Source organism: Ammospiza nelsoni, chromosome 25 (assembly GCF_027579445.1).
Source record: "Ammospiza nelsoni isolate bAmmNel1 chromosome 25, bAmmNel1.pri, whole genome shotgun sequence".
Taxonomy (NCBI): Eukaryota; Metazoa; Chordata; class Aves; order Passeriformes; family Passerellidae; genus Ammospiza; species Ammospiza nelsoni.
Genome location: NC_080657.1, coordinates 6,888,851 through 7,125,432, shown reverse-complemented (window position 1 = coordinate 7,125,432; position 236,582 = coordinate 6,888,851). Strand labels below are relative to the sequence as shown.

Here is a 236,582-nt window from a genome sequence, read left to right as displayed (position 1 = left end):
AAGTGGACAGGGACTATTTTGTCTGTGCTCATGTGCAGTCCTTCCCTTTGCAGTTTACAGGGGCAAACTCTGTATTTTTATCCTGCCTGCAAGAAAGTCCCTTGGCTCAACGATCAGAAGCTCCAATTCAAGTTTTCCATTTGTAGTGGATACAGAGCTACTTTCAACATCCATCTGGAAATGCAGTGCTAACATACAATAGAGCCATCCACAGCATCACTCTTGGTTCTTAATAGAAATTGCTTGTAAACAGACATAAACAAGCACCAGCTTCAAGGCAAGAGAAAAGCTTTGGTGGCTCTGTCCTGGGAAAACCTTGTGCAATAGTAAAAAAACCCCACTGTCTGCTTCCTGCCCTGCTTACAGTGAGTCCTCATGCACATTTTCTAAGAGAAACTGCCTGGGTATAAAAAGAAATGACTCACTGAAACTGGTAACACTGAACACAACTTGGTTTTGATCCAAAGCCAAAAAAATGTTTTATTTATTTGAAATGTAAACGGTTTCTTTATCAACTGCCTTTTTCAGGGGTTGTTTAGGGCAGTTTCCTTCCAAATAGGTTGCTCAGCCCAGAGTTTTGCAAAATCCTGGGAAACAGGGAAAGCAGCAAGGAAGACACAGAAACCCTGCTGGCTGATTTATGGAGAGCGGGATGGGGCCTCCCATCCCTGGTGAAAGCCTTCTGAGAGCTGCCTTTGCTGGAGACTTGTTGCTGCAGCAGGATGAACAGTGCAGCTCACACGGCTGGTGCTGTACAGACACACCAAGCGCAGCTCTGAGGCTCCTCTCTGTTCCAGCCCAGCCTGATCTGCAGCTGGGGAGCACCATGGGGGCACAGGGACCCCAACGGGATCCTGTGGCATTGCTGGAGCCTCTCCCCTCTGGGCTCCATGGCATTCCTGCCCACTTTGGCTCTGGTGCTGGGTGAGGGCTCCTGCCTCCATCTGGGCTGGGTGGATCCAGAGCTGCTGCTCTGCTTTGCCCTGGGCTTTCCACCACGGCAAGGGTCTGCAGCCTGGCTCGGTGGGAGCAGGGGAGGCTGAGATGTGCTGGAGCTGCACTGCTGCTGCCCAAGAGCATCTTCCTGCTGTTTTGTAGCAGGATTTGGAGGAGCTGGAGGGAAATCCATGGATCTGCCTTTACCCCACCAGGCCCAAGGGACACCCCATCCTCTGGTGCTCATCCCAGCAGCCCCAGGAAGAACACAGGGCAAGGGGTATTTGGGGAGTGGATGGTAGGGAAGGAGGGATGGTAGTAAAGAGAAGGGGATGCCTGTGGGCTCACACATGTGTGCAGCATTCATGAAAAGGAAGGGGATTGATGGTGGGATAGTGGCAGAATTAACTGATTGCATGAAGAATTGATCAGTGAGGAAAAAGCATCACGGGGCAGGGAAATCCTGCAAGGCACATCCAGAGAGAGGAAAAAAAACAAAAAGAAGGAGAAAAAGGGAGATGGAGCTACTGAGCTCTGAAGACTTAATCTGGTTAATTCTTTCAGCATGTGGTGTGCACATGGGAGCACAAGTGAGAGGAAAATACTTGCTTGTGGGGAAGAAAACAAAAATCAACATTCCAACTGTTGTGTTTCTTCTGAAATGAAGAGCAAGACCTTCCCCAGCCACTAACCAGCAGCACAGACATGCTTGGGAAATTTATATCATGGGCAAATTTATATCTGAGCCTCTTCTCTGGCCTTTTTCAATTCCACCCATGAGAGAGATGAATTCAAGACGTCGTGAAAACCATCTGGAGCCTCATCGAATAGTTGTGTGGTCCCACTTTGAGCAGCAGAGACACAGCACAGCCTCCCCTGCTCCGGTCCTGCCAGGGATAACAAACCCTGCAGCCGCGGGCTCCTCGGTCTGCAGCAGAAAACCCCTCTCAGTTTTAGGAGGGTGCACAAAGTGGAGGTGTTCCAGCAACCATGACCCACAGAGCTGCTGGATTCCAGCACAGCCACGACCCCAGCCGTGGAAACCACCTAAGTTTGGAACAATATTTTGGAAGCATTTCTGAATACCCGGAATTTGAGTCAAGTGCTGTGAGGGACATGGACAACACTCTGGTGTGAAAAGCTCCTTCAACCAGCATTGCAGCAAAAAGCCACTCTATGGCCCAAAAAGACCCAGTGCTGATGACATGTGAGGGCACTAGGTTGAATGATGGTGGAGCCACAACCCTTTTTTTGAGAACAAAGCAAACAATTGAAGTCACCGGTGCCCTGGTCCAGGATGGGAGTGGGTGGGAAGGGGTTTCCTGGGGCAAACCCAGCATCTCTGGGGGCTCTGGCACTGATCCCCTTCTGCAAAGGCCTTCAGCACATTTCTTGAAGAAACAGCTGGAAGTGTTCCAGCAGCAAACGTATCTGACTCCAAAAAATATCTTGCTTACATTAGAAGTGTCTGGATGGTGAATAATGTAGAGAGGAGAAAGTGTCATGGGGCAATTAATAAGTTGAGGCTGTACATGGTGGCAAGGAGAAGAATATATATTAGGGGAAGTGACAGGCAAAGTCAATAAATGTGGAGTGGTATTTGGGAAAGGTCTGGCACTTCTGCAGCAGGCTGGGCAGAGCACAGCAGCCCTCCTGAGCATGCCAACACTCTGTTTTTCTCTAATGCCACCACTCTTTTTCTCCTGAAGCTGGAATTTGCCCATCAGCTGCAGAGTGCAGGATGAAGACAGCAGGTTCCCTCTCCATCCATTCCCACATCCTTCTTCCCTCTGGGCTGGCCTGTCAGGGGAGTGCTGTGGTTTGTCTTTACAGTTCCTCCTCCTGAGAAAGTTGTAGGATTTGAGAATTGTAGGTTGTCAGGTGAGGTTTGTTGTGGAAACCAGGGTGGTGCAGGATCCAGACAGTGTGAGGTGAGAGTTGGGGTCTGTACCCCCCCTCCTTGTACACCCACAGCCAACAGCAGGGTACCCAATAAAATGAGAGACCCCTCCAGTCCCTCCAGGGGGTTTGCAAACCCCACTGAGCATCATGTGATGGGGCTTGGCACAAGGGACAAACCAGTCCACAGAGCATGGTCAGGGCTGAAAGAGTAATTTGAGCAGGCAAAAAGATCAACCACAGGTTTTCCCTGCCAATGGAGAAATATGACTTAGGACAAAAAAATTCCATGTTTGCCTGAGCAGAATAATCTGCAAATGCAATCAGCCATTTGGGTAATTGATGTTTCTTGCTGTGCTCAAACTTCTCCGTCAAAACTGTGGGGGAGAAAAATCGCTGCTGAGGAGAAGCTCAGATCTCTGAAATGCAAAGGACACAGCCACAGGACCCAGCACAGCCCCGAGGGAACCAACAAGAGCACAGAGCAGCATTTGATGTTCCCGAGGCTGCTCCAAGCAGCCCAGCTCCCCAGACCGGGAATCCGATCACGGTAACAAAAGCAAACAAACCACGGTTTAAATAGAAGCAAAAACGTTGGAAGGGAAAAACCAATGAGAGCAAATGTTTACCCCAAAGATGGGATAGTTTAGAAATTATGGCTGGGAGCCAACTCTCCAATATTTTTAGTTTCAGAAGGTTTGCAAGCCTCAGCTGCCAATGTGGCCCTGGCCCCTCTGCCCTTGGAGCAGGGACCTGCTGCAGGTGCAGCTCCCGACACACCTGGGGAGGAGCAGGACAGGTTCAATGCCTCATCTGGGACACATCAGAGAATGGCTTGCAACTTATCAGCTAATTATGATTAGAGCAGAAACAGGTAAAGTAATTACCATGGTCATGGACACACAGTGAAGAAGCCCAGGGGGGCAATAAGGAAAGGAAAAACAGACAGACCCTAAAATGCAGTTTTAATATGGATTCATACTAAGAACAAGTTCTTGCTAGCTTTAGTTAAAAACCCAACTTTGAGAGCTGTTTAAGAAGATGAAGTTCTGGGATTGTTTGTGATAGGAAACCATGAGGGATTAAGGAATTCAAGAGGAAACCACAAGCCTTCCAGTGCCTATTAGGGTCTCTGGGGGACCCAGAAAGGGACTTTGGACAAGGGTCTGGAGGGACAGGACACAAGGAATGGCTTCCCACTGCCAGAGGGCAGGGATAGATGGGATATTGGGAAGCAATTGCTCCCTGGGAGGGTGGGGAGGCCCTGGCACAGACTGCCCAGAGCAGCTGTAGCTACTCCCTCTCTGGATGGTCTTTAGGGTCCCTTCCATCCCAAATCATTCCAGAATTCAATGATTAAAACCTGGCAGCAGCAGAGGAGAGTGAGGAATTGGAGAATCAGGCACAGCTGCAGCAGCCAGTGCTGTCCTGTCAACACATCAAGGAGAGCTCAAGTACAGAGATAAGAGCAGGCAAAAGAGATAAAATGAAGATGCTGCCTTGTGTTGTGACTGCTGTTTAAGGGAAGGACAACAATGTGACGACCAAGCCCCCCAGTGCCAGCCCTCCAGGGCAGCCAGCCCCACACACAGAAGAAACAAACCAGGTGTGAACTTATATTAATTTTATTCACATTTCCAGAGGAAAGCATCGGTGGAGTGCAAGGTCACGGCTAGTGTAGAAAAGCTCAAGTATTTGGTTTAAAACAGGCAGATATTTCTGAGGCTGAGCCGAGCCCCTGCTCTCTTCCCTACATGTGCTTCCAGTTCAAGTAACAGGAATCTCCAAAATAAGCTGGCTCATCACATCATGGGGGGGATGTCAAAAACTTTAAAGCTCTCTGTGGTATAAATCCCTAAGTAGGGCATAAAAGTAGCAGGCAGGCAATCTTGTACAGCTGAACTGGCTTACCCCTGGGCCAAGTGTTGGGCTTTTCCTTCAGCAGCAGAGTTTTGCTGTCAGCGATGCCAAATGCTCCTGTCCAACTTTAATGTGATTCATTACCCAGAGCTGAAATTTGCTGCTACTGGATTATGGGGATGATTGTTGGTGATGGCACAGAAAAAATTTAACAGGACTCCCAGCCGAGGAGAAGAAGAGAAAAAGAGAAAAAATTTGATTGCTTTGAATTTCAAAAACAACAAAAAGGGAAGAAAAACACAGCCAGGAATAAGATTTTGAGAACTGGAAATTCCTAATTGCACGGCTGGCCCATGGGGACTTGACACAGCTCCGAGTTGCTTCTAAGGAATGTACCTGTATTGCTAAGAGACTCCTGGGTTCAGCTGGGCCAACAACTGGTTCTTGCTGACATCCAGCAGACTCAAAATCTGCCCAACCCCAGGTGGCATTAACCAGCTTCACATTTGCTCCCCACAGAGCCACAACTTTTGGATTTTTGCTTCAAAGTGTGCATTTCAAATGACACAAGGCGTCAGATAACCAAAGGCCTCTGCAGAGCCCTGGTTATGGCACAGGCCTGGAGCAGGACTGGGAACAGGCAGAGCAGAGTTTGGACAGGCAGCAGGAACAACTCACCGAGACACAGGGGAAAGCAGCACTCCCTGACACAAGTGGAATGGCACCAGCAGCCGATGAATTCCTGAGTTATGGGGCTAAAAGATGAGGTGGTTTCGTTTTGTTCTATATTGTAAATATCAGGGAGTTTTAAATGTGTCCAGTGAAGACACTGGAAGTCTTTTTGTCCTGTGAAGTTGCTGGATTTAATTGGAATACAGCTTATATTTGGGGAAGGAGTGGGTAATAGATGTGTGCACATTCTTGCTTGCTCTGCAAAGACAATTATCAGATTACAAAAAAAGGCACAAGAAGCACATTCCTCCTTCTTTCATCCCTAAAAGGTTCCTCCTTCTCCCCTGCTGAAAGCACTGTGCTGGCTGTCACTGAACAACCTCCAAGTACACATTTTCCTCTTTGATCCAGCTGGCTCAGAAGCCCCAAGGATTAAAGATTTCTCTTCTGTTTGAATAATGTCACTGACTAGAATCTCATGGCTTGTTTAACTGATTCTCTTCATCCTCCATCTATATATAGTAAAAAAAAATGGAATTAGTATTATATTTTGGTTTATTGCTAGAGGCAATCTGCTGTCCCCCAGATCAGGCTCCCAAAGGAAGGAGGTGAAACAGAAAATCTGGAAGGACCTGCTTGCTTGAAACAAGAAAAAGGCAAAATTGCACTTGCCCCACCAGGCTGGGTGTCACAGAGGGGGAAACTGGGGCAAGGAAGGGCTCAGGGTTATTTAGCAAGTCAGTGGAGAGCCAGGAATAAAACAGCCCAGCTCTGGATCTTCTTTCCAGTTGTCAAGAGACAATTTTGCTTTGCCCAGAAGGTGTGTTCTGTCAAAGGACAGGACATGCCACTTACAATTCAAGTCTTAATGCTGACACTGGATGTGCAGAGCAGGATAAAGGAATGTGACTCTTTGGTGAACATCCTGGTTATCATACTAAAAATGTATTTTAATAAACTAAATTCACCCCTTGCCCAGTCCTTAACACTGCAATAAATTTCTCCCCTGCAGCTGCCTGGCTGATATTTAATGGTTCAGCTATTAAATATCCCACCAAACCTGTGTCTTCTCTGTGAAGGCTTAAACTCCTAAAATTCTTATTAAAAAAATATGGAAACAAATTGTTCTAAATATTATTCCAGGACTGAATTGCTTCAGTGGTGCGGATTCTATTTACAATTTTAAGGAACCTTCTGCTTCAGACAAGTCACAAGAACCGTCTCAGCAGCAGGAGGGTTGGACAAAGCATGTGGGTGACACAGGAAAGGGGAACAAGTGTGTTCGTTGTGTCACCACACAGTCATGGACAGCGTGTTCCCTCTGTTCCCGACAGCTCCTGGGAGCCACGCTGGTGGCAGAGATGCCAAGGGAGTTTGGGGTGCCAGTGGATGGGTTACATCACCAGGCAGTGCCCTGAGACACCCCAGAGCCTGGCAGAGGCTGAGGGCAGAACCTGGTCACACAAAAACAGACAAACCCACACACAGCATTCAGCCTCCAGCTATGGACAAAGGGCTGCAAGGGCTGCCTGAGCTGGGGTGGTTCCAGAACAGCCAAACAGCCATCAGGGAGAGTGGCCAGAGGGAGAGCCACGAGTGGTGCTGCCAGCAGCAATGGAACAGGGCTCAGAGCCCAGCAGGACTCACACTGAACAGGGCTCAGAGCCCAGCAGGACTCACTGTGAACAGGGCTCAGAGCCCAGCAGGACTCACACTGTGAACAGGGCTCAGAGCCCAGCAGGACTCACACTGTGAACAGGGCTCAGAGCCCAGCAGGACTCACACTGTGAACAGGGCTCAGAGCCCAGCAGGACTCACACTGAACAGGGCTCAGAGCCCAGCAGGACTCACACTGTGAACAGGGCTCAGAGCCCAGCAGGACTCACACTGAACAGGGCTCAGAGCCCAGCAGGACTCACACTGTGAACAGGGCTCAGAGCCCAGCAGGACTCACACTGAACAGGGCTCAGAGCCCAGCAGGACTCACACCCTGCCACGAGGAGAGGAGAACTCGGGAAGTGCCCGTGGGGAACCCTCCAGCCCAATGTCCATGGGATGCTCCTGAAACTGCCTCTGCTGCAGCAGGAACCCCCCGTGCTCCCAGCCAGGAGAGCACAGGCTGCATGTGCAGGAACACAGCCCCAGACTCTGCTCCTTTTTCCCCCACACAGCAGCTCTCTTTCCTTTGGGAAGTTCCCTCATTTTGCCGTTTAAGTCCTGACTCCTTTCCAGTCTCACATCCCTGTGTGCTCTGCCTGCTCCCAGAGGCAGAGGAGCTGCTCCCCTGCCCTCCAGCTCTCTGGCACAACACATCCAAGTCCACCTCAAGGGGCAAAGGCCAAAACACTTCACATTCATCAGTTGGGACGGTTCAAAAGAAAAGCCATTTGTTTCTAGGGAATCTGTTTGCACACACACTCTGGCCACTGCTGGCTTTCCAACTCCCATTCTTAGCATTTGGCTGACAGTGGAGAGGGCAAGAACAAACACACACCAATCCCCAAGTGCTCTTGATGGTGCCATTTTGCCAGATGCTCCTGGTGCAGAAGGAACTGCACAAAAGCACTGATGGGAGAATCACAGCTAAAACAAATCCCTCTGTCTCCAGCAGCAGATGCCCTTATGGGATCTTTGCCTACCCAAAGGCCACCTGCACTGCCCTTGCCTCCTGACAGGGAATGACAAGAATGAGGACATTTTGCTTGCTGGCAGAACCAGAGCAAGCCATCCCTGATGGAAAACTGCTGCCCATGCTCCCTTCCTGCTGGGGTGTAAGCTGCCCAGCAGCCAAGGGCATCACAACAACCAGGAGCAGTAGGAAAAACTGGAATTTAACAATCAGTCCTGAAAAGGTCAGCTCCTGAGTCACAGCAGTGAAGGATACGGGGGAATTGCTTTGAAGTGCATCTTTTTCCTCTCTCTTTTATTACACAAAACACATTAATCTCGCTGGTGATCACTCAGTTTTTCAGGCACTATCACTGGACACAAAGCCAGTTTTACTCAAAACTTTCTTCTTGCTCCTGCAGCTCCACCAGTGCTACCCTGGATTCCCCTTAGAACTGGAGGTTTCTTCTTGATCTCAAAAAGAGATTGATATATCAAAACCAATTCAATTACAAAATATAATAATATCCTCTTCTTGGAAGTGAAGCTGCCCCATATTCCAGACTGTGGCAGGATTTTTATAACCTCAAACTATTTTTCCTAAATTCTACTTAAAATGCATCAGAGTCCCAATCCACCTGTCTGGTGTGTTGTAATGCTCACAGCTGAAGATCCATTCCCTGTCAATTCCTCCTGGATCTGCCAAAGGCCTTTTCTCAGTTGTCTTCTGCAGACTTGAACATGAGGATGGCATTGTAGATCTTCAGGGCAGGGCCCAGTTTGATGCTGAGTATTTTAACGATGTCATTCTGCTTGAGGAGCAGGAAGGCCTCGCCATCAATCTGCTGGAGGTTGGAATAGAAACAGGGGAGGGATTAACCACCAAAGGACAGGCACGATTTCCACTTCTGGTCATTCTGGGATTCTTGCCTAGTTCTGGCCCCTACACCCCATGATGCCCTCTTTCCAAAGGACACAGACCTCATCTCACAGAGCTCTCCCTAGAAATGGAGAAGCCTCATGTGTCCTGCCCATGGCAGAGGTAGAATGAGATGAGCTTTTAAGGGCCTTTCTAACTCAAACCATTCCATGATTCCATATGCTATACAGACTAAGGCAGAGTGAAGATGCAATATGGCTGGAAAAACAGAGCCTCCTAATCCATCAACAAGGACACATATTTGATTAGATGCAAATTAAGCAACTGATGAACATACTACCATGTGAAAATACAGGATTACTGTAGGTAGCAGCGAGTAAAATCATGACACACCGTTTCTGGAAAAGGTTAAAAATTTACTCAAGCAAGAACATCCACAGAGACAACACAGATATAATTAATATAAACCCCAAATGCTGCAGGGAGGAAGCCAAAGATTAATGGACACAGACAAACAATAAGTGTCTCCCTAAGTTATTCCATTAAAATCCATTTACAGAGACTGACAGTGGCTCCTCCTCTCGCTTGATGCTCACCAGTGCAGCGTGCAGCACACAGCACTGGACAGTCAGCCCAGCCAGAATAACAATTCTGCTATTTTTGTAGTCTTTCCAAATAGAATATTTTTAGATGTCAATGCTTGGTGCAAGAGGAAACACTGAGTAAACTCAGAGAACACATAATTACAGCAAAGAGCCAGGAGCCAGGAGATTTGGTTTTCCCACCTCTCACCACAAAAGAGACCCTCAGCAAGTTACTTAACCTGCTACTGAGAGTAACTGGCAAGTTAATTCCTGCACTGGGAATGACAGCAGCGCTCCCAGACCACAGATGGCCACACCATGTCCTTGAATCTTATTTTCAAGCTGCCTCAAGTCTACAAGGCTGCAATGAATGTGTTAAAAATAGCCTGAAACAAACAGGACTGTGCTGCTTAAATTAAATAATAGAGTCAAGAGGAGCAGAAAACTGCTGGAAAACAGTCCTACATTTCAAAATGGCTTTGTGTCCAATATTATTTATTCCTATGCTTCATTCTCACTGCACTTCCTTACACTCACTTATTTTAAACAGTCCTGCCCTGAACTGGACCTAGAAGCAAGTCTGTGCTTTATTATTCATTCCTTTGCTCCATCTTATTGGACAGGTTTTAGAATTCTGTGCACAATTTGTTCTCTTCACTCCTAATGTAAGCAGCAACTTATCCCCCCCCAGCAAGGGAAGTCTGCAAGGGATTTATTTATCCTGAATATGAAGCACTTGGAGGTTGATCCTGGACAGTGTGGGGGAGTTCAGCTCTCCTGTCACTCACACCTGTATTCCGTCCAAAGACAAACTGCTAAAAGGGTTTTAACTTCAAACTGACAATATGCTTTGAGCATAAAATGGAAAAAAAACACAAGCTTCTCTAAATTGGGTGTAGGGAACCTCACTTTGCAGAAAATAAGGATTAGAACAGACTGTGGCCATAGCACTCTCAGAACCAGAAAGTATTCACTGTGTTCAGGACCAGAAGAAATAAAATACCTGGAGAATGGTTGGATTTGTTAGATTTGCTGGTACATCTCACCTCTGTATACACCTTCCCTAGAAATCCCTTTAACACAGCTACAGTGAAAGATGGGTTCATTTGAACAAATTTCACTATTCCCACTATATTCAGTTCCTAAGTATTCTACTGTATTGTCACATTGTGGACAGTGCTTTTTGCAAGCCTTTATTTCTTTTGCTTCCTATTTTGTGTGAGTCTGCACATTTTTTAAAACAAGAGAAAACAAACCACAGATAGATAAATCCACAAAATGCACTGCAGCCTGATTCCCCCTGTAAGGGAGCCAGCTCTGGAGCAGACAGTGATTACAGACCTGCCCTTTCCAGTCACTGCCATGCAGGAGGAATGGCTCCAGCCCTTCCCTGGAGCTCCTACAGTCACACAGGAGAGCTCTGAGGACAGAATCACAGAACCATGGGGTGGTTTTGGTTGGAAGGAACCTTAAAGCTCATCTTGTTCCACCTCCAGACATGGGCAAGGACACTTTCCACTATGCCAGGTGGCTCCAAGCCTGTCCAACCTTCTAAGATGGGGCCACAGCTTCTCTGGGCACCCTGTGCCAGGGCCTCCTCACCCTCACAGGGAGGACCTTCTTTCTAATACCCACCCTCCTTCAGGTTAGGGCCATTGCCCCTTGTTCTTGTCACTCCTCATCTAAAGACCCTCTCCAGCTCTCCTGGAGCCCTTCAGGCCCTGCAAGGGCTCTGAGCTCTCCCTGGAGACTTCTCCTCTCCAGGTGAGCACCTCCAGCTCTCCCAGCCTGGCTCCAGAGCAGAGGGGCTCCAGCCCCTGGACCATTCCTGTGGTCTCCTCTGGATTCACTCCAGGAGTTCCACGTGCTTCTGACACTGGTGCCCACAGCTGAAGGGAGCTCTGCAGGTGAGGAATGACCTGAGCAGGACAGAAGGGAAGAATTCCACCCCCACGAGCTGCCCACACCATGAGATGAGTCCAGGACAAGGCATCTGTGCAAATTCATCAGGGGCTCCTAAAGAACCTCCGAGTGATACCTGCATATAAGTGGAAACTGAAGCACCCAAGGGATCCCTGTTTGTGATGCACCTACAGAGCTGTGCCAAAAACCAGCACAGCCACACCCTGTGCCCTTGGAGGTCTCCCAGAGGCCATGGTGAACACACCAGGAACGGGACCAGAGCCCAGCACACGGCAGTACTGACAGGACACTCGTCACACAGGACATGCTTTGACCTTCCAACCTCTGCTTGTCGAACTAAAGGTTCCCCTCCTGCTCTCACCCCAGTCCAGGGGAGCAGCCAACGATTCCTGGGAAACCCTGGACCTGCCAGGCTCCCCAGGAGAAACAGGAACATGTCCTTGTCAGAGGCAGCAGATGAGATCCTCACTAACCATCCCAACAGGGCATCTCTAGAGCAGTGCCAAGCCCATGGCACAAGGGTCCAAGACAGGATGTTAAGCAGAAGCTCTATGATTGGAAATTTTAAGCAGCAAGATGCAATTAGCCATGGTGGAATTCAGCTCCATGCTCAGGCTGCCACTGCTCTGCAATGAAAGGGCTGAGCAGGTCTGAGCTCTCTGCTGTAACTGCAGGGATCTGCAGCACAGGGTCTGGGCACACCCCACTTACCTCTTCCCTGAACACAGATGCTTGCTCTTTGCAGCCAGGTAAACGCTGGATAAAACCCACCACCTGCAATTGCATGTAAGAGAAAGGAAACACAGACAATTAAAATGAGACATCATCAAGAAAAAAACCTCTAATTTGTGTATGAGAATTCCCTATGCAAGAATGTTTAAAACTTTAATACTCAAAACTCTCACATTAATGAAGGATATAGATGGAAAACATTGCTGGGTTGCTGCTGCAACTCCTCTGCATATTTTGGTTACCACCAGTAACTGCCCCTATTGCCATTTGACCATTTCTCTCCCTGTAAGAATCCAGCTTTTCCACTCTTCTAGAAGGTTCTCACAGAATCAACATTATTTTTCCAGATAAAAAGCTATATATGGCTTAGACTACTTTAAAATCACTCACAACTCCACTTTCTCTACAGTACTGTTGGAAAGTAAAACAAACATGAAAAAAGGATTTAGACAGTTTCCCAAGATGACATGCCTCTAAGAGACAAGATAAACCAACTGAATGAGCACTGCTGGTTTACCAACATGCAAAGGCAGAAGAGCTGCAAAGGAAGATGGAAGGCAGAAGAGAAGGAAAGGAGTTTTGGTTTAATTTAATCTGTGCTGGGTGCACAGGATCCACGGAACCAAGAGGATTAAACAAATAAAAGTTAATTTTACATTTCACATTAGGGAAAACCTTTCTAGGCAAAGAATCTGTTAACATTTGGAATACTCTCCCTGGACTCAAGCAAGCAGCCCTGGGGTTACATTACATAACACCAAGGAGTGTGAGGAGTAGCCCTGTGTGCAGTCGAGGATGACTTAATGTGCATTGTCTTCTCCAGCTGCAGCTTCACTGGTTCACAGGAGATTTGTATATTGAGGCGTAATCAGATCAAACATCTCCTGTTAATTGGATGCTCCCTTGCAGGAGCAGCTCTGCTTCATGAGGCGCAACCATGTGAGTTGCTGCAGATGTGACATTTCTTCCCTGTACACAAACAAGCAGTTGGGAGGGGTCACTGTCAGATTCAGGCTCCTTTCAACTCAAAATTGTCAAAGTTTCTCCTAAATCACATCCCTGTACCTCCAGATCTTCCTAGTCCTAGACTTGGAGTCAATCCCTCCCCTGCAGTTCCAGCCAGGCAGGAACGGGGCTCTCACAGTGCCCTCCAGGTTTGCTCTGCCCTGGTAGGAGCAGCTCTGGCTCCTGTGGTTTCTGTTATGTAACCTGAAAGCAGAGCATCCCTCTCCTTTGTCCTCCTCTGCCACTCCATCTTAAAGGCAAACCCTAAAATCCACATCTCTGTTGGACAATGACTCCAAATTTTCTTCTGCAGAAGTGTAAACTCCTATTAATAATCAATACCAAAACACTACTTTCCTTTTGAGTCCCCCTGTCTGCTAACAATTAAAACACAAATGAAAGTCTTTCTGCCAGGTCTGGCTCCTTTGAGAATTTACAAGACAGCTGGACCCTTGGGGCAAGAGCTGAGTGCTCCTCAGTGTCTGTGGCACTGAGAGGCTGGCAGACATCTCCAGGGAATGAATAACCTGGGCTTGCCTTGTTCCTGCATCCTTCCCTGCACAACTGCTGCTGGCTACTGTCACTGACACGCAGTGACAAACCTTTGATCTGCCCCAAGTCCTTTGGAGGGACACTGCAACCACTGGAGAGGCCTCTCGAGCAAACAGCAGCCCTGGGGGTCACCAGGAATGGAGAACAGAGAGGGAAGAAAGATGCAAGAGGAGAAAATGGGAGAGAAGGTCGCCTGGACATGAGACAGACCCCAGTGAGGCACAGGGACCTGCCTGGCTGTCACTGCTGGGGAGGAGAGCTCCCAAAGCAAGACAGGGCAGTTGAGGGAGGCTTGGGAGCACAAGAACAAAACACCACAGGAATCCAACACAACTCCACAATACTGGCAGGGAAGCCTTGAACCCTGAGAAAGGCTGAGACAGGGAGGGCTCAAAGTGAGGGTGGGACAGGTGTTGGACAGGGAACATCTCAGAGGGATCAGAGCTTTTCTATAAGAAGGTAAAAGTCTGCTGGCCCTTCGTGCTGTAACCATCCCATGGCTCAGAACTGCCTGCTGGAAACTCTTACACTCCCCAAGCACATTGGTGAAGAGAAAGGGCATTAAAAAGAGCTTTGTGCAATCCTGAGAACACCCTGGAAACTGGACACCACCCTTGTGGAAGGTGCTGATGTGTGGCAGACACACTGGGATCAGCACAGGATTGATGGTGACAAGGCAGCCCCACACCGCACTCCTCCAACAGCTCCTGCAGGACCGGCCCCTCTGAGGCCACAGAGGGGAACTGGCTTAACTGGAATTCAGAAATCCACTTACATTTGGCACAAGGACAGTCCCCCCACCCAGGGTATTGGCATTTGAAGCAGGATTAACTAATGAACAATACAACTCTAGCACATCTTGATGTTCTTCTATGAGTCAACAATCTGTGCTCTGAAAACATGACAGGAAGCTTTCAATAAATACCAAAGCTGCATTAAAGTAACTACTCTTAGTGACTGCTCAGTGTTACCACGACTTTCTTAGCTTGAGGGCCCCTAAATGCTGCTACTGCTGCTGCTCTGCCATTTCAGCTGCTCCCAACCAGCAGAGAATTAAAGGAACTTTTTTTTTCTTAATGTCGGTTTTATAAAATTATAAAAACAGTTCTTCAGCCTAAAAACAAAGGAGAATTTTACACCCTCATCACTCCTGTTTCAGATCAGCACAGGACTCCTTTGGACTCCTTCAGGACTCCTTTGTGCAGCAGAGTTCAAAGCACAACCCAACAGCAAATGCTTGCCCTGCAGGAAGATGTTGGGAGCCCAAATGCTGACAGACCAAATGTACTTTGGACACCCTAAAACACAGCAAGTCCTGCTGCTCTCAACTCCCAGATCTGTGGCTACATTGCACTGCACATGCTGATCCTGCAAGTGCTCAGAGAGAACCCAAATTGACTCCTCTGGGAATTTGTGATGAACATAATTCAAACCAGAAGCACTTTACTGAAATTCAAGATAAAACCTGTAATGATTTCAGCCAGTACATTGTGGTGCTGCAACTGAGCTTTTTAATGTGCCATTCACACTGCTACTGGCAGCCAAAAGTTCCCCAGTTGTTTCAGGCTGCAGCAGAGTTCAGTTTATTCTGGGTTTGAATCACTATATCCAGTGCCCTGCATCCATGTCTGTGGTCCCTGCTCACACTCATCTGTTATCAAACTAATATCCCAGTTAAATTTACCCAGCAGTTGCTTTAAAGGTCAACTGCAAAGGACAAATTTTATTTGGCTTGGATCCTGACACTGTACTCCCATGAAGCAGCCTCCTGTTTTATCCAAAAGAAAGAGATTTTGATTATCATGTCAGAGGATTATCTGCTTCTGACTTTATTGATTTCATAAAAGACCTTTTGGAAAATCATTGGAAGCTTTCTCAAAAGGACAGGAACAGTAAATCTTTCAGAAATTTTTTTCCTCCAGAGTATGAATTTAATTCTAAGACACTTTTATTAAAAAGAGCAAAAAAACACAACCAAAACCCAACACTACCACCAAACCACAACAACTCAACACAAAAAAGGACCAGGTTTTAAAACATCAGCACTAATTGCTCTGTCCCTTTTCCAGCTGCTGTGGTTCCCATCTCCCACATCACTGCAAATCCCACCAGACTCCTACCACTCCTCCAGCATGAAGAGCAAAGTCAAGATAGGATTTATTCGATGTTAAGAGGCACTTAGGGAAAATGCACTTTCTAAAAGTCTCTGAAGATCCTCTCTGCATCATGAGCAGCAGTACCTTTTTCCTGCTTTGCAGATTCTCTGCATCCTTGCAAGCACAACTCTATAGCACACTTCTCTGGAATTAAATGCCCTGCAATTAAGCACCAGGATCCAAATTATAACCATTTCCCAAGCACAGAGAGAAATATTATTTATGCCCAAGGCATCAAGGCAAAAACCAACTACTCAGCACACAAAACACTCTGGCTTTTTCACACACCACCTAATTACAGGAGACATCTCAAGAGCTGCAGAGACACATCTCCAGCTGCACAGCTACCTCTGCCAGAAATCAGGTCAGGCTGTGGGCATTTTGTTCCCAGGGAATCAGGCAGGGAGATGCAGCAGGAGTGGGCATGCACAGTGCAGTTTGGAATTTTCTGCACTGTAAAAGTGAATCAGCAGCAAAGTCACAGGAGAGGGGGAGGGAGATCAGAGAAAGGGAATCTGCTGTCAGAATGATGCTTCAGGCCCGAGGACTGAGAAATCAAGGGGTAAATAAACAAGAGGGAGGGAGGAAATCCTTTTGAGGGCAATAAGCTGTGGATACCAGAGGGTTAACAGGGGTACTTCCCCTCCCTGATAAAGGGTCTTGGGTCTGACTTCCAGCTGAGTCAGCTGTGGCACACGCGCAGCAAACAGAAGAGCACTGCCTAGGAGAGGGAAGGAAATAAAGATGTCTCCCAATAAGCACTCCAGAGGAAGAGTGCTCTGGCATTCCTGCACCCTGGGGGAGTGGAGCAGGAACAGGTAACTCACCTCCTCCACAGTCCATTTGGCAACTTGTTTGGCTGTCAGGCCCGAGACCTCCGGCAAGAGCCTGCAGTGCTGCTCCCAGAAGAGGTGGAGGCGATGGCTCGGGTTAGAGGCCAGGGAAGGCATGAAGATAGACTGGTGGAGGGCCTGCTGGAGATCCAAATCAGGGCCTGAAAAAGGAAACAAGGTAAGTCAGAGACAGGCTTCAAGTAGGAGCAACTACAACAAAGCAGGAAGAAGGGTCACAGCCTGGAGGGGAAAGCAAGACAGGGTGAGCAGAACCAGGCACAGCTACTGTGTGGCACACGGAGCTCTCAGGACGTTCTCCCCCTCCCGAGCAGGAGAAAGGGAAAAAAAAGGTAAGATTGCCAGGCTGGAGGCTTTATCATTAGCTTCTTCCCTGGAAAATGATGTCATGCTGCTAACAGAGAAGATGTTTGCAGCGTTTTATTGACAAGGTGGAGGAATTCTGGTAACAGCAATCCTCGGCTGGGAACTGATGGCACCGTTCCAGCCCCTGCTGTAGCCAAAGCTCTGTGCTGCCAGCATGGCCTGGGCTGACTCCCCAGGACTCCCAGGCCAGGAGTGCTCAAGGTACCTCCAGACATCAGCTCCCTCCTCATGTGTCAAGTGAAGCTCTGAAAACCAAGGCAAAAAAGGGAGGAAGGAATCACCCCTCCCTAATGAGATCACTGGAGCAGTGCAGAGTCACGGTCCTACAGGGACGTGCTGCTTATACAACAGGAAGCCAGGCAGGGATGGGAGCAGGCTGGCAAGTACTCCTCTGGTTTACAGTGGCACGGGGGGGGCTAGCCCCGACCCCCCCACACCCCTCCACCCCTGCAGGCTGCCCAGCGCCATCCCGTGGCATCCCCGAGCATTCCCACTGCATCCCAGCCCTCGGGAAGGCTCCGTGTGCCTGGAGCAGCCGCTGCTGTGCTGCTCCTGCTGCCTCTGCCCCTCTGCTGCCCCTGCTGCTCCTGCTGCCTCTGCCTCTGCTGCCCCTGCTGCTCCTGCTGCCTCTGCTGCCCCTGCTGCCTCTGCCCCTCTGCTGCTCCTGCTGCCCCTCTGCTGCTCCTGCTGCCCCTCTGCTGCTCCTGCTGCCCCTCTGCTGCTCCTGCTGCCTCTGCTGCTCCTGCTGCCTCTGCCCCTCTGCTGCTCCTGCTGCCTCTGCTGCTCCTGCTGCCCCTGCCCCTGCTGCTCCTGCTACCCCTGCTGCCCCTGCTGCCTCTGCCCCTCTGCTGCTCCTGCTGCCCCTGCTGCCCCTGCTGCCCCTGCTGCCCCTGCTACCTCTGCCTCTCTGCTGCTCCTGCTGCTCCAGCTTCTCTACCTCTGCTGCTCCTGCTGCCTCTGCCCCTCTGCTGCCCCTGCTGCTCCTGCTGCCTCTGCCTCTCTGCTGCTCCTGCTGCCCCAGCTTCTCTACCTCTGCTGCCCCTGCTGCCCCTGCTGCCTCTCTGCTGCTCCTGCTACCTCTGCCTCTCTGCTGCTCCTGCTGCCCCTCTGATGCTCCTACTGCCCCAGCTTCTCTACCTCTGCTGCCCCTGCTCAGCAGCTCTCAGTGGGCTGGGGTGTAGGATGTGGGGGGTAAGCAGTCACTACATGGAAAGCACAGAGGAAAATGGCAGAAATACAAAGAAAAAGCAGATTCTCAGGGCTTGCCAGCTGCCCCCTAGCTGAAAGGGAAGCAGCTCTGGAGGTAAAACCTGTCCTAGGGAACAGTCACTGCCCTGGCCTGAGAGCCCACTCAGCTCATCTCATCTCCACATCCCTATTGGTCATGGTACAGCATCAAATTTCTAATAATGAAACCAAGGGAGGATAAATAAAGCCTGAGTAAGAACTGCTCAGTTGAGGAGCTCCTGGTGGAAAGAGGGCACAGGACCTGCTCCATGAGAGGGCTGTTAGCTCTTCCTTCCCTGCTGTACTGCTGCAGAGGTGGGGACAGACAGCACCTGGCCTTGTCTCCACCTCCTGCTCCAGGAGGTCCCACTTGTGGCCAAGGTCTCCCCCACTGCCACATTCCTGCTGGGTGGGCATTACTTCCATCTCAAACCGATTCCTTTTCTCCACTAAGCACAAATCCTTGGACTAAGCACCCAAACCATGACCTAGACAAGTGACTTTCCCTCTGACAAAGAAGTAGTGATCTCATAGTTTAAACACAGCTGAGAGGAAAGCTCTGGGTAATTGTGAAATTGCAGGTCAGTGGATGATTGCATTTCCCTCCGTTGATTTCCATCACTCCATGGAAGGTGAATGTGAAGGAAGAGTGGGCAGCTTTCCCTGCCAGCTGCAACTGCAGCTTGGAGCTAGCAGATCCCTCAGCTCTGTCTGCAGAACTCAGCACTAGGTAAAAATGAGTATTAAAAAAAAAAAAAAAAAACAACAAAAAACCAACATCCAGGCACCTGTCCCAGTTTGTGCCTGCTTAGCTATTTTTGATTGGAGACTTATTACCATCTTAAATCCTCCTAAAAGCCTGGTCAGCTCTGTTCTCTGAAATGGCTTTTTATAGTAAATCTGAAAGTTAAGCATATGGTTTGCTAAAGTGATAGCAGAAAGCTGCTCTGATAACTTAACCTGTCACATACCAGGAAAAAAACAGCACTGTTTTTCCATTTAGCTTTTCATTTTCTTTTTAATCCTTAAGAGAACCTTTAAAAAGTCCTCCAATGATTCAGAATATGTTTCTGAATACCCATGAGGGTCTAAAAAAAGGGGTTGATGGAACTTAAACTATCTGCTAAGTTCTGAGCAAGTCTCCCTTGAGCCCTGTGCTGTCTCTGTCACAGCCTGACAAAGGTCACAGACTGTTTGGGAGCCCCTTGTCACTACAGGGGAGTTTGCAGTGGCACAAAGACCAGTGCAAACTTGTCTTCTCAGTTAATAAATACAAGGCTCCACTCTACAAAGTATTGAATTTTTCACTTCTAAGTAATTTTACCCTTTCTCCTCATTTTAAAGGAATTGCCATCATCTCCAGCATGTGCTTTCTCTTGACTGTGGAATCAAAGACAAAAAAATCTGTGAATTCTGAATGCTCCTTGTGACTGTGGGGATATTGCAGAGATAGGCACACACACAGAAAGAAGGAATAAAACTTAACCAACCTTTCCCATTGCTTTCCTGTTTCACCAGCTGAAACTTGATATAGGCATGTGAGCACCCGAGCCTGAAAGCAACAATTACAAAACATTTCAGAAGATACAGAAATGAATGTAATGTCTTCTCCATACACATATAAATGAGATTTATAGAAACTAAAAACTTTTTCCTCTTAAAATAAGCAATAGCTTCATCCCTGACATCTCTCTGAGCTAAGGGCTGTTCTAATAAATTCAGGGCCAGAACTCAGATCTGAGTTTACTGCAGGAAAGAGAGGGCCCAAAACAACAGGAGGAAGGGAGGAGACTTACCATGTCATTCTAAAACACTCTGCTGCAAAACTTCAATCAAATTGGGCTGTTTGCTATTTACATCTTTATTTCAGATACAGCAGCAGCATCAAGAAACACTACAGTTAATGCATGAAAATTCATCACAAAAGTCGTGTTTACGTTTTTGGTGTGGCTTTGATGGCTGCAGAGGAATCCTCCTCTCCCCAGCCTCGCTCCCGACTGTCTTCTGATTGCTCTGATGGAGTGTGGATGCTGCTCTGACACCACTTCTCACTGTCTGGTGCAGATTTTCTGCAAAGACAGATAAATGACAATAGCTGAGCTGACATTCTCTGTTCCCTTTTCCCACAGGAGAGCAAAGCTGGCTGCTCCTAGCAAGTGAGAGCAACAACCACCACCGTGTGGCAGAACTTTCCTCTTCCCTCCATGAGTACAAAGTGTTTTATTCCTCTTCTGCAAGGATTGAGAGAGTTTAAGGGAAATAAATCAGCCTCTGTGGACTCAGGCTCTGATCCCAGCAGCTACAGGAAACCACTGTGTTATGGTGAAAGCAAGAGATTTAGCATTTCTGAGTCCTGATACCTCTGGATAACATTTAAGAGTTTCCATTACTAAGTTTGATGCATAAACTGAGCTGCAGAGTTGGCCAAGGGAGGGCAAGCAGCAGGATAATACCAGACTTACAGGCTGAATTCAGACACTCCACTATGAGGAAATTAAATACTTAGAAGAAAAGAAATATATTACAATTCTAAAATGCCATTTATTCTGTGAGTCTTCAAAATCTCCCAAGAGCTTTATGGTAAGAGTGCTATTGAAATGCACCTAATTTTGGTGTGGAAATTAGGGAATGAAGATGCCATGAAGGCTAGGGAGGAGAAAGAGGCATTCATTCCTTTTTTCTGGACAAATAGATCTTGGAAATGTTATAAATCTAAACAAATAGATGAACTTTAAAATATAGATAAGCCTTCACATACAACAAAAATTAAAGTATTGCTGGAGTTTGCCCTAGTGAGACTGGATTTGTGAAGACTAAAAATGATCTTAAAAAATCCTTCATATTCTGGTCTGTCCCATGACAGGTTTAGCTGACTCCTGCACTCCAAGAACCAAGGCACAGTTTCCTTTCCACAAGGCTGCTCAGTTGCAAGATTTTCTTGTGAGAAAACAAAGTATCTGAGAGTGCTCAGCTTGCCTGCTGCTAAGTGATACACACAGAGTGCGCAGCCGACCCAGAGTGGATCACAGTTACAGTTTAATAGTGCAAAATAATCTTGGCTTGACAGTTTTAGGACAGGAAACAAAGGAAAAGAACATATTTTAAATTGAAACAGCAAAGAAAAAGTTATGGAGACAGAATGCAATTTCCTCTGTTGGAATGTGACCAGAGCACCAGGATTAAAGAATCAAGAAACTAATTAAGGCATATGAGGGTATAGAAGTGCACTGCTCTGTGTTAGGAGTTACTGGGGCACACGTCAATATTACAGACAGATAAACTCAATGCTCCGCTGTGTTGCTGCCAATTCCAATGGTTTTCATCCTTGTAAATGGTTTTGCTCCCCAGTACCTGGCCAAGAGTACAACGCAGCTCACCTGGATTGTGAAGAGTCGCCCTGAGAAGCCTCCCTTGCTCCCTGCAGTGGGCCAGGGGTCTCCAGCCTCCTGGCTTTCTGCAGGATGCTCCCAGGGGAAGGTCTCTCCCCACTCAGCCGGTCCTGTAAGAGGTTTTCTCTGCTCAGGTTCACATCAGAGTATGGGCAGCCAACTAAGCTGTGATGGAGAAACAAAAAAGAGAGCGGACAATGAAAGCTTTACAGTCATACAGTCTTCCCTACCTAAGGAAGAGAAATCCATCACAAACCCAGAAAAAAGGAGGCCATCTCAGGAGATGCTGTTATCCAGCTCTAGGTGTGAGAAAGCAGGGACCATATGGCAGAATTAAAACCCAAAGTCATGTTGTTAAAGAGCCACCACAAAGGATAAGAATTCATCCTCTGTAACTTGCTTATCAGAACAACATTTCATGAATCAACAGAGTTCTGCAACTTTTAGTCTGAAAAATTCAAAGCCCTTTGCTGTATTATAAACTACCAGGTCTTCTGACCTCCCACTTGAGATTGTTTTCTTGCTCCTAAAATAATTTACCTCTTCTAAGAGCAGATAAGAAATCAAAAGGCAGAGCACAAAACATAAGCAACCTCTCCTCACTTATACTTTAACATCCTTCCCATGCCCTCTCTTCTTTAACTGTCTCGTTGCATGTTGTTCTTGGGTATATTATTTCACAAATATAACTCCTTCAGTACTGCTGGAATGTAGAATCTGGAGTTAATGAATCTGTTTGCATTGCAGCTATCATGATTATAGTGGTATAAACAAAATTTATGATCAAACAGCCTGCTTAGACACAAGAGGGAGCTGCGACTGCAGTTATAGCTATCTCCAGAATAACTAGCCTGAGATCATTTCAGTGCAGTGCAGTTGCTTGGTGCTGCATCATTACAGTTATTATTGTTGTTGCTGTGGTTGTAGCTGCTATCATTGTCATTACATACGTGTAATGTGTTCCGTAGCGGGGGCCCCGCACGTGCCCGATGCCCTGGCAGCCTGGAGTGGGACACGCCTGTCCCACTGCTCCCTCTGCATCTTCAGCACCTGGGAGCAGCAAAAAAAGGGAAGATAAACAGATTTGCACACGAGGAGCAGACTGCACTTAGGAAATTATCCAACATAACAAAAGCTGTGTGCTGTATTTACCTAGAGGAACTTGCAGAGCGTGTCCAGTTTTGTCACACCAGCCCACAGGATGGATGTCAGGGCTGTCTGCATCCACCCAGAAATCGTAGTGATGGTCCCAGCCATCAAAATGTATCTGAAAGAAGCAGAAGTCTCAGGGAAAGACACAGTTCAGGGCATGACTCAGCTCTTATGTTAACTTCCCCCTTTATTTCACCTTGCTCAGCTTGGGGCTGATTCATTCAATATTTCAGATCAATTTTTCAGTCAGGCGCAATCATCTCTGTGCTCAGTCTAACTCTTTGTTTTCCTGCATCTGTGTTTCACAGAATAACCAGGTTCTGGTGACAGAATCCAAAATCCAGACCCAAGACCTGCTATTTGTGCTGATGACCTGTGTCTCCAGTCTGTCATCCCACAGCCCGTGGGATGCTCTAACACGCCAAGTCCAAAGCTATGCAAACACAAATGCTTATTTATTTTGTTTTCTGTGGATCCCAAAATACCATAAAAGCCAACAAGTTTGGTGAGTTCTGCAGTGAACAAGCTGCAATTTTCTGCTGGATGAAGAGACTGCAGTAGCTCAGATCCAGGTCAGGTTAACAGAGACTGAGGATCACTGGAGTTTAAAGGCTACTGGGTTTTTCATGCAGGAAGGTTTCAATGTATGAATTGAGTATCTTGCCACTATGGACAGGCAAAGCTTGGCTTTTGTTCACAGCAATGAGACTCAAAACCAGCCAGATAATGGGGAGTGAACTCCACTCCTGCCTGCGTAATCATCCTTTAGGAAGGAGATCTGTGGCCATGGAGTCTCCATCAGTGCAGCCTCCACTTTAGCTGGCTCATACTTAGTTTCTCAGAAACCAAAGCACAACAGATTATTTGGGTAATACATTTGCATGAAAAGACTAGGTTAAAATGCATTTATGTGACAAATTTGTACTGGAGAATGATGCTGCTTCCCACGTGTAGCAGGATTTAAATTGCTTTGGGTTTCCCTTTCCTGGTAGGAAAAGAACACACTTAGGCAGCTTCCCCAGCAGAACACTCCTGCTGCCATCAGTCACAGAGATCACAGGGAATATGCCAAGAGATGGGACATCACACTGTCGAGTGTTAGTTCAAAACAGTTACGTTAGAACAGTAACTGACACCAGGCCAATTCCATCAGATTTCAGCAAAACAAAGCAACAGGAACCAATTCCAGCTGGGCAGGCCCTGAGGCCACAGCAGCTGCCAGGCTGTTGTTGGCTGCTCCTTGTTCCCAGGTGTTGTTTTCCCTGCACTGCCCATCCCAGGGCTCTCAGCACAGGCTCTGCACTTGGGAGCAAGGTCATACCTTAACACGATGGTTGTCTCTGTCAGTGATTGTTGCCACTCTTATCAAGATGGGATTTCGTCTGTCCACAGCCTCTAACTTGGTATTAACCTGGAATCCGTGAGGAGGACGCTGCAAGAGAGGATTGTAAGCAGAATGCTAAAAAGCCTTGGAGTTCAGAGCTGGCACCTGCTCTGAATGAAATGTGCTTCAGTTTCCATCCACCCCTGGCTGCCTTTGGAGCTTTGGGTTATCTCACATGGCAGACTGTTCAGAGGCTAAAATCAGAGTTCCCAAGAGGTTAAAATCAAGAGTTCCCAAGAGAACTTATCTGAGTGTTTGTCAGCAGCCCCAAACTGCTGGAGAGGCAGCCTGAGGTGGCTCAGCACAGAGGAGCTGTCCCAGCCACAACAAGAGACCCTTCCCTCACAGACAAAAGGCCAGGAACCAGCACAAGTGGCTCCACTGACACAGCCTCCCCAGGCTGACAGCACACCTCCCACACAGCAGGGACATGGTCTTCTCTAGAAGAGGAGACTGACAAGGGAGAGATCTCAGCAGTCCATATGAATATCTCCAGGGCAAGTGTCAGAGGATGGTGCCAAACTCTCCAGCAGGGCCCAGTGACAGGAAAAGTAGCAATGGTCCTGAAATAAAACACTAAAACCTCAACATGAGGAAGAACTTTTTGTGGAGGCTAGCAGAGCACTGGAACAGGGAGGGTGTGGAGTCTCCCTCTCTGGTGACATTCCAAACCCACCTGGACGCAAAATTCCAAAGCCACCTGTGTCACCTGCTCCAGGTGACTCTGCCATGGCAGGGGGTTGGAATGGATGATCTCCAGCCTCTCTTCCACTCTGACTATTCTGAGATGTCACACCAGTCAGGACAGTGGCCAGTTCTCCACTTTTCACATCTGAACACACCATTGGCTGAAGCCTCTCTTCACTACCCTACATCCTCCCTGGCAACAGCTACAGCTCCAGGCTATCAGTTTTCCTCACTACACAGATTGCTCCTTATGACAACACCTGTGCTGCTCATGAACAACTGCTGGGAGCTGCTGTGCTGGGGCCCACAGCACCTCTGGCCCTGGAGCCTCCTCTGCAAATGTTCACTCACCCTTTTCCTCAAACCCTGAAGACTTTGGGAAAACTCCAGAATGTTCTTTGACCTGATGTGTGCACCCTATGTAACCCCTAAGCAATAGACAGCTTTTACAAATTTTTCCATTTATCTGACTACAAATTCCTCCTCTGACCTCCTCAGCAGAAGGTTATGGATGCTCATTCAAAACATGTCTCTCTTCGCTTCTGCACACAGAGGTGAGGGTTTTAGCAAGAAATGATAAATTGTCTATTTGAACATGACCAAGTTAATGAAATGATTAAAATCACTCTTCCCTCCCAGTCTTCCTTACCCTTGGTATTACCAGTGGCTGGGGGCAGGAAGGAGATGCACTCCTGAGCTAAGGGGTTTAACTCCACACCTGAAGCTCCTCTTTGGCCATTTCACCTGGACACAGACATCTATCAGACACTGGACACACCACAAAACAGACAATCTAAACTGCTTTTATTTTCAAGAGCATCGTATTGAACCAGCCAACCTTGTGTGTCCTCCCTGAAGAAGAGGCTGAGTGCTCAAGGTCCAAATCCTGCCCGAAGAGGAGCCAGGCTCTTTGCTTAAGCCTTGCTGAAGGGTTGCTGCCCTTTAGGCAATAGCTTATGAATGTTCTGAAATTGCCAGCCCAAGAGGATGGGCTGAAATAACAATGCTTACATTGGAGCTGTCTCCTGAGTTTTTGGGTGGAGAGGGCAGAAATCCAGACCCAAGACCTGCTATTTGTGCTGACGACTTGCGTCTCCAGACTACATAAGACAGCTCTTTAAAATTGTTAAAAGCTAATTCAGTGAGAAATGCCTGTTCTGGCTCTCAACCCGCATTTTTATGTACTGATTTCCTGTAATTGCTAGCTGGAATAATAATAATTATTTTTAAAAAATCAATAGCTTTGCCATTTATTTGCACTTCAGTCCAACCAAGCCAGAAAAAAATAACAAGGTTTGATCTTGAAAGAGTCCTACTAACTGCTGATATATCAAATACCTTTTCTTGTCTCATTTTTGAAACACAGTTTTAGATGCTAATTTGCACTCTGGAATTTCATGAGGGCCAGAACTGGTCTTTCTACTCTTCTCCCAAAGCCTGATTCCTGACAGAGCAGAAGAGTGGCTGCAAGAATGTCTGGAAAACAGAAAAGAAGGCAGACAAGGCAGCTGCATCCCACTTGGGAAGACACTTCACTTTGGAAGAATCCAAAGAAGGGAGTTCTGGGTACTGAACAGGCTCCCTGTCCTGAGCAAAGCCTCTTATGTTCAGGTATCTCTCACCACGCTTCAGACCCTGAAAATCTGAGGGAAGAAGCCACAATGGCAGATCTTACAGAGGACTTGGGCTGGGAGTTTTAAGTTCACATTTCCCAGTTCTATTGGGATTTCAAAAAAGCTCAGTCCATCCTTGGGGGCAACAACTGTGTCCCACTGACAGCTCCACTCCTCATCCTGCCCCTGGCTCCAAGGTGCTTCCCAGCCATGGGAAACCTCAATCCCAGGGATGTTTTGGATGTGCTGCAGATAACTCCAGTTAAAGCCCTACTGTTCTCTGAAGAGGCAAAAACTTCTTTCACCTCCCTGACACCACTCTGCAGCCTGCACCAACCTCATGTGGACACCTGCTGAAATCTGGCAATTATCAAACCTGTCTCGCTGAATTTTTGCCTCTCTTATCTGAGGCCTCCCTGATTGATTTTTCGTTCTCAGTCCCAAAGACCTTTCCACAAAAATACACAGGAGGGCAGCAAGTATTAACCTGCAACTCCCACTTCAGAAAAAGGAACCAAGACAAGTGTCACGATGGCAAAGAAGAGTTTTTAAACATATTGCAAAGTTTAGCAAGGTGAGCCAGCAGCGTGGAAGGGGGAAAATCAAATTAAAAGTGCACTCATTTTAGAGGCTTTTGGTTTGTTTCTGCTCACAGTGAGACTCCAGATAAACACACTGAACTGCAATGAAAGAAACAAAACTCACTGTCTCAAGGTTGAGAGAAGCACCTTCACACTGAGTCTGTAAGATGGTCTTAGGGGTTTGGCAGAGATGCTCTTTCATCTGTTAATACATTTATTTCTGTGGAGGGCACAGCTGGCTCCTCCCCAGAAGGACCATGATCTGTATCAGCACACGTAAATCCTTGATATGAACTTCTCTACCTTAATTCCAGCCTCACTAGCCAGGGAAGTACAGATTTCCACAACTGCAAGGTCAATTTTAGAAAGGTTTTTAAAACTTCATGTAGAGGGGACACCAGATAACTGCATTCTTTCTCATCTCTGTGCCCTCTATCAGGCACTTCCCACATACCTCTGGAAGCCACTGTGGACTGAAGGCTCTGCCCTTAAATCTGCTAATGAAGCCACTGAAGATACTTAGTCAAAAATCCTTTCGAAGTCAGCCTTCCATAGTATTAAAAAACAAAAAAAATCTTGTATTTTGGTCTGTGTTTTTGTTTTAGCAGCATTGAGATGATCTTAAACTCAAAGTTAACCACAGTTTCACCTTCCTCGCACAGATAAGGTGAACTATGCTCAAATAAAGCCTCTAACAAAAAAGGGTGGATAACAGCACCTGAGTAAGAGCAATGAAAGACCTTCACCCACCAGTTTAAAGGCTCTTGCAGGAGCTGCTTGGGAATTAGTTTCTTCCAAGTACTTCTCCCATGAGAAGGCTTTGGAATCCCTGTGTCCTGAAAAAACAGAGAATAAACATTTCTGTAAGAAAACCCCCATATTTACTGTTACAAACAGCAAAAAGGCAGCTCTGTGACAGTGTAATGATCACTTACAATGGATGGTGCCACCTTCAGCACCCAGAGCAGCTCTGCAGTTCCCCAGTGTAAAACTGGGAGCTTGAACCCTGGCAAGTTCACTTCTGCACAGCTTAATCAATTCTTACCCTCTAAAGAAAACTCCAATTGTGAGCTAGTCAAATGATTCTGTGACGTGCAATGGCATTACCAAGTTAATTTCCTGTTTTATGAACTACTCCATGTGTGAGCACCTGTAAGACTGCAGAACCTTCTCCTCTCCTGCTGCCTGCTCACCCAGGCTCAGTGAACCCAGCAGCCTGGAGAGAAAAGGCTCCACAGGTGTGCTGCTCCAACAACAGTGCCATGTCTCTCCCTGGCAATTACATTTAAGAAACTGCTCCACGTTTTTCCTATTTCAGTAATGTTTACCCCCAGGACAGGCTCTTTTTGGCAGGAGGGTGCAGTGACTAAATGCAGAGCACAGTCTGCAAACTGCTGCACTAAGTCCTTCAGCAGAGAGAGCAGAACTGGCTGCAGGTTTTGTGGGGGCACAGGAAATCCTGATATGAGCAGAGAACTGCAGAGCCCAGCCCTGCTGAACCTTCCAGGAGCAGGGACAGATGAGGGAATGTTCACAAACCCTTCTACATCAACACTGAAGACACTGAGGCCAATTCCCTCCATGCAGAGGGATCGGGCAGTGCTTCCTGCTCCACTGAACCTGGAACACAACAACTACAGGAATTCTTGCTCCAGGGCTGTCAGTCTGACAAATGTCAGGCTTAATTTTTTTATGTTTGCTATTCTTGAGCTGAATGAGCACTTCCAAGGCCTGAAAACAACACTGGTTTCCCTGTACGTTCTGTCCTCTCTTATTTGCCAACATTCTCTTCATTTACCAAATTCCAGTACGGCAGAAAAAGATGTGGATTAAGTTACTCCTTCATTTCCAAAAAATCCATCTAGGAAATCATTAGAGCATGGTGCTAACAATGCCAAGGCCATAGTTCAATCCCTGTATAGGCCATTAAATTAAGGAGTAGACTCAATGATTCTTGTGGGTTCTCCCAACCCAGAATATTCTGTGATTTCCAGAAATTCCATTTAGGAATTCATGGTACAAATCCCTTTTTCTCCCAGCTCACCCTGAAGGAAATGCAGGAAATCCTTCTCACTTTCTCGCTTCTAAAATCAAATTCAATTATAAATTACCAAACTCTGTTCCATTTTGTCCTAGCTTGCAAGACGTGTCTGGGGCTGTGTGTTCTGTGCCCACCTGTCAGAGCTGGGGCAGTTCTCTGCTGTGCTTGGGGCAGTTTTCTTCATCTCTCCCACAGCCAATCCTCCCTCCAGGAGATCTCTGCTCTCCATGGCCACTGAGTGTCCCTGCAGGGCTGATCCAATTCCAGCATCCCATGGGCAGATGCTGCGCCCAGGGCAGGAGCCAAGCATTCCTGCCTGGATGCAATCTGAGCCTGGCACAGCACAGCAGCCTTTGCCCCCTGCACTGCCAGAGGAGCAGCTTTCTGCTGCCCTGCATGGCCAGAGGGAGCCCAGGCCCATCTGCAGCAGCCCTGGAGCTGCAGAGGAAAACTCCCCCCTTGTGCAGGATCCCTGCTGCAGCAGAGCCACAGCTGGCACTGCAGGAGGGCTGAGCCCCCATGGCATGGGGCTGTGCCACCAGCCTGAGCCACAGCGTGCCAGGGCCTGCTCTCACTCTGGCAGCATTATTTTGTATTACTGCATTTTTATTTTTATATTTTCTTTTAATTTTTATTTTTTCCTAATAAAGAACTGTTACTCCTATTCCCATATCTTTGCCTGAGAGTCCTTTAACTTCAAAATTACAATAGGAGATGGGTGGTTTACATTTTTCATTTCAAGGGATACTCCTGCCTTCCTTAGCAGACATCTGTCTTTTCAAACTGAGGCAGATTTCTTCAATGAACTATGAAACAACATAAATTGCAATGGCAAAGAGTAGGAACAACAATATTGTTCAGAGAATAAAGAGCTCTGAAGCGAACCTGGAACTTGCAAATATGTAATTATGTGGAAGATATAGTTTGCAGGTTTTTTGGCTGAGGCAGAAAGTAAGTCTCACTTGCAACCTACCAGGTGGTGTTGTCAGTGGGGTTCCAGTTTCTTGGCAGTAGCCAACAGGACGGATATATGGGCTGCTCGTTTCACACCTGTACCAAAGAAGGAAAGTTGGCACCAGTCAGATGGAAAGCAAAAAGAAAGGCAGGATTTCAAATGCTGTCTGATAGGCCTTTGCTGGGGGAGCAGATGCTTTCAGTGGGTGTGATCACGGTGTAGAAGACAAGCACTGCCTCGTTAGAATGTGTAACACTGGGTTTTCAAGGCATTCAAGCTGTCCCAAAAGAAAGGGAAATACAAAGTAAATCTTGAAAGGGTTTGGTTGGAAGGGACCTTGAAGTCCATCCTGTTCTACCCCTGCCATGGCAGGGACACCTTCCACTGTCCCAGGCTGCTCCAAGCCCTGTCCAGCCTGGCCTTGGGCACTGCCAGGGATCCAGGGGCAGCCACAGCTGCTCTGGGCACCCTGTGCCAGGGCCTGCCCACCCTGCCAAGGAACAATTCCTAATTGCCAATATCCCATCCATCCCTGCCCTCTGGCACTGGGAAGCCACTCTGTGTGTCCTGTCCCTCCATCCATTGTCCAAAGACCATCTCCAGCTCTCCTGGAGCCCCTTCAGGCACCACAAGTTTTCTTACCTCCAGTGCTTCCCAGCCAGCTCAGGCAACCCCCACTGGCTCTGCACTGAGCTGCCCAGCACACAAATGGGAAGGGAATTACCTGGCAACTGGCTCTTTGTGAAAACCCCAAGGAATTATTCAGATGCCTGAAAACTGATATAAGATCCCAGCTTTAGGGCCTGCATGTAAAACAAAGCCAGTCTACCTTCAGCCATGTATCAGAAATAGAGTCTTTTACCAGTAGTCATAGCTCTCATCCCAGTTATCGAAATGTATCAGCAGCCGGTTTTCCACCATGTCTGTGATGGTGGCAACACAAACCATGGATGGGTTCTTCTTGTCCACTGCCTCCAGTTTCATTCCCAGACGAAACCCAGAAGGTGTGACAGGCTAAGGAACAGGACACCAGGAAAGAGAAATCAGCCACATTCTTGATCAAGCCATTGAAATCCCCATTATAAACTCCTTTGATCCCAAAACCCACAAAACAAAACACGCTACAGTGACTATCAAGATGTTTGCAGACAGGATTTTCCATGAGTTCTGGCAATGACTATTACTAAAAAAGAGCTAATGTGGCTCAAAAAACAGAATTTCCAGGTACATTGACCACTGCAGCCTCCCAGGCTGAGACACCCTGCAGTGATTTGCTGAGGATAATGGGCATTGCACATCCTGTTTTATTGGTGGAAAAGTTGGCGGAGTCTTCAAGGAGACAAAGTGCCTGAGTGGGAAGTAGGGCAGAGCTGGGCCCTGACCCTGCTGGAGTCAGTGACTGTCCACGTGCAGCCTCCAATCCACCGGCCTGTGGGTGGATCCCAGTAACACGGAATGGGATGGAGATATCACAGGAACTGAGAGAGCACCACTGGGGAAGGATGACAAAAGCTCAAGATCCATAGCCCCATAACGAATCGCACGGCACACATGAGCATGCTGCTTGAATCCAGAAATTATTTTGGAAATTATTAAATTCCATGAAAGTGACACAAATATCTTGACTGTAGGGGCACAGTAAAACAGACGGTTGTAATATATTTAATAAAAGGTTCAGTAAATCTTTTCCTCCAGCATTAAGGAGGAAGGAAAATACAAATTCTTTCTCTGGAATGTCAGTGACTGGGGAAAGGAAGAAAAATTGTACTAATTTTCCTTCTAAAAAATAAAACACAGCATGAAGTAGTTTGCATCTGATTGTACCATGGCTGTACCTCTGACATAAGCATATTAAAACCACATAAATATTCTGGTCAAAACTCACATAGCACCAGACTTATTGAAACCCCTTCTATTCCATATCACCACTTACACTGCTGAGGGTCTTAAAAAGGCTTTTTGGAGCTGCTTGAGCTTTGCAGTTCTTCAGATAGGAAGTCCAATTAAATTCTCCCTCCTTGAAACCTAGGAAGAGAGAAAAAAAGATTGTTTTACATGGCCCTGGTACATTCTGGTGGGTTTTTCAGAAATGGAAATTACCTGGAAAGAATATGAACTTTGCATGAAAACTACCCTGCTATGATCTCCAAGGGCTGTGCATTTCAGCTAAACCAGCTCTCTCTTATTCACCATAATGTCCAATCATTAATCTCAACCTTCAAATGTTTCTAGAAATTGAATGCAGGAAAGAACTGAATGCAGAAAATAAGTATGTTCTGAAGCACAGAGAGACATTCAATCCAGAGTTTCTGCTGTAACTAAGACTGTCAGTCTTTAGGAATATCACAGAGAAGATATTTTGCTCTTTTGTGAGTCACTGTGTTAGTTAAACCTCTTCCCTTTAGCCCCTCAGATCAAGTTCCACGATGAAATCACACTAAAAATGAAATATGCAGAGCCAGGACATCGTCGTAGAATTTATAGTTTCTCGTACACCGCTCTATTTTCTGTCATACCTTTAGGAGGGAGCAGCTTATGGCTTGTTTTTTCACACCAGCCCACAGGGTGGATGTCTGAGGAATCAGCATTAGCCCAGAAGTCGTAGCACTCTGGGTAACCATCGAAGTGCAGTCGCATCCTGTACCCCTGGACCTACAGGGAGAGAAGCTCTGATTATCACCAAGGGTCACAAAGGAGAAAAAGAATCACTTATAAAACACTCCCTCATGTTTGCACTTACAGAGAAAGTAACTTAGGATCTCATTTCTTTCTCAGAAACTCTAGTTGTACTTATTTGCTCTCCCAGTTTCCAGCTTCCTCTTTCCCCACTTCAAACAGCTGGAAACAGAACTGGTCAGTGGAACCTCCCTGAGCCCCTGCTCCATGCCATGAACACATTCCTGGGGTACAAAAGCAGCCCCAGAACTTAAATGTCTACACCAGATCAACCCAGATTTCACGTAACTGAAGCTGCATAAAAGCATTCTGACTTGTTTATATTTACTAAATCTTGGGGCCTTATGGCATTGTTCTTTTTCATACTCGTTCACTACAGGCAATTAATAGGTTTGCTATTCTTAGTTACAAGTGCAAAAATCTGCCAGTAGGATTTCAGGCAAAGATCCTTAATTACATAACACCTTTCCTTCAGTGTCACCATTAATTAACTAACTAAAGTACTATCACTCTTATGTTTCTACTTTTTATTGAAAAAATAAATAATTCCAGATGTACATGGGACTTTTGGAATCAAAGACAAGAAAAGCAACTACCTCAGCAACTGTGAGAACACAGAATCGAGAGGGGTGTTCAGGATCCACCCCTTCCAATTTCATTCCGACTTTAAATCCATTTCGGCCTTGTGGGAATGACTGATACTGTGAGGGGGGAAGAAACATTTGTTTTTAATTCCTAAAGACAAAATCTATTGCAGAGCAATCATAACATACTTAAGGCTTCAATTTTTATATTTCAGGTTTCAAAAGCTCAACTCAGAGAAGAAAATCCCACCCCAAGTGACTGTGGCTCCAACAAACAGGTGCAGGCTCAGGGATCAGTAATGGCACCATCACCTTATTTCACATTTACTCATTATTCTAATTAATCTCTCAAAACCACTGCACTGTTGCAATTAGTTACGAACGCATCTTTGAGCAGATGCAGAAATGAGCTCTTCTCAAACACAAAAGAATCCCCTTCCCAGCTCAGTGCAGAATCAAAGAGCTGGGAAAGCCATAATCACTTTGTGTCAGTCCAGACCCCCACCAAAAGGTAACTTGTCAACTTCAAATGGCGAAAGGGACAAGACAGGCTTGATCTGCAGCCCAGTTTTACAGTTATTCCAGAAAACTTTTGTGGTTTTCATTTATCTGCAGTCTTAATGCAAGTGAGACAGTTGAAATACAGCAAAAGTTTAAAAGCACCCTGAACTGGGGCTGCAAATGACCCAGTGCAGGACTGGACCTTCCTTTTAAGCTCCCTCTGGGGGGACCAACAGCCCTGGGCTCTGCAGAGCTCACTGGGAGCTGCACATTTAACTGGGTGCAGAGGCAGCTTCACCGAGGCTGGACTCGGCCTCTGGCACTGCCATGTGGCTGACACAAGCCCACCCTCCCTCCTGGCACTCCCAGCGTGCCCACACCATGGCCTGAGCAGCACGGGACAGGCTGGGAGGGCTCTGCTCAGCCCCACACGACATGGGACAGACAGCAGGCTGTCCCTCTCCAGCCTAACAGCCACTGGGCCAGAGGAGAGCAGATCCAAACAGCTGCTGCTCATCTGTGGGATTCAACCAGCATTTTGTACACCCTGCTTTGGGATGAGATGCCCAGGGCAAATGCCTGTTTCCCTGGCCTACTTGTACCAAAACAACTCAGAAATACAAGTGCAGGCTTAAGGGTGGTCTGCAGTCCCACCTCATCCCGTGACTGCCAGTAACCCTGAAATGTTGCCTGAGAAAAACAGCAAGAGAGTGAAAAAAGCTGCCAACCTCTCTGAACAGCTTTAGGGAAGCAGCTGGCATCTGTTCCTCTTCCAAGTAGGAAGACCAGTTCCATACCTTCTTCTTTCCAGGAAGCACTAATTAATCAAAACAACAAGAAAATGAACGCTTCTCTCTGATGCCTCCTGCTCTGCTTCTCCTCTCTTCTCCTCCTCCTCCCATGTTTGCTGTGGCACCCCAAAAGAGAGAGCGTTACTCAACTTCTGAGGAAAGATTTTGCTTTCCTTCTCTGCTTTTGCTTGCTTTTGGAAACTCCAGCAATAGGAAAACTGTGCTCATTCCTCAGGAAATGAAAATTTATTGTAGCACAGGTCAAATGAACTGTGGCACCTGGACCGCTGGCAAGCTGCCCATGGAAAGGTGCCAAGGAAGAGTCTGGACAAGACAGAATAACTTAAAATTGTGGGAATTAATTCCTCCTCCTGACATTTCACAGAGGAATAAGGGGTTAAATATAAACTAACAGGCAGCACAGAGAGGCACATAATTGCAGCTAAAATAAGCCTAAAATAAAATAAATTAAAAACCAAGTGATTTTTTGCTAAGTTGACAATATTTTTTTTATATACACACATATATTTATAACCTCCTCATAATACAATGCATCTACTAGAGAGGCAGCTCCCAGATGGAAACAACTTGGATTCATTCTGGTACAACCACAGTCATACACACAGAAAATTACATTCTAAATGTACATTAAAACTCTCCCCCCCAGTTACGTAGTGACTGATTTAAGGTATATAATACATTTAACTCATAGTCTACAATCAATCACGTTGTTTACAATTTATTTTTTACTTAGCACTCTAGGCTGTGACTGAAGCTCTCCAAAGTCAATGAAAAAAAGATTCTTATTATCTTCAGTGAGCTCTGGATGAAGCTGACTCTTTCCAGATCCTTACCCTGTGTCCATTATGCAGGCAAATCCAGGATATTCCTGCTAATACATCTCTGAAGCCGACAGTGGTAAGAGGGTTATGGACGCAATAAGCTGTTCTGAATGTGAAATGAGCTCTCCTGTCCTTTATTCTTCTGTTTATTATTATTCACTTTATAATAGCTACTAAAAAAAATCTATAAACATTAAAGAAAAGAGACTATGAGCTTAGCTCACCTTGTTTTATTGGTTTAGTGTTTCTGCGGCTTTTCATAATATTTGATTTATTCTTCTCCTAGACACAGATATGTTAAAAAGAAGTTTAGCAAGATTGTTTTTCCTTCCCTCCGATCATCTCACAATGCAGGTACAATAGGGATGTAACAGGTAACTAAAAGGGCTGCTAGCCAGCATTGCTGTCTCTTTAACAACCCTGAAAGAACACCAGGAGGGACTGTTACACAGATAACACTGATCTTGGTATCCCAAAGTGCTTTATAAGTTATTAAATATATGCTACTGAAGTTCATTTAAATGTTAAAGAGCAGCACAGGACCAAAACCTCCATTACAATACAGAGGATTTGCTTTCTGCAATGCAGGATTTGCTGCTCACATCAGCAGCCTTACTGGAACAGTCCTTTTTCCTTTCCCTTTCTTACATCCATCTATGCCAGGGAATGGATACAGGGGGTAAAAAACGAATTTATGAAGCCCTGAAGGAAGCAGAAGCTTCAAGGAACTCCTGTCATAGATGAACACCCCAGACAATGTGGTCTCTCTGTGTCACACTCCACGCCCAACCCTCATTCCCATCTCTTCTGTGTGTTTGCAAACTCGGGCTTGATTCCTCCCAGGCCATCATTTCTCAGAGCAAACCAAAACCAGGCAAAACGTGCCATACAAAGCTGCCTGCCAAACACTCCCCAGAAGGGACAGGGGGACAGTTTCTAATGAGAACGAGGAGAAGGGGGAAGAGAAAGACTGCAAGGACTTCTGGAAACATCTGTCCCTTAAAACATCTCACCCACATCCCAGAGAAAAGCTGAGCAAGACCATGAATTAAAGTGCTCATGACAGCTGAGGCTGCAGCTTTATTGCCCCTGTTCTGCCATACAGAACCCTGCATTATGTGAATAAACATAAAATGGCTCAGAGAGGCACTGATGAGCAGAAGTAGAGCACAGGGCTCCAGGAGGGGGTTAGGGGCTATAGGAAAGATCAGTTCAGAACTGAGGTACTGCTGGTTATGCACCACTAATACAGGTTTCTGGTAGTGCAGTGAGAGTATGCAATAAAACCCAAACAAACCCTGTGGTTTGACACTGATCTGCAATATCACACAACAGTATTTGAATTCTGGGGACGTGGTGTTATTACTGTGAACTTCTGACCTTCCCTTCAGCTGAGCTATTCATCCACCCCTGTGACTCCTCAGAACAGACATTCCCATCACTGATGTAAGTCAGGATCAGACCCAGACCATTCCCTAGGTACAGAACAAGCTCCCTCAGCCCAGTTGGCACTGCACAAGGAACTCTGAGATAACTGCCCCTGCTTTTCACAGCTCTCCTTAAAGGAAGTACATGCAGCCTCATTTACCTCATCCTCATATGCATTTTCCTCCTCATCCTCCGAATCCAAAGGCAATCTTCTCTTCCTCCGGAGACGTCTGACAGGTCTGCCAGCCTCAGCCACCTGACAGCCACTGCTGGTAGTAACATTTCCATTATTTCCTGTTTCTGCAATCATCTGGAATGTCTTTGATATCATTAAACATCCAAAATTAAAAACAATATAAAATTAAAATATTATTCCTGCACTGTTTCCAGTGTCTCTGAACCTCTTGGAATGAGGAGGCCTGGGCTGAGGACCTGAAGAAATGAAAGGTGTCTGCAGGATTTCCTGGATATAGAACTGTAACACTTTGTCTGACAGGTTCATTCAACTCACAGCAACACCATGGTCCCTTTAAATGTTTTCAAACAAAAAATGGGAAAAATCTGGGATTTCTGTACCTCTCCCTGTGCTGCTGGGAGCCTGTTTGAGTACAAATCTTTCCATTCTCAAAGCAATCCATTTGCTCACAGGTTTGGGAATCAGAGCAGGGCACAGCTTGTCTTGGCACTGCAGAAGTAAAGAAAAAGACAACTATTAAATTAAAATGTTAAAACACCTTTCTGCCGAAGTCCTTTACAAACTTTCATTAACTGACACTCAGTATCCCATAGTGAGGGAAGCAACCATCACCTGTGTGCTGCCACACCACCTCAGCAGAGAAAACCCCCTTTTATTGGTAATGTTTTAATTTTGGAGCACTGGTCTCCAATAGTACTCTCAGGCACATCTTGGTTGACTTGATGATCTTAAAGGTCTTTTCAAACGTTAATGACTCCTTGATACCATCTGTGAGGGAGCTCTCTGCTGAAACAGTGAATAATTTAATCAAAGGAAACTGGTGATTACAAAGTAAGTGATGCTGAACAGCCTGAAGGGCTGACCCCAGGCTGAAGGGCTGCCCCACCTTGCAGCAGTGTGTGCAGAACTGGTGCCCATGGGATGGACTCACTTTGAGAAGTTCATGAAAAGCTCTCGCCCACGAGAGGATTCCCTGCAGGGAAGGACTCTGAATCCTCTCCCTGAGCAGCAACAGAAACAACCTTGTGATGAACTGACCACAACCCCCATTCCCATCTCCCTGTGCCACTCAGGGCAGGAGGGAGAGCTGGGAAGGAGGAGGGTTTGACACCCATCCCTGCTCCACTACAGCCTCACACACACTCAGCTTGTCCTGCTGAGGACATCACAGCAAATCCAGATGCAGAACTAGAAAACCCATCCAGACACACACCGGGTAGCTTTGGAAAAAGCATGATACATGGCAGGCTTCAGAGACTCATCCTTGGAGCTTAAAACACAGGCCATGCAGGAACACTTTACTGGTCCAGATAAAATTATTAAAGTGTGTTAAATAGTGTCGCTATGCATCTTTTATTACTCCTGACCTGCAAATGCAACCAAATATTAAAAAAATTAAACTAAAAAACACCTTTTTGATGAGCAAAAAGCTGCAAAGATTACCCACTCCTTGATCTTCTGTACTGTGTGCATTATGGAGCTACTGAACTCCAAAATAAAAGAGGCAAGTCAAAGGTGGTTGCATTTGCAAGCTCTGCTCCAAAGCTTTTATTCCAAGCACTTCATTAGTCTGAGATCTTTTCTCAGCCATCTGCACTTCACTGAAACTTCAGCCTGAAAGCATTTGCTTCGCTCTGAAACAGGGCTCCTTTGCTGAGTGGAGAAGCCCCCTCTGTCTTCTATATGCTTCCAGGCCTCAGGATCCTGCCTCCAGCACCCTATCAAAGCTTCATCCCAAATGTTCCTCCCTCTCTTTATTTAAAGCCTGTATTTTTTAAAGCTTCAAAGATGCTGGACTTGCTTCTGAAAGGCTCACATCCTTCTCTGCAGCCCCAAGAAGACAGAGCATGATTCCATTTCAACACAAAGACAAATGTCCCATTCTGAAGAAATGACAATTCTGAGTGGACTCAGCTTCCTGCAGGACTCCATTCAGTTCATCTCCCTCAAACACTTCAGGAGCAGCAGCATCCTGGTGCAGATTCCAGAGGCTGAGGCTGGTGGGACAGCTCGGTGCCATGGCAGAAGGACAGCGGAAGGAGATCTCCAAGCTCCACATGCTGCTCCAGACAGGGTTCCTGTGCCCAGGAGCTGGGAAGGTGCCCAGGCACTGCAGGAGCAGAGGTCTCTAGGGCAGAGACGCCCCTGCACTGAATGAACAGTTCTGGTTCTGCCCAAACCGCTGCAGACAGAGGCCAGGGCTCCCTCCTGCCAAAATCTCACAGTGCACCTGTGGCCAGGTGAGCTGGGGAAGCCTAACCCCAATCCCAGAACACATAAATTTGCATCAGAAAAACAATGAGCATCTTTACTAACAGTCTGATCTGTGGGTGAGGCCTGGCTGATCATGGGGGGAACCTCCAGTTTCATCCCACAGCTCTATCCCTCATGCCTAAGTTCTGGAAATGCAGAATTTACTATCAGGACTGAATCTTCCTTTACACAACAGAGCTCAGCAGAGCAGGTTTGCTAATATGAAATCCGCACAAACCCTCCAGAAATAATCTGTCCTTCCAGAGATGCTCTTGAATGGTATTAAGGAAAAATGCATTTTGTGCATGCAAGAACTGGAATATAGCAAGAAGAGAAAGAAGGAAAAAGGATTAAACAGGAAAAAATATATATTTGGCATCTTAAGGACAAAGCAGCTCTCTGGACAGCCAGTTATTGTGTTCCAGCTGAACATTACAACCAGACCCACTAACCAAGGTACTGAGGGCTCTTCCACTTGATCATCTAATATAAAACAACACATTATCATTTGGTGTCTTTCAGTCTAATAAATAATGTGGTGCTTTGTTGATTCTCTGCCATTAGGAGGAATCAATAAAAGTGAAGCTATTTCTGCAATGGAATGTTACTGCTGGGTAAGGAGCAGAAGTGTAATGACTTGGATTGAACACAGGGCAAAAGTTATACCCCTGCAAAATAACCCAAAGGAGTCAATGGACCGATTCCATGTTTTATGGGAGTGTAGACCACTGATCTCAGAACACCCCAAGCATGAAGGTTTATCCACATCTGCTGGCAGAATTGTCTCCTCATAGCTTAAGGTCCTTCACAGCCCTTTCCCACTGCTCAAAGGGAGGAGGAGGAAGAAAAGGAAGATTATCAACACAGGTCGAATGTCAGGGGCCTGATTCTGAATGCCTGATGTGGTAACAACAACAACCACCTGATTTTTCAGAGCTCTCAAGTTTCTTCAGCTCAAATTTATTTCAGTTGAAATTCATCTTTTCCTCCCCAAGACTCAGAACTTGCAGCCTTGAAGGCAATTCTGTGTATTTGTTTTCAGCACAAAGGAACAGAACAGCTGACTACCTTCATTTGCAAATGTCAACAGCCACTCCCCCTCTTCTAACACAGAACCCCAGGTTTGTGACCATCAGACCTTGGTTCTGATTCCTGAGAGCCCTGTTTGCCCCTGAACTCCATTCTTGACCTGAAGCCTTCCAGGTGCTCAACTTTCTACCCTCAGGTTCAGCGTGAGCATAATTCAACCAAAGGCAGACCCATAGACCTGATGCTGGGCAGCACAGGACACTTCAGCATTCCTGCAGCTCCAATTCCAGCACCACCACAGCTCTTTAGGATTATTTTAGTTGAGCCAAAAGCAGGAGAGATGTTTGCAAATGGCAATAGGAAATATACCTGGGATAACCTCTGTAGGAGCTCCCCAGCTTCCCCCAGTTTATGGGAAGTGCAGGTGTGGAACATCTGTGGCCATGTCCATGTTCAGGGTCACAGAACATCCCCATCCCCACAGCTGCAGGGAGAGGCAGGAACTGGACTCACTGAGCCTTGTGTTGGGTGGTATTGGATATATTAATATTTGATGGAGCCTTGTACATCTATAAACATTTGTTTATAGCAAATGTTTGGTCACCAGTTTCAACAAGGGCAAGCCCAGCCTTTTTTAGATTTTATTCTTTGTGTTCAGGCTTTAAAAATAAAGAAGCTCAAGCACCAAGATTATTTACAAAGCTCCCTCTAGGAGAAGGAGTTTGGAAGTTACTTGGACATAAGTAATTAACTTGGAGAATTTACTTCAAATTGGGCCAGGAAAAATGTCAAAAATCACAATGTAGAAAATTATTTGGAACTTAAGCAGAGAAGGCCTGATAAAATAATTGGTCTTTCTCATCTCTGCATTTTATAAATCCAGTAGAACCCACAGAAAAATGAAATAATCGCTTTTCTTACAATGCTCCCTTATTAGTAAAATCTGCATTAAAATCAAGAGAATCCAATAAAAGGAAGCAAATGGGGGCAATTAAAAAGACAGCAGAAACGAACATGAAACATTTTGAAGAACCGTAGTCAGGCCCAAATATTCCTCATTTGTCCCAGTTTGTGATTTCTATTCATCTTTAGCATTTTAAGTCTCAGAAATATTAAGGCAAAAGAAGATACTTCAAAACTGAGATGAGTTATTCAGTTCTACGTTGCAGATTCAGATTCATGAAATGATAAATGATTGCCAGGCTGACAGAGATAATGAAGCCTAATTAATATGCTTCCACCCAGACCTCTATGCTTTATCTTTAGACAGGGAATCCACAGGAAAAGGCCAGAAATACTCAGGTTTTGATCTCATTTCTGCCCCTGAACCAGTGCAGGCTTGGGAAACCACCTCATTGTTACTGTAGAAAACCAGCTTTGGCTTTTAATATCCATCTTACCTTTGTTAGGAGATGAAAAATTATATATATAAAAAAAAAAAACCAACAAGAAGAAAAAAGAGTAAAAGTTCACTCAAAGTGAGTGTGAAGGCTAAATGGGTAGATAGGGGTTCACTCTACTTCTATAAACACCATCAGACTTGATGGGAAGAGAAATATTTCAAAAGGAATCCCATTCCAGGTGCCGCCAGGATAATTTCCAATGACATGAGGATTTCAGTGTCTCTCTCTGGTGAGGAATGCAATGGTGCAATAAACCCAAACACTGTAAATCCAGTATTAACGTGAAGTTTGCAGCACTTCTGGCAAAGCTTCCATGGACCAGGAGGCAAAATCCCATTCAAGAAGCACCTGGCATCAAGGCAACCATCTGATACTGTGCTGTTCTGGGAATAACTGATTTACAAATCACCTTTCTGCCCTGAAACAGGGCAGGAGCTGAGCAAAGCTGCTGCTCTCACTCAGTGCAAACCAGCTCTGAAGCTCCCATCTCCTGGGAGCTCTGCAGCGGTGTCTGACACCTGACAGGTGACATCTGCCAGCCTCTCCTGTGCCATCAATGAGGAACAGAGCTGCACTTCAAACACAAACACACTAACCCCATCATGACTCCTTGCAGCACAACTAAACCCAGAACTGCTCAGAACCCTTAGGAGCTCAGACACCTCGCCTGTACTTGGCTGTGACGGTGACAGATGACGCTTTACTCACCCTCAAAACCTGTTACTCACCTCAGGCAAACAATGTTTTGCAAGGCTGAACTAATACCATTACCAAATAAAACCCCAGCCTCATCTCCAGGAACCTCATCAGTGAGGGACTGAAATGAACCTTCAGAGGCTGCAATGGAACTGTACCAATGCCTCAAGAGAAAGCGCCAGGAGCCACCAGAGATTTAATGGCGTGAAGAGACTATGTCAGTGAAAGGAAAAAAAGACAAAATTCAGAATTGAGGAATTCCAAGCTCCCCCATTGCACTTCCTACTAATTTTTGTTTCCCACAAAGAGGGAAATGTTTTAACTACAAATCAAGGAAAATATTGCTCTGAAAGATTAGAGTGGGAAAAGGGTCTAGGAAGGGAGAGGGATGCTTTGGCTGGTATGGAGGAGAAGCAAAGACTTTTGCTCTAGGTTCTGCCACAGGATCACAAGATGAAGTCCTTGGGTTTTCAGGAGTTTGTCCAGCTCATTTGTACAACAGAGCCCTTCCAAGTTTCCCCTAAGCACACGATAACATATGGATTACAGTATGCTATTGCACTGGGGGACAAGTAAACAACACCATGGCAATGTGACCTCAATCAGCTCACAGGATCAGACAGCAAAATTGTGAGTTTACTCTAAACCAGCAGCTCATCCTAGAACAAAGCCCAAAGCACTGTTGGAGCCTCTGAGCTGTTCATCTTGGTTTGCTGACACAGCAGTGTGAAAAACACACTCATGTATCTATTCCAGCAGTCAGAGGAAAAGCACTGGCACAGGCTGTGGCTGCTGATTGTGCCTGTTCCACACCCAGCCCCTCCCCTGCCGATGCCAGCTGGCATTCCAGTGTTCCCACAGAGCCCCACACACCTGGCAGGGCTGTTCCTACAGAGCAGCACACACCTGGCAGTGCTGCCTGTTCCCAGAGCATCACACACCTGACAGTGCTGCCTGTTCCCATAGAGCATCACACACCTGACAGTGCTGCCTGTTCCTACAGAGCAGCACACACCTGGCAGTGCTGCCTGTTCCTACCGAGCATCACACACCTGGCAGTGCTGCCTGTTCCTACCGAGCATCACACACCTGGCAGGGCTGTTCCTACAGAGCCCCACACACCTGGCAGTGCTGCCTGTTCCTATAGAGCATCACACACCTGGCAGTGCTGCCTGTTCCCATAGAGCATCACACACCTGACAGTGCTGCCTATTCCTATAGAGCATCACACACCTGGCAGTGCTGCCTGTTCCCATAGAGCATCACACACCTGGCAGTGCTGCCTGTTCCCATAGAGCATCACACACCTGGCAGTGCTGCCTGTTCCCATAGAGCATCACACACCTGGCAGTGCTGCCCCCTCGAGTGGGACTGTTCCTCTTTGCCACCACACCCACCTTGCTGCCTCTCTGTAGGTTTGGGTGACACTGTGACAGCCGTGTGGCAGCAGCTCCTCTCTCCTGTCCTTACAGGCACTCAGTGCCGTGCTGGACAGCATTCTGACCTATTCCAAACAGACTGGGAGGGATGCAAAAGAAGGCACAAAACCTTATTCCATGCCCACAGAGTTAATGCTTTCTGTTCCTTCATGGAAAGAGAGCAGCAGAAACAGAGCGCACTTCCAGTTTTGTGGGTTTCACTGAGAGCCTTTGGTGCTGAGCTACTTTCCCCAGCTCTCCCCTCCCACCTGGGAAGGGCAGTGACTCTGGGGAGGGCACCTGGCCACTGCCCCAGCCCTGCACAAACCTCCATGGGGCCCAGCTGGGAGCCCAGGAATGACTCTGCAGGCCTGAAACCACAGAGCTGCCAATCCCAGTCCCTGGGAATCACCTGTAATCACTGCAAGACTTAAACACACTTCTGAACATCACCTGAAGCCACACAGGAATTACACACCTAAAAAACCTTAATGCTCTGCAAGAGTGACCCAAAGTAGAATCACAGAATTCTAGAATGGTTTGGGATTGGAAGGGACCTCAAAGTCCATCCAGTCTCTCAACCCCTGCCATGGGCAGGGACACCTTCCACTATCCCAGATGGCTCCAAGCCCTGTCCAACCTGACCTTGGACACTTGCAGGGATCCAGGGGCAGCCACGGCTATCCTGGGTAACTTGTACCAGGGCCTCCCCACCCTTAGAGAGAAGAATTCCTTCCTAAGATCTGATCTAAACCTGCCTCTGCCAGCATGAAGCCATTCCTGCTCTCCCTGTTGCTCCAGGCCCTTGTAAATAGTCTCTCTCCAGCTTTCTTGTAGGTTTGTTCCCTTTAGGCACAGCAAAGCTGCAATTAGGTCACCTCGAAGCTTTCTCTTCTCCAGGCTGAACAATCCCAATTCTCTCAGCCTTTCAAAAAGTTTAAAAGCTGCAGCATAAATAGGGTTGTCAAAACAAATCCTGTGTGATTCATGAACACAACCTCTACCTGTTTGCTTAGCTCTACCATGCATTTATCCCATCACTCTGCTGGATTCAATCAGAAATTTAAAAACCAAAACAAAACAAACAGGAGATGAGCCAAAAGATGATAAACCCAGCAATAAAACACCCATTCCTTGGGGGTAAAGTATTTTAGCAGTAAATTGAACCATTCTCTAGAAAATAATCTGTCAAATTTAGCAAAGCACATATGCCCTCACACCTCACCTGTGGAACTCAGTGAGTGATGCTAATTAGGAGAAAGAAGGTTTGGTCAGATCTCTGTTGGCATTGATTACTAACTGATTCCATGTGCAGGAGTGTGCAGCTGCCAGGCTTCCTTAATAAGGACTCATTTGGTCATTTTTCCCCCAGTCTCCAATCTGATTTTTCATCCCACTGTGCCTCCTTCTTCCTGCTCTTGTGCCCATGCAGCACAATTGGAGGGCTTGAGAAAAGGCTGATATAGATTATAAATTACAGAAAATATGGGACAGAGAGAACAGTGTGTGGGGGAAGAAGAACCAACATGAATGGTAACTCATGAATCACCTTGTTATTTCACAGAGAGACTGTAAATGCCCAGAGTAATCACTGCTGTGGGTCAATCTGGTTTTGATCCAGTCTATGTACATTTCCCTGATATTCAAGCTGTGCAATTCTCAGAATGGGATTTAGGCCTCCAGAACACTTTCCTGCCCAGAGGTGAGCCATGGATTGGCACATGGACACTTGACACCTTATTGTCTGACAACACTCACAGTGGGATTGTTGGGGTGTGCTGTGCCAGGACTTGAACTCAATGATCCCTGTGGGTCCCTTCCAACTCAGGGTATTCCATGATTTTATGATCTCCATTGTCATCCTGAGAGGATCTGATTCCATGTCCCAGTGTTAGGCTTGCAGCACATGTCATCTCTCAAAAACTACTAGCACTGATGGCAAAGGACAAGGGGTTACACTGAAGCTTCACCCTCAACACCAATGGAATATATTGTCATACCCAGAGGTATGTGCACTAATCACTTTTCATGAAGACAGAAGTGAGATAAGGGCTAGTCAGGCCTTCTCCTGCAGATAGACCAACACAATTAAGTACATTTAAAGTAAGACTGCAGACACAGCTTCAAATAAATTCACAATGCTACTTCTAAAAATCAGTGCGAAGACTTAAAAGTTCAGTAAATAAAGAACTGGTGATGAAATTGCTGACAAACAGCATGGTTGATGGAAGGAAAACACACCCTGGGTCCTGAGGAGTCAGTGGGGCAGCAATGGTCTGCAGAGCACATCTGGCTGTGTACCCACTGGCCCTCCTGCACCTTGCTCATTATGGCAATGAAACCCTGAAGACAGAGAAAATCACCTCTGGCCAAGACAAGCAGAGCTGGCCCTGCACAACCTGCCCAGCAGTTGTACCCAGCTGTCCCCAGCAGCTCAAACTGGGCTCTGAGTCCACCCCAGCACTCACCGGGAATTACAATTCATTTCACACACGTTCAGCTTTAATGGGATTACTTGCAATATAAGGTGCAATCAATTTTAGGGCAAAACCAGCGCACAGAGGCCAAAAACATCCTCTGTTTTAATTGCATCTGTAATTACTTTGTAAAAATGCATTCCAGCAGATTACCCTGGGGACTCCTATTAATCATTATTACTTATCTCCCACGGCCAAGCAGGAATACTCGCTCAGGAAAAGACTGTTCCCATCCTCTAAAACATATAATCTGAGTAGATTATAGATCATAAACTGAAGAAGAAAAACACTGATTAGACCACGTCAGACTGCTCTTAATTGCTGTGTAGGGAAGGAAAGTTTGAAGCACCAAGTCTGCTTTCCCTCCTTTTGACTTCTGTTTTACTATATAATAAAACACAGACCTAAAAGGTCTTTTACAATTTGGCACAAAATATCAGAGCTCTTTATCCCTTAATCCCAGTTACAGGCTATTCTTAAAAACTTATCTGGGCAGTAATTGAATAAATTAAATGTTTTCATAGTATAAATCTAATCCGATTTCTTGCAGCACCAGGAGCCCATAAAACTGTCCTAATCTCTTTCTCCTGACACCAAACATCATTTAGACTGTCCCACACCGACCCCTACCCGCAGCCGATCGATACTTTTGAATTATTGTATTTATTCCTCTATTTATTCAGCGCGGACTTCCCCTCCCAAAATCCCCATTCCATTAGTTCTGCACTTTGAATTTGCTGCCAGAAAGTTTGATGGTTTTTTGTTTTTTTCCGTCATGTAAAATCTGTTTTCAAACTTAAATCTTTCTGGTTTTCGGGAGGTCTCCAAGAACTGTTTCTACTGCACTGGATTTATATGTTTGTTAATATTCTTGAGTTGTCACGGTCCCGAGGAGTTTCACCGGAGCGGCGCCCAGGCGGGATAACCCAAATTTTCTCCTCAACTTCTTGGGTCAAAACTGGGCAACCACCACCTCAGAAACTGTACATACTTTGTGACCGCGCAAAGAACTTAAGCCCGCGTTCTGCCGGCGTCCATCGGCGGGTTTGCGGTGAGTTTTGCCCCTCTTGGGGGTTTAAACGCACTTTGTGTCCCGCGGGGCCCCGGCAGCCCCGGCCCGGCGGCGCCATTTGCGCTCCCGGCCCCCCACCCCCCCAAGATGGCGGCGCCCCCGCCCGGCCCCGACCCCCGCCCGCCCTCACTCACCGCCGGCCCGGCCCGGCCCGGCCCCGCCGCCGCCGCCACCGCTCCGGGGCCTCGCGATGGAGCCCAGGCAGCGCTGCGAGCCCCGCGGGCCCCCGAACGCATGCGCGGCCCCGGCCCGGGGGAGGCGGCGCTGGCTGGGGACGGGGACCGGGAGCGGGGCGGTGCTGGATATGGGGTACTGGGATAGGGGGTACTGGGGTACTGGGATAGGGGGCACTGGGTACGGGGTACGGGGAGGACCTGGGACAGAGCTGGCAGTGCGATGGAAATGCACTGGGGTAGGGATGGCACTGGGATGGGCTGGCACTGGGACATGGGGAAGCGTAGGATGGGAATGAACGGGGATAGGGCTGGCGCTGGGACGGGACACGCGTGGGGCACCGGGGGCACTGGCACGGGGCATGTGGGTGTGAGGGCACAGCCCCGCTCCCCGAGCCGGCCGGGGGGAGCCTGGGCACGGCCGTGGGCCCTGGGGCACGTTCCTGGCTGACACGGGATTTGGGCAGCGGAGGTGTGGGATGGGAGCTGTAAATCAGCAAATCGTGACCGCGGTGTCCCGCTGCCTCCCCCCCAGGAGTAACAGAGGTTATTGCCTCGTCCTCTTTGCATTTCTTAAACTTGTTTGTCTTCTCATGTGGGACTGTTATTTTACTTTGTATTTGAATTTTGGAGCAATAAAAGAGGTGGGGGTAGGATTTTTTAATGACGCATGGCGGGTTTTCGCCAAGAGCAGAAGCAGGCCCCAAGCTGTGACAGCTTAAATGGAATGGGATTTCGGGAAAATAATACATGAGATTTGCAATGGCTCATTTGAAATACACATCACAATATTCTTCATCCCCCAATTGAGGTACATAAAATACCCTTTAGAATCTTTAAATCTAGTCAGAAAGCAAATACATTTCTTACCTCATCTGTGCCAGCAAGTTCCAACTAAAACACAAATCCTGCAGATGCTTGCAGCCAGTATTGAAGTATTCAGTGGGTCCAGGTTTACAGGGCTGTTAGAGCCAAAAAAAATTGCAAGTAATTGAACCATCCATATTTATTTAGACTCTTAATTTAATTGTTGTAAGTTGAGAGATTCCTAGTTTGGAGCTTCTTGCCCTTTTATCTCCCTGCTCTACTGATGGTTTTGCCAGAACCTACACGGTGCCCACCACGTGCATTCCTGCCTTCCCTCCTCAGAACTCATCTCCAAGGTGCCCCATAAGACAATTACCCCAAGCCTAAATCAGATTTGGGGCTGTTTTTCAGTGCATTTTGGGTAGGTACTTCCAGCCTAAAGCTGAGTCCTCACTTTGTATATAATTATTCACACAGAAATGTTACTTGAGAATATTCTGGAATTATTGCAATAGACATTCCACTAATCTTCCTCTCTGGGTATGCAATATAATTATTACTGTTAATACTTTATATTATTACCATTGCCCTGGTTTCACACCTGCTGCCAAGCAGATCTCTGCAGTTTCAGATCAAGACTCCAGGCTAAGAAAGGCAAAGTGTCCACACCAAGGAGCCACACAAGTTGGAGGTTTTGATGCAAACTCTACAGTTTAATGGAGAATTAATGGGCGAGACTCACTCAGTGACGTTTATGAGACAGAAATGAACATTAAATTATGCAGCAGCGCCCAGATAAGGCGTGTGCCTGGCCTTGCCCATGGAATCACCGTTCTGGGGGCACTCCCAGTGCTTCGCACCAATTATCAGCACTTAAGATGTCTCAGAACGACCATTCCCTGGGAATTCCTGCTCCAACACTCCCACCCACACATGCAGTGGCTGGGGAGGATGAGCCCATGCCAAGGCCTGTCCCTGCTCCTGGCAGTAAAGCACAGGAGCTCCTGCAATGTGCGGTGTGTCCAAACCCTGCACTGAGCACCCAGGAACCGCCATCGCTCCAGGTGCTCACACATGAAGGATTTTTGGCTTTCCCTCTTCTGACTGCACAACCTCCACCTCAGACAAGTTTCCCACATACCTCCCTTAGGTATGTGGGAGGTGTGTCCTCAGGTATTTGAGGAATAGATGCTTTTCCCAAAGGGCTCACTAAAATCTAGCTTGGTCACTTGGAACAGAGTTGCCAGACAGCAGAAACTGGAGTCACTTTTTAGTCTTTACCAGACTGTATAATTTGCAGATTTTCTTAAAATTATTTTTCAATTAATCATCCCTTACTAGCAAACATCTTGCCTTGGCTGGTTTCCTTCTGTATTAAGCAGCAAAAAGGATTTAAACCATCATTTTGAGAGTGTAAGATGTTAAAGCCCTAAATATATATATATAGCTGGAAAAGCCTTTTTCCTCTGAAGATGTAGTATATGGTAGTATATGCTATAGATATAGATATATGTGTGTATAAAATATTGCAAAGATTCCAAAGGTATGTCTCTGACCACTCTGGCTGAGAACAGAGTCTTATTCTCATTGTAACCAGTTCCAGGACAGCAGGATATCAGGTCTGTTACCCTATGAATGCAATAGTCCCCGGATATTATGGGGGATTTCCTCCAGTTCCCCCATTCGGGAGATCCCATCTGGACTTCCTGGAATGGAATGTCTGGAGGAGCACACGACACACGCACCTGGAACATGACTTCATCACGGTACTCAGAAACTGGTACATGTGAATGCAGCCTCTGCCTGGACACTCAGACATTTGTCTGCATCCCCGAGTTCACCTTTGTCTGTTTCTACATCTGTATGGATTCAGCTTTACATGCAAAGGAACACAAAGAAATGTGTGGTTATCCCGGCCCCAGCAGAATGAACTGTATGTGAGCTGGCTGCTGGAAGCACTGGGTGTGCCTCTGGGAAACGCTGTCACTCTGTCAGCCGGAACCCGAGGTCACCCTGTGCTGCTCCTGGGACTGACGCAGTCTTGGCTGTGGTTGTTTTTTTTTTCTTTTTTTTCGAAATTTCTATTTTTGTTATTGTCCTAATATATCTTTGCTAAATTTTTTTTCATGAATTTGGCTACCGATTTGATCATTTGTAACAGAAGATATCACTTCCACAGAGATTTCTCATGCTGCCGTGGTAATGGGACATTTCATAAAGTCTGAGCCACTTGCTGAGCCCTGACCCCTCTCAAAGTGTGGGGAGATATTTTGTGTTGCAAGCACCTCTTATGATCTATAACCTCTTCATCTTTTTAATATGGCAGGACAAGTTTCAAATGATTAAATTATATGGAATTACTGCACCTATGAAGTGACTCTCGTAGGAGAGCCACTGCCATCAAGTTGTGATCAGTTTGGAATTGGCTAAAGGACAGTTTTAGGGGAAGCTGTAACTAACATTTTTGTTTCAGACCAGGAACTCACAAAATACATTTTGCCTTCTATTTTTCAGAATGTTGCTTGCAGGCAGAACAGGTGCTGGGGATGTCACTTCTTCATTCAAAGCTGATTGTGCAGAAGAGCTTGTGGGAAGTTCAGTCTGAGCAATTTGCAAATGGCCCAAGTCTAAATTTGGGATATTATTCAGGAACACCTACACACCTACAAAACTCCTGCTAGAAGCTGCCCTCCCATCTCCCCAGGTCTCCAGGGATGCTGGGGACATACCACAGAACAGCCACCACCTTCTGTGCTTCCAAGCCCAGAAGCACATCCTGAGCTTTTTCTTTTATGAAGGCTCTTCCCAAGCACAGGTGTTTCAGTAGGAGAAAAAACTCCTGAAAAATATGCTGGAGAAATAAGTTCTTTATCTGGACTGTATTCAAATGTTGTGCCTACACTGAATGTGAAGTGACTTTCTGAATTAGGAAAATTTTTTCTGTGAGTGACTCTCTACAAATTCAGGCTTACCTTGATCAATAGAAAATGCTGACAATCACAACACAGCACCACGTAACCAAATGTCATCAAGCAAAAATAGTCTTTATTCAAATTTCATGGAAACGGGGATCACTGTACTTTGCAAGACAGGGAAAAATAAAATAAAAAAATTTAATATAAAACAAGGATATTGTCACAATACCAGAATATGGAACTATAGTTCTTTTCCCTATAGATTACTGCAAGTACCTCTATTTTTTTTTTCCTTTTGACTGTGCTATTCACAACTTTGTAAGTCCAAAAAATATGGAACAAAAGTAGTATGAAACTTAAGACTTAGCACTTCCACTAAATGGCAGACATCAAAGGGCATCAATCGAGGGCAAAATCTGTTGAATCCATCATACCTACCTATCAGTCATCACTGCAATTCCATAAACCCACCAGGGTGCAGTGCTCATTCCCTGGCCTCATTCCCTGGGCTTATTCCCTGCAAGGCTCTCCTTGGAAAACAGGGCAATTTGGGGGCTCAAGGAAGAGGTGAAGAGAACCTTTCTATTGGATAGAAAATGAGCGGAGCAGCCTCACACCAGAGAGCGCTGCAGGGAGAGAGCACTGCAGTGAGAGAGCACTGCAGTTAATGACAGACAGACCATCAGGTTGTTAAAAATACACAGCATCAACAGGGTTTCTACTTCAATCACTTGGTTACAGCTACTAAACATGTACAAAAGACTTTTCCAACCATTCCAAGTGGCGTTGCAGCAAGGTTAGGATCTGGAGCGGGACCTTGACCGCGACCGGGAGTGTGACCGAGAGGCAGACCTAGACCTGGACTTGGACCGGGACCTTGGCTTTGAATCAGATTTAGACCTGGAACGAGAATCTGATTTGATATTTGGTTTGAACTTGGAAATGGATCTAGATCTGGAGCGGGACACTGCATCCTCCCCCTCGCTTTTCACCTCCTTCTTGTCTGACTCGGATTTGAGCTGCTCCTTTTCTTTGGAGCCTGACCTGGACCGCTCGTGGCTGTCCTTTCTTCTCTTCTTGCTGCTGCCTTTGCTGTCTCGCTTGCTGCGCCTCTTGCTTTTCTCACTCTTGCCGTGGCTCCGGCTTCTACTTCTGCTACCATCCCTGCTCCTTTTCCTACTTTTCCTTTTATCCTTGCTGTGGCTCCTGCTCCTACTCTCATCCCTGCTTTTGCTCCTGCTTCTACCCTTGCTAATGCTCTTCTCCCTGTCTTTGCTTCTACTCTTCTCCTTGCTTCTGCTCCTCATGCTCTCCTTCGCCTCTCCCCTCTCCTTACTCCCACTCCTGCTCCTGCTCTTTTCCTTGCTGTGGCTCCTGCTCTTGGCTTTCTCATCGCTGTTATGGAGAATGCCCTCAGATTTATCCTTGCTTTTGTTTCGGGATTTCTCTGCGCTCCTGCTGCGGCTCCTACTTTTATCCTCTTTACTTGGAGTCCTGCTTTTCTCTTTCTGGCCTCTGCTACGGCTCTTGCTTCGACTACGGCTCTTGCTTCTGGAACGGGACACAGACCTGGAAGTACAAAAGCAACAGACAGCTCAGCTTTAGTGTGGCAAGAGCATGCAGAGAATGGGACAGAAAAGAAAATCAAAATGTTCCTGCTGCAAATTTAACACGATGCTTCTCACTGAAGTGGGAGCCCCCAGTCCTCCCAAGACAAAGACATACCTGGATCTGGATCTGCTCTTGGAGCGGCTGCTACTGGCACTGCGGCTCCGGCTCTTGTGGGAGTGTCTGCTTCGAGAGCGAGACCTGCAACACAAGGAACCACCCTCCCGTTAGCATGTGTCCATAGGGAGCTTGTGACCCCCGTGGGCAGAACCCCACAGGGCTAAAGCACCTTTCAGCAGCCAAATGTTCAGAGCTACACAACACAGTTACAAACTCAGAGCACCCTCTCCCCCCCTTTCATCCCTGCTGCCATGTCTGGCTGCGAGTAAGGTAGTAATCTGAAAGAAAAGATGCTAGTTTATTTAAGGGATAATCACTTTCCCAATCAAATCACAGTTTGAGTATGGTAAGACACTGACATAAAGCTTTGACTTCAGATTTTGATTTCATAAGCAAGTTCTTCTAGGAACAGTAACGATTTGCTTGAGTTTTCTTGCAACAAGTTCTACCCCAGAATGGAAAGGCGAGTATACTTGGTGCTGCTGAAGCAGCTCTTGGTCAGTCAAGGAAAGCAACAAATCTCTTAGAAACAGGGAACAGGTGGAGGTTTCTAAGCTGAGAAAGAACCGTTAGTCCTGGTGCTTGCAGCAGAACACAGTGTTCAGAGCTGAAGTGTTAGAAGCACCTTCTGTTTCATTCCATGAGCATGGCTCCATCGGCCACGCAGCTGCTCCTACAAGGAACAAGGGCTGAGTTATCAGGAAGAACAGTGACAGGTGTTCAGGGAGCAGGTCCACACATCCACCAAGAGAGACACCTCAGAACACAGCCCTCATTTGTCCTGGATATTAATACATGCTCAAAAAACTAGACCCGTTAAGAACTCCAAACATTTCCAGTGTTTTGGAACCCAAAAGTCTCAAGCCGCTCTATGTTCCCTAACTGCAGCCTGAGATACGTTACACACATACCGTGAATGGCTTCGGCTTCTGGAGTAAGAGCGGCGCCGTCTCGATCCAGGTCTGTCTTCCATCAATCTAATCTTTCTGCCATTTACTTCTGTCCCATCCAGCTTTTCAAGGGCTCTTTTCATGTCAGAATAGGATTTGAACTCAATCACACCTTCATTTTTCCTTCCTTTGTGTGCATCTGCATATGTCACTTCCCCTGCCTGACGCATATAATCCTAGAGGAAGAGGACAGAATCACCATTGCCTTGAATCCAGAGCCAGGCTTCCAGCTGCCCCTGCTCACTTCTGACGTGATGCTCCCTGAGCAGCTTCTGTTCACAGGGATGTCAGCAAGTGTTTGACCCAAACAGCATCTGGAGTGCCAAATAACACACTATGACTTCACAGAGTTGGTGTGATTAGAACCAGGTTGATAGCTTTGAGACAAATTATAATTTAAGGTCTCCCACTTCAAGTCTTAGATCAAATATGCTCTGGGCTCTCAAGTTTCAAATTAGAGAAGTGATTAAAGAAGTAAAATGCTTGCTCTCCAAATCATGTTTTCAGAAATAATTAGGAAAGGTGATAAAGGTTGAATATGAAGAGGCGAGAAGCCCACAGAGCAGCAGACCTCCCTTCATCCTCTGCCTTGTCAACATAGCTCGTTCTGCTGGAAAAACCCCCACAGAACTCCAAGCTCAATTCTTTTTCCCACTTCATGCTTCCTGGCTTCTCTGTTTCAATTCCTAAACCTCTCTTTAGAGGGTTTATCAGGGGTCTGTTCTGCCCTGCTTTGAGCAAGGCAGAACAGGGCCTTTGCCAGGCCAGGGCATCTTTCAGCCCCTGTGGAAATTGGCTGCAGCGGAAACAGGGCACAGAGCTCTGCTTTGTTTTCAACCCAGCTACTCCCATTTGAAGTACACTGAAATGAAAGCTATTCCCAAAAAAGCAGTAATGCATCCACTGGAGGATTAATCATGCCATGCTCTACTTAGGATTTTAATAGAGAAGCAAAGACAAGCTATTGATAGTGTGAAGCATTAACAACAAAGACACTGGAAGCACCTCTGTACGTACCTGAACTAGTGTAAAATTCACTTACAGACCAGTTTCTACTACGTCAAAGTTTGTTTAGAACAAATTTTACACACCCTTGAAAGAGAACCATAAGAGAAAGTGTTCCAGTAAGAACAAGTGGGTTTAACCATTGCTGCTCAGTTTGATAAGGAAGCACTAAACTTTTTGCATCCATTATTGAAATCCTGCTCCCTGAATCCATGATGTGGACAATCACAAGCCAACATGTCACCTCCAGAGTACTCAGAGGCACTGTGGGCTCCACAGTGTCACTCAACACCTCCACTGTTAGAATTACCTACCACTCCTTTGGATGTCAAAAATAAGTTTTTGGCAGAGATTTTTCATGATTACTCATTCTGGAAGCATCCTTACCCTGAAACTCTCCTTAAAACAGCTTTAGATGATGTGGAAAATCCTAACAGAGAATTTGCAGGAACAATGCTGTTGTTTCAAACAGCTCTAGCACCTTAAAAGTTGATGGGTTAACTCCAAACTGACAAGGGCAAACTCCTTCATCTCTAGTGAATCCTACCCCTGGCATGATTTGAGTCTGTTTTGACAAGGCTTAAGAGAAAACACACCTGTATGTGATGTTAGCTGGTGCTAAGCATAAAATTATTCTCCCCCTGTGCAGTGCCACCAGTTCTGCAGGTCCAAGTCCCAACCTGTCATGAATGGCTTCACATATGCAAACATAGTCCTGTATTAAGGTGTGTGTTACTTCCAAAATCTACTGCCCATGGAGTTGCTCAGCTGGAGCAAAGCAGACCAGCACATCACTTTGCCTGGCTGAAGACGTTTTTCACCCTTTGTGCTATGTAACAGAGAGAGGGTAAGGAAAGGGGCCCCGTACCTTCAGATCCTGCCAACTGCAGCGGCTTGACAAATTTTCCACAATCAATCTGTATTCTGTACGGGTTGGGGGACCGTACTTATCTCTTCCGCTTCTTCTATAACCATATCCACCTTTAGGAGGTGACAAGCAGACAGCAGAGCTTCAGCCAGGGAAATGGAGCCTCGCTCTCCGCCCCGACGGAACCGCTCCGCCCTGGCTGTTCCCAAAGACACCACAGCCCCCCTCAGGGCTAAATCCACCCCCTTTATGCAACACCTTGCAAAGACCCAAAGCATTCAAACAGTTTTACTACAAGCTCATAATTAAACAAGGCACAGAACTATAATTACGCTAGAATTAACATGCAATTATATTTAATATTATTTTTAAAACAGTTTGAAAGAAGAAACTGAATAAAGCCAGTTGATTAATGTTATTTACATTACTTTAAAGCTTTCTGAATATCTGACATTAATAAAGCTTCTCAGGCACCTATTTCAGATTAATCTCATATGTTTCTAGCCCTTGGGATCCTCACCACCCAGGTCTAATGGGAAAAGCTTGAGGTCGTCACATGGCTTCTGTTTTTTTTGGACAGCCAAGGGCCACAAAGGTCAAAGAGCCACTCATGGAAAGGTACCCCAAGGTCAGCAAATGGAACGGGCAGTCATCTTAGCCTCAAAGGACTCTTTCAATTAAAACATTGAGGTCTTTGTTAAATCTGTTAAACATCACATTGCAAATAACCATTAAAATAGTTAAACAAAATGATAATAATAAAAATGGTAGAAGAAACTGTGTTTATTAACGTATCAATTAAAAGAGTTTAATACAACAAACAAATTAATAAATATTCAGATCAACAATTACATTTACAGTTACACAACACTAGTCACAACTTTGTATTGCTTTCCTTTTATAAAAGAGTAAACCAATGTTTATTTCAAAGAAGCCACGAATACAAATGCACAAGTGCTTACTGCGTCCAGAACCGTAACTGCTGTCGCGGCGTGGGCCCCGGGCGTGCTCCACGATCACTCTCTCCCCACACAGATCCTTCCCATTCAGCTCATAAACAGCATCGTCGGCATCCCGCAGGTCATCGAACTCCACAAAGCCATACCTGGGGACAGGGAGGGAAAAGGGATCACTGGGCAGGAACTGAACCTGAGATATTTGTGCTCAAAAGCATCTCGTGGGTTTCTGCAGAGCCCTGTGCGTGCTGTCCTGCAGATGAGCCTCCTGAGTGTACCTGAGGGTTCAAGGCTTTGAGCCTTGGAGAAAACCTAAAAAATGAAAATCCTTCCAAAACCAGGGAGAGAAATAGGAAGGCATGAAAAGACATCTGCTGATTCCCTGAATTGAAACCTAAAGTCATTCTTCATCAATAAAATGATAAATCATGTGAGAGTGTAACGGCTGAATTCATTTATGTTAGCAAAAGATTACTATTATGGCATACTCTTTGATGAAATCAAGGGTGTCATCTATCTTTTTAAAGGTAGAAGTTAAATCCCTCCCCACTAAAAGTAAGCACTACCCCACACAGCAAAATTAATAAATAAACACAGAATCACAGAACTGCTCAGATTGGAAAATCCCTCCAAGATCAGGGAGCCTGACCATGATGTTAGACACGGCCTTCATTATCCCTGGCAGTGCCCAAGGCCAGCCTGGAGGGGGCTCGGAGCAACCTGGGACAGCAGAAGGGTCCGTGCTCATGGCAGGGGGGGAGCAGGATGGGCTTTATGTCCCCTCCCACCAAACCACTTCTTTTTGGAAAGCAAACACTGATTTGGAACTGAGGTAGATGGAAGGATGGAAGTTTGAAGCTTTGACCTGTGTTCCTCAATCCACTGCACAAGTTACATCCCCCTGTCCTGCAGGTGTTGTATTAGGATGAAGCCCTGAATTCTTCAGAGCTGCCCAGAGTAATGCAGGCAGGTAAGCATCAGGAGTAGAACTGGTTTGGTTTTTTTCTTAGAGGCATCACAAGCAGTTTGAAGTGTGTTCATAGAAGATAAAAAGCAGGCTGAAAAGTTCAATTTTCTGGTCACTTCATACATTGACTACACATACAGTCACAGAGCTGTGACTGTCAGTGCAGCTCTGAGCAGGAAAGAATGTGAAAACTAAGAGCACACAATTAAAAACTAAAATTTGAAATGGAGAATCCTATATGACCCACACTTTCATTTCCTGTCCTTCCCTCAGGTAGTAATTGCTTTAAACCATTGAATTGCAAGCTCAAATTACAAGTAGTGAGCAGCAGCTAAGCTTTTGGAGCTCTGTGTATCACTTTGCATTGCATTGTCTCCCTCCAGCATTCCAGTTTAGCTGCTGAAATTGAATTTCAGTGGAATTTCCAGTGGAGGATCCACCAAGGAGAACCCCCAGATTTCCAGAAACAACTGCAAGAATCTCTGCAGTCAAACACCATGCAGGAGTTTGAATTGTTTCCTAGGCAATACCAGAAATAAGCCATGGAGGAAGGCTCAGGAGAGCACAGCTCAGCCCAGGGCTTCCCAAGCACAGACACAAAACCTGATTGCTCAAGTTCCATTTTTGACAAAGAATTTAACTTCAAACCTGTCAAAAGACTTCAGAATATAAAACTAGAAAAAAACTATTAAATTGACTTAAAAGCAGAAAGACAAGTCCCTTTACCACATCAGCCACATAACAACAGTTTCACATCTGGTAAGAAAGTTTAGTTGGCTTCCCTTCCCCCCCATCTCCAACATGCATGAAGCAGAAATATTGAATTTGGGCCTTACTCAGCAATAGGAAAACTGCCCCCCTTCCTACCCCCAACATTTCCAAGGATACACAGCAGGAATGGAAAACAGCAGCCTCAGCCATTTCAGCTAATCTTCAACAACTCCTGAGGCTGTGTGGGTTAAAACACCGACACATGAACACTTTTTTGCTTTAATAACGGATTTTATTCATCTTATAAACGTGTCAAATGTCCACCTGCCAGCACAAGCAGCATTAAAACTGAATGAGCCTCTTTCACTTTAATGCTCAAGGAGTAACTTGTACAAGAAATTCCTCTTCTCCACTGTAATTAATACCTGCCTCTCCTAGCTATATAATGATAAATTTATATTCCATTCAACCTTTCTAAGGAAGGCTTCAAGCTGAGTTTCTTGGAAAAAGCAAAGGCACTCATGAGGCTTTGGGTGTTGGGAAAAACCCCACCAAAAATGGCAATTTGCTTTTTCTTCAAAAATCCACACTTGAATGTCTTGGCCAAGCCCTGGTGGAGGAGGATCCAACCCTTGGAGCTGCAGTGTGGGCTCAGCTACTGGAAAGAACACAGAGGTATGGCGAGTTTGGGGTGTTTGTGGGGGGGCAGAACACACCCCCAGACAGCCTGAGGGCTCTGGGAGCAGCTCTGCCCCCCATGCCCAGCACAAGGGGGTTCTTTTTGGGGAGGTTATCTGGGGTGCAGCCTGGCTCACCCTGCAGCGCTTGCCCTGGGGTGCAGAGGGGCTGGGGGGTGACAGGGTGACACCTCCTCCCTGCAGCAGGCAGGGCAGAACACACATGAGCTGCCCTGAGAACTGAAGTGACACTCAGCTGTCCTGCCCCCAGCTGTCACAGAATCCCAGGTGTCCTGCCTTCCAAAAAGGAGAAGCCCACCCACCCGAGCCCTCCCCAGAGGGGGAGCCCAGGTACCCTGCATCCACTCTAAAAAACGGGGAACCCAACTGTCCAGCCTCCCTCCTCCCACCCAAAGGAGAGTCCAGGCATCCGCATCCCCCCGACAGAGCCCCAGCCATCCTGCAACCCCAAAAAAGGCCCAGACGTCATGTCCCCCCTTGACAAGAAGGGGAACCCAGGCATCCCGCTCCCCATCCCTAAAGGGAACCCGAGCATCCTGCATCCCCAAGGACAGAGCCAGGTGTCTCGCTATCCCCTCCCAAGGAGATCCCAGAAACGTGTCACCCTGCCCAGAGCGGGGAACCTGGCCACCCTGTCACCCTGCCCAGAGCGGGGAACCCTCCCACCCTGTCACCCTGCCCAGACCCTCCCACCCTGTCACCCTGCCCTCCCACCCTGTCACCCTGCCCAGAGCGGGGAACCCGGCCGCCCTGCCTCCCCCACACAGGGGGAACCAACGCGTCCTGTCCCCCCTCCAGCAGGGGCCCAGACCTCCTGCCCCTTCCCCATAAAAAAAAAGGAGAAACCCAAACGTTCCGTCCCCCCGAAAAAGGCACCAAGCAGACTGCCCTCTCCCAGTAAATCCCAGCCATCCTCTCCCCGCAGAAAGGGCGGACCCAGCCCCCGGTCCCTCCTCCAGGGGAAGTTCCAGCATCCTGCCATTTCCCAAAAGGGACAAGCCAACATGCCGCCCCAATAAAGCACCAGGCTCCGCGTCCCCCACCACGGGGGAGCTCAAACTTCTGCCCCTCTCATCGCACCCAAAGGAGGCGACCCGGCCGTGCTGCCCTCACCCTGCCCAGAGCGCCCGGGCGGCCTCGTTCCCCGCGGCCCCTCCGAGAACCTCAGGCGCCCGGGCCCTCCCCTCGCGGCAGCCGGGTCGAGCCCGCGCTCACCCGTTCTTGAGATCCACCTCGAGGATCTTGCCGTAGCCCTTGAAGAAGCGCTCCACGTCGCGCTCCCGGGCCTGGTAGCTGAGGCGGCCGATGTAGACCCGCGGCATCGCGGGGCCGGGGTGGGCCCGTCAGGGGCCCGGGGGCCGCGCGGCCGCCTGACGTCACGGCGGCGCGCGGGCAGCGACGCGGGGCAACGTCACGGCGGGCTACGCCCCTGGCGCGGGCTGGCTCTTAAGGGGGCCATGCCGCCGGGTGGGCCCCACCGGCCCGGGGGTGGGGTCCCGTTCCCCGTGGAGAGGATGGCTCGATCCCCCTTCCCCACGTGTCTGATGGGCAGGACAGCGTGCGATCCCCCTTCCCACGGCTCAGGGGCCTTTTGGGGTCCCCTCTCCCCATCCACTGGGTGTATTGGGGTTTGCCTGCCCGTGGGGGTCCCGTGCCCCATGGAGGGGATGCCTCGATCCCCCTTTCCCACGCGCAGGGCGCTAGTGACGGTGCCGAGGTGCTTATGGGGCCCTCTCTTTGGCGGGGTCTGAGGATTGCCCCGCTCCTAAAATGCTGATCCTGACGGGACCCCAAAGGCAGGCAGGGATGGGGGTCCCCCATCCCCGCGCTCGGGGCGCCCAGGCGTCCCCCCATGGCATTCCCCATCCGTTCAGCAGCATCCCTCTTGCTGAACTCTAAATGTCAGTTTTGGGGAATTATTTTTATCCTTTTGGTTAAGACGTCAGATGCCTAAATCACAACAAATCCCAGCAGAGGCTCTTGGAACATTCCAACATTAGTAGCCACCCCCTTGAAAAACCCCACAATCACCTCCAAAACGATTAATATTGTGTAGGTGCAACACCAGCAGCTGGATTTCCAGCCATGATCTTGTTCATTTGACAAGGAGAATTAAATTTATTTATTTATTGCTTTGTGCTCTGGTATAGGAGTGAGAGGTTGGAACATTTTGTGAAAGAACTCTCTAAAGCATGTTGGGTTTTATTGCTGAGCCCAATAAACAATGGGGGATAAAAGCTCTGCATTAATTTTTCTGGTTTATGCCATGCTTAATAGTGCTCATAATGATCTCTTGGTTCTTTTTTTGCTTTTTTCCCCACTTTATCCATCGATCAGGAAGCACCGAGGCACAGGATGGGGCTCTGCTTCCAATGCTGGCATGGGGAAGGAAAATACAAAATATTGAGGGATTTATTAGGGATGGAGGAGCAGAAGGGAGATGCTGATGCAGTCTATCCTGGGGCACACCTGCTCTCTGCTAAGGGAGGTCTCTGGGAGGGGTTTTAGGGGGGATGAAATGGCTTTGACACATCCATTTAGTGGCCAGCGTGGCAGTGGGATTTAATTTCAGAGAGTTCTGCTCTTCCAAGTGCACATGCAGTTGTACATTGCTCCCTCCAATCCTGAGCAACATTCCTGCCCTGCTCTTCTGCTCCTCTTCTCAGGAACCAGAAAATACCCCAAATGAAGGAACACCTTCCTGGGCTGTCCTCCCACTCAGAGCATGTCAGGAACTGGGCACAAGGTGGGAGAACCCCAGTGAGGTCCCTGGGCCGGGTTCTGAAGGTTCTGAGGCAAAGAAAGTTTGAGGAACCCAACCCAAAGGAGGTTATTTCCATTGCAAGACGTGTTTGAGGAACATTTCCCCTATAGCTCATCCTGTGGAGCAGCATGGAGAGCCTGCTGGGATCCAAGAACATCACCCAGGAACAGGGACAGTCACAGCAGAAGCAGCCCTGTGGACACTACACACCTGGGTCATTCCAGAGGCATTCCATAGAGGCATTTCTGCATGGGGGAGAAGGTCCCAAATGAAAAACCTGAGGTCTGGGGCATTTGGATGTCCAATGCTGTCCCCTTCCCCATCCCTCCCTGGGTACTGCTCCCAGGGGCACTGGGACACAGCACTGCCCTGGCAGGACATTCCACATGGAAATACAGCTGGATTCAGCTCTGGGCTCAAACAGATCACTGGGAAATCAGGGTTTTGGGGTTATTTCTGCATCTTCCACCTCCTGCTGCCAGGAGACAGGTGTCACACTGTGATGTCACTGTGATGGAACACAGACTGGAGAACTTCCCAGGCAGCTGGAGCCACAGGATTCCATCCTGCTGACTGTCAGGACCAAGAAGCTGGTTGGAGGCAGCCAAGCTGTGGAAAAATAAGTCTAAATGGAACTATCTTCACAGGAGACATCCTGTGCTTCTGTCCTGGAGGATCCAGCTTGGTGGGTGGCTTCAGCTTCTCCTGACCATCCCAGAGATGATATGGGACCATCTTGGGATGCTGCTGTGGGACTCCCTGCAGACAAAAACGCCCTTGAAGGTTGGCCTGATGAATCCTGGGACCACAACATGAAATTTTTCTCCTTAGAGATCTCTGCTAGCACCAAACCTTTCCCTGCCCATCCTACATTTCACCTGGGATAACTACAGCCCTGCCAGCCCCAAAAGCACATCTGAGGGGGAACTGCTGCTCTTTTCACACCCTGAGCTGAGCGAGCCATCATTTGGGATCCCAAACTGCCCCCAGCCACAGTGAGAGGCAGCCTCCCTCTTGCAGCACTACCACACAAAGCTGCAGAGGCTTTTAAAGCTTTCAGTAGGCATCCAAAATGTGAAAAACAAAGGAAAAAAAGAAATTCAATGGATCTGGAGGGTCTTTTCCCCCCTCAAGTCTGTGGACAAGCATTTGAACAGGACAGGTCTCCAGGAGCTGCAGGTCAGAGGAGGAGGATCTGTTTGGAGGACACGAAGGGCTTCATGGAGGCCTCCAGTGCTGCCCTGTAGTCCTGAAGCGGGACCTCGGTGCAGGCGGGCGCTGTCAGCTGGCCCCTGCGGATGAGCTGGCACAGGGCATCCATCATCGCAGCCACGCTCTCCTGGTCTGCAGGGGAAGGAGGGAGCTCTCACTGCGCCATGCAGGGCCACCCACCACCCCTGGGAACACCCGCCCGAGGCTGTATGGGGTCTCTAGGTGTGACATGCCCCAGCTCAGGCATGTGGGATGAGGGAACAGCCCCTGGCATGGTCCCTGCCTGAGGCCAGCACCAGTGTCTCAGCACCCTCATGATGCCTTAAGTTTGAGCTTTCTTATTTTCCAGATTCTGTCCTGCATTAGTGTGTAACTCTGAACTTCATATAAAGTGTCAGCAAGTTCTCCTCACGGTTCAGTCAGAACAATCCTTTTCCAGCTCCAGAGCCAAGGACACCACTGCAGCTTCAGGCCCAGAAAGTGCAAACAGCAGCAAACTGAGGAGAGCAAACTGGGAGGGTGGGACTGTAACTGGACAATTAACCCCAATATGGAAACAGACCAAAACTTATAGAAGTGTGAAAACTTGGGACCCATGGTCCATCTTGGGTATATCCTCAGCCAGGCTCTTGTACTGCCCAAGGCGTGTCCTTTGAAGGAAGCCTTTTAATAAATCCCTACTTTATTCCTTTAACACTGTCCAGCTTCTGTTCTACACAGCCTCTAAAGGCATCACTGGGACAAGAGAGATGGCTCTGTGAGTGGGAGTGAGGATGGTGCTGGGTGGGGTTTGTTCCCACTCCCATGCCTGGCAGGGGACAGACCCTCAGCCCCCCCAGCTCAGGTCCCTCAGCCCCCCCAGCTCAGGTTCCTCAGCCTCCCTGGCTCAGGTCCCTCAGCCCCCCCAAGCTCAGGTCCCTCAGCCCCCCAGCTCAGCTCCCTCAGCCCCCCCAGCTCAGGTTCTTCAGCCCCCTGGCTCAGGTCCCTCAGCCCCCCCAGCTCAGGTCCCTCAGCCCCCCAGCTCAGCTCCCTCAGCCCCCTGGCTCAGGTCCCTCAGCCCCCTGGCTCAGGTCCCTCAGCCCCCCAGCTCACCCTGTGCATGGTCCTTCCGCCACTGCGTCATCCAGAACCCGCGGAGCCGCATGTCCCGGAAGATGAAGGCACTCTGTGGAATGTGTGACACCTGTGTGTCTTCCTGGTAGCCAGTGACACTCCTATGTCCCCTTGTGCATCCAGTGACTCCCATGTCCCCTCACACAGGCAGTGACACGTGTGTGTCCCCACCCAGCGTGACAGTGGTGGAAAGTGGCAGTAAGGCCCCTTGTTAGAGCTGCCATTTGTGAGCCAGGGATGTGGAGAGGTGACTCTGAGGTGTGGAGTCAGGGCAGGTTTGATGCTCAGCACCTGCAGGATCATTTCCCCCCTGGAATTTTTTGGCAGCCCAAACCCTCCATATAAAAAGCCAAGAGCCCAGCAGTGGGACGCAGCTCGTCCTGTGATGGACCTCATCAGGCAAATTAAAAAGGCTGGAGGGTCTCAATCTGCACCTGGGGAGAGCCAGGTGCCCACAGTACTGAGGGGATGGGGACATGCAATGGAGAACATGAGACTAAAGAGGGAGTACTCACCACAGGCACCATCACAGGCTGCTTTGCCATCCCCCCATAGGTGACCATGGTCCCCTTGGGCCTAGAGTAGAAAAAGGGGTATTGGGTTAGGTGGCCCCAAAAGTGCAGCTCTGAGTTGCCACCTCCTCCTCTGTCATCCCCAACCCCCCTGGGGCTGTCCTTGCACCCAGGGCTCCCCAGTTACCCCTCAGATTCCACTTTCCAAGCTCTCTTCTTGCTTCTGTGCACCCTTAGCTGAATTTGCAGCTCAGCACACCAGTTACACCTGGCCAGGACCTGGGGAACCTTCACAACTGAACCCCAACTACCCCCAGCAGCGTGAGACTTCAAATGGCTGTTGTTACCCCAAACCACTTTTCCATTCATCTTTCCTCTCCAAAAGTTCAACAGACTCCAGAGCAGGACCCTCTATTGCCAGTTTCTGTCCCCAGGCTTGTGCCCAAGCCACCATCCAGCCAAACTTACTGCAGATGCCGCAGCATCTCTGTGGTGCTTTTGCCTCCAACGCAGTTCAAGGCGAGCCGGGGCCTCGGGATGCTCTGCAAGGGTTTATGACAAAGGTTCCCAAATTTTATGGCTTCTTTAGGGGATGGGACCATGGTTTTTGATGAAGCATCTGCATTAACCTCAACATTTACCTGAGGGCTGCTGAGAGTAGTAGAGCTAAAATCCATCAGAATCATGGAACAGCTGGGGTTGGAAGGGACTCATTCCAATCCCCTGCCATGTGCAGAAGACACCTTCAGCTAGACCAGGCTGCTTCAAGCCCAGTTTGATTGGAACCAAAATCTGTGATCTTTCCCTTGTGGCAGCAGCAAAATCCCTCCACTACCAGGGCTAAATGTCGCAGACATCTTTTCATTAAAATCCTTTCTTAGGACTTTTTCCTGCTGAAGCTGAGAAGTTTCAGCAACAAATGTAAACAATGGTTATCTGCTGCTGTGGAATGCAACAGGTGGATCCATGATTGGTCTCCTGTGGATGTTTGGATTTACTGACCACTCACGGCAGAGCTGCTCTCGCTCTCTGCCGGGACACAGATCTTTGTTATTCATTCTTTTCTATTCTTAGCTTAGCTAGTCTTCTGAGAACTTTCTTTCTATTTCTTTTTAGTACAGTTATAATGTAGTATATATATCATAAAATAATAAATCAAGCCTTCTGAACATGGAATCAACATTCCCACCTCTCTCTTCACCTGAAAACCCTTGTGACCACATCATAGCTAAATCCTTTTCTAGAGAGAAATTTGTCCTTCCCATCATCCTTGCATTTCCCCGCAGTGCTGAACAGCAGCAACAGCCCTTGACCATCTCTTAGTGGGATCAGCATTGAGGTACCTTAAATATATCTTTCATCTCTGGCTTTCTCAGCATCTCCTCTGTGATGACATGGTCAGCACCCATGGCCATCAGCCTCTCCACCAGTTTTGCGAGATCAGGTCTGGGGAGGTAAAAGGAGATAAAAAAAGAGGACTAGATGAGCCAGGAAGCAGAGTTCCCCCTTCCCCTTCCTTTTGCTCTGGCGTTGCATGGGGACAACAGGGAAGAGGCTGGAGAACAACTTGGAGGAGGAAATGGGAGAAAATCCTGGGTTGGATGGGCAGGATGATGAGATCCAGCTCCCAGACTCGCTCCTCCCCAGAGGACCCACCTGTCCCTCACCACGTTGATGGTCTTGATGCCAGAGGCCCTGGCGATCTGGATGACAGCCTGGCCCACCCCGCTGTTGGCGGCGTTCTGGATGATGGAGTCACCTGGATGGGAATAAACTCAGATTATGTGAATAAACCCAGATTCCACTGCAGAGGCAGCCGGGAAATCCGTGTAGAATTGCTCCCTCACGGCGGGGCCATACCGGGCGCCAGGCTCTCGAAGTCAGCCAGCAGGCGGAACGCTGTGCAGGGGTTGACGCTCAGAGTGGCAGCGCAGAGCACCGGGATGTCACTGGGCACTTTCAGCAGCATCTCCTCAGGGAACACTCCCCGTGTCCGCCACGTCCCTGGGAACAGCAGCACCACGGGCACAGGCACAGCAGGGGGGAAAGCAAAGGAAAACCATCAGCTCACATTGTAGGTTCGGCAGCACAGCATCAGGTGCTGGGAACCAGCTAGACCCTGGAGAGAGAATTATGGAATGGGTTCCCATATGGGTAGAATCAAAATGCTCCAAGAGGCAAGGAATGGATTCCTCACTGCCTGCCAAGATTTATCACCCAACAAAGCCTAATCATTTCCCAGAGGGATAATGGGACTGGGGCTCCCTGGGTATGTGTGCAGAGATAATGGAAATACTCTCCATCCTATGGATGAGCCCATATATTCCAAGCCAATTTAGTCAGCTTTACTCCCTCTATGCTTATATCTAATTTAACCCTCTATCATCTATTTACAGTGGTTTTATGCTTAAAAATACCCCATTAGGCTCTTAACTCTATCGTTTTCCTTCTCTCATTTAGCAGAAAGTCTTTTAAGAGGAAATAGGCAAAGAACAAGCTGTGACACTAAACCACAACCAGCAAATATCAGGCCATTGGCATTTTGGAGGAGCATGGGAGACATTTGTTGGGAAATAAATTCGCACACTTTCCCAGCAGAGCATTATTAAAGAGAAAACTACAGTGAGAGGCCACCATGACCTTGCCTGTGTGAAATATTTTATCCCAGGTCTTTAGGGAAGCTCTAAGCTGATGGGACAAAATGTGGTTATTTCCTGAGAAATACAGATTGCTGCAATGCTTTATAATAGCACAGACATCCCATAAAGGGTCTATGCTACAGAAGATTATTGTAAAATTCAAGTTTGGCATAACGAATGGCATTGCCACTGCTCCTATTCCAGGTGTTCTAGGGTGCATGCTAAGTCCTGTGCACAGAAGCCCCTTCCCTGGGGACCCCCATCCTTCTTGAGAACGTCCCTGTGTCTGTGGAGGATGAGCAGCATCCCTTACCAGGGCTGGGCAGCAGAAACTGAGCTTGCTTTTAAAAAATACATTAAAAATAAAATAAAAACAAATTAATTAATTTAAAAGAAAAACATGTGGTGAAAATAAACCAAGACATAAATAGGTAAGAAATAACCCAACCAATCATCCCACCTGTCTCATTATGATTGGTCTCACATTGGTTCCAGCTCCTGCTTCCCTCACCCACCATTCCCTAATGGAGTTTTGTTCCCCATTTTGAGTCCCATTCCATCAGGTGTAATTGCTGTAAGTGCGGGGGTTCATGGCTCTACCCACACCCTGCAAATATGGTGCTTTGGAGAGCTGTGCTTTTGCTCTGGAACCCCCAAAATCCCCACAGCAGCTCACACAGGAGCTGACCATGAGTTTGCTCTCTGGGCAATCCTGGGCACCCCCCATGGGCTCCAGCACCTCAAAAATCTCCTGGCAAGATGCTTTGCAAGGGGGGTGAGCAAGGACTCAGTGCTGAGGTGAACTCACCGAGTCCGGCGTCTGCAGGGATGACCCAGTCCCCAGGTTTCAGAGCCTTCACGTGGCGCCCAACCTCCAGCACCTCCCCGACACCTTCGTTCCCCCCCACGGCAGGCAGCGGCGACAGGAGGGGGTAGGTTCCTGTCGGGAAGCTGGAAGTGAGCTGGAGACCCCCTCATACCCCAAAATCCCCGTGCCAGGAGCCATCTCTGAACCCTCCGAGACAGGAGTTGGGTTTGGAGATCCTCGTGGGTCCCTTCCAATTCAGAGCATCCTGCAAGAGCCAACGTGCAAAGTATTGATCCAACACACTACCTTGGATCATGTTGATGTCGGCGGGGTTGATGGGTGCTGCCAACATCTTGACGTGGACATCGCAGTCCCCCAGCTTGGGCACTTCCAGGTCCTTCAGTCTGAACAGGGAGACACAAAGGAAAAGGGCATCAACACCAGTTTGCTGATGCCTTCTGTGCTGTGGCTGAAGCTGGAGGGTGCCTGTATCACCTACACCTAAATTAACAGCACTGTAGGCCTCATCCTATCAAAACAATCAGATTTCTGTTAGACAGAAGGACAGAAAAGGCTGCTAAAAGCCAACCGCCCAAAACAATCCTGTGTCACCAAGCCCAGAGATGCTCACTAAACTTAACAAACTCGGCAGGTTGTGTAAAAAAGCTGCGGTTTTGGCTGGGGATTTTACGGCTCATCCTGCCCCGCTCGAGCGTTATGGGAAACTGGGGTATTTCTGGAAATCTGTGAAAAGGGAGAAGTCACAAAGCACAAAGCAAGACCAGTCTTGCACAAGCAATGGGGTGGTAACAGCAAATCTCAGGAAGTAGCAGTGTTAACAAGCACCATTGCACAACTAAATGATCATTTGGAAGAGCAACAGTCCTCCAAAAAAACCAGGGGATTGGTGTCTGGATGCACCTGGACAATGTATCAGCGTGAACTGAGCTGGTTCAAGAGGGGCAGCAGGAGCTCAGTTTCCTCCCTTGAAAAAAATGGCCTAAACTCCACTAAATGACAATTTCTCCTTTCCAGGATTTTTGATGCTGAGCATCAGCAGCTGTCCCAAAAAATGCTTGTGATGCTGCTTTAGTCCCTAAATTGAGATCTCAAAGGGAAGACCCATCAGTGGGATGCAACCCAGGGTCAAGTTGGGGCACAGCGATGCTGAGGCTTGGACTCTCTGTCGTATCCCAAATTAAACAAGAATGGGCTTTTTGAGAAACACATGAGGTTAAGACCAACTGACAGAGCAGCAGCCGGAGGGTGGGGGATATGGAGGCATCATCCCCATGAGAATGTGAGACCATGGCACCACGAAAACATTGGGGCATCCTAGGATCCTCCAGTCCCCCTGCATGTTCAGGGGTCCCGCAGGGATCTACAACCCATCCCCATCCTCTAGATCTGGGATGGGCAACTCCTGACCCCCCTGCACTGCACCCCCAAAGCACCCCAAAACCTGCACCCCCACTCCTCTCGGCACCCCTGCAGCTCCAGATCTCCGCCCAGCTGTGCCCCCCCAGCCTTGGCCCTACGCCTGCACCCCCTCCCTGCAATGGCCCCCACATTCACACCCACCCCATTCCTGCACCCCCTGCAATGCACCCCGGGTCCCCCCCTTACTGCACGACGGCTGCGGCCTCCCCGTGCTGCTCATAGAGCAGCCCGAGCGGAGGGGTCCCCGCCGAGGCCGACCGTGCCCGCACCGGGGGGGTCCGGACCAGGGAGGTCAGCACTTGTGGCGTCCGGACCAGGGAGGTCAGCACTCGGACGGTCCGTGCCGGCGGGGTCAGCACTCTGAGGGTCCGCGCCCCGCGCAGCACCCGCGCTGCCGCTCGCTGCATTCGGCTGAACTCGGCTCCGCTCGGCTGAACTCGGCACTTCTCGGCGCTCCCCGGCTGAGCCCGGCGCTGCCGCCGGTGACGCTCGGGTTGGCCCCGCCCCCGGCAGGCCCCGCCCCCGCGGCTTAAGGCGGCCCGGCCGCCCGTGCGCGGAGGGGGCGAGGGCTTGGCGGGGCCTCCCCGCGGTCGCTTCCCGCCCGTTTGTCCCCAAAACGCTCCAAAGTTATTGACTGTGCCCGGTCTGCGCAGGCAGGCAGCGCTGATGGGCGTAGGAGCATCTCGGTCCGAGCGGTCACTGGATCATGGAATCATTTAGATCGGTAAACACCTCCAGGATCAGCCCTGGAGCCCTGGCAGTGGCCGAGGCCCGGCTGGACACGGGCTGGCAGCACCTGGGACAGTGGAAGGTATCCCTGCCATGGCAGGCGTGGAATGGGATGAGCTTTAAGGTCTCTTCCCACCCAAACCATTCCATGGTTCTGTGATTTTGGGGAGAAAAGTCCATTTTCTCTGCTTTATTGCCCGGTCCTGTCTGGGATAGACACACTCCCGGCCGGGAGAGCTGCAGGGACGTGTTCGTCACATGATTACTTAAAACAACAGATGCCTGACACAAATGGTGAGGAAAAAATTCCCGGCAGTAATTTAATTCAATGTTTTGTTAATTATCTTGAAGGAAAGGTCTCATTTAGTCTTCCAGTTATAACTGAATAGATCAGAGGGGGAAAAGAGAAGCAGAGCCTCCTGCCTTCCCGATAGACCTGTCACAGAGGATTGCTTTGCAAAGGATCGATGTCCAGGGGAGGAATTGCTTGGTTCAGCCCCACAGATCCCTCCTGGATCCTCACAGGCCGTCCCAAGCCTGGCCCCATTGCGGGGATCCAGCACAGACGGATACTGGTGGGTACTAAAGCAAGGCCAGGTGCTCAGGGCAGGATCTTTTCTGTCTCAGGTGACCCAGCCCTAAGACTGTCATGATCCTAAGTAGAAAATTTAGTCAAGCTGCTTGATATGTTCACATCATTTTTTAACAAAAAAGGAAAGCAACATAGTCTTTGAGGTGTGAATTCAGATTCAAGATGAAGGAAAAGTTCAGGTTTGGAAAAAACTCTCTTCCAAAGTGCTGGTGACAGGTTTTCTGCCTTTTCTAGGTTATGATTTGCTTTTGGGGATGCCTTGGAGGGCTCAGGGGTGTTCCCACCAGAGCCTCTGGACAGCACAGAGAAGAGAGACTAATAAAGAACTTTTCTCACCGACTTCTTCAGTTTATAAGGAGCATTAAGGTCACTTGTAGGTGGATGTAAAAGTCTCCCATGTGATGGCACTGCAAGGACAGCAGAGTCACAGGACAAAACAGCCTTTTCCCACCTGGTTGGTTTGGGATCCTGGGCACATCCAGGTCCTGGAAGCACCTCCACCTCCAGGCAGGAAGGGGCCTCCCCAGCTGCCTCCAGCATGGCTGGACATTTCAATCATTTAATCATTTTAATCTAACCACAGCAATAAAATGATGGGATTTTAATAACCTCAAAACCTACAGCTTTCCAAGGACGCCAGGAATGCCTCAGATATTTTGTGTTGGGGGGATGCACGAGCAATCCATGGTGTAGAATGCTGGTTGGGTCTGTGCTCTGCCCTGCATGGCAAAGGGTTAATCACTAATTACAGAAGCCAAATGAGAGGCCTCTCCATCCCCTTGCAAACGTGTGCTCCCGCAAATCAGAGCTGGCAGACGATTTATGATTATTTTGTTAATGTTTCTCCTGTAACAAGCACAATTTCCGGGTGATTAATGACTACTTCACATCCTGGAATTGCACTTTTTTATAGGAGCGTTTCATGAAAATCCACTTTGCACTTGGGGGTTTAGGAGTGGGTGGGCAGAGGAGGAAGAGGAGATGATTGCCCAGCACCTGGCAGGGGGAAGGAGTGCTGTCCTCTGCTCCTCTCTGTTTTAACCCCTGTTATTGTTAACGAGCTCTGATTTATCACAATAGCATGATTTACAGCCATCAGTTAATTGCAATTGTTCACACTTGGGCATGGCTGGAAAGCAAGAGTTCTGATGATAAGTTGGATTTGTTCCTGCAGGCATGAGGGGATGCAGGGTGGGAACAAGCACCTTTGTGACACCAGGGTGGCATTTGCTGGGATTTCATCCCTAAATCCTGTTGAGGACAGAGATTTTATCTCCTGGTTTAGGAGGAGTTGAGCCCAGCAGGTTCAGCCTGAGCCCAGGAGCCTCATGTGGACTGTGCTGCCTTGAGATCTCCCAGTGCTTAATTAAGTTAATGTGGAATTATTAATTAACTGCTTATAAGACTGACACCCCTTTTAATTAAGGGGAATAATAATTTATTGCCTTTTCCCTTTTTGGTGGAGAAATGGAAGGTGTGTGTCTGCTTTGCTTAGGAAAAAATAAGAAAGCTGAGGCTGGAGAGATTTCTGGGAAGGGTTTCTGAGGGGGGATTTTGATGTTGCATCTCCGTGCCTGTTCCAGGGCAGCTAGATGTGGTCCAAGCCCTGTTGGATCCCCTGGACATCAGGTCAGGAGGCTGGGATGCACCAAAAGGACAAGGCTTGCAAACAAGCTGCAAAACATCTTCCTTGTGCAGGCAGAGAAGGGGATGCTCAGAATCCCCCGTGGGGGAAGGCGGCAGAGGGGCTGCCCCGGCCCTCAGCACTGAGCTCCTGTGTGCCCGGACCTTTCTGCCTCTTCCAATCTCTGCAGCCACCATGTTGTTATCTTGTTGTTATCTTTCATATTTCTAAAGTCCCATACCTTCTACAGTGATATTTCTTGGGGGCAGTTGTTCACATCACAGACTCCTGCTTGTTGCTGCTTCTTAGTCAGGGCTCCTTCCAGGCTCTCCCTGACTGGCCAAGCCCAGCCCCTTTTATCCCAGTTATCTTCACTAGCCACAGCTGCAGCCCATCAAGAACAACCTGGGCTTATCAGGGCAAGGCCTATGTACAGATATTCAAATACAATACAGATATTTTACTAGGACTCCTACTATACCACCATCCTGCTCCTGTGTCCATTGCAGGCTCCTGGGGCCAGCCCCTCCCCACCTCCTGCATTTTGTAATGCTTAAGAACAGCTCAGCTGGTTATTTTCCCATTTTGAGCCTCATTCCCCCCAAACCCAGCACTGCTGGTAGAGTCCCATTGCTCTGACATCAATCGCTTTTTATTAGACATGCCCGAATCTTTGAATGGAAAACACATTGTCCTTAAAGATCTGCTTTACATAATCCTTGGTTTATCCCTGAATCCCTCATTTAACATCTCTGATGGAGCTGGCCAATCCCATAAACTATTGAATTCTTCACCTCAAAACGTGTGCCTGATGCTCTCAAGTCCACATGGGGATGAGGGCAGTGAGATGGGATGCCCACAGAGGTTTATTTTTTTAAGCACACTGATGGCTGTTTTTTTGCCTCTCTGATTTTTTATTAATCCCCCTTTAAGTTGTTTTATTGTCAGATAATTAAGAAAAAATGTCTGGGAAGAAACATGACGCTTGGTGGCGAATGGAGAATTGATGAGTTCTGATCCTCTGCCAAGGAGATGAACAAGGAGGATTCAGCTCCAACCATAAATAAGGAAGGAGAGAGAGATGCTGAGAGGATCCAGCTGTGCTGGGACATCATCCTTGCTTGCTCCTTGCTTTTCCCATCACGGCTTTTTCCTGTGCTGCCAGTATTCAGGTTGTGCAGTGGAGCTCTTCCATCCCTGGACTTTTGGGGTGATTGATGCAAAAATCATCCTGTTCAGGCATTTTTCCAGCTTGGGACAGTGCAGGAACTGGTCTCGGAGGTTGGTGTTTGGGAGGTGACTCAGAAGTGAGGTGTGATGTCCACAGGGATGAGGAAGAGCACGGCCAGGGTGGGGAGGGGAGACACTGCTTTTGGGGATATGCTTCTTTTGGGCCCCATGTTGCCACAATGGCACCCAGAGGCATCATCCCAAGTGACTTGGCGGGGAAGATCTCTTGGAACAGCTTGAAAAGTTGCCCAGGTGAAGAAAGGCACCAAATTGGTGTCTCTTATCCTTTTAAAACTGCATTTTAAGTTCTCATTTTCCTTCTGTTGTCTGTAGACCTGAAATTTCCCCGTCATTGCAGGAAATTGTTAGTGTGAACAATTATTTGGGAAAAGAACTGATGGATGTCTGGGTTCTGTCCATGCCTGAGCCAGTTGGTTTTGTTTGTTCCCATGAAATGCCCGATAAACTCTTTTTGTCACAAACTGCCGAGCGCAGCCTTTCCCCAACGGGATTTGGAAAGGCACCAAAGCAGAGCTGCCGATGCTCAGAGGAGGCCAAACAAGAGACAGGAGAGCTGGCACTTCTCCTGTACAGAAAACTGAACAAAATAAACCCAAACAAGATGTAAAACCAAATTTAAAATGATAATAAATGAACATTGGATGTGATACTGTTCCTTCCTTTCCTTGATGTTGGATTTTAAAAGGAGCTGGTTCCACAGCCAGCTCTGTGCTCAGGCTCCGGTCTGTCAGCACTGAGACATGATTATGAGATATTTGAGCAATAGCCAAACCTCAGGTCTGAAAATAAATGACATTTGTGATTTTGGATGTGATCAGAGACACAAAATGCCTCAGCTGATTTACATCCCCCCAAAGAAAACCTTCATCCTGAGGCAATACCGAAGGAGCAGCACAAAGAGCTTTGGTGTGGAACTGGCTGGGTTCTATGCCTTGGTTCTGGTTGGTTTTTAATCAAGGTCATTTTCTTGCGAGGTTTAGGGATGGGCAAATCCAAGCAGCTGGAATGGCAGCTGGGCTGGCTGAATTGCTGAGCAGGTGGACAGACGGATGGTGCATGGTGCTGGGGTGTGTTTGGGGTTAAAAGCAGTCTGCTAAAATTCCAGGAGCATTTATGACGCTCCCAGACAGTTCCAAAAGCAGGGAAGGGACTGGAATGGACACTTGTGTCCCCAGTAATGTAATTTTTAACTGGTTATGTGACAATTCCAGGGTGGGGACTACAAGGTAATGCAGAGCTGTTCCTGCTTTTCTACCCCACACTCACAGAGGTCTTTCCAGGAATAAAAAAAAGAGACAAAAATGACTTGAAGGAAAATAAATAAGCCCACAACAAGGTGACATGGAGGAAACATTTGGGCTTTTCCTGCATGGGTGGCCATGAAGCAGCTGTGGCTCCAGGTGCAGCCCCAGGAGCATCACAGTGTGCCCAGAGGTGACACTGTGGTGCCGCTGTCCTCATGTCTGTCACACTTTAGAGAGGACAGAAGTGGGTGGGTTTAGGAGGGTAACAGAGGGGGAACAAGCAGAGTCCTAGTAAGTGTTGGGATTTAAAATTCTGCAGTGGAGCCCCTGCCTTGGGCTGTTCCTCACCAGCCCAGGAGGGAGGCCCTGGGGGTTTGCATCCCTCTGAGGAAGTGCTGTGAAACCCCACTGGGGGAGTTGGTGCCACAGGGAGGTCAGTCAGGGCTGGCCAGGGCAGTGTGGCCTGCAGGGCTCACCCAGAGCTCCTGGCTAGCTCCAGAGCATCTCCCACAGGGGCTGGGACGCTGCTGTGGGCAGGGGATGCTGCTGTGGGCTGGGCTGGGTGTTCCACCTGCACATCTGGGGACATTGCATGGAGTCTTGGGAAATGCAGGGACAGCTTGAGACATCTCTTTCTGAGATGAAAAGCGAAGTTTCTCCTTGGAATTAGTAGCTGGGGTGAGAAGACAGCAGTTTGCTGGATGTAAGTGGTCCGAGGATTCAGCCACATGTGGGACATTGATGAGGTTGTGCCATTGAGCAGTCAAAAAATGTTGGAGGAGCACCTGGGTGAGGATTTAGCTCTGTGTGTTGGCACTGATCCTTGGGCTTCCCAATTCCCCATGGAGAAACCCCCATGCCCTTTGAGCCCAAACCAAGAGGAGGCTTGGTGAAGGGTTGGATCTTAAATAACACCTTCGAACACCTTGTAACATCTTCTAACATTTTCCTAGCTATTTCCCCTGGGAGCTGTTGTTCATTTGTTGCATTGAACAGGAATAGGGAGTTTTATTTGGATGAAGGCACAGAAGTTATTTCATCCTTTCAGGCTGTGATAACTCATCTAATAGCCCTATTACATCCGGCCACAGCACTGCGGCGGGCATCTGACCACTTGGGGCTGGACAGACAGGGAGGAGAACAGCAGGATGAGATAATCTATGTTGTCTGTTAAGAAAGAAAAAGGGCTTTTGGCATTAGCAAAAGGCAGGTGATTTAAGAAAATAGCAGAGAGTTGTTAGAGCTGGATGGGGGTGTGATAGGTGGAGATATAGAAAAAGAAACAGGATATGGGAGAAAGAGGGAGAGAGACTGGAATAAAGGGGAAAGGAGGAAAAAAACCCAGAAGGCAAAAATTTTTTGGGGGGTGAAATTGCTTAAAATTCAGTGTGGGGTGTTGTGTCCCAGCAGCTCTGCAAGAGCTGTTTGCTGCAGGGAAGGCACTGCTGGGAGTGATGCTGGGGAGGGAGTGATGGGCTCTGTGTCCTGTGGGTTTAATGGGGAAAAATGAGGGATTACTGTGCTGGCAGCAAAAGATGGTATTCTGAAATAAGTCAAAATTTAAAGGGTTTTGGTGTGGTCAGTATGGAGATGCTTGCCCAGTGGTTTGGGGAGGACCAGTGGGTGCTGCAGCCCCATCCCTGGGCTCTGGGATGAGGGCTCAGGGCAGCCCTACTCCCTCAACCTGCCATTCCACAGAGATATCTGAGAGCAAAAGAATCCTCCTGAAAGTACTGCTGGCTCCTAAGAATTCAAAGCCCCAAGTCCCATCTCTTTGCCCCCAACCTGGGAGAAGCCATAAGGTGTGATGTAGCCACACTGGCTGCGATTGAGGCTGCTGTCAGTGAGCACCCCGGAGCTGAAAACATTTCTCTCCTGAGTGGGAGGGATGGTTGCAGTGGAGACCATTTGCAATCACAGCAAGGCCTATATTTTTCCTGCAAATGACTGTACTTGAAAAGTGATTACTTCATTTTAACTCGATTGCTCCTGCAAGACCGTTGGGGGCTGATGGCACAGGGAGACAGGGCAGCGGACTGCAGGCTCATCCTGCCAGTGCTCAGGGTGGGAGGAGATGCTTGGGAAGGGTTAGGAGAAAGGATTCGCACCTCGGGAATGGGATGGAGCTTGTTCCTGATGGGTTGCCACTGGCTTCATCCCTGCAGCTGCATGGGGCAGTGCCATTTGCCCATCCAACCTTCCTTCCTCACTGCTTCCCTTTGTCCCTCCTTTCTTCCCTCAGTGCAGGGTTAGTCCCAGACCACGCATGATGGGTGCTGTGTCCCCTCCAAACACATCCGGTGTCCCTGTGGCCCTGTCAGTGCCAGGCAGGTTCCCCCCAGCTCGGGGAAGCAGTGGTGGGTCCTTGGCCAAACTTTCCTCCCTTTCAGCCCTGTTGGACAGGTGGGATTGAGCTGGATGTGCTGGAGGGACAATTGTCAGTAACTGTCCTCATGCAGAGCCCTGAGGACAATTCCTGCTTGTCCCCAAACCCGGTCACAACATGAATGTGCACCATCCGCGTATTCCTCCCTGCATCCCTCCCCAGCCTCAGCTCCATCACCTCGGGAGGCTCCCCGAGCCCCTTCCCCAGGGAGGAGCCCCGGGAGGTGCCGCCCGCCTGCCCCGGGGCAGTGCCAGCCCTTGCTGGGGACAAGGAGCCTTTGTGGAGCCCCCGTGTCCGTCCCGCTCATGCGGAATTGGTGCTGTGCCTGCAGTGCGCGGTGGCTCCTTGACCGCTCCGGCTGCTCGTCTCTGCCCGGTCACGCGTAGGGTGGCCCTGGGACAGCCCGTGCTCCAAAGGACAAGTCTGGACTCTTCAGATTTTCAGTCTTTGATATTGTTTATTATTTCTTATCTACAAAATTTTCTTCCAGCCCAACAGAGGTCTGACCAGCAAGGCAGCCAAGGGCACTCTGACCTCCCACTGGGCAATCCTCTATTTTTATACTAAAAACTACGTACATCATATTTACCTTTATTTCCCAATACCTTTCACCCATATTAGCAAGTGCACCTTCACCAAGAACCAATCCCAAAGTGCCAACATCACCACAGAAAACGGATGACAAGAAGAAGAAAGAAGGACAAGACATGCCCTGATCCCTCCATCTTGTCTCCATAAGCCCCCTGTACCAAAATCCTAAAATCTATATTTCCACCCTGTGAACACTGAATTCTTACACCATTTATCCCCAAGTGACTCTTTTGTCCTCAAACAGGTGGCACATCCCGTGCAGGGTCAAAATCCAACCACCAGGCACTTCTGGCAACATTCCAGGATTTCCGAGCTCCCCCAAGGGTTGTCTCAGTAACTCTGGACATCCAGAGTGATGTGCTGAGCTCCCACAGCTCCTGGTGCACTGATGATCCCGCTGGGGAAGCACGGGGGTGGCACTGATGGACCCCAGGGCTCCCCCGAGGAGGTGGCACGGATGGGCGGTGGGACTGTCAGAGCAGCACGGTGACCACAGGGAATGGGGAACAGTTCTGTTGTGATACGCTGGCTGCAACAAACCCCCTTTTTATTGTTTTTTGAAGTGATTGCTTTGGAAGTACAATTCAGGGGTTTAAAAGGTGGTGGAAAGCACAGCACAGTGCTCCAACAGGCTTGTGCAGCTTAAAAACTCCACGTTTCCTGGTTGATTCCCCCAGAATCCTGGGAATATTCTGCTTCTGCTTACCCTTGGCTGCATTTCCTCCACGAACATTTTCAGTTCAGCTGCTTGGTGAAGACCCCTCCAGATTGCTCCCCAGTCTGGGCAGAGACTATCCCCAGCTCATCCCTCGGCTGCTGCATCACCCAGGTCCTCTTCCCAGAAGGATTTGGGGGATTTTTCTCAAAAAACTCCAGGGGGACCCTCAAAGTGCCACCCTCAGCACCGTGCCAGCCTGCGCCGTGCCAGCCCTCTCCTGCCTTCGCCGCCACACATCTTAGCAGCTTAATTCCCTTATTGGGCATTATTTTAACAGGCTTTTAGTGTCACTGGGGAGAGAATTTGTCAGGATCACTCCACGCTCAGCGTGAGGCAACTTGGAGAGGAGTGTCCATCACCCCCTGCCGTCACCCCAGATGTGCTCTCCTGGTTGGGGGACACACGGTGCTGGTCTGGTTTGTCCCCAGATCCATGGGGATGGATGCATCCTGCAAGAAGTGTCACCATGGTGCTAACCTGCTGGGGGTGCCGCTGGGGGCAGCTGGGAATGGAAGATGAACGTTTTGTACCCCTATGGCACAGCCAGGGGTGACACCAGGGGACACCGACAGGAGGAGTATTTGGGGTTGGCAGCTCTGAGATGTGCTGAACCCCTGTCCCAGAGAGGAGGGGGCCAGGCGGGGGCTCTGCAGTGTGCCCAGGTCAGTGCAGTGTCCCCAAGGCTGTGTAGTGTCCCCAGGGCTGTGCAGTGCCATGTGTCAGTGCAGTGTCCCCAGAAAATGAAGCCAGCCCAACACGGAGTAGCAGCACAGCAGCATCCCTAGGGATGAGCTGAACTTGGATGGAGATGGCAGGCAGTGCTGTCCTACTTCTGGGGCTGGGAGCTCCCCAGTGGCTTTGCCAGGCTCAGCAACCCCCAGACAGCATCCCCCTGCCTCTGTCACCCTGCTGGATGCTGGCAACCGGGTGCTGTCCTTCAGGACAAGGCTGAATCATCGCAGGATGATGCCAATGCCAGGGATTCTCCCTGTGTGATTTGGGGTAAGAAGTCCCAACATTTCCAGCGTTGTTCCCTCTGCTTTCCAAGTTTCCCTGTGCCCAGGCAGTTTCACGCCGTGGAGCTGCAGCCAGGGCTAGGTGACCTAAGCATGGATCACACCAGAAAACTGATGCAAAGTTCCCCTCCTCCTCACCTCAAACCTTTGGGAAAACATTTTCCTCCAGAAATAGGGCTGGAGAGGATGTCAACAAACAAGGGGCCTTTCATCTCTGCTGGCACTGCCGGCAGGGACACCAGGGCTGCCAGTGCTCTGTGCCTGATCCTGTGCACTCGGCTGGGAAACGGACAGAGATTTTCCTCCTTTTCCGTCCTTCCAGGTTTTTCTCCTTTCTGCTCACTCTGAGTTAGATCCTGCACCTCCCCTCACTGGGGGGATGGTGGCTTTGCTGGGTGTCTCTGGGGTCTCAGGTGCCACTGCCACTCCCACACAGCCTTGTCTGGCTTTCCCTGTCACCATCCTGCGGAGCCAAGCATCCTGTCCCTGTCCCCCAAGGACATCCAGCCTGTGGTAGAGGACCAGGGGCGTTTCAGGGTCCGAGGACACCCTGCAAGGGGCAGGAGGCTCTGTCCCCAGTGTCCAGTCCATAGGGTCTTGTCTCTGCCCCACAGCCTCGGGCACAGCCCAGGGGTGATGGGGGCACTCGAGGGCTGGGGGAACCCACCCCAGAGTGGGTGTCACCATCACCTCCCTTGTCCCAGCCTGCTCCCAGCACCTGTCCCGCAACTGCAAACCCTGCAGGATCCAGTCCCAGCTTGGTGGGGACCCTACAACTGGGACCCCTGAGGAGACCCCTGCATTTGGGGAGTCGTGGGGACCCTTCTGGAGGCAGGCCCCCCAAGCTGGGGACTATCCCTGCATCCCTGCACACCCCGAAAACCAGGGACCCCGCAGCCCCAGAGCCTGGCAGCCCCCTGCCCGCAGGGAACCTCTCTTTCCCCGCTCCGCTGCAACAGGAGACACCGCAGCAGCTCCGCGCGACGGGACCTCCCTGCAGCCGGCCCCCCGTGCTTTCTCCGCACCCTTGCGGGGTCCTCCCGTGCCCCACCCCTCACGCAAGAGGCGCTCCCGGGCAGCCCCAGCCGCTCTCCCCCGGCACCGGAGACCTCCCCTCCTTTAAGCGTGCACCTTCCTCAGCCCGTAATTCCCGGGACCCCCACTCCCCGCCTCTCCCTCCCGGTACCGGATATTCCCCTCCTCCCACCCCCCGGTACAGGAGGCCCCCCCCGCCCCTTACCCACGCACCGCCCCCCCCTCCCCTTAACTCCCGGGACCGCCCCTCTCCCCGCACCCCCCAATACGAGAGAACTTCCTCCCTTAACCGAGCGTCGCCCGGGGCCCGCAGCTCCCGGGACCCCTCCCCAGCTCTCCTCTCCCCCGGTACCAGAGAACCCCCCCAGTGCCCCCGTAGCTCCCGCCGCTGCTCCCAAACTTCCCCCGCAGCGCCACCGCTCGAGTCCGCCAGGGGGCGCCGCCGCCCCGCCCGCCGTTGCCGTTCCCGGTACCGGCGCCCCCCCCCCCTCCCGCGCCCCCCCGCGGGCGGCGGTGACGTCACGGCGGGCGCGAGCCGCCGCCGCTGGTATTTGAGGCGCGGGGCGGGCACGGGGGCCCCGCTGCGCCCCCGCCGCGCCGGAACCGCGGGCGCGCAGCGGCGGCGGCGGCCACGGCCCCGCCGCCCCCCCCCCCCCTCGGTCCCGGCACCGGCCGCACCATGCGGAGCGCCCGGGCGCTGCTGCTCGCCCTCGCCCTGCGGGTCTACGCGCTGGACACCGAGACGCCCGCCGGTAGGAACGGAGCGCGGCGTGTGCGCCGGGGAGAGGGGTCCTGCTCGCTCGGTGCGGTTCCGGGGCTCCACCGACCCCGGTGCACGGAGGGTCCCGCCCGGCCCACAGCCACCTGTTCCCAGCGGAGGGTGTCCGAACCGCCTCGGGACCCCTGTCCTCCGTGAAATCGCCAGAATCCCGCCTCCGTCCCCTCCGGGCACTGGTATGGGGGCTCCTCTCGCCTGCGCCTCCCCCCCGCCGCCACCGGGGGAAGTTTTCCCTGCCGGGAGTGCGGCGGCCGGGGGGTCTCGGCGGCGCCCCCCAGCCCCAGGATGCTCCGCCGAGCGCAGCCCCACGGTTCCCGCTCGCTGCCGGTACCGGGGCCGCCGTCCAAATCCCCCCCATCCCGCCGCACCCCGGCAGGGAAAACTTCCCCCGGTGGCGGCGGGGGGAGCGCGGCGAGAGGAGCCCCCCGGCCGGTGCCCGGCGGGATCCCGGTGCTTTCACTGGCGGCTCCGGCGGGAAGCTGGGGACCCTCCGGTAGGAACAGGTGGCGGCTCCGATCACAACCTCCCGGCTCTCGTTTTGCTGGGGGGGTATTGGGGCAGTTGTACGGAGATACGGTCGATCGATTAATTTGATTAATTTACGTATTTTTAATGTTCCATTCCTCCCCCGATCTACCCGTGCTGAGCCCTGCGCCCCCCCGGGACCCCCGGGCAGGGGCTCGGGGAGAGCTGGTGCGGCGTGCGGGACACGACGACTGGCTGGCTCCCCGTCCCTTCGGGAGGCTGGAAATGGGGTTGGACGCTGCGGAGAATGGGAATTTGGGGCTACCGGGGGCTGCCAGCGCTTTTTTGGGGAAACGGAGCCACGGGAGTTGGTGCCTCACTCCAAGGGTTCCCTGGTGCTATTGCTCCCAGCTCCTGGGTGATGCTGATCACATTAAATACACATTAAAGTGTATTTTTGCCTAGTTCTTTGGTTTTTTACCTTTAAATCCAAGCTGTTCACCTGCACACAGTCCCTGTGGTGGTGCATTGATTTTGTTTTTTTGGGTAGTGGCATTTCTCCAAAGATTATAAATAGTGACACCCATCAGCAGAAAACAAGCGGCGGCTGACCCGTGCATGGGGGATGGAGGGACGGTGGGTGGGGGGATGCGAAGCCGTTCAGGCTCCCCCGGCTCCTGCAGGGTGGGGGAGATGGGGAGGGAACGGGTTTGTATTTTGCGGGGAGAGGCTGTGTGCTTCTGCTCTGAGCTTCGGGGCCGAGCAGGGGGCAAAGGGGAAACTGAGGCATGGAGCTGATGGGGGCTGGTGGAGTAAGGGGCCTCTGCCCGCCCTGGTTTCAGAGGGGGATTTGGGGTTTGCTGCTGCCCAGCCCTGGTGCGTGGTGCTGTGCTGGCTCTCGGGGCTGAGCTGCTGGAGGGGCAGTGGTGGGGAAGCACCGGGGGCTGGGGTGGCTTTGTGGGGAGGGTCCCCTCCCAAGCAAACCCTTTTCCCTCGATGGGGTCCCTTCCCTGCAGAACGGCATCGGCGAAGGGCAGGATCGAGCCTGCTCCTGGAGTAAATCAGGAGTGCGTTTTCTCCGTTTCCCTGGCAGATGCAGAGCAGGCTCAGCTCCACAGGGGAGCTGAAAGGACTGGATCCAGCTGGAGGTGAGGGGTCTGCTGCCAGCCCCCCTGCTCCACTGCAGGCTGCTTTTACCTGGATCTGCTGTTTGATCCTGCTGATGTGGCTTGGCCGGCTGTGGGGAGGTTGCCCAGCTCATCCCTGGGGCTGCACAGTGGGCAAGGGCTAGGAGAAATATATTGGAGCCATTTGCACGTGCTCTGGGCCTCTGGGGAGGACACACTGCTTGTCTCGGTGGATATTTTCAGAAGATGGGGTTTTTTAGCTGTGCCTTTGTGAAGAAGGGGCGTAGGTGGTCCCTTCTACAGGTGGGGGAAATGAGGCACAGGGAGAAAGCAGGATGCCCTGGTTACAGCCCACCACGGCCTTAGGGTGTTCTTTGCTCCTTCCTGCAGCCCTCCAACTTCTTGTAGTTCATGAAGGTTTCACAGTGACTGAGCTGTCATTGCCGGCCCGTTGTGCTTGTCACGGAGGGGACTTGGGTGAGGTTGGGAGGCACTGGCTGACCCCCCAAACTGAGGGGTGCAGGGGATCGTGTGGTGTCGGCAGGCTGGGATGGGGACCTGTGCTTGGCACCAGCCTTTGGCAGCCCCATCGCTCCTCCTTGGGCACTTTGCGGCAGGAGCCTTTCCCTGCTGGAAGCCCGGGGGCAGGAGGTTGTGCAGGCTCCGGTATTTCCCTCCCTCTTGCCTTCCCTGCCAGGAAAGGTGGATGTGGCACTTGGGGACGTGCTGCGGGCATGGCTGGACTCAGTGCTGTTTCCCAACCCAAATGATTCCATGGTAAGGTGCACCTCTGCTTCTGTGTGCTGCGCCCAAGAACTCAGCGGTGAGCTGCTCAGGGGTCCCAGCCCGCGCTCCGTGGCTGTTTTCGGCGGCGGGGACACGCGATGGGGACACGCGATGGGGACACAGCCGCGCTGCTGCGTGGCACTCCTGCCGGAATTATGCGGAAGCTGTTTGCGCTCGGCTCCGACTTCGTTTGCAGCAATTAAGCAAATAAAATATTTGGGTTTGCAGCCTCCACTTGGGAGGTTGGGACTGCCAGGGAGCGCTGGACTGGCGTTGGTGGCGGCTCCGGAGGCTCTCAGGCTGCTGGGGGAGGTGGCAGCCGGCTGCTGGGGCCGGGCGGGGACGGGGCCCCCAGCGTCCCTGTCCCTGTCCCCCGCGACAGCGCTGGCAGGAGGTGGCACGGGTGACGCTGACCCGGCGCGGCGGGGCCGGCAGGAGGTGGCACGGGTGACCCCGGCGGGGCCGGCAGGAGGTGGCACGGGTGACGCTGACCCGGCGCGGCGGGGCCGGCTCGCTCGGGTCAATGGGAGCCGCCGAGCAGACGCCGCTCCCGGGGCGGGGATTGGGGTCGGCGGCGGGGCAGCCCCCGCCCGTTAACGGTCACGGGGAGGGGATGCGCGGGGGGTGCTCGGGGAAGGGGGGTCAGGAGCAGAGATGGCCCCGGCTGCTGCTGGGGGACAGGGTCAGTGCTCAGGTGCCTGATGCTGCCCTTCCAGCGCTTTTCCCGGTGTTTGTTTCCCTCCGCTTGGCTGGCTGTGTGCTCTCCGATGCCAAGGCATTTTTGTTCTCCCCAGCCCGCCTTCACCAAGTGCATAAAATGTGCGAGAACCTTACATTTTCCTTGTCAGCTTGTTTCAGGCTTCGTGGGGTTTTTTTGTTTGGTTTTTTTTTTTTTTTTTTCCCTCTTGCCTGTTCTGTCGTGCCGGGGATGAAGCTCTTTCTCTTGTTTGCTCCTACGTGTGTTTTTAATGCCCTGAGAATGCCATGCCCTTTCCCAGAGCACCCAGACAGTGCAAACACCCTTGAGGCTTCTGTGTCGAGATGCTCCGGAAAATCCTGTTGACATGCCCGAGTGTGCCCAGGGCAGAGGTTTCTGGCTCCTGAGCCCTCGGCTCTCCAGTGTGTGCAGAGGGACACTGGAGTGTGGTGGATTTTTACCATCCATGAGGCAGAAGCAGAATTTAGGGAGGCTCAGAGTGATGCTGATGCTCCTGGATGGACCTGTCCCTCTGGCTTTGGATCTGCAGCTCCATGGTACAGCCTGGCAATGTCTGGGTTTTTTCCTTCGCCATCGAGACTTGCAGTTGCATTTGTTTCATTTTTACCGTCTGCTTGTTCTAGAGCTCCTGTTTCCTGTTTTTCCTCTGGGTGCCTGGACCTGCCCTGGCCCCGGGAACAGGGATGCTGGTGAATCACCTCCTGGCCCGAAATGCACATTTTCCCCTTTGTTATGCAAACTAAGACAAACCAGCCCTATTCCAGCCTCCTTGGGAGCTTTCCCAGAATAAAGTCTATTGGGATCAGGGCTCTGGGGGAGGAGGGACACCCCCTGGAAAACCAAGGCAGGTGTTTGTTGGTGGCTTTAACCCCGTCCTGGCTGTGACCAACTCCTTGCTGCCTGTTGATGTTGGTTTTTCCCTTGACTGCACCTGAGATGAACTTTTCCATCACTTCATCACCCAGTCCTTGCTCTGCAGAGAGGCTGGGAGCTCTGAGCACCCCAAAATGCCCCATAAGAATCTTCTCCTGGCTGCAGTCCCTCTGCAGGGGTTTGCTGCTTTGCTTTGGGCAATCATGTGAGGGTTAAGCACAGGGAGCTGGAGGCAGAGGAAGGCGAATCCCTGCTGCATCTCTGGGAGCTGGGAGGTAGCACAGGCTCTAGAAAGAGAGAGCCTTATCACCATGGCCCTACCATCTGCCTGCTTAAACCTCCATAAATAAGCTTTTTAATAATCTATTATTAACATGCACTATAATTGTCTTATTAGACATGTCTGCAAACCTTTGGTTACTGAGTGATTAAATGTCAAGATTCCCAAACCTCTTCTCTCCCATGGCAGCTTGGGATTTGCTTTGCAGCATTCTTTTGATCCTGCTCTCTCATTCCAGCCTGGAGATCCGTCCTTGTACTTGGTGAAACTGAGACTTTCCCCTCTGGACAAGAAGGATTCCCAACAGTTAATCCCCTGAAGCTAATCGCTTCCTCGTTGGCAGCCTCAAAATAAATAGGTCCTGGAGATGGAGCTTTTCCTTTCCACTGCAGGTGGCTTGGAGGAGCTGCTGCTGCTTTTCCCCCTTGTGCTGGGGTGGGTGATGGTGGGGAGGGGGTGTCTGCCTGCCTGGAGTGCTCCTGGGGATCTGCTCCTGTTTGCCGGGTGAAGGGCGGCTCTGGGGAGTGCCTGTGGAGCTGGCAGCTGTCACCGGGACTTTCCTGGGTGTTCCTGGTCTGTTGCTTTCCTGGCCCTGGGAGCGGCAGGCTCTGCACCCTGTGCCTGGATCAAAAGCCAAAGTCCAGCTCTTCCAGCTGCTGCAAGGCAAAGGCAGAGGAGCCCTTGCCTGTGGAGCAGCCCTTTGCCCCTCCCTGCTGCCAGCACCGGGGGCTCAAATGTCACTTGCCCTTTGCAGCTGTTATTTTATGTCTTTTTTTTTTTTTAAGATCAGAAGTGTTGTTCCTGCTTGCTGGATGGTTGCTGGCTGCAGCTCATTCTCAGCTGCTTGTGTGCTGTTCCAAGTCCTGCCTGGGTGTCGCAGCCCAGCTCTGCAGCTCCTGCCTGGGCACTGCTGGGGGAACACGCTTACTACGTGTTTAAGGGGCCCAGGCTTTGCACCCCAATTCCTCCCACCTGGAGAGGGAATCCAAGCGTGGATTGTGGCGAGTCAGCCTGGGGCTGTTCCTGTTTCCTGTCCCTGGCTGCCTCTGCCAGACCCCAAATCGGGGTGCTGGTTCTGTGCTGGCTGCAGGAGCAGACAGCAGAACTGCCCCTGTGCCATGGGGTGCTGAGGGCTGCAGGGGCTGTTCCTGGGGGTGCCTGGCTGCTGGGGTGCTGCTGGCTCCCACAGGAGCCTGGGCTGCAGTGGGAATGCCAGGAATGCAATGCTCCTGCAGATTGGGGCCCAGTGGGGTCTCCGTGAGTCACCTTGACTCTGTGTGGCAGATTCACAGCTGGAAGAAGCCTCTTGACTGGCTTTGGCCATAAATTTATTTCCTGACCTTCCTGCCTCCCAAAGTGCTGACGATGTTGTGGAACAGGAGGGGGGCAAGGGAGGGTGCTTGGCCCCCTTTTGGCACTGGCTGACCCCAGTGTCCTGCAGCAGGGGTGGTGGGGGACTCTGGGCAGCCCTGTTGCTGAAGGCAGGGCAGGGATGTGCCTCCCCTGTTACCTGGGGACCCCACTGCCCACCCAGGGTGTCCCTGACAGGATGCAGTGGAGCAGAGCATTGCACTGCAGCTGGGGAGTGGGAGTATGCTGCAGCTGGAACAACTTCCTGAGTATTTTTGTTGTATACATTTTTTTAATGCCTTTTTTTTTTTAATTGGGCTTGAAAAATACTGTCAAATCACCCGTGACAGGGTGGCTGTGCTGGCACAGCCCCCCCAGCTCCCTGCAGCCATCCTGGACTGCCAGAGGGTCCATCCCTGCTCATTCCAGGGCTGTCCTGGTGCTGGGGAGCCCTAAATTGACCAATAACTGCTTTGGCTCCCTGGACTCCCCATGTGGATCCAACCTTTCCTGACGTCGTTAAGTTAATCAGGATTGTGGCTGGGATGGAGAGGCAGGAGATGCTGTGAGGATGAGGGATGGGGACATCAGTGACCTGATGAGTTTTAACGAGGCCACTGTGCCCACGGCCCTGCTCAGGATACAAGCCCTGGTGAGCCCTGGGCATTGGAGCTGTGTGCTGCTTTGTGCTGGAGGCCTTCAGCCTAATTAGCCCAGCTGGCCAAGCCAAGGAGCATGAGTGGCTCTGGCCCCTCAGCTGCGGGGCACACCAGGCTCCCCAGAGCAGGATGTCACCAGTCTAGAAGAGGAGATGAATCACTCACCATGGCCCAGCTGCTCCCCCAGAGCGTGAGGCTTGACTTTGGGGTGCTGCCCGAGGGGTCTTGCTGCTGTGTCCTGACAGGAGGTGTGGGAATGGCTTTTCTCTTGAGGGGATGGAACATTGTGGCCACTTGCTTAGGGAGGTGAGAACAGGGAGAGGGATGGGCTACAGCAAACTGCATTCCTCAGCTTGGATGGATTTGGAGGTGTCTATGGAGCTTCTGTGGTTTTGGGGTGCTCTGTAGGGCTCCTCAGGGTGCAGCCCCTCTCTGTCCTGTGCTGTGTGACCCTGGAATCTTGGGTTCCTCCAACAGCTGTGATGGGAACAGCAGCAATTTTCAGGGCTGGTCCGGAAGTCCAGGCAGATCCATGCAAGGATGTGTCTTCTCCAAAGTCCTTCTCTGCTGCTGGCAGCCCCACACCCTTGGGTGCCAGGTCCTCATTCCCTGCCAGCACATCCTGCCTGTTAGCAGAGGTATGCTGACACCCTGGGTAATTATATAATAAATGCTCTTTCCTTAATTACCTGGTGCTTCAATGTGGTTCGTTGAATTAGCACAGGTGGGTGGTCCTGGGCACCCCTGGCACCTCAAAGTTCTCACTGGGACATCTGGTTCTGTGGTTATGGTGTCAATGGGGCATCTGCCTCTTCCCCCTGTGGAGGTGGGTGCTGGAGCTTTCCAGGGTATTTTTGTGGAAGGAGCAGCTTGGGAGGGACTTTGGAAGCCTCTCAATGCCAGGGCAGCCTCTGAGCTCTTCCTGTGGTGCAGGTTCAGCCACTGCCCTTCTGGGGCTCTTCCCAAGGACTCTCTTACTTCTGTTATTATTTCTTCTTATTTTTACTGTCTTTTCATCTGTCTGCTGAGTGATAATATCCCATTGATTTTCTGCAGCAAGCAACCAGCCTGCTTTCTCTGGATTATAACAATATTAAACTAAAGCACTGCATCTCCTCATTGGGTTATTTGTCTTTATATCAGCTGAACTTTTTATTTAGTCTCTCACCCAGGCTCCTGTTGGGGGACCTGCTGGCTCTGAATGACATTTCTCTGTCTGAGAGGCTGTGTCCTGCCTTCCTTCCCATGGGATGGTGGCTGGTTGGGGATGGCAGGTGGGCTCTGTCTGGGGCAGGAGGTGGAAGTGCTGGGTATTGGGGTTTCATGGTTCTCCCATGGGGTTGCAGGGTGTTGTGTGCACTTCTGACACTGCAGGGACTCTTCAGTTATTCCTGCACACTTAGTACAATCCCAGAGTTTTTGCTGGAATGAGTTGAGGGCTCTCCAGGTCAGCATAGGTGGATGCCCAAGCCAGCACTGACTGGGATGGCTGAGCCAAATTCACGGACTGCAGGGTGCCTGGCGTGGTCCAGTGTGTCCCCAGAGCTGTGACAGACCTGCTGGGCACACGGCTCCTTGTGATTGCTCCCACGAGGGCTCCTGCCTTTAACCTGTGTGCCACAGCAGAGGTTCAGCCGAGTGCTGGCGCTGCTCATGGCCGTGCCCATGTCACACGGTGTCACCTCCCAGCCCCGCGTCAGCCAGCCCACCCTGCTGCTCCTGGCTCTGAACAAGGAAGGAGGAGGAGGATGGTGGCCTGGATTTTGCATGGCACTGAGCCTTATTCCTCTTGTCCCCACCTGTATCCCTCCTAGGGCTGGCTGGGACGCTGTGGCCCTGTCCCTGCTGGGGGCCGAGGGCTCCCCGGCTCCGTTCTCTGCCCTGCAATGCCATCAGTGATCCTTGGAGCTGCCTCCAAGGCCCTCCCAGCACTGGCACAGGCTCCATCCCGGGAGCTCCTGCATCCATCACCGCAGAGATGTGGGACCTGCTGTGGGAGGGGGGCTGAGGGGTGCCCCCTTCTTATCCCCTGCAGAATGGGCTTGGTTTGGGAAACTTGCTCTTTCTCATGATTTCTGCAGCTGATGTTGGAGTCCCCCAGGGCTTTGGCATGGTACTGATGTGTCCCAGGGCAGCTGCTTTTCCTGCCTGAATTCCTGCCATGGAAGCATCTCTGTGTCCACACTGAAAGCAGTGTGTGCCCCTTGGGGCTCACGGGCCTGGTCTCTCTGGGCTCCTGGCATGAGGAGTGGATGGTCCTCAGCAGACACCTGGGGGACCTGATAGTAATAAAGGAGCGAGGGGGAGAAATGAGCATTATTTCCCCTGCCTTTTCTGGTTTATTTTAATTTGTTCCCATTTTTTTCCCTGAGGTGTCGCACAGCTCTGCAGCCCGTGAGCTGTAATTGCACCGGGTGTGATCGATAATGGCAGGATGGAGGTTTCCAAAGGTTTCCTGCCTTGTTTTTTTTCCCATGGAGTCCACCAGGCAGCACTGATGATGTTAATTAAGTGATGGTTCATTATTAAAGCACTTGTGCAGTGGGTTAGTGGCCTCCTGGCTGTTCAGCTTGAGGGTGTTTTTGTGCTGCAGGACCTCTCTTGAGCAGGGTTCGAGTGACAGAGTGATGCTGATCCTTCCTTGGGAACAGCACTCGCTGGATCCAGGTGCTGGGCACCAGCAGCCTTTGGATGGGATGTTAAATCCTCACATCCCCTCTGGACATGGAGGTGAAGCCTCCTGGGCTGTGTCCCCCAGCATCCCCAGAGCAGCCAGGGAGGTGCACTCCAGAGAGACATTGCTGGTGCTGCCTGCAGCAGGGTGATGCAGCACCCTGGCCCTAGGAGTGCTGATCTCTGTGGAGCTAAGGGCATGTGGAGCTGCAGTTGGCAGCTGGGTTTGCCCCAAGGAATGATTCTGGCAAGATTAGTTATTCCCCTCTTTGCTTTTGAACGCATTTTCACCATGCAGTGATGTATGGCACACTTGGTCCTTGCCCAAGCACAAGCCATCCCTGTGGCATTGCAAAGCCTTTAGAGTTGTATTTTCTCAGTTGTATTTGCTTCAAAATGCCTGTAATGAATCCAGATTTGCTAATTCTCCCCATCCCTGGGGTTCCTTGGAGGCTGCTGGGACTGAGTACTCACTGTGGGAACTTTGACAACTCCTTGAGGACCTGCAGGTAAAAGCCATAAAGAGTCTTTACCAGTCAAGAATTAAAAAAAAAAAGGAAAAAAAAGGAGATTTGTCTTCTGCAGTTGCTGGCAGATGGATATTGTTCTCTAGTCCTGCGTGTTCCAAACACTGAGGTTATCAGGCATAAGTGACTTATTATGCAAATCCTCCGTCTTAATATCTGGCTGCTCTCTCCCTGGAATTGCATTGGCCAAACCCCACACGTTCCTGGAGCTGCTAATGTTTACACATTAGCTTCTCTGGCTAATATACAAGGCTTCAAGTTGCAAATTGATGTTTCTTACAGCTGAGCAAATTATTTTTCTATTAAATACAATATTTAAAATGATTTGGAGAACCAAAACAAACTACTGGTGAGAATTCTAATGGAGCTGCTTTCCATATTCTTCCAATCAGCTTTTATCAGGGCTGAGAAATCAGTGATATTTCTCCTAAAAGTGTCTCTTGGCAGAAGTGGGGAGCAGAGGAGCAGGGACGGGGTTTGTCATCATCTCCGGGGTGTGATGCACAGAAATACTTTCAATGTTTGCCAGTGCCCCAGGCCCTCTGCATGTGCCAAGTGCAGCTACAGAGGGATTCAGCTCCCCTCTGCTTGGGCTGGAAGAGGTTTTCCCAGTGAAATCCTGGGATGTTTGGGCTTGGCCATGAGGCTGTTGGTGTTCCAGTGTGGCAGGATTCCCCATCAGTATGAGATGTTGGGGTGCTGGCACACAGGACCTCTCCCTGTCTGGATTTTCCCACTGAGCTGGATTCCTCAGTGCCAAAGAGCCCCTGTAACATCCCACCCCTGGGAATCTGAGCCCCCTGCAGATGGAAATGATCCTGGATCCCTTACCCTCGCCTGGGAGCCTGTGGGGTGCTGTGTACAGGATCTCACTGGCTGAGAAGTGCATCTGATTTTAGATGAGGTGCAGAATGTGCTCCCTGTGCCCCGTGTGTGCCGGCACCCGGAGGGAAGCAGCTCCTGGCGTTTCCTTCCCGGGGCAGTTCCCGTGGGAGTGTGCCAAGGAAAGCACCTTAAATAGCAGCTGGGGGCTGGGAGGTGGAAGGCTGGCTCTGCTCGGGGTGCTGGGGAGGAATGGCGCCCTGGTGGGATCTGCTGGAGCTGTGGTTCTGTATCACACCCAGCTCCCTGGGCCTGCTGCCATCCCTGGGGTGATCCCTGGCTGCCAGTCTGCTGGGACTGCACCACATCCCCTCTGTGCCTCGGTTTCCCCATTTACAGCAGCTCATTGACCATTTATCCTGTGTGAAGAGCTTCATCCTTTGGTGCAGACAAAGAGCATCTTCCTCACGTGCATTTAAGAGGAGAGGTCTTGGGCATGATAATTTGGGGGTGTGCAACTGCAAAGCCTCTGCCTCCATCCCTTCTCCTGGGGAGGCAATGAAAACTTTGGATTTGATGGTAGGAGAGCTCTGTTCATCCCCTGCCACATCTTGCTATGGTCAGATGATGGTTTCACTCTGCACGGTGTTTGCACTTGACTGCCAGGGCAGCATGTCATGTGTCCTGCGGGTACCCCATTTCCTGCTGAGAATTATTTGGGGTGGAGGACTGGAGCTGCTGGATAAGGCCAGGGATAAAAAATTTATTTTGACTCTGAAATATGACCAGCGTTATCTCCCCTGGCTGGTGCCTGTGCCATGGGGTGCTGTGGCTTGTGCTCCCAAGATGCTGCACCCCAGAGCTGACCATGGGGCTGATCCAGTCCTGGCTAAGCCAGGGTAGGAGCAAAATGAGCTTTTTCCCATCAGGACTGGGTGTCCTGGCTGCGCTGTATTTTACTTGCTGAAGTTTTGGTATGAGCCCGTTTTTCACAAAGCCTGTCCCTGTTTTGGGACATTATTGGTGTTTTGTTCCCCTCAGATGATACCCCAGAGGGTCTTGGGTGGGGGAGAGCACAATCCTGCTGTTCTGGATGGTGCCAGGCTGTGATCCCAATCCTGCCATCCCGGATGGTGCTGGGCTGTGATCCCAATCCCGGATGGTGCTGGGCTGTGATTGCAATCCTGGATGGTGCTGGGCTGTGATCCCAATCCCGGATGGTGCTGGGCTGTGATTGCAATCCTGGATGGTGCTGGGCTGTGATCCTGATCCTGGATGGTGCCGGGCTGTGATCTCAGTCCTGGATGGTGTCGGGCTGTGATCCCAATCCCGGATGGTGCCAGGCTGTGATCCTGATCCTGGATGGTGCCGGACTGTGATCCCAATCCTGCTGTTCCGGATGGTGCCAGGCTGTGATCCCAATCCCGCCATCCTGGATGGTGCCAGGCTGTGATCCCAGTCCTGGATGGTGCCAGGCTGTGATCCCAGTCCCAGATGGTGCCAGGCTGTGATCCCAATCCTGGATGGGGCTGGGCTGCCCTTTGGCACAGGAGCCTTCTCAAGGCTGCTCAGTAGAAGGGAAGAGAAGACACGGATTGTGTCCCATGGTGCAGGAGGTTAAACAGGAAGGGTATAAGTGTGTAATTAACTTGGAAGCGAGAGCAGTGCAGACTCTGTGGATGAAAGAGCGCGGGGTGGGCTGTAGGCAGGCGGCCACGTTCCTCGGTGGCCACGGAGAATTAATTAGATGCTGTCCTTTGTACTTGGCTGTTTGGTCTTTCTTTTCCTCCCTTTTCTTTGTGAATCACTAGTCCCTCCCCTCCCCAGATTTCCTCCTCTTCATCCCTGTAGAGGGGGATGCTGGGTGGCAGTGGTTCCCAAGGGATGCTGAGTGGCAGTGGTGTCCTTCTCCCTGGTGAATCCATTAAGCCACCTCCTTTTCTTTTTTTTTAAGAATTTTTAATCCATCTGGTGTTTAACCCTCACGTTGGTGCCCATGCCTCTGCTCTCTCAGTGTGCCCTGGTGCTGCAGTGGTACCCAAGGGGATGCTGAGCTTATTACCAGACTCCTTGACAAACCCCTCCAGCCACCTTTTTTTGCTTTCTTTCAAGCAATTTTGCTTCATATGGTGTTTAACCTCTACACTGTGCCTGTCCCTCTGCTCCCTCCACCTGGGCATGTGGTGGATCCCTGGAGGTGGCAGCAGTACCTGGAGGAGGCTGAGCAGCACTGGTCCCCATCTCCATAGCAAATCTCTCAAACCACCTCTTATCTCATTTTTAAAAATAATTCTGGTCCATCTGGTGTTAAGCCCCCGTGTTGGTGCTCATCCCTCTCTGCCCAGGAACGTGTGATGCTCTGGGGTGTTTAGTGGGGCACGTCTCATCCTTGGCACAGGCTGCCTCTTGTGCATGGGGCAGGCCGTGTGTTGGGGGTGATTTAGGCAGCTCTGGGGTGTTCAGGCTGTGTCTGGGACACGTCCCACCCCCGGTGGCAGACCCCAGCTCCCTGCAGTATTTTTAGCTGCTGTTGCATTGGGATCGCACCTCCTGCCTCGCTGCCTTCACCTCGCGCCCGGAGCTGCTGTCACCTGGCCTGGGGCCACCTCAGGGGGCTCCTTGCTTCCTTTTTAGGATGCATCCATACCTGGAGCAGCCTCACCCGGCTCCCACAGTCCTTGTCCTGCTGCCCTTGGGATGGAATAACCCTCCCACTGCTGCAGGTGGATATTTTGGGTTGCAGCCTCCCTGCCCTCCTTGCAAACGTTGTGATGGAACATTAATTTTTTGCAGGTTGCTCTGGGTTTCCCCTCTCTGACTTTCCACAGCTGCTGGAGCACCTCCAGTCACCCCCTGTGGAGTTGGGCTGTTGGCATTTAATTGCTCAGGGGTTAATTTTTATGCCCTTAATCTTGTGATGAGGAGGGAGAGTCTGCTGGAGGTCGAGCTTCTCCCAGCCCTGTCCTTGGCTGGGGAGAGATGGTGCCAGAAGCATCCCCTAACTCATGGAAACCAAGGTTCTGTGAAGCCCCTTTGGCTTTTTTCCCTGTGTGTACAAATCATGGACAGATTAGTCAGGGAAATGGAGTGGCCAGTGGAACTGCCTTTGTTTTGTGCCGTGGATGGGAGGGAAGGCTCGTGCCGGGAAAAGCCTTGGCAGTAAACCTGTCTGAGGAGGGAGATGGATCAGCTTGGCCAGCACATATCTGCTCTGTAATTGCATTTTAAACTTCTGGAGCCTGGGCATCATCTCATGGGTGGCTGAGGATGCAGGTGTGGGGTGATGGCAAGTGGCTGTGCTGGGGATGGCAGCAGGATTTGGGTGGGGGGGCTGCAGGCCAGGAGGAGGAGTAGGGTACATATCTCATTATGTTTTCAGTGGCTGGGAATAGTTTATTGGGGGTGAAGGAATCACTTTTCCCTGGGAAATGGGGCTCTGCCAGACTGAAACATTGTTTGACTCTGCTCTGGTTTATCAGGCCAAAAAAAATCCCCCAAGAACAAATTTCTGCCTCCCAGAATATCCTGCTCAGCAGATCTTGGAAAGAAACACTTGGGCCTTTTTTTTGTTTAAGTCACTTGGCACTTAGTCTCTGACAGTGTTTTATTTTGAAATTTATTTTATTTCCCTTCCTTCCTGGAAAATTTTGACAGATTTGTGCTTTTCCTCCTGTTAGAAAGTGCAGCCAAGTTCCAGACTCTAGAATCCAACACGTCTCGTGGCGAGAGCTGAGGAGCAGGGGCTGCGGTGCGGGGGCACATCCGCACGTGGGCTGGGCAGACGCTCCATTTCGGGAAGGGCTTTAAGAAAGCTGTGATGTCTCAGTGCCTCCAGACATATGAATAGGAGAGAATTTGCTTACAGGTTTTTAAAAAGAAGTTTCTTAAGGCTCTGAGAGGAAAAAACAGTTGGTGATGGAGCTGGAATGTGCCCTTGTGCTTTATAAAAATGAGCGCAAAGGGGCGAAAAAAGCCACAAATGCCTTCTTATATATGAAAGAGTTGGGAATTGAAATTTCTTGAGCATCTTATGGGCTTTTTTCCCAGTGTTTGGACTCGTGTTTGACTAAATGTTGCATCCAAGCATCCCTGAGCACAGGGAGGCACAACCCGTGCCAGCAGCGAGGCCATTAACTGCCAGATCCCCAGGTGGCGGGGGGAATTACTGATGTAATTTGGGATAAAATTCGAAGAAAACAGCAGAAATAATCCCTTGGCCCGGGTCTGTTTTCCTGCCGGTGCATTGGGGGATGTTTGCTGTTGTTCATTCCGCTTGCTCAGGGCTCCCCGGGGCCCCTGGTGAGCCCGGCCCCGTTAATTAGCGCTGTGCCCCGGTCCCTTAATCGTGGCTTTAATGGGACAATGGGGAAGTGTGAGCCACAGCCCCCGGTGGCCCCACGGCAAAGCCGGCCTGAGCTCCAGGGTTGGCTGGATGGGGCTGGACTGGAATGTGGGATCACGGGAGGGGCTGGATGTGGGGCAGGGGGGCTCTCTCTGTGTCACCTCCCGTGGGAACAAGTGGCCTTGTGGCATTTGCTGCACTTCTCCGCGCTCAGCTGAGCGTGCTGTGCACCAAGGAGGTGCTGCGTAAACACCCTCAGACCCCCAAGAGATAAATCTATAATAAAATGTGACTGCCGAAAGGGCTCAGCAGTGCCAAGGGGGGGCTCAGGGCTGCATTCAGGGTTGGGGGAACTGGCTCAGAACTGCCACGCTCACTTCACGCCATGGAGAGACCCCCGGGGGCCCAAGCCACAGGTGGAGTGTTGGGGTCAAAGCACAAATTTTGTGTGGCCACCACAGCCAAATGATATTTCTTGGGAGAAACCCCTTGTGCTTACCAAGCCCTGAGAAGCCAAGCTGGGAGCTGCATCCTGCTCCTGCTGTGAGGGCCTCCCTGGCACCTGCTGGCTTGTGTCGCTGGTGAAGCTGCACAGGAGCTGTGGGGGCCTGGTGGCACCCAGGGGCAGAGCCCTGCTCGCAGTGCCCTTGGGGAGCGCCTGGAGTCCCCTCCTGGTGGGGCATTCCAGGGCTTTTGGGGAGAGAGCAGCCGCTCTGGGGGCTCAGGGGCTGACGGGTCTGTCCCCACAGCTGGCTGCACCTTCGAGGAGGACAGTGAGCCCAACCAGTGTGAGTACAGCCAGGGTGAGGACGATGACTTCGACTGGGAGCTCCTGCGCAGTTACCTGATGCCTCACCTGGTGCCTGAGCTGCCTCACGGTGAGTGCCAGGGTCCCCCTGGACCCTTTGTCCCTACCCTGCCTTTGTGTCCTGTCCCCCAGGGCTGGACTGTGTGATTCCTCCTGGTTTAATTCCTGCAGTGTTATAGACTTGGCTTTGGCCTGCTTATGTGGGAAATGGGGGAAAAACCTGTTTCTGGTGTTTTCAAGTGTGGGGAAGGGCTTGTTAGGTGGAGGCATCTCCAAAGTCTTGGGAATAGTAAGGAAGAAAATTAAAATGGACTTTAAAAAAAAATCTCATTGGTTTAGAACTGTTCTGTTATTTTCTGGGTCCATGTCCTCTCTGCTGGCCAGGCTGGGGAGCAGACCTGGCCAGGCAGCTGGAGGAGCTCCCCTCTCCAGGAGGATGGTGTGGGTGCATTTGGGGACTTTGCTCGCTCCCTGCTCTGGACTCTCTCCTGCTGTGACCCCCCTGAGTTGTCTTTGAGCCCATTTGCTCAGTGAGGTTCACTGGACTTGGGATGCTCCTTCTATTTGGGACTGCTGGCTCCAGCCTGATCCTGAACAGCCAGTCCTGTGCTGGGGATGGGCAGAAAAAAAGGAGAGCTTGTTTAGAGTTCAACAGTAAAAATCACCTTTTCTGTTTATTAAAATGTTACCTACTTTATAGGAAACTCTCTAGTGTTCCATCAACCTGCCTCCAGCTGTTCATCTTGGGCTTTGTTCATGCCAGGGGTTAATTTGGCTTTTCCCCCTCCACTAACTCTGCCATTACCTTTCCCCATCACCTTCTCCTTCCATCCTGTCCCTCCTGGCATGTCCTGGGTGCTGGGCAAGGGCAGGGATCTGCTGGCACATCCCTGATTCTCCCTGGATGATTTTTCCAAGTAATTGCTTTAAACTGAGCTACCCTAATTGATGTGTGTCCAGGGGGTTTCCTGGGGAAAGCAGAGCTGGGGCTTGAGGTGGCTCATGATGGAGTGTCTGAAACTTCTAATTAGTTATCTGCTCAATATTCAGCTGTAATTTAAAATCTGCAGTGAACTGCCTGAGTTTAAAGCCTGGTGGCTTGCAGGGGGCTGGAGGGTTGGGTGGAATGGGGCTTCTCTCCCTGCTTGAGGAAAAAACTGTGGCTCGGCAGGAGATGGGGCCTTAAAGGAACACAAAGAGTTTAAGGAATAAACTCCAGGATTGATGGGGAAGTGGATGTGACATCTCGGGTTGGAGGGTGTGAGCATTGCAGTGTCACCCCAGGAAGAGGATTCCTGTCCCTGGAGCCCTCCTCAGACCAGGTAATGCTGTTTGCTCATGATCATGGGGCACCAGGGGGGTGCAGGGACCCCGTTTTTGGGTGGTTTTACCCTGTTTTGGGTGGGGAGCTGTGCATGAGGCTCTTGCAGCCCCATCACCCCTTGGTCCTTGCAGCAGCTCAGGGGATCAGAAGGATTTCACAGTGCCAGGGCCTCTCCAGGGAGCACTTTCCAAAGGAGTCTCGTGGTCTCAGATTAAAATGAGTTTTTATTGGAGATCAGCCAGTTTCAAGGAGTGTAGGATTTATTGGAGTGGGTGCTGGCTGCTGGCCACCTGCTGCTACCTTGCCATCCTACTCTCTTCTTGCTTTCTTGTTTGGTTTAGGGCTTTTCCCCCTCCCTTCTCTTGACTTGTCTCTCTTTCACCTAAATATGATGAATGGCTCTCTCCCATGTTGCAATCGTGATTTTTTTTGTCTCTTTATTGTTCCCTTTTTGAAGGAGGAGCTGCAGGAAGCTGGGTAAGGCAGGTGTGAGCTTGTAATCCCAGACTGGTTGAGGTTGGAAGGGACCTTAAAACTCATCCAGTTCCACCCCCTGCTATGGGCAGGGACACCTTCCCCTGTCCCAGGGTGCTCCAAGCTCCATCCAGCCTGGCCTTGGGCACTGCCAGGGCTCCAGGGGCAGCCACAGCTGCTCTGGGCACCCTGTGCCAGCCCCTGCCCACCCTGCCAGGGAACAATTCCCAATTGCCAAGATCCCATCCAGCCCTGCCATTCCTCTGGCACTGGCAGCCATTCCCTGGCTCCTGTCCCTCCATCCTTGTCCCCAGTCCCTCTGCAGTCCCTCTCCTCTTTTGGTACTGAAAGAGGCTCTAAGGTCCCTCACTCAAAATATTAAACCAACATATTTGTGGGTGGGTTTTTTTCCTCAAATGTGCTTTTTCCTAGATTTTCCTTCCAAATTCACTGATATTAGGAAACCCCCTGTGCATTGGAGTTTCTCAGTGCATGGAACTACTGTGTCCCTGCACAACCCGATCCCTGTGCTGGGGGGACTGAGTTGTTGTCCCAACCCTGAAGAGCTCTGATGTCTCCCCATCCAAGGAGCTGCTCCTTCAGCTCTCAGCTCCAGCACTGCTTCTCAATCAGCTCCTGCTGCAATCCATAAACCCCTTGAGCAGCGAAGCCTGATGGTTTGCTCCCTTGGGGATTGCTGCAGTTTGTCCAAGGACCCTGTGGTGGTGGGAGGTCAGCCCTTGGTGCTGGGGCTGCTTTGGGAGATGCTCAGCACAGAATGGGGAGTGAGCGGTTCCCTGGTTCCCGTGCTGGCTGTGACACAGAGCAGGATCCGGCACACGTCAGCTTTGTGTTCCAGCGGGAATTCCTGGAGGCAGATGCTGCAGAGCTCAGACCTGCTCCCCTGGCACCTCTTGTCTGACAGTGCCGCCCTCTCCCTGTCACCCTGCCTGCCTTCCCTGCCTTCTAACAGCTCTTGGAAGTTGGGTTTTTTTTAATTTATTTTTATCTCTCAGTGATTTTGTAGGAGGAAAACCTTATCGAGACAGGGAAGTGGGGGCAGCGAGTTCTTCCCTCTGCTTCTTTCAGGGCTGTTTGGGTTTTTCCTGGAGTGGCAGGCAGAACCCTTGGGATGGGCAGCGTGATGGGAAGAGCTGCCCCTTCCCATGGGCAATCAGGGCTTCAGCTGGCCCTGGCAATGCCAGGGACCCAGGGGCAGCCATGGCTGCTCTGGGCACCTGTGCCAGCCCCTCCCCACCCTCACAGGGAGCAATCCCTTCCCAATATCCTGTCCAACCCTGCCCTCTGGCAGTTTGAAGTACCTTTGCTTCTCTTATGTTTATAAAAGAAACCCAACCTACACCCTGGGCTTCAGGCTAATGTCAGATATTTACAGCAGAGGAGGATAAAATTAGCACAAAAGCGAGTGGTTGGAACCTGCTTTTTCCAATGCTGCAACACCAGGAAGAAAATCAAGAGGGGAAAATAGTGTGTGTGGGAAGCCCTGCCTGATGAGGGATGCTCAGGTGCATCACTGCTCCCAGGTGACCTTATGGGCATTCTCTGTCTTTTAAAATAACTCATCAGTGGTTTAATTTTAGTCTTGGCCTCTTTATTTTGGTCCTATAGCTTTTTGTTTGTAAAGGGAGGGCAGAGGAAGGGTCTGTGTTTGTTAACAAGAGCCCATTCATTAATGAGGTGGCTTTTGGGAGATGTCCCCTGGCATGGGGTGGGTCAATGGTCTCTCTCCACTTTGCTGTTGCCTGGACCAAATGGGGCTGATCTCATTAGAGCAGAAGTAATTTTGCTGGGGGAAATGAGAAGAGAAAAAAGAGAAGCATGGGCATAGTGCCTTCCCCTCGGTGGGTGAAACGAGCTGTGCTGGACTCCGAGGAAATAAATTGTCATCGTTTTATTTCACCCTGAGTAGCCACCCCAAGGGGCTGGCAGGGCCAGGCAGCCACACAGGTCAATGGTGTGGGGAACATTTCCCTCTCAGGGATTTCTCTCCCTTGCCCCAGCTCCTGTCCCTAAAGGGTGCACTGGGAGATGCATCTGGTTCTGTGTCACCCCAGCTGGTGCTGTGTCCTCCTGGGTGCTTTGGGGGTCCCCCCAGGTGCCGGTCCCAAACTCTGGGGCAGTAGATGGGCCTCCCCTGTGATCCCAAATGCTGCATGGGCATGGATGGGTGCCCCCTTGCAACCCCAAGTGTTGTAGGGGGATGGGTGGGTGCCCCCTGCAATTCCCCTTCACCTTCCTTTGGCTTCTCTTGGAGCTGCTCAGTGGGAGTTGAGAGGAGGAAAGCGCCTGAGCTTAGAATTAATTGGTAATAAAGCACTGACTGTCAGGAAACAATGGTAGGCTTGAATAAATGGTCCAGCTTTGTTACTTACAGCTTCTGCTGGTATTAAAATGGAGATTAATAATCCCCTTGCCTTTGGTGAGGCGGAGGATTTGGTGTGGCAGCTTCTCATCCATCCTGTATCCCATCCATCCTGTATGGGATGTCCCCATGGCTGTGATGGACATCTCTGGGAGCTGCCACGAGAGGCTGGGACTGCTGCATCCCCCTCCTGCCTCCAGACTGCCTGGCTTGGAGCGTGCAGGGCAGGGAATGATGCTGCCTTAGGGATCCCCTTTGGGATTGTCATCCTGCCTGCCCTATAAGTAGGGCTTCAAGGCTGTGCTGGTTTTGCTGCTGGTGATGGTGGGAGGTGGGATCCCAGCAGCTGCTGCTGGTGGTGGGGCAGCTCTGGGAGTGACATCCCAGGCACCCCCGAGAGCTGGGATGCTGCTGCTGCTCCTTAAGCCAAGGAGGATTTCCCTCTGCGAGTGCCTGCTGAGCACAGTTGAAGTGTGGTGACAACTGTGTGGTAAATGGTGCGAGGAGCTGGGAATGGAGGGGAACAGCTGGGGCCCGGCTGGGGGTGGGACTGATGCAGCCAAAGCTGTGAGAGTTCAGGGAGGGCAACATCGGAGCCTTTCCTGACCCCGGGGCCCTGGGCAGGCAGCAGCTCTGATCCTCCCCTACTCATCCTGCAGTCAGGTCCCACTGCAGTGTCCTGCTGGTGCCCAGAGGATGTCTGCTCCTGACTCCATCCCAGGTCCCTCCTGTCCTGCACATCCTCACTGGCTGTCATGGACCAGTGCCCTGGGGCACACGGGCATCTTTGTGGTCCCATATCCTCCACCTTGTCAATTCCCTGCTGGCAAAGCTCAGGAGAGGTGGAACAGAGAGATTAGAGTCATAGAATCTCCTTAGCTGGGAGGGACCCACAGGGATCATCCTGTCCAACCCTGGCCCTGCTCCTGCCAAGACCTCCCAATGACCCCATCTTGGGCATTCCTACAGCACTGTCCAAATGCTCCTGGAGCTCTGGCAGCCTGGGCAGTGCCCATTGCCTGGGCAGCCTGGGCAGTGCCAGCACCCTCTGGGGTAAGAACCTTGCCCTGATCTCCAGCCTGAGCTACCCTGGCCCAGCCCCAGGCGTGCCCTGGCTGCTGTCCCTGTCCCAGAGCAGAGATGGGAGCTGCCCCTCGGGAGGAGCTGCAGATCCCTGAGCTCTGCCCTGCTCCAGCTGCACACACCAAGAGCCCTCAGGCACCCCCTGTATGGCCCCTCCAGACTCTTCACCATCCTTACAGTTAACTCCACTCTCTCCCCCTTCTCCCCCACTGCTGCAGGCTCCTACCTGATGGTGAACTCCTCTCAGCACACCCCAGGCCAGAAAGCTCAGCTGCTGTTCCAGGCACTGAGTGAGAATGACACGCACTGCCTTCAGTTCAGCTACTTCATGTTCAGCCGGGACGGGCACAGCCCCGGCACGCTCAGCGCCTACGTCTGGGTCACTGGGGGCCTGCTGGGCAGCGCCGTGTGGAACGCCTCGGGCTCGCACGGCCGCCAGTGGCACCAGGCAGAGCTGGCAGTCAGCCTCTTCTGGCCCAGCGAGTACCAGGTGAGGCCCAGCAGCCCCCCGGCCCCACTGCGGCCCCCCGGCCACGGCTGACCCCTGTTTGGTGCCGCAGGTGCTCTTCGAGGCCGTGGTTTCCAGCGAGCGCAGGGGCTACCTGGGCCTGGATGACATTTTGCTCCTGAATTATCCATGCTGTGAGTGCTGTGGGATGGGAGGGGGGCTGGGCTGGGCAGCAGGGCTTGGAGCTGGTGTCCATTGGGATGGTCCTGGGGAGAGTAGAGGGCCTAATGCCAGGGGGCAGCCTGTGGCACCTGGGTGTCCTGATGTTACCTGGACTGGTAGACCTCCATCTCCTGGGCGCCTCTAAGGTCCCTTTTGCATCTCCATCCCTATCCCCACCAGCTGCAACATTGCTTTTAGTTTTTATAAAACTTTGGAAAAGCACAGATTGAATGCAAGGCTCGAGTGTCCCCATCAGGAGGGGCCACCCGGGCTGGTGGGGGTCCAAAATCCCAGACTGTCCCAACACATTGGCTCTTGGGGTCACATCCTATTTCTTCCAGGCTGGGCAGGAGACCTGCCCCCTCTATCATCCCATACCCTGCATCTGGCACCAGCACCGCAGGGTGCTGGAGAGAAAGGCTCATCCCTCCCTGGGCTGGTTCTGTGGGGACAGGAACACATACCTCACTTGGAGCCAGGCTCTGAGGGTGGGCATCGGGCCTGTCCAGAGCTCGGCTCAGCTGTGACCTCCTGGGTGGTTTTTTGGGTGGGGAGGGATTTTTGTGGCAGTGCTGCTGTGGGTCTCCTTGGACCTCAGGTCCTTCCTCACCTCTTGCTTTGTCCCTCGGCAGCGAAAGCGCCTCATTTCTCCCGCCTGGGTGATGTGGAGGTGAACGCGGGACAGAACGCCACCTTCCAGTGCGTGGCCGCTGGCAAGGCTGCCGAGGCCGAGCGCTTCCTCATGCAGGTGAGGAATGGTGGTGGTGAAACGGCCCCAGCCCGCCCCACACACGGCTTTCCTGTGGGACAAAACCCCGCTGGACACGGCGGGAGAAGGGCCATCCCCTTGCTTTTGAGCAGAAATCATGCGGGGACACCCCCGGTGGCTCTGGCGGTGCCACCGTGCCCACTGTGACGCCGTGCGTGTCCCGTGGGCAGAGGCAGAGCGGCGAGGTGGTCCCTGCCGCCTCGGTGAAGCACATCAGCCACCGGCGCTTCCTGGCCACGTTCCAGCTGGAGGCCGTGTCCAAGGCGGAGCAGGACCTGTACCGCTGCGTCACGCAGTCCGTCCGCGGCGCCGGCGTCTCCAACTTCGCCGAGCTCATTGTCAAAGGTGGGTGAGCTGCCCTTGCCCCCTGTGCTGTGGAGAGCCGCTCCTGCTCTGCTGTGTGCAGAGGAAGGTGGGATGCCTGGAACACTGGGATTGCAGTTTCTCACTGTGGAAGAGTTGCTAAACACAGACTGTGCAGCATAAAACCAGAAACTCCTTTCCTGGTGGCCTTAGATAATTTATTTTTGATTGCAGTAGGTGGTAATTAATTAATTATGGTGAAACTGTGCGGCACCATGCTGGGCTGTGTGACTTATGAAGACAATTAAGGTTTGATCAGATGAAACCCTATTGCAGCTCTTGAAGCCTTCTGAAAGTGATGGAGGGCACAGGCACAGACTGAAGTTTGAAGACTGGATGGTGTTGTCCTGTACTTGGGTGACTCCCATGTCCTCTGGGTGGGGAATCTGAATTTGTTCTGTGCTCTGCAGCATGAATCACAGAATGGTTTGGGGTGGAAGAGACCTTAAAGCTCATCCAGTGCCACCCCCTGCCATGGGCAGGGACACCTTCCACTCAACCAGGTTGCTCAGAGCCTGGCCTTGGACGCTTCTAGGGATGGGGCAGCCGCAGCTTCTCTGGGCAACCAGTGCCAGGGCCTCCTCACCCTCACAGGGAAGAATCTTTCCCTAATATCTAATCTAAACTACTCTCTGTCAGTGTGAGGCCATTTTCCCTTGTCCTGTCACTACATGCTCTTATAAAAAGTCCCTCTCCATCTCTTCTGTAGCCCCTTTCCCATACTGGAAGGCCACAGTTAGGTCACCCCAAAAGTTCCCTTCTCCAACCTGAGTGTGGTGGGTTGGTGTGGGAAGAGACACTGGAAATGTATTGACTGCAGCCTGTAAACAATAAAATAAAACCGTGGTACTTGTGGTTGTGCCAGCACTGGCCTGGCTCTGGGGATGCTCCAGCTGCCCCTTCTTTGCTCTCTTGCAGAGCCCCCCACCCCCATTGCCCCCCCCCAGCTGCTCCGGGCCGGCTCCACCTACCTTATCATCCAGCTCAACACCAACTCCATCATCGGGGACGGCCCCATCGTGCGCAAGGAGATCGAGTACCGCATGACCTCGGGGCCCTGGTCCGAGGTCCACGCTGTCAACATGCAGACCTACAAGCTCTGGCACCTGGACCCCGACACGGAGTACGAGATCAGCGTCCTGCTCACCCGGCCCGGCGAGGGGGGCACCGGCAAACCGGGGCCGCCCCTCATCAGCCGCACCAAGTGTGCAGGTGGGCCCCTTGGCGTCCCTGGGACGGCTCTCCTGGCATCCCAGCCCTCCTCCTTCCTGTGCTGAGGAGAGGAGCTAGCCCAAGGCACCTGTGTGTGTTCTGTTGGCAGAGGTGCCCCCTCATTAACTTCTGCCATTCAGTCCAATTAGAGCTGATTAAACTCCCTCCCACCGATGGCACTTGGTCCCTCTTGTCTCAAGAGCCTGACTTGGGTGTGATGGCACCACAAGGGCCCTTGTGGTGCGGGCACCTTTCTGGGCAGCTGGGGCTGCTTATGGGGCTGGTACCCTGCTTCACCCCCACAGGGAAGGATGAGCCTGGGGCAGCTGCATGGTTAGTGGCTGAGAGATGTCCCCAGCCCTCTGCAGGGCAGCAGCATTCTATGCTGGGGTGGTCCCAGTTTTGCAGTCAGGGTTGCTCTCTGCACTCATCTCTTTTGTCCCTATGGACAAAAGGGTTTTCCCTGATAAGACACATAAATCCATGAGAAGTTTGCCTCCTCGCTCACCTCTCCCTGTCTCTGTTCCCCACAGAGCCCATGCGAGCCCCCAAAGGCCTGGCTTTCTCTGAAATCCAGTCCAGACAGCTGACGTTGCAGTGGGAGCCGCTGGGCTACAACCTGACCCGCTGCCACACGTACACCATGTCCCTGTGCTACCGCTACTTCGTGGGCAGCGGCCACAACCAGACCTTCCAGGAGTGTGTGAAGATGGAGCGCAACACCAACCGCTACACCATCAAAAATCTGCTGCCCTACAAGAACATCCATGTCAAGCTCATCCTCTCCAACCCTGAGGGGCGCAAGGAGGGCAAGGAGGTGATATTCCAGACGGATGAGGATGGTGAGTCTGCTCGGGGAGATGCATCATCCCCAAAATTGGAACTCTGTAGCTGGTGAGCTGCTGGGGTTTATCCTGTGGCATGGTGTGTGCATCCCTGGCTCCTGGCCTATGGGCATGATGGGAATATCTCCTGAGCCAAGGAGGAGGTGAAAAGGATCTTGCAGCCCCAGAGGTGTGCAACAGGAGGTGAGAGAAAGGGGCACTGATGGTGTCTGGGGAAGGGAGATGCCAGGGGCCTGGGAGGCTCAGGGATTGGATGAGGGTGTCACTGTGGACACACTGCCTTCATGCTTGGAGTGGAATTTTATCCCTGCCTGGTCCAGTGGAGGGTGTGGGAGTTGGCTCATACCCAGCTTCTCTCAGCACAAGTTGTCCTCACTCACCCATTCTTAGGAACCAAAGCCTGGCAGCCATAATAACAGCAATTAAAACAATTAATGCTTTGCACTCAGGTAACATCTTTTATCTCCTTGGTTTCTGATGGATTGGGCACTGCTGCATTTCTGGGAAGGTGCTGTTCACCAGGGCAGGTGCAGCTTTTCTTGGCTTCCCTGGTGCTCTTCCCTGGTGAAGTTTGCTCTCAGGTGGGTTTGGATTTGTGTAGAGAGCTCTGCAGTGATCAGGCCCCAATTTCTGGCAGCAGCTTTGCTCCTGTTTCCCCCTGTTCTGGCTGCACCCTGTTCAGGATTCCCTGTCACCTGAGTGGGCAGACATCCTTGATGGATGCTCCAGCATTGCTCCAGGACTTCTTGGTTTTGGAATCTCTTGCTCTGATGAGCCCTTCCCTGAGGATCTGCTCAAGCTGAGGCTGCTGGAGAGGTCTCCCATGTCTGGCTTTACCTGCCCCTCACCCTGTCTGCAGCTTGCCATCAGCAGTGCCTGAGTCACTCTGGGCTCTGGAGATCCAAGGGATATGGCAGGAGCTACAGGACAGAGCTGGCTCTGTGTGTCCAGTGCCACCCATCAGTGACAGGCCACATCCAGAGCTGGCCTCTCCCACTGCTGAGTGTGGCTGGAGCATCCCTGGCTCTCACGGAAGAGACATGTGTTAAGCAAGAACGGAATTAATCTCCAAAGCACTTTTTAACATAAAAAAATCATCAATTAAAGGGAAGGAACTAGTAATTGCAAATGACTGAGCTGCCTCCAGAGCCCTGGAAGACCCCTGAGGAGAAGCCTGCCATGGAATTCCCCTGCACAGGACTTGCCATTACCTGTGCAAAGCTCACTCCTGTCTCCCAGGCTGGAAATCAAAACCTGAAGAGCTGGAGAGTAGCTGAAAGCACCTCCAGGTCCTTTTTCGTCTTCAAGGCCTAAATCCAGCACCTTCCTCTGTACACTTTCCACATCCCCAGCCCTCAGCCTGCCCCAGCAGGGGCACACTGCTCTGCCCTGCCAGAGCTTTATTTTCCAGCTATAATTGCTCCAGTTGTTCTCACTGGGCTGTGACTGCTCCAGCTGTTTGCTTATGGAATATTAATACAGGAGCTCCAGATGTCTTTTTGCTATACTATAATCACTCCAGCTGCTTTTTCCTGTGCCTCAATTAACTGGGGCTGCTGGCTTCCCCCTTGGATTGAACTTGAGGCTTTGTATACATTCAGTCTGATGGCGATGGATCTGTGGATATTCTCCTACGGATATGTGGCAAATACTCCTCATGTGTCTGGCCCAGCCTGCCTGGGAAGATGATGAGGGTTTGAGCTCCTAGAACTGCAGGATGAACAGCTGCCCCTGCAAGTAAACCAAGGTGCTGAAAGCTTATTAATGATAGGATTCAGAATCCTATCATTAAAAAATGATAGGTTTAACTGTGGTTTATTCTGGCACAAGGCCAGTTTTGGCAGCAGCATCCCCTGGGGCTGCTGTTGGTAGGCTGCAAAGATGCAGGCTCCCCATCCTGAGTGGTAAACCCTGGTTTGGGGCTGGAAAATCCAAGTAACTGGGCCAGACCATGTTGTTTACAGCATCCTTCTTGGACCCCAGGCAGAGCTGTGCTGGGCTGTGGGCAGGACACTGAGGGAGGTGTGCTGTGTCCATAGATTGTCCAGCTGGTGTTTCAGTGCCCCCCATGGATCCAGGTGACCCACAGCTGGAGACTTCATTCTGTGTGTGCATGAAATGATGAAACTCAATCCCAGGGACCTGTGGAAATGTCTCTGCAATGTGATGGTGCTGCAGGGAGCCACTTCTCCTGGAGGAAGCAGGCAGGGTGCATGTGACGCAAGCTAGGATAAATATATATAATTCCATAAATAAATATATGTGTGCAAATATGGATAGCAGAGGTGTATGTGCACACCTGGGAGCTGTTGTGTGCATCCTCTGCCTCTCTCAGCCTGGGATGGAAGCACGATACCTCTACTTGAATATGTAAATATGTGTGTGTGTGTGTATATATATATACATATATATGTATATGTGTACATATATATATGTGAATATATAGGTATTATAATATTAAGATAATATATAAATCATTATAGAGACAATAACAATGATACAACATATAATAATAGAAAATAAGATGTAATTGTCTATATATAATAATAGAAAATAACATATAATTATATATAGTGTAGGTTCTGTATATTAAAACCCAATCTCTGTAGGTACACACTTTACTGCCCTACAGGTTTCCGTAATTCTTCCCGAATTTAATAAGTGCCTGAGTACATGTGTAGGACACTGTGCCTCTGATTAAATTAACTTGTAAATCAGGTGGAAACGGTGCGTTTGCACGGTGGGAAGCTCGGGAGGTGATCCCTCTCTCCCAGTCCCGTAATTACACCCGAACAAAAGCTGTGAAAAAAGCCAATCAGAGAGAAGAGCTGCTGTCCCCTGCAAGGTTTGGGAGTGGGGGATGCTGCCGGTGCTTCCCAAGCTGTTGCCTTTCCTTGCTGACCGCCTCGGGTGGAGAAATTCATCCTGAAGGAGCGGATATTGATCCCGGCACCACTGATTGCCGTCAGTGATTACAGTTATTATTGTGGTGGTGTTAATTAGAGGGGAGGCTGGGCCACATCAGGCTCGTCTGCATGTGAGGATGCTGCTGCTTGCTGGCGGTGTCTCCACAGGATGCTAATGGCTCCAGGGGGGAATTGGGTTTGTGGAGAAAAAGGGAATTTATTTCTTTTTCTCATGCTGGAAAGCTTAGGCACCCTGTGCTGCTGCTGGTGCCTGGGCTGAGGTGCTGAAACCTGTGGGGTTTGTGCTGGTGTGGGAACCTCCCCCATCCATGCCAAAGTGTCACCAGTGGGTCCAGGTGTATCAATGCCTTGGGTGTCTCCCTGGGGAGCCACCAATCCTGTCAGGTGGCACATGCTGCAGGTGGGTGACATGGCACAGCGAGTGTGGTGGCTCGTTCACAGGGCACAACTGCCACAGCCACCCAGAGGGGTTTCCTGGAGGATTTCTTCTTACAGACTGGTTTCCAGCTGCATCCAAGCACATCTTTCCTTCCCCAGTGCCTGGCGGCATTGCCTCCGAGTCCCTCACCTTCACCCCGCTGGAGGACATGATATTCCTGAAGTGGGAGGAGCCAGTGGAGCCCAATGGCCTCATCACGCAGTACGAGGTACATCCTGGCTGTTGTGGCACCTGGGGTACATGGGGACATGGGAGGGTCCTGTTGAGGGGTGTGTTGGAGGGGTCTGGGACAACCTCTGCTGTCGGCCATGAGGATTAGAGGCAGCTGCTGCTGCTCCTGAGCCCTTTGGCTTTTCCAGTGAACCTCAGCTTTTGTTTCATCTCAAAAAGTCCCTGGCTGCCTTCAGGCTGCCCCATGACCACCTCCTCCTCTGAATTCATTATTTTCATCCCTTCTCCACCTGAATCTGGGTGATGTGCCCTGTCATTGTTTTAATCCCGTCTCCCATGGGTGATGTTGTGCCCTGTCTCTGCAGATCAGCTACCAGAGCATCGAGTCCTCAGACCCCGCGGTGAACGTGCCGGGCCCGCGGCGCACGGTGTCCAAGCTGCGCAACGAGACCTACCACGTGTTCTCCAACCTGCACCCCGGCACCACCTACCTGTTCTCGGTGCGCGCCCGCACCGGCAAGGGCTTTGGCCAGACGGCGCTCACTGAGATCACCACCAACATCTCCGGTGGGTTCCCCTCTCCTTCCTGCTGCTGGGGCTTCTCCTCCACTCAGGTGTCCTACGGTGCTGTGCAGCCCCCGGCTCGCTCCTGTGCTGTTGGTGACTGGCAGTGTTTTGGTGGCTGGATGCTGCCATAGAAAGATGCCCTTGGTGGTGGCAGCTGTGCTGTGAGCCCATGGGCAGTCCCCAGACTGGTGGGTACCTGTCTGGGGAGCCTGGCCAGCCCAGTGCTGGTGGCTGGTGCTGTCTGAGCTCTCAGTGTATGAGCGAGGGATTAATTGGGCTTTGTTAATAAGCTCTGCAGTACTCAGGGCTCTTTGCTCATGTCCATGGCGTCACATTAACTGCAGCAGATGGGCTGAACAGAGTGTGAATGAGGGCACTGGGACAAAGCAACTCAAGCTGGGTCCCAGTGGCTGGCAGTGATGGTTTGGGGACCACAAGGTTATGCCAGGTATGAGGGGTGTCCCCCACCTTGCTCTGGGGGTGCTGCTGGGCTGGCTCAGGTGTGCTTCTGCCATGGGGTGGGGGAAGCTCACACTGTGCCAGTGATTCTGAGTGGCGCTGTTCTTGGGCACATCTCAAGACTGGAGCATTTGGGTCCTGCTGAGTGAGGTTGGATCCCATTCTTGGTTTCTTCCCCTCTGCTAGACTGGTGTTGGTAACCTCCCTTGTGCACACCCAGGGGTCATCTCTCAACTCTTGTTCAAGACATGCAGAGGTTTTTTACTTTAGTTGCAATAATTCGTATGACACCACTGGGTGATGCCTTGCCCTGGGCAAAACTGCTCATGCCTCAGTTTCCCCCTAAGCCCCAGGACTCACCCCAGCTCCTGTTGCAGCTCCCACCTTCGACTATGGGGACATGCCATCGCCACTGAGCGAGTCAGAGAGCACCATCACGGTGCTGCTGCGGCCGGCACAGGGCAGAGGGGCTCCCATCAGGTAGGTTGGGGCTGCAGGAGGGTGAGACCCCAAAATGGGGTGATCCAGCAGGGTCCAAGGATGGGCAGGATTGTTCTTCCCAGAACTAACCTGTGCCTGCCCTCACAGCACCTATCAGGTCATTGTGGAGGAGGAGCGGCCCAGGAAGCTGAAGCGGGAGCTGGGGGGGCAGGAATGCTTCCCGGTGCCGCTCACCTTCGACGATGCCGTGTCCCGCGGCTCCGTGCACTATTTCGGGGCAGAGCTGCCCGCCAGCAGCCTCACTGAGGCCAAGCCCTTCACCGTGGGGGACAACCAGACCTACAGTGGCTACTGGAACCCGCCCCTGGAGCCCAAGAAGGCCTATCTCATCTACTTCCAGGCCATGAGCAACCTCAAAGGGGTGAGTAGCCCTGGCACCCTGCTCCAGCCAGGGGCTGGACCAGGTAAGGGCAGGCTGTGGTCTGGGGGTTGGTAAAAATTAGACTGCCCTCCCCCGGATCACCTCTGGGTTTGCCACTGATGTCCTGCCAGGGCAGTTGGTGCTCCAGGCCATCCTTATGGCATGTTGAGATGATGGGTGGGTGTCCTGCTCCAGCACCCCTGGTGGTGCCTGTCCCCATCCCCATGCCAATGCTGGGGGTGGAGTACTCTGATTTCCCCCACCCACTGCAGTACCAGCCAGGACACCAACAAGCACCAGTGCAGGGGAGCCCCTATTCCTGGGGCTGCTCCTGGTTTGGAGGAGGACTTTGGGCAGCCAGAGCTGTGTGTCACTGCTGGGACCCAGCGCTGGCAGGACGGCCAGTCCCAGCTCCAGAGAGCTCCTGGAGCTCCCGGGCTGCCCTTCCCTGCTGCTGCTGCCAGTTCCCTCTGTGGAGCTGCACCCCTGCACCCCCCGGGCTGATTCCTCCACGTCACCGGCTGGACCACCGAGACCCTGTGGGGACCCTTCTTGGCATCACCTGCTCCAGCAGCTCCTGTCAGACCCGCGGGAGCATCCTCATCCTGCACATCTCTGTCCTGCTGGAAAGCGGTTACTGAGTCCTTCTCTTTGCTCCGGGATCGTTCACACCTCACTGCTTCGTTGTAATTGGAGCTGAGAGGGACAGGGAGGGTTCTGGCTCTGGCTCCCTCGGCACTGCTGGATGATTGCTGGTGGCTGATGCTGTGTTACATCTTTCCTGCTGGGAGGTGCTGGATTTATCCCAGTGGCCATCAGATGTTGGAAAAACGCTGGATTGTAGCTGGGGTTTTCATGGGTTTTGTGCCAGATGAAGCAAGAAGCAGGAGAAGGAAAAGCTGGAGATCCCAGGGAGAGCAGTGCTGTAGCTGGCCCTGCCCTGGGCATGCAGCATGGGCAGGTCTTGGGCTGAAAGTGGATGGAGCACATTGGTGCCTGATTTCTTGAGAGACTGGAGGATGCTTGGAGAAGACAGTACTGCCAACGTGGTGCTTTTTATTTTGCAACAGAAGTTGGATGCATGGAAAAATGGAATATTTTAGCTGAACCCATCCCTAAATGGCAAATGCTAAAACTATTGGAGACTTAAGCTGGAACCTCATGGCAACCTAGGCAGCAGATGCAGAGCTGGAGTTTGAAACTTTGACTGATGGAAGACAAGCCCGTGAAGCTCTGGATGACAACCTGGGCGTGTTTCAGCTGTAGCTGGTGGCACATTGGTGACTTGTGGCTTGGCTGCGTCTGCTGGGTTCTCCACGCTCTTGAGCTTCACCATCCCCTCTGTGCCAGGAGCTGTGGCTCCAGCTAAACCTGGGAATGCTGGGGACAGATCATTCAGCAGCATCTCTTGGGCTGTGGGTTCCCAGGAGCTCTTTGGGTGCTGCAGCACAAATCACCCATGGACTCCCTCAATTTGGGAGCCAAGGCACCAATGGACCAGCCCTGTGCCCACCTGGCCTTGCTTGGGTGAGAGTGGGGAGCGGAGCTGCTGGGAAGCTCATCCAGCACTGACTCCCCCTTTTTACCTCCATAGGAAACTCGGCTGAACTGTGTCCGGATCGCTCGCAAAGGTGAGCCCTCCCTTTGCCCTGACCCCCCGAGGCTGCGGCTCCGGCAGTCGGGGCTCTGCTGTGGGCTGGGACCAGCACTGGCGGTGGTTGGGCTGCATGTGATGGGTTATTCCAGCTCCACCCCACACTCTTCTGTTTCTCACTCTCTTTGGCATCTGAGGTTTTTCCCTTGGCTGAATTCTCCTTTGTAATGCTGTTACCATGGTGGAGGTGGGGCTGGAATGGTGGTGCTGGATGCTGAATCCAGGGATGGATGATCTTACGTGGGATGTGCACAAAGGGAGTGTCCCACCCCACTGGAACTGAGAGAGGGACTTGTCCACGGTCACGGTGTGGCACTGCAGAGCCCTGTAGCATCTTGGTTGAATAACTTGTGTTCATGGAGAAACAAGCATCCCATGGGACAAATCTCAGTGTTTTCATGCCTGATGTTGTCAATCCCCCTGGAGTGGAATGTGGTGGGTGCTCACATCACCCTCATCCACCCACCCCTCCTGCCTGTCCCTGTCCCCTGGCAGCTGCCTGCAAAGAGAGCAAGCGTCCCCTGGAGGTGTCCCAGCACTCGGAGGAGATGGGCCTGATCCTGGGGATCTGTGCTGGAGGGCTCATCATCCTGATTATCCTGCTGGGAGCCATCATCGTTGCCATAAGGAAAGGGTAAGGAGACCTGGCCTGCAGCTAGTGCTTTATTTGTCCCTCCCTCCCTCCCTGCTCAGCTCTTCTCCACCACCCCAGCACTAACTGGAGTTACTGGTGAGGATTCAGCTGCGCTGGGCAGCCTCCAGATACTCCCTTGAGCTGAGTCTCCATGTGCCTGTGCATCTAACTGGGCACAGAGCAGCAAAGTCCTGGGGATGTCCCTACTCCCTCTCCAGCTTTGTTCCACTGTCCCTCTCCCCCATATTTTTTGTTTTTTTTGCTTCTTTTCCTGTTGGTTCTTGGCTTTGTGCTGTTCTGGTGATCCTGCATGGATGGAAATGCTTCTGGCCCGTGCCTGAGCCCTGCCCCAGTGCTGAGCCCAGCTGTCCCCATCCCACCAGCTCTTCCCTGCCAACAGCAGCCATGGGATGTTGCTGAGATGAGATGTTGCCTCTGGGCTTCCCTGCTGCCTTGGCCAGGCCAGCAGGAGCACGTCCAGCATGGATGTGGCTGTTGTGGGGGGCTGGCACAGGGGAGCTCATGGGGTGGGAGGGAGGAGGGCGAGGGCTTTTGGGGACACTCATCCCCGGGAGCGCTGGGCATGCGGCCGCTGCTGTGTAAGTGGCTGCAACGCCCTGGAAAAGTGGAAAAGTGGCTGCTTCTGTGCAGGGCTTGAGGCAGCACCGGGCTGGGGGGGCTCTCAGAGCTGGGATAAAGGACAGCAATTAAACACGGGGCTTGGGAGGATGGAGCAAAGTACGTGAACAGCCAGAGGGAGAGAAAAACAGCAGGGCAGAGCCTCGGCCCCTTAAATCTGCAAAGCTCTTTATGGCTGCGTGTACCCTGGAAGGATCCTTGTGGATTTACGTTGCTGGAAGAGGAGGGCTGTGGCATCCCTGCATACTTTGAGGTGCGGGGCTGGCTCACAGCTTCGTTGGCTCCTTCCCTGATGGAGCAGATGCCAGCAGCGCTGTTGTGTTTTGGGGAGTGATGCTGTGGGTGGGAAGCTGTGAGTGTGGCTGCTGCATTCCCGTTGCCAGTGCTGCCAGGCAGGATGAGGAGGAGCAGCTCTGCTTCAGCATCCCAGGATGAACCTGTTGAAGGATAAACTAGAGCCACAAATTAGATCTGGTGCTGAGAAGCCTGAATTTGGGGCTATTGGGAAGCTGGGATGAGCTCATAAATCTCCACAGTGCATTGCTGTTGGAGAAACACTGATGTGGTGGAATGGAAATGCAGCCTTGGAATATGTTTGTCTCTAGTAAATGGTGCACTGGGAATGTGACAACCCAAGGCCATCTCCCCCTCTGGGCCCCTAACCAACAGCCTGGGGGAAATCCCTACATTTGGGACATCTGACACAACCTTCTTAAAAATTATGGCTGAGCCCCTTGGCCAAGGGTGCTGTGGACACCCACCACAAGCGTGGTCCCACTGAGAGCCGGTGCTTGTGCTCTCCTGCCAGGATGCCAGCTCCTGCCTGGCGTAAATAACCTGTGGGTGCCACAGGGGAGCCTGATTCCTTTATGGTGCATTGAAGTTTCTGGCAGCTGACTTGCCCTGTAACCTCCCTTCCCAATAGTGGAGAAAAGCTGCTTATGCAATTTCTGCTGTTCTCTTTGCACGCTTGCCAGGAGGAACTACTATTCTTACTCCTATTACCCGTAAGTAATTGTCATTCTCCTGCTTTACCCTCCTCCCGGCCACCCCCCTCACCCTGCTGCTCCAACAACTCCTTATCTCTGCCAAGTGCATTTTAAGGGTCTCTTTGGATCAGGGAAAATAATGCTGCTGAGCTTGTTAGAGACAGAAGGCAGTGTAAAGGGGAAGGGTCAGCAACTCTGAGTTGAATTCTGGATTTTAGCAGTGCCTTGCAGTGTTCCAGCCCCATCACAATGCTGACATGGGCTCAGATCTCCTGTTCATCCTTCTGGCTTAATCACTGCTCTGGCTTTGGAGCCTGATGCTGCCTCTCAAAAACGTTCATTCAGCTTTCTTTAAATTACTTGAATTTGGGATGGGAGGTTCTGTCCCCATGAGAACTCCTGGGATTTCCCAGCATTTTCATTAGGTGCCTAAAGAGACCCTGCATGGGGGAAAAAGCCTCTGCAGTGAGTGCTGAGCACAGGTTTACTCAGGGGAGATCCAGCCCATCCCTTGGGATGGATTTGGCCCCTGACATGGCTTTAAAATCACAGAATGATTTGGCTTGGAAGGGGCTTAAAGCTCATCTCATTCCAGCCCTTGCCACTAGACCATGGAGTCATGTCTGAGGAACTGGGGCTGGGGAGGGCTGGGGCATATCTATGTGATGGCTGGAGAGAGCATTTGACTGCACAAGGAGCACACCTGGCTGTCCAAGGGCAGGGGACAGGAGGAGACATTGAGGTTGAGCAGCTGCAGTTGCTGCAGCCAGCGAGGGATGCTGCATGTGTGCCTGTGACTGGCTTGGGACAGCAGAGAACCAAAGCGTGATGACCATGCTGCTGCAAATAATCCATCCTGCTCCTGGAATAATCCGAGCTTTGAGGAGACCTTCGAGCGCCTGATGGTGAGTCCTGCTCACTTCTGCTCCTCCCCACCGCAGGAAACCTGTGAATATGACCAAGGCCACCATAAACTACCGGCACGAGAAGACACACATGATGAGTGCCATCGACAGGAGCTTCACCGACCAGAGCACGCTGCAGGAGGACGAGCGCCTGGGGCTGTCCTTCATGGACACCCACGGCTACGGGAACAGAGGTGAGCCTGGGAGCCTGGCATGCCCCGTTCTGCTTCCACAATTCTGGAACAGAGGTGAGCCTGGGAGCCTGGCATGCCCTGCTCTCCTTCCACAATTCTGGAACAGAGGTGAGCCTGGCATGCCCTGTTCTCCCTGCACAACTTTGGGAACAGAGGTGAGCCTGGGAGCCTGGCATCCCCTGTTCTCCTTTACAACTCTGGAACAGAGATGAGGTTGGTAACTGGCATCCCCCTGCTCCCATCCCACAACTGTGGCAAGCAAGGTAGGGATGGGGACCCTAGCATCCCCCTGCTTCCTTCCAGCCACAAAGGTGCCCAATAACCCCAAAATATCATAGAAACAGCCTGCCAGAGCTCAAGGAGTGTTTGGACCACGCTCTGAGGCACAGGAGGGTGAGGTTGTTGGAGTGTCTGTGCAGGGCCAGGAGTTGGACTCAGGGGTCTCTGTGGGTCCCTTTCAACTCAGGATATTCTGTGATTCTCTTGAAGGCTTGGTGTTACATCTGGTTTAGACTGTGTGTGGCTTGGCAGGTTCTTCCTTGCCCTGTGTAAATCTCCAAGAGCATGGATTTCATCTGTGTTGGAACTTTTGCCACCATCCAGGCTGTGCTGAAGGGGAAGCTCTTGTGGGGAGCTGGATCTCTGTTTTCTCATGGAGATCTGAGCTTGTGGCTGGGCTCGTTGAGGCCATTTGTGATTTCAGGATCTGGCTGCAGCACCCTGGAACTGGGTGAATCCCACCTCCTGGTTTATGCTGAGGTTGGAAGCTTTCCCCCAGCCTTCCCCCACAGCCTGGGCATTGAAGGGTTAAAGAGCCCCTGCTCTCCTATCAGAGGGAGACTGATAACTTCACACCCACCAGAGGATGTGTCTCCTTGCTGATTTAGTTGTAAAATAACTCTCTGGCTGCCCCAGTTTCAGCCATATGCTAATAACATCTGTTACAGTAGCTGCAAGATGCCGCCTGCACGCGGGACTGATGCCTTCCTGCCGTTGTCTCATGGATCATTAAAGCCCAGAGGGCAAACTTTCTTCCTCTTTACACATTGAGCTAGGTTGGGTGTGTTTTTCCTTTGGTCGCTGTCCTTGAAACTCTCAAAGGCTGGTGGGGCTGATCTGGGAAGCTCGGGCTGCCTGCCATGGCTGGGAGAGTCTCCATTGCCTGTGAACATCCTTAATTAACAAAGGGAAATTAATGACTTGGTGACTGCTTGGTGGCTGTACCCCCCACCTACTTCAGTTTCTGTGCATTTAAAAGAAAGTCACTGATCCTCATGGAAACCCCAGTGGTTCCTCAGTGTGTGGCTGTGGCAGCACCTTGCAAATGCCAGCAATTAATTAATTCCTCTTTAATCCCAGCAGCTGATGAGCCCATTGGTCAGGTCATGGGGTGTGGAGGCACTGTCCTGGGTTCTCCTGTTGGTTCCCACTGCCAGAGGGCAGGGTTAGATGGGATATTGGGAAGGAATTTTTCCCTCTGAGGGTGGGCAGGCCCTGGCACAGGGTGCCCAGAGCAGCTGTGGCTGCCCCTGGATCCCTGGCAGTGCCCAAGGCTGCGTTGGACAGGGCTTGGAGCACCCTGGGACAGTTGAAGGTGTCCCTGCCCATGGCAGGGGTGACACTGGATGGGCTTTAAGGTTCCTTCCAACTCAAACCATTCCATGGATCCCTGCCTGCCCTTCTCTGGGAGTAGCTCAGAGCATCAGGTTTTGTGCAAACCCAAATTTTGGGATCTGGTGTGGGAACTTGCCCTGACAAACACAGGTGATGTCTTAGTCTGGCTCTGCTGGTAATGACACAGCAAAGGCATAAACCAGGTAAATACTGCACAGGCTCTCCATCAAAGCAGCAAGCTCCATTTGTGGCAGCATGAGGAATCCAGTGCTGGTCTCTAGCAGTGAGGGAAATGAACAGTTAAGCTGTGCTGGAGACTTTGGCATGGTGATTTTTCAGCTTAGAATCTTGTGTGAATATTTGGGCACGGAGCTCTTGCTTGTCTGCATGGGAGCTCATTGTTCCAGCTGAGGGGAAATGAGGTTATTATCCCCTTATGGCCTTGCCCACTGATTTCTGATTGACCTGCTGAGGTCCTACAAGGCTGTGCTGGGCATTTTTGGCTTTGTGGTGTAGGAGGAGCTGTAGAGAGCACCAGGGGGTGGGAGTGGGATTGCGGGCCGGGCCCTGGTGGTCCCTTGAGAGGGCCGGCAGCAGCCGCATCTCCCAGTGTGTCTCCCGCAGCCTCTGTGGCTGTGAGGCGGCGATGGGGATGCAGCCCGGGGTTTTGCTGCCCTGCTAGCCCCCGGCTGTCCCTCCTGTGCAGGTGACCAGCGCAGCAGCGTGGTGAACGAGTCCAGCAGCCTGCTGGGGGGCTCCCCGCGGCGGCAGTGCGGCCGCAAGGGCTCCCCGTACCACACGGGGCAGCTGCACCCGGCCGTGCGCGTGGCCGACCTCCTGCAGCACATCAACCAGATGAAAACGGCCGAGGGCTATGGCTTCAAGCAGGAGTATGAGGTGGGGACAGCTTGTGGCAGCCTCTCAGGGGAGCGGGGGGTGGGATGGACGGGGGGACACGGGTGGGATCAGGGGGAGCAGGGGGTAGGATGGACGGGGGCACACGGGTGGGATCCATGTGCAAGGAGATGATGCTCTGGGCCTGGAGCTCTGGATGGGAGCTGGAGCTCACAGCTCTGGGTTGGCATTGTCAGCATGGGGGCTGTCCCTGACGCAGGATTGAATGGCTGGTGCTGGCAGCTCTGGCTTATTTCTCAGCTTGAGCAGGTCCCTGAGATGAGCCAAACCAGCCCTGTCTGCAGTGCACCATCCCAGCTCTCCTGCATGGGCCAGGGCTGCTCCTTCCTTTCCCTTTCCTTTCCCTGGGCATCACTGTGTCACCTTCTGCTCTCCAGCACACTTGACCTGTGATAAGCATGGCCATAGTCTAAGAACAAGCAAATCCTCTACAATCTGGCAGCTCCAAGACCATGAAGAAAGACACTGGGGAGAAGATGCTGTGGAGGGTGATGTTAGGGGGCGAGATTTCTTTCCCAAGAGTTGTTGGTGGCATCATGTCTATCCCAGCTGGCCAGGTCAGAGCACTTGTAACAGAGCAGGTTATTTCACAAGTCTCTGCCTCAGCACAGCCAGCGGGGTCATTTCCTGACTCGTCAGTGTCCCACAGGTCTGGAGATTGAAATTTCCCAGTGAAATTACTGTTTAATGCTCAGCTGTTTCAGGAGCAGGAGCTCTCCCCCCCCTTTCACGCATTGGACAAACCAGGGCTTGCGATAATCATTAGTGCTCCTTGAAAAGCTGCTGTATGTTCTTGGAACCAGTCATTTGAAAGCACTCAGATATTATGGGAGGGGAGAAAACATGTAATTTCCTTCCACTTTCCACCTCTTATGCCAATCTATGAATGTCACTGTTAGTACACACAAACCTGTTCTGTGCTGGGGAGAGAAAGGAACTGGGGAGGTTTAGGAATAAAAAAAACTACAACCAACCCTAGGAAAAAAAAAAAACAAGCCAGGAAGTCTGTAATTTGCTGGAAAATGGGCTGTTTTGTGGATGTAACAGGAGTGTGTAGCTGGCAGAGTGTGCTGTGGAGGTGGAGACGAGGCTGCCCGAACCAGGTGTTGGGGTGGAGGGACCACCCTGTCTGTCCTGCTCCCCAGGGAGCTTTTGGGGCTGGGGGAACCCCAGAGTCCTGCCCTGAGCTTGAGATGTCCATCCTTTCCTTACAGAGTTTCTTTGAAGGCTGGGATGCTTCAAAGAAGAAAGACAAGACCAAAGGGAGACAGGATCACGTGTCCACATGTGAGTGCCCTTAGCAAAGGCTTAGACACCCCAAACAGCTTCAGAATCTCATATTCTGCAGATTCCTGGGCCAGAGTGATTGCCCAGGGTGGCCTGGTGGGCGAGCAGGCACTGATGGTTCCTGTCCCCTTTCCCCAGATGACCGTCACCGCGTGAAGCTGCACCCGCTGCTGGGGGACCCCAACTCTGACTACATCAACGCCAACTACATCGACGTAAGTGGGGACAGGGCCTGTGTCCCTGGGGCTCTGGGCTGCAAATGAGCTTCCTGTGGCCTCTCAGGGTTTGTCCAGCAGCATTTGGAGGACTTTGGACAGCCCAGGGTGGGCAGTTCAGTACATCATGAAGGACCTGCCTGATTTATTTGTGTTCATCAGCTGTTTCTGCTTGTTGCATCTCTCTCTGCTCTGCTCTGTCCCTCCTTCTCATTCCGTCTCTTCTTTTCTATCCTTTTCCCCCTCACCAGCTTATGTGGCCGTGGATCTCCCTCTCCGTGGGTGGGGGATGCAGAGGTTGAGAGGAACAAGGGACCATCAGGGGCTCACACTGGAGTACCCCTCAATCCTGCTGGTGTGTGTGAATCTGGGTAGAGCCCAGCCCTAGTGTCCTCTGAGAGCAGTGTCCCCAAGAGCGATGTCCCCTGCCACCTCCAGTGATGCTGAGACCAGAGCAGCTGCAGGAAGGCTCCAGCATCTCCTGGAAGCAGCAGCAAATTCCACTTTTCCCTCCTGCCCAGAGGGTGTTCGTCAGTGTGGCCTGATCGCAGTGCCCAAGCAGTGTCCCTCAGCTTGTCCCTGTTCCGTGTCCTTTCTGCCCTCTCTCTCCATGGCCTGCTCCAGGGCAGGTGCTCTAACCCCTCTCTGCTCTGTGCCTCACTAATATCTCTGATCTTTTTCTCTCAAACCTGTGTCCCAATGGGATCGTTAAGATTCGGATTAACCGAGAAGTAAGTAGATTCTTCCCTCTCTCCTCCCTTCTCTGCTCCCATCTCCTGCCAGGCCTCACCCTGGGCAGTGTGGTCTAAATACCATCAGGGAGAGGCAGGCTGGGAAAATGTGTCCATAAACCTGGGAATGTCCAGGGAATGGGAAAGCAAGGTCTGTGTGGCACTGGGTCATGGAAAGCAGGGCCTGTGTACTCTGAGAAAGGGTTGAATTTGACCAACAGAAGTCCCCTGTGAAAAGACCCACAGGGGATGGAGAAGCCACTGTCACCTCCATGCGTGTGGTGTGGTTTAACTCTGCTGGACCTGTGGCCAGGGTGTGGGACATTGTGTTCACAATCCCTCTGGCAGTGGCCTGGCTGGAATGTGCTCTTTGGCATGTTCTTGTTAAGGGCTGAGCAGCTGGGATGAAGGAAGGGAGTGGGGCTGTCTCAGCACCAAGTGGCTGCTGTGCAATGGGGGGATCACTAATGGAGCTCTCCTGGCAGCAGGAGCTGGAGTGGCGCTCATGGATCCCTCAAGGTGCTGATAGAGGATTTTGCAGACCAGGGGTGTGGGTTGGGCATTACATGAACCTCTTGTGGGATGCAGGAGATGCACCATCCCAGGACAGGGTGTACTGAGTGTGGGATGGCTGCTGAACCTCCTCCTCCTTCTGTGGTAGACTTGCAGGACCTAGCCCAGTGGCTGTGAGGAATTTCTACCAGTTGGGTGGCTGGGAAGTGTCTAAGGGTCTGTGCCCCAGCTTGGGAATGATGTCTCTGCTTCCCTTGCAGGGCTACCACAGGTCCAACCACTTCATAGCCACACAAGGTGAGTCATGCCCTGCCCTCTCAGCCAGTGGTTCCTCACCTCCTGTGTAGCAGCCAGGTTTTATTCCTGGTGGAATTAAACCTTACAGGAGCAGGAAAGGAAGGGAGGGGGCCAATGTGGAGCTGCTCCCACCCCTCCTGCCTCCCCTTGGCACTGCACAGCCCTGGGGAAAAGGGATCTGAGGTGCTGTGGAGCTGTTTGTGCCTCAGAGGCAGGAGAGAGGATTGGGCCACTACCAGGGCTGGGTTCTGCTGGTGGTGCCCATCCATCCGTGGGGGCTTTTACTGTGTCCCCCAGGGCCCAAGCAGGAGATGGTGTACGACTTCTGGCGCATGGTGTGGCAGGAGCACTGCTCCAGCATCGTGATGATCACCAAGCTGGTGGAGGTGGGCCGGGTAAGCGTCCCTGCTCCTATGCCATGCCATCCCATCCTTGCTGGAAGCCACCTCTGCAGAGCCTAGCCCCCCATCCCGTGCTCTCCTTGCAGGTAAAATGCTCCAAGTACTGGCCAGATGACTCTGAGATGTACGGGGACATCAAGATCACGCTGGTGGAGTCCGAGACGCTGGCGGAGTACGCTGTGCGCACCTTCGCCCTGGAGAGGGTACGGCCCTGCCCTGCCTGCCCTCCTCGGGGACAGACCCCTCGGGCACCTCTCACACTCCATAGCTTGGCATTTACCAGTATCCTGTTTATTTAACCCAGTATGGGGTCAGCAGTCGCTCCTTCCTTTGCCTTTTCCCTGGCTCTGCACCCTGTGCTGGGTGAGCAGCTCAGTCCCACCTTCGTTTGGACAGTGAGTGAGTGTTTAATTTTCGTGTGAGTGTGGTGGGGGTGAAGGATGTGTTCCTCTCCTCTGGGCTGGAGGTGATGCAGCCATCAGTCTGCAGCATGGTAACTGGAGATGGAACCGGTGCAATTTACCCATTAATCTACAGCAATGTCAAATTACTGTCTGGTTATAGGGCAGGGACACCTGAGGCTGCTGCCACCTCCTCCTTTTTCTCCTTGGTGGTTTTTAACCCTCTTGGAGCCAAGAGGAGAGAGCTGTGGGGCTGCCCAAGCATGTGACTGCTGTGTGGTCCATCTGCCTGGATCCTGAGCTGGTAAATCATGGATTCCTGAGGAAATCAAGTGTTTGAGTGACCTTGCCCTCTCACCCTTCCCTTGCAGCGGGGTTACTCGGCCCGGCACGAGGTGAAGCAGTTCCACTTCATGTCGTGGCCCGAGCACGGTGTCCCCTACCACGCCACAGGGCTGCTGGCCTTCATCCGCAGGGTGAAGGCGTCCACGCCGCCCGACGCCGGTCCCGTCGTCATCCACTGCAGGTGGGGACAGGCACGGGTGGCAGGGGGGTGGAGGGGACCTTAAAGCTCATTCCCCCACCACGGACTGGGACACCTCCCACTAGTCCGGATTCCTCCAAGCCCTGTCCAGCCTGGCCTTGATGTCCCTCTGTGATGGCATCTGTGAAATGTCACCACTGGGCTGGTGGCAGCAGGGGCTGGTGCACGGGGACAAGCAGGGAGCAGCACTGTTTTGGGGCTCCTCCAGCCTGTTACTGGTGACAGCTCTGTCCCAGTGGGCAAAGGTGAAACGGCAATGGGCAGCTTGACCACTGCTGATGGTCAGGACGTGGGGGTCTGGCTGAAGGGAGAGGCAGGGGGCAGCAGGACAGCCCCGTTCCCAGGGTTACCCACAGGGCTGTCCCTGCAGGGCTCAGCCTCTGGGATGCCAGAGCTGGGAGGACACGAGTGACACATCTGAGCAGCTTTGGTGGCTCTCTGTGCCCTGAGCAGGCATTCCCACATGATGGGCTAATGGCTTTTCCTCCTCTGGGCAAACCAGGAGGAGCTGATGAGTGGGAGGGATTTTTTTATTTTTTATTTGATTTCTCCCTGTCAACTGCCTCATCAGCGTTCATTCACCAGCCGGTGTGATTAGTGCCCGTGGCCTGTAATCACTGATAATCGTGATGAGTGATTCATGAGCCCCAGAAATTAGTATTTCACTGGAAAAGACTCTGTAGGAAAGGAACAGGGGGGTGGCTGTGTTCCTGGCACATCACTGGAGGGCTGTGTCAGGGCACAGTAGGTCTTTGACTGTGACTCCAGCCATGCCAGGGCCTGGGACATCACCACTGCTCTGGGTATCCTGCTGGCCTTAGACTCTTACCCTGAAGGTCTCACCTGGTGCATCCAGAGCTGCTCATGCCAGGGGAGCCTCCCTGCTTCTCCCAGGGCTCAGAGCTGAGCCCTCCTTGGTGCTTTTGGGCTGCAATCCCAGGGGACTGTTGGCACTTAGATGGTTTAGTTGTTGGTTTTGTTGCAAAACCCATGTGTTCTGCAGCCTTAAATGAAAAATGAGCTTTAGACATGGGTGCCCACCTGACCTTCAGCAGTCTTGGGGCTGCAGCAGGGGTGTTTGGGCAGGTTAAAGGCTAAACCAGGCTCTGGAGGTGTGTGAGGTCCTGGCAGCCCTGCGGGGCTGCCGGGTACAGGATCTGTGTGTTGAGCCCTCTCCCACAGAGGCCTTGCTCGGTGCCCAGCCCTTTCAGGCTGTGTGTGGATGCCAGCACAGACTGGGAATGTGTTTGTTGTTTCTCCCTCCATCCCCAGTGCTGGCACGGGGAGGACTGGCTGTTACATCGTGCTGGATGTGATGTTGGACATGGCTGAGTGCGAGGGCGTTGTGGACATCTACAACTGCGTGAAGACCCTCTGCTCACGGAGGATCAACATGATCCAGACAGAGGTGAGCGGCCTTGGGGACAGCTGGGGACACCTGGGGCCGCTGTCACCAGCCAGCTCTGGAGGCTCAGCCCTGTCCCCTCTCCTCCCCAAAGGAGCAGTACATCTTCATCCACGATGCCATCCTGGAGGCCTGTCTGTGTGGGGAGACCAGCATCCCTGCCAGCGAGTTCAAGCCCACCTACAAGGAGATGGTGAGGATAGAGCCGCAGAGCAATTCCTCGCAGCTGCGAGAGGAGTTCCAGGTGAGCTCCCAAAACCTCTACAACTGCCCCCTGTCCTCACCCTCCCGGTGCCCAGCCCTGCTGGCACGAGGCAGGGCTTTGAGGGGACCCGTGTGCCCGCAGACCCTGAACTCGGTGACGCCGCACCTGGACGTGGAGGAGTGCAGCATCGCGCTGCTGCCCCGGAACCGCGAGCGCAACCGCAGCATGGACGTGCTGCCGCCCGACCGATGCCTTCCCTTCCTCATCTCCGTGGATGGAGACAGCAACAACTACATCAACGCGGCCTTAACTGACGTGAGTGCTCCCTGGGGAGGGAAGGGGCTGCTTCCTGTGGGCTCAGGCAGCTTTTCATGGCAGAACTTGGTTCGGTTTGGATTTATGGCCTCATTTTGCATGTGGGCAGGAAGGGTCATGGCAGCTGCCTGCAGGGAGGGAAGGGCTGGGATGGTGCAACGGGGTCCTGCACTCCTTCTTTTGCGTAGCAGCACCCTGCAAGAGCTTTTCTCCTGCTCTCGTGAGCCAGGCACAGAGGGACTTCAGGATTTTGCAGTGACACTGGAGCAGGGGAGGAAGAGGAACCTTTTGGGGGGTTGGTGGCATTAAGCCCCCCATGTGCTGCCAGCCCCCCCGTGATCCTCTTGCCCCTCCTGATGCAACTGAGGGGGCTCTGAACTGCTCCCAGAGCCAGCATGCATCCCCCTGATGCAGTCAGAAAGGACCCCGTGGTGACAAAGCAATCTCCTAGTGGCTGATGATCACAGAGCAGAGGATGCTGCAGGCTCCAAGCCCTCACTGAGGGATGGGGTCATTCATCAGCAGCCCCACTTCCCTTTCCTTGAAATGCTTTGCATGGGCAGCACAGAGCCCCCCACACCTCAGGCATCTTCCCCAGACCCTCCTGGTCACAGCTGAGCACTGGCACCAAGCTGAGCATTATGTTTTCCATGCTGTGGGTGATTTATCCTGCTGGATCTCTGTGCAGATCCCATCTCCTTGATTCCTGCTCCCACAGCAAAAGCAGTTTGTAAAGCAGAGTGAGCTGCTGGTGGTGGGGAGTGGCTCTCCTAGTGCTGCAGTGGGATGGGAGTTTTGTTTCCCGCTTGCTTGCTGTTTGCATTTCCATTTTATCTTTATGCATCACTGAGCCTCCCTTAATCTCTATAAAGGGTCAGTGAATGAAATATTTTTTATAGACAGACAAAACCCTTTGGATGAAATTCTTGCTGAAGGGATAAAACCGATTTCCCTCTTTGGGTAAAAAAAAAAAAGTCTCATTCTCTTTAAGTGCCAAAGTGGTTTGCTCAGTCAGTCTGTCCATCTGTCAGATCAGCCTGGCCTGTGCCACCCGTCAGTGGTGCGGGTGCCAGTGGAGCTGTGCCCTGCTCCACACCCTGCTGTCACTTACACCTGTGCCAAGAGGAGGATGCCAAGGCAAGCCTGGGCAACATATGGTGAAATCTCTTTCCCCTTGCTGCTCTCATGCCCCTCCTTGAAGGTGGAAAGCTCTTGCTAAGTGCTGGGTCTCGCTGCTGCCCATGGACAGGGCCATAGGAATGGTTCAATAAGGTCATTTCTGTGAGCTCAATCAGGAGGTCCCACAGCAGGCAGAGCACCCCCATGAGCACAGAGCTGAGCTGATTCTGGGTCTGAAGAGGCTTGAGCCAAACTGTGTTAATTTAGGTGTGCCTGATGCAGTGTTGAGCTCAGCTGTCCCTTGGCAAACCAGCAGCAGGATGACCAAGGGGATGTATCTTGTTCAAAGCACAAACTTGAGATACAGTAATTTCCTTCCCTCCCACTTCCTTCTTGCAATCTCTAGTATTGTTGCAGGGAGCCCCTGATGCAGGAATAACGTGCATTGACTTTATGATTTCAGAAGGCTGCACAAATACTTTATTAGGCTATATTATACTCTACTACTACTATACTACAGTACTAAAAGAAAAACCTGTGACCCTTTCAGACAGTCATAACACAGCTTTGACCTAATTCAATCTAAATCACCATCAATTCAATCAATCTAAACCACCCATTACTAGTGTCCAATTAAGAAATCCCTGTTCAGTAAACAATCTCTGTAACACCTTCCACATGTGCCAAACAACAGGTGCAACAAATAGAGATAAGAATTGTTTTTCTCTTTCTTTGAGCTTTCTTACTGCCTTCCCCAGGATTCTTTCTGGGAAAGTTTTCCTGCTGCTCTCTGTGAAGAGAGCTGTGGCCACACTCTGGGATCTTTTTTTGGGGGGTTTTCTTCCTCCCCACAAAAAAACAAAAAAAAACAAAAAAAAAAAAAAAAAAAAAACAACATTGAGCCCAGGGCAGTGGTTGTCTCTGCTGCTCTCAGTGCTGTGGGTGATACTTCCAGTCAGGGCCAGGTGCACAGCTGGAGTCTGGGGTCTTCTGGGAGCCACGGCTACTGCTTGTTCTTTGCTCAAAGGTGGCATCTTTCCCCTAGTTATTTATGCAAAATACTCTTTCCTGTGAAAGCAAAATGTGTGTGTTTTCATCCTGACCAAGGGCAGGGATCACTTGGATGTCCGCATCATCAGGACATGGAGGAACTGAGGCTGTGCCAGGGAGACCAGCTCTGCTCAGGCATGGAGAAGAGGGTTTTGGTCCCACTCATCTGTTGCACTGATTCTTTGGGGTGTGACAGCAGTGGCTCCAGTGCCACCACCGTGACACTGTCCTTACTGGTGCTTGTCTCTCCTCTCCACAGAGCTACACCAAGAGCGCTGCCTTCATTGTCACCCTGCACCCGCTGCAGAACACCACCACCGACTTCTGGCGGCTGGTGTACGACTATGGCTGCACCTCCATCGTCATGCTCAACCAGCTCAACCAGTCCAACTCTGCCTGGGTGAGTGCTGCTGCCCTGGCACTGCACCACGGGTGGCTTTGTCCTGCTCCGTCCCCATTGCCCTGACAGTGCTGCAGCCCCTTGCCTTGCTCCCTCAGAAATTCCTCCTTTGCAAGGGGACACGGGTCTGTATGCAGCACTCAGGATTTGTCCCCTGTAAGCACAGGGCTGGCCATTTGGAGCCAAAGAGGTGTTGAGAAGTAGCTCAGCCTGGGTGCATGGTGTTGGTGTTGCACTGCCATAGTGTTGGCATAGTGTTGGCATTGGTGTAGGGTTGGCTTTGAGTTGGTGTTGCATTGATGGTGACGTTGCATTGGTGTTGAGAGTTGGCATTGGCTTGGAGTTGGCGTTGGCATTAAATTGGCATTGGCGTTCCATTGGTGTTGAAGTTGCGTTGGTGTTGCATTGGTGGTGATGTTCCACTGGTGTTGATGTTGCATTGGTGATGACGTTGCCTTGGTGTTGCATTGGTGTTGATGGTGTATTGGTAATGGTGTTGCATTGCTCTTGTGTTGGTGTTGATGTTGCCTTGGCTTTGAGTTGGTGTTGGTGTTCCATTGGTGTTGAAGTTGCATTGGTGGTGACGTTGCATTGGCGTTGCATTGGTGGTGACATTGCATTGGCGTTCCATTGGTGTTAATGTTGCATTGGTAATGGTGTTGCATTGGTCTTGTGTTAGTGTTGATGTTGATGTTGCCTTGGCTTTGAGTTGGTATTGGTGTTCCATTGGTGTTGACATTGCTCCAACAGGTCCATGTTCCCCAAGCTGGAGGCAGTTCTGCAGGTGGGGTCTCACCTGAGCAGGGCAGAGGGACAGAATCCCTTCCCTTCCCTCTGCCATTTTTCCTCATTACTCTGCCCTGCTTCTCTCTCGCTGTCTGTTCTTCAGGGGTGTCTGGGTTACAATATTTAGCTGGATCATAAATGTTTACTGGTATAAGACCAACAGGTAATAAATCAACCTTTCCAGCAGGCAGCTCTGAAAGGTGACTTTGAGGGTACAGCCCTCACTTGAACTACGCCTTGCCAAGGGAAGTTTTAATATCCAAATTATAGTTCTGAGTCTGGAAGGCTCAGAGATCTCAGAGATTTATAGCCCCTATTAATAACCAATTATTCCTGAGACACGTTTGCCGTGCAGTTGGGCCCAGGCCATGACTGACCTGCATTGCTAAATGCCCTGTGAAAGTGTGGTGACAAACATCGTATATTTTGTGTCGGTGCTGGTTTCCCAGCTGTCACACTGTGAAAACAATCTCACCCATGCTCCAGGGACTGAGCCATCCATCAGTGCCATGATGGACACAGGGAGGGGAGTTGCTCCCCAGAGATGCAGGCTGGGATTGCTTTGGCTTAGTGGGATGTCCTGGCCATGGGATGAGGAGCACTGACATCCCACGTTGCTGTCACTGCTGGTGGCAGAGTGGCTCCTAAAACCAGCAGGGCTGGAGAGCCAGCTGGGAGCAGCCCAGCCCTGCTCTGTTGTTGTGCAGGCTCAGCTCTGTGCTGGAACTGGGGCACAGCCCATCCTGCATCCTCCTGGAACAGCAGTGTCCATTGCAGGCTGTGTCAGCTGTTGTGCAGTATGAGGGGGCTCTGAGGGGGCTGAGTGCTGGGGGTGGACCTGACCTTTCATCTCTGACCCCTCAATAAGCTGGGAGATCCTCCAGCCATTGATGTTCTGAGTGAGAAATGGCATTGTGGTCCAGCACTCCACCCTGGGGCCACCCCGTGCCAGCAGCCCCCAGGGTCCAGCACCAGCCCTGCCTTCACTGGTGTCTCCTGCTGCCCCTGCCTGTGTCCCAGCCCACATTTCAGTCCTGATGAGCTGTGCTTCTCTCCACAGCCCTGCCTGCAGTACTGGCCCGAGCCAGGGCTGCAGCACTACGGCCCCATGGAGGTGGAATACATCTCAGGGGTGGCGGATGAGGACATCGTGTCCCGGCTCTTCCGAGTGCAGAACATCACACGGGTGAGCTGCTTTATATGGGTTACAGAATCCCAGGATGCTTTGGGTTGGAAGGGAACTTGAACACCATGTTGTTCCTACCATGGGCAGAGACACCTTCCCCTATCCTAGGTTGCTCCAAGCCCCATCCAGCCTGGCCTTGGACACTTCCAGGGATCCAGAGGCAGCCACAGCTTCTCTGGGCAACCTGTGCCAGGGCTTGGCAACTCTTTTGGTGGAGAAATTTTCCCCTAATACCCCATCTAAACTTCCCATGATGCAGCTTGAGGCTGTCTTCTCTTTTTTAATCACTTGTTACCTTGGAGAAGAGGCTGACCCCACCGGGCTTCAACATTTCAGGGAGTTGTTGAGAGCAGTAGGATCTTTCCTGACTGCTGGGGTCTCCAGTCTAACTCTCCTCCTGCAGAGAGGAACTTGTAAAATTGCCATTGCTCCATCCAACCTTTCTGAAGTTCGCAGGTCCTTGAAAGGTGTTAGAAAACTGCTGGAAGACCTTTCTCCTCCTGCCTGAAGCTCCATCTCTGCCCTGCCACACATATAGCACAGGATGGGCACTCCCCACGTGGGCACGGCAGCTCCCCTGGTATCAGCAGAGCCCTTTCCCTGCAGGATGAGAAGATCCACACAGATTTTTACCCTTTGTCAGTGTTGCATGGCTGGTTAAGCTTTTCTTGAAAGAAGAGAAATGCAGGGCAGCAGGGAAAGGATGCAGAGCTGTACGCAGAAAGAAGCAGCTGATTTACCTGTAAATGCCAGCTGGGAGGAGATGGCATCCCTGATGTCTTTAAACTCCTAATGGTTGCCAAGAGGCTGAGGCCAGTGCCCCAGTGAAGGTCACTGGGCAGATGGGAATTAGGGAGCTTGGAAGGGAATGTGTGGCTTGGCTGACAGCCCGGCTGGGAAGGTGCTTGGGCAGGGTGGCTGGGGCCAGAGGAGATAAATCCTGATTATCTGAACTCTTAACACAAAGAGGGTTTTGGTTCACAAGAGAGCATCTGGCATTTCCTGGGTGTCAGCACAAAATCCTACACCAAATATGCTCAGCTCTCAGGTGGTAGGATATACTCTGGGCTAAATTAAAATGCAGCGTGATGGAAATCTCTGGATCAACGAGGAGATTCCTCCACGGAGCAGATTGCTGGAGCAGGGCTGGGAAATGCATGGAGCCACTTTGTGCCAAGCCTTGCTGGAATGGAGATGGGCACTGGGGGTGTCACAAGTGCTCCAGAGCTTTCACCTCACTTAAAGCAGATCCCAAAACTTTCCGTCCCAGGCTGTCAAAGGAGTTTTCTTCTGTTTTAACTCCATTTATTTGTTTCCTCTTCCTCCTCTGCTTTCCTGGCTTCCAGCTGGAAGCAAAAACTGGAGCCTAGGGTGGGGTGGTGAGGCTATCACAGGCACATCACCAGCTCACATCAGAGCTCCCAGAAAGGTTCAGGAAAGCTCCCAGAAAGGTTCAGAAAAGCCCCTTTTGGAAATGTGCAGGTTAGAGTGGGCACCAAATGCCCCCAACTCTCAGTCCCCAGGAATACCAACTCCCCCACGGGAGCACCTGGTCGTGCTGGTGGAGAAGGTCTGGTGCTTATCCCACTCAGCAGCCACCTGAAACTGTGTGGATGGAGCCTCCAGAGCTGAGTGTCCCCCATCTGTGCCTGACCCCCCCCTTTCTCCTCCACGTGCTCCCCACACATGAGCTGTGAGCCCCAGGTTGTGTTTGGGGGGCTGACCGTGGTCTCATCCTGTCCTGTACGTGGGATGCTCTGAGTGCTCCTGAGCAGGAGTCCCACATCTGTCCAGTCAGAGCGTGCTGAGCTCTGTGCATGTAATCCTCCTCCTGGATCCAGCTAACCAGATTAGCTTCCCAAACTAACCAGACTACCAGGTATTAAGCTCCCGCCTCCGTGGCAGCCTCTCAGCAGCCTCCTGGTTTACAGCGAGCACAACAGAACCATGTGCCATGGATCTTGGGCATGCAAAGGAGAAGGTGTGATGGAGAAGCCTCGAGGAGGCTCAGGGGCCTGGGAGCAGGTTTTGGGAGATAGGAGAGAGCCCAAGATGCTGTGAGGTCAAATAAACCATGACAGTGGAGTTCTCCTGGGTGGGATGGGGTGGTGGAATGAGTGTGAGCTGGAGGTCAGGGCTGAACAATCCACGTTAAAGCAGCAGGAAAGGGTTTTCCTCTCTGCCTCTACTGTCCATGTGTGGCAAACCCCTCTTTCCCCCCATCAAATATCTCCTGCTCTCTGTCAGATCTCCAGTGGAGGCAAATGAGGGCAGCCCATGGGTTGCAGCTGATGAGTTTTACTTTTCCAGCTGCAGGAGGGGCACCTGATGGTCCGGCATTTCCAGTACCTGCGCTGGTCAGCCTATCGAGACACCCCGGACTCCAAGAAGTCCTTCCTGCACCTCCTGGCCCAGGTGGAGAGGTGGCAGAAGGAAAGTGGTGATGGCAGGACTGTGGTGCACTGCTTGTGAGTGTCAGCTGGGGAGGAGCAGGCTCTGCCCAGGGAGAGATGCCTCCAGATTCCATGTCCACAGCACTGTCTGGAGATCCTTACAAAGCCCTCACTGGGGTGACTTTGTCCCCAGATGGGGCTGCCTCTGCCACAACATGTGTTTTGGGTCACCTCCTCCATGAGATGGATGCTCAGCAGGGGTGACACCAACCTGCCCTTTGTGCTGGTCCCCCACCCTTGGCAGAGGTCCCAGCCCTGTCCCTACATCCTCTGTGTGTAACAGAGCACCGAAGGGACGTGGCAGGAGCTGTGCCACTCCCACCACTTGCTGCTCATTGTGAGGGGGACAGAGAACATAGAGTGATTTCCTGGGAAGGGACCTTAAAGCTCATCTTGTTCCAGTGGGAGGGACACCTCAGGTTGCTCCAAGCCCTGTCCTCCCAGTGGGATTGGCTCATGAGCACCATGTGTGTTCCCCTCAGATGGGACCCAGCACCTTCACAGATGGGTAAAGACAGCAGTGAAGCCTTTAATCAAAAACTAATTACAGCCTTGTCCATCTTCGTTAGCTGAAGGATAATTTGAGAACATGCTTTATAAAGCTCTGGCATAGTGCTCTCTCTTCCTCTCCCATGTTCCCATTGCTGTCAGGCTGCAGGTGTGGTGGTGTGGGAGCAGGGGTTCAGCTCAGGATTTGGGGAGGTTCCCAGTGCCCTGTGTGGATGGTGGGTCAGTTCCTCCAAGCAGCAGCAGCACCGTGTCACCAGCCCAGGGTCACCCTGCGCAGGGCAGGAGGGACATGGCAGCTTCCCCAAGGTCACGAGGAGCTGATCCATGGGAGGGCTGGGACCTGAGCCCAAATGTCCAAGATCCAGCCTTGGTAATCCAAAAGGGTGTTTTCATGCTCTTGTGAGGGTTGGAGGGCAGGATCATTGTCCTGCCACCCCATGGGGCAGGTTCAGGTACAGCCCCTGCTCTGGGACATCCCCTGGGATGCAGGGTCAGATAGAGAAAGGGAGACTTGGAAGGGAGCAGGAAGGTGCTCTGATGCCACCTGATTGTCACCCCTGACACGTGTGTTTGTCCCACCAGGAACGGAGGTGGCCGGAGTGGCACCTTCTGTGCCTCCACCATGATCCTGGAGATGATCAAGTGTCACAACATGGCAGATGTCTTCTTTGCTGCCAAGACCCTCCGCAACTACAAACCAAATATGGTGGAGACCTTGGTAAGCACCACATCCTCCCTGTCCACCCTGGCTTCTGGTCTTGGCACGGAGGAGAGATGCTGGGGATGCTCACCTCCCAAAATGCTGCCTTTTCCACCCCAAATCCTGATCAGCATCATGGGCATCCCCACGGCAGCGCTGTGCTGGGGTGGGCTGGGAAGTGAGGCAGCTCCTCAAAGCAGCCTTGGGCTCGTCTTCATCCTGCTGTGGCAGCACAGCCTTGGAGTCAGTGCTGGGATTGTTGGAAATCCTCCCCAGGAGCTGTAAGGCAGGGTCACATTAACCCACGGGATGTAACTGTGGTTCTTTGGAAGGTTTGTGGCATTGGGAGCAGCGCTGGTGTGGAGTGAGAGAAATTCCTGTCAGAAATATGAAAGGGAATGAGCAGCACTTGGAGTGAAATTAATGGGTGCACAAGCTGCTGGGAGCAGGAATGGAGTGATGTGTCCTGGGAGGAGGCTGGAGCTGGCAGCAGGTCAGGGCAAAAAGCCCCTGCCCTAATTCAGGCCCTGATGATGGAACAGGGGAGGGAGCGGCACTTGTCTGTCCCCGTGGTGGAGGGATCCAGGTGCCTCATGATGTTTTAAAAGCAAGTCAGCTGGAAATGTTTACCCTGTTTAGATTATAAAATCCCTAAGTTGCAAAATGAAATGGTTTTGAGGAGGGGATGTGATTTGCATTAGGAATTAAAAGAGGAGAAGGAGAGGGAGGGGAGAGGGGAGCAGGGGGACGGATGCAGATAATGGAAAGATGATGTGACAAGCATGAAGCCACCAGACCCACTGGGCTAAATTGCAAGGGTATTAAGAAAAGGTAACATTTCCCATCAGGACACAAGCCTCCTCCTGCCTCAAATGAACCTGAACTGGCTATTCTGGGAATCTCAATCTCCCAGAGTCACTGGGAGGCTGGATCCATGCCTGGTGTAAGGAGCTGAGCCCAGCAGAGAGCACTTCCTGCTGCCTGCACCCCTTCCCCCTGTGTTTGCCCCGGGGGTTATTTTTATATGATGATAAATGGAAACAATCCCTTTCCTTAATCCAAAAAGCATTATGTGCTTTTAATCTGGGCTGCCGCAGCCTCCTTGCTTTGAAGTCCCTCTCCTCCTCTGCCTGCTCCCACCTGGGATCCCGTGGGGGATAACAGGATTTTTGTGCCACTGCTCAGGCTGCAATCCCCATCCTGCGGCCAGGATCTGGGGAGAGAAGCTCTGCCCTCTCCCTCCCTCCTCTCACACCCACCTGATGTCCCAGTGCCTGTAGCAGCACCAAAATCCTGATTTGTTTGGGATTTGCTCTCCTGGGATGGGCACTGCCACGGTCAGAGCTCTCCTGAGGATTTTGTGCTGTCAGTTGTCCGAGGGTGGGAGAGCATGGGAACAGGTCCACAGGGATGGATGAGCCACAAGCCCCAGTTCAGGGATTTTTGTTTCAAAACCAGGAGTCAGCCACTCTGGGCTTTCCCTTTGTGCAGCTGACAGGGAGTGAAGGGTGGGAGGATGCTGACACCATCCTTGGATGTCTCACAAAAGATGGGAGAAGGAGCCTGGTCCTGCTGGGCAAGAGAATTTATGATAAAGGAATGTCCTGGCAGCCAGGGCAGGGTATCTCCATCCGCTCCAACCATGGATATTTGCCTGGGTGCTCTCCCCTTTTCTGGCCTCTGCTGAACTCAGGAACAAAAACTCCTTGATTTCTTACCTAAGGTTTTGTTGTGGACACCTCTGACCCCAGACTCCATTGTTCCCACGTCTCTTCCATCATCTGACTGACACATGTCAGTCACTGAGGTGATTAAGTTGCTGAGCCCCCAGTGCTGGTTGTACCTGGGATGGTGAATAAAGGTATTTTCACAATAAGGGGATGTTGCAGTTCTGGTTCCTCCCTTGGGGCAGATGATGGTGCTGTGTGTCCCCAAAATGCTGTGTTTCAGTGTGTGTGGAGCTGTTGGATCTGGGGCACCATGCCCCTGCCCCAGTGTGGGTGTTGTTTGCCAGGAGTGGAGTTTTCCTGGCTGTGGCTTCAGCAGAACTGTCAGGGGGCCCTGGGAGGCTGGCAGTTGTTTCCTGAGGGCTGGTGACATGTGTTTCTCCTTTCTCCTCACAACTTTGGGAAACAGCTCCCTCCGGATCCTAACACCCTCTCTCCTCTCTCTGAACAGGAGCAGTACCACTTCTGCTACGACATAGCACTGGAATACCTGGAGTCCCTGGAGAGCAGATAGCACCTGGCCACGAGAGGGGCACCACGGCTCGTGCAGGGCCGTGCCAGCCGTGCTTCCCAGCTGGGCACTGTGTCCTTGCTCAGGGAGACAGCCAAGGACCCTCCAGGAAACAAAAGGACATGGAGATGTGTTGGCCACTCTCCATTTTCATCCTCCGCTCTCCATCTTCCCTCCCTGCCCTGGGTGGATCCCCCAGCTCAGCCGGTTCCTTGGAGTCGCAGCCTGGCCTTGGTGCTGCTGGCTCTCTGCAGCTGCTGGAGAGGAGGCCAGGGAGGGGAGGAAGAGGAGGCCACGAGGAGCTGAGGCTGTTTCCCATCACAGAAGGATGGACACTGGGAGATGTTGCTCTTTTGTGTGTGGTACTGAAGCTGCTCCTCGAGGAGCCCGGAGGCTGCTGGAGGTTTTCCCTCGGTGGGGCTCACTCTGAGCCGGAGCAAAGCCCCCCCAGGAGCTCTGAGTTTCTGCCCCTAGGCACCATGAGTTTGATCCTCTGTTAGTTCTGTGAGTTCTGACCCTTTGTGTATCCAGCCCTGGACAGACAGGGATGAGGATGGGGGCACTGGCCATGCAATGTCCCTCTGCAGGGACTGACCTGGACCCTCCTGGTGCTTTTGCAAAGTGTTGGAGGGGATGGTTCCCCAGCATCTCCACACCTTCTTCTCCATCTGTAGCAGTGAATTCTTCCTGTGATGTCTCACTGACCCATGGGTCTGTTTTTAACCCTGCCTTTGTGCATCACTGCATTTGAAGCAAAATCCTCAAAATTCGGGTCCATCCCAAATACTCCCTGGGTGCCACCCCTGGGCAGTTGCTGGGCCTGGTGGGGCAGCAGGATTGATTTTGGGCTGAGCTGTGCCAAAGCCATGGCTGTGTGTTGGGGCTGCACAGGGGAAGGTCCCCACACTCCTGTGCCACCGGGGCTGGTGGCTGAAGGTACCTGGGGTGTTTTAGCTCCATCCTGCTGCAGGCGGATGTGAAATGGCACTTTTTCCATCTGATGTTGTGGTAATTCCAGAGATTCTGCTCTCAGCCTGGTTGTAATAAAATAAATGGCCTTGGGAAGGTGCATCCCAAGGGATCCAGGTGTGGGAACTGAGGGGAGGCTGGTTCTGTCCTGAGGCCAGGCTGAGCCCTTCACCATCACTTCTGGGGGGGATGGAGCAGAGCAGGTGAGAAACTCCTCCAGGTGCTGCAGTTTTCATGTGGGCAGCCCTGTCCTTGATCCATCTGCCCCCTTCACCCCCATCTGTGTTCCCTCCTCCAGCCGTGCTTGCCCAGGGCAGGGGCAGCTTCCCTGCCCTGCCTGCCTGGGGCTGCCCAGCCTTGCCCAGGGAATCAGGAAGGCTGCACAGCTCAAATGGCTGGAGGAGCAAACCCAGGAGATGTTTCCATCCACCTCCCAAGGGTTGAAGAGAGCAGGAAGAGCCATCCCTGCCCTCTCTGCCCTTGGACAATGTGCCACTGCTGTGGTGATGGGGATTTCAGCACCACCCCAGACCCTTGGTTCTGCCACCTCCTCCCTGAGGAATTCACAGTCTGACAATAACTTATGCCAAGGGCTATATGACATCATTCCTTCCTTCTTGCTATCCCTGCTGTCTCATCTGCAGTGTGCCCGTTCTGTCTTGTCACCAAAAGGTCTTTTTTACCCCCAAATGGTCCAGTAAAACCAGTACCTGACTACACCAGTACCTGACTACACCAGTACTCACACTGGGATAAATCTGTGTCCTTTTCCCAGTTCCCATCTCTCCATAGACCTGCCCGTGCTGTCCTAGGGAAGGTGCTGCGTGCTGGGTGCAGAAATTGATTGGTTTTGTATGAAAATGGCTGAGCTGAGCCTCCAAAATCCCTGGGAACGGGGTGGGATGCTCTGGGGGCTGTCCAGCAATGCTGCTGCCTAGGCTAAATCCTGCCTGTGGTCCAGAGGGAGGGAGCATCCCACAGGGCTCTGCAGGTAAAGTATTGCCAGAAAGAGGAAAAGGAGGAGGGGTGAAACCCCACTTAGTCCTACAGAGACTGGAGGAGTTGTATATATATTTTAAAATCAAGAGTTTTCCCTTTTTATTTTATTTTGATACCTCCTTGCTTGGTGTCTCTGGGTTTTTAGGGCATCTCTGGTGAAGGGCAGATTTTGAAATCCAAGTGCTATAAAACCCAGCCCATCTCCAACTCCTACTGACATGCTCCTCTGAGATGAGGCAAGGACATCTTGTACATAGAAATCTATATATAGAAATCTATATATAAAAATATAAATACTGTTCTTAAGATGGATAATGTTTATTGGTATTACAGATTGGAGTGGTGCTTTTTTTTTAAATAAAAACAAAAAAAAAAAAAAAAAAAGGAAAAAATTAAAACCCAAGAAAAACACCAAATTGGAACAATTTTGTCTATATGCAGTCAAAGTGATCCTAAAAGCTGGCAGCATCCCAGACCTGGTGCCAAAGGGACTTGGGACCATGAGGCAGCTCCACCATGGACGAGGATGGAGCATTGGGACCGAGGGAGGGACGTGTCTGATGTGGATTGTACCACACACATCCAGCTGTTGTTAATGGTTTTTTTATTATTTTGTTATGATATTATTTTTGGTTTTCTTTCCTTTTAAGAAAATTAATTGCATAAATAAATATTCCAAATTTGTGATGGCCTCTGGAGTTCTTTCCTGGCTCTGAGCTGGGAGCTGTGATGTGGGGAGCCCTGAGGTGCAGAAAAAGCCTCTCCCTCAGCTCTATCTTTTAAAGGGCATTTTTGGGAATAGATTTGCAGGGCCAGGTTCCTGCAAAGCCCCCATGGCTCAGAGGAGATGGGGTTGCCTTGTGCTTCCAGAGCTGTGCTTGGTGCCCTCCTGGAGGTCACAGCCACCCTGGCTGCCCACAGCTCCTGCTGGAAGAGGTGCTGTGGAGCAAAAAGAGCACCAGAGCATTTCCCAGCTGGAAAACGAAATCCTGTTGTAAGAAGAGCCTTCAGGAAAAGTTCCTGCATTGTCTTCAGTGATTTATTTATTACGAAGCAGCCTTCAGTTAAATGTGTTGTGATATGAAACACTTCCAGTAACACTTGAGTCTTAATTTAATGGAGACCAAGGAAAAAAAACCTAATTGACTTGTCAGGATTGTTTTTCATCTTTAATTAAGGCTCGTGAAGGAAGCAGTAATTACACTTTACTGATAAATAATAAAAATGGGGATCATGCAAATCAAAAGCAAGCCCTGCCCTTGGGAAGGGCTCTGGGTGTGTGGGTGCAGCCCTGGCAGGGTGTCCCTGGGGCTCAGCTCTGTGTCCCCAGGGCTGTCCTGGAGGGCAGGGTGGGCTCAGGCTGGTCTGAAGAGAGAGACAGAGCTGCTCCCAGCAGGATCCGAGAATTGTGGCTGGTGAAGGTAAAAACGGGAGCAGTTCTGTGGGGACAAGGGTGGTGGCCACTGAGTTTGGTAATTCCAGGTTCTCTGTGGCCCCAGGAGCTCAGGGGTGTGGGTGGCATCAGTGTCCTTCCTTACTTCGTTCCTGCATCTTTTGGAAGAGGCATGGACAGCCCAGAGAGCCAACAGGGCCCCAGAGCCAGGACAGGAGCAGAAGTTCAGGTGCTCATCCTGTGGAGATGTCCTGTGGAGATGTCCTTCTGTCCCACCCTGGATTCATCAGTGTCCTGGTGAGTGACCTGTTGGGGGTAGCTCGGGATGGGATGGGATAGGGTGGGACCCCTGTCCCTGTTTTGCAGAGCCAGGAGAGCTTGGCATGGGCATGGCTTGAGGCACTCAGGTCCTGCTGCTGCTCTGCCAGGCCTGGATGGATCAGAGCCACTTAAAGGGAGCACTTTGCATGTCAATAACCCATCCAAATACGTGTCCAGTGCCCAACTCTTGGCAATTGCTTGCCAGCTCAATGCCTCCTTTGTGCTGTTATCTGCAGCACACATGCCTGGTAGAGCTGGTAATAATTTCCCTAAGCCAATGTCATGGTATTGTTGGAGGTGACCTGGATATTCTCATTCCATCCACAGGCTCTTTCCCTAATCCTGGCTGACAGACAGTGCTGGAAGTGTTGGGGAGTTCAGCTCCAGCCCAGGGGTGTCAGCAGTTGGCACAGAGGTGGCAGGTGGGGTCCGCTGTGCCATCCCTCTCCACCTGCCCCGAGGGGCTGCTGTTCCCAGAGGATGCTCAGCTTTGTCCTGACTGCCCCCACCGTGGCCATCCTGCCCCTGGAGAGCCCCAAAACCTCTGCAGGACACGGGGAATGCTGTCAGGAGGGTGCCCAGAGCTCACCCAGCCCGGTGCAGAGGGCCAGGCCCAAGGCTGTCAGGGAATGGTGGACAAGCATTCCTCTTCCTCTCTTCCTGCAGGAGAAGCCAGACCCTTCCCAGGGTGGGGGTCCCACCTGGAGCCCCCATCCCTGTCCCTCCAAGCAGCTCATGGCACTTCAGCCCTCTAAAGGTTGGGCTTGTTCCTTTTGATGTGGCATGTTGGAAGCTGCCTCGAGCCAAGGGGCAGGCCAGAGGCAGGGCTGAGGGAGGCTGTGTTAACCCTCCTGACTGACCTGGCAGATGAATTAATTAAAATGAAACCAAATTCAACATGCCCATTTATCACCTGGGATGTCCCTGCAAGGCCAAGAGCTGCTGTGGCTCAGGCTGGGCTCATCCTCACCTCATCCTCATCCTCTGACCCTGAACTGCAGAGCCCTGTGGGGCTGCCCACGCCTGCCTGGATGGAACGGGACAAACCCAGCTCAGCTGGGGCTGGAACAGGACAAACCCAGCCCAGCTGCCTGTGGGGCTGGAACGGGACAAACCCAGCCCAGCTGCCCATGGGGCTGGAACGGGACAAACCCAGCCCAGCTGCCCATGGGGCTGGAACGGGACAAACACAGCCCAGCTGGCCCTGGGGGTTGGAATGGGACAAACGCAGCCCACTGCTGGTCCTGGGGGTTGGAATGGGACAAACCCAGCCCAGCTGGCCCTGGGGGTTGGAATGGGACAAACGCAGCCCACTGCTGGTCCTGGGGGTTGGAATGGGACAAACCCAGCCCAGCTGCCCATGGGGCTGGAACGGGACAAACCCAGCCCAGCTGCCCATGGGGCTGGAACGGGACAAACACAGCCCAGCTGGCCCTGGGGGTTGGAATGGGACAAACGCAGCCCAGCTGGCCCTGGGGCTGGAACGGGACAAACCCAGCCACGGGCCTGTCCCTCCTTGCTGGGTTTGTTTTTGGGGCCAGGCCTGGGCAGGGCTGGCTGGGCGGGATGATCCTGTTCCCATGGGCAGCCCAGGGCTCCTCATCCACAGCAGGCACAGGGAGCAGAGGCTGCAGAGCCCCAGGCAGGGATGTGCCCACATCCCCAAGCCATGATCCCATGGCACAGAGAATTCCCACCTCTCCAATGGTCCAAGTCCTGTAGGAGAATTTGTTTAAGCAGCTTTAACTGGGCTGTAATCTCTATGCTGCTCATGTCACCTCTAAATGTTCCATCCAAAGACTCAATGGGAAGAATTTGTATTTTGAAATAAATATTTCCTCACGGTGTGCAAAATATCTAATCATGTATTTATCCTTAAGTACTTCCAAAAGTCAACATAATTATTCCAGTCCCATTAAGTTTAATTTGCAGTAAATTATGCATTTAGCTTTAAGTTGAGGTTGTTGGTTAGAGTCAAGATAAAGCTCTTGCTATTTATAAAGCAGTATTTCAGCACGGATACAAAACACAAATGCTTGGACAAGAAAATCCTGCTCTGGAAGTTTGGGGAGAATTTCAAATAGGGAGGTTAACAAAAATATCTGTAGAGTGTCTAATCACAGATGTGTGAGCACACTCAGTCAACTAAAATGAACTCCAGAACAGCTCCTGGAGGGCTGGGCTGCCAAAACAGTTTTCCTCTAGCTAAAAACTTTGATTTTTTTTTTCCTGGACATGGTTTGGAAAAAGAAATTAATCATCTAGCTTTCCTCTGTGTGTCATGTCTTCGAGGTTCACAGGACAGGGAAGGTGTTCCTGCTGGAAGAGTGGAGCAGCTTTAACCTGTGATTTTCCTGTTGTCGTAGGTGTCTCTGCAGATTAACAGCAGCAGGGAATTATCTCCCCCTTCCTGAGCAGCCTTGGGGTCCACAGGGGATCTCTGATGGACACGATGGGTGCTCAGTCAGCCCTTCCACATTAATGGCTCTGCACCCAGGTCTCCATGTGCCAGACCCTCTGCATTTCAGGGCCAATGGCCAAGTTATAATTTTTTTACGCTCCCAGGAGGTGAAGAAAGCGATGGGAGGACTTCCAACCCCAGAGAAACTGTGTTGGTGGAGCCAGTGGACTGAGCAATGCCCCTTGGAGTTTCTTGGCAGCTCTGACCCACTGGTGGGCTGGAGGATGGTCCTGCAGGTAAGGCAAGAGTGGATTTGCCAGCAGCTCCTTGTGCACGTTCTGGAGATCTCTCAGTGCTGCACCTCTGCCTTCCTAAACCCAGCCTGACTTTACCTGAGCTGCAGTGCTTGGGCTGCTCCCCTGCATGTGGCATCCTGGGGAAAGGCTGAGGGCAGCCCCTGTGCTGGGCACAGCATCTGCCAGCACTCCCTGCCACCCTGGGGATGATGATGCTGCATGTCCCTTCCCGAAGGGCTGGTGTTTCAAACAGCACAAAAAGGGAATACGGAGCAGCTCATCTCCCCCTGCTCCGTGGGACACTTGATGAGGTTTCAAGAGGGATTGGCTGACTCTGCATCTCCAGGATTTCTGTTTTTACAAAATCAAATTCATTAGAAATGTCTGGCTGGGAGCTAGGTCCCATAGCCTGATTTTTTCCTCAGGATTTACACCAAGGAGTGTCCAGGTCATGGCAGGGAGGCTGGATGGCTGTGGGAAGGGCTTGGATGGGGAAGTTGCCCCTGAGGATGTGCTGGTGGCTCTGCAGACCCCTGGGAATTCACTGGTTCTGGCAGTGGAGGCTGTTGGGGTGGGATTCAGAAAATTTTTGCTCCTAGGAAGGATTAGAAAGTGTGAGAGCTTTTTCTATGTAGGCCTGGACTGACATCCTGATGTACATACACCCCAACTTCCCTGGATCTCCCTTCCACCTCCCCTGCAGCTCACTCTGTGGAGGTGGAAGAGCGCCAGGGGGTCAGCAGGAGCCTCCTATGAAACAGGGATTTAAGCACTGAAATGTAGAAACTTTTCCAGAATCATTTCACAGCAAATTTCACACCTTGTTTTGGTTTGGGTTTGGTTTGTACTTTTTTCCTTTTTTTATTTTATTTTAACTTTTTTTAAAGGAGGACATATTTTACCCTGTCAGAATTTTCTCCTGACTTGCCCCTAGAGACCAAACCCTTCTGGGCATCTCTCCAAGCACCCCTCCTGAGCCAGCCCCTGGTCCTGTCCCTACAGCTGTCATGGGATCTCCAGCCAAGCTCCAGAGATGCTGCCTGAGCCCAGTGATCCAGGTGCTGCCCTGCCAGAGCAAATGGGGACCCTGGGAATGTTCTTGTGCAGGAGAGCAGGGCCATGGCCCCTTCCAGGGATGTGCTTTAGTGGTGGGTTTGGCAGTGCCAGGTTCATGGCTGGACTTGATGATCTTAGAATCCTAAATCATGGAGTGGTTTGGGTTGGAAGGACCTCAAAGCCCATTCAGTGCCACCCCTGCCATGGCAGGGACACTGTCCCAGGCTGCTCCCAGCCCCAGTATGTTGTTGTTATATTTCTAGAGTCCCATACCTTCTGAGTGGGTTTCTCACACGCAGCTCTTCACAGCAGTGCTGTTCCTGCTGCTTCACCAGGGCTCCTCAGAGGCTCTCCCTGACCAGCCAACCCACCCCCTTTTATCCCAGTTATCTTCATTAGCCACAGCTGCCACCCAATTATACGATACATAGATTTTACTGAGACTCATAGGCCACTTATACAATACATGGGTTTTACTATGGCTCAAAGGCCACCTATACAATACAAATAGGATTCAATGGCCACCTATACCAGTGTCCAGCCTAGCCTTGGGCACTGCCAGCGATCCAGGGTGGGATGGATCCCACAGCTGCTCTGGGCACCCTGTTCCCCCTTTACTTACAGGACTTTTCCAGCCTGAATGGCTCTGTGGTTCCATGGTTGTGATTCCCAGCTCCCCAGAGCTGTTTGCAGGCACAGCCCCTGCCCCTGCCCCACGGTGCTGCAGGGAACCAGGGCCAGGAGGAGGCTGGGGAAGCCAAGAGGAACTGCTGCATCCATGGCCATGAAACATCCAGGAGTTCCACAGCGAGGGGCTGCAGGGCATCTCCAGACCGGGGCAAGGCCAAGGTATGAACTTACCATCAAATCATGCCCCTCATTTTGCTTTCTCTTTCCTGGGAGCTCTCAGAGGCCATTAAAGGAAGCAGGAGATGTTTGCAAGGTTAAGAGACTCGGTGTCTCAACTCACCAGAAGGTCTGCAGTAATTTACAGCTGCAGGCAGCCAGTGCCAGTGCTCTTCATGGGGGGAAGGGAAATGCAATTTAAGAGAACACAAATAAATAAGAAGCTGCAGCAGCCAACACTCTCTGATTTAATCCCAGCCCACGAGAAAGATTTATTCTGTTATCTGACAGTTTGATCACTCCAGGAATCCCATAGGTCAACCCATATCTACTGTTATTATCTCTGGGCTGTTTCCACCAAGATGCACACGGAAGATTTGTTAAAGAAATGAACCGAGAAGGGCATTGATAGGAGGGTAATGGATGGACCCCCAGGGACCCCTGTCCTGGAGGGAACTCCAGATGCTGCTCCATGGCCTGGGTGGGCTGGGGATGGACAGGAGGCCCTGGGCTCCCTCAGAACTGCAGAGCTGGAGATCCCAGCTGGTCATCCTGGGATCAGGACTGCAGAGCTGAAGATCCCAGTTGTTCATCTCAGAGGCTGCTGTGTGGAGTTGCTCTGGGAGGAACTGGAGGACCTTTCCATTGGGAAAAGCCTTGTGAGATACCAGTGTTAAGGGGCTGGAATTCCTGGGGCCATGCAGGTGCTGCTGGGAGGGTTTGCTGCTCTCGATGCCTCTTGCCTTGATGCCAGAAAAGGCTCAGTGGGAAGAATCCCTTTAAAACCCCAGGGAAGAAACTGTGCAGGCTGGAAGCCTGGGGTGCACCTGCCCCCTGACTCCCACCCTGTGGCTCTCCCTTTCACCCTTCCCAAAGCTCCTGTCCCCTCTCTTCCACCTCTCTGGGAGGAGCCACCACAAACACCCTCTGTGGCACTTCTTTGCCCATCTGGATTATTTCTGCAGATTAACCCTTTCTCAGCCCTTCCCCACTGCTTCCCTCACTAATAATTCCCCAGTGCAGCGTGTGCCTTTTGCTGTCTGGGCTGCCTGGGAATGGCACCAGGAGCCACGGGAAGCTCTCCCACGCAGCCAGGCACGTAGCCACAGAGACATATGCAGGGGGAAGTGCAGCCTGTTCCAGCAAACAGCCCGAGTGCAGGGACACAAACACACACAAATAAACAGGTTCGTACCCCCAGTGCGCCTCAAACGCATCCACACAGGCAGATGCTTTAGTGGCGCTGGCTGGAGCCACTCAGAGTCACAAAAACGCAGGGTGAAGGACAGAATTCCCCCTTCCCTGCTCCCACAGCAAGAGAAAATGCAAGGCTGGGACACAAATACCTTGAATTTCCTGCATTGGCTGCCCTGGTGCCAGACCATTTGGCAAAGGTCCCTCTTGGTTTGAGTTTCTCTGCTGAAATCAAATCTTGCCAAGCTCCAGAAGCTGCGGTTGTTTGCAAACCTGTCCTTGCCCAATTTCATGCCTTTCACAGGTTTTTTCACTTGGAGAAAGGCTGGCCCGAGGCTGCACAAGGGTGGGCAGGAAACTGCTGGCCCGGGAGAGCGTGTGGGACGGGTAGATGGAAGCCTAATTAGTGGCGTTGCTTTAATTGAGCACAGGAAGGGGTTGGAGATTGCATTTTCTGTGGGAAAATGTTGTTTTCCTTTTGATCCAAGGTTTCTCCAGCATTAAGTAAATACTGCTGATAGCCTGGCTGGGCTGTGTGCCCCATGCCAAGAGGGGAAGGTGTTTGACTTGGCTCCAAAAGGAGAGATTTTGCAAGGAAAAGTGAGCCAGGGTCTTTCCCCTGGGATGATACCCAGGGTGGGAGCAGAGGGGCTTGGACACTGCCCGCTGGGAGCTGGGGTTTGCTTCAGCTGTGGGTGCTCTGGGACCCCAAAATGTCAAGTTTCATAGGGAAAAGAGAAAAAATTCTGAATGTGCCTGCGAAGGAAGGAGCAAAGCTCAGAAAAGATCAGGCCGGTGCTTTTAATTTTTATGTTTTCATTCTGTAATTCTAAATGTTTCCCCCTGAGGAGCTCACAGAGCTCTGTGTTGACATTGGCTCTGTGGGCAAGAGGGAGATTTGTGTCAGACCTCAAAGCATTTTTTTATCAAAATAAAAAGTAGCATCAAAAGGGGAATAACAGAACCCTGTGAGTGTTGAAACCTGATGTTTCCTGGTCCTTCCCCCACCTCCCAAACCCAAACAGGTTTAGCAGAGCTTGGAGAGCATTGCCAGGGGAGCTCTGTGGGTTGACCCCAGTGCCTGTGCACAGATCCCTCCTGAGCCCAGCATGTCCCACCCAGTGCCAGGGCTGCTGTAGCCCCCAGCCCAGGGGGCCCTGAAACGGCTGGGGCTGCAGAAACCTGGGAGGAGGGGAGGCTTGTATGGCACTGCTGCCTCCATGGTTGGACTTGATAACTTTAAAGACTTTTCCAGCCAAAATCCTTCTGTGCTCTTCCCTCTGGGTGGGACAAGCCGTGCTGGCTGTGCCTCATCTCCTGCTGTTTGCACCCAGGGGAGCAGCCTCTGCCAGGCTCTGCTGCTCCTGCTCTGCCTCTGGCTGTGCCTCTGGCTGTGGCTGTGCCTCTGGCTGTGCCTCTGCCTCTGGCTCTGGCTGTGCCTCTGGCTGTGCCTCTGGCTGTGCCTCTGCCTCTGGCTGTGCCTCTGGCTCTGGCTGTGCCTCTGCCTCTGGCTCTGGCTGTGCCTCTGGCTGTGCCTCTGGCTCTGGCTGTGCCTCTGGCTCTGGTTCTGGTTCTGGTTCTGGCTCTGGCTGAGCTCAGGGGCCCTGGCCAGGAGCTGGCAGTGTCACTGGGATGTCACAATCAGCCAGCACTGACCCGCAGCCCTTTCTCTTCTCCTTTACCCCCTGCTCCTTGCAGGTGATGCCACGGCAGAGCCTGTGCCAGGGCAGGCAGGGGTGCTGCTCAGGGCCACCCTGCAGGGCAGGGAATGCAGCTGTGCCCCAGCCCAGGCCAGGCAGGGCTCAGGGGGCTCCAAGGGCTCTGCTCAGGGCAGCAGCAGGGACGCTCTGCATGGGGCTGAGCTGAGTTTCTGCATTTAATTTCCCCTCCTGACGTTTCCATCCTCACCTCTCAGGCTCTCTGTGGGGCACTTTGCTGCCTGTGAGCTGCACTGCATTCAGTCCTGAGCTCAGCAGAAGGAAAAGGACTGACTGCCCAAAGTTCTGAGTGAACCCTGGCAGAGGGTTCAGCTTTTCCAGTGCCTGGAGCTGGCTGGGCTCCCCTGGGGCATGACCCTGCTCACTGCTCCCAGCATCCCTGGATGTGCCAAGGGATGCCACCCCCTGGCACAAAACCTGGGGGCCCCAAACCCTGGTTAGGTGTTCCCAGACCCTCAGGATAAAGGGCAGGTGTCAGCTCAGGAGCAAAATTTGCCTGGAGCGTGGGGCTGTGCTTTGGCTCTGTCCTCAGGGCTGTGTCACCTGGGGAGGGGACAGTGTGGGGCTGTGCCAGCAGCAGGGAAACAGCCCAGGTGCTCACCCAGAGCCAGGACTTGGTGCCCAGCACTTAATGAGAGTCCAAGGAATTAAATTTTTTCCAAAAACTGTGCTCAAGGCTTGGGCTGTTCCCATGTGGGAGCGTTCTGCTGATGCCAAGGAGCAGCTTGGCAGGGATGGACCTGCGTGCCCTGCCCGGGGTGGGCAGCATCAGCTCCCCCCGGCTGATGGTCAGCCTCTGTCCTGCTGCACTTGGGGCTGCTCTGGCCAGGAAATGTCTCCAGTTCCACTTCCAAACTGTCCTGGGGCTTTTGCAGAGGTCGCTGTGCCAGGAGGATGGCCTGGACAGTGGAAAATCCAATCCCTCAGACTTCCTTGGCCCTTCCATGCCTCTTGTGCCATCAATGCCCAGCAGGGCTGGGGCAGGATTGGGGTAGGGTTGGAGCAGGGCTGGGGCAGGGTTGGAGCAGGGTTGGAGCAGGGCTGGGGCAGGGTTAGAATAGGGCTGGGGCAGGATTGGGGCAGGGTTGGAGCAGGGCTGGGGCAGGGTTGGAGCAGGGCTGGGGCAGGGTTAGAGCAGGATTGGGGCAGGGTTAGAATAGGGCTGGGGCAGGGTTAGAACAGCGTTGGAGCAGGGCTCTGTGTGCTGGCATCAGAACCAAGGCACAGGGGGGATGACAGAAGGGCTTAATGAGGGTTTGAAAGAAACATCTTGTAAACTTTGGAGCAAAGGAGCTGCAGTTTGATTTGAACATGTTTGCTTGGCAGGGGCTGCCCGGGCCCCTGCTGCTGCTGCTGCTTTTACTGGTGCTAATTAGGCAGATTTCCATCCTGCCAGTCACAGGCGAGGCCCAGCAGGGCCAGCATCCCCTGCCAGTGCCTGAGGGGTCCCTGTGTCCCCTGCCAGCCCTGGCTGGAGGTGGCTCACAGCCTGGGGACAGCTCAGGTGGCAGCTGGGCCCCCGGGATGGTGACACAGGGGCCCTGGCTGGGTGCCTGCCGGGGCAAAGCACTGGGGGTGCTGATGGACGATGCTGCCAAAGCCCTGGGACCATCCCCAGGCAGCCAGAGACCCTGCCTTGCCCAGAGCACCCCGAGGCTTTGATGGCCCAGGACAGGAGCACTCAGAGATCTCTGCAAGTTTGGGACTAATCCCACTCACACGAGATGTGACAATGGTCACAAGGATCTTCAGGGTGAGAGAGAGATGAGAATGTTGACTTCATGTTCAGAAGGCTTGATTTATTATTTCATGATGTATATATTACATTATAACTATACTAAAAAGAAATAGAAGGATAAGTTCTCAGAAGACTAGCTAGGCTAAGAATAGAAAAGAATGAATAACAAAGATCTGTGTTCCGGCAGAGAGTGAGACCCAGCTCTGCCATGAGTGGTCAGTAAATCCAAACATCCACAGGAGACCAATCACGGATCGACCTGTTGCATTCCACAGCAGCAGATAACCATTGTTTACATTTTGCTGCTGAGGCCACAGCTTCTCAGAAGGGGGAAAAATCCTAAAGAAAGGATTTTTCACAAAAGATGTCTGTGACACACAGGACTCATCCCACAGGCACTTTCCCTTCCGCTGCCACCATCTGCCTCTTCTAAAGCTTGGTAGATATTTCCTCTCCCCTTCCCTCTTCCTCCTTTTAGGCAAACCCCTGCAATAACCCAAACATCTGCAATAACACCTCCCCTCACCCCAAAAACACTTTCCATTTTCTTTTTCCCTGGCCCAGCTCCACTGCCAGGGTGGCTGTTTGGGGACAGTGGAGGGAAGTGGCACTGCCCTGCCTGTGCCACACCTGTCCCAAAGCTGTTGTGGCCCTTTTGCAAGCTGTTCTCTGGTGTCCCAGCAGCGCACAGGTGGGGTCGCCAGGGTAATCCATCCATTGCTTTAATGTTTGTGGGGAGACAGGTCCCTCTTAATCCATGAGGGTGTCATTAAAAGGAAAAATGTTTGGTTCCGGGGCCTCACTGGCCTTTCTGAACTACATAAAATGTAATCAGCAGCTCCCTTGGGGTTTTAACCCTTTTTTGATGCACAGCTCTGTATCCACAGAAGTGGCAGCAGACCTAGAGGGAAGGGCCTGATAAAGAAATCAGGCAGGAATAGCCCAAAAGTGGTGTCTGAGTGCCTTTGGTGGATGTGCTGCTGCTGTGATGGAGCAGGTGAGGGCCTCACAAGATGCTTTGGGATCTGCAGGCAAAATGTCGGTATTGAAGCCAACATTCCTCATGTCCAAAGCCTGGAGATGGCATGGCCTCCCCACTTTGGGCTCTCTCTGGGACACCCAGGTTCTCCAAGCTGGAGACAGCCCAGCCCACAGTGGCACATGGGGTTTGGAGAGGCTCCATCCAAGCAGCCCCTGCAGCCCCTGCCAGAGCCCTGTGGGCACACGGGGACAGGCTGGGGACACTCTGCTCCCACCCAGCCCTGCATCCCTGGGACTGCCACCACTGCCTCCCTTTGGCACCCTGGCATCAGCAGCAGGGCTGGCTCTGTTCCCATGGGCATGGCAAACTCCAGAAACAAGGTGTGAGCCCAGGGATGCTGCATTTCCACCCTGCCTGGTGCTCCTGCAGGCACAGCGCTCTGCTGTGGGGCTTTTCTTGTCTCCTGAGATGATGAGCTCTGCAGAACTCCTCTGAGGGGTGCAAAGGGAGCACTCAGCCACGGGGACCTGCTGCAGGAACCAAGTCCTGACAGTGAGTGGGGGTCTGGCTGGCTGAAGCACCCCCTTTACATCCATACAGGCAGAGCAATCCCCCAAGGAGCTTGGTGCAGGTTGTGCACCTCTAGTGCGAGTTAAACTGGAATTAGAGAGCTGCAATCTGGCTCTGCTGGAGTAACTGGGCAAGGTGTGGAGTCCAGGTTTGACAGCAAGGCCACAGCCAGACACAGAACCTGCAGTAAGAGCCACAACCTCATAGAATCTTTTAGGTTGGAAAATCCCTCTGAGATCGAGTCCAACACTTCCAAACCCATCACTGACCTGGCCTCAAGTGCCACATCCACATGGCTTTTAAATCCCTCCCAGGTTCATTAATGCACAAGTTCTTCCCAAAGCAAAGGTCTTCCCCAGGCAGACTTTTAGGAGTGCCGGGGGTAGGACAGTCAGGATGGACACAGACCAGAGATCTCTGCAGCCAGGGCTGGGAACTTGTGGTTTATTGCAAAGGGCCTGGGTGCAGGGCCCTGCTGGGAGCTGCCAGCCACAGCTCAGAGCTGGCCCAAAAGAAGAGAGGGGGAGAGAGGATGAGAGAGCGAGAGAGTAAAAGGAGGATAAGAGAGTAAGAGTGTGAGGTTCCCGTTACAATACCATAAATCTTCTGTGTTGAATATTCTCATTATCACTAACCAATCTAGTCCAAGATACAAATCCTACAGCATTTCCATACAGCCCATAAGAATCATTACATTACCACACTGGGTTACATTTTAAACCCTAAAAACTCCTCTTTGGGCCCCTTCTGCCAAGCTGGCAGGGTCTGCTCTGAGCCTTGGGCCTGTCTGCAAGCAGAGGGGATTGTTTGATCCAAAGGGGATCACCTTCAGCTGGCCATGCCATTGTTTTCCAGTTGTTCAGTAATTGAGGGATCTCAAAGCTTGCTTTCATTTCAATCTCACTTATAGTTTCCATACTCTCAAAATCTTTTGCCAGGCAATCATATTTATAAGGCTTTCCTGTTTCATCTTCCCCATGCAGACTCTTTTGGCAGCCTGGCTGTGTCTGTGGCAGCTCAGGGGATGCTCATGAGTGGGGACAGCTCATGAGTGAAGTGTGTTGTTGTCAGCAGTGACGATGACTCGGACAGTGGAGCTTATAGGGATGAAACCACGGTGGTCGACTTCTAGCAGGTGGAAGTGTCCTAAGGGTAAATCTGTAGTGGGGATTATGTAGGAGTCCAATGTCAGGTCTTTGAGATCAGTGTATTGGTAGGTTCAGTACCATTGGTGACCGATGGCTTTTAGGGTCAGATCAGGTTCGTTGATGTTGTCTGTCATGTAGAGGATTTGTAAGGACAGTAGGGCGAGCATGACCAGCACTATGGCTGGGAGGATCGTTGAGACGAGGTCGATTTCTTGTGCATCAGCTGTACTTGATGACAGTTTTTCGTAAGTATCTGGATTAATAGGTAGAGGACTCGGCTGCAGATTGCCAGTGCAACCATTAGGGTGTGGTCATGGAATCCTATCAGTTCTTCTATGATAGGCAAGGAAGCATCTTGGAAGTTTAGTTGTGAGTGGCTGGCCATGTTTAGGTAGAGATGTGCTGGGTTTTCACCTGCAATTTAGCCCAGGCTGGCCCTGTCCCACGCAGGGACAGGGTGGGACACTCTGGCCTGGCTCTGCTCTGCTCCCGGGGCGCTGGCAGCGCTTGGAGCTCCACCTATTGCTGCTCATGGGCTGTGTGGGGACTCGTGTAAAACGGGCATTTATGGAACTCCTCACACGTGTGAGCAGGAACTCGGAGTAAATCGGGAGTTACTTGCTTTTCCCAGTAATGCAGGGAAGATGAACGCTGTGGAGAGTGACTGCTGGCTTTTGGGCACAGCTTTTGCTGCTCGGGCTGAATTCCCATTTGCAGCCAGGGTTTTCCCAGTCCCAGCAGCTGCTTCATTCCCGTCCCGGGTCCTGTGCCCCCTCAGCTGTCACAGGGCCCATCCCGTCACATTCGGGACAGTCGGGCTGGGAGCTGATCCCTGGGCTCAGCTCTCCCCCAGCTCCTGCAGAAACCCCTTTGGCAGCGGGAAGGATGCACCAAAGGCCTGAGCCTGCCGGGCCTCCAGGGCTGTTCCTGCGTGCTCTGGGGAGCCCCGAGCCCGGCACAGCCTCATCCCCTTCCCCGAGAGCCGCAGGGCAGCTCCTCTGCATCCCCGAGCGCCTCACTCCCCACTGAGAGCGCTTAATTACCTGTAATTACCCCCGACTTGGCTTTAAGCGCTCCCCAATAACACATCCTGATTAGGGAAGGAGGAACACATCCTGCCAGCGCTGCGACACCCTGAACTTTCCTTCCCCGGGTTCAGTTTTCAGGCGGAATTCGGTGGCTCTGTGTCTGTGCTGGCAGCCCGTGGTCACTGGGAGCATCTCTCCAGGGCAGGCACAGCCTCCAGAGGCTGGGGAGGAGATGGAGATGGAGATGCATTATCCAGCGTTCTGCAGCCGGCTGGGACAGCTGTCATGGTACTGTCTCTCCTGAGCTCCATCCTGCTCAGACCCCTTCTAGACCCTTCTGCCCTCTCTGTCACCCCTGTGGTTTTTCTCTTTTCTCTCCATACATTGATATAATGGGGTGAAATTAAACTGCCTCAGGAAGGAAAAAAATTCTAATGGCAAAATCTGTTTGACCATGGAATAATCTTCCAGGGGAAATGGTGGGAGCTTTATTACTTCAGTCATTTACAGCTGGGCTGGGCAGAAACACTGGGAAAGAAAATAAAGGGGGAAATGCTGTAGATGCAAGAGTGCCTGGGTTTGAGGGCTCTTGTACTGGGAGATGTCTGACCCTGTGTATCCTGAGATGCCAGGGCACGCTCAGAGGTGGGAAATCCACTGTTAATGAGGGGTTGCTCTGTGATAAGGAGGCAAGATTTCTCATAGCCCCAGGTATCACAGTGTTTAAAGGAATCCCAGCTGCCTGGCTCTGCCAGCTCACCTGTGGGTTGCCCAGCTCGGTATCCAGCCTTTATTGTTATGGAAAATCGACAGTTAGGAATTGAAGGCTGATTTTAGCTGCTGACATTTATTGCTGATATAAAATACGATCTCTCCTCTCCTCGGGCTGTGCAAACACAGCTCCTGCAGGGCCCCTGAGGGGCGCTGGGCTGGGCTGGGCTGGGCTGGGTTTAGCAGGGCAGGGCAGGGCTGGGCTGGGCTGGGCTGGGCTGGGCTGGGCAGGGCTGGGCTGGGCTGGGTTTAGCAGGGCTGGGTTTAGCAGGGCTGGGTTTAGCAGGGCTGGGTTTAGCAGGGCTGGCCTGGGCTGGGCTGGGCTGGGCTGGGTTTAGCTGGGCTGGGTTTAGCAGGGCTAGGCTGGGCTGGGCTGGGCTGGGTTTAGCAGGGCTGGGCTGGGCTGGGTTTAGCTGGGCTGGGTTTAGCAGGGCTAGGCTGGGCTGGGCTGGGCTGGGTTTAGCAGGGCTGGGCTGGGCAGGGCTGGGCTGGGTTTAGCAGGGCTGGGCTGGGCTGGGCTGGGCTGGGTTTAGCAGGGCTGGGCTGGGCTGGGCTGGGCTGGGTTTAGCAGGGCTGGGCTGGGCTGGGCTGGGTTTAGCAGGGCTGGGCTGGGCTGGGTTTAGCAGGGCTGGGCTGGGCTGGGCTAGGCTGGGCTGGGCTGGGTTTAGCAGGGCTGGGCTGGGCAGGGCTGGGCTGGGCTGGGCTGGGTTTAGCAGGGCTGGGCTGGGTTTAGCTGGGCTGGGCTGGGCTGGGCTGAGCTGGGCTGGGCTGGGCTGGGCTGGGCTGGGCTGGGCTGGGCTGGGCTGGGCTGGGCCGGGCTGGGCTTGGCCGGCAGGGCTGCACCCTTTGTGCCGTTGTTAGGGGAGATCAGAGATGAGTTCCTCCTCCCAGAACTATCCCGTGCTGGCCACCTCCATCCCGCAGGAATCATTCCCTCCTGCTCCTTCCCCTCCCTGCGAGCTCAGGGGCGGCTCAGGGGCTGCTCCCTCCCCAAATGCTTTGGGATTATCCGAGGTGGACATGCACAGGCAGGCGCGGGCAAACAAACCCTCGCAGCCCCTCTGCAGAGCCTTTCCCTTGGTTTTGTTGGCTGAAGGCAGCACAGGAGGGATTCAGACCACCTGAGGAATCTCCTGCTGCACCCCATGTAAATATGATTATATGTAAAATGCTATTGGCTGGGAAGTCTTTCCCAGGAGCTTCGGTGTGATGGCCAAAGGAGGACAAACATCTCCTTCAGCCTCTCCTTTTGATTGTTTTGGGTGATTCTGTACAGGGCAGCCCCATTTCCCTCCAGATCCTCTGTGCAGAGGGCAGGGACTGGGTCTGACTCCTCTCTGCTCCTCCCAGAGCAGCTGGAAAGGCAATTGCTGCTCTTGAGTGGAGGAAACCAGAGAAAATAATATGAAATATTCCTGTGCCACAAATGTTTTATTTTGAGGAGCAGCAATAACCTGGCAGCCCCAAATGAAGTATTGAATTTTAAGAGAGATGCAAACACATACAAATGAAAAATGTCTCTGATCATAAAGAAAGCATTTGCTAAAATTAAAATGGAACGCATTACTGTCCAGGCTGGAGACAGAAATGTCAGCAGAACTGTGGAAGGGGAGGCTGACTCCTTAAGTGACCAGATGCAGCTATTGTTTTCTATCCACTAATGCCAGTGACAGTATTAGAGAGAAACAAAAAATTATCAAATTGTCTGACAACAGTTTAGAAGTGAATTAAGTCCAGTCCTTGCAGAGGTCTCCTTAACTTCCACCCCCGCAGGAATGAGACTGGAACACACTCCCATCCACAGGAACAGGGGTGGGCAAAGAGGAATTAATTTTACTGAGCAGAAATAATGTAGAGAATGCCACAATAATAATTGAAAGGACAAGTGAGATTGGTCTGGCCCTTGCAGCAATCAATAGGGCCCATTATCCAGTTGAACTGGCATTCAATGGGAATGGCTCAGGATTGCATTGGATCCATCTGTGTTTCACAGCACCATGCACAGCCAGGGCTGTATTGACATCAGGGCACTGCGTCTGCAGGGACTTTGGGGCAGGTTTGTGCTTAGGGAAGTGTCTCCTGCTGCTCCTGGGCTGGATGGAGGGATTGGTCCCAGTGTGGATGCCGGAGCTGGTCCCAGTGTGGATGGAGGGATTGGTCCCAGTGTGGATGGAGGGGTTGGTCCCAGTGTGGATGGAGGGATTGGTCCCAGTGTGGATGGAGGGATTGGTCCCAGTGTGGATGGAGGGGCTGGTCCCAGTGTGGATGGAGGGGTTGGTCCCAGTGTGGATGCAGGGGCTGGTCCCAGTGTGGATGGAGGGGTTGGTCCCAGTGTGGATGGAGGGGCTGGTCCCAGTGTGGATGCAGGGGCTGGTCCCAGTGTGGATGCAGGGGCTGGTCCCAGTGTGGATGGAGGGGTTGGTCCCAGTGTGGATGCAGGGGTTGGTCCCAGTGTGGATGCAGGGGTTGGTCCCAGTGTGGATGGAGGAGCAAAGGAACAGCTGGAGGAAGCAGCAAAGCTTGCAGCACCTCCTTACCACAGGCAGGATGAACAGCTCAGGAAGGGCTTTCCCAGCTCAGGAAGGGCTTTCCCAGCTCAGGAAGGGCTTTCCCAGCTTTCCAGGAGCTGGATGTGGAATAAAGCCCTGGCTGGGCCTCCCCACTGCACTTTCCATCGGTCACGAGGGAGTTAATTCCCATTTACCTCCAAGCAGGAAAGAGCAGAGAGGTAAAAAAATCGTAGTGATTTCAGTTGATTAAACCAATGCCTACTGAGTCTGCTGCTTTTGGATCCATTTATTTATTTATTTATTTATTTTACATTTTTGTAAATGAGTCTTCCAGGGTCTTCGAGTGCTTCCCACGGGGAGTGACAATCACAATCCACTGCCTTGCCTCTCCCCACGCTGCCTCTCCACAGGAGCTCAAGAAATCTTAACATCCCATCAAAAGCTAATTACATTCTGACACAGCAACTGGGGGCCTCAAGAGCTGGGGGGAGAGAGCAGCTGACATAATGGCTTTTAAATTGCATGGAGCATGCAGAATATTTGGTACTATGAAGTGCCAATGGTTCACAGCAGCAGAGGGAGAAAGGAAAAGGGTAATGGGAAAGGAGTTGGAATGGGATTTGTACTGGAAATGGGGTTAGAATGGGATTTGTACTGGATACCCACTCCAGGCCATGGGTCCAAGACCTCATCCTGCACTTTGTTGTTGCTTTCAAACACTGCAGTTCTTCTTTTGAAGGAAAAGTCCCCAACCTTCCCCTTCCTGGGTCTCATTCCCTCCCTGGCATCAAGGCACCTGTGCAGCAAAGGGGTGGCTGTCTCCTGGCCTTTCTGGAAGCCCCTGAGGTCCCAGTGAACAGAGACAATCCTGTCCCATCTGCAGCCCCAGCAGAGAGGGCAGAGCTGAGTGCAGAGGGGAGAGGAGAAGTCTGGGAGCAACTGGGCAAAGGATCCAGCCAGGGCTGGTCACTGCAAAGCTGAAAATGGGAAAGGGCTGGAAGAGATTTCCTGGGAAGTGCCTGTGTGTGGTCATCCTCTCCGTGTGCCCTGCCAGGGCATCTGCTGCTGGCTGCTCCCTGCAGGACACTGCTGAGGTGAGGTGGGAACAGCCTGGAGCTGGAGCTGATGGAAACGCTCACCTGGAGAAGAGAAGGATCCAGGCAGACTGTAGACCCCTTCCAGTGTCTAAAGTGCTCCAAGAAGTGGAGAGGGATTTTGGAAAAGGGCCTGGAGGGACAGGACAAGGGGGAACGGGCTGTGGGGCAATGGGGCTGCAGTGCCCCCCATCCTGAAGAAGCTGCTCTTTCCCAAATTCCACTGACCAGCTGCCTCCACACCAATGTAATTCTTTCTTAAGATTATTGGCTCTGCTCAGGAGCATGGCAGGAGGGTTGTGGCTGACCAGGCAGCAAATTAACTGGAATTTCATTATCCAATAATTGATATGATGCCTACGTATTTTAGCGAGACACTTTCTTTAATAGAAGATGCCCTCTGTCCACTGACTATTTACACTGCTGGGCTCCCAGGGGCCTCATGTGATGTTTCCCTTTTTAGTGACCTTCATAGGAGAGAGAAGAGTGATCTTCATTTCCCTCGATTTTTGTCATGAATTTTTTTCCCTTCTGCTTTTCAGTGATTTATTCCTCTGGATTTAAAGCAGTACAAGCTTAAAATTCCTTGTGTATATTGGTGTAAATCAGGATTCTGTCCCCAGGTGTGGCCAAAAGCTGCTGGGCAGCCCCAGGGAGTGGCCAGGGTGGCTCTGTCCCTTGGGTTTGGTGGTGCCAGGGCTGCAGGGCAGAGCATGGTGACAGTGTGTCAGCTCACACGGGTGACAATTCCAGCCAGGAATGTCACACTCTTCAGCTCCTCGGGCAGAGGCCTTTGCAGATGCTGTCCCATGTCCTCAGGCACGGTGGCACTGCCCCTTTGCCCCCTGTCCCTCGTTCCCTCATGGCACCAGAGCAGTGCAGGGCACAGCAGGGCTCACCTGCCCTGTCCTGTGTGGAGGGTGGCACGTGGCAGGTTCTGGTGAGGACAGAGGTGCTCTGGAGTGACCTGGGTGTTGTCCCTGGGTCTCTGGAGCTCTCAGCCAGCCCACTGGCCCCTTTGGCAGTTCTCTGTCCTCCTGTGGGGACAGAGACAGTGACAGAGCGGCCTGCTGGCTCCTCAGGATGCTGGAGACTGAGCCTCTTTGAGGTTTTTCTTAGCTGAGGAAAACAAAGGCTCATTAAATCCATCTCGGAGCTCCGGTGACGCGGGGAGGTGACATCAGTGATGTGACTCACAGAACCCAGCGGGAGCAGCGCCCAGGAGGGCAGGTTGGTGCTTTGTGCTGCTGGGACGGGGCAGCAGGGAGGGGGCATCTGAAGCCTGTGTGGGTGTCTGGGGCTGGGGGCTGTGCCAGGCTGTGCCACTTCCCATCGGTGCCCTGCTCCCGCCCAGGTATCCCAGGAAAAAGCCCTGCTCCTGCAGGAGCTGCTGGGGGACCCCTGGCACTTCCACCCCAGGGCTGGGGGCCCATCTTGACACCGTGGTGTTGTCACTGTCACCTCAGCAAGCTTGGGTCCATCTCCAGGTGCCCAAACTTCCCAGCTGTGGTGCTACCTCTCATCCTGAGCGCAGCAGGGACAGCTCTGGGTGCTGGCAGTGGCTCCTTCCCTCCCACAGTGAAATGGCCATTCTGGGCTGGAGAGAGCTCCTGGCCAGGAAAGGCTGTGCATTTACAACCCTCCTGGCATGGACCAGCCCTCAGGCCCCATGGACAGTGTGACCCAAGCTCTCGGTACCCCCTGTGCTGTCTGACCCACAGTGGGTCATTTATAGGCCAGAGCTAAATTTCTGCTGCTTTCCCATCACAGAGGCACCAATTTTGCCCCAGCTTGCTTGGGAATGAATCAGCTGTCACTAATGGAGGGCAAAGCCTCTGTGGGGTGACAGCCAGGGACGAGCTGTACCCCCTCTCATGCTCCTCTTTGGCAGAGCAGGATGAGTTGAGCATCTCCATTACCCAGTGCTCGAGAGCTCAGTGAAAGCCTCTCCTGGGGAGATGAGGATGCTCCAGAGCACCACATCAGCTGTGCCAGCTGGCACAGGGCACACTGAGGGCTGGCTGGGAGCAGTCCTGGCTCTCCCTCCTTGCCGGGCCTCCTCTTGTGCCAGAAGGGCCCTCCAGACCCCAGGAGGACCATGCCCTCGAGGGATGATTCATCCCAGCCCCGTTGCACAACAGGATTCATCTCCTGCTCGGAGCCCTCACTTCCTTTTAATTAGAGCTGAGAGGAGCGAGGGTGTTCTGAGGGGAGGAGGAAGAGCCAGGTTTGACTCATGGTCTCTGTCTCAGAGGATGATGTGGGGGAGTCAGGGCTGGGGAGGTTTTTGTCCAGGTCCTGTCTGATCTTGTTTGTTGTTTTAGCCTCTTTGAAGGACACAATGTCCTCCAGAGCCCAAATCAAAGGATGCTGCAGTGAGGGGTTGTGTTTCCTGGGCACTGACTGTGCCAGCCCTGCTGCCCTGGGCTCGGGCATTGCCCACACTGAGCCCCTCTGCCCTGTCCCCAGGGGTGCCCAGTACTGCTCCCTGCCTGGTGTTTGCTCAGCAAATAAAATAGAAATTATGGCTCAGCCCACTCCTACTTTTCCAGTGGAGTGAACTGCACGCAGTAAAGGGGGAATGGGGATTTGGGGTCAGAAATAATTAGGGTCTGTATTCACTGGTCTCACAAGCTCAGTCACTGGTTCTGCTCTATGTCAGTCTGCTCTGCTGCACCACTCACTGCTTTTAATTGCCATCAACAAAGGACAGGTTCAACCTGAAACACTTCCACCTACGGTTCCCTTGGGCAGCTGGAGAACCCTTTGATTTCCCTGATGGACATCTGCCTGCCCTGGCTCCCAGTCTGGGGCCACACTGTCAAATCCTTTCTGTCCCCACCATTCCCCAGCACACAGTGGGAGCGACTGGGCAGAATGGTTTTCGTTGGAAGGGACAAATAAAGGTTATTTAGCCCAACCCCCTGCAGTGAGAAGGGTCATCTTGAACTAGAGCAGCTCATTGATGGTCCGTGGTACAGCCAGGGAATTGAACTTGAGTTTGGATTTCGCCAGACACGAGGCCAGGAGGATGATGGGTAGGAAAAGCTGCTTGGTAACAGAAATTAGACATTCTGGAGCACAGGGCTGCACATCCTAATGAGAGTGAGACTGAGGCCGTGAGCCCCTGGACATGTCCTGATCTCTGCAGAACCTTGGGATGATCCCTCTGTGTGCTGTGTGTGGACTCTGCCCCTGCAGCAGAGCAGCTGGAGCCGGCCCAGCACTGACTCCATGCACACAGCTCTGGGATGGATGGACCCTGAGGGGTGAGGAGCTCTGGGATGGATGGACCCTGAGGGGTGAGGAGCTCTGGGATGGATGGACCCTGAGGTGCGAGGAGCTCTGGGATGGATGGACCCTGAGGTGCGAGGAGCTCTGGGATGGATGGACCCTGAGGTGCGAGGAGCTCTGGGATGGATGGACCCTGAGGGGTGAGGAGCTCTGGGATGGATGGACCCTGAGGTGCGAGGAGCTCTGGGATGGATGGACCCTGAGGTGCGAGGAGCTCTGGGATGGATGGACCCTGAGGTGCGAGGAGCTCTGGGATGGATGGACCCTGAGGTGCGAGGAGCTCTGGGATGGATGGACCCTGAGGTGCGAGGAGCTCTGGGATGGATGGACCCTGAGGTGTGAGGAGCTCTGGGATGGATGGACTCTGAGGTGTGAGGAGCTCTGGGATGGATGGACCCTGAGGGGTGAGGAGCTCTGGGATGGATGGACCCTGAGGTGCGAGGAGCTCTGGGATGGATGGACCCTGAGGTGTGAGGAGCTCTGGGATGGATGGACCCTGAGGTGTGAGGAGCTCTGGGATGGATGGACCCTGAGGTGTGAGGAGCTCCCACACGGGAGGGAACGGGCTCCTCATTGCCAGGAGCTCCTCGGCACAGGCTGGAGGGGCGGGAGCACCAAAGGAGGATTTAAAGGGGTGAAGAGGAAACGTCTGAGGATTTCAGCTTGTCCTAGGGTGAGGTTATGATGCTGTATCCCCATTCCTGTGTTCTGTTCATGCTGGATATCTGTTCTGTGCCTTCCAGACTGGCTCTGAAGAGTGAATGTTTTGTTTTGGTTTTGCTCTCAGCCGCTCCCCCACAGCTGGTGGGACACACAGACAGGGCAGTACATGGTGCTGCTTTTGCTTTTTGCTTTGCTTTTCCCTTTGCTCTTGCTCCCGCTTTGCTCCTGCTTTGCTCTTGCTTTGCTCTTGCTTTTTGCTCCTGCTCAGCTCTTGCTTTTTGCTCCTGCTCATTAGTCAGTTTAGCTAAGCAGTCCAAATTTTCCCTGGACTGTTTCTCCTTTCCCTTTTTTGGACCCACTTGAACCTGCTCCGGGCTGGGACCTGGGAACACCGAGAGTTTGCACCTTGTGGCTGCAGCAGCTGCCCCAGCACAGGAGGGACTGAGAACAGAGAGACCATCCCCAGAGAGACTTTCTGACTTTGTCATCTTTGTCAGAGCGGTGACAGAGTGGTGTTGTGACGGTGTTCACAGGGGTCTCAAGTTGAGGGAAGAGACGAGGATTTGACTCCATGTTTCAGAAGGCTGATTGATTATTTTATGATATATATTACATTAAAACTATACTAAAAGAATAGAAATAAAGATTTCCTCAGAAGGCTAGCTAAGAATAGAATAAGAAGGAACGATAACAAAGGTTTGTGGCTTGGACAGAGAGTCCGAGCCAGCTGACTGTGATTGGCCATTAACTAGAAACAACCACATGAGTCCAATCACAGATGCACCTGTTGCATTCCACAGCAGAAGATAATCATTGTTTACATTTTGTTCCTGAGGCCTCGCAGCTTTTCAGGCAGAAAAATCCTAAGGAAAGGATTTCTCATAAAAGATGTCTGTGACATGGTGTCATCCATTATTGTTCATTTTGTGTACTGGTGGTGCTGTGCCTGTTAAATAAACAGGTTCTTTCCACTTCTCTCCAAGGAATCCTTCCTGACCCGGTTGTGGGGAGGGGCCGTGTGGGTTTGCTTTCTGGAGGGGCCCTTTTGGAGGTTTTCTCCCAAATTTGCCCTAAACCAGGACACAGCTGCACAGGAAGCTCCTTCCTGCTCTGTTGGGCACTTTTCTGAGGCTCCATGGAAGCAGCTCTGCATTTGTGTTCCCTTGTTGGGAGATCCTTCTTGCTGTGGTGGGAGAAGTTTTGACAAGAGGGTTTTGGCAGCAAGGGAAGATCCTGATTTATGCAGATTTTTGCAGAAATCAAGTTTATGAAATGTTGTATCTCATTGGGAAATTAATCTGTAAACAGGTGGTGACAGGAATTCACCTAGATCCAGATGCAGGGTGTGATGTGGGGAAGGCAGATGCTAAACCAAAGAAATGACCAAAGGAGTCAGCATCCTCACAGAGGCAGGACTGGAAACAGGAATATGACATTTGCATTTTGACAGTCAAAGGAGAATCAGATCTCCAGATTTTTAAGGGTTTTGTGGTCACAACAGTCTGGTTGGCCTGCTCCACACAGGCTGATTTCCACTAGAAGGTGAAGAGGAGAACTGGAAGCAATTCCAAGCAATTCCCTCCCTCCAGCTTACACATTTCAAATTACTGGCAATCAGCACAGAAATGTTTTGCAGCAGAATTGATGATATTGTGAGGCTTCAAACTGGAACCCTACCGGTGATTTGGAGAGAGCTGGAAATTGCTTATGATCTCATGGTGTCAGGTGTCTCATTTATAATAAATAAACACAGGGAATGCACCCCAGACAATTCCTGTCAGATACTGGGAGTCATCAGCCAAAGAGCTCCCTCGGAATTTGGTATTTCAGGTCACCTGGGTTTAACTTATTGGAAACTGCAGGCAGATAAATATCAAGGACTTTCTGAGTCAGGGCTGTGGTATTCTGGAGACATTCAGTTGTTCATGCGGGGTTTGGGTCAGTGTGTAAATGAATAAATGAAGTGCAGAACCAAGCAAAAGCCACCTGCAAAATTTCCCATGAAATTAAAAAGCAAACCCTGGGTTGTTTTCTTTTCACTTCCCATGAATATCAAAGGCAGGGCTGCACTGGTGAGCCTGGTGGTGCATTCAGAGAGTTCCTGGGAAGGGCAAGGCTCATTTGCAGCAGATGAAATGGAGAAATCCCACTTTGTCCCTTGGTCCTGCAGGGCTGCATATGAGACATGGTGGCAGAAGTGCTGCTGGGGGTGCCAGGGTGACACCCAGCAATTTCCCACTGCATCCCAGCAATTCCAGCCTCTGGTCATTTGTAAATATAATCTTCATGGTGGAAAACCTGATTTGCAGATCTCTGCTCATGGAATGAGAGGGCAAACAGGGGCATCCAGCCTCTCTGTGCCTGCTCTGGTCGAGGTGGCTTGTCACAGTGGTCACAAGGGTTGCAGGATGAAGAGAGAGACGAGAATGTTGACCTCATGTTCAGAAGACTTGATTTATTATTTTATGATACATATTACATTATGACTATACTAAAAGAAATAGAAGGGAAAGTTCTCAGAAGGCTAGCTAAGCTAAGAATAGAAAAGGAATGAATAACAAAGGAGCTCTCCCTGATTCTGTCCCAGAGAGAGCTCGGTCCTGGATTGGCCGTTAATTGTACACATCCAACATGGGCCAATCACAGATGCACCTGTTGCATTCCACAGCAGCAGATAACCATTGTTTACATTCTTTTTCTGGGGCCTCAGCTTCCCAGAAGGGAAAATCCTAAAGAAAGGATTTTTATGAAAAGATGTCGGTGACAGTGGCTCAAACCTGGAGCCCAAAGCTGGTGCTGGGGGCTCAGGGCCTCTGAACCCAGCTCCTGCTGGCTCCAGCTCCACTGACGTCAGCGACATCCTCGGCAGAGAATCTGCTCCCCAGAATTATTCCAAGCAATTGTTTAGTGAATAATTCTGAATAATGAAAATGCAGAGGGGAGGAATGGGGAAGTTGTTTGCTGTCGATTCACAAAAGAGGAGAAATGGAGGAATTTATCATGTCAATGATTTGCCTATGAATTATTCATTCGCTTCACACAACAAAATAAAAATCCCTTTCCCCCCAAGCCCCCACCCCCCAAGCTGAGGCTGCTGGCTTTGTTTAATGTGTTTTTGATGTGCTGTCGCTGGCTGTGCCCCCCACCAGCCGCGTGTGGCACCGCACATGGCACGCGTGACACGGTCCCGCTGCTGAGGGGACATGTCCCTGTCCCCAGGGCCCAGAGGGGCACAAAGCAGCCGTGCTGAGCCAGGAAAGCTGCCAGAGAAGCCACAAACCCCTGGAGAGGCCGCTGTGTCTAACCTGCTGCTGCTGTCCCAGGAACGGCAGGAGACTGTGGCAGGAGGGACACCAGAGCTGTGCGTCACTCTCCCGTGTCACTGCTCTGTGTCACTGTCCCATGTCACTGTCCCGCGTCGCTGTCCCGTGTCACTGTCCCGTGTCACTGTCCTGTGTCACTGTCCTCTGTCACTGCTCTGTGTCACTGTCCCGTGTCACTGTTCTGTGTCACTGTCCTGCGTCGCTGTCCTGTGTCACTGCTCTGTGTCACTGTCCTGTGTCACTGTCCCGTATCACTGTCCTGTGTCACTGTCCCGTGTCACTGTCCTGTGTCACTGTCCTCTGTCACTGCTCTGTGTCACTGTCCCGTGTCACTGTCCTGTGTCACTGTCCCATGTCACTGTCCTGTAACACTGTCCCATGTCACTGTCCCATGTCACTGTTCTGTGCCACTGTCCTGTGTCACTGTCCTGTGTCACTGTCCCGTATCACTGTCCTGTGTCACTGTCCTCTGTCACTGCTCTGTGTCACTGTCCCGTGTCACTGTCCTGTAACACTGTCCCTTGTCATTGTCCCGTGTCACTGTCCCGTGTCACTGTCCCATGTCACTGTTCTGTGTCACTGTCCCATGTCACTGTCCTGTGTCACTGTCCTGTGCCACTGTCTGTGCCACTGTCTTGTGCCACTGTCCCGTGTCACTGTCCCGTATCACTGTCCTGTGTCACTGTCCAGTGCCACTGTCCCATGTCACTGTCCCGTGTCACTGTCCCGTGTCACTGTCCTGTGTCACTGTCCCGTGCCACTGTCCCGTGTCACTGTCCCCGTGCTCCTCAGCACCCAGGTGGCAGCAGGGGGGATGCTGTTGGACAAGGGGTGTTGAGGGAAGAAGCAGAACAAATGCTGCCGTGGGTGGCAGGAGGTGCAGGAGAGTGGGATGGGAAGGACCAAGCCTGGCTTTGGCTGCTGGCTCCGTGCTGTGCTCGTTCAAACAGGGCATCTCCATCCGAGTCTGGGACAGGCCAGTTGGACCTCTGCCCTCTTGGAGAGGAGTGCCAGCCCCAGCCCTGATGCACAGCAGTGCTCAGCTGGCCCTTGACCATGTCCCTCTGGTCCTCTTTGGAGCTGGGTGAGCTGAGAGCCTGCAGCTGCCCAGACTGGGCTGGGGCAGTGAACTGGAACAGGATAAATGGTCACGAGGGGTATGAATCTATTTTTATACATCACTACTTAAACTTCCATTCATTCAGCTAAAGGTGCTATTTAATACCCCATGTAAGTTAGCAGTGTAAGAAATGTCCACATGAGGGCTTTCAGGGTGTTCACTAAATTGGTTTGAAGCCTCAAGTAGGAAGTGGTGCAATTTAGAGGAAAAGGCAAGGTCTTCCTCTCATTTTCATAAAGCAGTAGTGCTAAAATGGAGCGAATCTCTTCTGAGTTTGGGAATAGTTGGACAGAGCTGAGCCCCTCTGGAGCCAGGCTGGGAGAGCTGGGGGTGCTGTCCTGGAGAAGAGAAGGCTCCAGGCAGAGCTCAGAGCCCCTGCAGGGCCTGAAGGGGCTCCAGGAGAGCTGCAGAGGGACTGGGGACAAGGATGGAGGGACAGGAGGCAGGGAATGGCTGCCAGTGCCAGAGGAATGGCAGGGCTGGATGGGATCTTGGCAATTGGGAATTGTTCCCTGGCAGGGTGGGCAGGGGCTGGGCTGGAATTGCCAGAGCAGCTGTGGCTGCCCCTGGAGCCCTGGCAGTGCCCAAGGCCAGGCTGGGCATTGGGGCTGGCAGCACCTGGCACAGTGGCAGGTGTCCCTGGGCTGCAATCAGCTGCCATTGAAGATCCCTTCCCACCCAAACCACTCTGGCATTCACATTCCTCAATCAAGGATGGAAACCAGCACCAAAACCCATTGCAGCAAATGGAGAAAGGAAAGGAAAGAATGATTGCCTGGCTGGTTCCAGGTGCCCCCAGTGCCATTTGCCACAGGGGGTTTGTAGGCTGGCAAGGCCTGGTTAGAGAGGTTTGGGCTGTGCCAGGGTGCCCAGAGCAGCTGTGGCTGCCCCTGGAGCCCTGGCAGTGCCCAAGGCCAGGCTGGACACTGGGACAGTGGGAGGTGTCCCTGACAGGGCAGGGATGATTGAGATGGTCTTTCAGGTCCTTCCAATCCAAACCATTCTATGATTCCAGGATTTGGGGGGACTGTGTATCATGGATTGGATTCCCTGGGGGGAGTCTTCTGTCCTAGGGCTGCACACAGGATTCAGTGGGGAGAGGGGAGGATCAGGGATGAGAGTCTGAAGGAAGAGCTGATTTTTCTGGAGTCTCCAGTCTCTTCCACCCCTTTCCACAGCAGTCTGTGCATTCTTTTTATTGGCCCCATTAAAGGCAGTTGTCTGTGCAGGGATTGATTTCGGAGGAGCATGGAGTTAATTCATTCCCCAAATGAAAGGCTCTGTGTACATAAAGCAGCCAGTGTCTCTCCATGCCTCTGGGTAGGTGCGCCTGAGTCTCTCAGCCCATTTCCTCTCGGCTCTGCAGCCCTCACCGGGGCCATCCTTCTCCTGCATGGAGATTCAAGGATAAAACGACAGATGTCTTTCATTAAACATCTCCGGAACGAGCTGTTCAGCAGGCAATATGTATGCAGACACTATCAATATTTCATAAAGCCGTAATAGATGTTATCATAGATCCTCCATCCCATATTTATTGCACCATAATCACTGATCCATTGCACCAGGGCTCTCCATCCACCTCCCCTGCCTGTCCCCACTCAGACACGCTCCCAGGTACATGGGGCTGCAGTGAAGTGCAAACCTGGTGCCACAATAAATCTGAAGGAGTTTGAAGTTGTTTGTTACTTCAGGCACTTTCAGGCCCGACGATAATGAAACAAATCTGTTTGCAGAAGGCGTTTTTATGGAAGGGTTTCAAAGTGAGTTGGCTCAGTGTAAATCTTGGGGTTGAGGCCATTAGGAAGCATTTAAGCTGCAGAGGCAGCAGGGCTGTGTCTCCAAGTCTGGGGGTGTTACAAAGTTAAAGCCTAAAACTAGCAACATGGAAAATATGAATCCTTTTGGGAGTCTGCTGCTGGGAAGGAGAGACCCGAGTGCAGCTGGAGATGGACCCTTCCCTCCCTGTCCCCACCAGCATCTGAATGAGGTTCCTGAGCAACCTCTGCTGCCAGGGGAGCTCTGCAGGGAAAGAATTGGGCCTGGAAGGTTTATAGCTGGGATTTTCAAAGGAGCCTAGTGGATGGAATTTTGCAGTTATGTCGCTCAGGGGTCGGAGCCCTGGGTGTGCCAATCCTTTGTGTCCTCCCAGCCCAGCAGGCTCAGGCTCATCAGTCACCTCTACACTGGTTCTTACGTCGGCCAAACTTCTCAAAAGCATTTGGCTTCATGTCATAGGACAATCATAATGGATAAAGTGAGGCCATCCAAAATCAACACGGTGCACATCAAATAAATGGGGTTTGTAATTGGTTTCCAAATGGAGTCTTAAAAGGAGATTCCAGGCAAAGAGCTTTTTTTCTCCTGGAGACCTGAAATGGCTGGTCTTGACCCCATCCCATTTAATGGCCCCAGGAAGGAGCCAGGGGGAGAAAAGAGAAGAAGCTGTAAAATCTTCATGGATAAATGTTGGAGTGACACAAAGGCTGGGGAGGAAAAGGGGCTCTCTCAGAGCCCTGTTAATGACACTGAGCCTTGGGTCGAGTAAACACAGTATTTGATACGGCCAAATGTCAGATAATTCATCTCCCTGAGCTGAGGCCACTGAAAGGTCAGGCAGGGGGGGCACTGCTGGTCCTGGGATGAGAGGAGGCACCTCCAGAGCAGGAATTATTCACTGGACCTTAGATAACCCTGGAAGTGGGATGGATTTCTTCTGGGAAATGCCTGTTTCTGTTTCTCTCTAGCGACACAGCTTGGATGAGCAGCTCACACAACTCCCACATGGCTAAATCTGGGGAAGGATGTCCTGCTGTGGAGCCAGAGAATGCAAAGGATCATTGCAGGACTGGGAAACTGATGGTCCAGGAAAGCCCTGGGGACAGAAGGTCCCTGATGAGCAACTTGTGATCCACCAGCCAGTTCTGCACAGGAAGGCCGGAATAAACCTGAGCTTGGCTCAGGAGCCCTGGTTCCAAAAGGGCACGGAAACCTTGGGGGAGATTCAAAGAAGAGCTAGAAAAACACTAATGAATAGGAAATGACACCTTTAGGAGGGAAAATCAAGGAGTGTGATGGTTTAATTCAGCAAAGCAAGAGCAGTATCTGGCTGATGGCCTCATTACACCTGCAGGGAGGAGGAACATCCTTTCCCAAATCTTCCCATGCTGGCAGGGAGAGGCTGCAGGAGCAGCAGTGCCTGGGGGGCTCTGCCAGCACAGCCCAGCCCGGGAGCAGGGTGGTGTTTTTAACAGCAGAGGGGTTTTTGTCCAGTTGTATTTCTGGATCTCTCATCACCGCGTGTTTTTGAAGCAATTAACTCAAACCCAGCCTTTTGCAGGGGTTTATGATGCATTATTCTTTGTTTCTCACAGGGGTTTAAGCAGGGTCATGAACTGTGGAAAATGGCTGAGAAACACCTACTTTACAGAAACTTTATCATCTCTTCAGGCCCTTGCGGCCCTGACGGGAAGCAAACCATAAGGAATGTGCACATGGGTGTGCAGGAGGAGGGATGAGCCTGTAGGATGTGTGAAAAATATTACCCTTAATGCTCACAGCAGTCTTGAATTTGGAGTCTGAGGCAGAGATGAGCTTCTCTTTCAAAGTGAGGTGTCCATGAAGACACTGGGTGCACTGGGTTGTGGGGAGCTGGGAGAGGCTGGAAGGGCTGGGGAAGGGGAGGTCTGGGCTGGGGTCTGGGTGGGGCAGAGCCCAGGCAAGGGGAACTGAGGAACTCCTCATGCCTCACTCCACTACATCCCTTTAAAACAACAGCCTGGAGACAGGCATCACCTCGGTAAACAAATGGGATTTTAGCTTTGATTCCCCATAAATCACCAGAGCTGTTCCCACTGTGGAGAGCAGAGCGTAATGAGCTAGTTCATGGGGCATGCAAGGAACATTTTTATTTTACCCTTTTGAGCCCTGTGAGCCCCCAGGTTTGACTTTGAATTTCTGTGAAACAGAAAACATTTGCTGATGTAGAGGGGTCTGAAATAAGCAGGCAAGCTTGGGGGCTGCTGACATTGAATAAATCCCAATGTCCTGGTATTTGCTTAAACTTGAATCTGAATATTTGTGTATATTTTTTACAACAATTACTTGCCTCAGGGAGCAATTTGCAGAGCTGAAACAATCCAAGTCTTTTTTTTTTTTTTACTTTTTCTGCCTGGTATTCCCACCCTGAAGGAAGTGCAAAGCCTTGAGAAGACTGTATCCTGCAATATTTTTGCCGTTGCAAATAGTTCCCAGATGCACAGAGCACAAGCTATGAAAAATGTACAGAGCAAGCCCTGAGTGTGCCCCAGCTCCTGAAATGCCCACCAGGGAGCTGAGAGTGGACCATTCATCCCAGGGATAAACCCTCCATGGAGCCCAGCTGGGAGCACAGTGCCTGAGGCATTCTGGCAGAGCCCCCATTTCCCCAAACATTGCCCGCTCAAGGGGGAAGGAGCACCTTGGCTCCTGCGAGCTGAATTTCAGATTTCTGAGGAGACTTGGCTTCCTGACAACTTGGCTTCGAGTGCTTATTATATGTAACACATAACCTCTTTAATATTACACATGGTATGTTTAACTGCTTAATTTACTCCAGGAAGTATTGCCAAGTGCAGCTATTCTGTTGACATATCATTTGCATGATAAACTGGTGTATTTTAAGTCACAAATAGGATGTGTCTGTGAACTATCTGTCTGCACTTTTACAAGCTACAGCACTACAGCAGCTCCTTGAATCAGAGAATGGAGCCCCACATTGTGCCTGGGGAGGGAATGAATGATTCTTTCTGCCAGAAGAGAGCAGAGACTCCTGGCTGGTCTCCATCAGGGAGCCAGATCGGGTAGGTCTGGCTAAATCCTTGGGTAGACATTTTCTTTGGACAAAAAGTGGCTTTTATCCCTCTTCAGAGCCTAATTCTAGTTTGGCTAAGATGGAAATGGTGTTTCTTCTGCCTAAACAAAGCTGTTCCCCCTCTGTTTGCCCAAGCCCCAGGGAATCTCCCTGCAAGGACCTGTGGCCAGTGGCTCTGACCTGGGCAGACCTGCAGGAGCATTGCACAGGTCCAGCCAGCCTCTCCTGGCGCCCAGATCATGAAATCAGGATGGGCTGTGAAAGGGACCTCAGAGCTGTTGTCCCACCCCTGCCATGGCAGGGACACCTCCCCCTGTGCCAGGTGCTGCCAGCCCCAATGCCCAGCCTGGCCTTGGGCACTGCCAGGGCTCCAGGGGCAGCCACAGCTGCTCTGGGCACCCTGGCACAGCCCAAACCTCTCTAACCAGGCCTTGCCAGGCTACAAACCCCCTGTGGCAAATGGCACTGGGGGCACCTGGAACCAGCCAGGCAATCATTCTTTCCTTTCCTTTCTCCATTTGCTGCAATGGGTTTTGGTGCTGGTTTCCATCCTTGATTGAGGAATGTGAATGCCAGAGTGGTTTGGGTGGGAAGGGATCTTCAATGGCAGCTGATTGCAGCCCAGGGACACCTGCCACTGTGCCAGGTGCTGCCAGCCCCAATGCCCAGCCTGGCCTTGGGCACTGCCAGGGCTCCAGGGGCAGCCACAGCTGCTCTGGGCAGCCTGTGCCACATTCCCCTCTGTCCCTCGGCCTCCCCAGACTCTTTCCTCCTCTCCATCCATCTGTGGGTCTATCTGAGAGCTGGCAGAGACTGCCCTGGTGTTCCTCAGCTGCTCCCTCAGTGCCCCATGGGCAGTGCCACCTCCGTGTGTGTCACACCAGCCTGGCGGTCACACAGTGCCCCAAGGGGCTCCGAGGCCTTTGGACACTCCAGGCTGACATCTCAAAGTCTAATTTAACATGTTTCCAGCAGGGGAAGCATTTATTACATTAGACATGTTGATGCAGCTCCCAGGTTGGGAATTGCACTTATTTGCCATAATAATGGTGCAAAGTCCTCTTCCTTTTATTGTGTTATCTCCCTTTAATCACGCAGAGATGCTCCCCAGTCATTTTAATCAAAGGCCAAGCATCACTTATCTGAAGACTAATGACTCAACTCCATGAGAGGAGAAACTTTGAAGAGCTACAGTTGAGCTGGTAGGAGCAAAAAAAGGAGGAGAATTTATTTGGAAGTTTTTCCCCCTTTTAAACATATGTGGTTATTTCCCCTTATTTTAGGTGGAGATTTTTGTGTGTCTGGGAGTGAGGGTAAACCAAATCTTGCTGCTTTTCCTGAATATGGAGCACTTAGGAATGTGGCTCAGGAAATGAGACACACTTTTACATGAAGGATTTTCCCATTGGTAAAAAGATTGTGTGGTCAAAACTGTTCTTATCTATAGAGAAAAGTGCCAAATTTCCTGAATCTTTTTCCTTGTCTGATGAGAAGAATTGACAGATATTTATCTTGGAATGAGCACTTTTACCTTCAAATGCAGTTTCTAATGAGAAAAGATATTTTTGGCTGAAACCAGAAAGTGTTGTTGTGAAAGCCCTCAAAACTTGTAAAATTCCCTCAAAGAGTGTAGAAAAGGAATTCAGGTGAGGTTTGTAAATGGAAGGCTTCTGGGGAGGATTTCTGCTATTTTCACAGAAATAGCTGATTGTCTGAGTTGGAATTAGGCTGCATTGCCTTGGATTTCTTCATGGGCAAATCCTCTGGAGCTCCTGGATCAGAGAGCATCTCTTTCCAGCTGGCACGAAGGCTCTGCTGGGAATTTGCTCTGGTACAGCTCTCTGGAGGTCAAGATTGTCCAAAGGAGATGCCCAGTTTGCCATGAATGTTTCCAGCCACCAGGACCTGGCAGGGCTCCAGCAGCCCGGCCACTTTGGGGTGCCTTGGCTGCAGGAAACCAAAGGGACTCCTCCAAAATTGCAAGTGCTCCTTGAGTGCCTTCCTGGGCAGAGCAGAGCTTCCTGCTGGCAGCAAACACATCATCCCTGCCCTCCAGCAGGGAAATCAGTGCATGGCATCAGGGAACTGAGGATCAAAACTCTGGAAGGGAACTGGAGATTCCCAAGGCTCTGTAGAAGCCAAAGTGGAGATCCCAAGGCTTTGGGAGGTTGGTTTGGCTGCCACATTGTCTGTCCCTGCAGGGCCTGAGAGCCCAGATCTGCCCATGGGGATTTTCTGGAAGTCATTTCCTGCAGCTCTGCCCAACCACAGCAGAACTCCCATCCAGGGGCACTTGGGGCTCTGTGGGAAGCAGGAATGAGCATTAATCCTTTGCCAGGCTGCTCCTGAGAGCCGTGGTTTTCAGACCTGCTCTGCTTGGAGACCTCCTGAGCAAGAGCTGGATGGAAATCCTGCTCAGGACACAGTGCTCAAGGCCAAAGCTCCTGAGATGTCACTGCTGCAGCTTTGGTGCTTCTTCCAGAGGTTCCTTCCTGTGGGTTCCTTTCTTGGGAGAACGGGGACTGCTCTTCCTTTCACCCTGGAGCTCTTGCTTTGGGCACAGGGGAGAAGAAATAAGACAGAAGCTGAAAAAGATCCAGTTTTGTGGTGTTTTTAGCCATTTCCAGCAGGCACTGGGCTCGTTTGTGTGTCATCATCTTGTGCCACTGCTGGGCCTGCTGGAGCAGAGCCTGGGCCTCCCTGCAGGTGCACTGACAGATGCTGCCCTTTGTTCAGCAGTGACACGGATGGGTGACATTATGGGATGTGTCCCAGGTGTTACATTTACCCCTGTGAGGCTGTGCTTGTGCCAGGGCCTCACAGCAGGGCACCCAGGGCCCAGGGCATGGGGAGTCCATTCAAAGGCACACCCGAGCCAGGGTTACCTTAAGAAGCGCTTTCAGTAAGTCTGTAACTGCCCTGGGAGTGCCTGTGTGCCTTTGCAGTGGTGCCTGTCCCTATTTCCCTGTGTGCCTTTGCAGTGGTGCCTGTCCCTATTTCCCTGTGTGCCTTTGCAGTGGTGCCTGTCCCTATTTCACTGTGGGTTTGCAGTGAGCTCTGTCCCTATTTCACTGTGGGTTTGCAGTGAGCTCTGTCCCTATTTCACTGTGGGTTTGCAGTGAGCTCTGTCCCTATTTCACTGTGGGTTTGCAGTGGGGTCTGTCCCTATTTCACTGTGGGTTTGCAATGGTGCCTGTCCCTATTTCACTGTGGGTTTGCAGATCCCCCTCTCTGTGCACGCTACAGTGAGAAGCTCTTTCTTCACATCTTGGTGCTCCCAACTTCAGCCTGGGGGTTCCCATCTCCTCTCAGGAGTGTCTGCAGTTCAGGAGGTCATTTAGGGCTGCTGGCAAGTCAGAACCAGTGGGAGCTGCCGGGATGGAGACGGGGCTGGCTGATTTGCCATCCTGATAAGCAGGAGCCAAGCGCACCCAGCAAGGCCAGATGGCTGCGGCGTTATCTGTCACCATGGATCTCAGAGCAGATGGATGCTACATAAACATCTCACAACCGTGGTTATTATTGATGCAACTACTATTAATACTATTTGTAAGTGTTCTGTGAACCCAAACACAGAGCTGGAGTAAGGAACACAAAGCAGAGTTAGTGTGATTGCTGAGCTGCTAATTAAGGGTAGCTATCAGTAACACTATCTGCCATTACAGCTAATGATGCAATGGCAACACATCTTCATTTCCAAGGGAGAGGGCTGGGGTGATGAGTCAGAGCCCAGGGAAAGCTGAGGGAGCTGGAAAAGATGCCCAGCTTAAGAAAAAATTGTCTCAGGAGGCTAAAAACCAGAGACATTAATGAATTATGGGTCTTGGGAGAAGCACTTTGGGCCTCTAGCTGTTTTGGGGCGTCTCAGCTCTGTGTCGGACTCAGGCTTTGCAGCTTTCTGGGCTCTGAATTCAAGGTGGTTGGAGCATCTGGGCCAGGGCATTTTGAACTGCATGGTTTGTGCCTTAGAGCCAAAGGAAAAGCTTAAATTGTGGGATCTCAGACCTGCTACTTCCCTGCTCTCTCATTGCAACTCTGCTCCTGACCTGCTGTGTGTCTTTCCAGAAATCTGTGCCTCCATCTGTCTTGTCTATTTTTACTGTGGGGTTTTTTGGGCAGGGAGTTGGCTACGTGTCTGTGCAGCTCAGAGCACAAGAAGGGGCTGGGGCTGGTGGTCAGGGCCTCTGGATCCTGGGACAACGCTGGTCAGGAGTGACTGGAAATGCTGGTCAGGAGTGACTGGCGATGCTGGTTGGAGCTCAGGGTGCTCCAGGGGCAGGATTTTGTGTCCTGACCTGAGACTGGCTCGTGTTCAAGCCTTTCCACAGCCTCCCTTTGAGCTGGTGTAGCATGAATGATTTGTTTGGGTTTTTTCCACAGTAAGGATTATGGAGAGAGCTGGAGGTGTATAAATGTGTTTGACTTTCCTGTGTTTGTGTCAGAGTGAGTGAAACCCACCCAGAATCCGGCTCTGAGAGAAGGGCCCATTTCCCCCTCTGGGTGTAAAAGGAATACTCTCAGTTTGGAAGCCCCTAAATCTTCCCAGTATTCAGTTCCCTACCCTGGAAGGTTGTGCAGCCCTGGGAGAGCTGGAGGGAGGAGCTGTCGTCCCCGAGGTATTCAGAGGCAGCCTGAACAAGGTCCTGGGATAACAGTGAAGTCTTCTCAGGAGGGCCAGAGACCTCCAGAGGTCCTTTAAACCTCAAATTCTCTGCCATTTGTAAAAAAACCCCTTTATGTACATTACCTGAATCTTAGATAATTTACATATCTAAAAAATTAGGCCTAGACCTTTCTGCTCCAAAAAATTCTCTTTGAAAAACCTGGGCTGGCCTAGGAATGGCTTTAGAAAATATTTCCCATCTGTCTCTGTTGAACACAATGAGGGAGTCAGTGGTTCCTGCCTGATACAACAACACGGAAAGATTCATGGTATGTGTTTTACCCCCCAAAGAATTTCTTGGCTTCCCAGTGCTTTGTTAATGTGCATTGATTATGTTTACTGCACCGTTAGAAAGTCATTTAGGGATTTATTGGGCTAGCTTTAAATACTGAAAGTGAGTCATTACCCTGACCCACTTGTGCCTGAGCCTAAAGCGAGTAAAGGAGGGTGAGACTTTGCTCCAGTGGTGAAAACCCTCCCAGGAAACTCAGTTTTGAGGACAACAAATGAAAAAGGGCCTGTAAAGGCACATCACTCCAAGTGGAATGCCTGAAATCCCTCTCCCATCCCCCTCAATCAGAGATAATAACAGGGTAGCAACTGGAATTCTGACTGGGTGGTGTGAGAGCTGCAGAACAAATCCAGCCACGCAGGCAAAGCCTGGCTCTCCCTGCCAGCCAGGGAGCGAGGGATTGCTCACTGAGGGTTTCCACTGGAGATCAATGGGACTTGGCTCCCTGCCTCCTGCCAGAAATCTGAACGTCTCTCCTCAGATCCAGACGATTATGGGTGAGACATGTTGGCAGTTTCCCTTCAAACAGAAGGGAGATGATGGAGTTTTTCTTAGAATTTAGGATTTGGCTCAACAGGAATCACAGGATGGGCCATTAGCCAAGGAAAACGTGAACCCGTTCTAGAAGGACCATTCATGTTTTCGTGGGTTTTTAAAATTGCATTGCTTCAAGGCCATGCCGATAACAGCAACAACAATGATGGCAAGACCCTGAGATGTGCACGGCCAGTTTGGTTCCTCCCAGCTCACAGTCCAAGCTGGGATGTTTGACTCCTCCTCTGACAGCTCCTAGTGGTCCAGGGATGGCCTGTGGTTGTGCTCTGAACACAAGCCAACCTTAACATTTCCATTTGCTTTTACATTCAGAATTGATGGTTTTGGAGCAGGTGGAGTCCCCATTTTTCACTGGTGGATCTCTCCACCATGATGTGTCTGGGGCTGTGTGTTCTGTGCCCACCTGTCAGAGCTGGGGCAGTTCTCTGCTGTGCTTGGGGCAGTTTTCTTCATCTCTCCCACAGCCAATCCTCCCTCCAGGAGATCTCTGCTCTCCATGGCCACTGAGTGTCCCTGCAGGGCTGATCCAATTCCAGCATCCCATGGGCAGATGCTGCGCCCAGGGCAGGAGCCAAGCATTCCTGCCTGGATGCAATCTGAGCCTGGCACAGCACAGCAGCCTTTGCCCCCTGCATTGCCAGAGGAGCAGCTTTCTGCTGCCCTGCATGGCCAGAGGGAGCCCAGGCCCATCTGCAGCAGCCCTGGAGCTGCAGAGGAAAACTCCCCCCTTGTGCAGGATCCCTGCTGCAGCAGAGCCACAGCTGGCACTGCAGGAGGGCTGAGCCCCCATGGCATGGGGCTGTGCCACCAGCCTGAGCCACAGCGTGCCAGGGCCTGCTCTCACTCTGGGAGCATTGTTTTTTATTACTGAATTTTTAAATATTAAAAAAAATCTCTAATAAAAAACTGTTATTCCTGCTCCCATATCTTTGCCTGAGAGCCCCTTAATTCAAATTTAAATAATTTCAAAATTACAATAATTCAGAGGGAGAGGGTTTACATTTTCCATTTCAAGGGAGGCTCTGCCTTCCTTAACAGACACCTGGCTTTTCAAACTAAGACAATGTGGCATGAAATCCTGCAAACCTGGATAGGCTGAGCTGAGCTCAGCAAGTCCAGCACTGTCAGGGATTGCTTGGATGGTGCCTCAATCCCTAAGCCAGCACAGGTTTGGTGGCAGCTCTGCTGTAATCAGGCCAGCTGAGGGTCTGCTTTGAATTATAGCGCTTGGCTACAGCCCCCTTTTTCCACCAGTGAGCTTGGAAGTGCTCCTGCTTTGCCATCCAAAATGCACTTTTTTGCCAGGAGAAAACGCTCCACAAATGATTCAGTGAAGTCCCCTGCAGCCCAGAGCGAGGGGGCTGCAGGGATTTCCCTCAGTGCCTCACCCACAGACACCTGGGCTGCCTCCAGGAACGAGGTGTACCAAAGCAGACATGCAGGAAAAGCACAAGGCAAGTCTAATCGAGCTTTTCCAATTAAAAACAAAAAAGCAGAAAAAGAAAAAAATAATCTAAACGTCAGTAAACAAACTTATGCCAAGCCAACAGTGTGAGAGGAAGGCCTGAACTTTAAGAGTTCTGGACCCCTCAGGTCTCTTTACCCTGAGGTCCTGCAGGAGCAGCACCCCTGGCCCCAGCTCAGGGTGGCTTTGGGCACCATTAGAGCAGGTCTGACCTGAAATAAATAGAGCGGGTGATCTTTCTCCTTTTTAACACCTTTATTAAAAATCAGCTCGGGTGGGGAGAACAGATGGGTGGTGCACACGCTGCCGGTGCTCCCAGGAGTGGCATGGAGGAGGAGGAAGAGTGCAGCTGTGTCCACTGGTGTGCAGGCAGAGCTGGGGCTTCTGTGCTCACCAGAGCACCAGGAGATTCCCCGGTTTTTCAATTTGACATTCGAGGTCCTCTGTCCAGCCAACATATTTTTGGTTAAGTGGACACTGGAGTCTGTTCCTCACCTCCAGACATCACTTAGATGTCTTAATTCCATGGTGGCTCATTGTTTTAGGGGTTTTTCCTGCTAGATTTGGTGAGGGGTTTCCTCGCTTGCCTGCCAACCCCGATGCCACCTCCTCCTCACAGTACTGGGTGCCATCCTCCAGGAAGCAGCAGGGTGATATTCGACAAAGGGGGATTTCTAACTATCAACAACAGGTAATTAAAGAAAAAACTATTAACAACAGGTGATTACAACATGAAATTATTAACAACAAATAGTTAAAACTCCAACTTATCAGCATTTGGTTTAACCTGTTAACTCTACAACTTTTTTTTTAAAAAATGGACGACTTTTCTACTCATAACATGAAACCCACCACTGGGAAGGCAGCAGCCACTCCTGTCACCTTGGAAGAATCCAAGGAGAAAAAGGGAGTTCCTTGCTCAGGAGGGATGAGCTCAGGATGGCTGTGAGGAAAAGGGGCTTGTTGATGATAAATCAGCTTTCAGCCTTTCACAGGGGCCTACAGGGCAGGCTGATCCTTCCTGAGGCAAAGGCTGTGGCTGTGCACAGATGTTTCCACCCTCCTTCCATCCCATCTGAGCCAACAACCCCTCCTGGAGGGACAGAGGGAGGGGCAGCACAGGGTTCACCAGGGTGTGCTGAGCTCAGGGAGGGTCTGGGCCAGGCTCTGCTCAGCTGCTGGAGTTCAACATGGCCCCATCAGTGTCAGGGGCACAGCCTGGAGCGGGCAGCCCTGGGCATTGCAGCTCCCCAGGTGTTGTATTCATATCATTGTTATCTGATTTCTAGAGTCCCATACCTTCTGGGTGGTTTTCTCACAAGCAGCTCTTCACAGCAGTGCTGTTCCTGCTTCTTCATCAGGGCTCCTCCAAGGCTCTCCCTGACCAGCCAGCCCACCCTCTTTTATCCCAGTTATGTTCATTAACTACAGCTGCCACCTGATTAAGGACATCACAGCTGCAGCCCATTTAGAACAACTAGGATCGGGGCAAGGCCACTTATACAATACATATATTTTACTAGGACTACTACTATATTTCCCCCTTTTCTTTTACTTACAGATATTCAAATACAATATAGATATTCAAGTACAATACATACATTTCCCCATGACTCAAAGGCCATTTACAACACACACAGCTCCTTGCTCAAAGGCCATATTCTCACAGCTCCTTAACTCAAAGGCCATGTTCATCTACAGCTCTTGGCTGTCCTATCTTCTATCACGTCGGGGTCACCAATGGTTGTATTCATATTGTTATCATATTTCTACAGTCCCATACCTTCTGGGTGGTTTTCTCACACACAGCTCTTCACAGCAGTGTTGTTCCTGCTTCTTCATCAGGGCTCCTCCAAGGCTCCCCCTGACCAACCAACCCACCCCCTTTTATCCCAGTTATCTTCACTAGCCACAGATGCCACCCAATTAAAGACATCACAGCTGCAGCCCATTTAGAACAACTAGGATCGGGGAAAGGCCACTTATACAATACATAGATTTTACTAGGACTCCTACTATACCCAGGCTCTGCTTGGGCACCAGCAGTGAGGTCCGCATGTCTGCAGCTGGGGAGTCTGCACCTGCTCTGGTGCACTCTGCTCAGGACTGAATTTTGGAGTGGTGACACCTTAAAACAGATGCTGCCATCTGGGGATGACCATGGGATACATTGGATTTGACCAAGATTTTTCCAGGCAAACATCCTTGCTCTACCGGGTTTCTGTAAAACTGGAGATTTCTGAAAAATATCTCCTGCAAGTGTTTGAAGTGTACATTTCTTTAGGGAAGTAAGAACAAAATTCTTCCCTCCAGGCTGATGTTAAACTGTTTTGTCTGAGTTGCCTCAAGTGGAGATTTTGGGGTAAAAATTGTCACCTGAAAGGTTTCTGACAGAAAAATCAGAACAGATTTAGTCAAAGTATTTTGCAAATCCGTGTTGAATTGTGACAATGAACAAAGAAACCTCTGCACAACACCTGGCGTTCTGCCTTTCAACAGCTTTAAATTGAAATGAGTCTTAATTCAAAGAACTTCTTTTTTTAGGCACTTAATTCCCTTTCACTCAAATCACACACTTGTATTAAAGGAAAAGATTTTCTGCCTAAAGAATATATTTTATTCCTGTCAAAATGCTTTTTTCCTGATTATTTGTATTTTCTGCAGCCAAATGAGAATTCAGGTGTTTGTGTGCCCCAAGGGAGACGCTCAGAACCACGATGTTCTCAAGGAAGGCTGGATCATTTTCCCTCTGTGGCTCCTGGGGTGCCACCCCTAGCCTTGGTGGCTGTCCCCCAGCAGTGTGGGCAGAGGCAGGTTGGTGCTGTGCCAAAGAAGTTGTTTTGACACATCCAAATGGAAATTGCACGGGATTCTGGTTCTCGCGTTATTTTTTCCCCTGTGTATTTTGAATTTTTCATCCTTGTTTGGGATGAGCAGATGCCAAACCAGCAGTTTGGGGTTTTTCCTGCTTCTGTCTCTCTGAGGCACTGTGAGGATGCTCTGCCCTGCTCCCTGTGCCCCCACACTCGGGGCAGTGACACCATTGCTGCTCCCAGGAGGGCTTTTCCACACAGCCTGGAGATCTCCTGCTCTTCCCTCATTTGTGGAAGGCAGATGCTCTGAGGCTTCTCCAGCCCAGGGCTGGCAGCTCAGCCTGCCAGGGCTGGCCCACTGGCACCTGCTCCCAGCTCAGCTGCCACACCTGGAAATGGGGGCAGGCACTGCCCGAGCAAACCCCCTGCAAGGCCAGCAGGGGAAGGGGATGAAGCACTCGACAGGTCTTCCTCATGTGGCTGCAACTGGTCCGTCCCCATGGCAGGGGGGCACAAAAAGAGGCTGAGAAAGTGGGGGCTGTCCAGCCTGGAGAAGAGAAGGTTGTGTGGAGACCTCAGAGCCCCCTCCAGCATCTGAAGGGGCTCCAGGGAAGCTGGAGAGGTACTGTTCATGAGGAACTGGAGTGACAGGACAGGGGAGGATGGGTTCAGACTGACAGGGGAAGTTTAGGTTAGTTCTTCCCTGGCAGGTGGGCAGGCCCTGGCACAGGTGCCCAGAGCAGCTGTGGCTGCCCCTGGGTCCCTGGCAGTGCCCAAGGTTGGATATTGGGACCTGGAGCAGCCTGGCACAGTGGGAGGTGTCCCTGCCATGGCAGGGGTGTTACTGGGTGGGATTTAAGGTCCCTTCCACCCCAAACCACTCCTGGATTCTGTGAAGCCCCCAGCTCGCTGCAAAGGACAGCCAACTCATTTCTTCCAAAAAACTTTCCACACATTTACCTCTGGCCCCAGTCAAACCCAGACGCTTGGAAAGGCCACACTGCAGCATCTCATTCCCCAGATTCATTTCTGTTCCAGCTGGGAGCAGGTAGCCGTGGGCAGGAAGCTGCCTGACCTGGATTTCCACTCTCCCTTGACTGGGGAGTTTTGCTCTGCTGATGCCTAATTGCATCCAGGCCAGCGTTACTGGAGGAGCCGGGCTCCAATCTCAGCTTCTAAATAAAGCTGTTTGCGTGGTGTGGGGGAAGAGGAACGAGCGGCCCCTGCCCCATTAACGCCGCTTTGGGAGCTAATGAGTCTGAGAGGAATCCTGCACTCCAGAGCGGACCCGCTTGGAACAGTGGTTTATCGAGCTGCATTTTTACCTCCTCTTTTTAAAGTTACTAAATATTTTATGAACATCTGTAGGGCAAAACATTCGCTTCCCACTCCACAGCAGCCCTCGATAACTCACTCACTGCTTTTACTGCGCATTAAATTCTTTATGGGTGTAATTGTGAAGCCTTCAGAGGCGCTGCCGGGGCACCCTTTGTCAGTGTCCCCTCCGGGTGACAGCCAGCGCTGGCACCAGCGGCTCGCTGCTGTGCCTCTCGCTGTGTGTCGCAGGTGGCGATGGTGGGGACCCGGTTCGGTGCAATCGCAGCCGAATCCCCGCTCTGGGGCACGGGCAGGGCCGGTCCTGCCCCGCTGCGGAGCCGGCAGGGATGTGGTTGGTGTTGTCTGCCGGGTGTGAGCTGTGCGCTCGGGAAGGGTTTCCTCGGGAGGGGCAGCGTTAGCGGCAGTGATGGATGGATGCGCACGGTGATGGATGGATGCGCACAGCCAAGGCTCCTGGCACATCTGCGGCTGCCAGAGCCGGGGAGAGCCGGGCTGGGCTGCCTGGGGTGCGTCTGCTGCCTCCTGAACCAGCCCAAAACTGGCAGTGATGTAGGAGGGAGGGAGGCGGGGATTTCTGGCTGTGACCCCCGTGTCTGTGGGGCCGCTCTGCACTCCACAGGGAGCCCTGGGTTCCCTGCTTCGCCTTTGAGGTGTTCATAATCCACTGCTCTGGGATTCGAGGGGAGGGAATGGATGTGTGATGGGGAAATGGACCAGGACAAATGGAAATGCCAACATCTGCCTTTAATTCTGCATGATAACTTGTTTGATTGCTCATGTCTCTCTGATTTCCCTTTCCAGCTTCAGGCATACACGGCAGGCAGGAGCAGCCAGGGAAAGAGGAGCTCTGAGGGAATGCTGAGAGAACACAGCAGAATGCAGAATGGTTTTAAAAATATATAAACAGAGGTATTGACACTGGAAATGTCATCCTAGGAGCTGCTGCACTTCTGTCCAATACTGAGAGTGACATGGACCAAACCCCACGTCCCACTGCTTCCACAGAGACCCTGCTTGGAAAGGCGAGCCACAAAAGGACCTGAACCTGCAGGGAAGGGTCCAGCCCCAACCTGTGGGCTTTGCCTTCTCGTGGCTACTGTACCCCGAGTTTGGCACTGGGAATTTGGTGAGGAAGAGTGTGTGAGCAGAGCTGGGAAAGCCAATTTACTGAGAGGGACCCCGGCTGCTGCTTGTATCTGGCAAAACCTCCCGCAGCACCTCAGGGGAGACACAAGCTTGAAATCTTAATTAAAAAGCAGAAAGCAGGGTTTCATGCAAGGCTGATATTGTGACTCTCTTCCCTTTATGGACAATTCTTATGCAAGCTCCTACTGTGTCTGTGGAATTGCTAATTTAAAGGAAGTTACAGATCTGTGCAGTGCAGGGCCTGTGTCAGCAGTGTATAACATCAGGAGACCGAGGTGTGTGCTGATCCCTTTCGTTGTTAGGAACTTTCTTTTTATTTCTTGCAATCCTTCCTTTCTTGTCATCCACTCCAGAAAACACCAGAAGGAACATTGCCACCACCTGGGGTGCATGGAGAGAGCACCAATAAACCAAAGTGTCACTGTTCAGCACTAAAACTCTGTTCATGGCCAAACGGTTGCAAGGTCTGGATCAGCAGGGAACATCACCCATGGGCTTCAGTCCTCAATTTCCCTCTGGAAATTTTCAGGGGAACAGCCCAGTGTTCTTACATGAGCATCTCCGCCCATGGAGGTTGAAAACAGGATTGGAGAGACTTGTGGTTTGTGTTTTACTTCATCCAGGCCTGATGGAAATTTTGGAAAGCCAGACTGACATTATCTAATCAGAGCCAGTCCATAACCAGCCAGATGGGACAGAGCTGTGCCACCTCCAGCTGAAAATGAACCAAGGACATCAGCCTCTGGAGAGGGTTGGCTTTCTCTTCATGCCTGATTAGGGAAGCACAAACTCCTCTCCTGAGGCACAACTTTGAAAGATGTAATTTAATTCCTTTTGCTTCTCCATCTTTTTAAGAAAATAATTTATTCTGTCCTGTTAGATCAGGAACCTGATAGTAATAGGAAAAGTTATGAGGTCTGAAAGTACAAACCTTTGGGATGGTCCTAATAGGATCACCTTTACTCAGATTTAGGGAGATTTTAGGGAGAGGCTGTACCTTATGGAGATGGATGACTCCAGGGGGATCCATCTGGGGGTCCCTTGGGCACCCGGACCCTGCCCCAGACCAGATTTTGGCCAGGCATGACTTGCACTTCCTGGCAAAGATTTAAGAAAGATTAGAGTCCAGACTGGTGCCAGCAACAGATGAAATGCAAGATAACTTTATCTGTGCCCTTCTGGAGGAAGGAGGTTCAGACAATGCCTGATCCAATTGTGAAACTCATGGCAGGGCCAGGGGACACCAAACACAGAGATGGATTTGGAAAGTCATTAGAGAAATGTGGCCAGGAAAGGGCTATCAAGGGCTTTTAAACACAAGTTACTCCCAGCTCCATCTGGCTCAGGAAGGCCCTGATCTGCAAATGCCCAGAACTGGGAATGGTTTATGGCCTGTCCTGTTCCGTGCCAGCCCTTCAGGAGATTGGCTTTGATGGACTTTTGATCTGATCTGGGAAGTTCTTCTTATACCCTTATCACAAATGGCCGCTGAGAAATGATAAGAGTTTGATCAAAATGGGAGCTGGGAGGAAGTTCAAGTTGGATCTGACTTTGTTGCTAGCTCCTTGCAGGAAGGCAAGGTTTGGACACAATTTGGGTATTTCCCCTTGTCCCAGAGAGATTAAAACTCCATCCCTGTGACCCAGCTGGGAGGACCCAGCCCAGGAGTTTGCAGAGAGTTCAGCTCAGGGCATGGAGGGGAAACCTCTTCCCTTCAGCTCGTGGGGACAGTGCTGGGGGGTTTTCTGTGGGAGCTGCTGCTCACAGGGGTCTGGGAGAGCTGGAGCATCTCAGGCTGCCCAGAGAGTGAGAGGACAGGCGTGGGCTGGTGCTGGTGCTCAGCGCAGCTGCTCCCAGGCAGAGCAGGCCAGCGAGGAGCTGCTGATGGATGAGTCCATCATCTCACTGAGGCGAGGTTTGTGTCTGCCTTAGGGCTCCGGCTGTAAATGAGCCCCTAATGGATTCTGCTCCTAAAACTTCCCTGTAATACAGAAATAGCTGCATCCCCAGACACGGGAAAGGGGGGCCGAGATGGATGCACAGAGGGAAGGGATGCTGGAGCCCTGCAGTGGTTAACAGGGAGAGAAAACCCCTCCTGAAGCAGGCGGGGTGATGCTGAGACTGGTGAGAGACTGGGAAATGGGAGATGTAGCCACCCCCTCCCTCAGCCCCAAACTCTGCTTTGCTGCTGTAATAAACACCCCCGAGGTATCAATGCCTCCCAGACCTCGCCCCAAAGGACCACCACACTTGGGATCAGCAATGCACCTTCCCCTGCCCCTATTCACTGCCCCTGCCACCCTCCCCGTGTTCCCACATCCCTGGAGCTCCCCAGTTTGGCTCAGATATGGAATGGGAGCAGGTGGTGGCTGTGGCACATGGGAGACCCCATCCTGTACCAGCCAGGACTGTGCTCCTGGTGCTCCTTCCTGCACATCCACCTCCACATCCCTCCCTGTTCTCCTGCTGGGTTAAACACAGGCAGACACAGCTCCACTGCTTCTCCAGCTCAGCATGGGAGGACTGGAAATGCTGAACAGCTCTGCACCATTCCTGTGTCTGCAAACAAACAAATGAACAAAGGCATGGCATCTGTTCCATGGGGATGTCAGCACCTCAAAGTTGTCCTTGCTTCTGGAGCTCTGGGATGGACAGAGCTGATCCTGACTATGCAAAGGACCAGGTTTAGAGACACTACCACCAGGCTTGGCCGAGCCTGCAGCAGAAGGTAGGAGGTGCTGGGAGGCACCTGGGATACTGGAAGGTGGACTTGGATGGTCCTCAAAGGTCTCTTCCAACTCAAATAATTTTTTCATTTTATGATTCTCCCTTATCCTGGTAATGCAGAGGAGCAAAAACCCCAAGTCTGTTCAAGTCAAGCAGGAGAGAAATCCAGGAGCTTATTGCAAACCTGGTCTGGGCAAGAGGAAGGGACCCTGCGATGCAGCAGCTCTGGAGTTGCTCCCCAGACCTGCTCCCTTTTCTGTGTTGAAATTTGCCTTTCAAATGCCAACCCCTGCAGGTGCAGCAGCTGCCCCTTGGCTGCTCTGCTAGGCCAGGCTCAGCCCTGGCACTCGCCCCGGCCACACCACCCTCCCTCAAGCCAAAACTAGAGTTCAACAGGGAAAAAACAGGGAAAAACCTCCTCTGCCTCTCACTGCAGATCACAGGGATGATCTTGGGTCTTGTACAAAGGCTGGCAGGCATTACCTTGCAAGCAATCTTTTTAATCTGCCAGATGATTCCCTTCCCCTTGCCCTCCATCATTTTTACGGCCCCGCAGCGCGCGCAGGGCCCGGCGTGTCCCGGCGGGAGGTGGGAACCCAACCCACGAGCGCCTGATTCATCACCGCTAATTCCGTTTGCCATTTGCCATAATAACAATAATCAAAATGAATTAATTCGGTATTAGTGGAGAAGGAACATTGGAACTGCATGGGAATGGTGCTGCAATCAAATCAGATACGTGTCAATTCAAAGGAAGATCTCTTTATCTCTTTAATAGCTTTTTTACCTGCCTGGGACTGCGGTTTATTCTCAAGGACGGGCTCTCATATTAATATAACTTACAGCTGTTCTAAAATGTTTTCTATCTTTCACAGCTTGTTCTAAATATTTTAGCAAACATAAAGTGGGCTTCTTCCTTTCATCCTCCCTTGAGATGAGGCAGAAGATGATAAAAACCCTAGTTTTCCCCACAGCAAATGTACCTTTTTATAGCTTATTGGGAATCAGGCAAAATGGATCAATTAGGTGATCGTGTAGAGCAGCTTCTTGTTTATGGGGTGATAACTCCAGGCAGAGAGGAACAAACTCTCTGGGTGTATGGCCAGGGTGTTTATTTAGAAGATGTATTTATACAAGGCTAATAGGAAACACCATCAATTTATTATTTGCACAGGATAAAGGTCAGCCTAATCAAGGACTTATTGAAAATGGTACTTGGGCCAGATTTAGGGTCTTGTCCAAAACTGGTCCTTCCACTTGAGGCTTTACCTGCTGCACAGTGACCTGTGGACGTCCCCTCTGGGCTGGGAGAAGGAGGGAGGTGGGACAGGATTGCAGGGATTGTCACCTCCCCTGAGATGGGACCTGGAGCCTGGGCCATGATGGGGGACAGGGATGAGGATGCTGTGTCTGTCCTGGGCACACGGCTGCCTTGGGTGCCTTCAAGCTGTGGTGGCTTTTCCCTGACGCTCCAGGGTGTTTGAGACCAAGCCAGCTGCTGGCATTGCCCTGTCTACTCTCAGTTAGGGGGCCCTGTCTCAGGAGGACACTGTCCTGATGACTCTGTCCTGGTGACACTGTCCTGGTGACGCTGTCTTGGTGACACTGTCCTGGTAATGATGTCCTGGTGACACTGTCCTGGCGACCCTGTCCTGGTGACGCTGTCTTGGTGACACTGTCCTGGTGACTCTGTCCTGGTAACGCTGTCGTTGTGACACTGTCCTGGTGACACTGTCGTTGTGACACTGTCCTGGTGACTCTGTCCTGGTGACACTGTTGTGGTGACGCTGTCCTGGTAACGCTGTCTTGGTGACTCTGTCCTGGTGACGCTGTCCTGGTGACTCTGTCCTGGTAATGATGTCCTGGTGACGCTGTCCTGGTGACGCTGTCGTTGTGACACTGTCCTGGTAACGCTGTCCTGGTGACTCTGTCCTGGTAACGCTGTCCTGGTGACACTGTCGTGGTGACGCTGTCCTGGTGACGCTGTCTTGGTGACTCTGTCCTGGTGACCCTGTCCTGGTAATGATGTACTGGTGACCCTGTCCTGGTAACGTTGTCTTGATGACTCTGTCCTGGTGACGCTGTCCTGGTGACCCTGTCCTGGTAATGATGTACTGGTGACCCTGTCCTGGTGACCCTGTCCTGGTAACGCTGTCTTGGTGACTCTGTCCTGGTGACGCTGTCCTGGTGACGCTGTCTTGGTAATGATGTCCTGGTGATATCAAGTGCCCAGCAGAGATTCCCCATCACTCAGAGGTGTGAAGTGCTCCTGGAGTGAAAGGCTTTACTTCCACCCTGGAGCAGGGAGGAGACACCAGGTGGGAAGAAGGGCTCTGACCATGTGAAGATGCCAGAGAATGCAGCACCCCCACAGACAGCTGGGACAGAGCCCCTCTCTGGGGTGAAAAACCTCCTCTGTGGCAGGTGACAAACCCACCTGTGCTCCTAGTCTGCCTCATGCTCTGCAGGAGCCCCTCTAGAGGCTGGAATTAGGTCCCCATGAACTGGCCTGGAGCGTCTCCCCTGTTCCTGAGGCTCCCCATTCCCAGACAGTGACGCAGCTGCTGAAACTCGTCCCGTGCAGCCCTGAGCCATTCCTTGCTCTCATCTCTATTTTCTCCCCGTCATCCGGAGTCGCACATCACGGGTGAAATATGAAAGAAACAAATTAGAATTACCTCGCTGGTGTGACAGCGAGGAGAGCTGCGAGCTGGGAAAGCTGAATGGAATGATAAATCCCATCGCTTAAACCGTGTAATGAATTTTCCTGGAGATTTGTCTCAGAGTAAAGAGAAGGAGAGGAGAGGAAAAATATGAAATTCTCCTCGGATTTTGCAGAAGGGTTGCAGGCAGCTCTGACTGAAAAGTGTAAATCTGAAGAGTTCGTGCCTGCAGTGCATCCAAATAAGTTCCCCTTCCTTAATAGTCCTGGGTGCAATTTTCAGTGAAATGTCAAATCTTCTTTTCCTCCACTGGCATTCGGTCTAATAACATTATTTTGTCCAAGAAGCCTGGAGAACTAATGTGTTTTAGGAGTAATTCTGCAGCTAAATATAGGAAAGAGGATTTTTTGCATTACAAGAAAATATTTTTGTGCTATGAGGGACTTTTGTGGGGGTTGGAACATCTTTTGCCACTGATTTGTTGGGTGACCTTGGATTAATCATTGTCCTCTCTGTGCCTGTCTCTCCTTCCCTCTCTGAACTTCTCATGGATTTAGGTTTCAAGGTTTTTGGGATAGGGACCAATTTTATTGGATTTTGAGGATTTCCGAAAGAGTCCCTAGGAGTGAGATGCACGTGTGAGCACAGCTCCAGCCAGGGAAGGAAAGATGCCTTGTCACAGAGCCTTTCCTTGGAGGGTGTGCAGGAGAACAGGCTAGAAACATTAAAAAGTCAGAGTTTTCCTCAAAAGCAGAGGTCAGGTACCCACAGACCATGCCTGAAGCTACCTCCCAGTGAGCTCCAAAGGAACACAGATTCAGTGAATGGAAATCCCAAATGTTGACACCGCTTCTCTGAAACATGCATCCCGAGGCAGGAGTGAAGCTCTCTGGAGATGTGTTCTGGGGCTGTAATCAGGGCACTCCAGTGCATTTCTAGCAAGGCTGTTCCTGGAGCAGGAGGCTGGGAAACCAACCGAGACCTTGCCAACCCTGGGGAGCTCCTGGCAGGATGAAGATCTCAGTTCACAACATGTAACTCAATAAAAATGGGGTGTCTGTGACATCCAGGCTGTTTCATCATTGCCAGCAGCTCCCACCTTCCTTTTGTCACTGGAATATTGAACTTGTTTTTTTTAAATCCTTATTTTTTTCAAGAGAAGGCCAAAGGAAAAACCCTGCAAGTTGCCTCCTGTGGAAACGGAGCACAGAACATGAACAAGCTACAAATACATGCCAGGAAAAATCCATAAAAAGTAATATTCCCTGAGGTAAAAGGAGAATATTCTCTGTGTTCAGACTATGCTGCCTCACCTCACTGCTGTTTTCATTCAGAACAGGGTGTTGGCTGTTCTGGCCATACCCAGCCTGAGGGGGTGTGCAGAGACACAGCAGATTTTAAAAGAATTCTGAGGATTCTCTGCAAAAAGCATATTTTATTATTACCAAAAAAGGAGAAAGATTATTCTTACAAATTAGCCCCTCAGATGACCGGTGCAGCATCACCTGGCCAGGTGTCACCAAAGACAGGAAAGGTTTTCATGTGATTTCTGATTGCAACCTCCCCTCCTGCTCTCTCTGCATGAGGGATCTCCTCTTTGATTCTCAGACTGCTCCAGGCCAGGCTCAGGGTGGGCACAGCAGGAATTTCTCCATGGAAAGGATGGACAGGCCTTGGCAGGGACTGCCCAGGGAGGTTTGGAGTGCCCATCCCTGGAGGTGTCCAAGGAACAACTGGAAGTGGCAGTCAGAGCTCTGGGCTGGGGACAAGGTGGGCGTCAGCCATAGGTTGGTGTTGGAAGGCTTTTCCAACCTCAATAATTTTGGGATTCTGTGATTCCATCTCCCACCAGATGCCATCTCCTTCTTTGCCCCTGCTCCCAGCCAACACTCCAAGTCCATTCATCCATCCATCCATCCATCCATCCATCCATCCATCCATCCATCCATCATCCATCCCTCCATCCATCCATCCATCCATCCATCCATCCATCCATCCATCCATCCATCCATATATCCATCCATCCATCATCCATCCATCCCCCATCCATCCATCCATCCATCCATCCATCCATCCATCCATCATCCATCCATCCCCCATCCATCCATCCATCCATCCATCCATCCATCCATCCATCCATCAATCCATCCATCCCCCATCCATCATCCATCCATCCATCCATCCATCCATCCATCCATCCATCCATCATCCATCCTTCCATCCATCCATCCATCCATCCATCCATCCATCCATCCATCCATCATCCATCCATCCATCCATCCATCCCGCATCCATCCATCCATCATCCATCCATCCATCCATCCATCCATCCATCCATCCATCATCCATCCATACATCCCCCATCCATCCATCCATCCATCCATCCATCCATCCATCCATCCATCATCCATCCATCATCCATCCATCACGCATCCATCCATCATCCATCCATCCATCCATCCATCCATCCATCCATCCATCCATATATTCATCCATCCATCCATATATCCATCCATCCATCCATCATCCATCCATCCATCCCCCATCCATCCATCCATCCATCCATCATCCATCCATCCATCATCCATCCATCCATCCATCCATCCATCCATCCATCCATCATCCATCCATCCATCCATCCATCCATCCATCCATCCATCCATCCATCCATCCCCCATCCATCCATCATCCATCCATCCATCCATCCATCCATCCATCCATCCATCCATCCATCCATCCCCCATCCATCCATCCATCCATCCATCCATCCATCCATCCATCCATCCATCCCTGGACAATTTTGGATTTCCTGCATGAGGACATTGGTCATGCTGATTTGGCTGCACAGCCCCGGCTGGGCCCCCTGCGGTTCCAGGGAACATTGCTGGGATCAGCAGCTCTTGCACACCGAGGCAATGGGGCCCTGCCAGCTGGGAAATGAACCTTGCCACTTGCAGCAAGCAGGAGGTAATGAAGGAGGTAATGAAGAGATATGGGAGTTTTAAGCAATTCATTTTCCCCCCTCACCCCCCTTCCCACCATCTCTTTTTCTTATTCCTTCACCCCTTTCCTTCAAGGCCGAAGGTGAGGCCATGTGCCCATTCCCTTGCAGCCTGGTCAGTGCCCCAGAGCCCTCTGGGGGCAGGACTTGTCCCTGTCCCCCAGCCTGTCCTCCCCTGGCACAGCTCCAGCCGCTCCCTCAGGCCCCATAAGCTGGAGGCTGATGTTGGGTTCATCACACTGGGGAATTTTCTAGAACCTTCTCACAGAAGTCACCTCTGGAGCACCCCCCACCCAAAGCCTGTCCCCCCTCAGTGCAGCTCTCATCCACCCTCGTGTGATCCTGAGCATCTTCCCTCGGGAAAATGGAACCCACTGGTTTTGCATGGATTGAGCCATGGAACATGAGGGGAATTTGTTTGGGTCCAGCTGGAATTTGCTCTCCCGGGAAAGAGGCAGCGTGGCACGAATGATTGCAGTGCAAGTTACACTTTCCTTTATTTGGGCTTCAGATTGTGGAACTAAAATTAAATTTAAACTCTTTGCAGAAAGGTAATTTTTCCTAATCACTCACACTGCTGCACAGATCTCTACAACTTGATTACATTCTAATTAGATTAATTGGGTGGAGAATAATTTCTTTTTTCAAGAAGATCAACTACAAACCACAAGCAATTTTATAGATTCTGTGTGTGGAGGGAGGAACCCACAACAAAATAACCCCAACACTCACTCAGAGCTTTAAAACCAAAGCAGAGAATGCCCAGTAATTAAATTGTTAAAGAATTTATAAGGATATCTGGATAAGCTCAGGTGTTGTTTTTCATTCCTTTCCCTCTCTTTCATAATTTTCCCTTGTGCTGTCCCTCTTTTTCTATGGGCCATGAAATGAGATGTGGAATTCCAATTCCTTCATTGATTTCTGAGATAAAAATTTAAGAAACTCAAGTAACAAAAGGTTGCACTCCCACGTTCTGCATGTGAAATGGATTGCCTTTGTTACAGGGCAGCAAATATTGAACTGGGTAATGCTGTGAGGTCTTTGGCCTGAATACTAATGGTCATTATTTACCAGAAATGAACACGAGCCAGGGAGGTTCAGCACCTCCTGATTGGCTTTGGCATCCCAACAAAGGCACGGAAAGAGGGACAGGGGACATGAAAAGTGGATGCAGAGCTCAATTCCTGAGCCTGGCCCAGCTTTATGAGCCAAGCTGCTGTGAATTAATGCTGAGCAGTTTTCTGCGGGCAGCATCTGGTGACAGCGCACGTGGCTGTTCAAGCAGGCTGGAATGTGCTCGGAGGACGCTGCATTCCCGATGTCCTCGCTGCATTCTGTCCCCTGCCCTCTCCTTGGGCAGCGCTGCCCTTTGCTGGGCACAGCTCCGAGCTCAGCTGCAGAAGGGGGGCTGTGAGTCCCTGCGAGCCCCGCGAGCAGCTCCCGCGTTCCACGCGGGTGGAAGGTGCTGAGCTGGGCACCCACGGGGGCACCGGGGCCGTGGCAGCTGCAGGCTCAGCCTGGAAGCTCCTCACGGAGCTCTCAGTGCCACGATGAGGTGTCAGGGCCCGTTAACTTCCGGGAAGGACATGGAGGCTCCTCGATTGCTCTCTGTTGTCTCTTAAAAACCCAGTGGTGATTAAAGCAGAACAGGAAACTCGGCCACTTGACCTTCAGAGTGCCCAGGGAGGGTGGTTGTAAGGGCACAAATGGGCCAGATTTGTTCTGGAGACTCTCAGGTCAATGCTGCTCTTTTCCAAATTGTCACAGAATCATTGAGGTTGGAAAAGCCCTCCAAGGTCATCGAGTCCCAGCTGATCCCACCTTGTCCCCAGCCCAGGGCACTGAGTGCCACAACCAGATGTTCCTTGGACACCTGCAGGGATGGGCACTGCAAAGCTCCCTGGGCAGCCCCTGGCAAGGCCTGAGCCCCCTTTGCATGGGGAAATTCCTGCTGTGCCCACCCTGAGCTGCCCTGGCCCAGCCTGAGGCCGTTCCCTCTGCTCCTGTCCCTGTTCCCTGGGGCACAGCCCGACCCCCCCGGCTGTGCCCTCCTGGCAGGAGCTGTGCAGAGCCACAAGGGCCCCCTGAGCCTCCTTTGCTCCAGGCTCAGCCCCTGCCCAGCTCCCTCAGACCCTCCTGGGGCTCCCGACCCTTCCCAGCTCCATTCCCTGCCCTGGACACTCTCCAGCCCCTCCAGGTCTCAAGATCCTGCGCCCAGGACCGTCCCACACAGATCCTGAGCAAATGCACCTTCCAACATTCAGTGAACAGGAGAATTGTGCCAGCCTGGAGCTGTGTGGGAGGTTGTCACTGCCAAATGACCCCGGGCCCTCTCCCTTGTCCCTCCAGCCCTTTGTTTCCCCATGGGATGGGTGGCAGATTTATGTTTCAGTGGCTCCCATGGTGTTTGGCTCCTTTGTGCTGAATGCAAAGACTGGCCAGAGTCTGAAATATGAAAAGTGTTTGGATGGGGCAGATAGGCCACCTGCAGATGTCAGCCCCAGGAATGATGACAGAGCCTGGCAGAGCCACAGCAAGTGCTGATATTAATAACAAGAGATCTATTAAGGGGATTAGACACACGTTTGAACACTTACAACTTTATCTCTTGCTGCTTGTGGCAGGGACTATTTATTTCCCCAACTCAAATGTCTGAAGGGTGATTTGTAGATTGGAGAAGGTAGAGAGAAAGTTTGCACACTTGAGTTCCCAAACCTCTGAGCTTTGGCTGGGGGTGAGGGATGGGGACTTGGCCCTCCTGGGCATCTCCATGGACTGAGATGTATCTCCTTCAGTTTTGTCCACACTCTGGAGCCATCCTGGAGATCTTGAACTGGCTCCTGTCAAGCTCCTGGATGAGAAGGTTCTCTGGGAGCACCCCAGCCATGTCCAGAGCATGGGATAGGGCTGGGGCACTGCAGAGCACCCTCCCAACCTCTGCTGACATTGGTGCTAATGCAGACACAGCCCAAGACACACATCCTGCCTGTATTTCCAAAGGGGAGCTATGGTTGGGGGACCCTCCCTTTCTGGGGAGAAGGTTTTGAGGCAAGGCAGAGGGGTTGCTGCACATCTTGTGTCTGGTTTATCCTCTGGGAAAGCCACACCTGCAGGGGGGAGGCCCGTGGACAGCTGGAGTGCAGGGATGTGCAGGTACCTCTATCTGTGAGATTAGAACGGCAAATCTGAGCTCTCAGAGGTCTGAGTGCTGGACTTCACAGCCTCACCTCATTTGGATGTGATTCTGTGTATGTGGTTTGTGAGGTTAAATGAAGAATAAAGCAGAAGATGGAAACCCCATGCCCAGGACCACCCAGCAGGGCTAGAACACACTCCTGGAGCTGCAGGTCTCTAATGTTTAACTGGATTCCTCCCCAGATCTGAGCCAGGGGGAATGGCAAAGCTCTTCTGAGCTGCTGTGAGGAAACCATGTTCCAATTCTAAATGTCTCTTTGATACAGGTAAATTCTGGGATGTTCACAGGCTCTTGAATCCTGGTTCACAGCACAGCCTAAGCAGGTCCTTTTATGTTCCCTGACACTCGTTAGAAAGTTTTAAGAGATTGAAGAGAATGGAAAAATCAGATTTAGTCATTTTTTTTTTTACAATATGCCCCTAAAAGGAGCCTCATAAAATATGAATTCCACTGAATGTGCTTGTTTCTAAATTCAGAACATGTGTCCAAGTGAATTTGTAGCTCAGGAAATGAAGGACAAACTGCCTGGGACAGGAGATGAGCAGACAGGCAGCTGCCCTTTCCCTGCCCTGTCATGCCTGCCGGCCCCTCCTGCCTGCCAGGGCATTTCCCAAAATATTTTGCACCCAAGGCACCCTCCTTGCTGTGCAGGGCTCCTGCATCGTCCAGCCGGGTGCTCCCACCCTCATCCCCTCACCTTTCATTAGCAGGGTTGGTATTAGATGTGGATCTGGGAACAGGGGGACGCCTCAGTCCCTTCCTGGGGCTGCCCTGGGTTCTGCTCCCTGTGATCCCTCCACCTCCAGGGACTGACCTCACTTACACTGCAGGAGGGAAAATTTTCCTGCCCTGCCAAATATTTTAGGTTCAGCAAAGCTCCCCTGCCAACCACGATGGGCTGGGAAGAGGAGCTCTCAAAAACCATTTGCAACATAAAAGCTTGGCAGAGTAAATTGCTTTTGATCTGTGCAAATAATTCCCTCGGCAATTTTGGGGAGGTTTTTGTATCCGTTTCTACTGTGTTAACTTTCTGTTTGTAATAATTAATTTCACGATAATCAGCTCGACATTGTGAAACGCAGAATCATTTCAAACCAGAAATGTCTTTTATTTTGCAAATATCAAGGCTGAAACACGAACAAAGACAAAAATGTGCCAGAGGCAGCCAAAAAGGAGGGGGTTGGATGCAGCCTCCTCTGCAGAAGTTCATTTTCACCAAATAGACATTTTCTAAAGCCCCAGTCTTGTGCTGAGGACTTCAGTGGCCTCCAAGTCAATATTTTTTCCTTTAATTTTCTTGGTTTTTAAGGTGTGATAAAGTCTGGCTGCAACCTTTTCAGGGCAGCAGCCCTCAGTGAGCTCATTTCTCTCTGGAGTGGGAGCAGGGATCCAGGGAGGGAAGAGCATTGGGAACGTTCCCAGCTATGTGTTCTGAGCCATCCTGAGTTACCCAACATGCCCTGGAGAGGGGAGGGAGCGGGGCTTAAATCAGCCCCAACTCCAGGTGTCAGACTCAAATCTCGAGCCCTTCCTCCCCTGTGGGGGTTGCTGCTCCCCAGCAATGGAAAAGCTGGAGCCATCCCAATGGATGTGATGCCAGGGGAGCTATGGGGCTTTTATGGGATTTTTTGGGCTGGGTCTCTCATGCACCCCGTGCTGAACCCTGCCTAACTGTTGGAATGCTGCTCATGCCTTCCTGGGGATGATGAAGCTGACATTTAATTGGGGACAGCACCTGGTATTTGCTCCTTCTCAGGCTCTGCTCCTCTCCATTAAAACCATAACGAACCCAAGGAGTGATGCAAGTAATTTTATGGTGCTGAGAAGGGTCAAACACATTTGCTCTTTGATGAGAGGAGCTGTAAAATCCTTAACTGGGAGCTGGATGGATCAGGCATTCTGAGCATAAACAGGCAGAGGAAAAATGTGGAGATGGTCTGATGGGTCAGTCTGGGAGAAGAGAGATGGATGCATTAAATAAAGATCCACTCAGCCATTTATCCATCTCCTCTCAGTCTTCATCCGGGAGGAAAGCTCCCTCCCGGCCGTGGGCAGTGCAGCAGAGCTCAGGAGGCAGGATGGATGGGTGCAGGAGCAGATGGATGGCTGGGCAGCTTTCCCCCAATCCATCTCCATCTGTCCTTACACCTCAATCTTTATCTCATCTGGTGATGCACACACATGAGGAGCTGGAGGCCTCAGCGGGGAGACAGACAGGGACTGAGTTTAGGGTGGAGTGGAGAGACTGAGAGGTTTTGTTCAGCCCCAAAAGCTGAGTGTGGACAGTGACAATGACAGGACATTGTTTTTGCAGCCCTACCCTGCTCCCTGCGAGGCCACAGCTCTGCCCAGGCCATGCTGAGGGCTCCTGATAACCTTGGCTGTGCTTCCCTACCCATCCAGGCTCTGCCTTCAGAGGTGAAACATTTCAGAGCAGTGAAAAAAACTCTACAATTAGAAGTATCTTTTGGCTTTTTTTGTCTTTCCAGCTGCTCATGTCCCCTTTCCTGGGGCCTGAATGCAGCATCATTCAACAGAAAGTTATTGTGAAAGTCACTGTGAAACCCAAAGCTTTGGCTTTTTCTGTGCAAATAACACCAGATTTTAGAGCCTCTGGAATTGCCACAGGAATCAAGCTGGACAGATGGAATCTGTGCACCCCACTCCTCCCAGGGGCACACAGGGCCCTGTTGTGCCCTGAGATGTCTGCAGGTGATAAGGAGCTGACTGCAAGGGGGAGAGTTCCTCTGCAAGGACCTCAGCTCTGCCTGGTTTGTGGGACGTGGGCAGCCCTGCTCCAGTGACCCAGGAGCTTTGGAACAGTACGTTCAGCAATGTTTTAGGAGGAAGGATTGAGTAATGGAATCATTTGGGTTGGAAAGGCTCTCTGAGATCATCGAGTCCAACCATCACCCAGCACTGCCAAGGTCACCTACACCCAGCTTTCAAACCCCTAATGGGATGGGGACTCCAGCACTGCCCTGGGCAGCTGAGCCAGTGCCTGACGATCCTTTCCATGGAGAAATTTTCCTTCAAATCCCCCCTGAGCCTGCCCTGGCCCAGCCTGAGGCCGTTCCCTCTGCTCCTGTCCCTGTTCCCTGGGGCACAGCCCGACCTCCCCGGCTGTGCCCTCCTGGCAGGAGCTGTGCAGAGCCACAAGGGCCCCCTGAGCCTCCTTTGCTCCAGGCTGAGCCCCTGCCCAGCTCCCTCAGCCTCTCCTGGGGCTCCAGCCCTTCCCCAGCCCCGTTCCCTTCCCTAGACTCACTCTGGCCCCTCCGTGTCCGGAGGGACCCCACATGAGTGCACGGTGCCAATGCAGGGCCATTTGGGCCCTGAGTGCCCTCCGGGCATCTCCAGCAGGCCCCTGCCGGGCACAGCTCCCCAGCTCGCGTCTCTCCTCTAGCAGAGCCCTTCCCAAGCCCTGCAGTTACCAAAATCCGGGCGCGTCCCTGTCAGAGCCGCCGTTCCACCCCGAGCCTGCGGTTCCAGGAAGGGCCTGTGCTCCTGCCCGTCAGTGGGGAGCTGTGAGGTGAGTCCAACCCTGAGCCCAGCCCCGAGCCGAGCCCAGCCCAGCCCAGCCCAGCCCAGCCCAGCCCTGAGACCAACCCTGAGCCCAGCCCCGAGCCCAGCCCAGCCCAGCCCAGCCCTGAGACCAGCCCCGAGCCCGGCCCCAGCCGAGCCCAGCCCAGCCCTGAGACCAGCCCTGAGCCCAGCCCCGAGCCGAGCCCAGCCCAGCCCAGCCCAGCCCAGCCCTGAGACCAGCCCTGAGCTCTGAGCCCAGCCCAGCCCCGAGCCCGGCCCCGAGCCCGGCCCCGAGCCCAGCCCCGAGCCGAGCCCAGCCCCGAGCCCAGCCCCGAGCCCGGCCCCGAGCCGAGCCCAGCCCCGAGCCCAGCCCCGAGCCCGGCCCCGAGCCGAGCCCAGCCCCGAGCCCAGCCCCGAGCCCAACCCGGCCCCGAGCCCAGTCCCAAGCCCAGCCCTGTCCGTGTGCCAGGATCGATGGGGATGGTGAGTGCCCCGTCAATAACAACGATCCCATAATGAATAGCGGCTGTGCTGCAGGCTGCGCTCCCGGCCCGGCCATTACAAGGTCCTGACCCGAGCGGTTGGATACCAGGAAATCATTGATTTAATGACCCTTGGCTGGAGTTCTGAGACAGAGCAGAGACCCAGAGGAGGAGGCCGGTGGAGCAGGGGTGAACTATCAAACCTTGTGTTTGTCCAGATTTATCTTTTAGCGTCTTCCCTACCACACTGCAGCGCCAAGCCTGCCAGTCCCTAGGAATTAGGGAACCTTTGGGGCCCCTTCCTCATCCCCATGGAATTGGTCCCAGGATGAGACCCTCCCTGACAGTCACCAGCGTGGGCAGGCTGTGGGGTCCTGGGGTGTCATCCTGCAGCTCCCACTGATTTTCCCAGCTGTAGGAAATCCCTGGGTGTCTCTCCCCATCCAAAGGCGCTGCCCCCCGATATCCACCGGCTGTAGCTGCTTTGCTGAGCCTCGGGCACAGCCCCTCAGCCAGAGCCCCTGTCTGCTGGGACACAGCCCCGTGAGCAGCTCAGCACGGATGGAAATCTGCGGGGAGCTGAGCGGCGGAGGATTTGAACGCATCCCTCTGCAAGGGCTCGGGAAGGGGAGGCTCAGAGGCTGTCGATATCGCCCTGCTGTGATAAAAGCTTAAGGAGCTGCCCACTGTGAGGAACACGCTGCCGCTGATTCCAGAGTGCAGCGATCCATCGCAGCCCATGACTCGTCCCGCTGGGAGGGATCCCAGCCCCGGGGAGGCAATCTCCTGGCACCATCAAACACCCGGGAATTGTTCCCAGGTACAGAATCTGCCGCTTCGTAGTGACTGCTTTGCTCTTGGGCAGCTCTTTGTGTGTTACCCTCAAAGGGAATTGAACTAAAAAGGGTTTGGAATCTCCTGCCCTGGTTTCCAGCAGGGAAACTGAGGCAGGGACAGCCCCACTCTTTGCTGTGCCCCTCATTGACCACTGGCACGCACTCCTGGTGAGATCCTGCACACAATTTGTAAATTGGAAACTTCCTGCAGGTGTTTTGTTCGTTTTCTGAAGGCAGTTGAGCTCTAAAGAAACTCCACGCTGTGAATACAGGGTGTGGATCTCTGCTTTCTCCCACCTCTGTAATTTTTGAATGTTTTAGTTATTTTTCAGAGAATTTGACAGAGGAATTGAGGTTCACGATGCTTCTGTCAGCAGGAGCTGAGCAGAGGAAAAAGTCCCCAGGGATGACCTGAGAGAAGCCCCATCAGATGGGGAAGCAGTGGCAGAGGACAGGGGAGGAAAACGAGATTTAATGGCAGGAAAAGCCTCAACCAGAACTCCCAGTCCCCCATGAGACCCAAAGCTGCAGCAAACAGCCAATTTGGGTCTGATACTCACGTTAATATTATTTTTTTCCTTCTGATTTTTCTGAATTCCTGTGGTTGTGTGTGTGAAGGGGAGACTCCTCTGCACTGGGCAAAAGCCATGCAGGGAGGCTGGAAAAGGGGGTCAAGGCACCAGCCAAAACACCCAAATTTACATGAGGACAGCTGAGATGAGACAGGGGCCCCTTCCCTCCCCACTGCCAGCCTGGAACTGTGCCCCTGAGCCTGGCCTGACATGATCTCACATGGAATTGCATCAGTTTTCTCTGCAAAACAAGGATTTGATGTAACCATTCAAGTATATATCAGCTTAGATGTTCTGGAGCTGCATATGAAAGCTCCAGAAAGTTATTTATTTCAGCCCATTTAAAGTGTTTTTGCTGATGTATTCTGCAGAGTGGGTTTAGTGTGTGAGCTCTTTAGTAAAATCATTTCTGTATTAATGAGACCTAACCCAAAACCATTAAACGTGGCTTTAAAGGAATACCTCAGCGAATGGCTCATATTGAGATGGATGGGAGCAGACAGAGAGTGTTTGTAAACTTACACATCCTCAAATCAAACTGGAACTCATTAAATACAGCAAAATTATTCACTGAATAATTCACTCGGCTTGAATATGAAAGATTTGGACAACCTTGGGTTGTTTGATTGAAAAACAGCTTATTTTTTATGCTCCTGTGTATGTGACAAAGTAAAAATATGAGCTGAAGGTGGGGAGCTCTGTCACCTTGGTGTCGAGGGCCTTCCTTAGAGGAAGCTTCATTAAAGCTGAATTCTGACAAATTCAGCCTGGAGGGAGGGTGGGCTTTGCTGGGGACGGTCAGCCTGGCTGACTCTGAGGATTTTTAAGTATTTCTCATGTTTCATGCCCTGGTGGGGTGCAGCAGCTCAGGGGGCTCAGGGGGTCTGAGCTCGGGGTGTTGGCTGAGGGTCCTGTGTCAGCTCCATGTCCATGGGAGGCTGTTCTGTGTCCGGCCAGGCTTTGAGACGCTGGTGGCAATGGGAACCAAGCATTCCAGGGTTTTCCTTGTCTCCTAACTCCTGCCTGTCCCCGGGGGTCTCCAGCTGTGCCAGGAGCTGCCCCAGCCCCATATGGGGCCCCGCTCCCAGCACAGCTTTGTGCAGACTGGGGGCTCTGCTGCGCCTTTTCCTGCCTGCAAAGGCAGAGAGCAGCTCTGGGGCAGCTGAGGTTTGTAAGGGGATCCAGGCTCGTGGCTGGATCCACAGCTCCAGCAGCCTCTGGGCCAGGAGAGCTGCTCCTGCTGGTTCTCCTTCCCCAGGCAGGGAGAGCAGGCAGGACGTGGGGAAAAGCCATGATCCCACTGTGTGTCCATCCAGAGAGGTGACTGGGCTGAGCTCCTCGGCCATCCCTGCGGCTCAGGCTGCGATCCTGCAGGCTGCATACTGAGGGAACTCCGGCAGGAGCTCCAGCAATGCCCCTTCCCTCCGTGTCCCCTCCTGCTCTAACCCCATCCCGCCACCGCCACGGTGACTCCACAATCGGCTCAGGAACCTCCCAGCAGAAGAGAAAGCTTTAAACAAAATACAATTTTACAGTTCATTTCAGGTAATCACAGAGTCTATGTTCCGAAATGATCCTCTCGGCATTGCCCATGGAGAGCAGCAATGGCTGATTGGCATTCCATTACTAAACAGCTAAGCCATTCATAATGCAAAAAACCAGACTTGATGGAAAGATTTGATTCAGTTTTCAAGCTAGACTAATTCAAAACCCAGGGCTGTATAAATCAGAGCAAATGTTCTTTATAAAAAAAATATAGCCAGAGCTCATGTGCAGTATCAGATCTATGATTTATGTCTGTATCCCATTAAACTGAAGGACAAGCGAGGGGAGCAGGGCTGTCCCTGCACCCTGGGGTCCTGCCTGCCCCATAATAAACTCCTTTAGTGACTGAGGAAATGGCTCTGATGTCCCAGGGACATCTGGGGACATTGGGCTTTCCCTTGGGGAGGGAGTGCAGCTGAACTGTGCCCTTCTGTTGCTGCCAGCAGGGACAGGGGGACAGGGACACAGTGACACAGGGGCAGAGGGACAGGGGCAGAGGAACAGTGACACAAGGACACGGGCAGGGACAGGGGAACAAGGACAGAGGGACAGAGGATGGGGCAGGGCAGATCTGGCAGCACCATGGCCAGGGGAATGAGCTCGCAGCAGGGCTCCTTCCAGGGCAGACTCTCCCAGCCAGGGACAGCCCCGTGCCCCAAGGATGTCCCCACTGCTCCCCCAGACCCTGGGGTGCCTCTGGGGGCTGTCATGGCATTGTTCTGTGTGCTCTTCATAGAACCACGGGATGTCTTGGGCTGGAAGGGACCTCGTCCCACTCCTGCCGTGGCAGGGACACCTCCCACTGTCCCAGGGTGCTCCAAGCCCAGTGTCCAACCTGGCCTTGGACTCTTCCAGGCGTGGGGCAGCTGCAGCTGCTCTGGGAGCAATTTCTCCTCAGTACAGGCATTAACTGTCTCCAACTCTGCTGAAACCTGTGGGTTTTCCTTCCTCACTGCACCACCTCAGGTCCTGAGGAGTGTCCTGCTTGCAGAAATGTCATGGTTTAACCCCAGCCACACCCAGCCCTCATGGCCTCTCGCTCACTACCCACAGCAGGAGAGTAACATCTGGATGGCTCGTGGGTTGAGATAAATTCCATTAAATAGGGAAAGCAAAAGCTGCACCCACAAGCCAAGCAAACCAAGGGATCAGCTCCCTGCTTCCCATGGGCAGGTGGGTGTTCAGGACCTCCAGGAGAGCAGGGCCCCATCCCATGGAACGGTGGCTTGACCTCCATCCCCCAGAGCAGGAGCTGAGGTGCCCTCAGACCCAGCTGAGGCCTGTTGGAGAGGGAGGATGTGACCCAGGAACGCTCACCCTCAAGTTGCCGGACAGAAAATTCCCTAAATTGATTTCCTTCCCCCAGACTTACCTGTCTGCTGGCAGCTCCAGCATTCTGTGAGAGCCCAGCCCCTCGTGCAGCCCTGGCACAGCGAGTGGTGCTCAGGCTGCCCCGAGTCCCCGAGCCTGGGCCTTGTCCCTGCTCCCCAGGACAGAACCATCCCCAGGGCTCACTGCCTGGGCCTGCTGCTGTTTATTCCTCTGCAGTTCCTGGAGCTGCTGCAGCCGGGGCTGGGAACATCTGTTGGCAATCCAGAGCTCACAGGGAAAAGGATGCCATCGTTCAGGAGCCGACAGTGACATTTTAAAAGCTGTGTCTGAAATCCCCAAACAATTAAGAGGCATCTTTTTTGCATTCCCTCCCTATCTGAGGCATTGCACAGGCAAGGCACCAGCTGAGAAGTACATGTAGATCTTGACAGGAAAAGCTGCAATTAATGAATAGTGGAGCACCAGCAATATATAACTTTCAGGCAGAGCCATCATAATTCAATCCAAACAGTAATATCAGGGTCTTTTCTTGGAGGAGTCTAAGCAGCAGTTAAATATTAAATAAAAAAGATGACATTTTATTTTATTTTCCTTTGGCAATTCTGCATCTCCTGATTCAAAGAAGCAGAAGGCAGAAAGTGCCACCACGGAGGGGGAAGGAAAGTTTAAATGTAAATTCACCTGCCCCCAGCCTGGGCTATAAAAGTGTTTAATGAGGGAAAGGGAGGGCAGGGCTGCAGCACTGGGCTGCACTCTCTGGACTGATTTACCACCTGCACTTGTGCCCTTCATCTTTTCATCATCACTCAGATCGCTGGGACTCTTCAAGGAAATAGCTCCAAACTTTTGTCCCTGGTTTTGTGTGCCTGGGAAGATGTGTTCTTAAAAAAACCAATAATTCACTATGTGCACAGGAGCCTTGCTCAGTCATCCTGAGCAGAAGATTTGATCCCATTAAGGCAATGGGTTCTGCTTGCTCTCCATGTGGCCTTTTTCCCTTTTCCACTCACATCTCCGGAGCTCTGTCCCCCTGCAGTGCCCCTGGGGCACCCCCAGCATTTCAGCTCTGCTTCAAATCTCCCCTCGCACCCCTGGGCTGGGGCGGTCCCGGCCCCTTCTCCCACCCCACGTTCTCCCCATTAGAGCAGAAACCTCCCTCGTGGCCTCTTTGCACCTCATTAAATCCTCATTTCTTTCCAAATCTCACATCAGCCCTTCCCTCTCTCCTCTTCTGGTGCTAGGGCTGCACGATTCCATGAACCAGTAACGCCTCCATGGAGCAGCCCCAGCTGCTGGAGAGCTCCTCTGGCACCTGCTGCACACCAGGGACCGCTCCGGGCTGCCCGGGTCAGCCCTCGGGGTGAAACCCTCCGCACCCAGCAGCCCTCTGCCATCAGGAGTTACCAAAAAACGGGGGGATTCCTCTGCCAGCAGGGGTTACCAAATAACGGGGGGACTCCTCTGCCAGTGACCTCAACTCTCCTCTGTGACCTACAAAAATGGTGCTCCCAGCAAGGAGCTATGGGGGAAGAGAGGGCAGACAGGGAGGACGGGGATTTGGGGTGAGCAGTGGGTACCTGTAGGGCTCTGTGAGGATTTGGGGTGAGCAGTGGGTACCTGTAGGGCTCTGTGAGGATTTGGGGTGCTCACACTCAGCCACTCTCCCTAAATCTCATGCAGTAAATGTTTGCCAATGTGTGGCGTTAACTCTTGGTTGCTTTTCCACCTGGAGGACAAAACCTTTACTCCTTGTCCTGGCTCTGCTGTTCCAAGAGGAGAGGAGGCAGACTGAGAGCATTCCTGGTGTGGAGAACAAAGCCCCAGTTCACACAAATCTGCCCTGCTGCAGGCTGAGCCTGGCTCCCCAGTGCTCAAGGGAGGGAGCAGTGACCCATGAGTTCCTCGAGGGGTTTGTGCTCCACACCCCTCACTGGGCTCAGGGCTCTCCCTGGAGCCAGGAGGGCACCAGGCCTGGCAGAAACACAGCTTTGGTCCCAGTGGAACTGGAAGGAGGGGAGAGAGAGCTGTGAGCTCTCTCTGTGAGCACAGCACCTGAGCTGTGCTGCAGGTGAGGGCTGGGTGGGGATCACAGGGTCCTGTGGCTCACTAATACAGTGTTCCTGCAGAGCGGACAGTGTGGCAGCAGGAGCAGCTCCAGCCCTGCAATAACAGAGCTGACCCCTCAGATAAGGCACAGAAACACCCACGGGGAGGGGCAGATCCTATGCTCAGCCTGACTGTCGGGTGTATCCCTGAGACTGGCAGCAAAAAGCCCCCATGGAGGGGTCCCAAACAGAGGTGTCCCCGTGGAAGGTCCTGGGGACACAAGAGCCCAGCCAAGAGAGGGCTCTGTGCTAGGGCAAAGCCTTGTCCCCATGGCCAGCAGTGAGACAGAGCCAGCACAAACCAAGCAGAGCCAACTGCAGAGCAGGGTTCCACAGACTTGCCCCAAGATCTGTATAGTAGGAGTCCTAGTAAAATCTATGTATTGTATTAAGTGGCCTTGCCCCAATCCTAGTTGTTCTAAATGGGCTGCAGCTGTGATGTCCTTAACTGGGTGGCAGCTGTGGCTAATGAAGATAACTGGGATAAAAGGGGGTGGGTTGGCCGGTCAGGGAGGGCCTTGGAGCAGCCCTGATGAAGCAGCAGGAACAGCACTGCTGTGAAGAGTTGTGTGTGAGAAAACCACCTGGAAGGTATGGGACTCTAGAAATCAGATAACAACAATATGAATGCAACAATTGGTGACCCCAATGTGATAGAAGATAGGACAGCTGAGAGCTATGGCAGCCTGAGAGCTGGGACTCTGGAAATATAATAACAACAGATCTGCCCTGGAAGCAGCTCTGGTTCCTTCCTCATTGCTCTGCCAACCACCTGTGGAAGGTTTGTTTGCTTTCTGACCCCCCTTCACAAAAGAACAATATTTTACCATCCCTTCTTTTCTTTTTTCTTAATTTTCTTTAATTATACTTATTTAAAGTCTGTAGTATTTTTGGAGGGCTGAGGAGGATTACAAGCACCTTCTAAGACCTTTAATTCTGTTCAGATAAGAGAGCTGCACTAAATCATCTCCAAAAAGAGAGCAGAAGTTAAGATAAGACTCTGTGCTTTCAAAAGTATCCCAGTGACTCCATTATAGACAGAACTGGTAGAAAGCAAGCAAGACGGAGCAAAACAGATCTTTCTGGGAATTTAATTTTTGCCTCACTGGAATTAGAAAGAACTCTCTTAACAAACAGCCTTTTATTCCCCAAGGAAAGGATTTTATTCCCTAGTAAGAAGTGATGGGATGAGAGAAAACGTCCCCAGGAAGCACCGGGGCAGTTTAGACTGGATGTGTGGGGACATTTCCCCATGGGAAGGGGTTGTCAAGCGCTGACACAGCTGCCACGGGCAGTGGTGCAGTCACCATCCCTGGAGGGGTTTACAAGGCTTGTGGCACTTGGGGACATGGGGCAGTGGAAGTTTAGAACTTGTACTGAGGAGAAGCTGTGCCCACAGAAGCTGTGGCTGCCCCTGGAAGTGTCCCAGACGAGGCTGGATGAGGCTTGGAGCAGCCTGGGGCAGTGGAAGGTGTCCCTGAGTCGGAACAAGATGGTCTCTGAGTCCCTTCCCAAACCATTTTAGGATTCTGACCTGAGAGGGAACTGTGATTAGGAGGTTTCCCTGCCAAGGATGGAATTTGTTAAGTTTTTGGCAGAATGATTTTTATCTTTTTTTCCCCCATGAATTCTGCCTGCTTCCTGCTGCAAATTTCAATATTTCATCAGGAAAACAAAAGCTTCTTGGCTCTCAGTCGATGTTTTATGTGTTTTGAGCAGGATGTTGTGACACACTGTTGATGTGTTTCCAAGGGAAATGGGAACTCCTCTTGCCCGAGCTCTCGGTGCTGTCGCTGCTCCTTCCTTCCCCAGCTCTGCCTGCCGAGCCTGATGCGTGTCCCACCCCGAACCCCATTTCCTCAGGGCAATAAAGGAAATAACTGCAGCCCACGGCTACTTCAAACTCTCTCCAGGAGGCAAAAATCCCGCACAGGATGAGCAGACAGCACACGCTGCTCTCACATCCCGAGGGAAAACAGGGGAGGCAGGGATGGAGGGAAGGGGAGGCAGGGCCGCTCCCTCGGCGCCCGGGATGCTCTGGGATGCTCCTGGGGAAGGCAGATATCCCGGACCTCGGGGCCCTGAGCCAAAGCAGCGGGTGTCTCACCAAAACAACATCGCTCATCCGTGCAGCGTTCCCAGGGAATCAGGTGTTAATGGGGTGTCACATTTGTCTTGCTGACAGCTGGCATCGCCGATAAGAATTAATCAGCTGTAAATAAATAAATAAGTAAAAGTGATAAAACCTCTCCAATATCTACTAACAAGGCTATTTGTGATTATTTATTTATTTTTTTAGTGTTGCTCTTATCTTACACAGAGGAAGGGGGGAAAAGCAGCGAGGCAGATAAAAGCGTTGGGTAAATCCAGCATGGCTGGATAATGCCATTGGAGCTGAGTGCTCCGTGCTGGGGAGCAGACTCCTGCTCCTTGCTCCTGCCTGATAGCGGGCTCAGGCAGCTTTAGCCCCTTTGGGCTTCCAGGCAAATGTTTTCAAGTGCAAGCAGGGTCTTGCAAAGCCTTGCACATTCACATGCACACCCAACATGCAGCGGTGATGGCTTTGTGCAGGATTTGTGCTGGAATCAGGCTGGGCTGAAGGGAGAGGATCTCCCAGGAGCAGTTGTTAGCAAACTGCAAGATAATCAATAATCTTGATGGAGATGCAACGGGTTCCTGGAGTCTGGAGTTTATGATTTTGCCATGAGTAGAAATAATTGATTGCCCATTTGCTGGGGAGGGTATTGAAAATTCTGTGGGTATTTGTCCTTCCAGGGAAACACCTTTGCATATAGATCTAGCCTGGAGCACACCAGGGCCCGTCCTTCCTGCCCTGGTCACGCCAGGGATGACCAAGGCACAGCTGGTGCTTTGAGGACTTTACCAGAGGGGTTCTGTGCCCTGCCTGCTTTGGGGATGCCCTGCTCCCATCCCAGGATGATCCAGCTCTGCTCTGACCCCTTTCCTCCCATGATTTCCCAAAGCAAAACCACGACTCTAAACACTCAGTGCAGCCACTGTATCTTCACAGAAATATCAATGGGATCTTGTCTGTTAAAATCCCATCTATTTGAGCGTATAATTTTGCCAGAGTCAGAATCTATTAGTGAAATCTCAGCCCTGGTGACAAGATAACAGAATCCTCAAATTAAATAGGGTTTCCACAATTACAGCGTCTCCCTTTCTTTCCCAGCATTAACACCATAAATGCTGCTGTCAGACAAGATAAAATCTGAATTCTCTCCTGACAAGGCAAATGTTATCAAAGATCAGTTAATTACACACTGGATTTCAGAGGAGGCAAATAAACCCCCTGTGGGTTCGTGTGAAAACTGCTGTCTTCCCAGCAGCTCCTCCCTGGGCCACCAGGCACGATTCCCTCATCCCTCCCTCCCTCTCCTGCACGCTGAGGAAACGCAATCCACACTTTCTGCTGCTGTCAGACCTTGCCCCAGCCCAGGGCAGGATGGTGACAAGGGAGAGGTGCTGGAGGTTTGAAGTGTTTGCTGCAGGAAGGGACTTGTAAAAACCTGCTGGGTTTGTGAGGAGGCTCTATGGCTCTGTAAAGAGCTCTTTCAACCCAGCCCATTCTGCGTTTCTCTGATTTATTTCATTAAAACAATTGTTTCCCTGCAGGAATTGTCAGAATGGACACACATCTCTTATCCAGTAGCTGCTTCCCTCCAGCTGGGAGTTTTTTCTTCCTGTTCTTTGTATTTGCAAATAAGGTATTTAAGCCTTATTTTGAGTGGCAGCCTGTGTTGGAGGGCGATGTTTTCCAGCTGCTGTGAGTTCACATGGAGCTGTATTCCACCCATCTCCAGCAGCACTGCAGGTGGATGGGACATTCCCACTGCTCATCCCAAGATCCCGATGGAAGCATGAGAAGGCTGCTATTAAGAGCTGCCAGCCACAGGTGTTGCACAGCCCACAGCAAGAAACTCAGGCCAAATTCAGAAAATTATTTGGAAAATCAGAGCTTGTGGATATCTCTTACTGCTTCATTTAAAATTCTCTTCAGCCCCGCAGGGTGACTGCTCAACTGCTGAATTTTTGCTAAACACAGACACCACAAGTGCAGGACACGGCCCAAACCCCCTGGTGCTGCTTTGGTGACTCTGCCCTGTGCCCCAGCCCTGCCTGTCTCTCCCAGCTGGGTTTTCCCACTTTGCTGCTTCCTGCCCTGCATTCCCAGCGTTCCTGGGGCTGGCAGCTCCATCCCAGCCCAGCACAGTGAGGGCTGTGTGCAAGGAGCTGTCACAGAGTGGCTGGCACTGAGCAGGATAAATGCTCCTCCTCTTTTGTTAGGTGCCTCATTGAGGAGAGCTGGTGATGCTCCACCAGGCTGGAATGATGGACTCCTGTCCTGGTTTAGGGCAAATTTGGGAGAAAACCTCCAAAGGGGCCCCTCCAGAAAGCAAACCCACACAGCCCCTCCCCACACTGGTTTGGGAAGGATTCCTCAGAGAGAAGTGGAAAGAACCTGTTTATTGAACAGGCACAGCACCCCCAGCACACAGAATGAACAATACCAGGTGACACCACTCTGTCACCGCTCTGACAAAGATGACAAAGTCAGAAAGTCTCTCTGGGGGTGGTCGCTCTGTTCTCAGTCCCTCCTGTGCTGGGGCAGCTGCTGCAGCCACAAGGTGCAAACTCTCAGTGTTCCCAGGTCCCAGCCCGGAGCAGGTTCGAGTGGGTCCAAAAAAGGGAAAGGAGAAACAGTCCAGGGAAAATTTGGACTGCTTAGCTAAACTGACTAATGAGCAGGAGCAAAAAAGCAAGAGCAAAGTGAAAAGCAAAGCAAAAAGCAAAAGCAGCACCATGCACTGCCCTGTCTGTGTGTCCCACCAGCCATGGGGGAGCGGCTGAGAGCAAAACCAAAACAAAACATTCACTCTTCAGAGCCAGTCTGGAAGGCACAGAACAGATATCCAGCATGAACAGAACACAGGAATGGGGATACAGCATCATAACCTCGCCCTAGGACAACTCCCCTTCCCACGCTGTCCATGGGGAGTGGGGTCAGGCAGTGCTCTGCTCCCACCACGCTCCTGTGATCCTCTCCACCCTCACTAATCCCCTGAAATTCTGCACTTCTGCTCAGGGCAAGGCTCCTCACGACCCTCACCCTGCCTGGGCTCAGGGCTGGGCACTCCACACCTGGGTGGGCTTCCTGGAGGCCAGGGCAAGTTGGGAAAGCCCCACCAGCATGGCAACAACTCGGCTGCGTGGTGGGACTGGGAGAACCTGGTGGGACCGGCAGAAACACAATATTTGGGCTTCTTGACATGTTCCATCCTCCCCCTTCTATCGCCCCCTCCACCTCTCTTCTTCACCATCCTTTTCCATTTCCCCCCAGACCAGTCTTTCCTGAGGACACTTTGAAATTTGGAGTGCCAGGATTTGTGTCAAATGCTGTGTGACAAAGGAGCTCTACCCAGCACCCAGGTGTGATTAATGTTACCAACAGTCTGAGCTCATTGTCACAGCTTTTATTTAATCCAGGAGGAAAAGAGCAAGAAAAGAGAAGGGAAAAAAAGGACCTGGATAATTTATGGCTCCAGGGTGCAGAGAGGGGCCTGGTTGTGATTTTCTAGGAGCAGTCTGAGCTTTCCTCTTGAGGAATCAGTGCTCCTGTGCTTAAGCTTAGCCCAAGAAGGTCAGAGAATCATGGAATGATTTGGGTTGAAGGGCCCTTAAATCCCATCTCATTCCCTGCCATGGGCAGGGAACTTCCTCTAGACCAGGTTACTCTGGGCCCTGGTCCTGCATCTCTGTGCTAGAATTAAATACAAGGAAGCCCAGCCCAAATCAAGGTAAAAATTAAGATTCTCATTTAAACAGGAGCCAACTGCCTGAAAGTGAAAGATGGTGGAACCCTCACTGCTCACTCCCTTGGTTTCATGGCTGGTGACAAGCACTGCCCTTCCTGCTGGGACATGGGGGCTCCATCCAGCACAGCGGTGCCCACTGGGATATGGGGGCTCCATCCAGCACAGTGGGATATGGGGGCTCCATCCAGCACAGTGGGATATGGGGGCTCCATCCAGCACAGTGGGATATGGGGGTTCCATCCAGCACAGTGGGATATGGGGGCTCCATCCAGCACAGCAGTGACACTGGGAATGGCCCCATTGCCTCCTGGTTGCTCTTTCCCATGCCACACCGCGAGCCTCCCTCCCTTACTGAGCAGGGAAAAGGGCAGAACAAACTGGAATGTGTAAAATGCTCCTTCCTTGCATGTCCCACCTGGCTGGTCTCCCAGTGGGCTCCTTGGGGTGTCCATCACTGCCATTCACCAAGGGCACCATTACTGGTTTTGTCACTTCCTTACTGAACAGGAAAATGCCGAATTTCCCCTGCCCTTAGTAGAATGGGGAGCCACTGCTTTCATGGTTAACAAGCCCCAGGTGATGCCATACTGGTCTGACTGGTGTGAGAGCTCCTGGGCTGGTTGGTGGCTCCCAGGGACGTAGTGAAAGCCTCACTCCTGCTTTGGGATGATGTATTTCACACAAGGGCACAGACACAGCATGAAATAAAGCAGCGCTTAATTGCAAAGAAAAATGCAGGGATGGGAATGTAGCAAAAATTTCAGGATTTATTTGCTTGTGGGAAGCAGCAGAGGTGGGGCATTGGCAGTAATTGACTTGGAGTAGGCTGCAGATCCATTCCCTGCCTGGAATTTACACCAAGCCCTCTAAGTACATCCTCCACCAGGGCTTCCATCATGTCAGACTTGTCAAACGTGGGTAATGCAGATGAAACACTTTAAAAGAATCTCATTTTCAGGACAAGCTGATCACTCTTTCCTTGAAAATAAAGCCCTTGTAAAAGATCTTAATTTAAGCAGTCAAAGATTAAGCTGCCCAGAGTGATTGCCTGCTTTTGCTGCAGAATTTCCTGGCATTTAGCACGAGGCTGTTCATGGTGTGTCACGAGCTCTGAGCCCCATCCTGCTGATAACAGCAACTGGGGGGCAAAAGGAGACTAGGGGGAGGCTGTGAAGCCTAAAGGGACTCTGGCAGAAAAACAGAGGCAGGTACCAGTTTTGCCCTTGTCCCCAGTCCCTCTGCAGCTCTCGTGGAGCCCCTTCAGGCCCTGCAGGGGCTCTGAGCTCTGCCTGGAGCCTTCTCCTCTCCAGGGCAGCACCCCCAGCTCTCCCCGCCTGGCTCCAGAGGGGCTCCAGCCCTGCAGCAGCTCCGGGGATTGATCTTCACCTTTGTCCCTGGAGGTGACAGAGTCCCTGGAGGACCTTGGTGCAGCCTGTCATACCCTCACCTGCTCCCTGACCTCTTGGGATCCCAGGACTGAAGGGAAATTGGAGATTTTGTCTCCTGAACTGTGGCTTAGGAGAAATCTGAGCAACAGCTGAGTCAGTGCTGGCCCATCTGGAGGGGGAGCTTTTTGTTCAGAAGGGCACAGTGTCACAGCACACTGAGAGCTGGAGTAAAAGGGGGAAACAGGGATAAAAGGAGCAGTCAGAGGAAGAAATCAAGTGAACAAAGCTCATTTCCTTGAGGTATTTGAGCTTCTGATCAACTCTAGTATCTTCAAGCAGCAGAAAGCCTTATTTATATATTATTTATCTTTGGCTTAAAAAGAATCATTTTCTCAAGTGACAGCTTCTGCCTGGATTTTTGTGCCATCTTCTTTTCTTTTCCCTATGTTTTTTTTTTTTTTTTTTTTCTTTCTTCTTTTTCTTTTGGGGAATCTTAACAGAGCTGCTCTGCCTCTGTTTGCTTTTGTAGCCACAACTTCAAGGCCTGACCTTGGTGTAACTCCTGTCCATGGCCTCGGGCTCTGCCTTGGCCCTGCTTCCCCTCCTGCCCCAGCTCTGATCTTCTGGAGCTTCACATCTGCACGTCCAGGGCTGCTTTGTGCTGCAGGCTGGGGAGGGCTGTCCCTGGAGGAGAACTGCTTCTCATTGATGTGGAAAGCAGAAAACAAAGCAGGCGCTTGCACTCTTTATCTTGGGGGAACAGTTTTGTTCTCCCCATCCCCTCCCTGCAGATAAGAAAGCATCCCAGCCCAGGGAAGCCCTGGCAGCAGGGTGAGGGGAAGGCAGTGCTGAGAGCAGCAGGCACGGTTGTTTCCAGCACAGGGGCTTGGGCCCTGCTTTGCCATGGGGGCTTTTGCTGCTCCCTGGCAGCCCCTCAGCGCCTGCAGCGCCCTGGCTGTGCTGCTCTGCAGCCAGGAAACCTGAACTGGGAACTTGTTACAGGGCTTGCAAGGGTTTTTCAGGGTGAAGAGAGAGACGAGAATGTTGACCTCATGTTCAGAAGACTTGATTTATTATTTTATGATATATATGACATTATAACTATACTAAAAAGAAATAGAGAAAGTTCTCAGAAGGCTAGCTAACCTAAGAATAGAAAAGGAATGAATAACAAAGATCTGTGTCCTGGCAGAGAGTGAGACCCAGCTCTGCCGTGAGTGGTCAGTAAATCCAAACATCCACCCAAGACCAATCACGGATCCACCTGTTGCATTCCATAGCAGCAGATAACCATTGCTTACAGTTTGTTGCTGAGGCCACAGATTCTCAGAAGGGGGAAAAAATCCTAAAGGAAGGATTTTTATGAAAATATGTCTGTGACAGGAACTGGGGGAAAATCCCAATTCCTCGGGTTCAGAGAGGCTGCAGAAATGGCACATCAGGGCTGGGATTGAACCAGAGACACATCAAAGGGCAGTGGGTGCAGAAAACTTTAAAATGTTCCTTTTGGTGTCCCAGGAGTGCTCTGTGCCTGTCCCCACCCCTGTGCCATGGCACCATCCCACATCCTGCAGGGCACAGCCCCTGCACATCTGCACACAGCTGCAGGCAGCGGGGCTCCCCCTCAGCAGAGCTCTGGCCAAGTGGAAAATGGGCATTTGTAGGTACAAGGCCTTTGATTTTCCACTGGGAAAAGAGCACAGGCAGCCAGAGTTGGGAGATTAAATCAGAGCTCACTGACACGGATCCAAGAACCCTTCCAGATCAATATTTAAGAGAGTGAGGTAGGAAAGGCAACCACAGTCCCTCTCTATCCATCAGCTCTGCACAGGGCTGCTTATCTCATCTATCTCCTATCCCCCATCTCCTCCCAGGCTCTTCTCTCCCCATATCTGCAGCACCATCAAGCCCTCTCATAATTCCTCTGTGTTCCACCCTCACTTCTCTCACTTCTACAAGGGAAGAATCCCAATACTGAGACCTCTTCTCACTCTTTCTCATATGCAGGAGGATTGGGGAGTGAAATTAGGATTAGAGCTGCTGACACTGAACTTTACCCCAGCCAGGCGGGTCCCTGCTGCTGCTGGGGATTGTTGTGATCCACTGGGAAAGACTTCACGCCCTGGCAGTGCCAGGTAAGACCCTGCTGCTGTTTTCCTCTTTGCCCTGCTGGAGTCAGGAGCATCTGGATGCTGTTGAGAGGGTCAGCACATGGTGAATGTCAGGGTCAGTACTTGGTGAATGTCAGGCTCTTGGAGGCTCCTGGCACAGCCCCCTTGGTTGTCACAGCTGTCCCCCCGTGCTGTGGGGTTGTCACTGTGGTGGCACCACAGCAGAGGACAAAGGTGTGTGAGGGGACCCAGAGCCAGGAGCTCCTGCCCTGAGGCAGCTCCCACCCCACACAGCTGGGCCAGGGCTTGGCAGCTGGAATGCCCTCAGTGCTCTGCAGCCCTTGTCTCCCAGTGAGCTGAGATGTTCCTGATTTCCTGATTTCCTGATTTCCTGATTTCCATGGCATTTCTGCCCTCTGTGGGTCCTGTCCTCGTGGGGCTGGGGACAGGGACGTGCCATTATCTCTGCTGCAGGTGGGAAATGCCTCTCTACAGCTCACATCCCCTCCTCCAGCTGCAGGATACACAGGGCAGTGTTTATTTATCAAAATGCAGTAGTCTATGGAGGGATGGGCATGAAATTCATCGTGTGTCAGTGTGCCATAGGAGTGAGAGCCCTGTGCTTGGAGAGGAAGCAGAGCTGAGGTGTGGATCATCCCTGAAGCCCTCAGGAGCCACATCCTGGCAATGTCTGTGTGCCCACTGCCCATGGAGGGCTGTCCTGCCCCCACACCCCCTGAGGCTGGGTAAGATGAATGACTCTGACACCATGGGAATGAGACCTGGGCTATTCCCAGGATTCTGGGGTCTGACAGGCTCGGGGCAGCTTGGGAAGGAGCAGGGTCTGAGCCCTGCTGGCTCCTCACAGATCCTCACCACTGGCTGCCCTTCCTGCTCCCAGCAGCTGCCCAGAGGGATGAACTGCCCTCTGGAAATACCTTCTCATGCCATGGGCTTAACTCTAAAGCCTGACTTTAAGGTGGGAACTCTGCTTTAATTAGGCAGGAAGTCCAACTGATACCTTCACTTCTGTCTCTCCATACTGGTGCTTCCAGCAGCATCTTCTTCCCAGAGCTTTTGTGAATTATTTCAAGCCAGCAGAGTGGAGGGCAGGCACAGAGTGTGTGGGGAGGTGTGAGCTGAGTATTGATACAGAACTTTGGTGTCACTCAGACAAGTTTGTGCAGGCAGCAAAGTTCACATTTATGTGCAAATGAGGAGACAGTCACACTGAACTGGAGGGAGAGGATGCTAATGAATGTTCTGCCAGGCTTTAAGGAGAAGATATTGCCCAATGCTGTGGAAAATTAAAATTTGTTTCTAATATGTATGGTAAATTTAATGCTAAAGACCAAAGATAAATGGGAAGGGAGTTTAATCTGAGCTGACCCCGTTTTTGCTGGAATTTCATTTGCTGTGGTTTCTGCTTCCTTTCAGAAAGCAGGAGACACTCTAATTAGTTCTTGCATTCTGCACATCCATTATTGCTCCCAAACATTGAGAGGAGAACGTGAGGGACGCTGGGGAAGGAGCAAGGGAACCCTCCTGGACCCACAGAGCTCCCAGGACACACAAACAGAGGGATTGGGGCTGCAGAGCCATTCCTGATGGGCAGCAGGAGCAGTTTGGGCTCTGAGGGCTCTCTGCAGGTATGGGGTCTGAGGGCTCTGCTGTGTATGGGGTGGCCATGGCATGGCTGGGATTAAATTCACCTTGGGATGGAAAGAGTTGCCTGGCTAAAGAGGATCTGGAGTGTGCAGGGCTCTGCTGGTCTGAGGTTCCTTGAGATGGATCCAACTTCCAGCTCTTTCAGAATTTAACACGCTGCCCACACTGCACACACAAATCCAAGCATCCTCCTTGCATTAAGCTGTGAATTCACACAAACTGATCCAGCTATCGAAAAGCTGATTTGCAAAAATCCCTTGCCAGGAAAAAGATGAAACCAGAGGACCCCTTCTAGCCTTCATTCTCAGAGGGAAACATTCTGAAATAACATGATTTATGGAAATTCCCTAGGAATAGATCAGAGTTGGAGCTTTATCTTCCTTAAGCAGTTCCCTGTGAGGTGCAGGGAAGCTTTTCCTTCAGGGTGGTTTTCAGCCACGGCCCAGGTTCCCCCCAAGGCACTGAACAGCAGAGCTCAGGAGGTGCAGAGGTGGTAGAAGCTGAGCTCAGAGAGCATCCCTGGCACGGAGGGAGCTCCCCAGGGCCGTGTCCAGCCTGGCCTGGCTGTGCTGACCCTCCCTGGCAGCCCCAGAGCTCAGGAATGAGCCTGCCTGCCGCTGCTGGGGCTCAGCAAACCCAGCACAGCTGACCAAAGTTTGCAGCTCGGATGAGAGGCCCTGGAACTCCTCTCAGGGACGTTCAGGTCCCTCCATGCCCTGCTGCAGGAATTTAATTGGCTTGTGGCTGTGACAGGTTATAATCAACCTGTCCAATTTTAATTTCATCCTCAGCTTTGTGGCAGATCTGTGTTTATTTTTTTAAATTGTCTGCTTTCTTTGAATGGTGAAAATGCCCTGCTAAAAGAAAATACTCCCACAGCTGTTTTCTCCAGGCAACTGGAAAAGCTCCTCCTGCAACCAATGTGTTTCAATGGCAGTGCCCAGGAGTGAGATGCTAAGGGAGAGGGGCTCCTCCTAAAGGGTTAATTACTCTGTGTTGGACTGTCTAAGAGGAAATGGCATCAAACAGCCAAACCCAGTTACCTGTGTGGAGAGCTTCAAATGGGAAATGTGATTTGGCCCCGGGTGGAGAATTCACAGTTGCAGGAGCTGGGGAAGGGTCCCTTGTGCCTGGCAGGAAGGACTTGTCCTGAGAGATCACCCACACAAAGCCCTGCAGGGAAAGAACTGACTCCAGCCAAGAGGAAACTGGCTGCAGGAACTCACTGGGGTCACTGGGCAAAGCCAGTCTCGTGTCTGGAGCTGGGTGTGTGGAGTGGAGTCACCACCCCCTTGGGAGCCCCCCTTGCTGCCCCTGACTGCCCCAGGGCAGCCTGCACACCCCAGGGTGAGAGGGCTTATTTTGGTGAAAAGTCATTTTAGGAACAATTATAATTCCTGGCTTCTGTATGAATTATTGGGAAGAGGGACACTCAGACTGCACCTGTGGCCATCAAGTGTATTTTCAAGGGGTTGCATGAGTGTAGGTGTAGCTGCCACGGGGCTCCTCTCTCCCTGCAAAGAGAGGCCAGCTGGATCTGGAGCTTTGGTGGGAATTGTCTTTGGTGGGAATTGTCTTTGTTTGGCCAGGAGCCCGTGCCCTGTGAGGAGGGAGGGCAGCAGGAGGGCTGGAGCACGGGGCCAGCCCAGCTGCAGCTGCCGCACATCACGGCTGGGTTTGGTCCGTGCCAGCCCTCGGACAGCCCTGGGGGTGCCAGCTCTGGGGTGAGGCACTGCAGGGGAATATCTGGAGCTGTCTGTCACCATTACAGCTCTTGGCTTCCCAAACCCAACCTGACAGGAATGTTTTGTGAGGGCATGATCCCAGAGGACACCTTCCCCAGCCACGGCCAGGCTTGGCCAGCCCTGCCCATCCTGGCACAGGGAACTGGGATCCATGCCAGGGGGAATTCAGAATCCAGCATCTCCCCCGTGCTGGGTGGGAGCTGAAGTGGCTGTGGGAGGTGTGTGGGGTGGGCAGGGATGGCTGGGTGTGCTGTGTCAGGGCACCACTTCAAACCAGCTCGACCCTACGGAGTTCTGTGCGGTGTAATTACCTCTTCTGGGCACAGGGGATATTTTTAGCCTGCTTGCCTAAGGAAATTAAGCTTATATGATGATGGAATGAATGCGTGAGTGTTCCTGCATGTTTATTCTGACCTTAATAATTTTTGAAGCCATTGGCAGTTTCAAGCAGATTTGATGGGGGAGGAAAGCAGTCTCACATACAATTAAGGTTTTATCCACACTGTGAAAACACTGGTCAGGTTGAAGAGAGAAAGCCCCTAAATGCTCCCAATCAGCATTTCTTGTCTGAACAACAGGCCAGAGCGTGGGCTTCTACCTCACCAGTTATCAAAGACTCCACACCAGGGGAGAGAATTTAGCAAAACCCATTGGAACGGCAGGAAAGGATTTGATCGGAGCTCGCAATCAAGCATGAAATGCAGATCTTGGGGAAACAGAGCTTTGTTACTCCGTGTGCTGATGGGACTGCATATTAACTGCTGATTAGTTGTATCAGCACAAAGGCAAGAATGGATTTAGTTGGAGGTACAAAGCCGTTGCTGGTAGCACAGCTTGTTCCTCTTCCCCACATAAGTGCATTTGTGTCAGTCAGGTTATTTGCTGCACTTGGGGAGTTAATGCTGCTCTCACTTTGGGGCATGAACAGGGCTTCAAAGCCCAGAGTATTTCACATGGAGATTTCGGTGCCGGGGTAAACCCAACCAGCTGTCAGATCTGGTTCTCTGCTGTACTTAAAGTGACACGGATTAGGGCAGGGGAAGGGAGTTCTTATGGCAAATCCTCTGTGTTGCTGCTCCTCAGAGGCTGCCATGGAGCTGTGCTGGGGGCTCAGCTTTGGGGGGTCCAGAGAGACCCCTCCTCAATCCAGCCCTGAACCCCAGTGTGGCCCAGTGTCCATGGCCACTGTCCTTCCTGCCCCCCTCAGCTTTTCAGGGTGGGAAAAACACATCCCTCTCCCGCATTGTGGAATGAGCAGCAGGCACTCACATACCCCCAGCTCCTGAGCTTCTCCCCCTGGTTCTCCCCCAGGGAGATAACCAAGATGATTACATGTTCCTCAAACATGCACGGGAGCCTTCTTAAAATGAACATCGTCTCCATTTCATTTAGCATAACTCACACTGGGGCTTAATACAGTTTGGCTAATCCACTGGAAATTTCGGCTTTTGCTTAATTCAGATGAATTTTGCAGAGAGTCCCTGCATGGACAAATCTCCTGAGGTGCCTGACAGCAGCCAAGCCTCGCCACGTGTGGCCACAGGGACAAACTGGAATTGTGGCATTGGAATTGGCCGAGATGTGTTTTGTTTACTCTCTTTCCTGCTCTCAGCTGAATGATGGGCAAAGATCTTCCAGCTGCACCAACCCCTTCCAGCTCCACCAATCCATTCCAGCTGCACCAACCCCTTCCAGGTGCTCCTCCCCTCACACACACCCCAGTGAAAGCTCTGGGCATGGCTGGGGACAGTGGGGTCACACAGCTGAGCCCAGAGCAATTGGGGTGGGAGATGCTCCTGCATCTCTGCCTGATCACCTGGCAAAGCCACCAGAGCTCCAAGGTGACAAAGCTGCCATGAAATCCAGTGTCAGAAGGGATTTCATGGGAATGTTTCTGATCCCAGGCTGGAAACCATGGCATCTCCAAAGAAACAAGCCCCACTGCAGGGCAGTGCTGTTCTCCTGAGCTTCACCCCATTCCTGCCTCCAGGGTGATTTGTTTGCAGAGTGACTTTAATGAAGTCACTGGGAGCCCTGTGGGTCTGTGTCAGCTCTGCTCTGCACACCCTGGCAATGAAACCCCATGGAAACATCCCTTGTCCTGCTCCTGGCAACGAAACCCCATGGAAACATCCCTTGTCCTGCTCCTGCCAGCTTGGGGCAGCTGCAATTGCACTGACGGGACCCAGCACAGGCATCATCAAAGCCTTCCCAGACTGTTCTCAAGGCTGTTTGCCATAAACTGGCTGGGTGAGAACCACAGGGAATGCTGAGGAACAATGTTGAGGATCCTTGTTGGACACTGGGGCTTGGAGCACTCTGGGCAGTGGGAGGTGTCCCTGCCCATGGCAGGGGTGGAACGGGATGGGCTTTAATGTCCCTCCCAACTCAACCATCCAATAATTCTGTGATGATTTAGGCTGGGAAAACTCCTCTCTCTGCAGGGGCTGACTCCTGTTGAATCAGAGCATCCAGGAGTTCTCTGTGTCCCAAACTAGCCTGGCTCTCCAGCTGCCTGGAATCCCTGGACACAGCAGCTCCACTCTGGAGCTCCAGCTGCCATTTGAGGATGCCCAAAGCACCACCCAGGGTCAGAGTGTCCTGAGTGTCCCCAGTGCAGGGTCAGGGTGTCCTGAATGTCCCCAGTGCAGGGTCAGGGTGTCCTGAATGGCCCCAGTGCAGGGTCAGGGTGTCCTGAATGGCCCCACTGCAGGGTCAGGGTGTCCTGAATGGCCCCAGTGCAGGGTCAAGGTGTTCCTGAATGTCCCCACTGCAGGCTCAGGGTGTCCTGAATGTCCCCACTGCAGGCTCAGGGTGCTCCTGAATGGGCCCAGTGCAGGGTCAGGGTGTCCCTGAATGGCCCCAGTGCAGGGTCAGGGTGTCCTGAATGGGCCCAGTGCAGGGTCAGGGTGTCCTGAATGGCCCCAGTGCAGGGTCAGGGTGTCCTGAATGGCCCCAGTGCAGGGTCAAGGTGTTCCTGAATGGCCCCAGTGCAGGGTCAGGGTGTCCTGAATGGCCCCACTGCCCCCCTGGTGCCCCGAGGGATGGCCCTGCCTGCTCCCTGCACACAGTGAGTTAAAGACACCGTGGGACTGACTCCAGTGCAGCTCCTCAGGGGGAGCCTGGCAGCCCTGGGCAGCCCTGGTGCTCACACAGCCTGGCTGGGAGGATGGGATGAGTGCTGCGGTGACAGCAGCAGCTCCTTCCTGTCACATTTGGTGTTGTGGATCCGTGGGGGATGTGGGAAGAGGGAAGATCAGATCAGGCTGGAGTTTGGGGATGTGCTGAGGCTGGAAAAGCTGACACCAGAGTGTGCTGGTGACAGATAGGGCAGAGCTGAGGTGGCAGTGGAGCTTTCCCAGGTCCCCTCTAATGCTGTCACATTGACCTTTCAGAAATATACATTGGACCATTCCAGGAGCCTCTGCTCCCAGGTTCTGCACAGCAGCAGCTCCGAGGGTGGTTCAATGCCCAGGGATGGTTTGGATCCTTGCAGAGCTGCCACTCACCATGGTTCCCCCAGGAACGCTGACCAGGAGTGCTGCCCATGCCGTGGGGTGTCCCTCTGTGACATGGGGACACTGCTGGGACCCCCGGGCAGAGCTGGCACTGCTGTCTCACTCTCCATGCTCACTCCATGGCCTGGGGGAGGGCAGGAAGAGGGAAACCCCAGAGGATGGAGCCTGGAAGGGAGCCTGGTGCTCTCCCCAAAGTTTTAACCCTGGGCTTCTCCCCCTCTTTCAGGCTGGTCGTAACCCAGGCAGTTTTCTAAATTTGTACAAAGGGATAATCCATGATTAACAGCCATTTTAATAAATGGCTAATCAATTTATATGGGTTGCTATAGAGTTTAATAAATCAAGCCCAGGTTGATTATAACCATGGCTTGTGGCCATCCTGTAATGCCTTCCTCTGATGTGCTTCTAATAGTCTGGAACGTCCAGTGCTGCTGTCAGGAGCTCATTTAAAACATCAGGCAGTGTTTTTTAACATGCTAAAAGCACAGGGCGAGTAAATATTCCCCTCTGCTTGTAAGTCACATGGCCCTTCATGGTGGCAAATTTGGGTCCCAACCAACGTCCATCAGGAGCCTGGGCCAGCAGGGGCTCGTGGAGCTTGGAAGAGAAGCTGGAAGGGAGATGTGACTGTAGGGAGGGAGATGCTGGGCTGGGCTGGGGTCCTGTGGGGGGCCAGGAGAGAACTCCTGGGGGGAGGGTGTCACTGACATCTTTTCATTAAAATCCTTTCTTTAGGATTTTTCCTTCTGGGAAGCTGAGGCCCCAGAAAAAGAATGTAAACAATGGTTATCTGCTGCTGTGGAATGCAACAGGTGCATCTGTGATTGGCCCATGTTGGAGGTGTACAATTAACGGCCAATCAAGGACCGAGCTCTCTCTGGGACAGAATCAGAGAGAGCTCCTTTGTCATTCATTCCTTTTCTATTCTTAGCTTAGCTAGCCTTCTGAGAACTTTCCTTCTATTTCTTTTTAGTATAGTTATAATGTAATATATATCATGAACTAATAAATCAAGCCTTCTGAACATGAGGTCAACATTCTCGTCTCTCTCTTCACCCTGAAGACTCTTGCAAGCCCTGTGACAGGGAGGGAATGGGGAAGGGCACAGCCAGAGCCCCTCCCCAGCCTGCAGCAACTCCAGGCTCTGCAGGGAGCTGAGTCCTTGTCCCCACCTTCCAAAGGCACAGATGGATTTATCCCGAACTCCACAGTCCCAGGGCAGCTCCAGGGGCCTCTGAGGGTCACCTGCTCCCCCAGAGCCACCTGGCTCAGCTGTCACAGGGTCACCTTTAATCTGCTTGTCACACATCTCTGTGCAGTCCCAGGGGAATCACACTGAGGGAATGTTCATGTCACTGCACACAGCAGAGGTGGAAAATGTCTCTCTGAAAGGGCTGAACTTTGCCCACAAACACCCAGGAGGGGCTGGGGGCTATTCCACGGCCTGGATGTCCCCGCTGGCACCTCACTGTCCCCAGAAAGTCACCCTGGCTCTTCCCAAGGCCGTGTCCTGCCAGCCAGGGGGGACAGCAATTTTCCAAAGGAGAAACAGGAGTTCAGTACTTGAACTGATCCCTCAGAGAGGCAGAATTCCTGCTGCTCTCCAGCCCCTGTGTTTTCAGAGCCATCAAGACAAAAGAGGATCATGGTACATTAAAAAAGCCAAGCAAACTGTGAGCTTGAATGTTTAAAGCCCCACAGCCGGTAGGGTTTGCTTTTTTTATATTCTATTTTTTTTTTTAATTTCCAGCTTGATTCACACAACTCTTTGGAAGAAGCCCCATCTGCTAAATATAGTCTGAAACCTGTAGCTGCCTGGAAAGAGAAGTGTGGTGATTTCTGAAAAACTCCAGCCTATAAAAGCTGACACACAGCCACTCACACTCTCTAAAAACCATCTCCTGGTGGATTTATTAGTCTTAGGCAACAGCAGTTGGTCTGAAAAGAAAATGTATTTAACCTTTCTTTTTAATTGTCGCACTGTTAACCTGTCAGTTCTACATGGGGCTGTTAATAATTCCGCTTTAAATGTCTCAAAAGAACTTTCATGTTTAAATATTAAACACTAAAACTTGGGTACACTTAGCAGAGGATGGAGGCAGCGCTCGGAGCAGGAAATGTGGCTCAGTGCAGAGTCCACTGCAGTGCCTGGGAATTGTCACTCACAATCCAACAAGCCCAGACACAGCGTGGGCTGCACATCCTCATCCCAGGGTCAAACCCTCAGAGCTTTAACCAGGCTGAACTGTGGGGTTTAACCTGGGAACCACCTGGTTAGACCTTGAGAGCTGGGCTTTACCTTCAGCTGAAGGCAAGATGCACATGCAGGGGCACAATTCATTAATTAGGCTGAGCTGACTGCACTTACACTGCTCCTGCAAGAGATGCACACAGATACCTGGGCTCCAGAGGAGCTGTCAGCTGGGAGCCAGCTCCCAGTTTGTTTAAACAGCAGTCCTGTGTTAAAGGCCATGCTTTGAACCATCTGCTGGACCCAAAGCCTTCCTGCCATGGCAGAAAGGTGTCCCAGCCTGGCTCACAACCCTGCAGCTCTCACCCTCCCTTCCCATGAGGATATTCATGAGCCCTTCCAGTGGGGAAATCTGGGGAGCCCCTTTCAGCAGGGATGTTTGGGAGCCCTTTCCAGTGGGGATATTCATGGAGCCTTTCCTGCAGGGATATTCATGGAGCCCTTTCCAGCAGGGATGTTTGGGAGCCCTTTCCAGCAGGGATATTCATGGAGCCCTTTCCAGCAGGGATGTTTGGGAGCCCTTTCCAGCAGGGATATTCATGGAGCCCTTCCCAGCAGGGATATTCATGGAGCCCTTTCCAGCAGGGATATTTGGGAGCCCCTTCCAGCAGGGATATTTGAGGAGCCCATGTTGCTGTGATGGAGAAGTCTGGTGACATCTCCACCCTTCCCTTGGCAGAAGCCCTGCAAGAGCCTCACAGGCTCTGCTCTACCCTCTCCAACCCCAGGACAACCTCACAGAGGCTTTCTGAGCCTGGCCAGGGCACCATGGACCATTGACATTGCAGGACAGGGGTGCTGAGCACATCCATATCCTGTCTTGGCCCTTGCAGTCAGGATGTTTGCATGCCTGGGATGCCACGGGGCAAATTCAGCATTGCTGATGAAGGTGGCACGATTCAGAGCCTGTCAGGTTTGCTGAGGCTCCCTGGGCACTTCTTACCCCTGGCTGCTGATGCAGAAAGCAATATAAATAAGTGTAATTTATGCACCAAAGGAAAGGTGTGCGTTAAAATAACTCCTAGCCTAAAATAACCTCTGTGTGGGGAAAGGGGGAGAGAAGGGGAGACTGAAATTTGTGCCACGGTAGAGCATCAGCTCTGAATTTGGCCCTGGGCCTCAAAGCTTTTAAAAAGAAGAAGTTTAGTTTGGAGATCCCCCATGGCCCTGCTCCCCTCTGCAGGACTGCGGCCGAGTAGCGGGGCTGGCAGGGACAGGGCAGGGGAAAGAGAAGGGGCAGGGCAGGGGCAGGAGAAGGAGAAGGGGCAGGGGCAGAGACAGGGACAGGGACAGGGGCAGGGGAAGGGGAAGGGAAGGGACAGGGACAGGGCAGGGACAGGGCCATGGACAGGAGAAGGGGCAGGGGAAGGGGAAGGAACAGGGCAGGGCAGGGGCAGGGCAGGGTAGGAGCAGGAGAAGGGGCAGGGACAGGAGAAGGGGAAGGGACAGGGACAGGGGAGGAGAAGGGACAGGGGCAGGGGCAGGCAGGGCAGGGCAGGGACGGAGACAAGAGACAGGGACAAGGACAGTGCAGGGCAGGGCAGCGCAGGGCAGGGCAGGGCAGGGCAGGGGCAGGAGAAGGGGCAGGGATAGGGCAGGGACAGTGCAGGGCAGGGCAGGGGCAGGGGCAGGAGAAGGGACAGGGACAGGGACAGGGACAGGGACAGGGACAGTGCAGGGCAGGGCAGGGGCAGGAGAAGGGACAGGGACAGGGACAGGGACAGGGACAGCGCAGGGCAGGGCAGGGCAGGGGCAGGAGAAGCGACAGGGACAGGGACAGGGACAGGGACAGGGACAGGGACAGGGGCGGTGCTGAGCCGCTGGGTTTCCAGGGCCGCTCTCTCCCTGCCCGCTCCCAGCTCTGCCCGGCCGGAAGGAACCAGTGCCGCCCCCAGCCCCAGCAGTGCCCATCCCTGCCCGCTCCCAGCCCAGCCCTGAGCTGCCTTTGCCCCTCGCTGTGTCCTCTCGGGTGGCTCCTGCCGGGATTTGTCGCTCTCAGAGCCCGGCAGGGACCGAGCATTCCCCGCGCTGCTGTCACCCTGCCCGATGGTCACTCAGTGCTCAATTGTCCCTGCAGGCAGCGCTGCCATCGCCGCTGTCCCCGGCGCTGGGGAGGTGACAGGGACAGGGCTGGTGCCGGTGCCGAGTGCGACACCCCTGCCTGTGACACGGCACCAGCCCCGGGGCTGATCGGAGATAGAATGAATAAACATCCCCGTCTGAAGGGGGGAGGCTGTCAAAGGCTTTCCAAAAATAGTCGGTAATTGGCTTTGTACCAGGCTGATGATTGTCTGGGACGGTCTCTCCTCCTGGTGCATCCCTGTGCCCCGGGGCACGGGCACAGCCTCTCCCAGCCGCAGGCACCAGCGGAGGATTTTCCTAATGTCGTGGTTTGACATCGACAAGAAGTAGGGGTTTTTTTGGGATATGCTGTGGGTTTTTTTGGGGATATGCACAGGGCAAGGCCCTGCTCCCCACGGGATGGGAACGCATTTCCCCCAGTGCCCTTCTGGAAGTGCTGACCCCTGGGGCACCGGGGACAGCTCGGGAGGGTCCACACCAGCGATCCCAGGGGATTTACTGCTCCTGATCCTGATCCCCATGGTTTGGCTGTGCTGGCTCCCAACATGAACCTCTCAGCTCCAGAACTTTACCTGCTTTGGAAAAAAAATCTTACAAGATCAAATTTCCTGGCTGAAGTGTTTGTGCCAAGGGTAGGATTTGATCCCAGCAATCGGTGGCAGAGGCCTGATGGAGACCCTGGTGAGGGGGAGAGCTGAGCCTGCTCCTGTCCCCAGCCCTGCCCCAGGGCTCATCCCTGCTGCTGGATGAATCCCATGGGATAGAGCACGGCTGTGGGCTCAGGGGGCAGCAGCCTCTCCCACAGCCCTGCTCACAGCAGCCCTGCCTGCTTTGCACCAGCTGGGGACTCTGGGGAGGCTCCACATCACCTTGGGCCTTCTAGGTGTCCTGGTCAGGGCACACATTTCCAGCCTGGTGTGAGATGCAAAGCTGTGTTTCGTGTCAGGTACAAACAGGCGACGTGTGTATTTGTGAAAGTGAAATGTGTGGACCCCGACAATGGGAGAGCTGTGAATTCTAATAATAACTGAGGAAAATAAAGCATGGAAAAAGGCCTTTGAAACTATCTTTTGTTTGCAATTAACCCTAGTTGATTTAGGAGCATTTGAATTAAGGGGTTAAAGATATTGCTTTTTGCTTGCATTTAATCCATAAAAAGCTCTGCAATAATAACCTTTTAAAGTATAATTTTAGAATATTACTTGTATCCTTGAAACTATAGCTTTGGAATGTATATAAAGGAAATATGCTTATCTCACACCTTATTGAAGCAGAGAAAAACAGTTTGAGAAAGGAAGATGAACATCACCTCAAGGATTTATGGTTTCGACCAAAGGGAAGCTGGACATCACTGTAATGAGATTTATAGTCTCTGCAATTAAAAGGTGGGCACACATCTGGGGAGCTGGACCCCACCAGATGGGATTCGTCTTCTTCTTTCAGAAACTGGACCGTCACCATCTGGGGATACTCCTTTGAGATACATCCTGAGAAATTAAAATCACAATAGTGTATAGAATTGTGATGCAACAATTTGGAATAAAAATTGCTGATGAGTAAAAAAATTGGAAGTAGAAACTGCTGAAAAAAACCTGATGAGTACCCCTATAAATACCTGTAACCATCAATTATCGGTGTGCAGTTGTAGGGAAAACTTCCCCCACTGTACCCAGCGCTGTATTGCTCATGCTTTACCATATTAAATAATAAATTGATTGCTGCTTGAATATTGGCTTAGTCAAGCTTCTTATTCATAACACTGGCCCCAAACGTGAGGGTGACAAGCACCCCTTCTTCACCCCCAAAGCCACTCTGCTCCTCTGTGCCCTGTGATCAAACTCCTTCTGCCTTTGGCAGGACTTGGATGAGGGGTTTCCTCCTCAGGCTCTTGCATGAAAGTTCCCACACATCTTAGAGCACATGTGGAGGAAAGCCTTGAGCACTGAAATTCACCCACCCAAATCATCAAAACTCCTTTTATTTTTACATTAAATGTTTTTCTTTATGAAAGGAATAAAAGAAGTCTAACAATCATGATGAAATAAGAAAGGGAATGCCTAGAGCTAACTACAATATAAAATCATATTCATCATATCATAATATTTTACATTTTGCTCGTTGTTTTTTGTGGATTAAAACTCTCTTGAACCAGAATGTAACAATGGCAAGGAAAGCTGCACAGGAGGAAGAGGAGAAGGAAGGTGCAGCCCAGGGAGCAGGGACAGCAAGAAGTGCCCCCAGACAGGCACAGGAGCCAGAATTAGACAGAGTTCCAGAATGGTTTGGGTTGGAGGGACCTGAAATCTCCTCCAGTGCCACCCCTGCCATGGCAGGGACACCTGCCACTGTGCCAGGTGCTCCAGCCTGGCCTTGGGCACTGCCAGGGCTCCAGGGGCAGCCACAGCTGCTCTGGCAATTCCAGCCCAGCCCCTGCCCACCCTGCCAGGGAACAATTCCCAATTGCCAAGATCCCATCCAGCCCTGCCCTCTGGCACTGGCAGCCATTCCCTGGCTCCTGTCCCTCCATCCTTGTCCCCAGTCCCTCTGCAGCTCTCCTGGAGCCCCTTCAGGCCCTGCAAGGGCTCTGAGCTCTGCCTGGAGCCTTCTCCTCTCCAGGCTGAGCATTCCCAGCTCTCCCAGCCTGGCTCCCCTCCCCTCCCTGCCCAGGCCCAGGCCCAGGCCCAGGCCCAGGCCCAGCCCCAGCCCTTGCAGTGCCCGTGGTCCCCAGCCCGGGCTGGGTGTGGGGTTGAGGCACAGAAAGGGGAATAAATGAAGCAGGAATCCTTCCTGTCCTGGAGGCTCCAGCCCAGCATGAAACCCCTCCCTGGGGCTGTGTCAGCAGCCTGTGCTGGGTGAGGAGCAGAGCAGAGCCTGGGCTGCCCCAACCAACCCCACACTGGGCTGGCCCAGCCCCTCAGGGCAGAACACCCCTGGCTGCAGCAGCCCTGGGTGGGAAATGCTCTCTGCTGGCATCCATGCAGCTTCCAAGGTGTCCTCCCCCAAATTACTGCTAAAATACCAACGTGTGCCTGGGATTTGATTTGAGCACCAAGGGCTTCCTGATTGCTTTTCCTTCTGCAAAGGAAGGGAATGAACAAAGCAGCTCTTGGTCCTGAGCAGAGCCAGAGCCCAGGCAGCTCCAATGGCTGTTTGCAAACTGTGCAGGCACTGGGAGCTGGGGAAAGCAAATCCCACCCCTGGCAGGCTGCATGTCCTCTCCTGCATAAAATCCAACATGGCATTTACTACTCAAACCACTTTGCAATACATTTCCAGATGCTTCCAAAGAACACTTTAAATTATCCATGTGCCATTTTCCACACGTGGCAGAAAGGCCCTGCACTGCTTTTATTTCCTGGGCAAGTCAGGACGGCTCTGGTGGGGTTTGCTTGTGAGAAACAGCAATGTGTGTGTGTGGTAGGAGCTCTGCTGGGTGTGGGTGCCACCATGCAGCTCCTGCAGCCAGAGCTCTGCCAGGACATCTGCAAATCTGGCCTGGCATTAATTTGTGTATCATTGCAAACCTGGCCTGGCATTAATTCGGGTATCATTGTAGACCTGGCCTGGCATTAATTTGTGTATCATTGCAAACCTGGCCTGGCATTAATTAGTCTATTGCTGCAATGGACCCCGGCTGGGTAATAATTAACATAGACTCCATGTATTTCAGACGGCTGATCAATAATCTATCTTTATTAAGAAATCCATTGATTTTATAGACAGTTATGATACAGGTGGACCCAATTGGTCCTCCAGTCCAAACATCATCACCATTGGCTGATTTAGAAATCACCCTTTGGTAAACAAACCTCCATAACACATTCCACACGTGCACAGCAACAGGTGCAGCAAGTGAAGATAAGAATTGTTTCTCATTCTCTTCACTGATCCTCTCTCAGCCTTTCCCAGCACAATGCCTGGGGAAGCTGTGCTGTTCCCTGTGGCCAGAGAGCTGCTGCCACATGGGTCATTAACACTCCTGCTGTGTAAGCATGAACACAAACACACCGTGGGCTGCATAGGTGTGAAAAATGCATGTATTTTATGATTGGCTTTTTGCAAATATTAAAATGAATATTATATGTGTTGTGTTAGAAAGTAATGCCATATTAATTCTCTTAAGTACTGTGTTAAATATAGTTTTAGGTTATAAAAATTGTTAAAATAGAAACGATGCTATGTAAGATGCTTTGTTTAACAGAAAGGACTTGCAGTGAGAGAGCAGCCACAGGACACCTAGATCTTTCAGAGAAAGGGAATTTATTGCCTTCCTATCAGAAGAAAGGAACTTCTTCCCGCCTTGGAGGCGCTGTTAGGATTAGAGGGAAGAAGTTGACACTGACCAGACAGAATCCTGTGTTTGAATGGAATTTATGCATCATGTATGAGGTGTATGAATATGCAACAGGCTATTGATTTTAAGGGTTAATCCTTTGTTAACAGGTGTCCTTTTTCGGGCTTGTGATGCCCAGAAAAAGGTACCCGGACATCCGTAACTCTTTGTTTTTATTGTCTCATATTGTCTTAATTCAATTTGTCCAAGTTGTTATTACTCTAATTGTGTTACTATTCTTTTTAACCATTTTATTACTATTAAGCTTTTAAAAATTTTTAAAACGAGTGATTGGCATTTTTCACCATAGGGTTAAACACTCTGGGGTTTCCATTCCAGTGAACTCTGCTGGGGCACACCCAGGCAGGTGCAGTGGGATCCTCTCACCCTCTGAGCCCAGAGTGGAGCCCACAGTGCTGCTGTGCCAGCCTGCACCTGGCAGGGAAGGGATGCCCTGCCTGACCTTCCCCTTGCACTGAGTTCCATCTCCTCTCTGCTGCCCCTCGGGAGCCCTGGGCATTTCCATCAGACTGATTTTCCTGCTGCCTGTGCCCTGAGCAGAGCCACAAAGAGCAGGGAGAGGAGACAAGATGAGAGCTGGAAATGAAGTTATTCTTCATCCTCGAGATCACTGCTGAGGACGAGACTGGAGCAACCAGCCCAAGGTGCTTCTGCCTTCCCTGCTCTCCATCTCAGTCCCACACAGGGACGATGAATTGGCAGCACTTTCTGTTTGTGCTGCTAAAATGGCCATTAAATGCCAGCAGGGGAAAACCAGCCATAAATACCTGCTCCCCTCTGTGCTTGAGGGAGGGAAGGAGCATCCCTCCTTCTGGAGAGGGAGCTGCTTCCAGCTGGGAAGGGCTGGGAAGGGGCCAAGCTCCCAGCCCTGCCCAGTGCAAGAAAAGAGGGATCATTTTGATTTTGTCTCTGCAGACTGGGACCCACTGCATGTCTAAGCCACTTTCCCAGCAGAAGCTGCTGGAAAGGATTTTCCTTCATGTCCAAAGCCCTCCTGACCTGTTGCAGGACCAGAGGTGTTGCAGGTGTATCACCAAGCTGGGCTCAAGCAGCCTTTAGCTGGGGCAGCAAAGCTGTGCCCCCAAGGGAGAGCTCTGCATTGCTGTCCCTGCAAAGGGCTGGGGTGGGATGGGATGGGACGGATCTCAGGAGGGACAGACAGGATACAAGTCCTGCCTGTGATGCAGGACTGTCCAGCACTGCTCCAACACCAGGATCCCGGGGGCAATTTGGGGAAAGGAAAAAAACAAACAACCAAAAAACCCCTTGTGGGTTTCTCAGTGCCGTGAAGTGGCTCCTGGACGATGTTATCCCACCTGGATGGGACGAGATGGATCCTCTTGGAGGGTGAGCCAGCGGTGGGAGACAATCTCCCTGTGGGAACCGCTCAAGATGTGGCACTTTGAGGCACCTTGGGGATCCAGCTTTGGTGTCCCCACGCTGTCCCTCCTTATAAAGCCCTCGAGAGCCCCTGAAGCTGGCAGGATCTGTCTCCAGCCCCAGTTCCCAAGGGTGCCCAGCCCCAATTTCTGATGGTCTCCAACCCAAATTCCTGAGGGTCTCCGGCCCCACGCCCTGGGGGCAGCTCCAGGCAGCAGAGCTCGGTTCTGCAGCAGAGCTCGGTTCTGCAGCAGCGCTGAGCTGGGCAATGCCTCACCAGGGGAGCTGTGGGGGCTCGGGAGGAGCCGCCGGGATCAGATAAGCCGGGCTCTGTAATGCCGGGTTTCCAGCGCCGGCCTGGGGGGCAGATTAGGATCATTGTGTTATCTGCTGTTATCTAACTCAAGGAAATAACCGTGTGCATGGCACATGCTATCAAACGCACAGCACTCTTCCGAAAATGATAGGAAGGCAGGAAGCTCTCGGTTCCAGCCCCGCTCCATCTCCAATCCCGTCCCACCCCCGCAGTCCCGCGGGGCCGGGGGGGCTGCACGAAGCCAGGTGAGCTGCAGGGATCAGAGCTCTCATTCTGAGCTTTCATCCTGCAGCCCAGCCCTCGCCTGTTTGAGCAGCATTTTTGTTATTTTAACAACTTGGGCTGTGTTTGTTTGGTTTCTGTGCTGCCCACGGGGGGAGGAGGCCTGGCACAGCTGTGTGATGTGGATTTTGGAATGCTCTGGAATTGCTGCTGTTGTGCTGGGGATCGGTCCTTGCTCGCGAACATTCATCATGTCCATAAGCAGGGGAGGAATGTGGAGGAGTGGCTGGAGGTGGCCCTGGAGCAGGTGGGTGCAGCAGGGAACAGGGAGAGCCCACAGCCCCTGCATCCCACCCCATCCCATCCCAATCCCATCCCATCCCAATCCCATCCCATCCCATCCCATCCCATCCCATCCCATCCCATCCCATCCCATCCCATCCCATCCCATCCTGTGCTGGATGCACAGCACGTGCTGATTTTAATCTCCCACTTGTGATCCAGCTGGGAAGGATTTTGGGTTGCCTGGGGACGGGAGGAGGTGTTTAAGCACCATCTCGAGTGACTTTTCAGCCTGACACAGCAAAGATTTAATGCTGCACCAGCCTCCCTCTGGGGGAACCCATCAAACGCCTGCACAGCCGGAGCCTCATCAGAAAAAAGGGATGAAATCTGTAATGGGGGAGATGTTTCTGTTCATCCCCACTAGAGCCTGAAGCCTTATCTGGGAAGCTGCTCTTTAACTGGAGATGTAAATTTAGGGTTTCTCTCCAGCATGAAGGGATGCATCCCCCTGGGAGCTGGCTGCTGGAGGCAGGGCCTGGCAGCACAAAGCAGCACGAATCAGTGCAGGGCTCAGTGCATGGCTCCGTGCAGGGCTCAGTGCAGGGCTCCGTGCAGGGCTCAGTGCATGGCTCAGTGCAGGGCTCAGTGCATGGCTCAGTGCATGGCTCAGTGCATGGCTCAGTGCAGGGCTCAGTGCATGGCTCAGTGCATGGCTCAGTGCATGGCTCAGTGCATGGCTCAGTGCATGGCTCCGTGCAGGGCTCAGTGCAGGGCTCAGTGCATGGCTCAGTGCAGGGCTCAGTGCAGGGCTCCGTGCAGGACTCAGCCAGGATCCAGGGCTAGAACAGCCCTGCCTGGCCTGCAGGGGGACACCAGCTCCCAGCACACGGCTGGGGCACATCCCACTGCCAGCCTGAGCTTTGCAGTGATCCTGAAGGGGCAGGGGAATGGGGTGGATTTCACAGCACCACACAATGTCCTGAGCTGGAAGGGACCCGCCAGGATCATCGAGTCCAGCTCTTCAGTGAATGGTCCACAGAGGGATCAGAGCCACACTCTTGGTGCCATCAGCCCCTGCTCTGACCAAAGCAGGCCCAGGGTTACAGTTTCTCCCCCACAGCACTCAAACCCCAAAGTTTAACCCTAACCCAGCCCCTTTGCTTCCTGGGCAGCCAAAGGACCCCTGGGAGCCCCAGCAGGAACCCTCCCTCATGGCTCAGCTCCACCAGGGTGCCACAGTCAGACTCAGGAGCAGCCCCAGGCAGCATTTGTGGGATCTCTCTGGGATTTCTCCAGAGATGGCTGCTGTGGAAGCTCCAGTTCCTCAGCTGATGCCCGAAGCTGCTGCCCCATGGCCCTGCACAGGCTGCCCAAGGACACCAGGGCTGGGATTATGTTCCCCCACTGAGTTTTGGGCAGTTGCTGGTGCCAGTTTTAGCTTAGGGCCCTCATTCCCAGTGCAGCTCATGGCTCAGGCCTCAGCTTCCATCACAGGGGGGAGTTTGATCTGTGAACAGCAGCAGCTCCTGCGGCCAGGAGGGGAACGGGACACAGCTGGGGACGGGGACAGGGAACTGTGCTGAGGGGATCTGGAAGTCTTCCCAAAGCACTGAGGCATCCAAGGGGCTCACTGCAAGCAGGAAAAGTGCAAAGCCTTTCTCTTGGAAAATGTGAATGATACCCAGCACCAGCACTCCTCACTTCAGCTCCAATCCCCACAGAATATTCACAGCCATGGACCTGAGGATGGGAACAAAGTCATGAATCACTCTAGGGTACCCTGTTCTGCCCTTGGGGTGTTTGCACCATCTCTGGACATGGAGCTTTGCCAGCTGGATCAGCTCTGCACAGATTAGAGGCACCAGCTGCAGGAAATCCAAAGGGAAACAACATCCATCCATCCATCCATCCATCCATCCATCCATCCATCCATCCATCCATCCATCCATCCATCCATCCATCCATCCATCCCTCCCAGCAGGGTCAGTGCAGAGTTCCCGGCTCTCTGCACCAGAGGTGACCCTGTGGATGTCACCCATCCTGCTTTCTCCCTATTTTGCACCCAAACACCACCATGGAAATGAATGTTCCCCCTCAGAGGGAATAGTTTCACTTCAAAAAGTTCCAGAGGGGTTAATTCAAACATTTCCCTGCTTTGGAAGGGGGAAATGCGCAGAGATCAGCCCTTCACTGTGGCAGTGTCTGATGCTGGAAACGCAGCAGTCCTGCAGGGAGAGAAGGAAGGAGCAGCTACAAACCTCCTGCCTGAATGCCCCAAACCCCACTGTTCCCTGCCTGAAATACCCCAAACCCCCTGTTCCCTGCCTGACTGCCCCCAAACCCCCCATTCCCCTGCCTGAAATACCCCAAACCCCCCTGCCTGAATTGCCCCAAATACTCCTGCCTGAATTGCCCCAAACCCCCTGTCCCCTGCCTGAATGCCCCAAATCTCCCATTCCCCTGCCTGAATGCCCCAAATCCCCCATTCCCCTGCCTGAAGGGCCCCAAAGGGTGGATAACCAGCTGCACTGCAGGGCACAGGGTGGATAACCAGCTGTGCCCAGGGCACAGGGATGGATACCCAGCTGTACCCATGGCACAGGGTAGATAACCAGCTGTATCCATGGCACAGGGATGGATAACCAGCTGTATCCATGGCACAGGGATGGATAACCAGCTGTATCCATGGCACAGGGATGGATAACCAGCTGTGTCCAGGGCACAGGATGGATAACCAGCTGTATCCATGGCACAGGGTGGATAACCAGCTGTACCCATGGCACAGGGTGGATAACCAGCTGTACCCATGGCACAGGGTAGATAACCAGCTGTGTCCAGGGCACAGGATGGATAACCAGCTGTATCCATGGCACAGGATGGATAACCAGCTGTGTCCAGGGCACAGGATGGATAACCAGCTGTATCCATGGCACAGGATGGATAACCAGCTGTACCCATGGCACAGGGATGGATAAACAGCTGTACCCATGGCACAGGGTGGATAAACAGCTGTACCCATGGCACAGGGTGGATAATCAGCTGCACATTTCCCTGGCAGTGATGAAGTGGCTAAACAGGGCCCAGACCCGGCACACCTGGCACAGCTGAAACCAGGGAACATCATTAAAACTAAATGACCCAGGCTTTTATTTATTATTTGTGGACTGCAACACACACAAATAATAAAAAATGTAGCCTTTCAGCCAAAGTGCTTTCTGACCAGAATAATGGCACTTTTCTTTTTTTTTTTTTTTTTTTTTTTTCACCCTTGGACTATTTACAAGCCATGAGTAAAATCAGTCCAGTTTGCAGCAGGACATGGCCAGAGAGCCATTGGGATGTCTGGCAGCAGAGTCCCACAGATTCAGCAAAAACCCCACATTGTTCCCCTACTTGTCCCTTCTCCCTCCCTCCCCAAACACAAACTGGTTCCATGCACCTCCTTTGGGTCCTTGGATCCACACATTTCATCACCCATGGCCCTGTAAACTTCTGGAGTTTGCATCCATCATGAGGGACCATCAATCTTGCTGCCAGCTTCCTCCTGTGCCTCTCACATATGGACCCAGAAAGTGATGTGAAAACAACCATTAATTCCCAATACTGACTGGGATGTCTCATCACTGAGGAAGGAACAGTTAAAAAAAAAAAGAAGGAAAAATCATCAAAAATGAAGTTGGAGCTACTGAAAACCAAAAGAAGATAGACCAGAGCAGGTGTTTGCTCTTGCTAAACAACCATTCCCACACAATGATAGTTTTTATGATTAATTACAAGATGTTGCCTCTGTATAGGAATTTTTCCCAGTCTTTGTTCAAATATGGATTTTTGGATGTGGGGAGAAGAAATCAACCTTCCTTCCCTTCCCTGGCTGAGGACACCCCAGTCAGGGAGGGTTTTTTAGGAAGAACAGATGTCAGCCAGGCAGTGACGGGGTGCTGGGGAGGTGCTGCTTGTTGTCACCTCCTCACTTGGCCAGTTGGGTTTGGGATGCTGCTCTGGGGCAGATTCCCTCATTGCATCCCCCCTGGGATGTGCCTGGGATTAACCCTGGAGCTGGAGAGCTCCCCTGCATCCTCCTCCTCCTCACTGGGGCACTGGGACAGCAGCAGGTTCAGCTGTGCCCGTGCCCTGGGGGCTGTTCCCATGGGAATTCCCAGGGTTTGCTCCTGCTGGAGCCCAGCCCAGAGAGAGGGCAGGGGAAATCCTGGCAAGGAGCTGCCATTTGTGGCCCCCCTGCCCTGCCCTGACCCTACTCTGATGCTGTGATGGTGGTCTCAAGAGTTGCAGGTGAAGGGAGAGGCGAGAATGTTGACCTCATGTTCGGAAGGCTTGATTTATTATTTTATGATATATATACTACATTATGTCTATACTAAAAGAAATAGAAGGAAAAGTTCTCAGAAGGCTAGCTAAGCTAAGAATAGAATAGAAAAGAATGAATAACAAAGGAGCTCTCTTCGACTCTTGTCTGAGAGAGCTCAGTCCTTGATTGGCCATTAACTGTACACATCCAACATGGGCCAATCACAGGTGCACCTGTTGCATTCCACAGCAGCAGATAACCATTGTTTACATTCTTTTTCTGGGGCCTCAGCTTCCCAGAAGGGAAAATCTTAAAGAAAAGATTTTTATGAAAAGATGTCTGTGACATGGTGCACCATGGAATGGCACAGCTGGGGGAGGGTTGAAAACATCTGGGTTAAAAGATGAAATGAGGGAATGAAGGAAGCAGAAAATTGGATGGACAAGGGTTACAACAAAGGAACAACGTGACAACACCCTGGATGGATACAGCCCTGTTAACCCTTATCAATAATTGATGGCCAAGAACATGGATTTTCTATTATTCTGATGAGATCAGCTCTGTTGCTGATATGTTCCTTGGCACCAAAAATTACCCATGCATTAAAAATTACTAAAATGCTTTTCCCATCCCTTTTAGAGACAGACCCTCTGC

The 236,582-nt window shown here is 51.8% G+C and overlaps 5 protein-coding genes across 8 annotated transcripts; 1 reads left to right on the top strand and 4 right to left on the bottom strand.

Annotated features, from left to right (window-relative positions):
- Nucleotides 1-7,402: 7,402 nt before the first annotated feature.
- On the bottom strand, nucleotides 7,403-47,601 carry LOC132083748 (lethal(3)malignant brain tumor-like protein 3). 3 transcript variants are annotated; one of them, XM_059488597.1, is made up of 20 exons: nucleotides 47,553-47,601; nucleotides 37,451-37,559; nucleotides 37,035-37,143; nucleotides 35,671-35,728; nucleotides 34,542-34,630; nucleotides 33,325-33,429; nucleotides 32,569-32,704; nucleotides 31,986-32,077; nucleotides 30,915-31,066; nucleotides 30,071-30,147; nucleotides 27,807-27,892; nucleotides 24,113-24,223; nucleotides 22,792-22,906; nucleotides 22,590-22,689; nucleotides 21,628-21,804; nucleotides 20,188-20,319; nucleotides 19,741-19,802; nucleotides 16,634-16,800; nucleotides 12,073-12,135; nucleotides 7,403-8,819 (listed from the first exon to the last, which is right to left on the bottom strand). In XM_059488597.1, the coding sequence occupies exons 2-20, from the start codon at nucleotides 37,510-37,512 to the stop codon at nucleotides 8,691-8,693; spliced, it is 2,022 nt and encodes a 673-aa protein (XP_059344580.1). In that variant the 5' UTR covers nucleotides 37,513-37,559; nucleotides 47,553-47,601; the 3' UTR covers nucleotides 7,403-8,690. The 3 variants fall into 3 exon arrangements, with proteins under 3 accessions (XP_059344580.1, XP_059344581.1, XP_059344582.1); XM_059488598.1 differs by having other exon boundaries at nucleotides 37,035-37,140; nucleotides 47,553-47,592; XM_059488599.1 differs by lacking the exon at nucleotides 47,553-47,601 and having other exon boundaries at nucleotides 34,542-34,720; nucleotides 37,035-37,140; nucleotides 37,451-37,527.
- Nucleotides 47,602-51,423: 3,822 nt separating this feature from the next.
- Nucleotides 51,424-60,572, bottom strand: SRSF4 (serine and arginine rich splicing factor 4). The gene is made up of 6 exons (XM_059488601.1): nucleotides 60,412-60,572; nucleotides 56,827-56,969; nucleotides 55,865-55,977; nucleotides 53,953-54,167; nucleotides 53,039-53,122; nucleotides 51,424-52,882 (listed from the first exon to the last, which is right to left on the bottom strand). Exons 1-6 carry the CDS (start codon nucleotides 60,516-60,518, stop codon nucleotides 52,111-52,113), a joined length of 1,434 nt encoding a protein of 477 aa, XP_059344584.1. The 5' UTR covers nucleotides 60,519-60,572; the 3' UTR covers nucleotides 51,424-52,110.
- Nucleotides 60,573-61,285: 713 nt separating this feature from the next.
- On the bottom strand, nucleotides 61,286-70,091 carry MECR (mitochondrial trans-2-enoyl-CoA reductase). The gene is made up of 10 exons (XM_059488930.1): nucleotides 69,871-70,091; nucleotides 68,551-68,648; nucleotides 68,245-68,376; nucleotides 66,658-66,801; nucleotides 66,454-66,556; nucleotides 66,141-66,243; nucleotides 65,266-65,339; nucleotides 64,801-64,861; nucleotides 64,265-64,337; nucleotides 61,286-63,304 (listed from the first exon to the last, which is right to left on the bottom strand). Exons 1-10 carry the CDS (start codon nucleotides 70,089-70,091, stop codon nucleotides 63,141-63,143), a joined length of 1,173 nt encoding a protein of 390 aa, XP_059344913.1. The 3' UTR covers nucleotides 61,286-63,140.
- Nucleotides 70,092-81,467: 11,376 nt separating this feature from the next.
- PTPRU (protein tyrosine phosphatase receptor type U) lies at nucleotides 81,468-138,578 on the top strand. 2 transcript variants are annotated; one of them, XM_059488649.1, is made up of 31 exons: nucleotides 81,468-81,622; nucleotides 97,020-97,148; nucleotides 102,561-102,832; nucleotides 102,903-102,984; nucleotides 103,645-103,760; nucleotides 103,952-104,126; nucleotides 105,063-105,356; nucleotides 105,890-106,198; nucleotides 109,666-109,775; nucleotides 110,104-110,305; nucleotides 111,142-111,244; nucleotides 111,353-111,626; nucleotides 113,221-113,257; nucleotides 113,776-113,914; nucleotides 115,531-115,560; nucleotides 116,484-116,641; nucleotides 118,962-119,152; nucleotides 120,385-120,457; nucleotides 120,596-120,672; nucleotides 122,177-122,213; nucleotides 122,511-122,608; nucleotides 122,701-122,817; nucleotides 123,387-123,541; nucleotides 124,832-124,967; nucleotides 125,059-125,208; nucleotides 125,311-125,484; nucleotides 127,913-128,053; nucleotides 129,900-130,025; nucleotides 132,336-132,493; nucleotides 133,571-133,706; nucleotides 135,867-138,578. In XM_059488649.1, the coding sequence occupies exons 1-31, from the start codon at nucleotides 81,550-81,552 to the stop codon at nucleotides 135,927-135,929; spliced, it is 4,335 nt and encodes a 1,444-aa protein (XP_059344632.1). In that variant the 5' UTR covers nucleotides 81,468-81,549; the 3' UTR covers nucleotides 135,930-138,578. The 2 variants fall into 2 exon arrangements, with proteins under 2 accessions (XP_059344632.1, XP_059344633.1); XM_059488650.1 differs by lacking the exon at nucleotides 115,531-115,560.
- Nucleotides 138,579-151,454: 12,876 nt separating this feature from the next.
- LOC132083863 (cytochrome c oxidase subunit 2-like) lies at nucleotides 151,455-151,942 on the bottom strand. Its single transcript, XM_059488793.1, is given in 2 exon segments — nucleotides 151,455-151,804; nucleotides 151,807-151,942. Coding segments are annotated over 2 exon segments (486 nt in total).
- Between the last annotated feature and the right edge of the window lie 84,640 nt (nucleotides 151,943-236,582).

Bases quoted from the DNA above. Each gene is read 5' to 3' on its own strand.
- MECR (XM_059488930.1), bottom strand. From the start codon at position 70,091: ATGCAGCGAGCGGCAGCGCGGGTGCTGCGCGGGGCGCGGACCCTCAGA. The intron at 68,649-69,870 runs GTAAGGGGGGGA...CTCCCTGTTCAG, and splicing joins GAGGCCGCAGCCGTCGTGCA to ACTGAAGGACCTGGAAGTGC. The intron at 66,244-66,453 runs GTGGGTCCTCTG...TTACCTCCCCAG, and splicing joins ATCAACGTGGTGAGGGACAG to ACCTGATCTCGCAAAACTGG.
- PTPRU (XM_059488649.1), top strand. From the start codon at position 81,550: ATGCGGAGCGCCCGGGCGCTGCTGCTCGCCCTCGCCCTGCGGGTCTAC. The intron at 113,258-113,775 runs GTGAGCCCTCCC...GTCCCCTGGCAG, and splicing joins TGTCCGGATCGCTCGCAAAG to CTGCCTGCAAAGAGAGCAAG. The intron at 116,642-118,961 runs GTGAGCCTGGGA...CCTCCTGTGCAG, and splicing joins CCACGGCTACGGGAACAGAG to GTGACCAGCGCAGCAGCGTG.
- LOC132083748 (XM_059488597.1), bottom strand. From the start codon at position 37,512: ATGGATTGCTTTGAGAATGGAAAGATTTGTACTCAAACAGGCTCCCAG. The intron at 35,729-37,034 runs GTAAATGAGGCT...ATCTGTGTCTAG, and splicing joins AAAATGCATATGAGGATGAG to GAGAAGAATAAATCAAATAT. The intron at 21,805-22,589 runs GTATGTAATGAC...TCTCCATCACAG, and splicing joins CGCTACGGAACACATTACAC to CTTAGTTGGCTGCCCATACT.
- SRSF4 (XM_059488601.1), bottom strand. From the start codon at position 60,518: ATGCCGCGGGTCTACATCGGCCGCCTCAGCTACCAGGCCCGGGAGCGC. The intron at 55,978-56,826 runs GTAAGCACTTGT...CACCTCCTAAAG, and splicing joins CAGTTACGGTTCTGGACGCA to GTGGATATGGTTATAGAAGA. The intron at 53,123-53,952 runs GTATGTGTGTAA...CTTGTGTTGCAG, and splicing joins AGAAGCCGAAGCCATTCACG to GTCTCGCTCTCGAAGCAGAC.